Here is a 288,358-nt window from a genome sequence, read left to right as displayed (position 1 = left end):
CGAGTGGACTTGTGGGCTATAGGCGGGGACTTCAATGACGTCATGGAGATCGCTCATGATAGAACACACAGAGGTAACAGACCTGTGGATTTCCCGACCGAGCAGTGCACCTTTGCTGAAACGATGGGGGTATCTGACACATGGAGGGCAATACACACATCAGAGACAGGCTACTCATTCTGCTCCAATGCACATAGGTCCCTCTCTAGACTCAACTATATCTTCACCCCTCAGAATATGACCCAACGACTATTATCCGCAGAATTTCTGGCAAGGTGGATATCGGACCACTCCCCCCTACTGATTAAATTAAAGGGTGCACAACACAAGCGTGAACCTACCTGGCGCTTGAACGCCTATTACTTGAGGACACCGGAAATACTGGAGGGACTTTCTAATAAGACGTCAGAGTACTTCGACCTGAATGAGAAAGCAGTTGACTGCCCAATAGTAAGATGGGAGGCATATAAAACAGTCCTACAAGGGGAAGCAATATCCTTGGTGGCTGCACACCGCAAGCGGCACAATTAGGCAATCACTGAAGCATGGGCCCAGTGTTAGGGAGAATTCTCATTCTATGGCTAATTTCCCGTACCCATAGAGTCCCCCAGCAGCTTTGCTGGATTTGAAGGGTTTCTTTCTTTTTTTCCTGCTAAGAGTGAAACTCTTTTTCCCACTCTTAGGCCTTTTTGCTATGTGTTTTCTAGGCTATTTTTGTGTTTAATGTCTATGGGATTTTCTCAACCCCATAGGAACCATCTTTATTCACATGTGTTACACAGCACCCTCAGTGCAGTGACACAGGGGTGTCGTAGTGACCCCCAAACATAGACTCCATACCCTGGGACTGACTACTGTCTCCCAGGGCATGTAAAGTCCCAATTGACTTTACTAGTCACTTTTTAGGAACTAAACCAGTACAAACCCTCTTACTATGGAGGTACTGGAAAGGATTAATAGTTTTTCCCTTATGTTCATTTTCGAGAAGGTACCGTACAGTCCCTCTCTCAAAAGTTTCTGGCTGGTGGCAGTGGTTACTACCATAAATATTCAACCGTGAATATTTTCCTATGGGATTTTCCCATTGTTCGAGGCTACCACTTTTTCTGACAGCCTCTAATATACCGCCGGTGCATTTTAATATTAACTTGACTCTGGTAGGTTTTATTTGCCAGAACATTAATATAACTTCTTTCTCGTGTCTTTCTCTAAACCCCTTAACCAGGTCGGGGATCCTTTGATCGTCCTTTTGGCGGGCTTCTGCCGAGAAGCCCTCCTTTCGGCGCCAATGAGTCTGGGGTGGGTCCATTGTGTGGGAGGGGGAGTAGAAGCTCTGGACAGGGTTGCCGCAGCAACCCATGTCGCACTCTATCCTAATAGGCTGAAGGGTCTCCCGCCAAGATGACCACTCCACTGTGTGAGTGACAGCTAGGCTGTATGAATGGGGATCTTTTTGCATAAAAGCAGGGTCCTGAGGACTGGAAGAGCAAGACGTCGCCACTGGAACTAAGAAGCCGAAGAGGAGAGAAGCCAAAGACATCTGCAATGACTGAACCACCGGTGAAGCCCTGCTGCAGCGTCTCACCACTTTTCTCCACACGACGAGAGAAGATCTTCATCTGCAAGAGCCTTCTTCTCTTGAGCTGGTGGGCCAACCAGTTTGCCAATTGCCTTCCCGGACCTGCCTTGGCCGAATCTCCCGTACCCTGTACTCGGAGGCCGGATAGCCAGGCACGAGTCCCACCGGACCGCGATTTAAAGGAGCGTACCTTTTATTCGTCGGGCAGCACGCGGCTGGTTTCATCCCTGGGTAGTGCAGTAACTCGAACCTTCCTCCACGACGAGAGCCTCTCTTCCTCTGCTGGATCACCCGAACTGCAGGAACTACCAGGAACAAACGCCACTTCTTTATTTTAAAGGTACATTGCTCCGCCAGGCCACCCTTTCTTTGCGGTAGCACTAAAGGTGTTTTAAATCCTTTACCTACCTGTTGGGTTGGCCGCCCCTCTCTCTTAACATTGTCTTCCAACTTCTGCATCCACCGTTTCAAAATCGTTAACCAAAGACTTGACTGCAGCTACAAGAACATTTTGCTCCTGGGCCCTTGCCCTGTACCACTGACTCTGGCACAGGCCTACTGACTCTGGCTACATTTGTTAGAACTGCCTTCTTTAGATTGATTCTCAACTAGAACTGTGTTGGTGCACCTACTTCTTATAACTACCCTTTTCTTCCCCTTTCTAAACCTTGTGAAATGCCATTTTGCTCAGTTTTCATGTAAGTATTGCCTATACTGACGCACTGTCTTGCTTAATCTGGTTCACAAACTTATGGGAAGTGTTGCTAGGGTGTGTAAGAAGCTATTTCTATATAACTTGTGCTTTCCCTCCCTTGTGAGAAATTGATAGAGTACCCCTTGTGTGTAGTTTTCACTGTGCCGTTTTGCTCAGTTTTCACTCTGGTTCACTTGATCTACAATTTAACTAGGGAGTGTGTATATTTTTTCTTTGATTTATTTAACTTGCTTGATGACTGTGATAACTGTGTTTTACTAGAAGTGTATGAAATAAATATATATCTACTTTTTAATACAAAGCTTTGGTCAGTGTTTCCTTGTGCCATAGTACTGTAGGCCTATTGTGTAAACCCTGAATACTGCTCATCTCCCTCTTGAGATAAGTCTGACTGCTCAACCACAGCTACCATCTAAATCTTTGTGGTACAGACTGATACCAAAGGGGATTTATTGCTCTCACCTGTAGTCTTAATCTTCTGTAGTGCTCCCTAAGGGAACTGCACAGGATTCTGCCTAACACCCAGGTGATCAGGCGGGAAGAACAACTACTAGAAGAAGGGTCGCATGAGGCGCATGACGCCCTAGTAACGGCCCAAGTAATTTTGAAAGACAGGGCCCTAGACAACGCTCGAACAGCCCACTGGCTGGTCCAGAGCCAGATATATGAGCAGTGGGACAAAGCAAGCAGAACCCTAGCCTGGTTAGAAAGACGCGAACAGAGTAAAGGGCAGGTACGGGCCATTCAAGTTGAAAATGGGGAAATGCTAACGGGCGACTCCGAAATCACTGAGGCCTTTGCTAGTGACTATGAGCAACTATACTCTCCTCTAGCATGGGAACCCATACCAAACGCCCCATACTTTTTGGACTCGATCACGATCCCCCAACTCTCTAGGCTACAGACAGAACAGTTAGACACCGACATCACCGAAGAGGAGATGGGGGAAGCCCTGTCACAATTACAGACGAGGAAGACTCCTGGCGCTAATGGTTTTCCGCTAGAGATATGGAAAAGACTGCGCGAGACAACAATGAGACATATGCACCTCATGTTCCTCTGCAGCAGGGAACTGGGGAGCCTCCCCCTGGACCTTCGGAAATAAAATGTATTGTGGGGATCCCCAAAGCGGGGAAACCTCCAGAATGTTGTGCCTCGTATAGGCCCATATCATTAATAAATGGGGAGACAAAAATATTAGCCAGAGTCCTGGCCAACAGAATGCTCGGAGTAATCGAATCTCTAATCCACCCAGATCAGTGCGGATTTATGCCGGGTAAATCTACATGAGTGAACCTCTGCAGGGTCCAGGTTGACCTTGACCGAGCAGCTGAGATCCCAGACCAGTTGGCCCTCCTTGGGTCGACTTTGAAAAGGCCTTTGATTCGGTGGGGTGGGACGCCCTATGGGAAATCATGAGATTTATGAGATTTGGGCAGGGCTTTATGTCATGGGTCAAGCTCCTCTATACTCTCCCTGAAGCATCTGTACGAGTCAACAGGAAATCATCTAGGACATTCCCATTGGGCCGGGGGACTAGACAGGGCTGCCCCTTCTCACCTCTGTTATTTCTTCTTGCGATCGAACCTCTCGCGATTAGACTGAGAGCAGATACACAATGGACTGGGTTTGCCTGGCCAAAGGGAGGTGAGGAATGCGTCTCGTTGTTCGTGGATGATCTCCTTATATATCTTAGCAAACCAATAATCTCCTTCCCTATTGTGTCCAGAACCCTGGAGGAATACCAACACTTTGGGGGACTCTGCGAAAACAAGAAAACACACAAAAAATGGTCTACTTCCCTGTTCAAGGGGGGGACGAAGTGATTCCAGAACTCTGTCCATACTCTATCTCGATACTGGGCTTCACCTATCTGGGTATACGGGTCAGTGCAACGCCGGATGACTTTCTCAAATTAAACCTGCAACCGGTAGTGCAAAAGCTCGAGAATGACGTCTCACACTGGCAATCTCTCCCACTGTTACTACTCGGGAGGGCAGCACTGTTTAAGATGTTGACACTTCCAAGACTCCTGTATGTCCTCCAAAATGCTAGATATCCACCTGCTTCTCGGTCTTAGGAGTTTTAGCCATGACAGACATACGAGGCTACCATGAACCAGGACCACCTGCACTGGAGTGCTTGGACCACCAAATCACCGCAGGTATGCTTTCAAGACAGCGTCTACCAAAGCCACTGCCAGATTGGAACAGCAGAGTCCTGCAGAAGTGCAAGCCAGATCACCACACGCCGACGCAGGCAGTCAAACCCAGGCACCAGCACCCCCAGCACCAAACCAAAATCACGCTCAGTAGTGTCAAGGATCAATGAGCGTTGGTGCCTACCTGTCTTGGTGGACTTATCTGGAAGAGCCATGGCGAGAACCAGGACATAGAGATGGAAGGGCAATATAGGAATGCTACCCAATGCCTGCCTTCCAATAGATAACTCAAGGAAGCAAAGCAGGGACAGTTCTTCCTGTACCACTGACTGGTACCCTGGATTAATGTGGTACAGAGACAGTGCAAGGTACTGTACCCGGACACCACCGACTGCTGTTCACAGAAGGCAAAAGGCAGGAAGGATCAAGAACAAGCGAGGGAGAAAGGTAAATAAGAGATAATAAGCCCAGGACAGAAGCAGGAAAGGCAAAGATCAAGGAGCAAGGCAGAATGACCCAAAACAAGGTGAACGGAGGAAAGGAGAAAGAGCAGAGCTCAGGAGAGAAGCAACAAGATATTTGGGACGCAGAAAGCAGAATGATTTCCTGGCTTTTTTCCTTATGGGATGGAAATAAGGCTGTTGACAGCTGGTTGCCTAGCAACCTGTCAATGAGGTGTGGGAGTAGCATAGAGCGTCGGAGGAAGATACTGCCTCAATTCCCCCAAAAAATTCCCCGGAAATAAAATGTATTGTGGGGATCCTCAAAGCGGGGAAACCTCCAGAATGTTGTGCCTCGTATAGGCCCATATCATTAATAAATGGGGAGACAAAAATATTAGCTAGAGTCCTGGCCAACAGAATGCTCGGAGTAATCGAATCTCTAATCCACCCAGATCAGTGCGGATTTATGCCGGGTAAATCTACACGAGTGAACCTCTGCAGGGTCCAGGTTGACCTTGACCGAGCAGCTGAGATCCCAGACCAGTTGGCCCTCCTTGGGTCGACTTTGAAAAGGCCTTTGATTCGGTGGGGTGGGACGCCCTATGGGAAATCATGAGATTTATGAGATTTGGGCAGGACTTTATGTCATGGGTCAAGCTCCTCTATACTCTCCCTGAAGCATCTGTACGAGTCAACAGGAAATCATCTAGGACATTCCCATTGGGCCGGGGGACTAGACAGGGCTGCCCCTTCTCACCTCTGTTATTTCTTCTTGCGATCTAACCTCTAGCGATTAGACTGAGAGCAGATACACAATGGACTGGGTTTGCCTGGCCAAAGGGAGGTGAGGAACGCGTCTCGTTGTTCGTGGATGATCTCCTTATATATCTTAGCAAACCAATAATCTCCTGCCCTATTGTGTCCAGAACCCTGGAGGAATACCAACACTTTGGGGGACTCCGCGAAAACACGAAAACACACAAAAAACGGTCTACTTCCCTGTTCAAGAGGGGGACGAAGTGATTCCAGAACTCTGTCCATACTCTATCTCGATACTGGGCTTCACCTATCTGGGTATACGGGTCAGTGCAATGCCAGATGACTTTCTCAAATTAAACCTGCAACCGGTAGTGCAAAAGCTCGAGAATGACGTCTCACACTGGCAATCTCTCCCACTGTCACTACTCGGGAGGGCAGCACTGTTTAAGATGTTGACACTTCCAAGACTCCTGTACGTCCTCCAAAATGCTAGATATCCACCTGCTTCTCGGTCTTAGGAGTTTTAGCCATGACAGACATACGAGGCTACCATGAACCAGGACCACCTGCACTGGAGTGCTTGGACCACCAAATCACCGCAGGTATGCTTTCAAGACAGCGTCTACCAAAGCCACTGCCAGATTGGAACAGCAGAGTCCTTCAGAAGTGCAAGCCAGACCACCACACGCCGACGCAGGCAGTCAAACCCAGGCACCAGCACCCCCAGCACCAAACCAAAATCACGCTCAGTAGTGTCAAGGATCAATGAGCGTTGGTGCATACCTGTCTTGGTGGACTTATCTGGAAGAGCCACGGCGAGAACCAGGACATAGAGATGGAAGGGCAATATAGGAATGCTACCCAATGCCTGCCTTCCAATAGATAACTCAAGGAAGCAAAGCAGGGACAGTTCTTCCTGTACCACCGACTGGTACCCTGGATTAATGTGGTACAGAGACAGTGCAAGGTACTGTACCCGGACACCACCGACTGCTGTTCACAGAAGGCAAAAGGCAGGAAGGATCAAGAACAAGCGAGGGAGCAAGGTAAATAAGAGATAATAAGCCCAGGACAGAAGCAGGAAAGGCAAAGATCAAGGAGCAAGGCAGAATTACCCAAAACAAGGTGAACGGAGGAAAGGAGAAAGAGCAGAGCTCAGGAGAGAAGCAACAAGATATTTGGGACGCAGAAAGCAGAATGATTTCCTGGCTTTTTTCCTTATGGGATGGAAATAAGGCTGTTGACAGCTGGTTGCCTAGCAACCTGTCGACGAGGTGTGGGAGTAGCATAGAGCGTCGGAGGAAGACACTGCCTCAATTCCCCAAAGCAGTGATGTTTCAAGCCAGGGAACAATCGACACGTTAGAAAGTGCGTCTGCACCACGGACAGTGAATCCCCCAGTAGGCAGGTAAGCAATAGCGGGTACGGCGGAAAAGGGGGAGTGGCTGTGCGGTACCCCAGGACAGGTGCCACCGGGGGTAAGGCCACCAGGTCCTCGAAACTAGACCGAGGGCTAGGGGACCTGGCCAGCACGTAACACTCGGCCCCCTCCCCGGGACTGCAGGGCACTGGGCTTCCACAGAAAGCGACAATAAAACTGGCGAAGAAGACGGGGCACATGAATCGCTGGTTCCCAGGTGCGGTCCGCTGGAGTATATCTTTTCCAAAGAATAAGGTACTGCAGGCGGCTGCAAATCAAAGCATGCATCACAGATGGCTTCCACTTCATACTCAGGCTCCCCGTCAACCAGGATATGACAGGGGCGAGAACTGGGGCTATGAAAGGTATTCGGTTTGTAAGGTTTCAGCAGGGAAACGTGCAAAACTGGATGGACGGGCCAGGTGGTGGGTAGAAAAAGACGAAAGGCCACCAAGGATATGTTCTTCATGATAGTGAAAGCTCCCATGAAATGAGGAGAACATTTCCGAGGGCAATTGTGCTTCCTTGACGATCTCAAGGAAGGATTGAGTGGCTAACAGAAAGTGTTTAGAAGGATGGAGTAAAGGCATGGTTGTTGTAGGAAAAGAGATACCAGCCGTAAAACGAGACAGGGCGTCTGCTTTGATGTTCTGCGTTCCAGGTATGTAAGTGATCTTAAAGTCAAATTGAGAGAAGAACAGTGCCCACTGAGCTTGACGGTGGTTGGTGCAAGTCAAACTACGAAGGAATTAAAGATTTCTATGATCCGTACGGACCTCCACAGAAAACCTGCCCGCCAGTATATGGTTTCTCCATTGAAGGAAACTGTCTCTGATGGCCAACAGTTCTTTTATGATAACAGCGTCATTCCGTTCACTGGGGTTAAGTTGCCTGGAGAAATAAGCAACAGGATGTTCAAGACCGGTTGCAGGATTATAATGTAGAAGCACTGAACCAATAGCAAATGCGTCAGCTTCCACAATGACTGGTTGTTCTTCTTTGGGGTGTTGTAGAATGGGTGCCTTCAAGAATTCATTCTTGATATCAACAAAAGCCTTTTCAGCCTGATTCGTCCACAGAAAGGACTGGCCTTATGTAGAAGCTGGGTTATTAAATGGGTGCACCGGACAAAGTCGGGGATAAAACGATGATAAAAGTTTCAAAAACCCCAAAAAGCACTGGACCGCTTTCACATCGTTTGGACTGGACCGTTCTTGTATAGTCCTGATTTTCCTAAGGTCCATATGAATGCCTTCTGGGCTGATAACATAGCCTAGGAACTCAATTCTTTCTTTGTGGAATTTGCATTTTGTCATCTTGGCTTATAGATGGTTCTCAAGGGTACGCTTGCGGACTTCGGAAACATGGGCTACGTATTCCCAGAGGGAGGCTGAGAAGATCAAGATGTCGCCCAAGTAAATCAATGGGTTGGTTCCCAACAGGTCCAAAAATATAGAATCAATGAATCGTTGTAAGACTGCTGGGGCATTATATAACCCTAAAGGCATATCCTTATGTTCGTAATGGCCCTGAGGTGACTTAAACGCGGTCTTCCACTCGTCTCCTGCCTTGATACGCACAAGATGGTAGGCCCCACGTAAATCGATCTTGGTAAAAACTCGGGCATCATGCAATGATTCCAGGATTTCATGAATAAGAGGCAGGGGATATCTGTCCTTGATGGTTATTTCATTAAGCATACAGTAGTTCACACAAGGCCCCAATGAGCCCTCTTACTTGGGGACGAAAAACAACAGAGACCCTGCTGATGACCTCGAAGGTTTAATGCATCCTTTATTGAGACATTCTTAGATGTATCTTCATAATTCTTCACGTTCCTGTGTGGTAAGAGACTATACTCGCCCATGAGGAATGGGTTGGTCCGGTCATAACCTGATTTCACAATCGAAGGGCCTTGGAGGTGGGAGTGGTATGTGTTTGGGTACTGAAAATACTTTATTGAAGGGGGCGTATACTGGGGGATGAGTATGACAACAACATGATTGTTGGGCCGACTCTTGTCCCAGCAAAAACAAAAGGAAGCATGGAGAACTTGGTAGTACACCTTTCGGAACCAAAAATCAAGGTTTGCATAGCCCAACTGATGAACGGTTTGTGATGATTCGACCATGGAAGTCCCAACATGAGGGAGTAAGAAGGGGGCTGGATGACATCAAGTGCAAGATTCTCTTGGCGTTGGTTAATCACAAAGGTAAGGTATTCTGTTTCCTGTGTTATGGGACCCGAGGCCAACAGGGTAGCGTCAATACCTTCCACTAGGGCACGCTGCTTCTTTTGCCGGATGGGAACGTCATTCCTTTCACAGAACTGGATGTCTTTGTAGTTTCCATAGGCTCCCGAATCCACCAGCGCCAATGCCTGTAAGGGCTGGTCTTTCTTGTTCCAGGATATGGTAACTTGTAAGACAAACAGAGCTTGAGTTGGCATTGCTTGAACAGATTTGGTAGGAAGGGAAGATGAAGAAACTGGGCTCAATGTTTCCTTCCTTGACAATGAGCCCACTAGTTTCCCCCAATCTTTGCTGGTGGGATGGTACAATTGCTCAAAAAATGTGTGCCATCGCTGCAGATTCATTCTAAACTTTCCAGCCATCACCTCTTTGTTTTTGCTTTGTCACCCCGAGTGGGACGGGTATGCCCAGACGTGCGTCCCGTGCCTGCTGGGCCTAGAGACCCAAGCTACTCCTCACTGATGAGCCCCAACAAGGGCGAAACATGTTTGGGGATGCTTGTGGTCTCGTGCAGAAGGGATGTGACCTAGCAGTTTGGGCTGGACTGCCCCTTTTGGGGTGGGGCCAAGCCTGATTTGCATATGGTCTTTCCCCTTCTGTAATGGCTTCGCAGGCGAAGAACGGTGGTCTGGAGGGTTGCCCAGAGCAATGCCAGTGGTTAAGATTCATTCTAAACTTTCCAGCCATCACCTCTTTGTTTTTGCTTTGTCACCCCGAGTGGGACGGGTATGCCCAGACGTGGGTCCCGTGCCTGCTGGGCCTAGAGACCCAAGCTTCTCCTCACTGATGAGCCCCAACAAGGGCGAAACATGTTTGGGGATGCTTGTGGTCTCGTGCAGAAGGGATGTGACCTAGAATTTTGGGCTGGACTGCCCCTTTTGGGGTGGGGCCAAGCCTGATTTGCATATGGTCTTTCCCCTTCTGTAATGGCTTGGCAGGCGAAGAACGGTGATCTGGAGGGTTGCCCAGAGCAATGCCAGTGGTTAAGATTAATTCTAAACTTTCCAGCCATCACCTCTTTGTTTTTGCTTTGTCACCCCGAGTGGGACGGTTATGCCCAGACGTGGGTCCCGTGCCTGCTGGGCCTAGAGACCCAAGCTACGCCTCACTGATGAGCCCCAACAAGGGCGAAACATGTTTGGGGATGCTTGTGGTCTCGTGCAGAAGGGATGTGACCTAGCAGTTTGGGCTGGACTGCCCCTTTTGGGGTGGGGCCAAGCCTGATTTGCATATGGTCTTTCCCCTTCTGTAATGGCTTGGCAGGCGAAGAACGGTGGTCTGGAGGGTTGCCCAGAGCAATGCCAGTGGTTAAGATTCATTCTAAACTTTCCAGCCATCACCTCTTTGTTTTTGCTTTATCCTGCAGTAATGACACAATCTATTGGTCCAACGTCTTTTCTTTTCTGCTTCAGATTACGGGCCTCAAACAGCACCTAGTTGCATGGGTTCTGCGTTGGTCTTCCCCATAGGGGCTGGAACTCATGAAGTTTGAGCAGCAGGTTGGGAAAACCGGATAGGGTCTTGACGTCGTCTCTCGGAAAGGCCTTTCCTTGAGGCGATGATCAATCCTGACCACTAAGTCCATCAATGCTTGTATAGTGTCTGGTTCTGGAACATGGACTAATTTGTCCTTAAATTCTTCTTTTAATCCGCGTCTGAACGAAGCCTTTTCTGTTTCTTCTAGCTGCCTGGATATGCTGGCTAATTGGTGAAACCGACTGGTGTATAACACAATATCTTATCTTGATGTTCAGTATTCGATTCTGGGCAATAGCCACAGTGTTAGGGGACTGGAAAAAATCTAGGAAGGCCTTCTCGAAATCAGCAAATTGTCCAGAATGGGGCTCTGGACAGAGATGTAGGGTGTTGCCCAGGTCAAAACATTTCCCACCAGGTCGTTCAGGATATACCCGATCTTGGCTCTATCATTAGAAACATTAATGGGGCGAGACAAGAACTGTACTCTACAATGGTTACAAAACTTGGTTAGAGTACGAGGATCACCGTCGTATTTCACTGGTCCAGAGTGAGCCATGGCACTTTAAGTCAAGTGGGGTATGGTGTTCTGGACAATAGTTTAAGGGAGGCTACTTCTTGGCGCAGCACTCTAACTTATTATTTAAAAAAAAAATGTATTCATTAGGTTTTAAACAACATAAACTAAAAAAGAAAGACAATATCACTGCATTTCATGCGATTGCGCTTATAACGTCCCTCCCATCCCTCCCTCCCCACAAGACCGCTGTTTGTCCATCAGTTCCGCCCATACCAGGCGGCCATCATGGGCTGCCCGCATCATCAGAGGCAGCTTCTTTCACTCTGGGGCATAGTAACGGCACAGTGAGCGCCACCCATTGGTGTAAGTCTTCACTGGTGTCCAGTTTCTGTTCACGCAGTGCATTCTCCCACACCCCAGTTTCCGCCATCACCCATTTGTGAAGGTCCTCCCACCACAGTAGAACACTTGGACCTCTAGCACTTTTCCAACTTAAAGCAATGCGTCTCTTCGCCAAGATATACATCAAGTCTTTGAGTTTATTTAGGGGTTTGTTCTTTATGCTTTTTTATATCTGCCCAGGATGCATGCCACAGGTGTTTGCACTTCCAGTTCAATGTCTGCTTCGGCCACCTTTGCAGAAATCTGTGTCCAAAAGGATTGTATCACGTGGCATCCCCAAAACATGTGCATCATTCCCGCACGGGGTTCGTTGCATTTAGGACATTCGTTAACTCTCACCCCTTTGAATTTGGAGATCACCTCTGGCGTAAGGTACGCTCTGTTGAGAATGTAGAATTGTATGAGCTGCAGTCGGGCGTTCCTAGAGACATTTTTGTGGTAGTGGGAAATGTATTCCCATTCCTTTTCCTCGAATTCCAAGGCCAATTCGTGTTCGCATTTTGCTCTGCTTTTGAGACCTAGATTGGTTGTGCTGTTCAGTAATGTGTCATAAAGCCTTGAGGTTTAATGTCCTCCTTCAGCTGCAGTCAGCATATTTTCGATGGTCTCGTGCCCGGTTTCTATGTTCTCTACTTCCGGCCACTGGTCCATGAACTATGCACTACAGCTCCATGGAGAAGGAACTGTCCCGTTGGCAGCCCCGAGGTTGCCTTCAGCTCGTCGAACGTTAGGATCCCTTGGTCATCCACCAAGTCCCCTAGGGTGGCTACTCCACAGGGCTCCCACCTTTGCCTTCCTTCTTTCTGCCCCCAGGGCCTCCCCGCCATGATAGCTGCTATAGGGATCTGCGGGGAGTATGGGTCTTCCAACTTCGCTACCTTGCAGGCCCGTTTCCAGATCAGTAACCCCAGTTTCACCAGGTAAGGGCTATTCTGGATCACATTTGCTGGGACCCAGAATAGGTCTCTGAGTAGCGTCTGGGAGACAACCGGTTGCAGGAGTCAGGTATCAAATGTGGTCTCATCTGCCATCCATTGTATTACGTGTTTTAGTTGGCCTGCTAAGTAGTATAGTTCAAAATTGGGGATTTTCAGACCTCCCCTATAGTAGGGACTTTGTAGCACTTCCAGCACGCCTCCCTGCCAGAGGAATCGCCTGCAGAGCTTGTTTAGGTCTGGGAAAAAATGTGGGGGGATTTTGAATGGGACATTGGTAAAATAATGCAGAAGTCGGGGCAGCGCCACCATTTTTAGAAGTCCAGCCCTTCCCGCCACAGAAAGCGGCCATTTTACCCAAAAGGCCATTGATTTTTCTAGGTTGTCTTTGGCTCTTACTGTGTTTAGAGTGTGCTCAATTTGGGGTCCCGGTGGATAGTGATCCCCAAGTATTTGAAAGATGTGGTCATCCACTGGAAGGCCATTGAAGGGAGTCTATCGCCATCGTCCCTACTCAGGGCGGCCAGGGGTAGAGGCAAGATCTTTCGTTGTTAATTTGGATCCCTGTGTATCTATGGAACCCTTCCAGTGTCTCTAGGATATACGGTAGAATGTGCTCTGGGTTGTTTAGATACAGAAGTGTGTCGTCGGCATACATTGAGACCAGATGTGGCCCCCCATCTATCACTATACCCCCATCACCATACTCCTGACGCAGATATGCCGCTACTGGTTCAATAGCTATGATGTACAGCATGGGGGAGAGTGGGCAGCCATGCCGTGTGCCCCTGTGGAGGTGCCATTTGTCGGAGAATGTATGGTTCGTGAGCACTCTGGCCACAGGGTCTGTGTATATAAGTTTAGTCGACTTTAAGAAGACCGAGCCTATGCCCATTTTTGCTATGGTGGCATATAGCCATTCCCGCCTGACCGAGTCGAAAGCCTTAGTGGCATCTAATGACGCCACTGCGCATTTCTCGGGTCTGCTATTGGTGTTATAAATAACATGGTGTAATCTACATAGGTTCTCAGTGATGGATCGCCCAGGCACATAGCCCATCTGGTCCTGATGGATCAGAAGAGGGACTACTCTGTGCAATCTTTTTGTCAATAAGGCCGTTAGGATCTTGTTATCTGAGTTCAACATGGACAGGGGCCTGTATGAGCCACACTCTTCTCCATCCTTGCCTGGTTTCAATAGGAGGATGATTACGGCCTCTCTCATGGTGTCTGGGAGGGTGCCCACTTCGTATGCATCATTGAACACTCAGGCAAGAAGAGGTGCCAGAACGTCCGTGTATGCTTTATAAAACTCCCCAGGGAGCCCATCAGTTCCTGGGGCTTTCCCAGACGGTAAGGATCTAATGGTGGCCATCACCTCCTCTGGGGTAATTGGTTCGTCCAGGGCTTCAGCCAGTTGTGCGTCCAATTTGGGTAGTTTATGATGTCTAAGACATCATCAATTTCAGTGGCTGTAGGAGACGGGGTGCGGGCATAAATTTCCTGGTAAAACCCGGCAAACACTGAGTTTATTCCTAACTGTGTGTGTACTGCAGTGTCGTCCGGCCCACGGACCTGGCAAATGGGAGTCCTAGGGATTTCCCATTTGTAGAGCCAAGCTAACAGTTTCCCTGGTTTGTCTCCTAGGGCATGGGTTATCTCGACATGTTTAGTATAGCTAAGCTTCCCCAGCTTATCCCAGTACGTTAAGCAAGCTTGTCTAAGCTCGACCTTCTTTTGTATGTGTTCTGAGTCTAAAGTGGCCCTTGCGTCCAATTGAGCCAGCTCCTTTTCAGTGTGAGCGAGTGAGGTTACAATGGATCTCTGGGTTTCCCCTATGGCTGCCAGCATTTCACCCCTCATGACAACTTTGTACGCCTCCCATACCGTGCCTATATGCTGCACGCTATTTTCATTTACCTGCCAGAAATCGAGTGTGCTGTTCCTGATCTGTTTGCGGAAGGCTGCGTCCAGCAATGCTTCACTTCTTAGCCTCCACATAGGCACAGGGGGTCTGGGTGCGAACATCGCCCAGGTGGTTACTAGCGGGGAGTGGTCGGATAATACTCTGGCTAGGTATTGTGTGTCCTCGAACAGCGCTAGCCACTCCTCGCTCACTAATATGTAGTCCAACCTGGTATAAACAGCGTGCGGGGGGGGGGAGTAGAAGGAGTACTCTCGTTTTTCAGGGTGTTGTTTGCACCAAAGGTCTATAAGCCCTAGTTATTGCATCAGGGTGTTTAATATTTTTGCAGGCGGGGATGGGTGGGTGTGTTTATTGTCCGATCTGTCTATGCAGGGATCCAGGGTGCAATTATGATCCCCCCCAGATAAGGGTGCTATCTCTGTAAGGGCTGAGCCGTCTGCATAGTGAGTGGAAGAAGGTCGTGGTGTCGTGGTTGGGAGCGTAAGTGTTGATAAAGCAGATCTCCCTACCTTCTATGGTACCGTGAACCAGGGCCATTCTGCCTTCGTCGTCTGTTTTTGTGTTTATTAGTTTAAAGGGGATGGTGAGAGCAATACAGATCAGGACCCCTCTGGCGTAAGTGGAATAAGTGGAGCCTATCAGAGTCCCTCTCCAGGTCTTGGCTAGCAGCTACCAGCTTTCCAGCTTACGTGCGTCCAGATGTGTCTCTTGTAGCAAAGCGATTCCGACCTTACTCCTTTTTACTAGGGCGTGGATGTGGCGTTGTTTGACAAAGCTGTTCATTCCCCTGACGTTCCAGGACATAATTCTGATCTTGTCAGCCATGAGTTTTGAGTGTCCAAATAAACGCAAGGATGGCGCCTCCGTGGGCTTCTCTTCTGGCATTGGCTGTTCTCAATGTTCTAAGTGGTCTTGTCTGTACCTGGAAAAATTCCCCAACTTTAACCCCAACTGCCATGTTCCCTCCCTCCTTCAACTTTATAGTCCCCTGTAACCAAAACTGTCCAGTGGGGTTTCCCCCGCTATGACTACCCCGTTTCCGCTCCATTCGACCAAATAGTGATCTCATGGCGCCCTACGGGTGGGTTAAATAAACCCAGAAAAGAAAAAAGGAACTTCTGGGGGCAGAAGAGTTCTGCTGCAGGTGTTCACTTGTTAGGAGCAGTCCTACTTCGGCACGGTTCCTGAGGATGATCAATCATGCTGCGCACGAGTGAGAGTTCTGCCTGTTTGTGTGTTCTGCGCTAGATGTAGGCCTTTCAAGTGGTCGCTGTAGGTGAGGCTCAGTGTGGCTTGCGCCCTGTTTTGTCGAGATCTGGAATCTGTTCCCCATCCATCCAATCTCTGGCCTCCGTCGGTGTGTCAAACAAAAGCGCTTTGTCATTATGTAGCAACTTCAGACATGCAGGATATAGGAGCATGTAGCGCAGGCCTGCTTTCTTCAATCTTGCTTTCGTGTAGATAAATTGTGCTCGCTTCATTTGGACCTGGAAAGTGTAATCAGGATAGATGGCAATCTTTGCAGAATCTCTTTGGCTCTGGCCTCCTGATCTTGAGAAGGCCAAAATTGTCTCCCTGTCTTTGTAGTTGAGCACTTTTGCTATTACTGGCCTGGGTGGAGCCCTGGGGGGAGGCTTCTTGGTGAGGGATCGGTGGGCTCTCTCGATGGTGAAGCCTTGTGAGAGTTTCTCCGCTCCAATTTCTTGTATTAGGAGGTTCTCAACATAGTTTGTGGGGTCAGTTCTCTCGATACCCTCTGGCAGGCCTAGAATTCTAATGTTGTTACGGCGTGCTCGCCCTTCGGCCTCTTCAGCCCTTTCTTCTAGGTGTTTTACTCTCTGCGCCAGTTCATCAACATCCTTTAGAAGTTGTGTTTTGGTCTCTGTGTTTTCCCGAACCTGGGTTTCGAGCACTTCGGTCCTGCCAGCATTGTTGCGAACGTCCCGTCAGAGTAGACCCAAGTCTATGGCCACTGCGTCTATTTTGCTCTCCATCGTCATTTGGAGTGTCTGTATAGCCTCTAGAATCTGTGAGTTGCCTGGTTCTGCCGCCTTTACAGGAGGCTCCGGGAGCACCGCTGCGGCGTCCCTGGGGCAGGTGTCAGGCTTCATGGATCCTCCAGCTGCATAAGTCTCTATAGTGGTCTGCTTCTGTTTAGCCCTCACCCCCTTTGAGGACATCCCACCACGTGTCAAGGAATACTTCCGTTCTCAGTGGGGGCAAAACGTGGTCCCCAGGCGGTGCTCGGCCCAGAAATAGCATAATAGGTTGTGATTGTTGCGAGCGCCGGGGGAGGGGCCCCCTGAGTCTTGGGCACTTGGAGTGGCTTTATACGTTCTTGCTGGGGTAAAATAGAGCGGTTTCGTGGGCCCGCAGAGACCTTTCAAGCTGCCAGGCTCCCTCTTATTCAAAAAGTTTGATTTCCCCTTAGCGTATGTTGGGCAGCAGGGTTCTCATTGCGCAGGCCCCCGCCCTGCCAAGGCTTTGTCCTTCTACACGTGTTAGGGTCCACAGTTAGCATTAAAATATTGAGGGAGCCCCCAGTCCTCTCCAGTGTAGGGCCCTGTTTTGCCCGGGTCCCTTGCCTGCCCTGGAGTGCAAGGCGGGCTGCACCCTCCTTTATGCGGGTACGGATTGCAATTACGCTTGTGCAGTCACACAGCGCTCCGGGTGGCCGCCTCCCAGTTGGTTCCACGCTGCTATTGCACCATCATGGGCCTTACTCCGTCTGGCGCCGGGGTGTCCTTCGCCTCTGTGAGGGCTAGGGCAGCGGGGGGGAGGCAGCCCAGCCTCCAGCACTCAAGGGTGTGCAGCTCGGCCTGGTTCACCCCCTGCGCCAGCTCCTCACCTTGTGCGGGCTCTATAGTCTGTGGCTTCGGTTGCAGCTCCGGGACCCGCTCTCCGTTCCACGCAGCCGGTCACGCGGTTTCCGGGTGTTAGGCAGAATCCTGTGCAGGGACCACTACACACAATTAAGACTACAAGTGGTAATACAAGTTCACCTTTGGTACAAGCCTGTACTACTATGTTAAAGTGGGAGCAGTAACGGAGCAGCCAGGCTTATCTCAAGAGTATATGAGCAGTAGCAGAGATTACACAAAGGGACCACAATTACTGTGACTCAAGCAAACACTGACTCAAGGTTTCAGGTAAAAAATATAAGTACATTTATTTTTAAACCATTTGTTATAAACACAACACTTCTATTAATTCAAAACCACACATAAAATACACTACAACCAACCAATTCACTTGGTACAGTATAACTCAAGGTAAGTACCCTATGTTTTAACGGACCAGTGTTGTGAAACAAAAGACGTTACCGGGAATACATATGCGATCACTTTTTGACAGTAATGACAGTTCGGTCTTACTAAAGATACGCGTATTCGCGGCAAGAAATGTTACCGGGGCAAAAACACACTTAGCACCTGAGTTAACCAGAGAGAGTTGGGGGTAAAAATCATAGGCAATACTTTTGTCAGGGCAGACAGAATCAGAGAACACTCAGTGACAGGAATTCAAGAGTTATTAGGCCGGAGCCAGTGTCAAGTGGAACCGGGTTCCTGTTGTCGAGGATCACACAGTCAGACAGTTCAAGATTCAACGTTGCCAGGAGTACTTGGATATTGTCAACAGAGGAAGCAAAAGTTATAAGAAGGAGGGAAGATAAGGGCAAGCCTTGGAGGAGGAAAGGGATTCACCCTAGCTCCTCGAAACAGAACACAGTGCCTTATTCAAGGAAGAGGCTGGTGCCACGGCAGTTGTTCCTGGGAGTTTCCTGCAGACCCACGGTTCCTGGACCTTCGGCAGAAGGAGGACATCTGGAGGGGTCTGCACCACACAGGGATGAAGCCGGCAGCCGCGACGGTGAATAAAAGGTGCGCTCCTTAAAAACAGGAGAGGCTCTTCAGATGGCTATCCGGACCACTACAGCAGTGAGCAGCGATTTCGACCACAAAGAGGATCCTCTGGCTGTGGAAGATGAGCTGGTTATCCCCACCAGGCTCAAGGGAAGAAGACTCCGGACTGGATCTTCTCTGGTCATCGAAGGGTAGATAGCTCAGGACTGCAGCAGGGCTTCACCGGGACGGGATAGTTGCAGCAGCCGTCGTCTTCTCCGCTTCTCTTCGGTTCCTTGTAGTTCCAGTGGCGACTCTGACTTCCAGCCCAAGAGTTCTGCCTTTTATGCGAAAATCCCCCATTCACACAGCCTGGCTGTCAATCACGCAGCAGGGGGGTTGTCCAGCCCGGACAACCACCTCAGCCAATCATGGCAACTTGGGGTTCCTAGGATACCCTGTGCAGGGGGTGACTACACCCCTCCCTCACATTCAGCCCACCTAGACACCCAGGCGCCTAGAGGAGGGCTTCTTGGCAGAAGCCCACCAAAAGACAGTGAACAAAGAAGGCAAACCTGGTTTGCCGCACAAAGTAAAACACAAGAAGGACTTTAACAAAAAGAAATGGCGAATAAACCCGACCGCAGCCAAAAGAAAGAGTATTTGGTCAAGCGGGTTTATGTTCGAGGCTAATATAATAGCCTAAAACAATACCACGTTTATATAGTATAATCGCGTTAGAAAAGGTAGGGTAGGTACCACTGCCACCAACCAAGTCTAAATGTTAAAAGAGCGAAACAGTGCTCTAGGAGGTACAGATAAAAAGGGCTAAGGATTAACCCTTTCCAGTACTCCATGTAAGATGGGGTGTACTGGATCTGTGGTTATTTGACTAAGTAAAATAAATGGCAACTTTACCCTTTTCTGGGGGACTGTAGTCAGCCTCAGAAATGGAGTCGGTGGGAAGTCTAAAAGACAATCCTGTGTCACTGCACTGAAGGTGCTGTGTAACACACAAAAGAAGGGGGCTACTGAAGTGGTGTACTCCAGAGTCCACGATCACAAAAACAGATGAAATACACATGGCAAAACACAGGTAAGAGTTGGAAAAAGAGGTACACTCTTACCAAGTGAAAAAAATAAACTCCAGAAATCCAGCAAAGCTGCTGGGGGTCTCACTAGGTAAGGGAAATTAGCCATTGAATGAGAATTCTTCCTAACACCGGGTATCTCCTCCTTCGCTCTATGTTGCTGCCTCCTCCGGGGTGGACCACACGCCCGGGCACAGAGCCGCCGCTCCGAATTAGTCCACGTCTCCGGGGCACAGCACCTCCACCCTCCGACACGTTTGCCTGGTAGCTCCGGGGGGGGCAGTCCTCATACGGGGACCCAGGGGTGCCGGCCCGTTGAAATCAGCCGGCGTTGCGGGCCGCTTCTGTCTCTTCCACCCGTTCCCTGCGGTCTCCTTCCCTCAATCTGCACTCGGGCCCCGCCCGCAGCGCTCCCGTCGCGCCTCCGATCCTTGGGATCTGTTAGGCGCTGGTACGATGGTACAGGCAGGCGGGCGCAGCGCTGCTGCGGCCGCCTAAGCAGTGGGCACCATTTTCCTCCCAGTACGCAGGCACTCCACAACACTGTGCACTCGTTCGGGACGGGGTCCGTGGGTCTCCCAACTCGAGCTGAAATCGCATGACAGCTTCACTGACAGATGCAGCTGCCCGTAGGTGTCTAGGCGGTCACGAAAACATATATTACAGCATATCAATGGTCACATCTAGCAGAGCCAACCGAGAGTGTGTCTGTCCTACATGGCGCTTGGCCACGCCCCCCCACGCAGGGCTCTAACTTCATCACGAAGTTCCTGAGCAGCCTCCATGTCATCTGAATCAGGGGACATGCGTCTCAATCTGTCAAGGATCAATGAGCGCTGGCGCATACCTGTCTTGGTGGACTTCTTATCTGGACGGGCCACTGCGAGAACCAGGACGTAAAGATAGAAGGGTGATACAGGAATATTACCCAAAGGCTGCCTTCCAATAGATAGCTCAAGGAAGCAAAGCTGGGGCAGTTCTCCCTGTACCACGGACTAGTTCCCCGGATTAACGTGGCAAGGCACTATACCAGGATACCACTGACTGCTGGTCACAGAAGGCAAAAGCCAGTAAGGATCAAGAACAAGCGAGGGAGCCAGGCAAGGAAGAGATAATAAGCCCAGGACAGAGACAGGAAAGTCAAAGATCAAGGAGCAAGGTAGAATCACCCAGAAGGTGAAGGGAGAAAAGGAGAAAGAGCAGAGCTCTGGAGCCGGCGATGTTTCAAGCCAGGGAACAATTGATGTGTTAGAAACCGCGTCTGCACCACGGACAGTGAAGTCCCCAGTAGGCATGTAAGCAGGAGTGCGTATGGCGGCAAGGGTGCATGGTCGTGGGGTGCTGCGGCGCAGGCACCATGGGGGTAAAGCCACCAGGTCCTCAAAACCAGACCAAGGGATCGGGACCTGGCGACTGCGTAACAGGTAGGCGCGGAGCAGACCAGCACAGCCACTAGATGAAGAATGCTGGTATCAGTGCCACCCCCTCAGTCAGAACCACAGTAGTTAGGGGCTATGTGCCAGTGCATCGAAAGGGGGACAGTGACTGCAGACAGACCATGGACTGCAGGAGGATAAGAGAGCTGCACACAATTGGGGTATAGCATGAGGTTTCCTGAAATGGCCACTCAAGAGGCGGAAGCCGCAAGCTTTAGAACCATGCCAGACTCACACACCCAGCCAAGCATAGGGACGAACAGGAAACTATTAACAACTCACAATAGGGTGCAGGAGGAGTAGTGAATCGAGGTATAGCATTGCATCGGTGGGTGGCTTTCCCAAAGCACTCTGAGTCCTTCCCTTCTGGAGCCTTTATGTTCTCTTATGTACATTGATCCATTTCGCTGCCTACGGTGTCTCCTGTAGGCTGTCATGAGAACTGGTAAGCCGTGTGAGCCTGCCATCCAGAGGCCGGCACAGAGGATCCCCCGGTAAGCCAGCCGGCTTCACTGGAGTGCTGCCCAGGAAAACATATCCAGAGTGCCAAGTCCTGCAACACCAGCGCTGGCAAGTGAGTATCTGAGGGAATCGCGGCCTACCCCCGACTCACCACTCTACTGCCAGTCTCTGTTGAAACTGAGGATCACTGCCACATCAGACAGGGTGCACACCGGTTTGGGAGTACCAGTCAATAGCGGCGCCGCTCACCCCTCCAGTGGCCCCTGAGCACAGAGGGAGCGTCCACGAACGGCCTCTTCCCTTCCTCCGGGGACGGTGCCACACCCTCCACACCTCCACACAGGCACCTCTCTGAAGCTGCAATATCGCCATGGGGCGGAAAACTCTTCGCCGCAGGGCACAAAAGTGGCAGCTCCGACAGAGATCTCACATCGGAGCCGCAGAGCCAGTACTCCGCCCCCTTCACTCTCAGGCCCAACCCGAGGATGCCATCTTCCCACAAAGGCAGCAGCACGCCACTGGAGTCAATCCTTGGGACCCCAGGGCCCCCAAGCCTTCAACTTTCACCCACTCGCGGGCACAGGTCTCGACTTTCTCGCCATTACCGAGTCATGGTTGCACGATGCGGCAGGACCCATGCTCTCACTACAGTCCCTGGCGCTACACAATTCTAAGACAGGACAGAGATAAGACGCAAGGGGGCGGCATTGCCATTATCTCCAAATCCAGCCGCTCTATGAGACTCGCTCCTTCTCAAGCTACCCAATCCTGTGAACTCCTCACAGCTAAAATGCCATTAGTCAACTACCAGACTCTTACTATTCATCTAATTTATAGACCCCCTGGACCCATTGGGTCTTTTGAGGAGGACATTTATACTATCCTCTCTAACAATCTCAAAACCTCCTCTCAATTACTACTACTAGGCGATTTCAACCTGGGCTTCAATGACCCACTGGATAAATATGCCACGTCCACCGCCAATATCCTGTCCGAACACACCTACCCATAACAAAGGGAGAACCATTGGCTGGGTAGCTGATTACAACTGCACTGATAACATTACCTCAATCTCCCGCAACTCTGGAGGGACCACTCCCTCCTGTCCTTTGCGCTTACAACTTCCAGACCACTTTCTCCAGTCGCCCCCAAAGCCCCACCTTGCCTAACAAGGAACTAAAAGAATATTATGGTGGATAAACCTATTCCCACCATTCTCCGCACCCTCAACTCACTTGCGGACAACTTAGATCCAGCAACGCTTGTTAACGAGTACAACAAAATCATGCTAACATCACTTGATACTATTGCCCCACTCAAACTTAGACCTAGTAAGCCCAAAGCCCACCTGAACAAGTGGTACACCCACAGCTAAAAGACTTATGACAAAAAAAAGGAGTTGTGAAACTTCCTGGAGATTACTCCCTTCGGAAGCCAATAGAATCAAATTGACTGAAATCTCAACCCAATACAAAAAGGAAATCTGCCTGGCCAAACGCAACTCCTACAACAAACGCATCTCTCATTCTAACTGTAGTATGAAGGAATTGTTCAGAATCCTTAAGGAATTAGAGTCTGCTAACCCCACTGCTGACATTTGTACTAAAGACAAAACCTGGTGTTCAGATATCCAACAGGCACTTTCCAATAAAATAACTACCCTCCAAAATAAAATAGCCAAAAATAAAGCATCCCTAATCTCTCTACTACCGTCCAACAATACAACTCCGGACCTCCCCCCCCCAACTAAACGATATTGGACACCTCTCCTGCCCATTTCAATTTCACCAAAACCTCTACTCTTGAGGTAGAAAAAGTCATTCTTTCTCTCAAGCCTTCTAATTGCCAGGGTGACCCCTGCCCAGCCCAGCTCAAAGGATGCAGCGAGAGAACTTGCCCCTTTCATCTCCAAACATATAAAAACCTCATTTGTTTCCGGTACCATTCCCTCCAACCTCAAACAATCTTGGGTGCTCCCACTGCTAAAAAAACAAACCCTTGACCCACTTATACCTACCAACTACCAACCCATTATGACAGTACCCTTTCTGTTAAAAATACCGAACAAGGTCACCTACTCCTCGGAGTTCGTCAATCAAGCTCCCCCCCCCCAAACGCAGAACAGGGACTGCCCTCATCGACTTGAAGACCCAAGTCGATGAGCTAAGGGACAAAGGGAAAACAGCCCTCGTTCTCCTCCTTGACCTCTCGGCTAAATTTGACCTTGTGGACCACAAGGTCTTATGCAGCCACCTAGACTCAGCTGCCCATTTCTCCAAAGAGGCCATTGTCTGGATCGAGTCCTTTTTAAGTGACAGAACCATGAGGGTCTTCTCCCCCTTAGCAGCGGCAGACCCCATCCCTATTACGTGCGGGGTGCCCCAGGGCTCTTGTGTCTCCCCTACATTGTACAACATATTCACCAAGCCCCTTTTCGATGATCTGGACCACCTTGGTATCACCTATGCAGATGATACTCAGATTCTCCTCCCACTTTCTGGGGATTATGTTAAGGATTTAGCCTTTTTGAACAGAGTGCACCTCATCATCCAGGCATGGATGGCGACCCACGGTCTATGCCTGAATGATGATAAAACGGAGCTCATCATCCTGGGTACCCCCTCCAACATCAATAAACTGGGTCCGGATTACTCATCCTTCGTAATCGATGGTAACCTTATTAAAGTCGCCAAGGAAGTAAAGACCCTTGGTTTCTATCTTGACTCCACTCTCTCCTTCACCAAGCAAGTGAATTCCATGGCCTCGGCCACTGCCTACACCTGTAAGCTTATCAGAACCAGCAAACCCTTTCTTCCCGATGACAGCTGCATTACCCTGGCCAGAGCCCTCATCCTCTCTAGGCTAGATTATTGCAATGCCCTTTACATTGGAGATAATACATCAATCATCCAGAGGATCCAAATCCTCCAAAACAATGCCCTCAGAGCAGCCCTCGGTGTGACTAGAAGAACCCATATATCTGAGATTAGGCGTCAAAACAACTGACTATCAACTTTCAATAAACTCCAGCTAAAAACTGCGTCCCTGACCTACAAAGCCCTGAACAAAGCGGCCCCTAGTTATCTAACGGACCGTTTCCATAGAAGAAATTACAACAGTCCCATGAGACTAGCTAACACTAATTACCTCACCATCCCCAGATTTAAGCTCTCGAAGGTAGGTGGTTGCAGTTTCCCTGTTAAATCGGCCCAACTTTGGAACTCCTTGCCGCCTACAATTAGAGAAGACCAACCCTACCTGAACTTCAGACTTAACTACATCAACTGGCTTAAGTCCACCGATCATTAGGACCTCTCGGCCCCTTACCAGCTATCCTGTCCAGATAGTCTACCCACGGCTAACCCACAACCAGCCGGTTCTGCTCACTCTTCATGGTATTTACCCACTTATACTTGTTTACTGTACATATACTTGAGCGTCATTATATTTATTGAGTTTTACTAATTTTCTGTGCCTGTAATTTTTCTGATCAGCTACTTCTTGTTACCTAAGCTTTGCATATTCCTGTAACTTCCTGCGCCCTGATACCTCCGGGTCTGGCGTGCACTACAAATTAATAAACAAACAAACAAACAGGTCTCTTCATTAACCCCACACCACCTTCACATGATTTCGAGTGCTAGAAGGGAGCCGCAATATGTTTCTTTGCCCTCTCAGCACCAGAGACACTCAGGCAGCCATCTTCATGATGGCGTGCCTAGCCACACCCCCCCCACAAAAGATATATCCTCTTTTTATTGACTCACACACGTACACCCACCAGTTAGGTACTGGGTCGAGGAGGAGACAAGCAAGAGCAATGCAGTACTCCCACGCCGACAGTAAGCGGTCTAGTCCTTTTTGGATCAATCAAGCTGACAGGAGGTTTAAAAGCAGCACAAGCAGGGGAAATGTTGTCAACTGTGGAAGCAGATCTATGGATTGCTGGAGGAGCGTAGACATCTCCTGGAAGGTTGCATGGCAGAGGGATTGCATGAAAACTCCGGTTAGATGCAGAGCGTATGCAGCGGGAAGCAAGGCTGAAGGAAGCTGGAGGCCTGTGGCGTACTACGGAAAGGGAGCTGGCGGGACCAGGCAAAGCTTTGGGGTGAGCCCCGAGCTGCGATAGATGCATTGGTGGCAGAAACAAAGCCACAGAGGCTGCTGTGGAGACAGAGTGAGGCACTGCACGAGAGAGGGAGCTTGTGGCGTCGGGAAGCTTTGCTGTATCACCATAAGCACTGACCGGTGAGTCAACCTAGGCAGGGGGACACACCGGGACGGCAGGTGGGCATGTCTGGTCTGGGAGAACTTTAATGAATGCCGATCCAAATGAAAGCAAGTACTTTTTAATACCGATCTGAATGAAAGGAAGTACTGTTGAATACCGATCTGAGTGAAAGCAGCTTTGTGGAATCTAACGCTATAAATGAACTGTGTAAAGTGAGAGAACAAGCCTTGGCAAGAGCAATAGCAACATATGAAATTGCAACAAGTTAATAGTGGCTAAACAAGCGATGGTAAAGCATCAAGAGGATGTAAAATGAGAGTGTGCATACAAGGAAGAAGAGGCAAGTAAGGTGTGTTGGTTGCGTGACCTGTAATGGGTGGACTGTGTGGTCCGATAACTGCACCTAGACGGAGGACACCTACCTATGAAAAAGCCATTTAAAATACCTGAAAAGAAACTCATGATTGAATATCAAGACTTCAACATTCATCTTAACACTCTTGATTCGGCCGCTTAACTCTTCTGCAACCACTGTGACACTCTCTCCCTCACCATTCTTCCCTCTGGTCCAACCCACTCAGCCGGGCATGCCTTGGATACGCACATCTAAGCTGATACCTCCTACTCTAACCCTCTCACTACTCTTCTCTCCTGGTCTGACCATGCTCCCCTCTCTTCCCATGTGGAGATCCTAGGCTCCCCGACTAAGCCTCTACCCGCACTGCTGGTCTCCTTCTCCGTCATTGCCGCCTCTTTCATCCCCCCATTCTTGCTATTGACTCTGACACTGACTCAGCCCTTGCTAACCTCCACCTCTCCATCTCCAACACTCTTGCCCCTGCCATGAGGATCTGCATGAAGCCTGCTTCCAAGTGCAATAGTTGGTACGATTCCGACCTAGCCACACTGAAATGCAAGTGCAAAGTTGTGTGACGGAAGTGGCTGGCTTCTAGCACATCCTCTGACAAACTGACCTGTCGCTTGCTCCAAAGGCAATACAGACTCTCCATCCGCTCCAAGCAATTGGCCCATATCCAAGCCCACATCTCTGAGGCCACCAACAACACGGCTGAACTTCCAAAATATGCAAGGAACTTGCCAATCCTACTGCAGTCATCACTTCCTTTGCCTCACAGACCCTCTGCACGGCCTCCCATTTTACAACCAAAATTCAGGGCATCGTGTCCTCTCTCTCCTCTACCCCGCTCCCTCCTCTGCCTGCACCCAGGCATCCCTTGCCCCCCCCTTCCCCTCTACTCTCCTCCTTCTTACCCATAGCACCGGATGACGTCATCAAGACAGTTTGCGCTATGAAAGTCTCCTTCAAACCACTCTTTTGCCACTGGCTCCATCCCATTACCTCTCAAGCACTCCCTTGTACACCCTCTCTTAAAAAAGCCCTCTGCTAACTACCGTCGGTCTCCACTGCCCCCACTTTTGGGCAAATTCATGGAGAAGTTGGTCATCTCCCAACTGATCCACCACACTGAATATGTTGGCTGTCTCCACAACCACCATTCTGGCTTCAGAGCAGCCAGAGGCATGGGAACTGCTGTCCTGAACACCCATGAGGACTTGCTCTCAAACCCTGACTCCAACTCTCCTTCCATTCTCATCCTCCTTGATCTGTCCTCTGCCTTTGACACAGTCAATCACTCCACCCTCATTAATTGACTCTGTGATATCCTCGGCATCACGTATTGGGCACTGGACTCGTTGACCTCTTTCCTTTCAAATCGGCCTTCCTAAGTGCAACTGGGCCCTTTTCTCTCCTATACCTCACTCTCTACTTGTGGCGTCCCTCGGGGCTCTATCCTCTCGCCGTGGCTTTTCAACATGTACCTTGCCCCTGTTGCCCACTTGATCTACACCTTCTCTCCTCGCTTCCAGTGTTATGCTGACGACACACAGTTCTCCTTTAAGCATCCCTCCTCTTCCTCCTCCTCTTCCTCTATCATTCCTGACTGTCTGACTGCTATTCAGGCATGGTGTGCGTCTAACGATCTCTGCCTTAATGCTAGTAAGACTGAGATCCTTCTCATTAATAAACCCGGCCCCCTACTTCCCTACTCCTCACTGGCCGCCCTCCCTGGGTCCTCTCCCCTCACCCTCGTGTGAGGCAAAAAACACAGGTATCATCTTCAACTCCTCTCTCTCTCCTTTGCACCTCATATCTCTGACCTTGCCAAGAAGGCCCACTTTCAGCTTCACCTCCCCACCTTCCCCCAGAAACTCAATGTCCTGAGACCTCTGGTTCTCTGGATGCTGGATTACTGCAACAGCCACTTACTTAATCTTCCTCTTTCCTCCCTCCGCCCTATTCAACTAATCCAGAATAGGACTGCAAGACGGATCCTTGGCCTCAAGCCCAGGGACTGCATCTCTCCAGCCCTAAAATCTCTCCACTGGCTCCCAGTGGTTGCAAGGATTAAATTCAAGACCCTCTGCATCATCCACAATGCCTTCTGGGGCCTGGGACCTCGCTACATCCAACTCTCTCTACTTAAATACATCCTTGCTAGAGTCTTTCCGTCATTTAGCTCTAACTTTCTGCAGGTCGGATGTTTATTCAAGCCGAGAGTGGGGGTAGATCTCTTTCCTCAGCAGGAGCCGCCCTCTTGAATGGCCTCCCTGCCGCTCTCTGACTTGAGCCGGATCTCCTTAAATTCTGGAAGACCTCCCTTTTCTCCTCCTCCTTCCCTCTCTGCCTCCCTTGCTAATCTCCACCTGCCGCGTTGACTGTGTCCCTTATGAGCCTTACCGTGGCCAGGCTCTCTCTTGACCACTCTTCCCCTGCACCGTCTTTACCAGCACATGCCTACGGGCACCCTCCCCTGACTAGTCTACTGATTCTGGTCCACCCCTCTCCCCGCACTTGTTGACCTCCACGCCTTCTTTCCCAGGCACTTGCCCTCCGGGGCTGCCCTTAGCACTTGCCCAGTCCCTGGGCCCCCTTCCTAATGCACTTCACCCTCTTCCCCCTCTAACTCCTGCTTTACCCCTGTTATTCCCCTCCCCCTGCGCTTCTAGTTACAGCACTTGTACAATCCGAATGTCACAAGGCCTAGTAGGACCGTTATTGTTATTTTCTCCTCTGCCCGCCCCCTTTTTGTCTTATGGTGCTTGGAAAGACTTTTTGCTGAAGAGGCAACATACAAATGTTGAATAAATAAAATAAATATAAATTAACTTTTGTGTGAAGTGAAATTAAGGAACTGTAATTTGTGAAATTGGTGCAAGGTAACCAAACCAGAAGTGTTGGCACGTATCACAAAGAATTGTGTTTTGAAGTGGTTGAAAGACTTGAAAGCTTGGAGAAGGGAACCCCTTTGCATTGTGAACTATCTCCAACCTTGGTGAAAGCAACCCCTTTACTTTGTGTTCTATCTCAAACCTTGGGGAAGGGAACCCCTGCTGGAAGAAGCTCTGATCAGTTATTTGAATGCTTATCATGTTGATGCTGAAATCCCTACACATTGTATGATATGATATGATATGATAGTTTATTTATATAGCGCCTATACACAATGTGTTTCAAAGCGCTTCAAGGCAAGGAAGGGAACAAGGGAAAATACAACGACATTCTTACAGGCCATGAACAGTAAGGATGTGAAATTAACTATCGTACTCTGCCTGACGACATTTCAGATAGTGCAAGTGGTAAGACATAGATAAGGAAGGGAGGGGGAGAGTGGGAAGGAAATGGAAACAGACAGGCGAGTACCGTACTAGACCTGATGACAATTCTGGTAGAGTCGGAGGAAAACAAAAGGTGAGGGAGAGGGGTGCAGAAAGGGAGGGGAGGAACAAAACAAGTGCCTATCGTACAAGGCCTGACAACGTTTCAGATAGTGCTGGAAGGAGGGGGGGCAACAGTAAGGGGATAGAGGAGCGACAGACGAGGTTGCTATCATAGTAGGTCCAGGGACAATTCTGATAGAGTAAGTGCATAGAAGAAAGTAAGGGTAGGAGAGGAGGAGATAGGAAAAGGGAGAGGGGAGGGGAGGAGAGAACAGAGAGTAAGCAGTCAAAAAGAGTGGAGAAGCAAGAGAGGAGACACAGTAGACATGTGTATGCGAATAGATGTGAGGGCAAGCATAGGTTTTTGGACACACAGACATTTACTTTAGACTTCCTGACGTAAACTATCCTTAGTTTTCATTTAGGTAGGGAAATCCCACCTTAGCATAGGGCAAGCAAGGCCTTTTTCCACCCCTTTTTTTCTGTTTAATAAAAGTTTTAACCGAAACTTCAGTTCAGTTGTCTGTGTCTACTTCATGATGCTTTCACACTAGCATATGGTGTTAGCCTAGTCTAGACGTGAAAGGGTGGTAGCAATGATAACAGAGGCTCATTGTGGAAAGTTCAGATAAGGAGGATGCGTTTGTGCAGGTAACAGCATTTTACCACTGAGTTGATGTGATGTGATATGATTACGTCCCTGTGCATAATGCATCTGAGATTTCTTACTGTGTCGCAGGTAGGGAAGGTGGGCCTAGGGAGAGTCGCCAGGGGGTGGGAAGGGAACAGGGCAGTCTTCCCACGAAGCATGATCTCGGTCTACATTGAGTAGGAGGTGGTTGGCCATCATCCAGCGCTCGATCTCTGAGAGCCAGGTTGCAAGATCGTAGGGCTAGATGGGATTTTGAAGATTATTTGGGTGTCCTCTGTGTAACTGTCACACGATAGACCATGGGATCGAATGAGTGCAGGTAGTGGGCTCAGGTAGTGTTACGCTCACCTGGTCCCTGCGGGGTTGGGGGGTTGGGGCACGGTTGCAGCCCTCCCAGGAAGTAGATCCCCTCTGCCTAACTTCTTCCTCTGCAAATAGGCTGTGGGCTGCGGTGAATTGTAGCACTGCTCCTGCATAGATATGAGAGGACGTGAGTTTGCCAGCCTGTGACTGACTCCCTTCTCAAACCCTTCTTCCCATAGCATGGTTTCCGTGAGCATGCATCGACCCATTAAGGCTCACCTGCTGATTCTTAATGGCGAGCTCTCCATCCTGCTACTTCTGGCAGGGCCGCTTTTATGAAGAGGACCGAGTTCCTTCACTGGCCCTTCGAACTTGATTTTCCAGTCCAGCTGCGACTATTCCACACCACTCTGGTAAGTGTCTTTCAGTTTTCTTTTTGTCTCCCCTTTCTTGTTTGTCATGAAGTATTTATATTGTTCTTTCCACAACCTGTTCTCCGCTCGTTACTAGTGTCTATCTCTGCTTTCTCACAAATAGGTGTGATTGTGGCCCAGCAGAGCTACAGAGCACGAGGCAGAGCTGGATGAGATGGGAAGGCTCCCGTGGTGGTCCGGCAGCAGGTAAATGGTGTTTAAGGATGAGCGTGAAGAAATGTGCACACACAACCTTAAACTGAATGTTCGTTATGTCTAACCTTGTCTTTCGTCCTTTTACAGGGTCTGCCTTCGGAGATGAAGAATGCGTTGTGCTGCGGTGTCAAGAGCAGGATTCCTGCGTTCCGGAGAATGAAGATGATGGAAGAATGGACGTCAGGTTCGGCGAGTGAAGAATGCAGGTGAATGCTGGTTCCAGGATGCAAGCGCATAGACAGCAGACTGGATTTCCAAGGTAAGTCTGCTTTATCCCAGGCGGCGGTGAACGTTACGCTGCATGCGAAAGCAGATTAACGTGAAGCGCTGGCCTTTGGATGGGAGCGGCTTATATAGCCGAGTTCGTGAGGCCACGCCCATCAGGCCTGGCTTGCCTGCCACACCTTGCCCTTCCCTGAGTTAGCACGTGCACAGTAACTCAGGGAGGCCACACCCAAACAATGTGCATGTGGAGCTGCTTCAGCAAAAGGAAGCTCCAGAGTAAAAGCATTTTTACACAAAATAAAGTGTTCCTGTTTACTGACTTTCATGAGCCTGGCGCCAAAGGCGCCAGGACTGTGTCCACCCTGGCCCCCTGTGATTGTGACCCTTTGTCCTCTTCCCCTGATGGCACGATGTCAGTGTCCTTAGGCCCATTGGACCGGTGACCATGACAGGTATAGTTTAAAGAGGAGTGCAGAGAAAAAAGCGCCCTGCCGTACTCTGTGGGTGACTGGGCGGGAAGTCGAGGGGAACATTGGCATGTGTACTATTTGCGATCTGTTGAAGAGGAAGGAAATATCCAATGCAGAGCAGTATCCCTGATGCCGAGGGTGTGTAGTCGCCTGGTGAGGATGAAGTGGTTGATGTGTCCAACAATGCTGAGTAGGATTAGGGCGGCACAACCTTCTGTGTCTGAGTATCTTTTAAGATTGTCCTAGATTGAGACTATGCAGGATTAAGTTCCTACAAAGGTCTGATACCAGATTGGACGGATTCCAGGATCTTTGAGATGGGTCTGTAGTTGGTCGGGATAAGAGGGGCGAGGGAGGTCATTTTGCACAGAGGCTTGATGTAGTTGGTCTTAAATTCTGCTGGGAAAGTACCGGAAGTGAGTGATGAGTTGATGATGAATCGTGCTAGGTTGCCGGCACAAGTGGCTGTCAAGATCTTCTTTAGCAGAGGTCCCCATGGGATCCTGTGGCCTGACTGAGTGATAGTAGCTTAAGGAGTTCTGTGGTGAAAAGATAGAGAAGAGTGGGAGGATGGAAGGCACTTCCCATTGTTGATGCCGAGGTGGGAGGAAGGGAGAGTTATGAGATTTTTGAGAGGGTGAAATTGTGTCTCTCTTGGGCTATGCTGTAGAAGTGGCCAGACAGAGTCACAGAGGGATGGGGTCTGGCCGGGACTGTTGGTGATCTTGAAGAGTTCCCTCGATGCGTGCAGGGCTTTGGAGTTTCTGCTCCAATAGTAGGATTTCTTGGCTTTGAGTATTTATGAGCTGCGAGGCATAAGCCATTCTGTTTATGATGATGGGTCTGCACACTATCTACACTCCAGGATATCGTTCAAGGTTTTCAGTATTTTTAGGGCTCGTTTGAACCATCTGGGTGAATTGCCTTGTCCGTTAGAGAAAGAGCTCATAGGGGAAGCCAGTGATCAGAGTTAGAGATGGTGATCTGACCCGAATAGAGGGGGTGGAGGTCAGGGAGGCTAGTAGGGTCTCTGCCAAGTAAGGAGTCACTATGATTTCCTTTCAGATGCAGGATTGGGTTAGTGACCCCAGAGCTGCCAGTGGGGTGGGTGGGTCCAAACAGGAGAGGGTGAAGAAGATGTCAGAGTGGTTAGACCAGACAAGAAGGCGTTGTGAGGAGGTCTGGTGAACCGAAGAATGCATCTAGGATGTGACCAGGAGAGTTGGTTGGGCCTGAGACTAGCTGTGTAAGATGCACGGTTTCCAAGTTTTCCAGTCAGGTCATTGGGTTATGTGTCATGTCGAACCAGATTTTGAAATCCCCTAATACTGTGAGGTGGTGTGGGAGGCCATGATGGTTGCTATGGAATCGCTTAGCAATTCTGCAAAGCTTCTATTCTTCCCGGGGGTCAATAGATGAGCTAGGAACTGTGAGTATAAGAGGGATGAGAGCAGGAATTTTACCAGAAGGGTTTCGCTGTCTGTGTTGTGGAGCTGTTTGTCAGAGTGTGAGGAGGGTAGTGAGGCTTTGTGAAGGATGGCAATGCAACCTGGCCTGCTGGCCCTGTTTTGCACAATACGTTTGTAACCCAGTGGGAATGCTTGATGTGCTGTCAACCGAACGTCTTGGGAGAACCAGGTTTCGGTGATGAAGATGATGCTGGGGGGTTCTGACGAGATAAGGTTGTATATATTGTGATGTTTCTTTGCAACGGATCTGGCATTGATGGGAATGCAATTCAGATGACTGTTAAGTTGTTTGTTTGAAGTTGGGGGGTAGGATTCAGGGTGGGTGCTGGTAGAGGAGGAGTGGTGACCACCGAGGAATGGGGTGTCTTGCTGCAGAGGCATGAGAGGGTGATGGCTGATGCAGTGATGGGGGTTGTGACGAGCAGGACTGGAAAATGCTGTCGGATGGTTGGCTTGTGGTGTGGCAGGGGGGATGGTTAGAATCATTGGATTGTCCAAGATGTGTGTGTGTGCGGGGTGGGTTTCTATAGGGGGGTGCAGTTTGTTTCTGGTGCAGGGTGAGGGGACCAGTGCCTGGATGTTAGTTTGCCAGGTGCTGGGGCCAGGTGGGTTCGTGGAGGTGGATTGTGTAGTGTTGGAGTGGGAGACGGGGATGGAAGGTCTCTGAGATGGAGTTGGATTTTCCATCGAGAAGGGGGAGTGTGGTGACAGTCTCCTAGAGGTGAGTGGGAGTAGTGTTTGGCATGTGGGCTCTGGGGCTATTTAATAGGTTAAGAAGCAATTTATTTTGCTGTGTTAGGGGGTGTAGGGGAGGAGGGGAGGGCGTAGGTGTGAGAGTCCATTTTTTATCTGGCTGGCAGGTGGTGGGAGTTTTGCTTGCTCGGAATGGCGTAGGAGGCAATGTTTCTCTTCTTTAGGTATTTTAAGGGAGCTTGGGGCTTATGGGTAAGGGTGGAAGGGTCAGTCAAGCGGGAGGTGGATGCAAGGATTCCACATAGTGGAAGTGGAGTAGTCGAAAGTGAGATAGGCCAGGTAGGAGGGAGTGAGTTGGAAATACAACCGATGTGAGGGAGGGTGGATGGCTGAGGGGGTGCAAGGGGAGGGATGTCTTGGTGGGACGGGGGTGCAGGTCATAGCTTGTAATGAGTGTTATGTTGGTATGGGTTGGTAACATGTAAGGATGGTGCCTGACTGGCTGAATAGGGGCCTTTCTGGTGTACCAATTGCTACCTCAAATTTTGGAGCTGCTTGCCATAGTGAGAGGTTGTGAGTTTGGAGGTGTTAACTTAGTAGGAGGGTAGGAGTAACTTATTCAGAGTCTTATGGGCAGGAGAAAAGAGGTCAAGGCAGCTTTAACTGGTTCTGGACGAGTGACTACAGGAACCTGGACACTGCAGTACCTCCAAGAGGCGAAATGAGAGTTTAGCAAAATAACACAGAGGAGAGATCAACAGTGGCACACTTATTTCAGTAAGATTCTTGGAGGCAAAATGGAAGTATGACAGAGTGTCGCAGTGGTGAGATTCCAAGTAGCGAACCTAGATTTGGGATATTCAGGAGGCAAAATGCAGGTGTGACAAAATATGACTGTGGGGGGATTCACTGTGGCAGACTCATATTTGTAACACAATGGGAAGCAAAGTACAAGTATGGCAAGATACATCAGTGGCAGGATTCACTGTGGCAGACCTGTATTTGGAGCACTTCAGGAAGCAAAAATGCAAGTGTCTAAATATATAGCCGCGGGCGGGAATCATAGTAGCAAAACAATTTCAAATTTGGAACACTCTGGAAGTGAAATGCTCAGTGTGGCAAAATTCAACAGTGGCGATATACAAAGTAACAAACCCAAATTTGGAAGACTCTGGGAAGCAAAATGCAAATGTGGCAAAATACAACAATGGTGAAATTCAAAGTAGCGAAACCCACATTTGGAACACTCTTGGAAGCAAAATGTGAGTGTGGCGAAATACAACAGTGCTGAGACCAAGGTAGGAAAGCTGCATTAGGAGCTCTCTGAGCAGTAAAATGCAAGTGTGGAAAAATACAACAGTGGCGAAATTCACTGTCGTGGACCTATATTTGTAACACTGTGGGAAGCAAAATGCCACTGTAGGAAATACAACATTGATGAGATTCACAGTGGCAGACCTACATTTGTAACATTCTGAGAAGCAAAATGCCAGTGTGGCAAAATGCAACCTTGACGAGATTCAGAGTAGCAAAACTATAATTGGAGCACTCTGGGATGCAAAATGCAAGTGTGGCTAAATATAACCGTGGCTAGAATCAAAGCAGCACACCTAAACTGCGAACGCTTGGGAGGCAGAATGCAGGTGTGACAGAATGTAACAGTGGTGAAACCTGGTAGCAAACCTACATTAGGAACACTCTGGTAAGTGAAATGCAAGTGTGGCAAAATACAATATTGGTGAGATTCACAGTGACAAACCTACATTAGGAATACTCTGGGAGGTGACATTCAAGTGTGGCAAAACACTGCAGTGTTGAGACCCATGTAGCCAATATACAATTAGGAACACTCTGGGAAGTGAAATGCAAGTGTACAACAGTGGAGAGATTCAACTTAACAAACCCCAAATTTGGAACACGTGGTAAGCAAAATGCGAGTGTGGCAGAATACAACAATGGTGAAAACCAGGTAGCAAACCTACAATTAGGAACACTGTGGGAAGTGAAATGCAAGTGTGGCAAAATAACATTGCTGAGATTCAAAGTAAAAAGCCTACATTAGGAACATTTTGGGAAGCAAAATGCAACTGTTGCAAAACACAACAGAGGTGAGATTCAATGTAACAAACCCAAATTGGGAATATTCTCGGAAGCAAAAATACAAGTGTGGCAGCATATAACAGTGGTGGGATTCAAATGAGTGATGGCAGCCTCTCAGGTCTGGCAAACCAAATCCCCCCTTTCGGAACAGATTTTATTGCTGAATTCCACACACAATCCAGAAGGCCCTTCTTAAACTTTTGATAGAAGGTATGTGGGCAAGATAGGCAGAGTCTGTGCAGAATGTAAATATCTTTGGTAGAATTATCCTTTATATTGCATTGATTGTTGTCCAAAGACTAAGAGCCAGGAGATTCTGCCTAGCCAGGTCTACTTGTTTGCACCCCATCAATTTCCCAAAGTTTGCGACTAGGGTTTCCCCCAGATTAATCCTAATCTCGATGCACAGTTATTTAAGGTATTTTTACAGCAAAGTCTATACACCAATTTGGAGAGGGGTAGTTTCCCCAATTTTCTCCAGTTAATTTTCTAACTCAAGAACAATCTATAGCTATCAATCAAGGAAATTACGCATGGTACTGATAAAACCAAATAAATGATGACCACTGCCATATCATCTGCAAACAAAAGACATTTTGCTAATGTGGTAGTCATGCAGAGACATTTGATGCTCCCCTTCACTCTGATCGCTATTGACAGTGGCCCTAAAGTAAAGTAAAAGAGTATTGGGGAAAGGAGACAACCCTGACTTGTGCCTTTCCAAAGCCTTTTTATGTTGGACTGTACATAGTTGGTGGTAACCTTACTGATGTCCTTTTGAAAAAGGCTTCCAAGGTTGACCAAAACGCTTCCCCATGTTCATAAAACTCAGGGTGTCTGGGAGATACTGCAATAACGCATTGACTAAGGCTTTTTCTATCTCGATACTGAGTAGGAGATATTGGGCCTCATTCTATGTCGGCCGGTCCTGTAAAAAAGTGCTGGCATTTGTGAACACCAGCACTTTACCGGACCGGGCGACTACGGGTTTGCCGGTGGGGCATCTGGGTTACCTCCAGCTGGAGGTAAGCCAGGTGCCCTACCGGCAAAAAAGAAACCTCATTACCGTCACCGGCAATGCCAGTAATGACGTCAAATCTTCTCATGGAGTCCTTTTGGACTCCATGAATGGGGATTTACACCGTCACTCCGGCACCCGTAATCTGGCAGCAATTCTGTACGTTGCCGCAATAATTCCTTGCTGCATTGGATGTCTATACTGGGAGATACAGTCCCACAGCTGCTGTTGCTAATGCTATTTCCTTGATACTATACAAATCCTATGACCACTCTAAAATGGCGGTCAGTGACGTGCAGGTACACGACTAACTTCCTTTGTTGTTTTTCATGCTGCTGGCATTCGTGTTGATTGTGTGCCATTATTGGCCACTTGCGCTTCTATAGAGCCAATCGCCAGAGCCTGCAGGTGGAAGCCGGGCCGACACCTAAATGCCAGTAACTTAAGGGGTGTCTGTGCCTGTCCGTGCTGAAAGCACGCAAGAGAAGTTGCAGATATTTCGTGAGATGGAACTCTAGCCTCAGTAAGATCACCTTACCCCACAGTCCCTTGCGGAAGCCACTGAGTTATCCAGCCCCCTCACCTGGATCCTAACACACGTGGAATCCCCGAGCACCTGCAGGCTCTTCCACTGGAAGTAAAAGTGTGCTCAAAATGAGCCTAACTTAACTGATCTGCGAAATACCTACTAGTATTCGACCACAGGGTCTACCCCTTATTATCTCGCTTGTATCGTTAACATGTATTACCTCGTGCTCTGCCCACTAACAGTAAACCCTATGTCAATGTGTCCTATGCCTTTAATTGGACTACCAGAGATAATATCGTTGCTCAGACTATCTGTTGTGCAATCATTGCTGTACCACGTCACCTACTGTGCCACCAGATACTGTGTCAACAGTGCCAGTAACATGGGCTATTGGGTGAGTACTGCCCGTAACACTAACCACTGTGATAGTGATGGTATGCTCCACAACATTAGCCATGTACCTGTATTACTGCTTGGTTACTATTGTGCATCGGTACCTTAGTGCCACCAATTACTGTGATATCATTACTAGCAACTCTTGCCATAGTGTAGTACTACCTGCTACGTTAGCCATTGAGATAGCATGTTCCTTTACATTTGCCTTTGTATCTGTACTTCTACTTGATTACCGCCTTTCTTGCCATGGTACCTGTAGCGCCCTAAATACTGCATCAATATTGCATGTAACGCTAGCCACGCTGCTAGTATTACCTGTAACATTAGCCATTGGGGCAGCATTGCTGCTGGTCACTACTGCGCCACTTTCTTAAACACTTGCCACTATTCAATGTATACATCACGCTAGCTATCGCCAAGCTACTAATACTCCTGAACTTAAGTTGACCACAGATGGGTAGGCCCCACCAGGAGATGGAGATCCCTAGCCCCAAGCCCAATGCTAGTACCTGTCGATACCATTATACGTCTACTACTCACCATGATACCCTAACTATTTCAACCTCACGACTTTAAGCATACCCCATACTGCATACACAATTCCTCCCTGCGTTACAGTATGCCAATACCACAGCCAACATAAAACAAAGTATCATAGCTACTATCCATCGACCACTAACACCTGACCAAATGATTACGCAATATGCGATTCAGCCTATAACTAATCATCCTTGTCCGGTCAACATTATGAACACTAGACTAGGATCTCGACAGATGAAAAACCAGCAGCAGCTGACCTATCATATAAAAAGAACTAGTATAAAGAACTCTCCTACTATGGCTAAAATTGACTACCACAACATGTATAAATTTTGCAGTAACGCCACACAGGACAGTAGCTTTAAGGAATCTCCCTCTAACACAAAAGATTCCTGCAGTGCCATTGCCATTGTTGATAGCTCCATAACTAACCCTTTGAATGACACTAACCGCATTGTACTTAATGCCCAGCTCTCACCACCTACACAATACACTACTCACAATGAGACTCACCACTATCTCAATCTAACTCACACACTTACTCCCACAAGTATTCATCTACCTATAGACAAACCCAACCTTAATGCCCCATTAATCAAAGGTGCACTCATTAATGCAAGATTGCTCATTGCCCATGCGTTACATATTGCAGACCTTATCTCGACCAACAATCTGGACTTTTTAGCGATTTCTGAAACCTGGCTCCATGCAGCAGCAGGTCCTGCTCTCCCTTTGGCCATTCCTGAAAATTACACCATTTTACGAACAGACAGAGAAGCCTCCAGGTGTGGAGGAGTAGCTATCATAGCAAAAAATCAGCTCGGCATAAGAGAACTCCCCAACCAGCTATTCCCTACAGGGGAACTCCTTTCCATCAAACTACCTCTCACTGCCTCCCGTACCATGACTATCCATTTCATCTATAGACCTCCAGGTCCAACATCTTCATTTGAGGAAGATATTACACAACCCCTCACTTGGAATTCAAAACCAGGATCCCAAATGATGCTGCTTGGAGACCTAAATCTAGGTCTTAACGATGCCAAAGATGACAACGCCTCAGCCTTAGCTAATACTATGACATAATTGGGCTTTTCGCACTGCATCACTAACCCTACTCACAATAAAGGCAGAACCTTAGATTGGCTGGCAGACTTAAATTGTGACACTAACATTCTATCTAATACACCTTGCGACTGGTCCAACCACCACGTCATCTCCTTATCCATCCAGGATAACCTTCTCCTAGACTCTTGCTCAATCCAAGCACCATCAGCCCTCACTAGAAATAAACTCAACATTACAGCCGAGAGACTACTGCCACTATTGCACCCTAGTAACAATCACCCTAACCACGCTAGCTTGGACCCATCATCGATGGTAGAGTTGTATAATGAAACCCTACTACAGGCTATAGACAAAGTAGCACCTTTAAGTATGAGCAAAGCTAAACTACGTGCCCACCTAAACACTTGGTACACCTCTAATCTTAAAACTTTGCGGAGTACCAAAAAAGCAGCAGAAAGGAATTAGAAAAACAAAACTGTCTCAAACAAAGAGAAGTTCACGACCGCCTCTAACAACTATAAAGTAGCCATCCTCCAAACTAAAAGTGACACATTTAACGAAAGAATTACGAACACCAACTCTGGTACTAAAGAGTTGTTTGCTATCCTTCGAGAACTAGAATCTCCCGTGCCACCGCAAGAATCTTGTCTCAAAGACTCAACTTGATGCACAAACATCCAAAAAGCCCTGCTGGACAAAATCTCACTACTGCAAATGAAAATTTAAATTAAAAAACTTAGCTTGCGACCTGACACTCAATTTTCAGAGCTAAGGGATTCCCTCCCGAAACTTCATTCGCAATTTGACTTTGCCTCTGTCTCTGTAACTTATGTTAAAAAAATAATTCTAGTCTCACACCGTCCAGATGTCAAGGTGACATTTGCCCAGCTATAGTCATTAAAGATGCGGTGGAGGAGCTTGCTCCTTTCTTCACATTCCTAATAAATGCCTCCTTTGAAACAAGTACTGTCCCGGCTAACCTTAAAGATGCCTGGGTCCTTTCATTACTCAAACGAACAACCTTACTAATTATCGGCCCATAACAACTGTACCTTTCTTACTCAAAACTTTGGACAGGGCTGCCTACTTGCAAATACAAAACCATGTAGAATCTAATAATCTCCTGGGCCTTCTCCAGTCAGGCTTTAGACCTGGACACAGTACCGAATCAGCTCTTATAGATTTAAAAATCCAAATGGACGAGATTAAAGACAAAAGTAACCTAGCGCTCCTCCTCCTACTAGATCTATCAGCGTCCTTCAACCTGGTCAACCACAAAATACTCTGCAAACATCTGACCTCCGCGGCCCACTTCTCCACTAAAGGCTCTCTATGGATACAGTCCTTCCTCTCCAACAGAACGATGAGGGTATTCGCACCTACAGCAGCTGCTGAGCCTGCCCCAGTCTCCTGTGGAGTACTGCAGGGTTCCTGTGTCTCTCCTACACTGTATAACATTTTTACTAAGCCACTTTTTCACCACTTAGACGACTTGGGTGTCCCTTACACTAATTATGCTGATGACACGCAAATCCTCATTCCAATCACATGTTTGTACGACACTGACGCCAAACCGCTTAATGAAATATACCAAACTATACAGGCATGGATGGCTATGCATGGCCTATGTCTTAACGACGATAAAACGGAGTTACTCCTTATCGGATCGGAAAACCAACTAAACAAACTATACAACCATTTTAAATCATTCAACATTGACAACATCACTATTAAAGTCTCCAAAGAAGTGAAAACACTAGGCATTTACCTTGACTCAGCCCTTACGCTAACAAGACAAGTTAATGCGACGGCCTCTGCAGCAGCTTACACATCAAAACTTATCAATGCCTGCAGGCCCTTCCTTTCATGAGACATTACCTTGGCCAGAGCCCTCATATTATCTAGACTAGAATATTGTAATGCCCTGTATTTTGGCACTAACAGCCGCAACTTGAAAAAACTCCAGGTGCTGCAAAATAATGCCTTATGATTGGCCCTCAACATCCCTAGAGCCAACCACACCACCCCAGCTGGACAGAATGCCCACTGCCTCCCAGTATAGGATAGACTTTCCTTCAAAACCCTATCACTAACACACAAGTGCCTCTCGAATTCAGCCCCAAAATATCTACCGAACAAATAAATCTAACCCACAGACCCACTCGGGCCACACATGCACACATCCTAACGATACCCAGATTTAAATTACAAAAAGAAGGGGGTAAAAGCTTCTCGGTGCTAGCTGCTAAACTTTGGAACTCCATGCCTTTAGCATTAAGAGCTGAACCATCCTTTTGGACCGCTAGAAAAACTCTGAAAACCTGGCTCTTTGCACATGAGCGGTAATTCTCTATCGCTTCCTGTTCCCAACTGTACTGTAATGAAATGTCCTTACCATAATGTACCCAATTGTATCTGCACTGCACTGAAATGTCTTTCCAAACTGCAACTACACTGTAATTTTCAAGGAATGTGCCCAGATACCTCTGGGTAAGGTGTGCTCTACAACAGAATAAATAAACAAATGCATCCCACCGGGTGCCAGAAAGGGTAACTACATTTGCCGGTATTCTGGCAGCTCTACCGCCAGAATACCGGCAGCGTCAGAATGAGGCCCATTTTTCTTGACACAGACAAGTATGATGTCTAACATTCAGAATATTGCTTTCATTGCCTGTGCCATTGTCACATTTTATTTAGATGGAAACCAATTGGTTTCTAATTTGTATGGACAACCCACTTCATCTAATTCCTTGCTCCATGCCCTTAGTTACCATCCTGAATCCTTGAAGCATAGTATTCCTTTTGGTGAACTATTGCAGGCGAAAAGAAATTGGTCCAGAGAAGAAGATTGTGAGGTACAGGCTAAAAGTATTGGAGACCAATTCTTAATAAGAGGTCATTTTCGAAATATGGTCACTAGAATCTATCAGAAAGCTAGATCAAGAAAGATATATTGAATGTACAATCTGAGGTAGATGAGACCATCACCATTAGATTCATTACCAGATATAACATGCAATCTACAACTATGAGAAAGATTCCGTCCAAACACTGGCCTATTTTGCTAAGTGATGGGGATTTGAGTAAGGGACTAGCCAGCACACCTCAAATAACATTCTCTAAAGCACTGCATCTGAAGAATACAATTGAAATCAACATGCACAGAGTGTTGGAACAGGCCCATGATAATTGGCTATGTAATGTTAAAAACCTAATGGTTTCTATAAGTGCAACAGATGTAAAATATGCTCTTATGCCAGAGTTTTTGACCAAGTGCAATACAATAAACAAAGTGCATGGAAGATCCAACATGATATTACTTGCATCACTAAATTTGTGGTATACCTAATGGAATTTCCCTGTAATTTAAAGTACATTTATGCAACTATAGGACACTTGAAACCTAGAATATTTGTAACACTATAGGGCAATCAAGAATGGAGATGCCAGTTACCCTTTGGCCTTGCATTTTAAAGAATTTCACAATGGTGATGTTACATTAATGTATTTTATTTCCATTTAGAATGCTTGAGAACACAAACAAAAAGGTAATAGAGAACTCAAATTGCACCAATTGGAATCAAAGTTGATTATACAATTCGGCACAATGAAACCTGGAGGGCAAAATGGTGATGAGGAATTGTATGTTTTCTTGAATTAACTTTCTTTATTTCTTATCATGCGCTATTTATAAGATGTAACTTGATTTTAGTACATATTTTAGATAAGCTTTGTGTTTTTCCTTTCTAATGTTCATGAATTATTGATATGTTTTTGTATTAATTGTCTTTTATAGTGAGAATCTAGAGATAGATCATGCCCACTTGGGCTGTACAACTTGTATTATTCCTCATGATCGATCACTCAGTGATACTTGAGCGTCTGTCATTGCTTCGCTCCATTGCTCATGAATTTGTCACAAATTTTGATAATATTAAATTTGTGATTGTTTAGTTATAATTTTTTAGGCACTTGCACTTTAGCTCTTTACTCTTAAATGCTAATAGCTGTTCACAAAAACTTCCTTCCATTACTGTATATAAGCTAATGATTATGTTTGATCTATTCTGGTTGTTATTTGAAGTGTACAGTACCTGGAAGGACGAGGGACTAGCCAGGAGCCCCTCCTTTGCACCATAGATATTCTCTACAATGACTCCGTTCCAAGATGGTGCTGCCATTGGAACTAGTTTGGTTGAAGCAAACAATCACATGACATGTGATGAACACTAGAGGAAGTGAGGGTTCTGTTTCCTTTTTATTCACTGAGCTTGTAGAAAACAAAAAATGTATAACTGCCTGATGAAGTCCTGTTGAGGACGGAACGCGTGGTGACATATTAAAATGTTTTATGAGGATTTCTTCCTTGTCAATAGGTGTAATGTATGTCAAAATGATGGACTATTGACTATTAAATAAAATGCATTTTTTTGCACTTCAAGAACTTTAACGGAAAGTGTGCCGGGTATATTTTCTGGAGCCTGTCGCAGCGTTGGGAAGTTATGGTGCTTTTGTCTTGGATCCGCTAGGTGATATGTACATGGAGTAGCTTAAACTCCGACCCAGAAGCATCCGCTGCATTTAAATGAGGCAGACGCTTTTGCTTGAAAGCAGACTTGATGTGAATATATATTACACGGCCACCGTGGCCTTGTAGTTATGGTTAAGTTGCTAATCCCATAGGAAGAGCACTTTTAGGGCGGCTTATAACTTCGCTCTCCCTGGACGAATCCTCACCAAACTTTGCAAGAAAAGTATATGGCCCACTCTGGTGAGGTTTGGTCCAGGGGGGGCAAAGTTATAGGGGTGGTCCCAAAATTTCTTTTTTTCCCATAGACTGAATGGGGAAAAATCTTTGCTCACGCCTACAGCCCAAACCGCTGGACGGATTTTCACCAAATTTGCAGCAGGAGCAGCAGCTTGGTCCCGAAAGCGTGCTTTTGTACATTTGGTGAAAATCCATCCAGTAGTTCTTTAAAAAATGACCAAAAAGTAGGTCACAAAAAATTAGTGATATCTATGTCCAGTCCGCGGACACACTTCCTTATTCGCTCAGCGGACAGTGTCCTGATTGGCTAATCGGCTTGCGTCATGTCCGCAGACATGCAACGTGTTCGCTGATTGGATGGTGAGGAGCGTGAAGTGTGGCGGATTTTTGGAAATGCCCACCATCTTGGATTCGCAGACAGAGGCCTAAATCTTATTTAGTCTATGTACTTTACTGAGAAATATAAAGTAGATGGAATCTATACATTTTTTTTAGTTCTATTTTTTAACTTTGAAAGGTGGTTCCTAAATGAATATGTCGTTTGTTGTTTTTGGATGTATTTTTTTCTGTAGGAGAGCTGAGAACGAAAGGTGGGGAGGGAAATGAGGGAAGAGCAACCAAACACTAATATGGAGGGGTACGTGGACAAAGGAAAATGTTGCGCGTGTGTTATTTCTAAGTTAGGTGGCACTGTTTCTCATGCTCCTTGATTCCAGCAGTGGTGGTGGCTCTTGGGGAGGAGGGATGGCATTAGATGATGCCATTTTAAGATAAATAGCAGTTTTGCTAAAAGTATGTACTGTGTACTAGATTGGTAATGGATAATGAGTAGGAATAGGTGTTGGAGCTGTGCAAGGGAAATGCTGAAGTTGGAAGTTCCTAAATCAGTAGAAAATGCAGTTCCGAACTGTCCGCCAAACAGAGTTCTTATCGTGAAGTGCGGACAGGTTCTCAGACACGTCATCATGCCGCGTGCCAGCGTATGGTCATGTGGCACTGTCCAGAAGGTCCGCTATGAAGTCAGATGTTCATAGACGTCTACAGATGCAAAACTAGTTCACTTGGAACCATAACGTCCGTTTAACGAAGTTTTTTCTTTGAATTTCATAGATTTTTATTAGTCCAACTTAACCATAACGTCCCTTTAACAAAGTTTTTTCAGTGAATATATATATATATATATATATATATAGTAAAGTTAATTTGATACAAGTCATACATTCCACAGCTCCACCTAGTAGCCATCGCTGGAAGTTCACCTCCAGTTCTGAGCCACAACAGCAAGGCATTGTGGAATGTGTGACTTGGCTCAAATGGACTCTCCTACTTTCACATTTCAGGTGAAAGGTTTTTTTACAAACCTTTTTAAACCCACCATAACTTTCTTGGTGTTGTGTATATATATTCAGTGAAAAACATTGTTAAAGGCACGTTATGGTTCAGTTGCCCTAAGAAAAACCTAGCACATTCAGTGCAAAAGGTTTGTTAAAAGAACGTTATACTTACTTTGCACTAACAACAACCTATCCATATTATGAGTACACGTAAAACCGAAAAAGCCTAGAAATTCACCTGTTAGGGTAAGCTAAGCAACCATAACTCACTCCACCACTATGTGCTGCTAAGACTAACACCCATGACATCAAGGAAATCAGTAAAACACTTGGTGTCTATTTGGACTCCACTCTATCCCTTAAAAAACAAGTGAACATCACAGCATCCACGACCTACACCAACAAACTTATAAATGCCTGTAAACCCTACCTATCAACCAATAGCCTCTTAACACTTGCCAGAGCACTGATCCTCTCAAAGCTGGTGTTCGGAAAGATTTCCATTTCATGTGTAATTTTCCCTCCAGTTGTGTACTCCCCAACTTTTTGCTGATGATAAACACCATAGTCTGTCTTTACCAGAGGAGCCCAGCCTTCTGCTGCACTCCTCTGGGCTTTTCGCTCACTTTTTATGGAGAAACTGACATGCCCTCAAGACAGTCAGTACTGGGAGACTTTGTTTCCCTTATTCCTTTCCAATGTTGCAACTTTTCTGCAACATGTAACAAGTGTTCAATGTACCTTCCAGTACAGTGCACTTGGGTCTATTAGTCATTTCCAAAGGCCCTACATACTCTTGAAGGGTTTTGTAGGAGAAGTGCAGATGTTCCTTGGACAGGGCTGGTGGCAGCTTATCATTATGTATATTTTTAACCCTTTCCTGCCAGGTAAACTGCGATTACTGCGTTTGGCACGAACAGGTGGCCTGGCTCCAAAATGGCCATGCCACGAGGTTCTTTGTCCTTTCCTTTGGCCATCTTGCCCCTTCACCTTCCTCAGGTTGAGTTGACCTGGGTCAGTCCTTATTTGGGCATGCATTTTCCCACAGGCTTCTACATGCCTTGTGTGTGTGCCTCCAGGATGTGGGCTGGAACGTCTGGTTCCAATACATATCCTGGGTGTCAGAGAGTCTGGAGTGCTGTGAATACCTCGGACCACCGTGGTCCATGGTGCGTGGTTGATCCACGTATGGGATGCCTGTATGTGAGCAGATCTCCCATTGGGTCCTCTTTGTTTTGACGCGAAGGAGATTCTGGATAAGAGAAGGCCCCAAACACCCATACCATGTTGATCTCTGGAGTTCTCACTGAACGAAGGATAGGAAAGTATCCTGAAACTAAGAAGTTGAGTTGAGGAACCGCTGGTGACCCGCTGTAAGGTTTGGCACCCTGAGCCTGCTGTCGTCCCGTGGCACCCCTTTGCATCTAGTCATCTGCGAAGACGCTTCGACCCATAAGAATAGTGGGACCAACCATTCTTCGCACCTTCATCAAACCCTGCAAGTAAACTCTCTCGGAAGTGTCCCTGGGCCAACCAGTGGGCTGACCAGCTTACGCAGACTCTTTGCCCTGATACTGCCGCCGTTTTGAGGAGGCCTTCGAAACTTGGTACATTGCTAGCTCTGTGTTCACGGCACTCTCACACCGAATTACGTACACTTGGCGTTCCCAGGTCTGGAGTAAAGTGAATGTGCCTGAACCAGAGTACACACGGTTACCATGTCGCCCAGCCGTGGTGACGAACTTTGCAGGTGCGCTGCATTTGTGCCCCTCTTGCTCCTGAAACCTGCTGCAGTGAAACTGGCCTGATCCATGCACCAGGAGTGATGAAATCGTCACTGCCCCATTTGGGAATCATCGCTGTATCTTCGTCGCTGAAAGCCGCAGAGCCCCCAAATTGCCGCACTTGAACCTGCAACCGAAGTGGACTCGACTGCCGAAGTTTGGTCCAGAGTGCACCAGGGGTCAGTGAGTAATCGCAACCCTAACCGGTGGCCCCTAGCACCTCCATCCATTTTTATGCATGAGTGGTTCCTGAGGGCCCCTCTCCTTTCCACTGCTAGTGCGAACCAGCAAACTATTCACAACTCTTGGAATCGACACTGCCCTCAAGTGGAGGCCCTCCTCGAATCGTGGGAACCTAATCTTTATCACCTCACCCACCTTCCTGAGCTGCTACAGACCCTTGAAGAGACCCCATTTTGCCAAATTGAACTACCGCGTGCGACAGCAGTGCAAGTACATTTGTGCAATATGCTCCACTCTTCTTAGGGATTGGACTGCCCCTTAGGAGTGTGTTGGATGCAGAAGGGAACTAAAGACTATTTGCACTGCCTGTTTCCTTTCTCCTTTTAGGTTGAGGACCCATTTCGTGCATTAACCCTATAGACCCCATTGGTCTTGTATATATGTATTTAGATAGGATTGTGTTGGCTTACTAGTATCACTGTGATTTGATTTGTGTGTTGAAACTCAAAGGCCTTGAAATAAATGTATTTGTATTTTTAATATATATATACACCTGACTGGGAGTGATTTGTAAGTGTCCTTTGCTGTGTGTGCTCATTGAGGTCTTTCACTCACCCTCACCCCTCCTGAGACCTAGTCTTGACTGCCGCCAAGCTACCTTGATTGGTCTGGCTTGTCCAGAAGGTTACCCTGTTCCAAGAAACTAGGCTGGCCTTCTGAACCTCTGCCCACCAGGTCAGAGTTCAGAAATCCATCTTAATAAATTGGTGTACAGCGGTGGTTTAGGATTGAAGGTGTCCAGTGTTGCACACTAGTGAAGGCATTTCAAGTTATTCCTACTCAGGACACATAGTGACTTTGTAGTGATAACTGTAAAGGCCATAGACATATCTGATATAATGGAAACAAGTACCTTTAGAATCTTAAATGCTTCTAGATCAGAAATATTGAGAAAGATGTGCACTGAGAGGGGTTTACCTGCTCAAGGTACAAAATTGGAAATGATCCAGAGAGTCATGGAATGGCAAGAGTTGCAAGTCGCTGCCATAGCTTCTGATGAAGGTGCAGAAGGAGGTGAGGCTGCTCCCACTGGCAGAACTGACAGTTCTTTCGCTGCCCTCATTCATGGTGCCCATGAAGATATGGATGATGTAATGTCTAATGTTTCCTATGTAAGCTCTGATGCTGAGGCCATGTCGGAATTCAAGAAGCAAGAGCTGCTGTTTAGGCAGAAGGAGCTTGAATTTCACATGGCTAAACTGAAGGTAGAGCAGTCAGAAAAAACAGAAGGACAGGGATCACCAGTTGGAACTGACCAAGCTTCAAGTTTCAAATGGATCCAAGGGATATGGACATGGGTCTGGGTCCTCCTCTCATCCAAGATTTCCTAAAAGATCTGCTCAGTGTGTATGATGAGAAGAAAGACATTATGGACTGGCTGAATGCATTTGAGTATGCATGTGAAGTTCAAGAGATTGTATATGCTGATAAGATTGCATGGTTTCTCAGCAGACTACCGCATTGTGGCTGCAGCACTATTATGGAAATGTCAAAAGCTGAAAGAGTAGATTTTGCAATGTTAAAGCAAACTCTCATCTTAAAGTTTGGGAAAACTCCTGCCCAATACATGAAGAGGTTTAGAGAGTACACCAAGAAAGAAGGAAGTACTTGGGTGTCATATGTGACTGATGTGACTGATTCTTTAAAAAAACGTGACTGGCTGGGTTGAAGGCTATAAGGTCTCCACATTTGAGGGTATGATTTGTCTTGTCATGCTTGAACATATTTTTGCATCTTGTTCCCCTGAGCTTAAGCAGCATTTGTCAGATTCAAAGGAGTTAGATCCTAAGAAGCTGGCCATTGCAGCAGATTTGTGGGTGTCACACAGAGTGTCACATAAGGACAAGACTCATCCTGGTAAGCAGGAGGAAGGGAAAAAGTCCAAAGGTAAGAAGGGTGGGGGATCTGATAAAACATCCTCCCAAAAGAGCCACAAAAAGAAAAATAAGGGTAAGTCACAAGAGAACACACAGGGTAGTGGGGGTTAACCTCCAAAACAGAACTCTGGTTACAGTAATCCTCCTTATGTCAACAGACTCAGTGTATCTTGTGTGGCTTGTGGAGCAAGTGACCATGTGAAGGGGGACCCCAGATGTAAGGTCAAAAGATTGGGGGTCCACTCTACTAATCTGGCCTTCTCCTCCTATGAGGAAGAAGAGATTACAGGGGCATCCTTCTCCTCAGATTCCTTCCCCAGTGGGATAGATTCTGAGGTAGTTTTAGTTTCCCTGGGTTCTTGGGAGCCTAAAGTCTCAGAGGCTTATGCTAGTATTCCGAATAATACCAAGCACTACTTTAAGGACAGTGTGCTGATCAATGTAGTAGATACTCCTGCTCTTAGGGATAGTGGGTGCAGCAGAACTGTAGTGGATTATACCTTGGTAGACCCAGAGGCAGTTGCCAGAGCTCCTCTGATGCCCACTAAGTTGGCCGATGGCCCACCTCTCAAGTTCCCAGTTATACCTGTAAATCTTAGTATCAATGGTACAGTAGTCAGGATTCCAATGAGCATTCAGAGAGATGTCCCAGGAAAGGTCTTGCTGGGAAATGGTCTCAGAGCTTTAGGGCTTGTGGGAGATGCACCAGAAGGACCCTGCACAAGGTCACAAACAAGGGCAGCACTGGCCAAGACCACTGCCATGCCCAAGCCAAAGGGGAAACCCAAGGCTAAAGGACAAAAGAGGGAAAGAAAACATTCCCCCTAACTCACCTACCACTGAGGTGGAGGTAGTTGGTCAAACACCTGGACCCGACAAGGTAGAGGTGTTACCTGAAGTATTTGATCCAAATGAAATCCTGAACTAAAAGACTTATTAGTAGAAGGTGCTCCTGACAGGGATGAATTCAGTAAGGGCCAACGAGAGTGCCCATCTCTGGAAGGCCTAAGGAGACAGGCCTGTTCACACCGAATTTCGTACACTTGGCATTCCCAGGTCTTGAGTAAAGTGAGTGCGCCCGAACAGGAGTACACGCAGATACTGTGTTGCCCAGCCGTGGTTACGAACTTTGCAGGCATGCTGCATTTGTGCCCCTTTTGCCCCTGAAGCCTGCTGCAGTGAAACTGGCCTGATCCATCCACCAGGAGCGGAGAAATCGCCACTGTCCCATTTGGGAATCATCGCTGTATCTTCGTCGCTGAAAGCCGCAGAGCCGTCAAATTGCCACACTTGAACCTGCAACCGAAGTGGACTCGACTGCCGAAGTTAGGTCCGGAGTGCGTCGGGGGTAAGTGAGTAATCGCAACCCTAACCAGTGGCCCCTAGCACCTCCATCCATTTTTACGCACGAGTGGCCCCTGGGGGGCCCTCTCCTTTCCACTGCTAGTGTGAACTAGCAAACTATTCCCAACTCTTGGAATCGACTCTGACCTCAAGTGGAGGCCCTCATCGAGTAGTGGGAACCTATTCTTCATCACCTCACCCACCTTCCTGAGCTACTACAGACCCTTGAAGAGACCCTGTTTTGCCCATTTGAACTACCACGTGCGCCAGCAGTGCAAGTACATTTGAGCAATAGGCTCCACTCTTCTTAGGGATTGGACTGCCTCTTAGTTAGGAGTGTGTTGGATGCAGAAGGGAACTAAAGACTATTTGCACTGCCTGTTTCCTTCCAACTTTTAGGTTGTGGACCCATTTCGTGCATTCACCCTTTAGACCCCATTGGTCTTGTATATATGTATTTAGATAGGATTGTGTTGGCCTACTAGTATTACTGTGGTTTGATTTGTGTGTTGAAACTCAAAGGCCTTGAAATACATGTATTTGTATTTTTAATATATATACACCTGACTGGGAGTGATTTGGAAGTGTCCTTTGCTATGTGTGCTCATTGAGCTCTTTCAGTCACCCTCACCCCTCCTGAGACCTAGTCTTGACCGCGCCAAGCTATCTTGATTGGTCTGGCTTGTCCAGAAGATTACCCTAGTCCAAGAAACTAGGCTGGTCTTCTGAACCTCTGCCCACCAGGTCAGAGTTCAAAAATCCATCTTAACAGTTGGACTATTGTAACAGCTTATTCCTCGGTTCCTCCTCACAGAACTTAAACAAACACCAAGTTCTGCAAAACAACGCTTTAAGATCAGCTCTAAACATTCCACCCTCCAGCCACATCTCCTCCTTCAGGAGGGACGCACTCTGGTTACCTGTACGTGACAGAATCACATTACCTTCACTAGTCATCACAGACAAATATCTCTCAAACACAGCCCCAAAATACCTCACAAACACATTCTCTAGAACCCAGTCCAACAGACCTACCAGATCCAACTATCTCAACCGACTCACCATCCCTAACTACAAACTAAAAACGGCTGTAGGATCCAGCTTCCCAGTGCTCGCTGCCAAATGTTGAAATGCACTTCCACCAACCATTAGATCTGAAACCTCATTTAGGGCCTTCAGAGCCAAGACGAAATCTTGGCTTTTTTCCCCAAACCACCATCTAGCACACTAGACTAATTCCCACATCTTAAAATACATTTAATGTATATACTGCACACACAAACGGAACATCATTTTATGATTACACACCCCAGCTACTGCTGACCTATATGTACTCGGGTTGACTGTAATCTCGCTTGCCATAAAGTCAGGACATGCCCGACTGAATCTATCTGTAAATACATTATGTATTGTGTTGTGATCCTTCAACTATGTAACTGTAAATCTGTTATCAACTATATCCTATTATGTACCTATTGTGTAAACCACTGTGTAAACTACTACGTAACCTTTGTTTTCAAGTACAAGCGCCCAGTTAGCCTTGGGTTAGGTGCGCTATATAAGTAATAAACTAAAACTAAACTAAACATAGTGGTACCAATCAGCAAAGACTAGGAACATTAACAAAGAGCACCATGTATGTCTATTGCAAGGAAAAATGGGGTAGGACTGCAAAACAAACAGAGCAAAGGCATAGAGTATACACCATAATGGAATGCACCAATAAGCGAAATATACTCTGTGTCCAACCATATTACTGCACTACTGCTTTACATAGGAACAAAGAAGGAAATGGCAGAGTAAGGACTGCAAAGTATTAAGAGCAGAACGTCAGTACAACGCAGTAAGTACAGTGAAGTTTCCCCTATAATTGCACAGCTTGTGCAGTGTACAATAGTGGAAAATCATGATGTTTATTTTGTACGCAGCAATGCGAAGCACCCTGAAATGGCTGGAAGAGAATTTCCCTCTTTAAGAAATGAGTAACTATAGTAACGCCATTGGTATGCAGCACAGTCTAAAAAGTAAGACAGTTAATATGTATTGCTTCATGTACCCCTAACAGATATTTTTATCTTTAACTGGAAATGAAAGGAATGCACCACAAGCGGCACCTCTTCCACAACAGCATATGGCCACAGGAAATGAAGGAAACTCTGTAAATAAAAAACCTAGACAGCCTGGACGCCAAAATGGAACAATTGCTAAACAATTTATATGCCTTAAAAGATGTTGTACAAGGACATATTATGGGAAAAATAAAATACCACTGCCCCACCTTCACATGTTCCCTGTGAGCAGAGACGGTACGATGAGACCTCAATCCTTGGCTCCCCGCATGACGAACTTGTACAAATCCCCAATTCCCCTGTGTATGTATCCATTTCTGCTATCCCTTTCCTTTCCTAAAAGTGTCTATGTATCTTAGAAATTAAAGGTGTAGATGTAAAGTATTGCTGAGTGTGTGAATGGCTTTTCCTTTTATTTTAAAATTGCAATATGAGTCTGTGGCGCACAGTACTGTCCGGGATGATTGCAGTTAAGCAAAATTGAGGTTTCCTATTGACAATGCACCTGCCCGGTGTATGCGCGATCACAATGCAGATATCTGTAGGACGCCAGTACTGGCCGCATGTCTGCATCTTCTAATGCACCTTTAATTAGTTGTGGGAGCGCACGTCTGTCCGTTCCACAGCTATGCGCATGCTTATGTCATACTCTGTGTCCTGGTAACACCGCCCCTGTCCAGCATGGTGGGAAAAAGTTGTAACATACTTTCAGTAGCTTGAGGCGTCCACCCATGTCCTACGGACAGCTGTGCAGACAAACGTTGCTCTTTCTGTAGCGTACAAACACCCAGCTTGTTCGAAAATGGTCGCCGGACATATGTCGCACTTTTAATGAGTCCGGGGAGGCCAACCCTTTTCGTAGGACACCTATGCACATGCGCACAAAGTATTCTGCTCAATACGCGTCCTGCGAACAGCCGTCTCATTTCAGAACATTAGCACCGTCACTATGTGACCGCATCCATGCTGCGTGTGGGACCTTATTTGCCGGACACGATCCGGGCCTTCAGACATCGGAAAAGTACTCTGTTCTGCAATGTAAGGAGTGTTACTGTGAAAGTACACACTTACAAACATCCCACACTGTGCCATTGTACATGTACCTATTTGTTTGAATGATTTAGGCCCGCTTTCAGGTTCCAAGGGCTCCACAGAAGCCCTACAAAAGGCCACACCCCAGAGCTGCTCCGCATTCTGTTTTTGGCTTTGCAGAGCAGAGTAGCGGGCCACATTGCTTTGTGCTGGAATTGCTTTCTGATCAATTCTGCTTTGCTATATTACCTTTGCAACTAATGGCAACCATAGCCGCTGCCTCTAAGCCAGCAGCACCCACACCCTCACCCTCAGTACCACCACCTCCTTCCGAGGGGCCTGGACAAAGGAACAGGCGTGGTGATGTAGATAGGGATCAAGAGGAGAATGAGGATGAAGTAGAGCAAATCCCCAATATCTGCAGCCAGCGTGACTGCTGGGTTTGGAGACTGTTTACCAGCAGAGGAGACGTGCCGAAATGTCGTGCTAACCAGGGGAGATGCACTCACTCAGGCGCAGAAAACCTGGCTAATATAACTACAGCACCACCTCCATGCGACGACACCTCAAATCGAAACACAAGGCAGCAGTGCTGAGGGTTATGCCCTTCGAACAAGGCAGTAGGTTACTTTCCTCTACAGCATTTTCTGCATCTGCTTCTGCCAACACCAAGGACACGCCTGTGGGACAGCGGATTCCTAAAGCATCCTTACAGGCCATATGCACCGCAGAAGACCCTTACCTGTCTAAGGTCATTGTATTGTGCAGTACTCTGCAGGGGGGAGCAACTTCAAAGTGCTTTCGAGGGTTTGGTCCGGGAGCATGAGAATGACCGCCTCCTACCTAAGTGAGGTCCACCCAACATCTTCCTCTCTCTGCACTTGCCCTATCTTATCCCTGTGGTTGGTGCCCCCTCTGTAACCTCCCTTCCCTTCCCTTCCTTCTGTGTCGAGTGTTACAAGACCAAGAAAGATAAAAAAGAATGTAAAAAGGAAGAAATTCAAAAAAGGCTCCTTTCAGAGCCACCTTTCAGAGCTCAAAAATGGAATTGCCAATTAAAGGATGTAGGCCGCTGCACAGCCTACAAGCTCAGCAGATTGTGCAGTAAATAATTGGAGGCGTGTCTCCGTCAAAAACATTGCAGTCGTTTTCGGTAGAAAGAGCTGACAGTAAAAAGAGGCTTTTTGTGGTGTTTGTTTGTGTTTTGAAGGGTTGAAGTGCGCATCACCTACTAGAAAAATGCTTGCTGTACTTGCAAAAAGGGCAGCAATGCATTTTGCATAGTTTGCAGAAAAAACTGATTGCCAGGAGCAGTAAGATGAACGCCATTTGTGGGTAAAATCTTTATGCTACTAAACGTAATATTTTCATTGTGGAAATCTCTGAAAAAGGCACAAACAGCCTTCTTGACATTGTGCCTCGCTTTCTCCATTTGCGAATCAAATGAAGAAGAACGCAGCCACATCTGTGTCTGCACAATGCGACAAAAAATTATGCAGGAGTTCAGAAACATATGCATGACCTGGCCAAGTGCCTCCTTAATTGCAAAATGCAGACAAATTCCGGTAGCATGTCCTAAACTGTTCCCTCCACAATGAAGAATAATAATGTCTGGATTATCGAGCGCCACCAAAGTGGCACAAAGAGGAACCAAAATCAGCCACTTCATTGCATGTACTCCATACCAGTGCACATCCACATGATAGAATCCAAAATGCGCAGCCACTCCACAGTGTTTTGCATTCACTTTCAACTAATGTATGTAGGAGTCCCCCAAAATCCATACAATCTGCCTCCTGAAACACATAGCCATAACCATAGGCTTCTGCATTCCTCTCTACAAATAGACCTTCTGCCACAGTCTCTGCGTACACACCAAACCCAGAAACCTTATTGAGCAATCCCTTAGCCTCCACAGTCCCATTTCCATGCCTGCCATCCTCAAAAGCCCCAGATGTGGCACGTGTAATCCTGGAACTACTCCGGTGTCCGCAGACGTATCGTGCTGTGTGCGAGAGTAGGGGAACACATTTCAACCAGGGTATGGGATTTCGTCTTCAGTGGTGGCTCTGAAAAAAGCTTTTTTTTCTTTTTGTCAGTGCTTGTAAACAAACACCTTTTATTGTGGTTTTTATAGGGGTTTTTGTTTTCTTCTCCTTCCAACATTCTTACAGTAACCTCTCCAACGCATCCTGTAAAACAAAATACCATTTCCAATGGTGGACAAAGAAATGCCAATTGCATAGAAAAAGTACACATTTCGAGAATTAAGTATGTCAGTGTCACAGAAGAACATCCCAGCAGCGCACAAAAAAAATCACACATGCTTCTGTTTATGAAACACCTTCCGACCTCTGGCTGGGGACAAAGTACATTGGGATAGTCCCATACTTTTCTTGGTGGTATGCATGAGAAAACCACTGCTTTCATCAATTTCTTTAGTTGGCGGAATAAACATGCACAAGGCATGCAACCCAAATGCAGAGCTCCATAATGCACCACGACAACATGAACAGTAGTGACAGTGGCCACATCTCTGCAAAGTGCAAGCACAGCGCCGAAACTGCACACATGGACACTGCACCACAAAACCTCCACTCCTTCCAAATTGAAATTTCCACCAAAGCCTCTTTCCTGGGCATACCTGTGCAGATCTTGCACAAAGGCATCACCCATGATCAACACTGTGCATCTCTCCATCTCTGCCAGCCTCAGTACACAGAGTAATGAAAACAAGTATTACCGCCCCTTCCTGGAAGCACACCCTCAGCACTTGATTGGGTAATCCCCACAGTCCCATTTCCATGCCCAGCATGCTGAGGAGAGCAGGTTGTGGCACGTGCGATCACCCAACTACTGCGAGGGCCACAAAAGCAGGGGCAGTCCTTCTTCCCTTTCCACAATTTTTTTTCCAGCACTCCCTCATTGGGTACTGTTAAATAGTCAAACACACATCCACCAATCACATCCAAGACCTCTGTATCTAACACTATCAATTCTGTACAACACTCCATATGTACCGTTAAACATTCAGAGTGCAAGTCTCATGTGATTCGAAAGCACCTCAGTAGAAAGATTTTTGCGTCCAGATTCATCCACATCGGCACCCATCACCACAATGTACACGTATGAATATTTTTTATACAGTATTTTTGCAACTCTATTATTAGTGCCTCTGAGCAGGAAATCTGCCACTGAACCTCCATAAGGTACTCAAAAAGCATACTGTAATTTCTCCCATCACCTACCAACAAATGCCACTTGCAATGGTATGTGCTTTGAAAGTTTTCATTAACCCATATCAGCCAATGTAATATCCAAACAGTTACTCGCTTCTTTCGTTCCATCAATTGTACAAATTCTTTTCTGCACTAACGCATCTCCTATAAAATTCATAAAAGTGTTGCTGAAAAGGAGCACTGAATGTAACCTACCAACCTAAACCAAGTACATACTTTGCATGCACCTGCCACTTACCATGGACACTTCACAGAATATAACATTACTTAGAAAGGCAATAAAATGTATGTGTGCATTGACAAGAGTACCAATCGTAAATGTGGATACATAAATCCAACAAGTGAAATGATTGCTGTACTCATGTAGGAAGCATATATGTACAGAAAAGTTAATGGAATTTCACACACAAACACATTTTACTTTCCAAGCTGTACACCATTCCCAACCTTTTTCTCACCCTTCTACAACTAGGACTAATACATTTGCAAAGTAAATACTCTTACACCAATGGACACACTTGCTAAACGGCACGTCATATGGCACACTTACAAATGAACCACGTACCCCCTTACCAACAATGCTGATGCTCCCAAATCCCCATTCATCTACAAAGCCATCCAATTACACACACACACAGACAGCCTGATTCATGGAATTATTTGCGTGAAAAGGGCAGATTTGCATGCCTTTCTGGCCGAAAATCCCTGTGTGAAGTATAGGGATTTTCGGGCAGAAAGTCGTGCAAATCTGCGTTTTTCACGCAAATAATTCCATGAATCAACCTGTAAGTCTTCCTGCCAACACATCCCCCTACCCTTTTATGTAATGTATTCACCAAATCCAATCAGTATGCCATTAACAAACATATTTTCTTACTGTCTTCTTTGACAGTTGCAGTAACCACCTCTGTCCTGAAAGCCAGTGGTGTGCCAACTTGAAAATGCAAGCCAGAGGAAGCCTACTCTTGACAGCCAACAAAGTAAGAGCAATGTTATCATGGAGGTGCACCTCTTACTAAGACAGTGCAGTGTTCTTGTATATTAAGGTACACAATTTCATCAACCCATTGGTATTTGCTTCATGCTTACTCATTGTTAGGGAGAATTCTCTTATAAAGCTAATTTCCCAAACCTAGTGAGTCCTCCAGCAGCTTTGCTGGATTTTTGGGGTTTGTTTTTTTCTCCTGCTAAGAGTGAGACTCTTTTTCCTACCACTCTTAGACATGATTTGAGGTGCTTTCTGACTTTGTATGTGTTCATGGGCTATGGGGAAACCTCGTTTTACTCCATAGGGCATCATCTGTTTTTTATGTGTGTTACACAGCACCCTCAGTGCAGTAACACAGGGGTGTCACAGTGACCCCCAAACATAGACACCATACCCTGGGACTGACTACTGTCTCCCAGGGCATGTAAAGTCACCATTGGCTTTACTAGTCCAAAATTGTGAACAGAACCAGTACAAACCATCATATTGTGGAAGTACTGGTAAGGGGTAATTCGATTGCCCCTGGGTCTGTTTTCGAGGGGGCACTGTCCCGTCCCCCCTCGTCGAGTTTCTGGCTGGTGGCAGTGGTTACCACGTGAAATATTCCTTCGGAATATTCTCTATGGGATTTTCCCATTGATTTTAAACGCACCACTTTTTGGTGCAATGTTAAAGATACCGCTGGTTTATTTATTTAATATTAAATCACTGGTTGGGTCTTTTTGCCAGAACTCAATTCTAAAATGGCGTTTGTGTCCGTCTCTGTAACTCTGACCAAGGTCGAGCCCTTTGTACCACTATTTTGGAGGGCTTCTCCACAGAATCCCTCCAAATGATGCCACTCTGCCTGGGTTCCACAGGAAGGGTGAAGGGGGAATTGGCACCCTGGACTGCTTTGCCTCAGAAACCGAAGTCACACTCTACTCTAATTGGCCCAGTGGTGAGCCGCCCGGCTCACTACTTAGCAATGTGATTGACAGCTAGCCTGACGAATGGAGGTTTTTCTGCATAAAAGCAGGGCCTTTGGGAATGGAACTTCAGATGTCGCGACAGGACCTAAGAATACGAAGAGGGAAGAAGCAGAGCCACCTGCAACCGACGACACCACCGGTGAAGCTCTGCTGCAACGAACTCACCACTTTTCCAACGACAAGAGAAGATCTTCTGCTGGAGAGTCTTCTCCCTTTGAGCTGGTAGGACCAACCAGTTCACCCTTTTTCGCTTCCAAAGACGTCACTTGGTCGAATTGCCTGTGCCAAGCACCCCGGAGGCCGGATAGCCAAGCTCACCACTTTGGACCGCGAATAAAAGGACTGCACCTTGTAATCGGGAAACTCTGCGGCTGGTTTCATCCCTGTGCAGTGCAACAACTCCACGTCCCCTCCTCGACGAGATCTTCTCTTCCCCTGGTCGGAACCACGAACTTCAACCACTGCCAGGAACAACTGCCCCCGCTGGAGCTTCTTTTCTCTTTAAGGTACTGTGTCCTGCCTGGCGTCCCTTTCTACAGATTGCTAAAGGTGACCCTTAAATCCTTGGCTTCTAAACTGGGTTGGCTCCAGGCCTTCTAACTATATCTTTTGAATCACCCCAACCTCTTTTGAATACTCTGCAAGACTTTCACTGCACTTTAAACCGTGTGATCCTGGGCACATTTCGCTTTGCCCCTTTTAAAGTGGGCCTGCCCTATAAACTTTGGGTCTACAGTATAACCTGCCTTTCTCCCCTTGCTCTGACCTCTTAAAAGTGTTGGGAACTGTTTTATTTTATGCTCTGTCTTTTCTCTCCCTTTTTAACCTAAACTATTGGAGTGCCATCTAGGTTAAGCGCTCACTTCTGTCTTAACAAATAGTTGTGTTTTAACCCTGACTTGTCTGATAGTTATCAAGGGAGGTGTGTATACTTACCCGACTGTGTTTTAACTTACTTTTCATTGAGAGTGCTAGTGTATTGCCTAAAGTGTGTTTTAAATAAATAACTATATACTTTTCATACAAAGCTCTGGTTAGTGTTTGTTTGCTCTACTGTGTTTTGGCCCTATTGTGTATACTCTGCATACTGCCCTACTCTTCTTGAGAGAAGTCTGGCTGCTCAGCCACAGCTACCAGGTAAATCTGGGTGGTGCAGACAGCTACCAATTGGGTTTACTGCTTACTCCTGTAGTCCTAATCTTTTTGCAGTGTTCCCCAAGGGAACTGCACAGGATTCTGCATAACACTCATTGCACCTCAGCAGTTGCTCACTTTGTGATATCATGTCGCCGACATTATATTAACTCCCAAATAGCAATATATCGTTCCCACCGTACGCTAACACACCATTACACAATCACACAACTCTATCTGTATTCCTACCCTCATATTCATCAATTCATGCAAAGAGGCACACATATTCATCACAAAATGTACAGATCTACACTTTCCTTTTTTCTCCTACAGCTGCTACACAATGCCTAGCAAAAAGGAACTCTGTAGAAAACCACACAGAAATAGACCAGCTCTACCTAAAAGTATAGAAAGTAGCCATCCGCCCCTAGGAGATTTCGTACAGAAAGTTTAAAGAGAACAGCTAATACAGTCACTAAGGAAAACGAAAGCACCTACCAGTAAAATGTAGAAAGGAAAACAAAGGTAGTGAAAGGTACTGAAAAGAGTGCAAGAGTAAGAGTGATAGAGTATGTACAAATGCTAATGGCACCACAAGGAAGCATTCCGAAAAAGTTATTTTACAAAAGATGTTCCACCACAGAGTCCATCAGAAACTTATAAATAGAGGGGAGAAATCACACTCAACCCTTAAACCTTACTGCAGAAAAGTAATCCTGGAAACTGTTGTAGACAGTGCAATGCTCTTGAAACGAAAATTCTTTCTATTAAGTTTAATGAGAATGTAAAGGACGCCCCAGACATAACCTGCACCCCTGCCCCTCATTTCGAGCTACCAAGAGGGTACTCACCAAGGTATGTGATGTATGAGGAGCAAACGAACCGACAGAGAGCCGCACTGGGACTCTGCCCTGTGTACATAAGAAGATCCGTACCGGTTGAAACAACCATAACTCGACAACCCTGGGCAGCACGGTACCCTATCAGACAGCCATACCAGCCGCTGATACGAAATGCGGAATACCTACACACGGTCCGGAAGAGACCCCAAAAGCCGTAATGGAAGGCCAGTGGAAATGACAGAAGGGCCTGAACAGACTCATGAATGAGCAAAAGTGGCTATTGAAGACAAGCACGCCAGTGCAAGTAGCTACGAAAATAAATGTAATGTACGCAGAGAAGAGACAATGTTAAAACGTAAGGAAATGGTGCTACGAGACAAGATGGAAGCAACCGTCCTGTTAAACGTTTGTATATAGGCTTGAAACGCAAGATGCTAAGAAATCGATAGTGCTAGCAATTCTCAGTAGAAGATAGAGCAGCAAGCGCCAATCATATATCTACCTCAATAAGGCACATTATACAAGTATGACTCCATTTTGTAAAAGCAGAAAGGTACCCAGGCGGCCAGAGGCCTGACAGGCCAAGTTTCGAAACCCAGCCAAAGGCACGAGAAGGAGCGGAATCAAAACTCAGTAAAGAGCGACTCATGCTTAGGAAATCGAGGTCAACCAGAGAAAGGGAGGAGAGCATGAGCTCACAAGACTCCAACTACAGAGCATACCAGCCCGTCCGTCAAGGTCAATATAAGAGAGGCCCATGCAGGTGGCTAGGCTGACACAGAATACAATGCACAAAGGGCTAGAAACTGAAGCAGATTCACGGTGAAACAACACGTGACCAGCCAGGCACGAAGAGGTACCACCGCCTGATGTCATCCAGAACCCGAGGATGCCATAACTTTTCCTGATAAGAGGCTACAGTTCCGAGGCCATAACCAGCCAACTAATTGACACATAGCCCTAAAACACTGATTGATGGAAAGGAGGAAGGGTGAATCTTGGGGCACTAGGCACCTGGGTGTCTATTCTGCATGCTGCTAATTAAAGTGGAGATTTATGTTTAGGGGTGTAACTTACCCAATCACAATGGACCATGTAATCTAGGGTCCTATAGACACTGTAACCAATGAGATGTCGTACTTGTAGTGACGTCAATCACGTGTGATGTAGAGGGATGGGCATAGACGTCCACCCGATAAGAGTTATCCAATCCACATGCTTTATTTCTATATACAGATATAGCACCTATACTTAAGTTACCGTTCCTAACCAATTATATTGCATGATGATTTTTTTATAGAAATTAGACGTCAGTGATGACGATTTTTGCCTATAACAATTGCTGTTCTACCAAAGTTCGTGGAAGTCGGAGCGAGACCGGTGATCGCACTACAGCTGATTCCCATTTGTTTCCCTGTTTGATGTATGTATCATTAAATGGACTTCCCTTTGCCAAACTACTGAGTCCTCGTTATTGAGTCGTGTCGGAGTAAGTGAATCCTGCACCCCCTGTCCTCACATGGTGCAGCTATCTTGTCTTACAAGTTCTAGAGGGTGACTGCTAACCTATGGGCCCGTCGGTGATTTCCTCCCCTCTTGGACACTTGGTAGCAGAGGATGGTTACGGCCATCGATTATAGATTATCGATTGATATAGTGTAAGACACCCTTAGACCGAAGGCACGAAGTAACTCTGGGCCTTCGGTAAGATCACGAGTCCTTTCGCCATTCCGGCTGAGTAGACTGAGAAGCTTCCCGTGGACAATGATAGAGTAAAAAAAAATTCAAAAAATCTGCATTGGGTCTGAAGGAACCCGCCTTTCGAAGCACAACCCTTCTTATTCCCAGGGGCAGCGGATCGGGCGAAAACCTTAAAAGCAGGAAGAGGAAGGGGCGGTGATCCCGAAGTTCCAGAGAGGAAGCGATGCGATTGGTGAGTAAAGCAATAAAACTCGTTACTTTGGCAAATGTCGTGTAGGCACCAGTAAGGGAAAGGTAACGGAGGGGGGTGGAGAAACAATAAAATAGTAGAGAAGACTGTATATATATAGGGGGTAATGACTCGAGCATAAGAAATAAAAACGTAAAGAATATCAGGTGGGCACCTGAAGTAAAAACGTAAAGAATATCAGGGGGGCACCTGAAGTAAAAACGTAAGGAATACTAGGGGGGCACCTGAGCAAAAACGTAAAGATTCGCCTTGTCCTGCGCTTTAAAGAGTGGTCAGAAGGAACGTGAACCCAGAGCCCACAGAGGGGGGGACATTTAGGCTACGATGACTTTTAAAGACATAATTAAGGGGGTTCATTCAAATCCCATGGTGGGGTAGTGATTAGAAGGCAGGTATATGTATGACCAGCTGGCGTCCGTCTAGTCTGTCTAGTCTGTCGTATATGTCCTGTGTATGTCAAATGTGAAATTACTGTACTGTTGATTGATTGCAATGTATTTTGCTTTACGCGATTTCGTAGCTAAGAGGGAATCGCCTTTGAATTGATGAGTTTTGAGTAAATTGTTGATACAAAATTTGGCGGGAAAAGGTTGGATTGGAGCTTGCGTATGTGGTGCTCGCTCATACTAGTGGAAAGCTTAAAGAACTGTGTGAATATTGTTGGTGACAAAATTAAGAATGGATGAAGTTACCCCACTTGCGCATTTATGTAAGCAGCTGCCCAAGCATGCAGTAAAATTTAAAAAATACAGCCAGGAGTGGGTTAAGGGTACCTCCAATAAGATGTTTATGCCTTGGCCCCAGAACGGGTCACTGTCTAAGGCTGTTTTACAGCACATGACAACATTTCTACACGCCACATATACCGGCAAGAAGCTTGAGAAACGCCTTGCTGTTCCCGAACTTTGGAAAATGTTCGAGCAAGTGAAGGAAGAAGAACCACCCGCAGGCTGGATATTCAATTTATGTACGGAGGGGGGTGAAACGCCTACTGCGCTACCAGCCCCGCCGGAACCAGTCATTGAGGGAAGCAAGTCAGAGGGCCTTTACCGGTTGAGAGCTCAAAGCAGCCACAGGGTACAGCAACCCCGCATATGAGTCACCTACATGCAGTAGTGACGAGACGAAAGAGAAGGAACAGGACATTGATTTGGCCTCCACAGTCCAGAGGGACAAGGAGAGGCGCGGAGATGGAAGAAAGGATCAGGCACAGACTAGTGCACCTCTCGATAGAGAGAGAGATGGGAAAAAACAGAAAGGAAGTGATGAGTTAGCATTCGCAAAAGGCGAATGGATGAAAGGACAGATATTATTGAAATTAGATGGAAAAGGAAGTGATGACGTAAGACCGAGTGAACGGTCTGATGAGGCGCAAAGAAAGGAAAAGGAGAAAGAACAGGACTTGAGAGACGAAAGGGTAAGAAAGAAGGATAGGTTGAGGCGAGAACAACTATATCGCGAAGAGCAGGGAATACCGCTCAGTTGCACACAATACGCTGCCTATGAAAAGTACAGGCAGAACATGCTAAATTTGGAGGAAGAAAGGAGAGTGCACGAAAAGAAAGTGCAGAAGTGAGAAGATGAGGAGATTAGAAGGGCAAAGGAACGTAGAAACGAACGAATGAGAGAAGTAGATATGGCTAGAGAAGAAGCAAAAAGAAATAAATGAGGAAGCAGAACGCAAACGTAGACAGAGGGCACAAGATCTTGAGTATTTGGAGCGGGAAGTCATTAAACCCAATCCTGTTGTAGACTAGGAAGACATAGAAGAGTTCTTTCCTGCAAGCGATGCGGTACCAGGTACAAGCAGGACAAATATTGACGATGACTTCGACACCAGAAGCATCGGGGAAACGATTGATAAAATCTATGACGAGATGGGGCTGGAACTAATTTCCCAAGGGGGAAGGGAGGATGAGCGCTTAGAGAGCACTCAGCTATATGACACCGAGGATGTCACCCGAAGTAGCGGGAGCAGGGGACTGTCCCTAGATAGGCTAGAAATTGGGCAGAACGAAGATGATGCAAGAAGTTGTGTAAACTGGGAGTATTCAGAGTCTGACTCCGGTCGGGAAACGGAGGAAGTGGCACATGACGAAGGGAGACGATGCGAAAAACGGCTCCCAAGGGACCGACAGGTACGATGGTCAGATGCAAGTGGGTCCAAAAGTAGAACACCAAAGTCCGCTGGACAGTCCAGCCGACATAAAGAAGCATCCCACGGTCAGAGGGGGACGTCAGCACCTGCCTATGCGGACAGGTTGAGGGCATTGCCAGGTAGACGGCAAGGCGGGGACGCCACCCCGGCGAAAGACCGGAGAGGTACGGGGAAGGAGAAGGAGGATTGCGCCTTACAATTCCCACTGCTAGAAAAGGGGGGAGCATGACCACAATATATCCCATGGCCGCATATGGACCGAGAAAACCTGAAAAATAAGCTTCCAATGCTGACATCGGGAGCTGGGATACACGAGTTAGAGAAAATGACGGGGGGTGTCACCCTAGCCATAGGGGACATTAAGGGGCTCCTAATTGCTATACTTGGTGAAAGAGCAGGCGACGTGTGGAAAAGGGCGGGATACCCTAGAGTAACCATAACTGACACCTCCCATGACAGAGCGCCGTTTAATAACTGTAGAGCAGCAGTGTGGAAAGCGCTGCGTACGCTATATCCAGACACGTCTGATATGGGAGCTATAATGACTCGAAAAATGAAAGAGTCAGAGGATCCTTTGCTTTATATCCAGAATTTTCAAGGCGCATGGGTGCTCGAAACGCATGAATCTTGGACGAAATCCATCCCTGTGTTCTACCAAATATTGTGCCAAGGGTTACCAGAACCGGTGCAAAAACAGCTCAAGAAATTGGTAGGAATAGAAGCTAAACCATGGGCCGAAATCCAGTTGACAATTGCACATTACTGTAGATTGTTGCAAGAAAAGAATCGAAAGAAGGAGACAACGCGTAAGGGAGAGGAGGCGAAGCTGGTGCAAAGGAAGGTCTCTAAGTATGCTCTTGAGGGAGCCATGCTCACCAGCCCAGCCGAGCTAGGTGCACAAAACATGACTAACTCATCACAGAATAATCAGGGTAACACAGGATTTTACCCAAGAGGAAGGGGTTTTGGAGGAAGAGGATGGCAGAGCAATCAGGGAGGGTTTTGGAATAACAAAGGAGGGTTTCAGAATGTTCAAGGTGGTGTCCAGAACGCACAGATGGGCAGTCCAGCTACATTAAATGGACAAATGGCCCGACCACCTCCAGTTTGTTGGCTGTGTGGAGTGACAGGACATGTGGCGCGCATGTGCAGAAGCCAAAGCATATGGCAAAACAGCCAAGGGATGGGGGCAGGCATGGTGAATCAACCTGCTATCCCGCAACAGGGCAATGCACAAAATAATACCGTGCAGCAGCAGGCGGCAGGCTTGCAGCCAGGTGCACAGCAAGTGGTTCAACCACCGAACATGGGGAATTTGCCACAGGGACAACCCCAGCAGGCACCGCCGCAAATGGCTCAGGGCACTAATTCCGGTGGGGGAATTAACCTTGGAAATGGGGGAAACCCACTAGTATACAGTGGACCGAACCTATATATGAAATAGGACGGCTCACAGGGGACTCTGATGTGTTCTATCCTATCAGTGACACCAGACCCTAAAAGGGAACCTACGGTAAATATCACCATAGGGGGGAAATAATATTCATTCTTAGTTGACACGGGTGCAACACGCTCGTGCATACGAGAAGGCAAGCTCTCCTTGTCTGGCAAGGCTATAGATACCCAGAGTTTTATTGGAGCTCATAGTAGAGTTACCTTTACTGATGCACTCCCAGTCTCTGTAGGAGAGCGCAAAATGAATGTACCTCTATAATATTCACATCAGTCCCCAGTAAATATCATGGGTCGGGACTTGATGACAAAGTTGAATATGACCATCTCGTTTACTGAGGATGGTATAGTGTGCTCCTCCCCAGGAATGCATTATTCAAACGTGTGCGAAATGATCAGAGCATACTCTGGACGTGCAGCCATGAGAGCTATACCGCTGGAGCCAGAAGTTATCGCATATGGCGTACAAGTGCTTATGGCGGGATTGCCAGGCCTCGCAGACAAAATTATGAGAACCCCTGATGAGTTTCTATTCAGACCAAGAATACCCATGCACGAAGAGGAGGGACAAGTATTTCCCTTAACGATACAATCTGCCGCAGTACGGGGAAAAGTGGTATTGGTTGAAGGATATGACGATGAAGGCAGACAATGGGGTGCGATTATTGCCATTGAAGAAGGTTATCGAGTGACTGACGTCACGGATGACGATCTGTTCGAAGAACACCCTGACCTAGAAGAGACAAGAGTGGAAGTGAGTCCCATATTTTGGGTCAAAATGATCAGAAGGGAGGTACCACAGAGGATGATGTTGGCACTACGTCCAGAATACTTTGATAATGACATGGCCCAAGTGCCTGCCATAGTATGGACTACAGGGCCCTATGATGTAGGTCTCCTGAAAGGGGCGGGTGAAGTGAAAATCAAATTGAAACCAGGAGCAATTTTACCACGAGCACGACAATATCCTATGTCCAGAGAGGCAGATGAAGGAATTGCGAAGACAATCTCTGCCATGATGGAGCAGGGCATCCTAGTGACATCAGAATCACCTTGCAACACAGTGATTTACCCTGTCAAAAAATCAAAGGCATGGTCTTGGCGTTTAATCCAAGATTTCCAAGCATTAAACGATATTGTTGAAGCCGAGTACCCTCAAGTCCCGAACACCTCCACAATTCAGTGCAACACACCTGCCGTGGCAAAATATTTCACAGTGATCGATTTGAAAAATGCGTTCTTCTCAATCCTGTTGCACCGTGACTCGCAAGACTTGACATCCTTTACTTTCAGACAAATGCGCCTGAAAAGTACGAGGTTGCTACAGGGATATTGTGCGTCCCCGTCTATTTTCAATAGAGTCCTGCAAATGGACCTAGGCAATATTGCGGTGGACAGTGTTGTTTTGCAATATGTAGATGACATTCTGATCTGCAGCACCACTGAAGAGCAATGCAGGCGCGATTCTGTCCAACTATTGACTATACTGGCTGAGAAGGGATACAAGGTTGACAAGGAAAAGTTGCAGTACTACCAACAGGAGGTGTTGTACATAGGGCAACTAATCTCACATGAGGGAAAGAAGGTAACCCCAGAAAGGGCTGAAGCCATCATGAACACGGCCAAGCCGCGCACGATAAAACAAATGCAAAACTTCTTAGGCCTGTGCAATTATGTCCGAGCATGGGTCTTTGACTGCAGCTCGTATACCAAGCCCTTGCTACAGGCCCTTAAAAGGGCCCAGGCAACAAGAGAAGAAATTGAATGGAATGAAGCAATGGAGAAGGGGTTTACAGAACTCAAGGGGGCAATTTGTAAGGCCCCAGTTCTCGAGATTCCTAATTATGCAGAGGAATTCTATCTGTTCTCTCACACTGATGGTAATTTTATGAAGGCAGTGCTCGCACAACGGACCTCGCTGGGGTGCAAGCTCCTAGCATATTACAGCAGGAGTCTGGACCCGGTCATGAATGGCCACTTCCCATGCGAACAAAATTTAGCTGCTGCCGCGTTCGCCATTGAGAAGGCGTCATCAATTGTGATGGGGTGCTCCATGACATTGTATGTTGAGCACTCAATATTCGTCATACTAGAGAAGCCAAAGGGCACATTGACGTCACAGAGAGCATCTGCCTATGAGGTGATTATCTCCAACCCATCGATCAAAATAGTGCGATGTAAAACTATGAACCCTGCTACGTTCATAGCTGAGCCAGTCACTGAGGGAGAACCTGTGCACGACTGTGCAAACTATGAGGAATTCTATGATGAGATCCCCAGGGTAAAGGAAAATGCCCTGGCAAGTGGAGAGATCGTCTTTATTGATGGGTCTTCGAGAATTGACCAAGAAGACGGACAAAGGTATACAGGCATGGCCATGGTTAAACACATAGCGAATGGAGAGTTTCAAGTACTCGTTAGTGCACGAATACCATCTCACTATTCAGCAAGCTGCAGAACTATTGGCATTGATACTCGCCATTGAGAATCATGCAGACCAGGAAGTAACGGTGCACAGTCACTCCGCCTATGTGACGTCTACAGTTCACGCAGGACTAGCGCGCTGGAAAAGGAGGGGCTACCTCCGAGCAGACGGCACGCCAGTGCAACACGCAGCCTTATTGGACAGGCTGATAAAAGCACTACAGCTCCCAGTGGGCATAGCGGTCATGAAATGCACCGCTCATACCAAGGGGACAGATTTCGTGTCACGTGGAAACCATGAAGCGGACACGGAAGCCAAACGCATGGCATCCAAGAATGAAACAATCATGGACCTGCAGGTGGCACGTACCCAAGAAAGAATGATGGTAGCACGAGCCACTCCAGAGGCCTAACGCAATATGGGGCAGACTCAGCTAATGGAGCTCCAAGGGGAGGCGCCTCAGGAGGAGAAGAATTTGTGGAAGCGTCGAGGCTGTTCTTTAAACCCCTCTGACGGACTGTGGAGGCAAGACAGCACTGGTAAACCAGTAATGCCTGTCACCCTTCTAAAGGTAGCGTTAGAACAGCTTCACTACCCCATACACATGTCAAAGGAAAATCTTGCTGCAACGCTCGCAGAAGACTGGTTCACACCAAATTTAGCGGAGCATGTTGCATTTTTATGGTAAACTGCATTATCTGCCAGCAATTCACCTCTGGGCACACATTAAAAGTAGTGAGAGGAATCATCCCCAGACCAAATGGACCTTTCCAGCACCTGCATATCGATTATGTCGATATGACCCAGGTGTGTAATGGGTACAGGTATTTAATTGTGGTGGTGTGTCCCTTTTCAAGATTGGCAGAAGCAGGTCCCTGTACACACCTCGATGCAACCTGTGCCGCAAAGTTCCTGGTGAGGGAAGTGGTCCCTAGATGGGGGGTGTGCGAGGTAATGAGATCAGATAATGGGGCCCATTTTGTAAATTCAGTTTTCGAACAGATCAGCTTGTTGCTTGATATAAAGCACAAGTTCTCGTTGGCATATCATCCTGAGGGGAATGGGATATGTGAACGAATCAACGGTTTACTTAAGGAAAGGATAACCAAGTTGAAGCTCACATTAAGGAAGGGATGGTTGCACTGCCTACCACTGGCATTGTATGCTCTTCGGAACCAGCCAGGCTCCGACCATCATCTCACGCCGCACGAAATAGTTACTGGTAGAAGGATGAGGACCCCTCTTATCCCCCGAGACAGAGCTAGATGTGATGCCCAGCCAACTAGGGAGGTACTAGGAGAAGAGACGAAAGCCTATGTGGACTGTTTGACATCCAGCACCTTTGTCATTTCAGGCCAGCTACAGCGACGGCGGAAAGGGGACAGCACAGCACAAACCACAACAGATAGTGCTGATGCAGGCGCAGCTCACAGCCTTTGTGCGCCCCTCGTCTTCCCTGGAGACAGCGTCCTCGTAAGAAACTTTACCAGAAAAAGATGGGACGAGCCAAGGTTTAATGGCCCTTTTATTGTAGAAGACTGCACACCGTCCGCTGTCAAGCTCAAGGGCAGGAGAGCCTGGATCTTCCTAAATGACATTAAGCCTTTTGTAGAGAGAGCCCTCCTGCTGCACCTAACTCAGAAGAATCTCCAGACAAAGGAGAAGAACCTCAGCACATGCAGACAAGATCCATGACGAGGAAGAAGGACGCATGAGCAGCAAAATAAAGGCAAAAGAACGCTGGGTGAATTGTGGCTTTTAAAACAAGACATTTCCTCAAAACCAGGGAAAGAGGTAAAGGACAAAAAACAGACACTCTGTGCATCCTAGTTGCAGGGTAAAGAGAAGCACATCCAAAGCCACAACAACAGTGGTAAAATGAACGTTTTAAATCACGTCACGCCCAAGTAGTACAGGGAATCAAGACTCTGATAGACTGCCAATAAAGTATTCTCTGAGAGCGTAACACAGTATCCTGAAGCAACCAGTATCAAGACTTTCTATACGTACCTAATGGTACCCCCCAGCAGAAGCCTCAAGTGGGATGTGCTCACATACTTTCAATTGGTGGTGCTATCATATCTGTCACTCATAGGAAGAGAAACAAGTGTCACAGAATTCATTCAAGATCCAGATAACAAGAAGGTAATCTGGCAACTGCTGACTGTCATCACAGAAGCTTTCACTGAGCTCCCTGAATACAGTGAAAAGGGCACAAATGCTCCCACCTCAAATGATCATCGATGAACTGACCTATACCATATTTTTCCGAATCATAGAAGATCGCCCAGGACTTGTTGGGACAACCACAGATACACTTACCTTTATCAGAGATCCAAGAAACAATGAATTTCTCAACCAAGTATGGTACAAATTAAATTACTTGGTTGCAACCCAAGCAGCAGGAAAGTGTAAAACTTGTTCGCGTCAAAAGAAGGGCTTGTGATAGGGTCCCAGCAAAACAAGGCAGATGTCTCTGTCTCCTGCGGATACGCAGCTTGCACACAATGTTATGCTCAGACTAGTCACGGACTATCCAGAAATGGTAGGAAGGCCTGCTGATGTTGACGTTGTCACCTTCCTAAGAGATCAAGTCAATTTCCTACACATGAGGACCCTTCTCCATGGTATCATGCTCCAAGTGGAGCTGTCCAATTTCCAGCGAGAATTCCTAAGGAGTTTCCAGTGAGACTGTTCACCGAGAGACAGATCGAGGAAAGTGCATGACTGTTCACGCTGCAAGAAAGGCCTGTGATCTAGAGGCTAGAGAATCAGAGCAAATGTCATTAACACCAGAAGACAGCCAATACGCATATCGTGTTTTCTTTCACCTCATTGAAAACTTTCCAGAACTAGTGGGCAGAACCAACAACATTGATATGCCCACTTTTCTCAGTGATCCAGCAAAAAACGTGCAACTAAACAGGCTCCTGAGGGCTATTGCAGTGCAACTAAGAAGCAACTATGGACATCCACTGCTGAGGAGAGCCTTAGGAGGAGGAAATCCAAAATAGAATTTTGTCATCATCATTTCACTGTGGAGCAGATAGAGAAAAGAGACACTGTTCTTCAACTTGTCGCCGAGAGACCGAACGAAAGGATCAGCCAAGAACTTCGCCATCTTATTTTTCCTTTTCTGCATTCCTTCCCATTTTTTCTATTATTTCATACATTGACTTCTGCTTTTATTTTTGTTCCTGTTGGTACAACATCTTATTTTTGCGATTTTTGCCACGCGTTCACTTTTATTTTATTTTTATTTTTTCAATCATCCTATTTTTTGTGTAATTTGTAACAGTCTCTTCAGTTTCTTCTTTCGTATTGAACTGTCACCAGCATGTCCTCAGGACCAAGGCAAGTTCGAGGCATCCACTGGTACCTCACCTACTTTAGATACGCATGAATAAATGTGATGTATCAGAACTGCTAGCCTAACCCTTTTCCGTAGTCTGGCACAGGAATTGTACTGAGGACCCAGAGACTACTGTCGTCACTCACTTGAGGGGGCCATTTGGAGAAGCACTCGTCCCTCTAATAGTAACAAACTCCCGAAATACAAGACCAGAGCTAAAGAAGGAATAAATAACTGACTATGAACTCATTTGAAGTGGGGGCCCAGAACAGTAACTTGGTTTTACCCCCAACAGAAAGGCGCCCCCGCTTTCCTGGGAGAAAATGCTGCCAGATGTCTTACAAATCTATCATGTGTATATGTTTGGTGATCATCATTGTCTTTCTGTCATTAACAATCAGAACTGCTTTCTTTATTGGTGCACGAAGTGTCCCACTATCGGCACGCCCACAGGATAATGAACGTCAGAATCCCACAAAAGCACCCAGACCCTACATAGTGATTCCAGTTCCAAGAAAAGCTTATGATTTAAAATTGAATTTAATTAGCAGTGATACGTATACACTTGAGGTAATGAATGGGGGAAAAAGCTGGAGACAGGGTCAGCACGGAATGAATGAAAACGTTGCACTGACCACTTCACACCCACACACAGGATGCACACAGATAAGGGCAAGTGTCAATGGCTACAAGGCCTGAAAACGAAGGCAGCAGAGAAGGAGAGACTGCCTGCCGAACATTCAATTCCAGAGAATAGTGGAGATAACCAAGAAAAGCCAAGTGAATTACCAAAGACGGAGGAATAGCAAAATCCCTCAAAAGAACAGAAGTGTCCACGAAAGAACTCACAGAGAAGACACACATGCTAATAGATTATTTGTTCCCATTCATAGTCCAAGCAAAGAAACTACACGAGGAGCTGAAAAACAGAACTATAGAAACTATAACAGCAAGCACACCTGCTCCAACGCAAGGAACAAGCCGCAGGCCTACAACACAGCCACAAGTTGGGAGGTTGGTGAACCAATGGTGGTTACGGCAAGTTTATGGCAGACTGCAAAAGGGAAGGAAAGGAAGCACAAATCCTCCTCCTACCACAGCGATGCAGTCGAGGCAGCCTGCTCCATCGAGATACCCGAAGTGGAAAAGCAGCACAGATGCATTAAGAGACGTAGTCATAGCAAACTACAGAAGAACGCTGAGAATCAAGAGAAGCCCTCATGAAGATAACAATGAATTTAATGACTACCTGGACAGCACAGCCCATCTCGGAAACAACATATGGTACCAGCACATGAAGGAAGTACGGCGAAGGCGAATGCTTCGTCTGTGCTCTACTACCATACAGCATGGGAAAATCCAAGATCTTCGTGGCTGTAGAAATTAATGTCTGTACAGCACACTGTATGTCCCACGTAGCAATGTGTAACACCAGAGGACAATTTATGGGAAGAGACGCCTCGTTGATATGGGCCAACGAAAAGGATTACCCGGATGAAGATGGCTACGTCCAGGACATTAAAAAAGAAACCGAGCGCACACCAGAAATCATGTGATCAGGTACGAGAACCCTGGCGTCAAAGGATCAGGGATAAGATGGGAAGTTAACCCGAGACTGAACGTTCGAGGGAAGACTGCAGAAGAGGCTCAAATCTGGAAGAACAGAGGCCAAATGCAGATATGGGGGTCAGTGGTCCCCCCAGATGGATGGGAAGACGGAGTAGTAATCTGCCGAGCGTGGATGGTCCTTGGAGCCTGCAAGGAAGCAATAGAGAATTCACAGAGGTTATGCAAACCTCTGTGGCCAAAGCTAGTAAAGTTACTAACATTGGTCGAAGATAGAGGGGGACCCCTGCAGATAGTGCCACTGGAGAGCCCGAAACTATGCTTCAGAAACAATGGAACAAGGAAGATGGGAGAGAATCAAAACTGTGGATGAATCTTTGAAGCTCCGGGAATGAACCAAGGAACCGCAGTTATTATGGACCAATACTGGGCGTGTGGATCCAAGGCATACATAAGGCTGCCGAAAAACTGGGGAGGCAAATGCACACTAGTGAACGTCCACGTTCCCGCACTAGTGATCCCTAAGAATGACCTAAAGTTGGACAGTTTCCCGAAAGCAGATGCTCATCTAAGAAGAAGAAGATCTGTGGAACTGGTATCCAGGATGAAGAGGGAAAATTACTTTTCTCCCAAATCAGAAGCGGCATTCCATGCCATCCAGTACGAACATAGGCTGTTCAGCCTCACCTCAACAGTATTCACAACACTACTCCTGCCCCACATCCAAGTTGGAGTGAATGCTAAATGGTTGCAGATAACCAGATGGGAGTTATTGCAGAACACCAATACCACTATAAAAGGATTGAACGCGATCAAAGAAGAGTTGAGAGCAATCAGACTGATGACCCTCCAAAACAGATATGTGCTTGACATGATCACTGCGATGGATGGAGGCGTTTGTGCAAAAATCGGAGAATCATGTTGCACATTTGTACCATCACACGATGAAGAAAATGGAACCCTAACAGAGGCCATAAGCATGTTGACAACTCTAAAAAATCAGATGACCGATGAAACGGATGAGGTGGACGATGACAGCTGGTTTGGGAACCTATTCTCATGGGTCCCGCAATGGATGGCTGATATATTCAAGTTCCTGGGAGCCCTACTAGCCATGGTACTGCTAGGATTCTGCGTTATAAAGATAATCATCAAACAATGCCAGAAAACTGCAAAGAAAGCAATTGGGATGAAAATAATGGTTGATGTCGAGCCAGGCTGGAAACCAAGAGACCTGACAGATGAAGAACTCATGGACTTTGTGAAGGCCAGCAAATCTTCACCAGAAGGAACAAAGTTCACATATCCTAGAAAGCGAAGAAGGTATGAAGGAAAGTGGATCTACTGCAGTCCAAACGGACAGTGCCAGTTTATGACCTGGAACAAAGATGAACATGTAAAAACAGCAGGAATGTTGAAAGGCGTGATAAAAATATGGACTCCAAAGACGCACATGTTCACGCCTTCATGTACTAATCCAGAAGATGATGAACAAAACACTGAAGAATCAAAAGAAATAGAGGAGAAGAACGAAGCAGAAGTGGTCGATAAACCGACCAGAGGGGGGAGTGTAACAGAGGCCCCAGACATGACCTGCACCCCTGTCCCTCATTTCGAGCTACCAAGAGGGTACTCACCAAGGTATGTGATGTATGAGGAGCATAGAACCGAAAGAGAGCCGCACTGGGACTCAGCCCTGTGTACATAAGAAGATCCGTACCGGTTGAAGCAACCATAACTCGACAACCCTGGGCAGCACAGTACCCTATCAGACAGCCATACCAGCCGCTGATACGAAATGAGGAATACCTACACACGGTCCACGAAGAGACCCCAAAAGCCGTAATGGAAGGTTCGTGGAAATGACACAAGGGCCTGAACAGACTCATGAATGAGCAAAAGTGGCTATTGAAGACAAGCACGCTAGTGCAAGTAGCTACGAAAATAAATGTAATGACCGCAGAGAAGAGACAATGTTAAAACGTAAGGAAATGGTGCTACGAGACAAGATGGAAGCAACCGTCCTGTTAAACGTGTGTAAATAGGCTTGAAACGCAAGATGCTAAGAAATCGATAGTGCTTGCAATGCTCAGTAGAAGATAGCGCGGCAAGTGCCAATCATATATCTACCTCAATAAGGCACATTATACAAGTACGACTCCATTTTGTAAAAGCAGAAAGGTACCCAGGCGACCAGAGGCCTGACAGGCCAAGTTTCAAAACCCAGCCAAAGGCAGGAGAAGGAGCGGAATCGAAACTCAGCAAAGAGCGACTCATGCTTAGGAAATCGAGGTCAACCAGAGAAGGGGAGGAGAGCATGAGCTCACAAGACTCCAACTACAGAGCATACCAGCCCGTCCGTGAAGGTCAAGATAAGAGAGGCCCATGCAGGTGGCTAGGCTGACACCGAATTAAATGCACAAAGGGCCAGAAACTGAAGCAGATTCACGGTGAACCAACACGTGACCAGCCAGGCGCAAAGAGGTACCACCGCCTGATGTCATCCAGAACCCGAGGATGCCATAACCTTTCCTGATAAGAGGCTACAGTTCCGAGGCCATACCCAGCCAACTAATTGACACATAGCCCTAAAACACTGATTGATGGAAAGGAGGAAGGGTGAATCTTGGGGCACTAGACACCTGGGTGTCTATTCTGCATGCTGCTAATTAAAGTGGAGATTTATGTTTAGGGGTGTAACTTACCCAATCACAATGGACCATGTAATCAAGGGTCCTATAGACACTGTAACCAATGAGACGTCGTACTTGTAGTGACGTCAATCACGTGTGATGTAGAGGGATGGGCGTAGACGCCCACCCGATAAGAGTTATCCAATCCACATGCTTTATTTCTATATACAGATATAGCACCTATACTTAAGTTACCTTTCCTAACCAATTATATTGCATGATGATTTTTTATAGAAATTACACATCAGTGATGACGATTTTTGCCTATAAGACTTGCTGTTCTACCAAAGTTCGTGGAAGTCGGAGCGAGACCGGTGATCGCACTACAGCTGATTCCCATTTGTTTCCCTGTTTGATGTATTTATCATTAAATGGACTTCCCTTTGCCAAACTACTGAGTCCTCGTTATTGAGTCGTGTCGGAGTAAGTGAATCCTGCAACCCCTGTCCTCACATGGTGCAGCTATCTTGTCTTACAAGTTCTAGAGGGTGAGTGCTGACCTATGGGCCCGTCAGTGATTTCCTCCCCTCTTGGACACTTGGTAGCAGATGATGGTTACGGCCATCGATTATAGATTATCGATTGATATAGTGTAAGACACCCTTGGACCGAAGACAAGAATGAAACCACTAACAAAATGTATCTGTAAACTACCACCACTACTTCGAAACAAACACAATATCAGCATAGATACCTTTGGTAACATCAGTACAGGTGAGTGGAGGCACACCACCAGCACAGAGGCATACTTCAATGAGGAATTATTGTTGTTATTGTTATTGTTATTGTTATTTTGCACTTATATAGCGCCTTATATACCATTGGTATGGTCTGAAGGCGCTGGTAGGTTGAACGCCCTTGGGAACCGAAGTCCAGATCAGTAGAGAGAGTAGGGAGAGTCAAAAGGTGCGTGTGTGCACCGGATATGTGTGCAGCTCGTGCGGTACATGTGTAATAGCTGATTCTTATTGGTAGGTGTGGTGGTTGAGAGATCAGGAGAATGTGTTCGTTCTGGCAGGATTTATCCGGAACGGATGTGGCTGCGTTAGGCCTGAGGAAGACGCCTGGCTGGGGTTGTGAGACCAGCAGTGATTACATAGAATGATGTGGAGTAAGCGGTGGATGTTCGTATGAGAACAGTTATACCGAATGGTGTCATAGTATCTCTGTGTTCTAGTTGAGTGGTGATGTAAAGGAGAGAGTAAGCGTGGGGTGTGGTAAGAATGGTTATATGCTCTTTCAATGTGCAAACTTCTAAAATCAACTTTCCCAGAGAGGCTACCGGGCGAACTTCTAAGTACAATTTTCCATACAGAGGCTATTGGGAACATGTGTAAATTCAGTTTATCAGCGAGGCTACTTGGTACACTTCTAAGTGTAACTCTCGCGGAGGCTATTGGGTACACTTCTAAATGCAAATTTTCACATATACAAACAAGAGCAAAGAAACCAAATCCCCGTACATAGATAGCACTGTACAAGGGTATGAAAAGGTAGACAATAATGAACGGAGAAGCACTGCTTTCAGAAATATCCCCAGCAAACTTAGATTCCAAAGTCCATGGCGCATTTACAGATGGCCTTGCACATGAATTTGGAATGGTCGCCACAACTTTATAAAGTCGTTGCAGCAGTTCCTCAAGCACCATGTGAAAGGCAATGACAAAGGAAAAAGTAAAATACCACAAACTATGAACTCGTGTGCAGTGCGCAAATGCACAGGAGTATGAGGACATTTGTTAGCCTCCATTTCTGGACGTGCTTGCAAAAGCACCTTCCACATGTCAAAATGTTAGCAACACACCATTGTAGTGTAAGAAATCTTGTTTACAACGTGTAGCAAGCAAAAGGTTCTCAGACACAAATCCACCTGGTCCATTCAAATTTTGCCATACAAGTGGTGTAAATTACTATGCAAATGTAGCAAGCGATGGTGTATTGCAAATGGCAGCAGTGTTTGAAAACATTTATTGAAACAGCTCAGACCAGTTGTGTTTAGAAATAATAGGCCTGCACAGAAATGCTGCACACAATCCTGGAAACAGTTACAGTGTCTCAGGAATAAGCAGGAATTGGACTACTGTGCTTGAATGTTAAATGCACGTTAAACAGACAAGGAGATCCACAGTAAGTTGTAATGTACTTACTACGAGTATTGGAAAGCAAAAACATACCCATAAATGAAATCTTTCAGATTTCCTACATGTGGAAATATACATGGACTCTCTGCAATCATGTCATTCAGGAAGAAGTCCCTAATTAACGCTTTCTCTATGTATCTATACCTAACTGTGATTCCTTTCCATTTCAGCAAGTGGTACAAAATGCAAACCATAGCGTAATGTGTAGGCCTTGCAATTCCGATAATCGTTCGACATTACATATACAATCCCATAGGCAATACGTAATATGAATGCTTTCAACATACAATGAAGATGGAAAAAAAAGTAACTTACTACCTTCAAACGCGGACAGGTATCACTTGGCAACAAAACCTTCACACCAGTAGCCGTAATCTACCACACAGGTGACACAACCAAGTCAGGTGACTATACTGCATACATTATAAAGCACAAACAATCTTTGAAGAAGTTGTAAAGGAATTTGTTTCCTTTCATGAAGGAGAGGACCAAAAATCTCCTTGCCCAAAGGCACTAAAGTGCGTAAGATTACCCTACCACCCACGTATGCGCAGCCATTGCACACACAGTCTGCCAACATACACCGTTGATTCGTAAGACACTGCACATATAAATAGTAGATAGGGGCCGTAAATGTACAATTATATATTGTGTCAGCTGTACATTCATTGCACCATGTATAAGGTACCAGCATGTCTCTATGTACGTAAAAATAAGTTCTACGTAACTGGAGTACATATCATCGGAAATGCACGATGAAATGGTAACACGGTGCTGCCTGATTTTGTTTTTGTAGCCGCATGGTGGCCGGAAATGGAAACCTACCATACCTCTCTATTAACAGGGGAAAAGCTCATTGTAACATAGGCTTGAGTGGCACACATGAATTGCTCCAAATTTAGAGGTTCCATGCAATTTAAAAAGAAAATAAAAGATAACTTTGTGTCGTCGCAGCGCACATTTTCCGTAAAGGTAGTCGGCAAGTGTTTAGTACGCTGTACAGTGCGATTTCCTGGAGACACGGTGTAACCATGGAATTTGCAGAAATGATGTAAGTACAACTGTACATAACATGTGTGTAGAGATTAAAATGTAGTAGGATGCAGCTATGTGTGCATAACTATTAACGTACCATGCCATACATTTTGTCCATTTGCAATGTAGTGGGTTTTTTAAGAGTAGTCATGCACGCTGCATTACAGTACCATTTCTGCAGCATTCAGCCTAAATGAGTAGTATGATTGGTGTTCTTTTTGTTCACATGGTTCTCCAGGCCATTCAAACCTATGTGTTGAGTACAAAAGTGAAAATGTACGCAACTCCTGCACTGAAACAGTACACCGAATGTTCAAGCGTGTGCTAAAAGATTTGCGGTATGATCCTTACAATGACCTTTCAAACACTTAACAGTTTTACGCGCCTTTATTGTATTAAAAATAATAACGGTAAGAGGTGCATATAGCATTTGGCTGGCACACAGACGTCGACAGCTAATATTTTACTGTTGAATGGTTTGGAAAAACACCTCCTGTATTGTCCTGCAGTCAGAGCGGTCCTGTAGGAGAATGTTTTTGTTTTGTATGTTTGTTTGGGCACACACAAAGATAGTGTCGTGGGTCTGACGACACTCGCTGCCAGTGACATCTGTTGTGAAAAGCAAACACATGAAAGAAGGGTCTGTTGGCAACATTTGAAAGACCAAGGGCCTGTGTGTAGCCGTGGAAGGAGAGTGGCACCCACAAAACAGACAGCAAGCCTGTGTGTGAACATCCGATGGTACTCATTAACACATAGTACCTCACCCTAAGGTGCATGAACCGGCCATCTACTGCCCTGTGTGACATCCTTCCCTCAGAGCCCTTGTCCTTTACGCTGCCAGTGAAAATGGCTACTGAAATGTATTCTTATTCTTCTGCGTTTGCAGATACCTGATACCTTACTGGCCGCGTGACTCCTTCCACATGGCACCAAACGAATTGTGGAACAATCATTACAAGAGTACCAAAAGCAGTGTGTAGACGCTCATCGTTATCTGGAGAATCGATGCTGGATGGGGGAGAAAAGAATAACAGCATACGCATGTAGCTGAAGAGATTTGTATAACCAATTATGTAGTGCAATGCTAGGTCATTGTGAATTGCTCCTTTTGTTGTAATGGGATATGTTTGTTTCCAAAGCATTTCTATAAAGAACACATCTCATAAATGCGTATGTGAAGTACACCTTCAACTGTATGTGGGTGGCTGTGTACATTGTCAATATTTTAAATGTGTGATGCAGAGGAATTCCTTTCATGACGCAATATCTTACTGCACTTCCTAAAGAAAGGGTCTTATCAGGGGCAAACAATAGCAAACGCAAATTGTGGCATGTCGCTCCATAATGTGCAGCAAGTGCAATAACCTACACGATATGGTAGTGTATGCATGTCAGCTCACTTCTGGTGCTCTACCAAGTCTAAAATGTCCTCCACAGCCATTCTCTAAAGGTGACCACCCTCTGAGAGATGCAGAGTTAAAACTGTGTATGATGCAGCAACGTATGGTGGTAACAACTTATCCTAAGGATCAAAGGGAAAAAAGAAATGACCCCATAAACATATTTGTGGCTTCCATATAGCAGTATCACAGTGTTGGCATGCATGGCTGCATTACGTTGCGGTGGGTGTGGCCAAGGCCTACCCTCTTGAGTGCATGGCCTACCGTCTGCGGCCTTTGGCCATGCACCCAAGAGCCTAGGCCTTGGCCACACCCACCGCAACATAACACAGCCATGCATGCGAACATGTGGCCAGGTACCAGAACCCACAAACATAATACTACAGCCACCGGCACTCCTACCCAACCCCTGCACCATAATACAGCCATGCATGCAAACATGTAGGCAGTTAGCAGAATCCACAAACATAACACAGCCTCCGGCACCTCTACCCACTTCCATTCACATAGTATTTTACTACTGCTAACCAAACCACAAAATCCTCAGAATATTGCCCCTGCTCCCAGCAGTCTATTAACTACACAGAACCAATACATCATAGTACAGTACTCAGTAATCTGCCCAATGGCCATAACCTAACCACATAAAACATCCACTAGAACCCTATGCATGTCTATACACACAGTATTCCAACACTTCACAGAGTGGACACATTGAGGACTGTTGACTCCATCATGTCCAGCCATGCACCCAAAACTGTACAATGTGCTAACAATCACCACACCCATGCAACCAACAATGTGTACAATGCTGACAAACCACACACACACACACAAGGCAACAATTTGAAACCTACTTGCAACCAGTGAACATACTTTTTGGTGCAAGGCCTCCAGCCATGTATCCAAGGCACTTGGGGCTTATCACACACAACACAGCATAGTACACCCTATGTGAAAATGCTCATGTCATGTGCAATCCACTCCACATCTGCAATTGAGCCTGCCAGCAATCACCACAGAAAGAGGTCACCTCAGGACCTATCGTGCCGTAACGAAGGCTGCCTGCAGTCGCCACATAAGCTTGTTGCCTGAGGAGGTACCCACGAATTGGCACCGATACGCACGGATGTACTGCCCTACCCTTTCCAACCCCTCTTCCCACCACCAGATGCCGGAATGCATGTTTTCCAGCCCCTTGCGGCGCTGCACTATCCGGCGTTACCCAATATGAAGACGCACATCACACTTCCCTCCAGCCAAACACCGGGCGCATCCAATCTCCGCCGACATCATGCCACACTCTAGGACAATCAGACTTTTGACCGCGGAGCGAACTGGGAAATGGGACTGTGGAGCGGAGCCAGATATCAGTAATTTCTTTATACATACATTTTACCTGCTTTTTAAAAAAGTACAGGACGGATTTTCACCAAGTTTACAAAAGAACGCTTTCAAGACCAAGCTGCCGCTCCTGCTGCAAATTTGATGAAAATCTGTCCAACGGTTTGGGCTGTATGTGTGCGCAAGTTTTTTATCCATTCAGTCTATGGAGAAAAAAAATGTGTTGGGACCCCCTCTATAACTTTGGTCCCCCCTGGCCGAAACCTCACCCAACTTCCCCAAACAATTCAGAGCGGGCCATATACTTTTTTTTGCAAAGTTTGATGCAAATTCGTCCAGGAAGTTATAAGCCTCCGAAAAGGTGGTCTTCCTATGGGTTGAGCAACTTAACCATAACTACACAGTCGCTACCGCGGGCCGTGTAATATATATATATATATATATATATATATATATATATATATATATATATATATATATATATATATAACACCACACTCTAGGTACGCAGCAACGCTCCAACATATAGCGAGCTGACACAAACTTAAAAAAGAGCTGGCACTCATTCTGATAAAGCGCTAGTGCTGTAAACATTTCATTGAAAAGACACACCAGCAGAATACAACTGGAAAATGTATTCATATGACTGAACAAAGAAAGCCAGTGATTCAGGTATCAAAATGCCACGTGTTCCATCCTCACAAGTGACTTTGTCAGGCTAATTCTAATTACACAACTACTTGGCTCCCAAGTTAAAACCAAAACCCAGCCCCCATGCACCATGTCACATGATACCAAAGTGAAGTGACTAGGTTAACAGGACATCCAATCCAATGCTCAAAACAAACCGCCATCTTGGACTACTGAAGAGGGAAACATGAATGAGGCCCTCGTTGCACCTATCCCACCTTCGTCTCGACGGCAGAGAAATGAAAGGTGTACATCATTACCGGCCCCCTTCCCCCATCGTCGATGTACCACAGATGTGAGAAACGCTATTTACTCAGACAGCCATTTAGACCCCATCTTGATGATGTCACTGAAGAGATACGTTCACAGTCAATGGAGCAGTTAGACTGACTGTGACCACACAGAAGCTGATGACATCACGACAGAGACTATGACATAGATGAATTAGACATGAAGCACATATGCATTTCTGCACAAAGCTACAAAGACAGCTAGATTAAATTGCTTGCAGACACGAAGAACATGCTTATGTATAGGACGGACACACTTTTGTTATGCAGTACCCACAAGTTGCACAAGAATACATATAAACCGCTTGCTGATGCTGAATCCAATTAACATGAGCAGCCTTGTAAATCAAGATGGAAGCCAAAGCCGCATTGAAATTAATGGAAGGTGCTGAAGGGACATGAGAATACAGAGAGAGACCTGACATGCTGATTTTGCAGAGACGCGCAGACCAGGCTGTTGTGCAGCCACTGTGCATATTGTTGCCAAGGACAATCGTAGGAGAGAAAGTTTCATAAATGCATATTAGGTAGGGCACGTGTGTGTGTAAAAGCTGAAAATCCTCATAAATTCCAGCAGTGAAAATCAACTTTATGGTCCCTGCACATGTCAACAGAACCTGGGCGACAAAGCCTATTTCTTCGAGCCAGACGGAGGCATGATGATACAAAAGTAATACCAGGTTCAAAGCCTAATGTCTTTCTTCAGACCTAGAGGATTGGAGATGGTAACTTGTTTGGTACAAGCCGCACTTTTGGGGCTGTTCTCACCACCTTGAATAGTTGCACTTGGCCTGGTAACTTTCCAAAGCTCCCAGGCTGAAAAGACCCTCTCTGACCAACCTCTATTCACCTTCCACACTGGCTCACACATTGTTGCATAGCCCAATCACAACTCATTAACCTGACATGCCTGTAGTTGCAACATTTAGGAGGTGGTCGCAGGAGGAGCCACCAGATATGTTTTTACCAATAAGTGTACTAATCCCACATACCTTCTATATGTAGCCTACCTCATTAACCAATCCCATTCCACCTTGGGTTTTTGGCAATGTCTCATTATTTTGTGACGTCAGACCACCTTAAAACGTGATGACAAGCCTGTAACCAACAAGAAAGCATTGGAGAATGCTGCATTGTCCATAACCTGATCCCTGTTTCAAAAGCTTTCAATAAATAGTAGACATGTGTCAATTTTTGTGTGCAGGGGATTTCCTCAGCCCAGTTCCTCTTGCTTGTAATTAGGGAAATTAACAATTCCTCACCTTACTTCAGGTGGTAGCACAGGTGTGTGCTAAGGTCCCTGGCAAAATACAATTTTTTCCTGCCGCGTGCACGAAGGGATGCGTCGTTATCGGCGAGGACCAGACCATTGACCACACGAGGAAACTGAGATGGTCGTCAGGAGCCCCCTTGGTGAAATTCCTGCCTGCTCCCCGTGGAACGCAGAGCAGACCGGAAGGCAGAGTGGCAGATTCTGGGAGTGACGGTGTCCGAGAGCTTCAGCGGATTCGCGTAGCTTAAGTATGAGTACAACAATTTGACAAATATTGGGGCGGGGGGAAGTGTTGTGTTGTGGTTTGGTTTTTTGTGTTGTTTATGAGAGATTCCCCGTTTCCAAGGTGTAGCTAGGTTACGGATGACTAGATGATTCCCTGCTGCTAGGCATTAGTTTAGGTTGTGGAAGGTGGTACCTTACTGAATTTTATTAAAAAAAGAAAAACAAAAACATTTTTTTTGAGGATATCCTATGCTGCAGTGTAGCAGAAGGACCACATGCTCCTGAGAGGGCATTTAAGACGGATTCCCCTATGAAGCAGGAAGACGGACATATTTGTGTTTCTGTGGTGTATTGTATTGTGGTGTTTTTGTATATCGAGGGGTTTAAGAGTGCACTCAAATTGTTTCACCATTAGGTGTGTAATGGTTGGTGATGTCACACAAAAAAGGTTGTTAATAGGACATGGCGCGTTGACTCAAGGGTAATGGCCCGCAGTGGGGCACAGAGTTGTTGGTGAAGGAAAAGGTGATGTTTTGTAGCGAGGCAAGGTGACGGTGAAGCGTTAGAAAACGAGAAGGTTGTTATACCATTTGGTTGAGGCTCGAAGTGCACCAGGAAAGTTAGGATTTGGACTTGAGGGCGGAGAGAAGAGCAAGGGCGGTGTGCAGAATACATCCTAGTTGGTGATGGTGAGGCAGAGAGGCTGGAGAAATAGACTAAAAGTTGTTTTGTTGTGGAGAAGTTGGTTCATTGTTCATAACGATTGTAAAATTGAAATTGGCATTGTTTGAAGTGTGTAGAAATTCCTGATTCGAGGTCAGGTAAGCATCGGCCATCAGAGAGTGACGTGCCATCATGGGGAACACACCCCTTAAACATTTGTGCAAGTCTCTTCCATGATATCAGGACAAAATCCTCAAGTATAGGGCCGAAAGAACTTGCGATACTGAGGGCAAAATGGCAAAGCCATGGCCTCGGGAAGGCTCTCTTTTGAAACCTGTGCTGCAACAAATGACCACATATTTACATGCTGCATTTAAGGGAAAGAAGCTAAGCAGTAGGTTAGCAATACTGGAATTATGGAAGATGTTTGAAGACAAGGAAGAGGACCCACCCAAGATGTAATGGATGCTTAACCAGCATGGTGCAGGGGGTAAAGCGCCCACGGCTCCTCCTCCACCTCCTCAAAACAAAGACCCTCCAACAGGGGCCCAGGGATTTTACCCCTTGAAGAAGTTAAAAGCAGCAGCAGAGTACACTAACCCTGTTTATGAACCACCTCTGTATAATAGCAAATACACACTAAGTGACGATAAGCTGGCGAATAAGAAAAAAGAGACTACTATCGATGAACGCAACTAGCGCAGCAACCTGCAAGAAAAGTTGACAGCGGGCAACAAAGTTACTCAGGAATGTAAAGGGGGCAATGAGGTGACAGTTCTACCGAATGAGCGGGTATGAGGACAGATATTGTTTAAATTAGATGGAAGAGGCATAACAGAGCCAGAGACCCAGAGGAGGAGGCGATAAAACAAAGAGAAAAAGAAAAGGAGGAAGAGGATAGAGAATGGGCAGATATAATGAAGGAAGTGCACAGAAAAGAAAGGGAGGAAAGGAAGGAACAATTGAGTAAGGAGGCAGAAAAAGTTGAAGAGAAGGAAAGAGAGGAACAGAGGCGTAGACAGAGTAGGGCCTGAGTGGGCAAGGCCCACCCAAAATCTGTAAATGAACTCTCAGCAGTGCTTTGTGAGCATTTACAGATATTAATATCACTGCGTTGGGCCCAACTACATGATCTTCAGGCCCCACGTGTTAGCCAATCCTGACTACGCCTTTGGAGATGAAAGGGAAAAAGGAGAAGCCAGAAAGAAATAGAGGAGAAGGCGATGAGAAATGCTTATGAGGAGAAGGAGAGGCAGTTGCAAATATGATATGATATGATAGGTTATTTATAACGCGCTTAATACCCAGAGGTTTCTAAGCACGGACCCAGGGATCGAACCTGTGTTGCTCCGTGTCATCTTGTTTCCAAGTCGAGCATGCTGCCGCTGAGCTATCCTCCTGGGACAAATAAGAAATTGAGAGGATTGTTAAGGAACGTCGGCGCAGGGAGGAAGAAGAGAGTGACAAAAGACAGGAGGTGGAGAGAGATGTAGAGAAAGACACCGTAAAGAGGTAGAGGATATAATGATGGGACCCAGATGTTTAGATGACAATGAAGACGCAGGAATACTGAGAAGAATCAGGATACTGTATAGGAGCTGGAGGGACAGTGCATCTGCGCTTAAGGCAAGCAAGAGCATAGCGTGGTCCCCACTGAGAAGGGGAGGTTACTCATTGGACAGTACAGTGGGGAGACAAAAGGAGAAAAATATCTTGAGGCAACCATTTCAATTGTTCTATAAGGATGGTTTGCTTTTGTTCTTTCATGATTCATGTATATTCTGTGAATGTTATGTTTTATGTTTGTTCTTGTTTCAATATTGTTATCAAATTTATGTTAAAAAAAATGTGTGAGATTGCGGCGCAGTGGGTACTTGGGAGCACATTTGGTGGGAGTGCCCAAAAATTGAGAATTATTGGGCGGGGATTTGGGACGCACTTAAACAAGTCTTGGTGCTTAATTATGGGGGGGACAAAGGTCTGGCGATACTGGGCTTGGGGGGGACCCTAGCATTAATTAAGACTAAGGCGGACCGCAAGCTCTACGCAATAATGATGATGGCTGCCGCTATGATCCTAGCTCGCAGATCTCAGTTACATGTGTTGTTTTGTTTAGTTTATGAAAATGCCAATAAAAAGCAAGTTGAAAAAAAAATAATTGTAAATTCTAAGAATTTAAACAAAACAACACTTTTTCTTTGCATGAAAATAAGCTTGCACTCTACAGACTGTTTTCTTTGGGTTTATGTGACCCTTGAAGCACATGTTCTCTCCCTTCAAAAATAACTGAATTTAATGGCAAGAGTGATGTTTGTCATAAACGTGGTTACCTCTTTGTTTGGATAATGATTATAATTTTGCCCCATCTCACGTTTGCACACAGGGGCACCCCTATTGTTTGTATAATATATTTCAGCAACCTAGGTTGCTTAGGCTGTGCGAAATGTAGTCCTATTTATTAGGCCCAGGTCCAAACAACTGTTTGTTGGACCACCCTTTGCTCGACTGACATCCCTGTCCACACTATCTAATCTTGGCAACATTACCTAAAATGGCCGAAGGCCAAACCTTTAGTTACACCCTAGAAGAAACAGCGGATATAATTAAGGGTCCATCAATCTTCGACCCCACAGGGGCCAATCCCAGTCCTGCGACCATCTCAGGAAGTGAAGACTTACTAAAATTAAAATAGAAACAGTTCCGTACGGAGCTACATGGACATTTCCTGCAGGACGACCTAAGATCTAACATCATTCCCGCAGGACTAATCATGCGCAACAAACCGTGTTTATTTCGGTGTGACAAAGAATATACACCAACATTTAGCTACGTAGCAATAAAATGTAGCCGCTATTTAATGGTCCTCACAATTTCCACGGCACAACGAATTAGCAAGGAAATCCAAAGGGAATTGGAAAAAGAAGAACAAAGTTTTCTGAACAACACAGCACTCACGGATGCCCATGAGCAGCTACTGGCCACAAACAAACTCCTTTCAGAGTTCAAAACCGCAAACATTTTTTAAAAAACAAGAAACTGAGCAAAGATACTAAGGACTTTAGTCTGGATTTGATTTTTCCCTATACCACTGATCAAGCAAGAGAAACAGCGAGAACACAACAACCTTTACAAAATCAAGGGAGATATAAGAATTGGGTAACCTTCTCATATTCCAGCAGCAGTGGCTCAGACGATCGAACCGCTCACATACATTTGGAAACTATCAACAACCACCACCTCTGCCTTTTTTAGGCGGTGGCGGCATGATGGGGGCACCCGTTTGGGGACCCCCATGGTTCAATCAATACCCACCAATGATGCGCCAACCACGAGACCGCAAGCGCCGAACCAGGTAAATGATCCGCCTGTACCGATTTTCAATCTGGCCAATTTTGAGCTCACCAAAATACAAATATCTGCCCTCGCAAAAGGTTTATCATATGTTCCTACACACCAAACAGAATGGTTTAATACTGAAATGGAGGTTCGTAAATTCTTCTGTACTGTACGACTCAAGGCTTTTTTTGATGATCAAAACTTTGAGGACACTGATCCCGATTCGGGCCTACATGTGCCTTCCAAATTCTGCCCTCAGGACAATCAAGTGCCTTCCGAAATCATCACATTCGAAAAATGTGTCCTCAAAGATCTACAGAAACACAAAAAAGAAAAATCCAACTATCACCATAATTTGTCCAAAGAAGAAAATAGAGCAGTCATGGAATTATCCAAAACCGTTCACTGGTTATTAAACCGGCTGACAAAGGTGGAGGTATTGTTTTGATGACATCTACTCAATACCTCCTAATGGTCAACAACCTCCTGGCAGACCCCAAAAGTTATAAGAAAATAATATAAGATCCGTCCAAAATCATTTCTGATGAAATCATTGAGATTGCTGGTTTTGCTAGAGATAGAGACTGGATCACAAAAAAAGAATTAGATTTTTTGACTAACAACCAAGGGAGGGTGCCGACCATCTACGCCCTCCCCAAGATTCACAAAAATAGTGAAAAACCACCTAGACAACCCATTGTGTCCGGTTGTGGCTCTACTCTAGAACCAGTGTGCAAGTTTATAGATTCCTTCCTAAAACCAATAAGTGTCTCAACTTCGACGTATTTGCGTGACACCGCACATACCATTCAAGTCTTTGAAGGGATCCCCTTTGATCAAATCTCATACCTATTAGTGACCATGGACATAAAATCGCTATATACTAGCATACCACAAAGTGGAGCGATTGAGTGCAAGACGAGACAACTAATCAAGTATAATTTGCAAAACAGAGTCCCCGAGCCCTTCATCATTGAATGACTATCTCTAGCCCTAAGCAAAAAACTATTTTGACTTCAAAGGTCAATTTTACTTCCAAACAAAAGGAACAGCAATGGGCGCTACCTTTGCGCCTAGCCGAGCGATCCTTTACATGTCAGAATTCGAGGACACCAATGGCCTTTCAAATACCAACCCATTTAGAACTCACATACATCAATGTAAGAGATCCATTGATGAGATCCTGTTCATATGGGAGGGTTCAAAGGAAATGATGGCAAATTTCTTGATTTGGCTCAACAATGTCAATGAAAATATCCAATTTACCATGGAATCAAGAGAAACCAAGGTTAACTTCTTGGATCTAAAGATTAAAAAAAAAGATGGTTTGATAAAGAGCAACCTCTTCAGAAAACCCAGTGATAGAAATACCCTTCTCCACTTCTCTAGTGATCATCCGCAACATCTCAGAGAGAACATTCCATATGGGCAGTACTTAAGAATCAGACGTAACTGCACTGACCTTGAAGATTTATACCATCATGCAGAGGACTTGGACAGTAGGCTCATTATGAGTGGTTATCCCCATCGTATAATCTCTAAATCCAAGAAACGTGCCAGGTTTTACAACAGAGATGCTGCCACGACCCTCGCCCAAAACCCCCTCTGGGAAACCCATTGGCCAGGTGGAGTCAGGATTCGGGCCTCTAGAGCCTGGCATCCTCTTCAAAAGCCCTTATGGGGCCAGTCCTGGCGCCTATGGCGCCAGACTCATACACCATGAAAAACAATATGCTAGGGAACTACTTTATTGTATTGTCAGCCAACATGGAGGCATCCACATAGCTTGGTGCCTAAGAACCAAGCTATGCGGTCTAGTGTTTTGACTGTGGTAGCCTACGGACTACTTTACCTGGACTATTTTGTTGGGGCTATTTAAACCATACCCGAGTAAGACAACACGCTTCGCGTTACTTTGCAGCTTGCAACATGATGCTCACCGTGTCCAGCTATTCTCTCGAACCTCGGAGAAGCAGGACCTGCAAGGAGACAAAAGGAACATCATTAGAAGCAGCATATTACCTGCAGTCTTCATCTTTAAACACTCGCAGCTACTGAGAACAGCTTCCTCGAATCTGCACGCCTCCCGGACAGAACGACCTGAAGATAGAGGCAACATTAAAGAAAGCAGTAGAGACGTTTACAAATTACAAATTGCTCAAAAGGCTTACTTGGCTGGTCGCCTCTCGGCTGGCACCACTCCGGACATTCTACTCATGCTGAAGAACACTGCAACCTACAAGGAAGGAAAACACAGGTTAGCAAAGGCAAGACTTCGCAGCGCTGCGCATAGCGCTTACTTACCGCATCATAGCGCTCTTAATGCGCCATCATTGTCATGATCTCTGCTTCCAAAAGGTCAGGACTTACCCAACTCCCTTGGAAGCAGACCCATAACCCAGGTTCCGAGTGCCAACCAGTCCCAATTGGGACCTTTTGGACCCTGTCCTGGCGCCAGTGGCACCAGGCTCATAAATATGCCCAGTCCCAGCGCTGGAAGCGCCGGGCTCATAATGCTTGGGTGGACTTACCTGCAGCAGACCATGCTGCTTACTTACCTGCCAGTTGAGCCTCTAATCCTCTTCTGTTTGGGACTACTTTTCCTGTTGGGTGGGGCAGGAGCCACTCCCTAGGTTCAGAACACTGGAACTCTTCTGGAAAGCAGGAACTCTTTTCTTACCTAGGCGTGGCTGTGGAAGGAGACACCTAAGCACCACAGGAGGCTATTTAAACCACACCCGATGGATGAATCTTGCTTTGTGTTATTCTGCATCCTCTGCAGCAGAACGCTCATCGTGTCTTCTGCATCTGATCCTGGGCCTAAGGGAAAAAGGCTTACCATCCTGAATCCAGTCTTCAGCAACACCTATAAAGACAAGAAAGAACAGGTTAGCATTACGGTCTTCAGTGACAGCGCTTCTCTTACCTGGTCCATCGGCTGTCACCAACGCCTCGCGCTGCATTCCGGCATCTGAAAGACAAAGGCTTACCTACTCTTCGCGTGCTCCGGAGGTCTGCGCACTGCATTCCGGCATCTGAAAGACAAAAGCTTACCAACTCTTCGCACGCTCCGGAGGCCTTCGGCGCTGCATCCCGCATCTGAAGACAAAAGAAGGTGCGTTTAAAGACATTGGGTAACTTTATTACTCACGTGCCATTACTCCTTCCCACGCCGAACCCAGTGGGTATTCCGGCACCCTTCAGCAGCTCCGAACTTGTACCTGCAAGATAAAAGGACAGTTAGTGCGCATCGTGAAGCAGGCAACAAGCGCTTACTTACATGCTTCCAGGCGCTTCTATTCCTCACACGGGTTCCATCCTCAACTCACTTCAGCCCGTCATCCGCCATCGCCGGAACCCTGCAAAACAAGAGACATCATTACAAAAGACTTTTAAAGACATTTGAAATACTCGGAATTTACCGTTCGTGCAGTAAACGACGGACAGCAGTCCTCTGAGGTCAAGAGGCCTGCACCCTTATCCAGTGAAGAAACTGGTTACGGCACCCTGCCCCGAGGCAGATGGAGAGCTCGGCGTTCACTTACCTAAGGTGAGAGCGTTAACCTTTGGGGTTCTACAGGAGAAGAGAAGGGGAAGAAGAGAGAGACACCCAATAACCCCAGTTCATTAATCCCATATTTTCTATCTGCAGACATCTTACTCTTCGAGTCAGACATACAGTGCACAGAGGTCCAGCCCAAAGAGCCAATCGTGTGTTACACATCACCTTTGAAGATACGGTATTCGCCCAGTCAAGACCGTCGCCTCTGCGGGAATCAGGTGAGCGTTACAGAACACAAAGCCTACCGCAAAACTCCCGCCCAGGCGCTATGGAAACCTCGGATGCCGATCAGCTAGCCCTGTTACTTGGGGAACTAAGAGCAGAAGTGCATGCAGCCCGTCAGGAAACGAATGCTCTAAGAAGGGAACTGATCATTTCCAAGGAGCGAACAGACGATCTCGCTAGACAATTGCTACAGTCACAAGCCGGACAGACCCCATTACCCGCATCAGGGGCAAATCTTCCTTCAACATCCTCTATGAATCCAGTGCAAATCAACCTACCTGGGAATGTACCTCTGGCTCCACCCGAACGATTTTCTGGTGACCCAAAGAGGTTTGCAGTATTTATTAATCAGTGCCGGTTGCATTTCTTATGCCGGCCAGCAGCCTTTCCAACTGATCAAGCTAAAGTAGCTTTCGTGCTTTCGTACCTTAGTGGCAATGCGGCAGACTGGTCGATCCCTCTAGTTAATCAAGATGATCCGGTTCGCCATGATTTTCAAGCTTTTCAGCTCAGTATGGAAAAACTGTTCGCAAGACATTCACAGGGGCAGGCCTTGGACAATGAGCTTCTTTCGTTGCGACAGGGTAATCAAGACCTTTTGGCTTATATTGCGTCTTTCAACAGACTGATAGTGGAAACTCAATGGCCTGAGGACAAAAGGATTACGCTGTTTTATAGAGGTCTACGTGGAGAGCTCAAAGATGTGTTAGCCCAAGTAGTGAATCCCCCGCAAGACTGTTCGGACTATATAGGTTTAGTCGTTCAAATAGATCACAGACTGCAGAACAGGAAGGCCGATCGTTCCAAGTTTGATGCTCGAGTATTTTCCAAACCACCAACTCCTTCCAAAGGAGTAGACTCCGGGGAACCCATGCAAATAGGGGGCCTGAAAGGACCACTCACACAAAAGGAGCGGGAAAGGAGAAAACAGTTGCAATTATGCCTCTATTGCGGAAACTCAGGGCACTTTCTTCGAGACTGTCCGGTGAAATCAGCCAAGAAGGCAGTAGGAGCTGCAGTTACCAAGGTCACAAACTCTGAGCAGGGAAACAACCTCGCCCGACAAGAATAGAGGTCCTCTTGCCGAGCGTTAAAACCAGTTCCGTGACCTCGCATTTCGTGATACCTATGGTCCTCATTAGCCCTGATCATCCGGATCGATTACATGCGATTGAAGCTTACGTCGACAGCGGTGCCATCGGCAATTATGTGGATCATGAAATGGTTTTGAGGATGAATCTAACTCTTTGTCCCAAGGCTGTAAAGGACGTCATTACTACGGTGGATGGTACGGAGATAGCCTCCGGACCAGTAACGCATACCACTCAAGAAGTGACGCTAGTAAGTCAAGATGGACACCATGAGAAGATCGTGTTCGATGTGATCAAGGCCCCTCAGTTCCAGATTATTCTAGGAATACCTTGGTTAGAGAAACATAATCCTCAGATCGATTGGCGAGCAAGAACGGTTCAGTTTCCAGAATGTGCCTCTACTTGTCACCCTCCACCTGGTGTTGCACTGGCAGCAATTTCTTCGGAGACTCCCAAGTTACCTCACGAATACCTAGAATTCCAAGATGTTTTCCGGAAGGATCAGGCTAACTCTCTACCTCCTCATAGGTCTTATGACTGCCAGATAGACCTGATACCTGGATCTATTCCTCCTTGTAGTAGAATTTATGCCCTCACCGAGCCTGAGAACCTTCACCTCCGACAATACCTGGATCAATACCTAGCGAATGGGTTTATTCGTCCTTCCAAGTCCCCTGCTTCTTCAGCTTTGTTCTTCGTTCCAAAAAAAGAAGGGGACCTTAGAACTTGTATAGATTATCGTGCCCTGAACCAGATCACCGTTAAGAATAGATACCCGTTACCTTTGATCCCTGAACTCCTGGACCAAGTCAGAAAAGCATGCATATATACAAAGCTGGATCTTAGAGGAGCCTACCACTTGGTACGAGTAAAAGAGGGCGATGAATGGAAGACGGCCTTCTGCACCAAGTATGGGCTATTTGAATATCAGGTCATGCCCTTCGGACTTTGCAATGCCCCGGCCGCCTTTCAATATTTTATGAACGATGTCCTCAGAGAGCTCATAGATGTGTGTGTTGTTGTTTACATTGACGACATCCTCGTTTATTCTTCATCGGAATCTGAACATCGGAAACACGTGAAAATGGTCCTCGAGAGATTGCGTCAACACAAACTTTTCGCCAAGTTGTAAAAATGTGTTTTTAACGTGACTGAAGTTGAGTTCTTGGGATTCATATTATCACCTAGCGGAGTGCGTATGGATTCAAAGAAGGTCGATGCAATTCTCAAATGGCCATCACCATCCTCCGTAAAAGGTGTTCAAAGCATGTTAGGCTTTGCTAACTTTTACCGCAGGTTTATCCCCGAATTCTCTCGAATAGTCCAGCCCATCACCGCCTTGTTAAAGAAAAACAAACGTTTTGAATGGTCTACCGAGGCGGAGCAAGCTTTCCAGAATTTGAAGACTAAATTTATCTCTGCACCAATTTTAAAACATCCTCGCCCCGAACTCCCCTACATCGTGGAAACTGATGCTTCGAGCCTTGCCATGGGGGCAGTTCTATCACAAAAGGACCCAGTAACCAATCAGTTGCATCCCGTGGCATTTTGGTCCCGCAAATTCTCGCCTCCTTAAATCAATTACACTATTACTGATAAGGAACTTCTGGCTATCAAGTCTGCCTTTAAGGCTTGGCGGCATTATCTTCTGGGGGCCCGACACACCGTTACTGTGATTACGGATCACCGAAACCTGCAATATTTTAAAACCGCAAAAGCCCAATCCTCTAGACAACTCCGTTGGGCACTATTCTTTGCCGAGTTTGACTTCATAATTACCTATCGACCTGGTACAAAAAACGGTAAAGCTGATGCCCTTTCTCGGATGGGAGTGGAAGAACACTTGATCAACCCTAAACCTGTACCTATCATTCCCGATCAAAGAATTCTGGGTGTAATCGCCACACAATCCATAGAGGAAGTTAAGGATAAAGCCAGGCAACTTGTAACTCCAGCAGACATACAGAATTGGCATCTGCAGGGAAAGGACTTTGCAGTGAAGGACAACTTATTGTATTTCCAAGAACGATTATACCTGCCCAGCACAGATTTACAGAAAAGGGTAATCTCTTGTTATCACGATTCCTTAATGGAAGGACATCCCGGTATGGCCAAAACCTCAGAAAAGATCAAGCGCTACTTCTGGTGGCCGTCTTGGAAAAAAGATATCAGAGACTTTATAATGTCCTGTGGAGTATGCGCCCAAAACAAGAGTCAAAAGGAAAAACCAGCCGGCCTCTTACGCCCTATTGACATCCCACCTCGCCCTTGGCATACGCTTTCTATGGACTTTATCACCGATCTACCTCCATGCTCCGGATACAATACGATCCTAGTAATCGTGGACTTATTCTCCAAGATGGCGCATTTCATTCCACTCAAAGACTTGCCAACAGCAACAACTCTGGCCCGAGAATTTCTCGAAAACATCGTCCGACTGTACGGTTTTCCTTCAGTTCTAATTTCGGATCGAGGTAGTCAATTCATTTCTCATTTTTGGCGAAGTTGCTGTCGGTCGGCTCAAATTGATGTGAGACTATCGACCAGTCACCACCCTCAAACCGACGGACAAACCGAGAGGACCAATCAAACTCTGGAACAGTATTTACGCTGCATGCTGCAACAAACTGAAAAAACTTGGAAAAATATCCTTTGGATAGCCGAATATGTCTACAATAACTCTGTCCACTCGGGAACTGGGAAAACCCCGTTTTTTCTTCTATACGGCAGTCACCCTCGAACCTCGGAGTTGGATCCACTACAAGATCTTGGAACACCAGCAGTAGACTACCTGCATTCTACAATCACCCAAGCCTTTAAGGAAGCCGTTTCTCACCTTCAAAGGGCTAAGGAACAATACAAGAAAGGAGCAGATCAACATCGGAAGGAAGCCCCCCAATATCAAGTAGGAGATCAAGTCTGGTTATCCACCAAATATCTACCTCTAAAAGGACCACGCACATTCAACCCAAGATACCTTGGTCCCTATTCCATCACTACCATAGTAAACCCAGTAGCGGTCAAGTTGGACTTGCCCCCTCACATGAAGATACATCCGGTCTTCCACGTCTCTCTATTAAAACCCGTGCAACCTCAAACCTAACTAACTAAATCTCCAAAACCTATCCTAGTTGATGGAGAACTCGAGTTTGAAGTCAAAAGCATCCTGGACTCCAAGATCTCCAAATCTAAACTATTTTACCTAATTGACTGGAAAGGCTACGGCCCCCAAGAAAGATCCTGGGAACCTGCAGAATATGTCCACGCTCCTCGTCTAATCAAAAGATTCCATCGAACATTTCCTGACAAGCCCAAACCCCCGGAGAAGCCCGGTTTGGGAGGGGCCTTGAGGGGGGGTGCTGTCATGATCTCTGCTTCCAAAAGGTCAGGACTTACCCAACTCCCTTGGAAGCAGACCCATAACCCAGGTTCCGAGTGCCAACCAGTCCCAATTGGGACCTTTTGGACCCTGTCCTGGCGCCAGTGGCACCAGGCTCATAAATATGCCCAGTCCCAGCGCTGGAAGCGCCGGGCTCATAATGCTTGGGTGGACTTACCTGCAGCAGATCATGCTGCTTACTTACCTGCCAGTTGAGCCTCTAATCCTCTTCTGTTTGGGACTACTTTTCCTGTTGGGTGGGGCAGGAGCCACTCCCTAGGTTCAGAACACTGGAACTCTTCTGGAAAGCAGGAACTCTTTTCTTACCTAGGCGTGGCTGTGGAAGGAGACTACTAAGCACCACAGGAGGGTATTTAAACCACACCCGATGGATGAATATTGCTTTGTGTTATTCTGCATCCTCTGCAGCAGAACGCTCATCGTGTCTTCTGCATCTGATCCTGGGCCTAAGGGAAAAAGGCTTACCATCCTGAATCCAGTCTTCAGCAACACCTATAAAGACAAGAAAGAACAGGTTAGCATTACGGTCTTCAGTGACAGCGCTTCTCTTACCTGGTCCATCGGCTGTCACCAACGCCTCGCGCTGCATTCCGGCATCTGAAAGACAAAGGCTTACCTACTCTTCGCGTGCTCCGGAGGTCTTCGCACTGCATTCCGGCATCTGAAAGACAAAAGCTTACCAACTCTTCGCACGCTCCGGAGGCCTTCGGCGCTGCATCCCGCATCTGAAGACAAAAGAAGGTGCGTTTAAAGACATTGGGTAACTTTATTACTCACGTGCCATTACTCCTTCCCACGCCGAACCCAGTGGGTATTCCGGCACCATTCAGCAGCTCCGAACTTGTACCTGCAAGATAAAAGGACAGTTAGTGCGCATCGTGAAGCAGGCAACAAGCGCTTACTTACGTGCTTCCAGGCGCTTCTATTCCTCACACGGGTTCCATCCTCAACTCACTTCAGCCCGTCATCCGCCATCGCCGGAACCCTGCAAAACAAGAGACATCATTACAAAAGACTTTTAAAGACATTTGAAATACTCGGAACTTACCGTTCGTGCAGTAAACGACGGACAGCAGTCCTCTGAGGTCAAGAGGCCTGCACCCTTATCCAGTGAAGAAACTGGTTACGGCACCCTGCCCGAGGCAGATGGAGAGCTCGGCGTTCACTTACCTAAGGTGAGAGCACTAACCTTTGGGGTTCTACAGGAGAAGAGAAGGGGAAGAAGAGAGAGACACCCAATAACCCCAGTTCATTAATCCCATATTTTCTATCTGCAGACATCTTACTCTTCGAGTCAGACATACAGTGCACAGAGGTCCAGCCCAAAGAGCCAATCGTGTGTTACACATCACCTTTGAAGATACGGTATTCGCCCAGTCAAGACCGGCGCCTCTGCGGGAATCAGGTGAGCGTTACAATCATTTACCAGCAGGGCTCAACCAAGCCAGTTCGCCGTGCTGAAGCTCTGCATACCTAAGGGAGAAAAAAGAGACATTTTAAACAAATAAAGGCATGCAGGATAGCAACAAAACTAAAGAACAGCAATAAGACCTACCTGAACAATATCAAACGGGCCGGCGTCAGTGAAGTAACTGGACCGCACTCGCCCATGAAAGACAACGCGCCCCTGCAAAGAAGGCAGGACGGAGAGCACGCCTAATTCTACCACAAGGCAGAACCTTCCCCGCAGACCACATCAGGGCAAAGCTGAGAAGCATACCAGCGAGTAACCCGGCTGGGTGGCGACCCTGTGGATACCAGGTGAGCGTAAAAGAACGCGAAGCTTACCATAACAAATCCACCTGGGTGCCATGGAGACATCAGAAATGGACCAATTGGCCCAATTACTAGAAGAGCTCCGTGCTGAGGTTCATTCTGCCCGACAAGAGACTAATGCCCTCCGGAGAGACCTAATAGTGACCAAAGAACGCACTGAAGAGATTAGCAGGCAATACTTGCAATCACAGGCAGGACAGACGCCTCTACCTGGAAGCAATCCAACGATGCAAACCCCCGCGATACTACCCACTCCGGTACAGATCACATTACCTGGAACAGTGCCCCTGGCACCACCAGAAAGGTTCTCAGGCGACCCACGGAAGTATGTGGCGTTCATCAATCAGTGCCGCCTTCATTTTCTTTGTAGGCCTGGAGCATTTCCAAACGACCAAGCTCAGGTAGCTTTTGTCTTATCATACCTGAATGGTAGTGCAGCAGATTGGTCGGTGCCGTTGGTAACCCATGACGATCCTCTATTACATGACTTTGGGGGGTTCCAGAGAGAAATGGAAAAACTTTTTGCTCACCATACCCAGGAACAAGCAGTAGACAATGAACTCTTGTCGCTCTGACAGGGGAATCAGGACTTGTTAACGTACATTGCTACATTCAACAGACTGGTTGCCAAAGCTAGGTGGCCAGAAAAAAAAGAACCACGTTATTCCATCAAGGCTTACGAGGCGAATTAAAGGACGTCTTAGGCCAGGTGGTTGATCCACCCAGAGACTGTGCAGAATTCATAAATCTGGTCGTGCAGCTAGACCACCGGTTGCAAGACCGAAAGTCAGACCGGTCTAAGACGGACCCTCGGACTGTGTATGTTCGACCAAGGGAAAACACACCCTGTGTACCTGAAAATGCTGTAGAACCCATGTAGATTGGAGGGATACGGCCTCCATTAACAAAACAAGAGCGGGACAAAAGAAGACAACAACAGCTTTGTTAGTATTGTGGGAAACCAGGACATTTCCTGAAGGACTGTCCAGTAAAACCCCCAAAAGAACAGTCGGGGCCACAGAGAAGGATGAAGCCAAGGAATCGGAAAACTACCAAGCTCGACAAACGTAGAGGTCAGTTTGTCGAGTGGGAAGAAAGAGTTGCTGACCTCGCACTTTGCAATACCAGTGATCTTAATTAACCACCAACAGTCGTCAACAATGCATGCCGTTGAAGCATACATCGATAGCTGAGCAGTTGGAAATTATATTGATCAAGAACTGGCAACAGAGATGGGGCTTCCTTTGTGTTCTAAGCCAACTATGGACAAGGTAACCACCATGGATGGGACAGAAATCGCTTCCGGACCAGTAACCCAGTGCACAGCCAGGGTAACCTTGCTGTGCCAGGACGGACATCAGGAGTCTATTTCATTCGATCTCATCAAGGCACCTCAGTTGAGGCTAATACTAGGGATGCCATGGTTGGGTGCTCACAACCCTTTGATAGACTGGCGGGCACGAAAATTAAGCTTCCCCGGTGACTGCTCCCCTGCCTGCTATTACCAAGAGGAGAAACCCGACGTCTGTATCCCCATGACTCCCGGAGCGACAGTACCAACCCTGGGAGCAACTAATACCTTGCCAAGTGAATACCATGATTTCCAGGATGTTCTCCGAAAGGACCAAGCCAATACATTGCCGCTGCACAGGCCGTATGACTGTCAGATCGACCTTGTTTCTGGTGCACAAATCCCTTGCGGCAGGATCTACAATCTCACAGAACCAGAAAACCTTCATTTGAAATCCTATTTAGACCAGTACCTTGCAAACGGATTTATCTGTCCTTCGAAGTCCCCCGCAGCCAGTCCTTTGTTCTTCATACCGAAAAAGGAAGGAGACTTGAGAACCTGTATTGACTACCGCGCATTGAACCAGATCACCGTGAAGAACCACTACCCCTTGCCACTTATCCCTGAGATGCTAGACCAAGTTAAAGATGCCCAGATTTATAATTGGAACTTCGAGGAGCGTACCACCTGGTCCGAGTCAGAAAAGGAGATGAATGGAAAACCGCCTTCCATACTAAGTACGGCTTGTTTGAATATCAAGTCATGCCCTTCGGGTTATGCAACGCTCCTGCGGCCTTCCAATATTTAATGAATGACGTCTTAAGGGAGTTAAGTGATGTGTGTGCCTTAGTGTACAAAGACAACATCTTAGTATACTCAGCCTCGGAACAAGATCATGTCAGGTACGTCCGTTCAGTCCTCACCCAGCTCCGTCAACATCGCTTGTTTGCAAAGCTTGAAAAATGCTTTTTTCACGTCACCGAAGTAGAACTTCTTGGTTTTATCCTTACTCCAGGAGGCATCACAACGGACGTGCACAAGGTAGATGCCATTCTGAAATGGCCTTCCCCTGAGTCCTAAAAGGGTTACAAAGCATGCTGGGCTTTGCGAAGTTCTACCGCCGGTTCATCCCAGACTTCTCTCAGGTTGTGCACCCAATCACAGTACTATTACGAAAAAAAAATAAAAAGTTTGCTTGGACCGAAGAAGCATAAGAAGCCTTTCAGGAACTTAAACAAAGGTTTACCTCCGCTCCAATCCTGCGACATTCTCGTCCAGACCTCCCTTATGTCGTTGAAACTGATGCGTCCAGTCTCGCAATGGGGGCTGTCCTTTCACAGAGAGAGCCGGAAACCGGCCAGCTACATCCTGTGGCCTTCTGGTCGAAAAAGTTCTCACCTCCAGAGATTAAATATGCCATCACGGACAAGGAACTCCTGGCTATCAAATCCGCCTTTAAAGCCTGGAGGCACTACCTTCTGGGGGCCAGACACACCATTACAGTCATCACAGACAACCGAAACCTGCAATATCTCAAAACAGCTAAGGCCCAGTCCTCGCGCCAATTAAGTTGGATCTTGTTCTTCGCCGAATATGATTATGTAATCACATTTCGACCAGGAGTCAGAAACGGAAAGACGGATGCCTTATCTCGGATGGGTATAGATGGAATATTATATACAACTCCAGACCGAGTACCTATTATACCTGAAGACAAACTCTTGGGTATCACGACAGCCTTAACACAAGCAGAACTACGAAAAGAAATCCAACGGACAATGAATCCTGATCCCTACCTCGCATGGCAAACTTGAGGAGAACAATATACCATCAAGGACCATCTACCCTTTTTTAGGGATCGCCTATATGTACCCAAGAAGGAATTGCAACAGCATATTATTTCAAACTATCACGATTCACTGATCGAAGGGCATCCTGGGATCGCCAAAACCCTAGCTAAGGTGAAAGAGAACTTTTGGTGGCCTACCTGGCGTAAGGACATCATTCAGTATATTCAGCCCTGCGGTATCTGCGCACAAAATAAATCACAGAAACAAAAACCATCTGGTCTCCTACAACCATTGGACATTCCTCCAGTTCCATGGCACACTCTTTCCCTTGACTTCATCACTGATCTACCTCCAAACCAAGGGTTCAACACCATCCTTGTAGTTGTGGACTTATTCTCGAAGATGGCCCATTTTATCCCTCTCAACGGCCTCCCAGATGCAGCCACTTTAGCAAAAGTGTTCCTGGAGGGCATGGTTAAGCTACATGGCTTCCCTTCGGTTCTGGTCTCTGATCGAGGCAGCCAGTTTGTTTCAAACTTCTGGAAAAAAATGTTGTGCAATGGCGCAGATCGATGTTCGGCTATCTACCAGTCACCATCCCCAAACGGACGGGCAAACCGAGAGAGCCAATCAGACACTCGAGCAATATTTACGGTGCATACTGCACCACGAACAAAGGAATTGCAAAGACCTACTATGGATAGCCGAATATGCATATAACAATTCTTTGCATTCAAGCACGGGACAATCGCCCTTCTGTACCCTTTATGGCAGACATCCATGTACCTCTGAACTAGACCTTCCAGCCAGCTTGGAAATGCCAGCGGTAAAGACTCTACGCACAACCATTACTCAGGCTTTCAAAAGGGCAAAGGAACACCTTATTCATCCCAAAGAAAAACAAAAGAGATTCGCCAACCAATACCGGAAAAAGGCCCCTGATTATCAAGTAGGAGACAAAGTTTGGTTAGCCGCTAAATTCGTACCCATCAAAGGAACCCAGACCTTTCATCCCAGATTCTTAGGACCCTATACCATGAAGGCAATTATCAACCCAGCAGCCGTGAAACTGGATTTACCACCTAATCTACACATCCATCCGGTATTCCATGTGTCCCTCCTGAAACCAATGCAACCCGGCACACGGATTGGGACACCACCTAAGCCCATACTTGTTGACGGAGAACCAGAATTCGAAGTCAAAGTTATCTTGGACTCTAAATACTCTGGGACCAAGCTATATTATCTCGTCGATTGGAAAGAATTTGGACCACAAGATAGATCCTGGGAGCCCAGTGAGAATATCCACGCACCACGTCTAATCAGGAAATTCCATTGGAACTTCCCAACCAAACCTGGGCCAGACAGAAGGAACACCATGGGAAGGGCCTTAGGGGGGAGTGCTGTCACTACCCTCGCCCAAAACCCCCTCTGGCAAACCCATTGGCCAGGTGGAGTCAGGACTCGGGCCTCTAGAGCCTGGCATCCTCTTCAAAAGCCCTCATGGGGCCAGTCCTGGTACCTACGGCGCCAGACTCATATACCATGAAAAACAATTTGCTTGGGAACTACTTTATTGTATTGTCAGCCAACATGGAGGCATCCACATAGCTTGGTTCCTAAGAACCAAGCTATGCAGTCTAGTGTTTTGGGTGTAGTAGCCTAGGGACTACTTTAGCTGGACTATTTTGTTGGGGCTATTTAAACCACACCCGAGCAAGACAACATGCTTCGCGTTACTTTGCAGCTTGCAACGTGACGCTCACCGTGTCCAGCTATTCCCTCGAACCTCGGAGAAGCAGAACCTGCAAGGAGACAAAAGGAACATCATTAGCAGCAGCATCTTATCTGCAGTCTTCATCTTTAAACACTCGCAGCTACTGAGAACAGCTTCCTCGAATCTGCACGCCTCCCGGACAGAACGACCTGAAAGAGGAAGATAGAGGCAACATTAAAGAAAGCAGTAGAGACATTTACAAATTACGAACTGCTCAAAAGGCTTACCTGGCTGGTCGCCTCTCGGCTGGCACCACTCCGGACATTCCACTCGCGCCGAAGAACACCACGACCTACAAGGAAGGAAAACACAGGTTAGCAAAGGCAAGACTTTGCAGCGCTGCGCATAGCGCTTACTTGCCGCATCATAGCGCTCTTAATGCGCCATCATTTACCAGCGGGGCTCAACCAAGCCAGTCCGCTGCACTGAAGCTCTGCATACCCAAGGGAGAAAAAAGAGACAATTTAAACAAAGGAAAGCATGCATGATAGCAACAAAACTAAAGAACAGCAATAAGGCCTACCTGAACAATATCAAACGGGCCGGTGTCAGTGAAGTAACTGGACCGCACTCGCCCATGAAAGACAACGCTCCCCTGCAAAGAAGGCAGGATGGAAAGCACACCTAATTCTACCACAAGGCAGAACCTTCCCCGCAGACAACATCAGGGTTAAGCTCAGAAGCATACCAGCGAGTAACCCGGCTGGGTGGCGTCCCTGTGGATACCAGGTGAGCGTAACAGATGCCTTGCTAACACCTGAACCCAGAAACCTGAACCCACGCACCAGAACTACCTGTGTCATCACATATGTGCCCATTCTCTTAAAATACGCAAACTTATATCCAAATATTGGCCTCTGACTCGGTTATGCCTACAAGATGAGCCACTACCTAGGTTTGCTTATAGACGTGCCAAGAACTTGAAAGACCATCTGGTCCACTCAAGATGTGTGAAACCAGCTCCCAGACTAGGCCTCTGGAACTTAAGGAGCATGGTCGGACATTTCCCTTGCTTGAATTGTATGGCCTGTAGGTTCACGAAAAAGATCAAAGACTTTGATGTAAATGGGAGACCATGGATGCTCCGAAATGTAACCAACTGTAAGAGTAAACAAGTGGTATATGTTATAGAATGCCCGTGCGGCCTTAGGTATGTGGGACAGACGATGCAAGCAGTCCACACAAGGATCTGCGAACATAGATCCAGAATTAGGTGCAACATTTAGAATGCACCCCTCATCAACCACTATGTGGAATTTCAACACTCAACAGACGACCTGATTTGGTGCATTTTGGACACTGTCCAAAACTCCTCTAATACCCTTATGAGCCTCCTATCCAAAGAAGCCAGATGGATACATAGGCTTGATTCTTTTCAGAATGGTCTGAATGAAGAGTTTACACCACCTATCTAACTTGCCCATACCCACCTAAAAGTACCATTTTTGACACATGCAGGGGCCATCCTTGATGGTCCGCATATTGTCCTTTTAGGTATAGGGCCAAGTTTGGCTTATGGTACACCTTTTATACGGTAGCCGCTCTGGCACATACCTCAGTATGCAACAAACCGGGTGCAGTACGAGCTACTCTAAAATCCATATTTTAATTCCCTGAGAACAATCACTAATTTAATTCAGCACATCCAGTTTTCCCTTGCCCTCCTGCCTCTCTTTCCCCCTATTTCCCCCCTTTTTTTCCACAATGTTATTTCTGTTCATATTCGTGGCTCACTTTACAATTAGTCATGATCCATCAGTCACAATCCACCCAGCCGTATCGCAACTCAGCGTTTTTATTTCCATGGTAATACATTACTCCAAAAAATCTTTGTAACCCGTATCAGCCCTGTCACGACGCACCGTCCAGGAACGTAGCTTAGCGTTCTTTTTTCCATGGTAATCTCTTTTCCAGCCTGCGCACACCCTCGGTGTACGCACCAATAACGAAGCCAGCTCTTCTTTCTTGCAAGACACACCCAAGGCATGCAGTCCAGCGTTCCCGTCTCCATGGTAACTCTCCTTCTCTGTACAGCGTACAGCGTGCAGCTGCACGCTACCAACGTGTAACGCTCACCTGGTATCCACAGGGACGCCACCCACTCTGGCTGGACTACTTCCGACCTGGACCCACTCCCTCAGGTTCTTGTTCTGCTGAGGACCTCGTCTTGGTTGTTGATATGGTGCGCTCTCCATCCTGCTGTTCTGTGCAGGGGTGCGTTTTGAATGGGCGCGCCGCAACCGAGTTGCTTCACTGGTGCGGGCCCTGTGAGTCCAGTCCTGCTGCGTCTCAGTTTCTCAGGTAAGTCTGCTGTTTTGACAGCTTGTCCTTAATTACAATTGCCCCTGTTAATGTCTTTCCTTCTCTTTTAGGTGCAGAAGGAGTTCTGAGGAAGCCGTGCTGGCTGGGGCTGTTCTCGAGATGATAAGTGGAAGCACGGAGCGTGGCGCTATGTGCTTTTCTTGCCGTGTGCTGACCTGTGTTGTTCCTCTCTTGCAGGCCGCCGTGATGTTCCAGATGATAGCTGCTGAGAGGATGCGGAGCAGTGAGTAGATGTTGTTCGAATTGCCTCTGAATAATTATGCGTGTTAATCAGTCATCCCCTTTTCTCTTGCAGGCAGACGGAAGACTGAAATGTGAAGAATAAACACTTACTAGTGCTGCTTTTCTATTTTTCCCCCAGGTTGCGGCTTCCAAGGAAGAGAGCGTGCGTTCGCTGAGAAGCTGGATGTTCTGGACACTGGAGCGGATGACAGGAGCTGGCTCACAAACAGGTAAGAGTATTAATGATGTTCTTCTTCTTCTTCTTGTTGCAGGTGTTGCCACGGAATGCTGAAGAAGATCCGACAGGTCGTGGTGAACGTCACGCTGTGAGAGCAGAGCAACGCAAAGCGTGTTCTCCAGCTTGGGCGTGGCTTAAATAGCCTGCAGGTATTCCAGGTGCTTTCAGGCCAGACCACACCCTAAATTCTAGACCGCATGGTTCAGTTCTGGAACTGAACCATGTGGGGCATCCATGTTGTGACACTGCCATTGAGATCTCCAGCTCCCCTTTCTGCCATATGTGGGGCATCCATGTTGTGACACTGCCATTGAGAGCTCCAGCTCCCCTTTCTGCCATATGAGCCTGGCGCCAAAGGCGCCAGGACTGACTCCAAGAGAGTCTTGGGGGACATGACTGGGCACTTGGGGGCATGATGAGACACTGTGGTGCGGCCCAGGGGGCCTTACTGCCAGGGCGAGGGGTAGTGGTCATGAGACAACATTGCTCTAAGATGCCGAACCGAGCACAACATTGTTATAGTACTGACACAGCAGTCTTTGACATTCCAGATGGCAAGCAGCTGCCTTCTTAAATCCATGTATGTGCTCAGTGGGAGCGCACAACCATTTGACTACTTTTAGCCACTGAATTGGTAGTGGGCCACAAGGCTCACCTTTTGCAGCATAAGATGTATTGTCCCGTTTCTTTTCATTTAGAAATTGAATTGGTAGTGGGCCACGAGGCTCGACTTTTGTAGCAAAAGATGTCTTTTCACATTTCTTTTCATTTAGAAACACTTGAGGGAAACATTCGCCCTGACGGCCCTGTTCTCTCCCTAAACAGCATGTATGCCGTAAGGATCTGACACCATGCGACTTTTCGAAAATGCACACCGGTCAACCCTAACCATGCCGAGCGCCCGTCCAGTCCCTACCTGCAGGTATCCATTACATGCTTGAGTAGGTAAGTGCTTACCTTGATACCTCTCTTTGTGCACATGTAATAGACAAATATCTCTTTGAGGAGGTAACCCATAGCCCTCTTATACCTTTATCAAAAGCCCCGGCCCGGCTAAACGTCAGCTCCAACCCCCTTGTGCGATTTTGAAGCACTTCACCTGCAGAGTTCTCTGGATACATACCTTTGAACCACCACCCTTCTTTGGCAACCCTGCAACCAACTTTGCCACGTTCATACCATTACAGGTATTATGCATCATGTCTGTTTTACAATGGTGCAACATATTGGCTCTTTTAATCTGTGCCAGCAACTATTCTATTTACAACATAGGTCTCTTTCTTCCTCTTTTTCCTCCCCTCTGCTTCCTGTTGAATTCACTCCCCAGTGAGTCAGAGCATTTGCCACGACATATTGGTGGTCAATAACAACCGATGTCAGTTCCAGTATTGTGGAAATCCTAAGATTTCTGGAAAAGCACCACAGAATCCTCTTGTCCCTGATGTCCATACAGGGTGAGTAGTCTGCGGGCCCCAATTTGTCAAGGAACAGCATTGCTAACTGCTTTTTGATTATTCTTACACGTAGGCAGATAATAAAAGTCATGCATATTAATCAACCATGCCTGATACCCTTCACCAACCTACCAGGGTAATTTTTAATACACCCTGTTAGCTTTCTCTGCAGCAGCAATTCGTCTCCTGCAGTGCTATCCAATTAATTTGGCAAATACCATTTCAATTGTTCTATAAGGATGGTTTGCTTTTGTTCTTTCATGATTCATGTATATATTGTGAATGTTATGTCTTATGTTTGTTCTTGTTTCAATATTGTTATCAAATTTATAATAAAAAAATTTGTGAGATTGCGGTGCAGTGGGCACTTGGGAGCACATATGGTGGGAGTGCCCAAAAATTGAGAATTATTGGGTGGGGATTTGGGACGCACTTAAACAAGTCTTGGGGGGAACAAAGATCTGGCGATACTGGGCTTGGGGGGGGACCCTAGCATCAATTAAGATTAAGGCGTACCGCAAGCTCTACGCAATAATGATGATGGCTGCCACTATGGTCCTAGCTCGCAGATATCCGTTACATGTGGTGTTTTGTTTAGTTTACGAAAATGCCAATAAAAAACAAGTTGAAAAAAATAATAATTGTAAATTCTAAGAATTTAAACAAAACAACACTTTTTCTTTGTATGAAATTAAGCTTGCACTCTACAGACTGTTTTCTTTGGTTTTATGTGACCCTTGAAGCACATTTTCTCTCCCTTCAAAAATAATTGAATTTAATGGCAAGAGTGATGTTTGTCATAAACGTGGGTACCTCTTTGTTTGGATAATGAGTATAATTTTGCCCCATCTCACGTTTGCACACAGGGGCACCCCTATTGTTTGTATAATATATTTCAGCAACCTAGGTTTCTTAGGCTGTGCGAAATTTAGTCCTATTTATTAGGCCCAGGTCCAAACAACTGTTTGTTGGACCACCCTTTGCTCGACTGACATCCCTGTCCACACTATCCAATCTTGGCAATATTACCTAAAATGGCCGAAGGCCAAACCTTTAGTTACACCCTAGAAGAAACAGCTGATATAATCCAGGGTCCATCAATCTTCGACCCCACAGGGGCCAATCCCAGTCCTGCGACCATCTCAGGAAGTGAGGACTTACTAAAATTAAAATAGAAACAGTTCTGTACAGAGCTACATTGACATTTCCTGCGGGAATACCTCAGATCTAACAGCATTCCCGCAGGACTAATCATGCGCAACGAACCGTGTTTATATACACCAACATTTAGCTATGTAGCAATAAAATGTAATCGCTATTTAATGGACCTCACGATTTCCACGGCACAACGAATTAGCAAGGAAATCCAAAGGGAATTGGAAAAAGAGGAACAAAGTTTTCTGAACAACACAGCACTCACGGATGCCCGTGAGCAGCTACTGGCCACAAACAAACTCCTTTCAGAGTTCAAAACCGCAACCATTTAAAAAAAACAAGAAACTGAGCAAAGATACTAAGGCTTTAGTCTGGATTTGATTTTTCCCTGTACCACTGATCAAGCAAGAGAAACAGCGAGAACACAACAACCCTCACAAAATCAAGGGGGATATAAGAAGAAATGGGTAACCTTCTCAAAGTGATGTTTGTCATAAACGTGGGTACCTCTTTGTTTGGACTTAACTTTGAGGAACAGGGGGATGAAGACAGTGATGATAGCTTAGGGACAATGAGATCAGATGAACTAGCGAAGAGCGATGACAAAGAAGGGGGGAGGCTGCAACACTTATCTGAGGGGTTCAATCTAGAACGGGAGACACTGTGGGATGAAGGGGAAGATATAGAAAGGGGAAAGCTAGAACCTGAGGGGTGCCATAAGCGCTCCAAAGGCAGATCGCATAACGCGGACAAAGTCCCTCAATACCCGCAGAGGCACCGCGCATGCGCGCTCGACGCATGCAGAGCTAATCTCATCGGCTCCCGGCGGCCGCTACATTTATCCTTCAAAATACTCTCCTTTTACTGAATATTTTCTCGCCAGCGACGCGTGAGTGGTGGCGGATACTGCTGGGAAGCAGCCGCCGCATCCCTGAAAAGAATCGGTGCGGTGGATGTGAGAATCTGCCTGGACCCTGCAGGCGAGCGAGCCACGGCCATTAAAGTGCAGACCCCCTCCCCCTGCCGAGGCACAGCGAACGCAGGGGATCCTGTGCGAAGAGGCGCACTGGGGACACACTGCCGGACTATCTCCAGGACTCGGCGACGCCCTGCCGACACCGCCGGAGAACCAACGGCGACCCCCTTCACCTCCCCGGCCCTGGGGAATTTTCGGAGTGCGGGACATGAAGTGGCCACAACCAGCACCATACATAACGGCTCCCCTCTTGGCCCTGACGGCGCCGCAGATGGTGCGGAGCCCTGCAGCCGCAGAAAGCAGCGGGTGAAACCTGCATCCCCCTGTTCGAACTTGGCCTCCATACCCGCCCGCGGCTCGGGCCCACATTATCTGCCTTTCCCCTGGAAATCCCCTCCCCCCCATCAATGAGACTGCAACACTCGGGGTCGAGCGGCAGCGCGGCAAGGAGAGCCACGAGCTGCGCTCCCCCGCTGAGGGATGATACGCTGCAACCGTATAACAAGGTACGCGGGTTTGTGGGGTGGGAGATTTGCCTTACTTCCCCCTCACGGCCCCTTATGCAAATAGCCAGCTGCACAGACCACAGACCCCGCGAGGGCCACAGCTGTGCCAAAGATAGGCACGGACCAGCACTATATCAGCGCACAGAAGAGTGTCACGGCACCCACCATGAGGCGTATACGCAGCAGAATTGAACTGGGAGTGTGGGGACAGGGGGCACCTCTCCTCACCACCAACTGAGCTGCCCCTTGTCCACGGTGGACCCCCGGACTCTGCGCGAACTGAGGGACTGCCCTGTCTCCCCCGCGGGACCCACCTGTGCACCCTAAACCACCGGCAGAACCACAGAAACCACGAGGGGCCGCTCTATGTGGCGAAGATAGACTTTGGCCAGCCCCACACCAGCGTATGAACAAGGACACGGTCCTCCCCACGAGGCCTCTATGCAATTCGGCTAGGATCCCAGGAACCACGGGGGCCACTCTATGTGTCGGGGATAGGCACGTGCCAGTGCCGTACCACTCTACGGACAAGGACACGATCCTCCGTACGGGGCCAGGCTACGAGGGGTGGGGCGGAGGGCACTCCTCCCCACAACCAACGGAGACACTCCTGGACTAAGTGGGACCCCCCGGGATACCCCTCCACTGACCCTCCCCCAACTAAGTGGCAACCGCAGTCGGTGGAGGCACACCAGAACAACCCCTACGAGGCACTACTACCAGTGAGGCGACCTTCCTTCCCCCACGGGCTGACCCGCTCGCGTTGGCTCCCCGCAATTGGAACTTAGATTGACACTTGCAGCGGTTGCATTGTTGCCACCCTAAATGTGACCTTTGCATGGATTCGCAGTGAGCACCCTGCGCAGCCTATACACGACTGCCTGATCTATACAGGACCTCTCCCGATCCTGCATTCAACCCCGGTGAGCGGACAAGAAGCACCCGGATCCCTGCCACGCAGGGCCGCTCGATCAAGACATGGGAAAGGTGAAATCCAAGCGGCAAACGCTACAAAGTAAAATGGACCTCTATACCGTGGGAGCCCCTCCCCATCGTGAGCTTCAGCCCCCAGAAGAGGCAGCCACAACGGAGAGCCCTGCGACCCCCCTATCTCTATGTCAGACCTCATGAAAGCAATTGGGGACTCGAGGACATCCTTGGAACTCAAAATGGGCGGCCTATCCTCTGAGGTGTCCCTTATACGCCAAGACCTCCGCAACCTGTCGACCAGGGTGGGAGAAGCAGAACAGAGAGTGTCTGACACGGAAGACACGGTCCACCGACTGGAACAGCAACTCACCGCTATCACCCAAAAAGTGGCCCAACTGGAAAACCGCGCTGAGGATAGTAAGAGGAGGGCACGGTGCAATAATCTCAGGATCCTCGGTATACCAGAGAAAGAGGAAGGCCCCAGCGCAGAACTCTTCTTAGAAGATTGGCTCACCCATGTCTTTGCCCCTAAGAAGCTATCCAAATTCTTTTCAGTGGAAAGGGCACACAGAGTCCCCACCGACTGACCTACACCGGGTGCCCCGCCCAGAACAATGATTGCACGTCTACTGAACTACCGCGACCGGGATGCGATTCTACAAATGGCAAGGGCCTCGGGCCCGATTACATACAACGGCTACAGGGTCGGTTTCTATCCCGATTACACTAAAGAAGTCCAAAAAGCCCGCCAGTCATTTGACTCCGTCAAGAAGAAGCTCCAATCGCTGTCTATCAAATATGCCCTCTTCTTCCCGGCATTGCTAAAAGTCCAGTATGAGGGCACTACTCACCTGTTTTACAATCCAGAAGACACATGGGACTGGCTTGAAACTCAAGTCCTCACGGACTCCAGAGTGAGGCGTACGCCATCGGGCCCGCCCACACATAGGCCTCGGCCTGGGAGACCCTCGCCCCCTTGCTCTCCGACCACCGCAGACGACGATGCGACGGGGACCCCTGCGGAAAAAGGATCAAGGCCACGCAACAAGGGGACTAAACTGCTGCTCAATAGAATGGGAGTGCACACTTAGCGGCTGCCGACCCTTATGCGGCGCGCGCGCTATCACAGCCCGGGTTATCCCGAAGAAGTTTATCAAGTTATAAGTTTAATGTTTGGGCGACAGGTGCTCCCAGTTGGGGGGGGAAGTACAGGATGGGGGGAGTTTAAGGACTGTAAAGAAACAGAATCAAGTGACGAGAAGGCACGATACAGAAAAACACTGACAAGGAAATCAAGCCCTGTCTATGGGCAAGACCGTTGACACAATTATCATACAGGCAGCAGGTACACCAATACGAGACGACCCCCGGATGTCTCTCCCAAAAATACATCACTACACACCTCCTGAAAGTGCGCGACCACCACTGATCCTCCCAGAAGCCCTGATAAGAGACCCACGCAGATAGAACGAACTCCAACAAAGATCCAACTACTCTCACACCTACCATGCCGGATTCACGACAGGAGCTAGGGGCACGATGATACTCGTCCACAAGCGAGTCCCCCTGCAGGTTAGGAAGGTCAAAACCGACCCCCGGGGCTGCTACGTAATGATACTTGCCGACATATGGGGCGAGAAATGGGGCCTCGCTGCAATCTATGCCCCCCCCCCACGCTTACGAAAGAACTGCTCTCTGAACTACGGAACCTACTACTGGAAGACGAGGCCGAAGTATGGGTGATTGGTGGGGACTTTAATGAAGTGATGGACACTGCAGTCGATAGATCTCACAGGAGATCTGGAACCCGCCCCGCCTCCACACCACTCGCCATGTTTGCCGAAGCCATGGGAATGACGGACACATGGCGCTCTCTCCATAAAGATGAGGCTGGTTTTTCCTTTTATTCTGGCGTTCACAAGTCGTTCTCCAGGATTGACTATGCCTTCATCCCCGCAGCATAAATCACAGGCTCCTAGACACTGAATTCCTCGCAAGGGGTATTTCAGACCACTCTCCGCTCCTTCTGACCATGAAGAACTCCTGCTGATGTCCGGATCGTAACTGGCGCCTGAATACATATCACCTACGCCTCCCTGAAATTGCGGAGGAACTGGAAAAGAAGACGATGGAATATTTAGAAAACAACGAAGGCTCAGTGGACTGCCCGATCTCGCTCTGGGAGGCGTACAAGACTGTCCTCCGGGGGAAGCTATTTCGGAGGTTTCAGCCTACCAACAACGACAAGTCCAAAGGATCAAATAGGCAGAAGCAAGTGTCCTGGAGTGCGAACGGCAAGCCCTAGAACACTGCACCCAAGAGACAAAAGAGGCTCTGCTTACAGCACAAGACACCCTTAGCAACCTGGCTCAAGACAATGCATGAACAGCCCATCAGCTAGTCCGGAGCCAAATTTATGAACGGGGTGACAAGGCGAATAAGACCCTGGCCTGGTTGGAGAGACGCGAACAGAGCAGGGGACACGTACGGGCCATTAAGTCTCCAGACGGAACACTCCTCACAGATGACTCTGACATTGTTGAGGCATTTGCCGCCTACTATAAGAAGCTCTATACCCCACCTGCCGAGAGCCCGCCTTCCGAACTCTCATGCTACCTCGACCAGATAGAGATCCCGAAACTCTCACAGCGCCAAACAGATCTCCTGAACGCTGAAATCACTGTAACCGAGGTGCAAGAGGTGCTTGCACAGCTCCAACCCGGGAAAACCTCGGGCCCCAATGGGTTCCCTACAGAAACATGGAAATGCCTCGGTGGTACACTACCCACCCACATGCACCGTATGTTCCTACGCAGCAAAGAGCTGAGGGCACTCCCCCTGGACCTCAGGAAGGCATGCATAATAGTCATACATACGCCCGGGAAACCCCCGGAGGAATGTGCCTCCTATCGCCCCATATCCCTGATCAACGGGGAAGCTAAGGTCCTCGCCAGAACACTCGCCAACAGACTACTGCAGGTGATAGAGACCCTCGTCCACCCAGACCAATGTGGATTTATGCCCAATAAGTCCACCGCATGAACCTACGTAGAGTTCAACTGGCGCTGAGTAGAGCCAAGGAAATACCCGCCCCACTTGCCCTCCTGGCGGTGGACTTTGAAAAAGCATTTGACTCTGTGGCGTGGGAGGCTCTGTGGGCAATCATGGCTCGGATGAACCTGGGGCAAACGTTTATATCATGGGTTAAACTTCTCTATGCACTTCCGGAGGCCATGGTAAGGGTGAACGGCAGGTCTTCTGAATCATTTCCCTTTGGTCGAGGTACGAGACAGGGGTGCCCGCTCTCCCCGCTTCTTTTCCTCCTGGCCATCGAACCACTCGCAATTGAGTTTAGGGCTAACACTTACTGGACAGGATTCGCCTGGCCGGGGGGGGGAGGACTGACTATCGCTCTACGAGGATCACCTCCTCATATACCTCAGTGACCCGTGCACTTCCTGCCCAATTGTCTCCCTCATTCTTAGGGAATACCAAAACTTTGCGGGCCTAAAGATAAATGAAGCCAAAACCATTTACTTCCCGATACAGGGCGGCGAGTTTGCGATCCCTGAGACCTGCCCATATCATGTCTCTATTAGTGAATTTAAATACCTGGGTATACTGCTCGATCCGACACTTGGTGGGTTCCTTCAACTTAACCTACAACCAGCAATTGACTGGTTCAATAGAGATACCTCCCACTGGCAATCACTCCCCCTATCACTTATGGGCAGAGCTGCGCTATTCAAGATGATGACCCTCCCCAGACTGCTGTACGTACTCCAAAATGCCCCACTTGACATTCCCCGAGACACATTTGCACTTATTGACAGACACCTTTGCACGCTGCTGTGGGGCGGGAAGTAACCCAGAATCGCCCTTGATATGCTGCAGCGATCTGTTTGGGAGGGAGGCATTGGTTTACCCTGCATACGCACCTATTACCTTGCAGCACAGATCGGAGTAGTAAACGACTGGATACACGCAGACCCCACACTCCCCCACATCTGCATTGAAATAGAGATCATGACCCTGCTAACCCCACTGCAGATCCTGTATGCCACCCACAACCAACCCCCGATGTTACCCAGAATGATACACCATATTTGCCAGGCCTGGTGGGAGGCGCACAAACTAATTGGCTGGAAAGGAAAGCCAACACTATCTCAACCCCTATGGCACAACGCGCTCCTCCCGGAAATAGTAAAGATGGGCTCCTTCGATCACTGGTGCGCAAAAGGGATACACACATTGGCCCACGTGATACAAGGGGGTCACATCCTCGACTTTGAGGCAATGCAAGAGCAATTCGACCTCGCACCCATGCACCGGTTTCGACATGCGCAGCTGGCCCACGCCATCCACACCCAATTCCCTGATATGACAACTATACCCCCCTGTACTCCCATTGAGACCAATATCCTCCCACAATACATTCCCTCTAAGGTCACTTCCACGCTCTATCAAGCCCTTAACTCCTTCAGGGCTACTCAGCTCGACGGGCTCAAGTTGAAATGGGAAAGGGATATAGGCCAACTGGAACCAGAAGACTGGATTGATGCATTAATGTCCCCTAGAAAAATTGGTATAGAATATAAACTCAGGCTAATACAATTGAGAATCCTTCACCGCTCATACCGTTCACGCACTGCCATGGCCAGATGGGGGGGACTGGAAGACGAGACATGCCTTAGATGCAAAACAGAACCTGCCACCTTCTACCATATGATTTGGACTGCCGGGTGTTACAGATCTTCTGGGAGGGATGTATTAACATGATCTCTGCTACCCTGGCGACACCAAACCCTAGGGATCCCAAAAATATACTATTAGGCATCGGGGGTGAAATGGACCTCTCCAAATCCCCCAAAAAAATTTGGGCGATAGCATTTGGACAGGCAAAAGACTGATCGCGGCTAACTGGGGCTCTGCCGACTCTGAACGGCTGGAGTAATGAGCTGGACAGATGCGGGGCCTCGGAACACCAGATATATAACGCACGGGCCTGCCCCCGCAAATTCGAAAAAGTATGGGGTAAATGGCTTGATGCTCACTGAAATTCGTTAATGTAAGTAGATATGTACCGCTGTTAGCATTGGTTACCTGCCTCATCCCACAAATGTCTGACGGCTCTCGGCCCTGCAGGGCTCCTCTTGTCTTTGAAATTGCCATAGTGCCTTGGTCAAATGTATGCCTATGATTCATGTTTGTTTTGTTGTTGTGTTGTTTAAAACTTAATAAACAGAGTTATAAAAAAAAAAAATACCCACAGAGGCAGAGAGTGTTAGGACGAAAAAGAACTAGCATGACGGGACCATTTACAGTTATGAAAGACATGGGGAAGTACAACAAAGTTGTGGGGATAACACAGTTTCCGCTGTTAGAGAAGGGTGGTGGGATGACATTAGCAGTGGGTGACATGAAGAGCTGAATCTCCACCATTCTTGGGGAGGTAGCTGACTGTGTTTGAAAATGGGTGGGAAATCCTGGAGTGACAGCACAGAACACAGCGCACGATGGAGCGCTGTTTAATAACTACAGAGGGTGCAGTATCCAGACACATCGGACATAAGCGCAATTTTGGCACGCAAAATGCGTGAGGATGAAGACCCATTTCAATATATACAGGAGATAAAAGAACGTTGGCGCCTCGAGACGCGAGAACTGTGGGATAAAACTGCAGGCTTATTTTACCACACATTAAGCCTGGGTTTGCCAGAGCAAGCGCAGAGGCAATTGCAAAAATAAGTGGGGATGGGGGCGAATCCATGGTCAGAAATTCAGTTGACCAAAGTACATTATTGTTGGCTAATGCTAGAATATGCGAGAAAGAAACGCAGGGAAAGAAAACCAAAAGAGGCAAATTTGGTCTAGTAAAAACTGTCAAAATATTCAGTCGAAGGGGCGATGTTGACAAGCGGAGAGGGAGTGGTTGCCCAGAACACACACTATCAACAACAACTGGCAGGTGGAAGCTTCACAGGAAGGGGAGGCACCAACCACTGGCCCCTGGGTCGAGGAGGAGTGCCTAGGGGGAGAGGAGCAGGGTACCCAACGCAGCAGGATGGAGACGGGTTTAACAGAGGACAGCCCATACCCTTGGGAGTTCCACCGCAATGTTGGTTTTGTAGGAAGATTGGGAGTATATAGAAGCAGAGGGGAAATGCAACAGAATGGGGGGGACATACCCGCCAACATATAACACAGAGCAACACAGAGCAACCGACTACTATGCCCAAGATCACACGCAGATGCAGACATATGTGCCGCATATGGCGCAAGCACAACATGCACCGGTCCAATCACAACAGCCCATGAGGCATGCACCACAAGCACAGGTGTACACACAGTCACAGCAAACAGCTTTCCAAGCGCTGGTGCAGCAGAACGTTGTAGCCACGAGACCAATGGAAACCATGGTGCAGACTCCCACACAGAGGCTGGAGGATGCAACCATAGTGGGAGGGAATCCTTTTACAAGGAGAGGGATGACTTTAAACCAACAATTGGACAGCCCACAAACTGACTTGATGTGTTAAATCCTATCTGTCACACCCAACCCGAATGAGGACCCGAATGAGGAACCACATGCAGGGATAACCATAGGTGACAAGACTTTCTCCTTTCTCGTGGATATGGGGGTGATTGGATCCTGTATTAGGGAGGGGAGATACCCCATATCAGGCATTGCCATGAATGTTCAGGATTTCTAGGGGGCTACAGATTTGGTTCCGTACGCTGACAAACTGCCAATTTCCACCGGAGAACATGACCTTACCATGTCATTGTTATACTCCCGCCAGACACCAGTTAACATAATGGGAAGGGATATGAGTAAACTTAACATGACTATTTCATTCACTGACCAAGGGATAGTGTGTTCTACCCCAGGCATCCAGTTTATGAATGCACAGGAATGTATTCATGCTTTGTTCAGACCAGAAATGTTCTTAGACGAGGAGGAAGGACCAGTATTCTCACTAGAATTGGAGACAGTTATAGTAAGGGACGAGAGAGTAGTTATACACAGGACTGATGATACGGGAAGGGCTTGGAGAGCAGTAATAGCAGTAGGTGAATGATACAGACTGACTGACCTGACAGACGAAGAATTGTTTCGGGGTGACTATTCAGATATTGAGACAGTGTTCTTCATGAGCATTACATACTGGGTGAGAATCCATCACAGGGAGGTTCCACTACAATTAAAAAGGTGCCACTGCCATTTCTTGAGGAAGCCCTAGCACAAGTACTGAGCATACTATGGACCAACAGTACCATTTGACGTTGGCTTGCTGAAAGAGGTAGGAGCTGTCAAAATCAAGCTCCAGCCAGGGCAATCTTGCCAAGTACAGAACAATACCCTTTACCCAGGGAGACAGATGAAGGCATTTTCGAGACAATCTATGCACTAGTGCAACAGGGAATTCTAGTACCATCACAGTCTGAATGCAACACAGGTGTATCCGGTGAAGAAGGCGGCAGGGGGATCATGGTGTTTTATTCAGGATTTGCGCCCTTTGAACAGTATTGTCAAAGCAGAGTTTCCTTTAGTTTGCAATCCAGTGACTATGTTATGTAGTATTTCATCATTTGCTACTCACTTCACTGTGATAGATATGAAGAACGCTTTCTATATAGAAACAAAAAGTGGAAACATACGAGACTTACAACAAGGGTACTGTGAATAACCTTCTATATTTAATAGGATCCTGCAAATGGACTGGGGGAACGTATATTTGGACAGCATGGTCATTCAATACGTGGACATCTTAATATGCAGCAGGACAGAAGAGCAGTGTCAAAAGGACTTGGTACAGCCATTGACAGTCCTGGCAGACAAAGGTTAGTATTGCCAGGAGGAGGTCCTATATATTGGACAACTAATATCCCAGGAGGGTAGCAAGGTGACTCCTGAGAGAGCAAAGGCGATTTTTAGAACGCTGCCGCCAAAGACAGTGAGGAAGATGCAGCAATTCTTAGGTCATTGCAATTATGGCAGGGCCTGGGTATTCGACTACAGTGCATACACTACACCTCTTTTTAAACAGGCCAAAGAGGCTCTGAGGGGCTACCGCAGGCTAACATGGACAGGGGAGATGACAAACACATTTGTTGAACTAAAAGGGGCAATATGCTCAGCTCCAGTCTTAGGAATTCCCGACTGCAGTGCAGAATTGTATTTCTTTTCACACACGAACGGAGTAGTAATGTCTGCAGTGCTCACACAGAAGACTACCTTAGGGCACAAACCGATAGCTTACTACAGTGGACATTTAGATCCAGTGATGAGAGGCCGCTATCCTTGTAAACAAGCATTGGCTGCTACTGACTTTGCAGTGGAGAAATCAGCGAGTGTCACAATGGTCTGTAGTACCACTCTGTACATGGAGAATGCCCTTTTTGCCATTCTTGAGAAGCCCAAAAGTACACTGACCACACAGCCAGCATCCGGATATGAGCTGATTATGTTGAATACGGCGATAAAAGTAGTAAGGTTTAGAGTTGTAAACCCAGTGACATTCATATTAGAGCCTATAGCGGAGAGAGACTACATACATGACTGTACCACATACACAGAATATTATGACGACATCCCCAGAGCATGGGGAAATGCCGTTGAGGCAGGGGTGGTACTCTTTATTGATGGGTCCTCAACAATTGACCAGGTGACAGGAGAAAGACATACTGGGAAAGCAGTACTAAAGTTAAATCAAAGTGGGACATTTGACGTGGTGAAGAGTGCAGGATAACCCTCTTATAATTTAGTGCAAGCACCAGAGGTAGTAGAACTCATAATAGCGCTAGAGACACATGAGGACGAGGAGATCACAGTGTGCTCCGACTCCACTACGTGAGGTCAACAGTACATGCAGGACTGTCACATTGGAAAAGGAGGGGCTTCCGATGTGCTGACGGCACGCCAGTACAGCACATGCACCGATAGGATAGGCTCATAGAGGCACTACAGCTCCCATCAGCCATTGCGGTAGTAAAATGCCAAGCCCACATGAAGGGGGAGGACGTGGTTACCCGTGGCAACAAAGTCGCAAAAGCAAAGCAAGCAGCTTATTGTTTAGAAATGCATGAATTTGACACTCCACCGTCTGAGAGGGCTCAGCATGATATTGCGAGAAGGGTATAGTCCACTGCCCATCACCCAAATAATAGAACTACAGGGACAGGCACCAATGGAGGAAAAGGAGCTATGGATAATGAGGGGGTGCACGATATCTCCCACAGGTGCAATGTGGTGACATGAGAGGCAGCCAATGGGAGGAAGAGGGTAAGGGAAAAGTTGTGGATAGGAAAGGGGGTATTTAGGATAATCAGATAGAGGGCGGCGGTTTGTGTAATGGATGGATAGTGGGGTTGTAAGGGAAAGGCGCATACCACATTGACCATAAGAAAAACAGTATTAACCATCTTGTTCCTGGGGTCTTTTCCTCCTGACCTAACCCCTACACAGCAGCGTACAATCCTTCTTGATTAGGAATATGCTCTCATAGTACTCGCACCTTCAAACATTCATACCCTAGTTGTAAGCGACTAACATAAGCACATGATATCCAGGAGACTCCTGGTCAAGCAGAAGCACAAGCAGAAAATACAAATAACATCAACATGACTTTTTAGCCCTTGAACACAGGCTGAACAATGCTCTTAAATGTCTTTCTTAAAAGGAGTTATTTCCACAGTTCAATTGCCACAAAAGAAACAGCATGCAGCCTGCATGCTTCCACATGTGCCTCTATGAACAAGCAGCAACAAACATAGCATGCCCTTGAGACAAATGTTCCCACCCAACGTGTCCTTAGTAGCTTTCAACGCATTCAGCACAGCCTTCACTAATTAGCGCTCATGTGTGGTATAAACATTCCTCATCAACGGTGTTCATGCGTTTCCCCCTCCGACTCCTTCCTCTCCCCGTTCACTGTGCTTGAGAAACCCCAATGAGGCACTTAACGGTGGCATGTCGGGGTCAGATGGCACCTCCCCAGGCAATGAAGAATCTGCGTTGAAGCGGGTGAACCCGCAGTCTCACACATGCTTGCCTCTCATGCTGTGAGGGAGAGAGAGCTGCAATGTCCTCCGCCAACCAGCCTGCACAGTCTCTCACCCCATCCAATCTCCTTAGTCCTTAGCACTCCTTCCTGCTCTCCTCCGGCCCGTGCCTGCAGATGCCAAAATCACCAACACGCATCACTGGCTGAGGAGGAGTGTTATAGGCAGCAGCATTGTGCGCACGTTTGCACATCCAACGCCAGTGAGGATCCCAGCTTGTACACTGTGTTTCCTAACACGGCTGATATCAAATTTCCTCACATTACCCACTCCCCCAGACCCCTTTCCAGGGCCCCACTTGTTCGGATGGACATGATGAAAATTCCTTACCAATTGTGGGGCGTGAAAAGTATCCTAAGGCTCCCAAGAGTCATTTTCGGGACCACAACCTACCCAGGAAATCAAATACCAGAGTTTCTTGTCACACCACTTGGAGTAAAATATTTGGCAAACCTCACATTCTAACTGACCATCCCGCATCAACCAAGGAGACTTCTGTGTGACAACACCAGGAGCTTCGGGTTTAACCAAAGAGACATGAAAAACAGGATGTATCCTCATATGAAAGGGAAGTTGTAAGCAAACTGCGGGCTCAGAAATACATTTTACAATAATATGTTGAGTGGACAACCAAACCCAATCCCCCACTGCATATTTATGGCTCTCCCATCTCCTCTGGTCTATGCCACCTTTGCTCTGTCTAGATTTTGGTGTGCCCTCTCTCTTATGTTCAGAAGCTCCTGAGTACACTCCATAACCGCAGGAATTCTATCATACACTGGAAACCCTTCTGGCAGCATCTTGCAATCTTGCTCATACAAGCAGAAATGTAGAGACATTCCTAACGAATCATGCTTAGTATTTTTGTAACAGAATTCTGCCAGCCACAAGGACCGGACCCAAGATGCCTTGCCATTGCCATCAACCACCTCAAGTATTGCTCCATCGTTTGATTAACTCTCTTGGTCTACCCATCCATCTGAGGATGGTAACTGGTGAACAAAGCAAATGAGATTCCGAGCATCTTGCAAAACGCACGACAAAACCAGGATGTAAACTGCAATCCCTGAACAGATACTATGGCCCTTGGTAACCCATGCAACCTTACCACATGTTATAAGAACAATTCTGCCAATGTCCCAGCACTTGGAATCCCTTCACAAGGAATAAAATGTGCTGGTTTAGTCAAATAGTCCACCACCACCAAAATGGTGTCAAAATTCCCATCTTGGGCAGTTCAGTAACAAAATCCATAGACAGACATGCCCAGGGTTCCTCTGGAGTGGGTACAGGTTGCAAAAACCCTGCCTTCTTCAAATGATCTGCCTTGGATCGCACACCGGTCTCACATCGTGATCCATAATCATGAACATTAGTAGTTAAGCCCTCCCATCAAAAATAACGCTGCACTATGTCTTGAGTCTTCCATACTGCTTCATGGCCTGCCAATGGGGACTTGGGGCACCAAAACAAAGCCTTCCTTCTCAAAGTCTCGGTGGGGAGAGACAACGTCCCCCACCCTGATAAGGCAACACCTCCTGAATGCTCCTCGCTCTGTTTCCCTGCACCCATCCCTGCCATTCCTTCTTAGAGAAACCCTTGTGCACTTCATAGAGCATACCCTTAGTTACCGCTCCCACAATATTCTCCACAGGTACGATGTTTCGTTCCACCTGACACAGCCCGCCCATATTCTCCTGTCTGGACAGCGCATCTGCCTTTCCATTATTCTTTCCCAGCCAATACGTGAACACAAAGTCAAATTCTTCAAAGAATTGTGACCACCATAACTGCCGGGGACTCAAAGTCTTTGCCGATCTCAAATATTGCAAATTCTTGTGATCTGTAATAACAACCACAGGGTGTTGCGCCCCCATCAAATAGTGTCGCCATTCTGGGAATGCAGCTCTGATGGCTAGGCGCTCCTTATCCGTAATAGCAGTTCTGTTCACAACTTGTCAATTTGCTTGGAAAATACGCCACAGGATGCATAATTCCCTCCTCATCTGCCTGTGACACGATTGCCCCAGTGGCCATGTTGGAGGCATCCGTTTCCACTTGAAACGGTTTCGCAGAATCAGGATGACACAAAACGGGTGCTTCCGTGAATGCTACCTTTAACCTTCCAAATGCTTCTTCTGCTTCCCTATGCTAGTTGAATCTGCTTGCCTCCCTTAAGAGTCGTGTATTGGGTGTAACAGTGGCTGAAATGTTAATAAATCTGCGATAAAAGTTAGCAAACCCCAGGAACGATTGAATGTCCTTCACACAGTGAGCAGATGGCAATGTAGTCACTGCCTGAATCTTCCTGTCATCCATAACAACACCAGAGGGAGGTAACAGCTTGCAAACTAATGGTACTCCTGCAACCTTGCCAACACCGCCTTTACATGTTGCACATGCGGTTCGACAGACACTGAATAAATCAAAATGTCATCAATATAGACAATCGCAAATAAATCCAAATACTCATGCAACACCTCCTGCATGAAATGTCGGAATGCTGTGGGAGCATTACATAGGCCAAAAGGCATACACAAATATTCGAACAGACTAAATTAAGTACGAAAGGTGGTCTTCCATTCGTCGCCCTCCTTTACTCTGATCAGATGATAAGCACACCTCAGGTCCAATATTGTATAGATCTTAGCCATCTTCACCTGGTCGAACAAAACAGAAATTAATGGCAGTGGAAATCTATTCTTGATGGTGACCTTCTTCAGTGCCCTCTAATCAATACAGGTTCTCAAGGCTCCCTCCTTTTTGGGCAAGAAGAACAAAGGGGAAGAAATAGGTGACTTGGAATGGGGAATAAACCCACAAGGCAACATTTCGTCTATGTACTCTCATATATGTTGATTTTCCTTTTCCGAGAGTGCGTAATTCCGGCTACAAGGAAGTCTAGCATTAGCTTCCATATCAATCAAACAGTCTATGAGGGTATAACTGTGATGTGCTTCCCTTATCAAACACCCCTGCAAATTCCCGATACCCCTCAGGCAGAATGGTAGCCACCGCCCCAATATTGGACTGGGGACATACCCCTTACACCAAAAAATGTGTGGGACCCCCAATGTTAGTTAAGTGGGATCCGCATTGCTCAGTTTCAAATGTCAATGTCCTCTTTTCCCAGTCATTCTTTGGGTTATATGTCACTAGCCACGGCATCCCCAAAATAATACCAAATTGGGAAGCTGCAAACAAATCAAATACAACAGTCTCCTCATGTCACGCCCCAAACCTCATCAACATTCCTTGGGTCTGTGTGGTTATGGGACTAGATGTCAAACATGACCCCTTTGCTGCCTGTACTGGTTCACTTTCCTCCTTCAACACGGTAGGTATTCCCAGCTTGGCTGCTAATGAGATAGCGAGGAAATATCCTGTAGACCCAGAATCCACCATTGCCAAAACCGTCTCCATCGTATTGGCAAAAATCAAGGTTACCAACAGATGTGAGTCTGGTTACTTAAGCTGTATTGTATTAGCCACTGATGACGACGGGAACTCTTCTTTCCTAAGGCTCAGTGTGGCCGTTCCCCAATCTACTGAGCCCCCTCTTTCCCCACCTCAGGCTTTTTCCTTTCAAAATTTCATACCTGGGTATTAGGACAGTTCCTGATATAATGCCCCGCCTTTCCACAATATAGACACAGATTGTTAGCTTTCCTCTTTTCTTTCTCCTACGAAGACAGTGGTCCCCGTACACCCCCAATCTGCATGGGCTGCCTCTTTATCTCCCCAACCTCCTTGCTCCTGTGCAGCTGTACAAATGGTGCCCCCTCTGTCCTCCTTCTTTCTCCCCTATGTTCACTCAATCTATGATCTAAGCTCAGGTCAATTAAAGCACTACATGAGTCTGGTTGAGGTTCCACATGAGCAATTGCATCTTTTAATTCATCTCTCAGACCCTGATAGAACAAAACCATCTGTTTTGGTAAGGGGCAAGCAGTCTCCATCCACTAGCAGATTAAACTCCGTCACATATGTCACCAAATCTTTAGTACCCGGCCTAAGGGTCAGCAGTTCCTCATCTTGTGCCAAGGACACATTGCGGCGATCAAACAAACATGCAAATTCAACAGAAAATCCTTCCCAATAATAAAGTATCGGGTCGTTCTTCTGCACCAACGGAATGGCCCTAGCCGCTGCATCCCCCGTCAAAGATGAAATGACAAACACTGTGCGTGCTTTGGCGGACTCAAATGCGGTCGACTTGCACAAGAAATGTAACTTACACTGCATCAAAAAGGTGGAAAACTTCCTGGGATCACCCAGAAACCTCTCCGGCGACATCAGAGGAACACCTACATGTTGCTACACCACCACAGTATTTGAATGCCCAGGGGATCCAGAAGTAGAGGCTGCTGCTGCAACCACCCTGGGGTGGAATTCTGTGAGTGATTAAACCACTAACCTGCATCTTTAATGTGATTGTCTGCTGCCGAGACTGCACCAACTCCACCTGAGTATCCTGTAGTGCCTTGCGCACTTCTGTTAAAGTCGGAGGGGACTCCATATGGCGTAGGTGGTGTTATCTTCTCTATTTCAGGGTTGGTGATTATGTCACACACCTGGAGTGTCTCACAAGACCTTCCTGCCCACGGAAGCCAAATGCAGTTGACCCCTCCGACCTTGGTTTGCACGGGCTCCTGATTCTTGCTAACAGGTAACCTCGGATCAGCCAATGCGGGGAAGAGGGTAAGGGAGAAGTTGTGGTTAGGGGAGGAGCTGTTTAGGATAACCGGGTAGAGGGTGAGGGTTCCTGTAATGGATGGGTAGTGAGGTTGTAAGGGAAAGGCACATACAACATTGACCATCAGAACAACAGTATTAAACCCTCTTGTTCCTGGGGTTCTTTTCCTCCTGACCTAACACCTACACAGAAGAACACAATCCTTCTTGATTAGGAATATGTTCTCATAGTACTCGCACCTTCAAACATTCATACCTTAGTTGTGAGCAACTAACATAAGCACATGGCTTCCAGAAGACTTCTGGACAAGCAGAAGCACAAACAGAAAACAAAAAGAACATCAACTTTTTTAGCCCTTAAACACAGGCTGAACACATGACCCCCTTGAGATCTTAAATTTCTTTCTCAAAGTAGTTAGTTCCACAGTTCAATTGCCACAAAGGACACAGCATGCGGCCTGCATGCTTCCACATGTGCCTCTTTGAGCAAGCATCGACAAACAAACATAGCATGCCCTTGAGACAAGACGTGTCCTTAGTAGCGTTCAGCGCTTTCCACACAGCCTTCACTAATTAGCACTCATGTGTGGTACAAACATCCCTCATCAATGGCACACATGCGCAACTGCCTCCGACTCCTTCCTCTCCCCCCTGTTCACTGTGCTTGAGCAACCCCAATGAGGTACTTAACTGAGGCCTGGGGGGGCCTGATGGCACCTCCCCAGGCAATGAAGAATCCACGTTGAAGCGGGCGAACCCACAGTCTCACACACGCTTGCCTCTCATGCTGCGAGGGAGAGGGAGCTGCAATGTCCTCCGCCAACCGGTCTGCACAGTCTCTCCCCCTTCCGATCTCCTTAGTCCCCAGCACTCCTTCCTGCTCTCCTCCGGCCCGTGCCTGCAGATGCCAAAATCACCAACACCCAGCACGGGACAAGGAGGAGTTTTATAGGCAGCAGCATTGTGCGCACGCACGCACTTCCAATGCCTGGGAGGATCATGGGAGTGAAGTCCTTTGAGCCTCCCAGCCTGTACACTGTGTTCCCTAAAACGCCTGACACCGCATTTCTTCACAGCATTGGAGGTGAGTGCAGAGGTTGTGTATCGCCATGATAATGTTGGCTGCATATTGTTGCTTGAATTATGTTTTTCCTTGCTTGAGTGTGCGAATTATGTATTTCCTTGCTTGAGTGTATGAATGAAATGTGTACGCAGTAATGGTGAGTGCGTATGCTGTGCGTGGTCATGATAATGTTGGCTGCATATTGTTGCTTCAATTAGGTAATCCCTTGCTTGAGTGTATGTCTGTTATGTGTACACAGTGGGTGTGTGTGATTATATTGGGTTTTTCGGTTTTACCTGTAACCATAACGTCCCTGTAACAACGTTTTTCTATCGAATTCCATAGGTTTTTATTAGTGTATATATGTATTATGCCTTTGCGCTAGCGCAAGGCACAGTTAAGATTAAGTCAAAGTTCCTAAGGCGTTTCAGAAAATGACTTTTGTCCACTTTGTATGCCTGCATGAAAAAATCTGAAAATATTCCAGAGTAATATTTTGTAAGCATTCACTAGTGTATGCAAAATTTGTAATTTCTACATTAGGTTTCATAGTTTGAAAAATGTTTACTTTGATCAACTTTTAAAATGGGGTTTTCACATAAGAAAAAGCATTTTCTTTCTGCCCAAATATCTCAACTTTCCGTTTTCCTAATTTTTGCAGGCGTCTAGACTTTAGCTAGAATTGTAGCACTTATTTTTTTAATTTTTTTATCGATTAGGCCAATTTTGAGATATTAATGATTACATAAAAAATGTACCTATATATTACATCCAATTACAATTTCACAGACACTTAGCAACCCATGCCACCCATATGAACAGCAGCTATAACCACACCCATCATATGCACTCACCCTCATTGCAAATACATTGCAAACCTACACTCAAGCAAGGAAATACATAATTCAATCAACAATTTGCACGAAGATAATCAGTTATGTTATGAACAGTTTCTCATAATACTGCTGCTTTTTAGCTTACTGTAAGTCCCTTGCATATGGTCATGTTTGTATGAATTATGCTGTCTTTATGGTTTCTGTGCAGTAGTGCAAATATGTAGTTATAAAGGCAGTGGTAGCTACTTCTTACATGTTTCACAGTACCCGACACTCTAAAACGAAAGCATTTTTATTGTCACTATGTAACATGGAAAGATTTTGAAGGTTACAATTCCATGAGCCATGGTGCAGGCAATGGCTATGTTTGCACATGAGTTCCTTCATGTACACTGAAAAAGTGTGTAATACTATGGTGTGTATAGCAATGCATTCCCCCATGACATACTTCTCTCATTATAGTTCTTCCAATATTCTTTTATAGTTTTCGGCCACCATTACAATAACAATCCCTTTAGGAGGCTTCCTATGAAAAGGAAATGCACATGTGATGTCATGAGTGATGTCATGAATGAGATTTGTGATGCCATCTTTGATGTCATCGGTGTTAGTCCTTGCAGTGCACACTGGTGGCATGAGTTATGGTTGCTTAGCTTACCATAACTGTCAAATTCTGTCGGTTTTTCGGTTTTACCAGTAACCATAATGTTCCTGTAACAACATTTTTCCATCGAATTTCATAGGTTTTTGCTAGGGCAACTTAACCATAACGTCCCTTTAACAATGTTTTTGTTAGTAAATTTCATAGGTTTTTAGTAGGGTACTGTAAGCAGAACGTTGCTTTAGCATACCATTTTCTGTAAAGAGGATAGGTATTTGGTACGGCAACATAACCATAACATCTCGTTAACACTGGTTTGTTACTGATTCCTTGCCTGCACTCATAATAAACGTGTGTAAAGGGGAAATTGTCTGGTGTATGTATCCATTTGCGCTACACGTTACTTTTCAGAATGGACTTGGTGTATCATACCAATTACAGATGTGCATAGTAAATGCTGTTTAGTGTGTCAGGAGGCTCTCCTTTTCTGGTAACAGTGCATGATAAATCTGTACCGCACACTACTGTCCGAGATAACTACAGATGAGCAATATGCACGTTTCCTAGGGACACTGTACCTAGTTGTCGTATGTGCAATCCCACTGCAGCTATCCGTAGGACTGCATTAGTGGCTGCATGTCCGCATCTTCCAATGGACTTGTAAGTAGTTTGGGAATGGAACGTGTTTCCGTTCGCCACCTAGACTCATGCACAGGTCATCCACTGTATGCTGGTAACACCGCCCCTGTCGCTAGCCCGATGGATTCATGCAGTAGGCTACCGCATTTAAAGTACTGCTGCCGACTTCCTGGGTGACTCTGCAAACCTACCAATGTGTGGCTAAAGTACTCCTAACTGTATAACAGCCACTGGTGAACAAGGAACAGCAACCTGCAATGTCACGTGGGCGTGGTAAATGTCCCATTACTTTGATTTATCTGATGCTTCCCTTTTCATGACCCGTTAAACAGATACATTGTGTGTGCACTCAGTAGTGGAAGTATCAAGAGGTCGCCTGCCGGTCGTGCAGTTGAAGAAAACATGTAACTGCAGGTGACACAGTTTGTACTAAGTCTGCAAAATGGCAAAGCTGGTGCACCTTTCTCACGCAAATAGTAGTGCATGTAAAGGCAAATAAAAAAACAGCAGAATACGCAGATCGCAAACAACCTTAGTGGTGGTTAGAAAAGCGTGTTAGCTGCATGGGTCACACACAATTAATGGCTTCCTGCTGCACATAATGAAGCTGTGTTTCCCATTGTTGTAAACATTCTTGTATTCCACAATGTATGCATGTCCGTGAATACTACCCCTAACACTAATGGCATAGCATAAAGTGTTTGTCACAACCCTCGCCCAAAACCCCCTCTGGCAAACCCATTGGCCAGAAGGAGTCAGGACTCGGGCCTCTAGAGCCTGGCATCCTCTTCAAAAGCCCTCATGGTGCCAGTCCTGGCGCCTATGGTGCCAGGCTCATACACAATGAAAAACAATGAGCTTGGGAAATACTTTATTGTATTGTCAGCCAACTTGGAGGCATCCACATAGCTTGGTTGCTAAGAACCAAGCTAAGTGTCTAGTGTTTTGGGTGTGGTAGCCTAGGGACTACTTTACCTAGACTATTTTGTTGGGACTATTTAAACCACACCCGAGCAAGACAACATGCTTCGCGTTACTTTGCAGCTTGCAACGTGACGTTCACCGTGTCCAGCTATTCCCTCGAACCTCGGAGAAGCAGAACCTGCAAGGAGACAAAAGGAACATCATTAGCAGCAGCATCTTACCTGCAGTCTTCATCTTTAAGCACTCGCAGCTATTGAGAACAGCTTCCTCGAATCTGCACGCCTCCCGGACAGAATGACCTGAAAGAGGAAGATAGAGGCAACATTAAAGAAAGCAGTAGAGACATTTACAAATTACGAACTGCTCAAAAGGCTTACCTGGCTGGTCGCCTCTCGGCTGGCACCACTCCGGACTTTCCACTCGCGCTGAAGAACACAGCGACCTACAAGGAAGGAAAACACAGGTTAGCAAAGGCAAGACTTCGCGGCGCTGCGCATAGCGCTTACTTACTGCATCATAGCGCTCTTAATGCGCCATCATTTACCAGCGGGGCTCAACCAAGCCAGTTCGCCGCGCTGAAGCTCCTCATACCTAAGGGAGAAAAAAGAGACATTTTAAACAAAGAAAGGCATACAGGATAGCAACAAAACTAAAGAACAGCAATAAGACCTACCTGAACAATATCAAACGGGCCAGCGTCAGTGAAGTAACTGGACCGCACTCGCCCATGAAATATAAAGCGCCCTTGTAAAGAAGGCAGGACGGAGAGCATGCCTAATTATACCACAAGGCAGAACCTTCCCTGCAGACCACATCAGGGCAAAGCTGAGAAGCATACCAGCGAGTAACCAGGCTGGGTGGCCTCCCTGTGGATACCAGGTGAGCGTAACAGTGTTTATACTGCATGTGACGACAACTGAAATGAAAGCAAAGGGGATCAGTGGGCAGGTTACCGCCCTTCCAACAATTACGTATCATACTTTCATATACAGCATTGCCCACATCTGCTACGGGCAACAAGAGGGGCACTCCTGTAGGGCAGCAGAGCTCTAAAAGAACCTTAGCAAACCATGTGCTGCACTACAGACCCTTAACCAGCAAAGGGCATTATATTGTGCATGTACTGGAACACGCTACTGTACAGAGGGGAGGTACTGCGAAGTGCGTGGGAACGGTCCTTACCGGAGCATTACAATGACTGGCGCCTATGTACGTGAGGGCCACCCAATAATTCTGTCTCCTGGCAAGTCCCCTATAGTATCAAGGTAGGTGCTGCCCCCTCTGTACCTGACCTTTGCTGTCTTTCCTTATGTGGCGTGTGTGAGAACAGCATGATAAATGATAATGAACTGGGACAGAAACAAAAGGTAAATAAAGAAAGCACCTTTCACAGATCAACAGCGGAATTGCCAATGCACACGTGCATGGCTACACGTGTGACAGTGTGGTAAACACTGTAGTGGAATCGGTTAGAAAGGGGGTCGCTGTACAAATAGGTTTGTTTACGTGTTACAGAGCGTTTTCTAGAGAGTCACAGCGCAACACGAACTACAAAAAAATATGAATTCTTTCAAGAAGGGCACGAAACCAATGTAGATGGGGTGTACAAAAATCGTGATTGCTGGCATGCTAAGATGAATGTTATAGCTAAGGAAATGTATTCCTGCTGTGAAACATCATATTCCCAAGGGCAAAGTATGTCATTGGCACATGTCAAAGAAAGGCAGAAGTACACTTCTTTGCAATGTACCGCACTGTCTGCTTTCACAGACCAAATAGAAAATAACGCTCCTACATCGGTGACTATATATTGCGGTAAAAAAGTATGCAAAAGATAACAAATGCATGAACTGGGCAAGTGCCTCCTTCATCGCAAACAGCACTGAAACTCGTGTAATACGCTGTGCAATTTTCCCTGCACAATCAACAACAATAATATCGACATGATTGCTTGCCATAGTAGTGTCACACTAAGAAACCAAAATCAGGCACTGCATTGTAGCTACTCCATAGCACTACACATTCACATCATAGATTGCAAAATGAGTAGCCACTGCACAGTGTTTTCCATTCACTTTCAGTCAATGTATGTCGGAATCGCCTAAAACCTGCACGCTGTGCCTCGTGAAACACACAGCCATAGCCGCACCCTCTGCATTTATATCCACAAATACACTGTGTAGGCTGTAGCACAGTCTGTCCATACACACCACACCCACAAACTGTGTTACCCAATCCTGTAGTCTTTGCAGGCACATTGCAATGAGCATCATCTGCAAAAGGGGCGTATATAACATGTGCCGCCCTGCAACTATCGCAATATTCACGGACATTACGTGCTGAGTGCGCGCCACAGTGGGAGAATAACTTTTAAGCAGGGGAGCAGATGTTGTTAGGTGTGGTGGCTCTAAAAAGAACCTTTGGGGTCTTTGTTGGTGTTTTTTTTTTTTTAAAGGTGCTTCCCTAGAAACACTTTTTTTGCTGTTTACATACGTAAATGTATGTTTTCAACGTTAGCTCACATTCTTACAATAGGCTCTTGAATGCAGTGTGTAGATTGCGAAACAACACTTCATTGCCACTGTTCAAGGAGGGGGAAGAGCACTTAGAGCTGGCGGTAGCCGCGCCTTACTCAAAAGTATTCTGGCTGATTTCTTTTTGCACTTGCAGCCGGTTGGTAGAAACCATAGGGCCTGTACTCTAGGTGCACAAGGTGCATTTCTGTTTAATTTGGTTGGTGTTTCTACTCATTTGGCGCTAGTACATTGCATCATATGTGTTTTACTCCGTTAACTCTGTTGAGTATAATAAGAAGGATCCACACATAGTTCTTCAGTGTTCCAACACACCAACGCGGAACAGAGAACAGCGAGCACGAGCTAATCAGCTTTCATACCGAAGATACGCCTAACAAGAGAGAACTTGGTATTTACCACCATGGAAAACCTATGAGGCCTCCAGCCCACACACAAGCGCTGCAACATATATAACCAATCCAGCCTTGATAAAGACCTGTCGTAGGGACGAAAAACATGTTGGCACCATCTCCTAAACCTTGAAAAAAAACATAAATAAATTCCCAATGAAATACTGAAGAACTTTCTGTGGATCCTATTTATTATACTCAACAGAATGAATGGAGTAAAACACATATGATGAAATGTACTAGCCTCAAATGAGTAGAAACACCAACCAAATCAAACAGAACTTCATTGCCACTGTACGACAAAGACATGCTATTTGTCGTGAAAAGGTGTATGTAGCGCGAACCAATGTTCTCATTCTCACAACAGAACATCCCAGCAGCACTTCAAAAGTCACACATGCTTTTCTTGATGAGACTCCTTCCGACCTCTGGCTGGCGACAGGAATCATTGGAATACTTCCACACTATTCTCAGGGATGTACCTGAGAAATGCACCTTGGCAGTAGGAAAAAAGCGCTGCACTGCTTTCATCATAATCTTCAGTTGACGGAACACACATGGACAAGGCATGTAACCCATAAATAAGGCTCCAAAGTGCACGATCACTACATTTACAGTTGACGAAGAGGCCATGCGTCGACATTCTAGAAGCAGTCCGCCGAAACAGCACGATTCGACATTACCCCACAGCGTCCACTCCCTCTAAACCAAAATTGCCAGACATGTCTTCTTGGAGGGCATACACGCACAGATCTTCCAAAAAGCCATCACCCACCACGAAAAGTGTACGTCTTGCCATGTTTGCCAGCCGCAGTACACAAAGTAATGGGGAAAGTGAATGCCTCCCTTTCCTGTGGCGCACACCCAAAGCACCTGATTAGACAAATGCCATAGTCCCGTTTCTATTGGCCAGCATGCTCACAAGCGCAGAATATGACATGTGCCTTTCTCCAAGTACCGCCAGGGACGTGCCCCAGTAAAACAGGAGGAGTCCTTCTTATTGGCACGCTTTCCTGTGACGCACACCCTGAGCAGCAACGGATACGACAATCGCTACAGTCCCATTTCCATAGGCCAGCATGGTAGGGTGCGTTGAATGAGGCATGTGCGGGTCCCCAAGTACGTCAAGGGCCGGTCCCCAGTGCAGCAGGAGTCCCTCTTCCTGTGGCCGCACATCCTAACCAACTCATTGGACAATCCCCACAGTTCCAGTTTCGTGGCCGCCACCCGCAAAACCCCTGCATGTGGCTTTCCTGCTGCATGCGGGCGAGGGGGAATAACTTGCAACCAGGGCAGGGGGAGTTCGTAGTAAGGGGCGACTCTTAAAATAGTCTGTTGTTCTTTTTTGGTGTAGATCCTTTTGCAAAAACACCTTTTTTGTCGGTTTTTAGTAGCTTTTCTGTTTTCTTCTACGCACATTAGTTCAGTAAACTCGTCACCGCATCCTGTAGACGAGCAAACAAAACTGCATTGCCAATGGATGACAACAAAATGCCATTTTCTTGGAAAAACTCTGCATTTCCACAAGTAATAAGGTCATTGTTGCAGAACAACATTCCACGAGCGGACAAAAAAGTGTACATGCTTCTGTTGATGAGACACCTTCCTTCGTCTGGCTCGGAACAACATCTATGAGCAGTAGGCCATACTCTTTGTGGTATTATACATGAGAAAAGCACCTTGGCGGTGGGTAAAAGCGTCCTCACAACATCCAGAAACCTCCTCAGTCTATGGAACAAATTTAAGCAAGGCAGGCAACCCATATTCATGCCGCCCAAATGAATTACGATAACATCTACGACTGGAAATGTGGCAAGGTCTTTGCAAAGTGCATGCATATCAAAGAAATTGCACTCATACACAGCGTTCCACAATGCGTCCACTCCTTCCAAACCATCCAACTTTCTTTGCAGGCATAGTTGTGCAGATCTATTACAAAGGAATCACCTACAGTCAACACAATGGGCCTCATTCCGAGTATGGCGTTAAGGGATAGCGGCCACCGGTAACGAGACCGGTGGCGGTGATCCCTTACCGCCATACTTCGAGTTCCCTTTGCGCCCTCGCCCTTAACGCCTGCTTTGAGCAGGTGTTAAAGTCCAGGGCGCAAAGGGGCCTCCAAGCCAATAACGGTGACCGTAATGAACGGTCACCGTTATTTGCATCTTCCCCATTCCCATTGAGCCCTATGGGGGCTCATTTGGGAATGGGGAAGAGCCTTGGTTAATGGGGAATTACCGCCCCGCCAACCTTGGAATGGGGCGGTAATTCCGCCATCCACCAAGGCGCTGCCGGTCCGGGTACGGCGTCAACCAAGGCGTTAATAGCGCCATTGGTTAGCGCCGTACTCGGAATGAGGCCCAATACGTTTCGCCATGTCAGCCACCCTCAGTACACACAGTATAATGTGCAACTGTTTCACCTCCCCTTCCTGTTAACCACACCCACACTACCTGATTGGCTAATCCCCATACTGCCATTGCATTTGGGCAATGTGGTGTAAAGGACAGATTTTGGCGTATGCGCTTCCCAAAGTAGCTAGTGGGCCGCACCCCTGTAAAAGTGGAGCAGTCCTTCTTCCCTTTGCACTATCTTCTCTGCGGCTCTACTTCATTGGGTTACTAGTAAATAGGCAAAAACGCATCCACCAATCACATTAAAGCCGCCATCATCGAACACTGTCACTCCTGTACAACAGTCGAAATGTACCGTTACACATTTATAGTACAAATGTCGTGCCATTCCAAAGCACATCCACCACAAAGTTCAATGAAAGTATGCATGATTTCTCCATCTGCATACATCCACATAGCCACCCATGATTTGGCACGTGCAATCCTGAAAGTACCGCGTAATCCACTACCTTTTCGTGATAGTAAAGGGGGGTGTGGGGGGAATGGGTGGTAAACAATATGAAACTGGGTAGAGGATTCAGTTTTCCAGCGAATATGTATAAAGTGTTTATTTATTTTTTTGTTACCTGCGTGCAAATTTTATTTTTTGTATTTTTTCTTTATATGAGTTTTTGTTTGGCATTTTACAACATTTTTACAACATTCTGGTCAATGCTTCTTGCACAGTGTAAATGAAAACGGCATTGCCAATGGCGCTCAAATAAATGCCATTTCTACAGAACCACTGCATATTTTGCGACCTCATGATCTCGTAGTGGGTGGAGAACATGCCAGCTGTCTGCATAAACTGACGCGTAATTCTGTTTATAACACACCTTCCGACCTCTGGCTGGGGACAAATTACACCATCATGGACCCACACTGCTCTTGGTGTTATGCATGAGAAAACCACCTTGGCAGTAGGAACAATATGCATCCCTGCAGTCAGCAACCTCTTCAGGAGACGGATTAATCGTCCACACGACATGTTACCCAAATATACACTTTCATAGTGCACCACGACACAGTCCATGTTCGTGAGGGATGCCACATATCTCCAAAGGTGAACCATCCCGCCGAAACTGCTGTCACCCTGACAGGCCCAGAAAGCGTTCACTCCTTCCAACCCGAAATTACCAGCAACGCCTCTTTGCACGCACCACCTGCGCAGATGGTGCACAAAGGTATCATGTCGACCACCCTCACAACACAGTATTGTGATGAAATGGTACTGCCCCTTCCTATGAACCACGCCCTAAACTCCTAATTGCCTATTTCACACAATTCCATTTCCACTTCCACCCTGCTCATAATGGGAGGATGTGCATGTGCGCTTTCCCATCTACAGTGAGGGCCACGGGCCAGTAAAGCTCTGACAATACTTCTTCCCTTTCCACAGTCACATTTTGCAGCACTCCCCAATTGGGTGCTGTCACATTTCAAAACATGCATGCACCAATCACATACAAAACCTCTGCATTGCACACTGTAATACTATACACCACTCCTTATTTACTGTTAAACACTCTCAGTACATGTTCCGTTTGATTGCAAAGCCCCTCCACCAGAAACTTCTGCTAAAGAATGCACTATTGCAGCATCCACAAACATCCTAACACGCACCTTGCACACCTTTGGCTATGCACACAACATTGCTACCCATTCCACACCCACCACAACACTATACATCCAAGCAAGCGACCATGTGGGCACCTAACATCATGCACAAATGTTACATACGTAGCAGCAGTTCTACCCAACTCCCCCAAACCATAAAACAACCATTCATGAAAACGTGTCACACTTAGCAGCTGCCACAAACATAGCCCAGCCTGCACCACCCCTACGCACTACCATTCACACGCTACTGTGCCACTGACAACCTGCACCTTCGCAACATTGGGCCTACTTCAATAAATCTGCACACAGCAGAGTAACCAACCACATATAAGCTGCCCTTCAACCATACCCACCTCCATAGTCACATTACGTGCGCACTGCACCGTGTGGCCACAATACACCTTCTCACTGCACCATCTCCTGCCGCACATCAAATACTGTAGCATGTTCCAACTATCACCACAACCATAGAAGGCACAATACACACTTTGCAACTCACTTGTGCTGCTGTAGCACGTCAACAATGTGCTCCACACGCATTCTCCAAAGATCACCACCCTGTGCCTCATACACAGCTAAACCTGCATTGCACCAGTGGGTCTGCTCCTTGCACACATTCCGACCACCGTAATTCAACAATTCATGTCAGCATATCACCAACTACCACTATGCACATATGCACCACTGGCTCCAGCACTCCTAACCAACCTCGACACCGCAATGGACATGCACATCATTATATACAACTGTTACCATAATGTATAAACATTACACTGTCTCCGGCACCCCTATGCCCTTTCAGTCACATACTATTGTCTTTCCCGCTTCCACTCAGAAAGGATTGTTTCATTGCCAACGTAACCACAACATGTTTACAACATTGCCCATACTGCAAGCATTGTGCACACAACACACTATGCAAGCACATATAAGCTGCCCTTCAACCATACTCTGTAACATACTGACCGTATACAAGCATTGCACCCAGTGCCCACACAGCGTGACTTTGCACTGCAGCATCTCCAACCACAGGGCACTGCCATGAAGCTATGCAGTAACAAATTGCAACAGTTACCATAATGTACAAACAAGACACTCTCTCCTGCATCCCTTTGCACTTTCCATCACTTAGTATGGGTGTACCCACTACCATTCACAAAGTATTGTGCCACTGCCAACCTACCCACAATCTGTTTACAACAGTGGCCTATAATGGTTTAAATGTGCTCCACACCCATTCCTTACATGTCACCACCCTCTAACTGATGCACATTGAAAAATGCATTACTGCCATGCATGTCCTCAAGGCCTAGGCTCTTGGATGCATGGCCTACGGCCTACGGCCATGCATCCAATAGTCAAGGCCTTAAACACACTTGTTTAAGGCCACCATGCATGTCTCCATAACAGCAACTGCGACAATCCACATAGACACCACTGCCACCAACACTCCTACCCAACCTGCAGCAACAAATGGCAACTGTTAACATAATGACCATGTGGGCAGCTACCATTTTGCACAAACGTGCCACAAGTAGGTAGCAACACTTTGCCCCAACTCCCCCACACCATAAAACAGCCAATCACGAACACAGGTCGCACTTACCAGAATGCACAAACATACAACATCCTCCACCACCTCTACGCACAGCCATTCACAAAGTATTGTGCCACTAACCACAACATTTTCGTAACATTCGGCCTACTTCAACCATACTGCACACAGCATAGGCCTTGACCACACCTACAGCAACGTAATGCCATTATGCATGTCACCATTTCACCAACTACGACCATCCACATACACACCACTGCCACCATTAGTCCTACCCAACCTGTGCACCACCATGTAGCAATGCAGCAACAAATTGCAACAGTTAACACAATGTAGAAAGAAAACACTCTCTCCTGCACCCCTATACAATTTCATTAACACACTATTGGCGTACCTGCTCCCATTCACAAAGTACTGTGTCACTGCCAACCTACCCACATTCAGTTTGCAGCACTAACGCTACTGCAACCAATCTGCACACACTGCGCTATGCAAGCACCACCCTGTACCGGAGTTAAACATGCCTTCCTGTGGTGTGTATGTTGCAGCCCTACGCTCCTCACTGCATGCCCTACAGCCTACGGGCTTTGCCCATGCACGCAATAGTGTAATCCTTCCGCAGACCCACCGCACCTTCAATCACCCAGGCATGCCTCCATGTGCCCAATTACCGCATTCCATCCGCAGCGCACCGCCCCTGCACGCCCCTGCACTCCCACCCAACCTAGGTCGTGCAAATCACTCCCCATCTGCAAATGACCTGCCACCACTCACCACGAAAAGAGTTCGCTGCAAACAGGTCGTGGCAGAAGCTATGGGACAGTTACGACAGCTGCCTCAAATCACCACAGAAAATACTTGCCTACATATGTCACATGAACCACTTCTCACTCCCCCAGCCATTCCCTCCCTTATTGCCGCCAACACAATGCATACGGTACATTTTCCAGACCCTTCCGCCGCTGCATTGTCCTCCGATACACCATGGCGGCTTTCCCAAAATATGCTGACACACAGCACGCTTCCCTCCAGCCAACCACCGTCCGCATCCAAACTTCTCCGACACCAAGCCGTACTGCAATCCAATGACACTTCTGTCCACGGAGGGAACAGGGAAATGGGTCCGCGAAGCTGACCCCGATATCCCTAATTTTTTGGGATGTATATTTCAGTATTTTACAAAGAAATGACTTGTCAGATGTCCACCAAACACACAAAAGCACGCCTTCTGGCCCAGGCCCCCGCTCCTGCCACAAATTTGGTGAAAATCCGTCCAGCCGTTTGGGCTGCAGCCGTGCGCAAAGTGGGGGAAAAAAAAGATTTGCGTCCCCCCTCTATAACTTTCCCCCCATGCACGAAACCTGGCCCAACTTGGCGAAGAAATTCAGAGCCGGCCATATACCTTTTTTGCAAAGTTTGGTAAGGATTCATCTAGGGGTAGCAAAGTTATAAGCCACCGAAAAAGTGCTCTTCCGATGAGTTTAGCAACTTAACCATAACTACACGGGGAGTGACGGCGAGTGGCAGTCTTGGCAGCCCTCCTTGATTTCTTGATTCCTGGTCTGTTTTCCCTGCTCATTGTTTTTGGGAGAAGGAGCATTTTCCTACCTCCATTTAGACTGCAACAGTCCGCGGAGGGGACGCGAGTGGCAGTCTTGCAGTTTGGTCAGTCATGGCTGCCACGGCTGCTAGGACCTCCACTTCCCCGTTCTCGACTCAGGAGGAAGAGGGTCGCCAGCTTCATAGTGCACGTTCCCGCATGGTCCCAGGCAGATCGTTATCTGTGGATTTCTCGGCTGGTCACAGAGAGTCTAATGCTGTGGCCAAAATCTGGAAAGCGAGACGCACTTAAAGCCCCAAAAAGAGACGCAGTAACCCTGCCGCCGGACAACTCAAGCTCAATCGTCTTTCTTACCTTGGACGTAGACCTATCATGAGGTCATACTTCTTCCGGGCATAGGGGTACCTCGACCAAGGTCTCCTTATCAGAGTATTAACTCAGACGTTGGGATCATTGCATCAGTTTATATGGTTCTTTCACCACTTGTCATTCAACTAATGTGAACTTATTGATGAGTTGTGTTCTACAGATTTTTGTTCATTTTCAATGCTCAAGAACCTTCATGTTTCAGTATCATATTATGGGCATAATTGTTTGATTGACATTTTGCTTTAAATAAGTTAAATAACCACTAAATAATAAAAAGTAGAGATGATGGCGCCGAGAATGCAGAGACGGCAACATAAGTGTGCTTTTACAGTGCCTAAGGACCAGTTATATGTGCAGTGTGTTACGAGGCAACGGTGGATGATGGCAGACTGTGTGTTTGCTGCCTCAGAATACGTGGGTGGGTGGCCCATTGTACGCAGTTTGGTGTTGTGCAGCATGAGCCTGTTTGGGGCTGTCGTTCAACAAAGAAAAGGAGTTAGTGTGTACGATCGTCAAACAGTGTAAGGGGGTTATAGTGTTCAAATAGTGTTTCCTTTACACAATAAGAAAGGGAAACATAAGTTTGAAAACGTAAGCAGTAACGCAGTAGTTGCAATATGGCTGCCGAGCTATGACCCATGCGCTGCACTGAAATATGTGTTGGATACCTTTTTTTGAAATGGTATAACAACAAAGAAAATGACCTAATGGCCTACACGGTGCCAGTGGAAAGCAAGGAGGCAAATGTTGCAGCAGTTACGACAGTTACGTAAAATGTATGGATGCATTCATCAAATTGTATGGTTGTGATTGTGCAGATTGTCGGGTAGGTTACTGTAGTGTTGTGCATTAAGTGTGTCCACTTATTATAGGCTTACGTGACCAGTGTACGTAGGAAACAGGTTATGTATTGTGTGGAAGAAATGGCAGCCAATGTCAACTGCAGTGGCTAGGGGGTAGGTGGGTGTGTTATGTGTGGGGTTAGTGGTACGTGGATAGATGTTTGTATGCATAGTTGTGCAGTGCAGCGGCAATTGTGGGCAGGGTGTAGAATGTTGAGTGCATGGATGGAGGCCCTACACTGTACAGGGTGTAGTGTAGAGCCTAGGCGCAAGCTGTGTAGTGTAATATAGAAGTGCATTGCAAATGGTGGCATTGCTATATGTATAGCAGAAATAAGTGCACACATTGCACTGTACAGAAGAATAATAGCAATAGTTGCAGACGTACTGTTTGGATTGAGGAGGACCTGCACTGTGTTTGGTGTATCGAGTGTGATATGTTGTGGTCCTGGTTGCTGTATTATCTGTGGCAAAAGATACCAGAACATGTATGAGCAGGTATTTCGTTAGTTTGCAGTCCACTACATAGCATACATTTTTTACTTTGTGGACCCTCATAACTACTACTTCCTAAGTACTATGCTTTGAACCAGTGTACTGTGCAATGAACGAAGTTCCTGTGTTCCTGTGCATAATCATTGGGTCTGTGCAAAAAAAAAATCCATGCTGGATAACAAAAAAACATTCCAAATGTATTTGCTACTATGGTGCACAATGAATGATAGTCACGTTTGGAGTGGTTACAGCACTTTCTAAAGTGTAATCTTGAAGTAGGAGGAAATGTAAGGGTTTACAATTTGTGGCCTATACATGTTGGCAGGATAGGCGGCGTTGTATAGCAGGTGGTATTTTGTAAATGTTTACCTGCTTCCTTTTTGTACCACTGTTTCTTTATGTGTTTGGTTGCTGTTGGTGGTTTGCAAGTATTGTGGCATTGTACTGTGCTAGTGCAGAATTCTGATGGTAGTTACGTACCTGTTGGCGTACTGTGACTGCTCATACCTTGGAAGTGTTTTTAAATATGTTTGTAGCACAGTAGTTGTTGAAGGTTGAGTTGAGTTGTTTGAATGCTACAAATAACATTGTCGTATTCTGGTTGCAGTTAGATACCAGGTGGCGTATTCTAACTGTTTACAGTGTCCCATTCGTAAAGGGTACGTTTAGAAGGTTGTGCATTCCTGTTGCTACTTGGACATATGTTTACATTCTGAAGTGGTAGTGTACCATTATAGAGTTACGTGATGATAGGTCCATATGTCTTGGAGTTGTATGACTATTCTTGGAGAGCTGGTGACTGATTTGCGTACATGGTGGTTTCAGAGGTTACTGAGGATAGTTTGGAACCCTCATACTTAGCACTTTCCTTTCCACGTATCCAGTGTAAAATACTGCTACTGTGATGTGTGTACACGTATTGTTCGAATGAGTATATTCATTGGGTCCATTGGGGACAGAAATGTCCAACACATACTTTAGTGCATTTTGTCAATGCTTGCAGTATGCTAAGTTGCTTTAGGTCGACAGTGTGGAAGGAAAAACATTTTTGTCCACTTACGAAGGTACTGGTTGGTGCTGGGGAGTAAGGTATAGTAGGTTTGTACATCAATGAGTACATTTTGGCTTCAAGAATATTAAGTAGGCATTTGCAACATTTGCTGGTAATCTCTGCTTTGGACTGATGGTAGTATCATTGCATTCCCACCATGACCCATTGCTTTCTAATGTGTGCAGTATAGTGGCCTCCATTGGTTGATTCACCTTTGTGGTAGATTATGGATACTGTTGTGAAGGTTTTCTTGCCACTTGATACCTGTCCGTGTGTGGATGCAGTAAGTTTGCAGTTGTTTTTGGTTCCATCAGCATTATATTTTAGGAGCATTAATATTACTTATTGACTATGTGAGTGTATATGTAGCATCGAACGAATATCAGAATTGCACCATGTACACGACATGCTATGGTTTGCATTTTGCACCAGTTGTTGAAATGGGATGGAGTCACAGTTAGGTATTGATACATACACAAAGCATTTGTTAGGAACTTGTTCCTGAGTGACATGGTTGCACACAGTACATGTATGTTTCCACATGTAGGAAATGTGAAAGATTTCATTTATGAGTATGTTTTTCCGTTCCAATATATGTGGTAAGTACATTAGAAATTCATGTGGATCTTCTTGTCGGTTTAAAGTGAATTTCACCATTACGACACTGTAGTCCAATTCTTGCCTTATTCCTGAGACACTGTAAATGGTGTCAGGATTACTTACTGCATTTCTGTGAAGGACGAGCATTTGCAAACACAATTAACACCTGTTGTATTGGAAAATTTGAATGGGCCAGGTACTTCTCTGTCTGAGCACTTTGATAGAAGAGTATGTGGTTTCTTTGCAGAGGCATTTTATATTTGTGGGTGGAGTTGGGTGTGGTTTGTCTTTTTGACTCCTTTTGTATGTGCTTTTGGTAGTTGATGTAGTATGTGTTGCTTTCAATTTCCTTGATGGTACTGTTGCTAAATCATTTACAACTTCTGATTGAATGAGCCTTCTTTTCAAACATTTAGTTTTCTGAGGAATAGGGTACATTTTCAGATGGGGTGTGTACAGTGCATGTAGTCTATTGTACTCTATGATGCAAAGAATGTCTGCACTGACTGCAGTTGCATCAAAATTCACTAGATACAGCCCTCCAGAGTACATAGCCGTGACAGTGCTACGTAACTCATGTCTTCTTAAAAGACTGTGCTGCCAATATCAATCAATGCTTGATCTAAGGTTGGACCTTGTGATTTATTAATAGTTACTGCATAAGCTAGCGACAGAGAAAACTGTTCTCTGCCTACAGACATGTCTTTGAAAAGAAGGAATCGCAATGTTGTGCGTCCTTTATTTTTGACTTCTGAAAGTTTGTCAAACTTGATGTTTACAAACTGAATGCTGTTGTCCCGTGGGTATGACTGGAAGCCAACAACTGTACCAAGTGCTCCATTAACTAAACCTTGCTCTACATCAATGTTACGCTGTAACATAACTCTACAGTTGACACATAATGTTAACATTTTCTCCAAACCAGCTGTTTTTGAGATAGAGTTCTCTAAGGTCTGTAGTCATTCTATGCCTTGTTGACACAGAGATATTGGGCCTCATTATGACCCAGGCGGTAAGTTACCGACTGGGTCGTACCTTTACCACCATGGCGTAAACTACGTTTACGCCATGGTGGTTGGCGGACTTACCACCCCATTCCGAGGTGAGTGGGGTGGTAAGTCCCCATTAACCCATTTACCCTTCCCCATTCCCATTTTTGCCCCATAGGGCATAATGGGAGTGGGGAAGGCGTTAATTACGCCACCGTAAATTACGGTGGCGTAATTAACAACAAGGTCCCTTAGCGCCATGGATTTTAACACCTGCTAAAAGCAGGTGTTAAAACATCCATGGCGCTAAGGGACCTCGGAATCAGGCGGTAAGGGTCAGCGCTGTTTACGCCGCCGTAAACCCCTTACCGCCTGGGTCCTAATGAGGCCCATTGTCATACCGTGTACGTCCAGTTTGTCTGTGGCATGAATTTGCAATAGTGGTTGTTTTTGTAGCATTGTTGCATTAAATTGTGCACATCTTGCTAGAGTTGGCATTAAGGACATACAGCTGATATTTTCCTGAGTTAATTGTTACATGACATCAGTAGCACATGCTCTACGCCAGTACAGCTCATGATTGCTTCTAGTATTGAGGGTAGACTGTGCCTCCTTTGATAGTAGACCAATCCGTATGTTTTTTAAAATGTTGGCGTAGGTGAGGTCTGCAGACTGATGCATGTTTTGAGTTAGTTCTCTGTATTGGAAATGTTGCCAGAGATTTACATTCCCGATGCTTCCAAGACTTTTACGGCATTCTTTGTGTCCTAAGGTTTTGAAGATAGGTTCACCTTTGAATGGTGTTAATTGAACGAGATCTCCGAAAATAATCATATGTTTTCCTCCAAAGAGTTCTTCGTAATCTGTTTTGAGGACCTCTTGCAATCTGAGGTGAATCAAAGCCAACATTAGGTTGGAGACCATGCTCACCTCATCTATTAGGAGCATTTTCATTTGTTTCAGAACTCTGTGCATAGCTCCATAGCAGATTCTGCTGAAAGTTTATAGTACTCTAATTTGTTTTGGTGTTCTACTGGAAGGAGTAGCAATCGGTGTAGAGTGACTCCACCTATGTTGTAGGCAGCCAAACCTATTTACTGATAATTTTTATAAAAAATGTTTTACCTGACCCAGCTTCTCCACTTATATAGAGCAGTACAGGTTTGTAGTTGTCACAAGTGCAAGTTTTACTTTCGTGCTGTATACCATGTTCAATGGTTTCACTTACTTCAACAAAAATGGTACACTGTTCATTGTTTAGGTGGGATTTCAGTACTGCCAACTCTTCTGCACAGCGCTCATACTGAAGCATAGTGGTGGTTACTTCCGTCATGGTTAATTCTACCTCATTTGCTATGAGTGGCTGTCAAAGTGGTTCTTGGCTGCCTGTTTGAGAAGGTTCACTGCTCTCAGAAGTGTATACATTTAGTTGTGCTTGAAGTTCTTCTTCTTGTTGGCGTTCATTGTCCAATATGGTTTGTACTGTGTAAAGTTTTCATCTGTAATTGTACTTTAACTGGCATTGAAAGCATCGGCATAGGAGGTGTAGGTGGCTAATAAATCTTCTTCTTTTCTCCATGGTTTGAAAAGTTGCAATAGAGCCATGTAGTACAGTTATTTGTGTTGATGAGTTTTTAATGACAACTTCATATGATTAATTAGGCTGCATTTGGGAAGTTTCACCAGGCTGCCTTCACAACTTTCCACTTAGTATCTACCTTTTTGCTCATTTGGTTTAATGTTGTTTTTGTATGCAAAGTTGTGGGCTATCTGGTACAGACACAAGGCTTCTAAAGTAATACTCCTGTTCGGGTAGTATGTGTCCAATAAATTGTTCTTCAAAATGTCCTGGCTGTTGGGATCGCTTTTGGCTATTGTTTGTATGCCTTCATATGATTTAAGTACTCCTTTTCTGGATGCAGCAGGGCCAAGGCTTAGCCACACTATGTTTTCAGATTTCCCATATAAGGCGGTGCCGGTTAAACGGTCAGCGGCTTCGTAGCTGCCACATTCTCTATGGGACAGCATTTTAATGCCAAAGCTGTACAATTTCTGTGCCAGTGTTTTGCCAGAGGATATGTCATCCCAGAGGGCTTTGAGCTCTGTTTTTTCTGCTTTGTTTAAGTAGGCAGCGACATATCGTGCAACAACAGTGGAATCGTCTGCAATGTACTGTTCATCAACATTGGCATTCCATAGGAGGGCAATAATTGCAATGTAATCATTGATGTACCTTGATGCTTCGCTCCTTTTTATGCAGTATGTGTTCTTAGGAGATTTTACTTTCACACTGTGTCGAACTGAAGACATGAAGCTGTTTACGTGGCCTGTTGTTGAAACTGGTCTAGGGAAACCAAAGTGGCATTTGGTGTGATATGTACTTGCCACACTTGTGTCTTTGGAATTGCAAAAGTTGTGCTCTTAGGTCACTATGTGTACTTTCCGAAGGGATTTTGCAAGTGACATATTTGTGAATGAACTGCAAAACAGTTTCATCACTCTCCTCACCAAATTTAGGAGCATTTTTAATCCACAAAAGCATGTGGATGTGTGGTGCTCCTCTGGCTTGATATTCTTTTCTCCAAAAGAAGTGTTCCACTTCTCAGAGGGGAGGGAGTGCTTTATTGCAAATGAAGTGCAGCATGGCAAGGAAGCGATGATGACAGTAGCGTGAAACATTTACTGGATCGAGAGAGCAAAGCTCTCCTGGGGTTTTCATATTTACATCTGTTTTTTTTTTTTGCTATGCGTAGCAAAGTGTGCAAGTCTTCCCATGCATACTCTTCACAACTTAAAGTGATAAACCATGTGTGTGGCCCAAGGTTGCATAGCATACAGCGTACAACTGCGTGCTGTCGGAACCAGTACTCTTTCGTACCACACATGTTAGCCAAGAGATTTGTAATACTTGACTTTAAAACTTCGTCCTTCTCTTGTACCTTTTGAAGTAGCTGTGTAGCAGACATATTTTAAAAATGGGATCCTGTTTTTAATGTATGGACAACTCCATAACATAGCGTTGCCAGTTCACTTTCTAAGAGCAGGTGGAATATGTACTCCACGTTCTGTCTAAATCTAGGGTCTTCGAAATACATTCGTAAACAGTGGTATTCTGATGCTGTTATTTGTGTGCCTCTTTCATCATATCTTCCACCTTTTCCAGTCGGGAAGAGTAGAGGAAAGGCTCATACTTCCACACTTTTTTCCCATATACTGATTGGTGCTCCTTTGGCTTTCCACATTTGATATGTTTCTAGTGCATCGTCTATGGTGTCTTTGGAGTGCAGTGGGTGAATTCTATAGTGTTCTAAAATATTGGAGGCTGCACTAGGATCTAGACATTCAAATTGGCCAGTTGTTGAGGAGTCCTGAATTATTTCGGTTGTTTCTTTCAGGTTTTCTTGAACATTTATTTCTTTGTAATATTCATTGTTTTCTTTAAGGTATTGCAATGCTTCCCTGACTTTGGTTAAGTCAACTAGTTTCTGCCAATTTTCTTTGTCTTTTGTAGGTATACCATTTACCAGGATAATCAAAGATTCTTGTATTGGCCTTTGCACTCGTAGAGTATTGACATTTTCTTTCAGATCTCATGGTAAATAAACTACTTTACCACGAATGACTCTCAGTAATTCAGTGGGAGACAATTTAGCAGTTTTCGGTTGAAGCCATATTATTGCTTGAAATGGGTGCACTGTTTGGATTATAATGGTCTCATACAAATTAAGCTGCTGAAGTGCGTTTGGCAGTGGAAATAGTTTCAAAATATTACTAATTGCCCGTGAAGGCCTTTGGTTATTGTCAAGTTTTGCAGTGCAGTATGTGCAAAGTATGGAGGTGTTCGTAATTTCGTATTTGTTTTCAGCTATAGGGTACACAGCTAATTGAAACCTTTGGGATTCCTCATTGCCTTCTATTTTCTGCATTATAGCTACAGTTTTGGTGCTCTTTGTATAGAAAGTTCTACGACAACACACACATACTTATTTTGGCATTTCAGCAGATGTGCTTTTGAACTTTTGTATTTTTTTTCTGTATGTGTGATAGAAAAAGTTGATAGCTGCACTGTTGTCAATACTGTTTTCTGAAAATGCGGGAGTTTGTAAGTGCTTTTCAGTTCCAAAATATTTCCTTTGGATGTGCTCTATTTCTTCGAGCACTTGTTTGGCTGTACCGTGTAGGAGAATATAATTTAAATGTTGGAGTGCTAAAGCTGGTCTTTTTGTATAGTACAGTTTGTAAACTAGATTTTTGACCATTGAATGGTGGGTTGCTAACATTTTGATACGGTGGAAGGGGCTTTTGCAAGAAGGTCCAGAAATACAGGCTAAGGAATGTCCTCGTATTCCAGTGTAGTTGCGCACTAGACTGGAGTCAAAAGTTTGTTGTATTTTTATTTTGTCGTTGCCTTTGACATACTGATTGAGGAATTGCTGCAAAGGTTTGATTAAGCATTGGCGAACGTTACACATTGATGTGCAAGGCCATTTGTAGGTGAGGCGTTTTGCTTTGGTGGAATGAAGAGTGCCATCTAAGTTTGATGGGGATATTTCTGAAAGCAGTGTTTCCTCTTCCATTAAGGCATTGTGTGGGCCTCATTACGACCCTGGCGGTAAGGGGTTAACGCCAGCGTTAGCTGCGCCGACCCCTTACCGCCAACTACGAGGTCCCTTAGCGCCATGGCGCTTTTAACACCTGCTTTTAGCAGGTGTTAAAATCCATGGCGCTAAGGGACCATGGAGTTAATTACGCCACCGTAATTTACGGTGGCGTAATTAACGCCTTCCCCACTCCCATTATGCCCTATGGGGCAAAAATGGGAATGGGGAAGGGTAAATGGGGATTGGGGACTTACCGCCCCGCCGACCTCGGAATGGGGCGGTAAGTCCGCCAACCACCATGGCGTAAACGTAGTTTACGCCATGGTGGTAAAGTCACGGCCCAGGCGGTAACTTACCGCCTGGGTCGTAATGAGGCCCTGTATCATTTCATACCCTTGTTCACTCCGATGTAAGGCAATTTGGTATGTTTGTTCTTATTTGTATGATTCTTTATTGAAGTATGGCTCTGTGTTGGTGGTGTGACTCCACTCACCTGTACAGATGTGGCCAAAGGTATCTATGCTGACATTGCGTTTGTTTCGAAGTAGTGCTTGCAATTTACCAATTAATCTTGTTAGTGGTTTCATACTGTTCAAAATTACTATAAACAATTTCTGTTTCACGCTCATTGCACTGTCTTCTTGAGCTTCTAAGATGACTTTTCTGCGGTAGGTTTTGAGGGTTGAGCGTGATTTCTGCCCTCTATTTATAAGGTTTTGAAGCACTCTGTGGTGGAACATTTTTTGTAGAATTACTTTTTTAGAATACTTGCTTGTGGTTAAATTACCATTTGTACATGCTCTCTTAGCAGTATTGTGCGTTGCACTACACTTAGTGGTTTTCTTTTCATTCTCACATTTTGACAGATCAACTACACTGTCTTTACTGGTAGATGCATCTGTTTTCCTTAATGACTGAATTACCTCTTCTCCTTCAACTTTCTATTCACGTTCAGCTTGCAGTGCATGGCTACTTTCTGTGTTTTTAGGTTGTGTGGCTCTCTTTCTGTGTTGCTTTTTACAGAGTTGCAGTTTGGTAGGCATTGTGTAGTAGCTGTTGCCGAAGAAAGCGAAGTGTGGGTGTGGAAACATTGAAATGTATATGTGTGCAATATGCATGAGTGGGTCGATAGGAGGGTAGGCATTTAACTGGAAGTGTGTCACTGTGGAGTGGTGTCTAACTTCCGGTTGGGGACAGTATCTTACTATGTGGGGATTAGTCTAATGGTGGTGACATAACAAACACTGAGCACCTGTAGAGGTGTCATTAGTAACAATGAAGTACATACTGGTGGATGGCTGAACATCAATATTGTACTTTTCTAGTAAGACATACAACATTATGATGGTATTGTATTTACTTTGTTGCTTGCTGAGGGTAGGTTTATTGCAGGCTGTATTTTGAAGTGCACACTCCAGTGGTTTTCCGGAGAGAGGTGGGTACTGCACCTGTATAAGAAGATGGTAACAAAATTTGTTGGCTAATGGCATATTGCTTACATTTGTGCAATACATTTTTCAAAACTATAGGGGGATGTCTTGGCAGGAAGAGGAAGAGTGTGTGTATAAATGGAAGGGTTACAATATGAATGGGCACTTGGGAGCACAGGCATGTATTGTGTGACTTGTTATGAAACACGTGTGTATTAGTGTAGGCCTATTTACTTTCAAAATGCAGTACCTCGCATTGTGGAAGGATGACAAAAAGGTGCGGAAAGATGAGTGCAAAGCAGAATTATTTTGTGTGTGCATTTGCATGTACTTCTCTGCATATGTATGCTTGCTACAAGAGTGCAGGCATTGCTTTTGGTCTTTAATTTCCTTATGCAAATGTATGAATGTTACTGTTGTGTATGCACACATGCATTTTTTTATTGCTTAACTACTGTTATCTATGACGTGTGGCAGGAAACTGTTGTTATGCTTTCAATGTATGCACTTGGCTTAGTTTGGTGAGAAAGGCTGCATTATAATTTTGTGAGCGATTTTTACAAATTTGATAGGAGGTGTGTTAATCGGCAAAAGCATTGTAAAATTGATGGAACAAAAGAACAGAGTAACCGTTTCTATATACCAATGCTGTTATGGACAAATGGCAACTTTGCCATCACCTACCACTGTAGGAGCCATTTAATGCTAGGTAATGGGAGAAATAACAGTACTTATTTTGAGTACGTTATGGAGATTCACTGCTAGGTACCCTGTTGCTACGAACATATTATACAGTTGCCACTGCAATGTACAAAAAATAGTAATGCCTAGTAGGCATGCTGATGTATGTGGGTGCAGAACTCGTAGATTGTTTTACAGTACTTTCCCTTGCAGGTGCTTTCGATTTACAGGACATTTGACCTCTGCGTGTTTAGTGGTTGGTATGGGCTGTTCATTAGATGTGCTAGCGCTACATGCACAATTCTTGGATGTAATTGGTGGATGTGTAAGTAATCGTTTAACAGTAGCCAATTAGGGATTGCTGGTAAAAGAGTACTGGAAAGGGAAGAAGGACTGGGCCTGCTTTCCTGGGGCGCGGCCGTCGCAATAGTTGGGTAACGCGCACATGCTGCATGCGGTCCTTATTAATGTGCTTGTCATGGAAATGGGACTACAAATTATCGATTCCATTGTATGTATGCTTTTCTGTTCCATGCTAGGATGTTCTTCTGTACCCATGAGAACCGTAGTGCTTCTAGTGTGACGTTTGTCAGTGGCGTTGATTTTTTTTCCCCTGTTGAAATTAGTCATCTGTTGCACTATGTACAATGTACGCTGCAAACACTTGTTTAGTAATGTAAGGAGGAAAAGCAGAGGGCAATCCGTAACAAGGAGCACACAAAAAGGTGTTTCCTTACACGTCGCTTTAGCAAAATTAGAACAAAACACTTTTCACAACTTCCACCAAGACGCCCATTTGCTATGACCCTTAAAATGTGTTTGTGCATCCCCCCACACAGGGCAATATGTTCGCGAAAGCCACGCCATTTGGAGGTACGCACGTGCTACATCCGTTTTTTTTTCAGGGTGGCTGCAATGGAAATGGGACTGTGCAGGAGTTGGGATTAGGCAATATGATTTCCTGGGTGTATTGTGTAGCAACAGATTGTGCCAGAACGGTATGGTTGTGCCGTTCAGTAAGCAGACTATATGGCTTTGGGCGACTCCTGGATACATTGGGTACAATTTAAGTAGAAAGCTGTGCACTGGCATCAGACCTTGGGTTCCATAATGTCGACGTGCACTGGCACGGAATCCATGGGATGAAGTGGCTCCATGTGGGTCCTCTTTGTGCCAGTTTGGTGACGCTCGCTCATCCAGACATTCTTATTGTTCATTGTAAAGGAAATAGTTTAGGGCATGTTAGCGGTATTTCACTGTAGTTTGCAATGAAAGAGACATTTCGGCAACTCATGGAAATGTTTCCAAGTTCACACATCATTTTTTCTTGCATTGCCCAGAGACAGATGTGGCTGCGTTCTTCCTCGTGTGGGGCACAACTGGAGAAAGCGCGGCGCAATGTGAACAAGGCTGTTTGTGCCTTTTTGCACGACATTGGCATGCTCTCCTTCCACAATGAAAACATTACTTTTCGTAGTACCAACATTTTTTGTTCCGATGGAGTTCATCTGACTGATGCCGGCAATGAGCTGTTTCTGCGTAATATCCAAAATGCAGTGCAGCGCTTCCTGCAAGTCTAGCAAGCATTTCCCCTGTGGTTGTTCACCACTTCCAACGATGCAAACACAAACAGCACAAAAAAGCTCTTTTCACAGCCACCACTTAATTTTCCAAATGCGTACAATGCTTTTACCGCCACTCATTGTTGTCATCTCTGTATGCAGTGCTCATAGGCTGCGCCACCACCTGCATGCTTTCTTTCAACTTCTCTTTTTCAATGGTGCAAGGTGGCTCTGATAAGAGCCTTTTTGTCCCCCCCATTTCTGATTCTGTAGCATTTTTCCTGTTGTTATAAGACACGCCACAAAAGCCAGCAATGAAAGGGAGATTTGGCAAAGGGTACCAATCACAGGGATAAATAATCGTACATGGAGAGTAGAGGATTTGGGGTGCACCTCACTTGGGTAGGGGGCACTCTTTGTGATGCTCCCGGACCAATGCCTCAAAAGCACTTTGAAAATGTTCCCTCCTACACAGTACCACATCACAGTATATGCACAATACAGTGACCTTTGAAAGGTACGGGTCTGTTGCAGTGCATATGTCCTCCAAGGCTTCCTGCGGGATGCAGTGGCCCACTGGAGTATCCCCAGTGGTGGCAGGAGCAGATGCGGAGGATGCTGTAGAGGAAAATAACCTACTGCTTGCTTGGAAGGGGACAACCCTCCGAACAGCTGCCTGGTGGTTCACTTTCAGGTGCAGCCGAATGGAGGTGGTGCCATAGCTGTACAAGCCAGGTTTTCCGTGACTGAGTACTAGGCATTGCCCCTGGTTTGCATTAGGTTTTGGCACCTCTCCAAAGGTCCACGACTCATTCTGGCTGCGGTAGTAGCAGTAGCTCTGGTGGCCATTACTTGGAGAGGTATTTTGCAGGCACACAATTGGTGAGAAAGCAATTTCTGCACAAACCAATGTGCACCGCTGCTCTTCTCTGGAAAGCCAAACAGAGATTTCAGCGCACTTGTGGGGTGTGCCCTTTTTAGGAGTGTTGTGGAGCACATGCCACCACAAAGAGCGCCTAAGTGTTTCCCTACAATACCTACATGCGAAGGAAGAGTGTAGAATCTCTGTAAGGGTGCACTCTCATTGTAACACTCAATACATTGCAGAAAATTGTCCTCTTTCGATGTACACGGATCTGGCTCGTGTCTGCCAAAGAAGGGACCACATGCAGCGTTGTTCCATTACCATGGTGACGTCGCCATTGTTCTCCATTTGGACTCCTGTCTGCTGGACTTATATTGGCCGTAATATTTTGTGGCCACATGCATAGCTCTCCTGCAGATACTCTTGCCATCCCCAGACTACTTAAATGTACGGCACACATGCATTGAACACTTCTACATAAACTTGGTGTGAGCACCATACAGTAGGTAGAATGTTTACGTGCAAAGGTACTCGCAGGACGTGGGTGCGTGCTTCCACCTACTACAACTACATCACACGTTTCTTCGCATATCATGACCAAGGACGGTGTTACCAGGTGTCACAGGATGAGATACGCATGTGCACAGTTGTGCGACTGAGAAACGTACGGTCCTGCAACTATTTACAGGCCGTTCTGTGAATGCAAATATGCGGGCAGTACTGGCGTCCTACGGATGATTTCATTGTGATTGCGCATAGGGCAGCCAGGTGCGGCAGTCATACGACTCCTCCATTTTCCTCACTTGCAATCATCCCCAATAGTGCTGCGCCCTTCACACTTACAATGGCCTTCTTAAAACAAAGGAAAAGGCATGTATACAATCAGTACACATTAACATATCAATGTTTATTAGCAGACATGCATAACCACTATTCAGAAAGGGAAGGGGGACCAGAAACAGATACATATACTGGGGATTTTGCCATTTCAACAAGCTGCTGGTGAGGGGAAGATGGGATTGAGGTCTCATTGAAGCGTCTCTCATGACATGCAATTTGCGGGGATGTGGGGCTGGGAAATGGGGAAGGCGGGCATGTGCAAGTCGGGCAGTGATATCTTATTTTCCCCATTGATATCTTATTTTCCCCATAATATGTTCTTCTACAACATTTTTCAAGGCAACAATTTGGAGGAGCAATTCTTCAATTAGGGCATCCAGGCGGTGTACTTTTATATGTCTAGCGCTTACTTCAGTTTCGGTGGCCGTATGTTGCTGTGCAAAAGGGGCCGCGTCTGGTGTACTCCTATGTATTCCTGTATGTTCTGTTAAAGGACAACAAATGTGGTTAATTTACATGAACCACTACATTGTAATTGTTTTACTCTTGCCACTGCGTCCCCTACCTATGGGGTTTCTATGCTCACTCATTTCGTCATGCACGAAATTCTCCTCCAGACATTCTAGGGTGCTTGCCCTTGCAGTAACACTTTCCCTTTTCACAGTGCGGCAGGTAGCAATGGGGCTATCGTCCTCACTCATTTCTTCATGCGAAAAATTCTCCTCCAGCCATTCTAGTGTGGTGGCCATTGCTGCGCACAAAGAGAAAACATCATGCTTTCCTACTATTGTACACTACCGGGTCCTGTGCAATTACAACATAAACTTTTGTGTACTCACCACGTTGCAATGACATTCTGCTCTCGTTAGTGGACGTCTCAACATCTGCCTCTTCGTCCTTTGTTCAATTGTGAACCAAGTGTGTGGTAAAATTGTAGAAGGCAAACGTCACTTCTGTTGTTGGTGCTTTCCATTATGCTACATACCCTATGCCTTTGCTCTCTTTGTTGCGAAAGTACAGACTTTGTACAGCTACTGCATTTGTCCTTCCCATTCACGTACTTACTGCTGTTTCTATGTTTTTTGTATTTACTGCATGTTACCACTTTTTATGACAACCCCTCCCTTTCTTAGCACATTGGACTCCACCCGATGACTGAAAACAGACGCAGTGTTCCCAACCACTGTGGCTATTAGTATAGAGCCACCGGCTTCAGTATGCTATACAGTACATCTATACAAACTAAGCGTATCTTGTTGAAAAGTAATGGAATTTAGTACAAGAAACATTATTAAAGGGACGCTATGCTACTAAAACCTTATCACCTTTCTTGAACAAACTATGATAAAACAACGTTATGGTTAAAGCGCCCTACTAAAAACCTATGAAATTCACTAACAAAAAAACATTGTTTATTGAAAAAACTAGCCTAAAGCAACGTTATGGTTAAAGTGCCATACTAAAAACCTATGAAATGCACTAACAAAAAACCTTGTTAAAGGGGCGTTATGGTTAAGTTGCACTACTAAAAAACCTATGAAATTCAATGAAAAAACATTGTTAAAGGGACGTTAGGGTTACAAGTAAAACTGAAAAACCTCAGAAATTTCGCCAGTTATGGCAAGCTAAGCAACCATAGCTAGCGCCACCACCGTGCAATGCTAAGACTAAAACCCAGGACCTGAAAGATGACATCACAAATGTCATTGATGACATCACTGATGATATCACATATTAAATACATTTTAATAAACAGTCCCTTCAAGGGGTTGAGTTTATAATGTTGGAAACAAGATGTTAGGGGTTATTCGGAGAACTATCATGAACTACTTAATGTATTAAAGAATGTATTCATGTAAACAAATCATTATTTTCAAGTGTTGTTAGTAGAGGAACCTAATCATACATACATATAGGCAATGGTTGCAGCATGCACCATAGAAGTAAAATATTTTTTATCTTGTAATTTCTGAAAGTAAAATAATAGATGCTAACTTATGAGAGTTTTGAGCAATGTTAAACATGGAATAATTAGGTAACAATAGAAAACTTACCATGGACTTGCGTTAGTAGAAAAAATACATATAAAAACGCACAATGCATACAAATCAGAGGCACATACAGGGAAACTAAAGTAAGAAAGAAAGAAACAACAGCACCAAAAAATGACAATGTTAGAGTTAATCATCATGTACACAAATTGATTGTGTGTTTGAGGCGTGCTTATTTCCCGTGTATGTGCACTATGAGCTCAGATGAAACTCTAAGGAAAGTACTTTTACAACATATAAAAAGGTTAATGCGTTTATATATATATAGTTTTACGAATTTGGCTAGATTGGTTTTTCCAGCACCAGCCACATTATGAGGTAGAGCACCATTTTTTAGCTAAACTGTTTTTTTGGAAATTCTCATTGTCAATAAAAACAAAAAACTAGCTTAATCATGTCAGTAAACAAAAAAAGTGGTCCAGATATGTGATGTCATCAGTGATATTATCAATTACTTTTGTTATGTCATTTTTCATGTCCTGTGTGTTAGTTTTAGCAGTGCACAGTGGTGGCGCGAGTTTTGGTTGCTTAGCTTAGAATTTCTGTTTTCGGTTTTATTTGTAGCCCTAACGTCCTTTAACAAAGTTTTTTCATCAGATGCACTCCATCTCTCTGAAAAATGTTTACAATATCAAATTTTATGTTATCATTGTGAAAATATGTCATGCCAACATCTCGCAAAAAAGCAGGCACAGCTTTATTCACATTGCGGCTTGCTTATTCCATTTGCGGACAAAATAAATTTGAACGCATCCCCATTTGTTTCTGAGCAATCCAAGAAAAAATTAATTTTGGAATTTGGAAACATTTCCATCAACTTTCCAAATCTGTCCTTCATTACAAACTGCAATGAAATTCCAGTAACGTACCCCAAACAGTTCCCTCCACAATTAAGAACAATGATGTCCAGATGTTTTAAGTGAATCATATTCTCACAAAACAGGAGCACATCCGCCCACTTCATCCTCGCACTCCATACTGTGACATTTCAAAATCATGGAATCCAAGATTTTCACCCAATCCACAGTGATCAACATAGATCTTCAGCCAATGGATCCAACAATCCCCCATAATCCATGCACTCGGCCTCCTCAAAGACATAGCCATAGCCATTTTCAGTGGTCTCAAAACTCCTGCAAAAAAAACTCCTGCTACCCTCTCTTCCTTTACACCACACCCAGTAAACGTGATTGGTTAATCTCCACAGTCCCCTTTCCATGCCAGGCATCCTTAAAAGACATGGATGTTCATGTGCCATCTGCGGACTCCTGCGGTGTGCATGGACATAGCGACCACTCAAAGGGGTGGGGGAGGAATTTAAACTCAATTTCTGCTATTTATTCTTTAGTGGTGGCTCTGAAAAGAACCTTTGTTTTTTTGTTTTGTTTTTTGGGTTTGTTAACAAGTACCTTTTTTCCTTTTTTTGATTTTATGTACAGTACTACTATACACTGTGCAATTTTCTTACAGGAACTTTTTCAAAGCATTCCCAGCACTGTAAAGAAAAATCACATTTCCAACATCTGTAAAATTAACTCCATCTTCACAAAATACATTCACACCATCAGACCTTATATTGTAATTTTCAAAAGATGACATTCCTGGAGCATATAAAAAAGCAGATACAGCTTTTTTGAAAATCTGCCTTGATTCTTCCTTTTCTGGATGGAAAATGTTTGGACATCTCCATGTTTGTATCCGATTCATTTCCTAAAAGATAATCTTTGCAGCAGGAAACAGTTTCATTAGGCTTTTCAAGAAATCCTGCAGGGCAACCTGCAAATACATTGGAGTCACATACCCAAAACTATCCCCTCCACATGGCACAATTACAATATCCGGACATTTAAAGTGAGCCATACTCTGAAAGAATGAGAACAAGCTTGTCCAGTTTAAGCTACAAACTGCATGCCACAAAACGTCTACTTCTGCCAATCCAGTACTTCCAAAGATGCATGGTTTTCAGCATTAAAGTGAGCCATACTCTGAAAGAATGAGAACAAGCTTGCCCAATTTAAGCTACAAACTGCATGCCACAAAACGTCTACTTTTGCCAATCCAGTACGTCCAAAGATGCCATGATTTTCAGCATAATCCTTCAATCACTAAAATGAAGAACCTCGCAAATTCCACATACTCTGCTTCTTAAAAGACAGACACATCCATCTTCAACTGCACAAAACAAACAAAACACCTGCTACCCTGTCTACATGGAAACCACAACCAGCACACCTCATTGGCTAATCCCCATAGTCCCCTTTCCATGCCAGGTTTCCTCAAAAGACCTGGATGTGGCACGTGCCATCTGCGGACTACTCAGTGTCCACAGATCCCATAACACTGGGGAAGACCTTCTTCCCTTTCCACTTTCGTGTTCCCAACACTCCCTCATTGGCTGCTTTCAAAGAGTCACAAATCCATCCACCAATCACATTCAAAAACTCTACACCTAACCCTGTCATCTCAGTTCAACACTTCAGATGTACACTTGAGCTCTGAGAATACATAAATCCTGTTAATCAAAGGTATTTGCATCAAAAACTACCCTGAAACTGCCAGATTCAACGACATCTCCATTTATATGGGCCTCATTACGAGGTTGGCGGTAACCCGCCGGCCTGACCGGTGGGTTGCTGCCAACACCGTAACACCGAATCTGGCGCCTGACTTCCGGGTGCCACAAAGTCCCCATTCCCATAGAGTGCCACTGGACACTATGGGAGTGGGGAGATGGAAGCACCGGCACTGTTGCTAAGAGTGCCAGTGCTTCCGTGATGATTCAGCCTACCGGACTGATGCGCCTGGCAGGGTCACACCTGTCGGGCGCAGCGGCCCAGCAGGCAGACTCGTAGTGTGGCAGTCTGGAAATAAGGGTGGCAGTAAGCTTACCGACACCCTTGTTTCCAGACCGCCACACTTGTAATGTGGCCCATAGTACAGGTATGCTTATATTTAAACAAATATTTTCTTCAACTCCTTCAAATATATATATATTTATACCTATATAAATAAATATATATATATATTCAATGAAAACACTTTGTTAAAAGGACGTTATGGTAAAGTTGCACTAATAAAAACCTATGAAATTCAGTAAAAAAACGTTGTTAAAAGGACGTTATGGTTACAAGTAAAATCGAACAAACCCCTGAAATTCGCCAGTTATGGTAAGCTAAGCAACCATAAATCGCGCCACCACCGTGTACTGCTAAGACTAACACCCAGGACATCAAAGATGACATCACAAATATCATTGATGACATCACTGATGACATCACATGTGCATTTACTTTTCATACAAGGGGTTGTGAATGTAATGTTGGCAAAAAAGTATCAGGGATTATCGGGAGATGTGTAATAAATTACATACTTCATCACGCAATGTAGCGTTCTAAAGAACATTCCATTGCAGTGTTCTTTCTAGTGCAGGAACCTACTCGTACAGAAATGTAGGTATTGGCTGCAGCATACACCACAGAGGTGCTATATTTTTAATTTTCCAAAGTTATATAATAAAACGGTGAATGCTTCTGTATCACACTTTTCCGTACTATGAAACATGTACTAAGTAGCTAATAATGCATCACTTACTACTTATTTCTACTAATACACACAAAACAATAAGGAAGGACAATCCTTTTCCAAGACACCCAACATGGAAAGAGAAGGCGGGGCTCCATACACAGCCCCTCTTCCCTTGCTATGGCAGCCCGCAAAACCCTATGAACATATTACCACAAGCACTTTTTTTCCCTTTCAAACCTATCCTACCTTCGAATATCTTTACCCCATAGCCGTCCCAGGTAGACATAGCCACTTTAACTACATTTTTCGTCCCTAGCGGTCATGGCCAGTAGCCAGATTGTCCGTGCAATAACCTTATGCCATGACCCAGACAATCTGGCTGCTGCCCACGGCCACAGGCTATACCTCAGTCACCAAAGGTATATGACTATTCTTTGTACCTACATTATTACACTTGTCAAAAAATAAAACACGGCACATTTGCAAAACCATGCTTTAATGTCCTTGCCAATGCTCCTCACGAGTTTGCTCGAAATCCGCCCATGTTTAATTTTTTAAAAAGTGTCAAAATGTATATACATACAATAGTCAAATAACTTAGCCCACACTCGACAAAATCCATTCATTCTTTACACAAACATTGAAGGTTTGGTCAATAATCTTTCTCAAAACATTTGTCCACGGATTGCTTTGAGTTTGCGTTAGAAAAGGAAGGCAGTAGCCTTGGGCTATTATTTCTAGAGCCCAAATATCTGAAGTAATGGCTCGCCATTCTTGCAGATGCTGTGACAGCCTGCCTCCTACAGGTGTTTTGTGATGCAAGTCCTCAAAGTGGTTTTGTGGCGGTTGTTGCAGCCGCTGATGGCAAAGATGCTGCATCTGGAGTTGGCTTTGCACGTTTTCCTCGTCCAACGCGAGTGGCCTTTTTCGGGCACCTTTGACTGGCCATTCCTCTCGCCTTTCCATATGAGGAGTAGTAACAATAGGATTGTCCCATCCACGATTGTCCTTGCGCACGAAAAGGCTGAGGTTGCCTAATAGCAGCTCCTAAAGATTTGGCAGCTGCTTTGAGGTCTGCAACCTCTCAAGGCTCTCGTCAGCCTTGCTGCCAAAAAGGTGAGACTCGTCAAAAGGCATGTTCAGAAGGCGGTTCTGTACGTCCGGTGCAAAACCCGACTTCCGTAACCACGCAAATCTGTGCATTACCATGCTAGTGCCCATGGACCTGCTTACGCTATCCGCAGTGTCCAATCCAGATTGAAGGGATTCCTGCATGGCTTCCTTTCGATCTCTAATGATGGCTAGGAACCCTTCCCTTTCTTCCCCTTCTGGTATGTGCTCCGCCGCCATTGCGATGCACTCCCACAGAGTGTACGAAAATTTTGCCAAGGCACATGTGGAGTTGCCAGATTTTAAGGCCATACTCCCAGCTGAAAATACCTTCGGTGCCCAGCCATCCACAGGCTTATTGTCCCTGTCTGGAGGGATAGAAGGGTACGCAAGTTTGTTAGAAGCTGTGGCTGCCTGTATGACCAGACTCTTGGGAGTTGGATGTTTGGACAGATAGCCGGGGTCGCAACTGGCTGGGCGGTATTTTGAGGTAAGGGATTTATTTACCGGAGGAATAGAATCCAGAGTTTCCCAATTCTTGGCCACCTTATTTTGCAGGGCTACATGAAAGGGTAGTACTGGGTCTTCGGTGGGACCATGGTCCAATATATCTGTTAAATCATCCTGGATGAATTGGGCTGATGGTCTAGCCCATCCTAAGTAATCTACTACCTTCGTCATTAATTGACGGCATGATGGACTGGCATGCTCTCCTGGTTCTGGTCTGCCAAAGTCATTTTCAGGAGATGTGTCAATGCCACTTGCATTGTGTAATGATTCCACCAAGTCCCTCATTTTGCTTTCTTCGGAAATCAAGCATTCTGGGACATTTGGGGTGCCATATTCTAGCCCAAAAGGTACATTCTCCTCATCAGATCTCTCCTGTCCCTCAAAAATCGAGGTCAGGGACTTGAGCCTTTGGCGCCGAGGGCTTCGGCGTCGATAAGGGCGTTGACGACATAGTGGTCATCGATGGGGTTTGCTTCGAGGGCGTCGAGGCGCTCTTCGAAGGTTTTCCCTTTGAGGTGTGATGGATCTCAGACGGCGTTGGTGACCTCGAACAGTCGACTCGACTCAAGCGTTTTTCGCTCGGCGTCCTGGAAGGTTCCCTATCCTTCCTTTTTCGATCACCCGGGCTCGAGGGCGCGCGAGTGTCGGAGCGATGACGCTCCCGGCCAGCTTCCGAAGAAGGCGCGGACCGATGCTTCTCAAACACCTCCATCATTTTTACCTTGAATGCTTCCCACTCTTCGGTAGACGAATGTTTCGTGGGGCATTTCATCCTTTTCGGAGACTCATCTGACGACGAGGTGGAGGGAGACCTGTGGCGTCGTTCCTTCTATTTTTTTGTCAAAGACGACGAGCGATGGGAATCGCTTCGGGAGCTGGATCGATGCCTTTCGCGTCAAGGAGATTTCTCCTCACGGGACCTCGACTCGACGCTAGAGGCTTTATGATCGGTTTTGCGACCTACCTGTAGTTTTCCTCTCCTTTCTCGCAAGGCCTTCCCCGTCATCGCCTGACACTTTGTACAGGCCTCCATGTCGTGGCCTTCTCCGAGGCACCACAAACACTCACAGTGAGGGTCCGTGATCGACATTTTTGAACCGCACGACTTGCACTTTTTGAAACCCGATTTCGGGGTCGTGGTCGGCGTCGATGATGAGGACATATTTTGTTATATTTATTATCTTCACAGAACTCGAGGCGTGCTAAATCTCCGAAGCAACGTATACTGCGGAAAAACGGAACTGAGGCCAACGGGCGCCGCGCGTGCTACTTATATACCCGATGACGTCACCCTCGACGGAGGCCTTCGAGGGACCATCGACTCGACGACATCGACGCAAGGCGCCCTCTGCCGAAAAAATTTCCGAAGAGCAGCAAAGCTCGATGTAATACATCTAAGATGAGGAATACGTTGGAGGACACAATCCACTCGAAAATTGTTTATAGTAATTTTAAACAGAATGAAACCACTAACTAAATTGATCAATACATTAAAGAAAGTACTTCTAAACATGCACAATGTCAATATAGATACCTTTTCAAATTTCTGTGAAGGTGAATGGATGTACACAAGCAGCACAGAACCATATTTCAATGGAGAGGCTTATAAACAAGAACAACAAAAAACTATTGCCATAGACAGTAATGGCCGAGGGTATGAAATGGTAGGAGACACCATTATGGCAAAATAAACCCTTCTAGAAAAAACATACCCAACAAACTTTCAACTAAATACTCCTTACACCCCAAAAAAACATCCAGTGTACAAATGGACATGCAGCCCAATTTGTAACATACGACAGCAATCCTGAAATCTTTACAAACCATGGACTCCTGTCCTGCATTTTCGGAACTAGTGGCAAAAGTACCTTCAACCACATCAAAATGTAAGCAACACACCATTCTGCTATACGGAATCTTGTGCATAGACTATACTATGTAAAAAGTCCTGTTCTATTTTATTTATTTATTTGGCATTTATATAGCACGCATAACCCAAAGGCATCTAGGCGCTATTTGCTTAAGAAGTTGGCTACAGTGGTTACTTGCAGCAGTGGAGGTTACAGTCATTACATAATTAGGTCATAAAGGTAATTGAATACACATTACATCAGTAGCTTATGTTAGTTACAGACCGCTTGTAGCGGAAAAAGGTTACAGACATTGCATGAGTCGATCGCATACATAATAGGTTGCATAGATTACATAGATTACCAACAGATTTGCATAGATATCAACGATTAGTTACTTGTGATACAACCAACCTTAAGTTAGTTGTGATCTTGGGTGAAGAGCCACGTTTTGAGGCTTTTGCGGAAGGACCATAGTGATGGGTCTGTTCTCAAGGCCTGAGGCATGGAATTCCAATGTTTGGCTGCAATCACCGGGAAGCTGGAGCCGCAAGCCTTTTATCGTCTGAACCTGGGGATGCAACATGGCCAGCATAGGCTGAGAGGGTGAGTCTGATGGATTTGGTTTTAGATATTTGACTAGAAAGGTATGCTGGGGCAGTATTAGAGAGGCATTTGTGCGTTAGTGAGAGGATTTTGATTTTGATACGATCTCGGGCCGGAAGCCAATGGATGTTGTGTCTGGCTGAGGAGACATGTTCCTTTTTGGGGATTTTAAGGGCAGCTCTGATAGCATTGTTTTGAACTATTAGGAACTTGTTTATGGTTTGGGTGTTGGAGCCAACAAAGAGGGAGTTACAATAATCTATCCTTGATAGTATGAGTGTTGTGGCAAGGGTGATGCAATTGTCTGTGGATATGAAGGGTCTGTTCGCTCTGAAAAATTTTGAAGTATACGCTGCTGAAGAGGCTATGCCGTTATACTATTAAGGTTTTTGCCTCCTTTGCTACTGTGATGATGTTGCCGTCAATGTTGAAGGATTTATAGGGTTGTGGTAGATTATTTAGCTTAGATTGGCTGCCGATGATGAGTAGTTCAGTTTTATCATTGTTAAGACAGAGCACATGTTGCGCCATTCAGGCTTGAATGGTGAGGTAGATTTTATTCAGTAGGTTGGAGTCAGTGTCATAAGTTCTGGTGATTGGTTAGAGTATTTTGGTGTCATCCGCGTAGTTCGTATACGTGACACCCAGTTTGTCTAGGAGGTCAAATAGTGGCTTGGTGAATACGTTATACAGGGTTGGCCAGACATATGAGCATTGGGGCACTCCGCAGGAGACTGGGGCTGGTGTGGCTGCTGATGAAGTGGAGAAAACTCTCATTGTGCGGTTAGAGAGGAATGATTCGAACCACTCTATAGCCTTGGTCGAGAAGTGAGCAGATAGGGCGAGGTGTTGACATAATATATTCTGGTTAACTAAGTCGAATGATGCCGATAGGTCGAGTAGAAGGAGAATCACTAAGTCCCCTTTGTCTTTTATTTGTTCCATTTGGATTTTGAGATCTAGAAGTACTGTTTCAGTTCCGTGGCTTGGGCCGAAACATGACTGGCCTTAGGAGATTGTTGGATTCTATAAATGGTTGTATCTGTAAGTAGGCTACTCTGTCGAGTATTTTCAGGAGGAAGGGAACCGTGGTGATAGGCTGGTAGTTGGTGGGAACATTTGGATATTGATATTTTATGTATATCGCGCTCGTACACAAGTGTTTCAGAGCGCAACAAGGCAAGGGGAAGAGGGGAGACAAAACAACGCTCTTACTAGGCCTAGTGACATTGAGAACACACAAGTGCATGGGAAAGGAAAAGGGGACAAGTGCATGGAAGGGGGGAGAAGTGGAAAGTGCGGCGCAGAGGAGACACAGAATAAATAATAATAAATAAATAAATAAAATAAATTAATAAATAGTAAAGGCAATAAACTGTGGTAGTGCAGCCAGCAAGTGGCAAGTGCTGGGTTTAAGGCAGCAGACCCGTTAGGTCTGATAAGTGCAGAGGGAAGAGAAACTGGGTGGGGGACTGTATGGGTACAGATACAGATCCCAGTGCAAGGGGTAGCTCAGAGGCAGTCTTGGAGGGTTGCAGGTGAGCAGGTACCTGGGCCCGGAGGACGGAGGGTGACCAGGTGCCGGTGCCGAGAGAGAAACAAATCAGCAGGTGAGTGGGGGGTGAAGACAGAGGCACAGAGGAAGGTCTTAGGGTGCTTCCGGAACCGGAGATGGTTCTCTGCAAATTTCAGAGTGGCAGGGAGGCTGTTCCAAAGGGATGCCCCAGCCGAAGACAGAGATCTACCCCCAGCTCGTTTCTTTGAAAAATTACTGCCCCTGAGGGAGTTAGAGGTAGAGGAGCGAAGGGCTCGAGAAGGGAGGTACAGAGGGATAGTTGAAGGTATTTTGGACCCAGGCCCCAGAAAGCCTTGTGGACAATGCAGAGGGTTTTGAATGTAATCCTTGCACCTACTGGGAGCCAATGAAGGAATTTCAGAGCTGGATACGATCCCAGGGCTTGAGGCCAAGGACAAGTCTCGCAGTCCTGTTCTGGATTAATTGTAAAGGGCGGAGCGTAGAGGCAGGTAGATTTAGAAAGAGGCTGTTACAATAGTCCAACCTAGAGAGAACCAGAGCTTGGGAGACTTCTGGGGGAAGGAGAGGCGAGGCAGAGTACCTCTGAGGAGGTGCAATAGGAAGTTTGACTTTTTAAAGACCTCAGAGATGTGGGCGGAGAAGGAAAGTGTGTAATCAAAGATGACCCTGAGGTTCTTTGCCTAGCAGCTAGGGGTAGGAGGAAGGCCCAGGGAGGCCAGCCAGAGAGTGAGGGGAAAGGAAGGTGAAGGTGTACTGATGAGGAGGATCTCAGTCTTGTTGGCATTTAGACAAAGATCATTGGCAGCACACCAATTTTGAATGGCAGTTAGACAATCAGAGATGAGAGAAGGAGAGGAAGTGGCTGAGGGCAGCCTGACAATGAGTTGAGTGTCATCAGCGTAGCACTGGAAATTTGAGCAGAAAATGGCAATGCAGTGGGCGAGAGTTGCCAGGTATTGGTTGAAAAGCCAGGGCGAGAGGTTAGACCCCTGGGGAACACCACAGGTACAGAGGGAGATAGAAGATAGGAAGAACCCAAGTTGTACCTGGGAGGGTCGATCAGAGAGAAAAGTGGTCAGCCAGGCCAGAGCCCGTTCAGTGATACCCAGGTTATCACGGAGGCGGTTGAGCAGGGTGGTATGGTTGACTGTGTCGAAGGCAGAAGAGAGATTGAGTAGGATGAGAACAGAGGGAATGTTAGAGTCAAGGTTGGAGAGCAGATCTTCACTGATGTTCAGGAGAGCAGTTTCCATGATTCTGGCAGATCTGAAACCAGATTGGTGGTCATGGAGAGAGCCAACAGAATCAGAATGAAGGTTAAGCTGAGAGATGGCCAGCTTTTCCAGGAGTTTACCCAGAAAGGGATTAATGGAGATTGGGCAAAAGTTAGCTGGACAAGAAGGATTAGCTGTGGGGTTCTTGAGGGGAGGATGCACAAGGGAGTGCTTCAGAGGGGAGGGAAAGGATCCTGATGCAAAGGAGAGGTTGCATAAATCGGCAAGTGCCGGAGCGAGGGTATAAATGTGGTCCTTGATTGTTTTTAAGGAACAGGGATGAACCTGTTTTGAGGAGGCTTTCATAGATCAGACTTGACTAGCGACCTCATCAGGGGGGAAAAGAGGGGAGGATGAGAAAGAGGGTGGGGGGTGGCTGAAGGAGGGTCAGCAAGCGCAGACGGAGAGGGGAGAGGAGGGGAAGGGAAGGAGAGGGTGAACAGGATGTCCTTGGTTTTTGAGATAAAGTGAGAGGCAAGGGCATTGCAAAGAGCCTGGGAGGCAAGAGGAGGTGTAGAGACTGCAGCAGGGTTGGCCAGTTCTTTGCCGATTTTAAAGAGTTTGGCTGAGTTGTTAGATGCCGCAGAGACACGGGCTTGAATGTGGACTCTGCTCTTGGTCAACAGAGAGAGTCCGTATTGCCTTTGGAGCAGGCGACAGGCCAGTTTTTCAGAGGATGAACAAGAAGCCCTCCATTTCCTCTCAGCCGCCCTACACTTACTTTTAATTTTAGCTAGGTCGGAGTCACACCAGGAATTGCACTTGGCTTTGGACTTCAACTGGATCCTCATGACAGGGGCAAGAGCATCAAAAGTAACAGAAATAGAAGAGTAGAGCAGGGACAGGGCTGTGTCAGGGTGTGAGTCAATCAGAGGTGGAGGGGGAGAGAAGGTGGCAGCAAAAGCCTCAACTGACACACGCTTCATGGGCCGGATGTCCGTGAAGGTAGGTGCCAATGTTGGGGTAGGCTTGGCTTGGGGGGAAGAGAGGGACAGATGAGAGGAGAGGAGACAGTGGCCATTCCAGGAGAGAGGAGTTGTCTGAGGGATAGAAAGGGGGAGGCCAGAGGAGATCAAGACATCGAGTGTGTGTCCTGCAGAGTGAGTCGGGCTGGAAGGGAGGATAGAAAGGGAGAGGGAATTGCAAAGGTCGCAAAAGAGCATAGAAGAGGAGCAGGGAGAATGGAGATGGATGTTGACGTCACCAAGGAAGAGGAGTTGAGTGGTTGAGGCCAGGAGGAAGGAAGAGAGGTCTGCCCACTCAGAGAGAAAAGAGGTGATTTGACAAGGGGTCCGGTAGTGAGTAGCAACAGTAAGAGATTGGCTGAGAGAGAGAGCCTTCAGACAAGGCATTCGAAAGAGGAGTAAATCTGAGTGGGAATGATAGTAGTAGGAATCCACCGAGGAATGATGAGGGCTACATCCCCTCCGGGCTGGGTGGTTCTGGCCACGGAGAGGATCTTGTAACCATCAGGGAGGAGAATGTCAAAGCCCGTGACAGAGCTGGCCGTGAACCATGTCTCGGTAAGACCGAGGACATCAAGGTCCAGTTCTTCCAAGAGGTGGCAGATGTCAGAGGAATGCTTGACAGCAGAGCGAGAGTTGAGAGTGGCAAGATGAAGAAGGTTGACAGCCTTAAAGAAGACCTTCCGGGGAGGGGTACAAATCAGAGGTACGCCTTGCGGAGGTGTGGAGGGAGCCCTAAGTGGGACGGAGGAGGAGCGAAGAGAGGGTAAGGAGGCCAAGGGAGGAGAGGAGGGGACAGCCAGAGATGAAAATAAGTTGATGAGGCGAGGGAACCGCCTATCGAAGAGGAGGAGATTGGCTTTAGGGCCTTGTTGGACCCAATGTTGTCCATTTGGGTCCAATGTTGTTTTTTTGAGCAATGGGAGTATCCAGGCTTCTTTCAGGTTATCTGGCCCTTTGCTAGAGGGTAAGGAATTATTGATCAAGGTTGCGATGAAGGGCGCAAGCTCACTGACGCAGTCTTTAATGAGGGTGGCAGTGAAGATGTCACCTTGGCATCTTGAGGGCTTCAATCCCTTAATGATTTTTATAGTTTCGGCAGTGGACACAGGGGTGAATTCAAATTTATGGGCGATGTATATTAACACAGTGTGTTAGGTGGTAGTGTGTCTCGGGTGAGTTTAGCTTTTTTAGCCTTGATTTTGTTTTGGAGGAGGGTGATTTAGGCAGAAAGGGCATTTTGGATGTTTGTGCACCAGGGCTGATCCTTGATGCTTCAACCTCCCGAAGTATGGAGAAGAGTTCCCTAGTGCCCGACTGGGCCTTTTCAATTCTTCTCTGGTTGTATGAGTTGCCCTTTGCTTGGATAGTGGCTTCCTAGTATTCCTTAGCTAAGGTATTGAAGTGTATCTTGTTTGCATTGAAAGGTGTTTTTTTCCACGCACACTCAGCTGTTCTTTTCACAGAGCGCAAAGTTTTTAGGCTCGCAGTGAACCAAGAGTTAGCATGAGCTATAGGTTTTATTTTGCTGTTGCCTAAGAGAGCAACCTTGTTGATGGCTGCTAGGACGGTTTGGTTGTAGATGATTACCATGGAGGTTGGGTGAGAGGTAGTGTGCGGAAGGCTAGTTATCGGTAGTAGCAAAGGGAGCATGTTATCAGGATGGAGGTTCTGATGACTTCTTGATGGTGTTGCTGAGGTAAGTTGTGGCGGTATATAAGGCTTGGTTATTATGGCGATGGAGAATAGAATGACATTGTGGTCAGACCATGGGCAAGGGTTATTGGCTAGTATATTGGTGACGCAGTTGATGTCGGCTAACCAGTCCAGTATACGTCCTTTGTCATGCGTCGGGTGGGAGATGCAATGAATGAAGCCTCGAGTTTCAATCGTATTGGCAAGAAGGCATGCTTGGGTGTCTACTGGTTCATTAAGGCCTACATTGAAATCTCCCAGAATTGCTATTTTGGACATGGATTTGGTATTAGTTGCAAAGAGGGATGCAATAGCTTCTTCAAATGAGGACAGCAGGCCTGGTGGTCTGTAGATAAGGGGGAGGGTGCAAGTGGTGGAGAAGTAGATTTTAAGTGAGACCACTTCTCCCGAAGGGAAGGAGTGGTTGGTGGATTCTCTCAGACTGATGTTATTTTTGGCAATAAGCACCACTCCACCTCCTTTGGAGATTGTTCTATCTTTCCTGAAGATGGTATACCCTTCAGGGATAGCCATAGAAAGGGCCGGGCCAACTGCTGGGTGCATCCAGGTTTCAGTGATAGAGAGGATGTCTAGGTCATTAGTCTTAATGAGGTCTGCGATGTCCAGAGCGTGTGCTAGGAGGGATCTGGCATTGATGAGGGCTCCCTTAATGTGTGTTGTGCTGTCTATGTAGGCAGAGTCTGCTGTGTTAGTTTTCAAGGAGTTCGGTTTTTTGGCTTCTCTATGTTGTGTGAAGGTGGGCCCGAAAGGGTTATGACATTCCAAGGTGAGCTAATGCACGTAAGTGCATGTTGATGATAGGTGGTGCGCTTTTTGGTGGTCGAATGTGTGCGAGAAGCTAGGCGTTTATTTCTGAGATCGGTAGGGCATAGGGTTGAGTGGGAAGGGATGTGAGGGGGTGGAGATTTATTCCAAAGCTCTCGGTGGTCAGGGGTATTCACGTATGGGGTACGAGAATATATGAAGTGCATCTTGGGCAGGAAGCAGGTGGGTGGGATGTTGTGTGAGTTAGGGAGTGTATGTACCATTTGCAATCAGTTTGGGCTAGGGGAGGGGTTTGTACGTCCACCTAGGATCTGAGACGCGCAATATTGCAATCTGGGATTCATGGGGTATCCGTGCTGGTCACTGTAGTTAGTCTGTTATCACAAACAGAGTCCCCCCTAGATTTGAGTTCAGGCCTAGGCCTGCACTATGCTAAAATAGCACACATATATAAATCATACATAGTTAAAAGGTTTAAGTCATAGGCGCATAGGCGTATAATGCAATGAAAAACAAGAACTGCAAAATGTAAATAACATTCTTCTACATGAAACAGCCAAAGAATTGCTTCAAGAAATAGAGCATATCCAAAGTCAATACTTTGGAACTGAAGTTAACTTAGAAAATTCAGTAACTTCAGAAAACATTACTGAAAACCTCATAAACACCAACATCCTAAGAACCACATGCAAAAAAGAAATAGCTTAGTTTGCACATACTGCAACACAAAGCTTGACAGTAACCAAATGCCACCACGTGCTATCACAAACTTGTATGAGAGCATTATAATCCAAACAGTAAACCCATTTCAAGCTATAATACACCTTCAGCCGAAATCAGCCGAATTACCTCCATCAGAGTTACTAAAGTACATCCGTGGCAAAGTAGTATATTTGCCATTAGATCTGAAAGAAAATGTTGAAACTCCAGGAGTCCGATGACCAATTGATCAATCTTTGATTGTACTAGTTAATACCAACACAAGACAAACCAATTTGGCAACAAATAGTCGACTTAAACAAAGTTAGACAAGCCCAGCAATATCTAAAAGAAAACAATGAATACTAAAAAGATATAAACATAGAGGAAAACCTTAAGAGAAACCACCCAAATAATTCTAGATTCACCAGCAACTGGCCAATGTGAACGTGTAGATCCTGTTAATGCAGCCAACATTTTAGACCAGTACACAATTCACCCACTACACTCCAAAGACACCATTGAAGATGCATTAGAAACATATCAAATGTGTCAAGCCAAAGGATCCCCCTACAGGAAAATGAGGAAGATATGATGAAAGGTCCACACAAATTAGTCCATCAGAGTATCGTTCTTCACAAATGTATTCTGAAGACCCCAGATTCAGACAACATGTAGAATACATTTTTCACCTCCTGTTCGAAAAATGAATTAGCAATTCTATGTTATGGAGTTACACACACATTAAAAACAGGCTCTAATTTTTTAAACATGTCTGCTACCCAACTGCTTCAAAAGATAAAAGACAAAGATGATTTTTTCCAGTCAAGTATCACAAGTCTCTTGGCAAATATGAGTGGTACAAAACAATACTGGTTACGACGTCACACTGATGTACGTCGTATGCTAAGGAACCTAGGCCCACCCACATGGTTTGTTACTTTAAGTTGTGCAGAGTACGCATTGGATGACTTGCACAACTTCTTACACAATGCAAACCAAAATAAAGAGGGAATAGATATAAAACCACCAGGAGAACTGTGTTCTCTTGACCCTGTCAATGTATCAAGGTACTTTCACCATCGCTTCATTACAATGCTGCACTTTTTCTGTAATAAAAATACCCCTCAGCTCTGAAAAGAGCAACACTTCTGTTGGAGAGAAGAATATCAATCCAGAGGAGCACATTCACATGCTTTCGTGGATAAAAGATGCTCCTAAATTTGGCCATGACAGCGACGCCACTGTTTTACAGTTTATTGAAAAATACATTACTTATGACATCCTTTCAGAAACCACTGATAGTGTGTCAAATATACTGCTGATGTAGATATAAAAACAAAGGCAAATACTATACGAAATGTCACTTTGGCTTCCCTAGACCAGTTTTAAAAAAAGATCAATTAAATAGCTTCATGTCTTCTGTTAGACACAGCGTAAAAGGCTAAAAACACATAAAACAGTAAAAGGGACGAAGCATCCAAGTACATCAATGATTACAATGCAATCAATGCCCTCTTGTGGAATGCAAACATAGACATACAATACATTGCAGACAAGTCTACTGCTGTTGCAAGATATGTCACAGCCTATCTCACCAAAGCTGAGAAAACAGAGCTAAAAGACCTCTGGGGTGACATATCATCTGACAGAACATTGTCGCAAATGTTTTAGAGCTTCGGTATAAAAATGCTCTCCCATAGAGAATGCAGGCGCTATGAAGATGCAAAACAATGTAATTGCCACATACTACCCAAACAGAAGTACTGCTTTGGAAAACATGTGATTGTACGACATAGCCCAAAACGACTCCTCCAAAAACTATGTCACTCCAGATGAGACAACTGGCAAATATTCAGTCTTGTGAAGGATGCCTAGTAAAACTTAGCAAACCCAGGCTAACTAATCATATAAAGTTATCATTTAAATATCCACAACATAGAGAACGGTATTACATGGCCCTACTACAACTTTTTAAAACTTGGAGAAAAGAAGAAGAATTATTAGATGACTATGACTCATTTGAAACTGCATTCAAAGCAAATGAAAGCAGTATAACAAATGTCAATTTCAAACAATACATTTCAAACAATACAAAGAAATGTTGAACAATGAACGCCAACAAGTGGAAGAAATTGAAGCTCAACTATATAAAGACACTCCTGAGGGCAGCCAACCTTCCCTTATAGGAAGCCAAGGACCACTCGGAGAACCACTCATTCTAAATGAAGCAGAAAAAGCCATGACTGAGGTAGAAAATACCATGGCCCTCATTATGAGTATGCCGGTCCGGTAACAACGGTGCTGGTAAGATACCGGACTGGCATACTCTGAGTTCTGCACCCGCTCGCAGACCTTGACAGATGCACCGGCACTGTGTGTAACAGTGCCGGTGCATCCGTCCTCCCCATTCCCATTGAGTCCTATGGGACATGAATGGGAATGGGAGTAATTTTTCCCAGCGTCTGGCTATGGGGAATTACCCAGAACGCTGGGGCTGTAATGCCCTGGTAATTCCCCATTGCCAGGCGCCGGAAAATTAACAACCCTGGCGACAGCCGTGCCATTTTTACCAGCACGGCTACTGCCAGGGTTATAATGAGGCCCCATGTGTCAATATAAACAATCTGAAGAAAACTAGTCAGTGCTCAAATATCAGCTAAATGATGAACAACTCACCATTTATCTAGAAGTCACTAGAGCATTTTACAACAGAGCATGGTGGAGTGTCCCGTGTGTTCTGGCCGATACAATGTGTCCTGTAGTCTGCTTTCACTTGCCATTACCTTGGAAGCAGAGGGGGGTGGCCTGCCTACAAATGCACATTTTACAGCAGAGCAGGACGGAATGAGGATGAGTGTTTCAGTGTTCCCCTAGGAACGTGGACTTGAACTGGGGATGGATTCTGGGTGTGTACTGTTAAGGCTAACAGAGTCGCCCCCCACCTGGTGGCTGAAAAGTATATTATTCCATCAAAAGGCCTGCGGCAGGGTTTATAATCCACGCACTATAACTGGTTATTTGAACTGATATCGGCAGAGGAAGTGCTCTACAATCCAGCAAGTAACAATCTAAGCCTGTCCTTTGGGGTCCTTTGGTAACTTGAGGGGCACTCACGAGGGGCTTTGTGGAGTCCTGTGGAGCAAACCTGAACAAGAGAATGTACACATTTGAATCTGCTACACATTCTTGGGGGGAAAGGGAGGGAGTCGGACTCAGGCAGTCCCTTGAGCCAGTTGGGCGTACCTTGTCCCGTGTATACTCATGTATATTCCTGTTTAGACATTTTGCTGGCTTTGCACTAAATCAAGACCCACGTGTACTGGTATCGATTGGTTTTGACTCCGCATTTGTTTTTCCTTCGCTTCTCACAGTGACTATGAATTATGGCATGTGGACACTGTGGGGCAGAGCCATTTACTGATTTTTGTGATTTTACTGGTTTGTAACAGATTTTAAATAGCCATTGGTGTTTACATATTTATTTTTAAGTGTTGCAGAAGTGAGGACATTTTATAGTGTTCATAAGTTGTAACTGTGTATCTCGTATGTTCTAATTGCATCGATAATCAGATAGCATTTCTTTTGTTTTTAACAGGTTTAATTCACTATATAATGTTCATATAATGTCACCAGAAACACACGCGCAAGAGGGGAATCGAAAAGTGGTACTAAACCACAATAGCACAATGGGGAAAAGGAAAGCGAACTCTAGTTTGGGAGAAACAAATGTAAAAAAAGTTAAAAAAAATGTGGCCAATCAAAACCAGGGGTTACAGTCACAGTCTCAATCGGGACTGGATAATTATCTGAAAGATATATCTGGGAAACTGGAAAAACATATTTTGCATGTGGAAAGAGATCTAAGGGACGACGAGCAAAAGGCAGCCCCGACCAATGTAGCCTCTCTGGGTAAAAAAATAGTTGGCAGTAATGCTTAAACACAGGATGACATACCAGGTGCAGTGGGAACCATGGGTGTATGGGATAGTATTTCTGTAGCATGACTGCGAATGTACAAATTGTTGAAACAAAATCACATAGAAATGTTAGCACAGTCAGAACCGCAGGAAAGTATGAAGGTCCCCTTGAACCAGGAAAACATTGAAAGCTTGGCCAGAACTTTATTGGAGTCAGTAAAGGTCCTAGCTCAAAATGTGTAACAGCTCTGTGATAAGAATGTAATGATTTAAGTGTTCTCTCTGCTCTGGAGATTATCCTGATAGCTGTAGGAACACAAGTGGATCAATTCAAGGAGCGTGTCAGCAAAATAGTAAAGGACTCCATGTAGCCGAAATAGGACTTCTTAAAAAAGTTTAAAGCTACATTATTCACCTTTCTAAATGTGATGGATGTCATGGCCAGACAAACAAAGAATGAGGTATGTAATTTGAAAATGATACTGGGGACATAACGACTCAGGTGAATAAAAATGCCATGAGTAGTGGGGGAAACGGGGGGTTAAAGTATAACCTTGTTCAAAGTAAAGCCATTGAGAGGATACCCTCAAATAAACAGAAGATAGTAACCCCAATGTTATGCACAAGGGTAAATGAGACCCATGCTGGCAAGAGTGAACCAATAACCACATTAAATTCTGGGAGAAAGCTGCATAATTATTGGGAACATATTAACATAGCGGCAATGTCGCACGGGAAGCGGCCTGAAGCCATTAGGGATGGAAACGTGGTCCTAAATCTTCCACCAGTAGCGGCACCACTGGTGGGATAACAGTGGGGGTCAGCCCTTTATCTAATGAATCCTACGAAACCACATTTAGATTGATGAATGAAGCTGCCCAATGGATAAATACGTGCCTATGTGGGCCACAAGTCGATCCAGGATCTATAATAATGGCCAAAAGGGTCGGGTGGGTTGGGGGTACAAATAAATCGATTGATGGCGATTATATTACTGTTTCTTTTGATTCCCCACAGGCATCATTTGTATTAGGCTCTAACTTGATTTATGCTTCAAGAAATTCCTTGTACAGGATGGCCCCCTTGTTATATTTTTATCCTGATCCGTCCTTTGCTCTTGGGATCGGTTTAATAAACATCCAAATGGGAAGGCACTGGATAGAGCTCACAAGGGGCAATTTACAAAGAGTAGGGCCGCCAAAGAACAAGCGGGGCAAAATAATATTGTTGTATCCAATAGATTTGACCCTCTATTGAGAAAAGAAGAACTAGATTGACCACAAACAAATTCTGTTGCAATGGTTGAACCTGACACCCGAGCTGTGCTGTTAAACATTCAAGAGGGTGAGCCAGCAGTATCAAGTTTCCCCTCAGCAAAATCCGCCAGAGGCCGGCAGTCAGAGTGTGGGAGCAGAATTGAATGTGTAGAAACAATGTCAATACTGTCATGGGATATAGCGGGTTCCAGAGGGAAATTAACTGACAATGCCATAAAAGAGAAATTGAATGGCTCTGTCATTATTCTCTTACAAGAGACATGGGAAGAAGAGGAGTTGATTCTCAATGGTTATTTGGTTTATCATGTAAAGTGCAAAAAAGTGGTTAAGAGGGAGGTATTTTGGAGGGATGGCGATCCTGGTCAAGAGATCACTTGCTTGTGAGATTATTTAAGTAAGTGTGAAACAGAAAATGCTGATCCAAGTTCTGAAACTGATTCCACTGGAGGGCCTACCAGTGTATATTATTAATATTTATAATAGCCCCTTAGGGAAAAATGGTTTGGTACCTATCGAAGCCCTGAAAGAGGTGATTGATAGTTTACATCAACAAACAAGAGATAAAGATGTAATGATTGTGTGTGGTGGTGATCTTAATTTGAAAATGGGTAATGGCCCAATTGAACGTCTTTTTGACCAAGAAGAAGAGAGGGTACTAGCTATTCCCCTGCCACAGACGATGGACATGAAGATTTGTGGTGCTGGGCTCCGGTTTTGGCCTTGGTTAATTGAAGTAGGCTTTAGATCAACCACTGGTATATTTGAGGGATATATTCCCGGTGCGATTACCTTTAGCAGTACAAGAGGGAGTTCAACCATACACTACTTTCTGGTATCTATCAACATATGGAGCCTGGTAAAGAACTTTCGAGGAAGGGAAGAGTTATATAGTGACCATCATGCTCTTGACCTAGCCATAAAATGGCCAGGCGCCAACTTAAAAGGTAACTGTTACGCACACCTGGTATCCACGGGGACGCCACCCAGCTGGGTTTCTCGCTGGTATGCTTTTTAGCTTTGCCCTGATGTGGTCTGCGGGGAAGGTTCTGCCTTGTGGTAGAATTAGGCGTGCTCTCCGTCCTGCCTTCTTTGCAGGGGCGCGTTGTCTTTCATGGGCGAGTGCGGTCCAGTTACTTCACTGACGCTGGCACGTTTGATATTGTTCAGGTAGGTCTTATTGCTGTTCTTTAGTTTTGTTGCTATCCTGCATGCCTTTCTTTGTTTAAAATGTCTCTTTTTTCTCCCTTAGGTATGCGGAGCTCCAGCGCGGCGAACTGGCTTGGTTGAGCCCCGCTGGTAAATGATGGCGCATTAAGAACGCTATGATGCGGTAAGTAAGCGCTATGCGCAGCGCTGCAAAGTCTTGCCTTTGCTAACCTGTGTTTTCCTTCCTTGTAGGTCGCGGTGTTCTTCAGCGCGAGTGGAATGTCCGGAGTGGTGCCAGCCGAGAGGCGACCAGCCAGGTAAGCCTTTTGAGAAGTTCGTAATTTGTAAATGTCTCTGCTTTCTTTAATGTTGCCTCTATCTTCCTCTTTCAGGTCGTTCTGTCCGGGAGGCGTGCAGATTCGAGGAAGCTGTTCTCAGTAGCTGCGAGTGTTTAAAGATGAAGACTGCAGTTAAGATAATGCTGCTAATGATGTTCCTTTTGTCTCCTTACAGGTTCTGCTTCTCCGAGGTTCGAGGGAATAGTGGACACGGTGAGCGTTACATTGCAAGCTGCAAAGTAACACGAAGCATGTTCTGCAGTCAGGGTGTGGTTTATATGGCCCAGGTAAAGTAGTACCTGGGAAAGTAGTTCCAGGCCTGCCACACCCAAAACACTAGACCTCATAGCTTGGTTCTTAGGAACCAAGCTATGTGGATGACCCCATGTTGGCTAACAATACAATAAAGTAGTTCTCAAGCACATTGTTGTTCATGGTGTATGAGCCTGGTGCCATAGGCGCCAGGACTGGCCCCATGAGGGCTTTTGAAGAGGATGCCAGGCTCTAGAGGCCCGAGTCCTGACTCCACCTGGCCAATGGGTTTGCCAGAGGGGGTTTTGGCGGAGGGTCGTGACAGTAACCAATTCGACCACATTACAGATATTGTCTGTGAAGGTAACACCACCAAAAGACTGAGATGGAACAAGTCAACAAAAGTTGTGTTGGGGAGAAACATTGTGAAGAATAATATGGCTGTCTTTGAGGCTTTGTGGGACCCCGCTATTAACCCTGTTGTAACAGTTCAAATCTTTATGCACCTGATGGAAAATATCCAAGATGGATTTATGGGGAGACGTTTGTCTAATGCGAAAAAGGGAACCAAGGTGGGATGGTTTGACAAAGATTGCAGACTAGCTAAGGCAAATTTATGAAGCCTACTCAAAAGCGTACAGTCTCCCAAGAGGGAGATTGTTAGAGCTGCGGCCAACTATAAAAACAGATTAGAAAACGCAAGATTGAGTTGGACAATCAACCCTTTGTTATAGGCCCGCGATAGCGAGCAAAAACAATGATTCATACATTTTCGGGAAAGAAGATAATGGACGCCCCATCCATAGTGAGCAACTAGTAGGGTTGGAGTGTGGTATCCAAGACCACATTTGGCTAGACTACTTTAGCAAACTCTATCAAGCTCGAGGAGGGGAAACTAACGTGGTGCATAGTTCCCTGCTAAACTTGAGGCAAGCAGATAATGTACATGGTGAAGTCTGTTTATCGATGGAAGAGGTGATTAAAGCCATCCAAAAGGCAAAACGTAGGCGTGCCCCTGGCAGTGATGGGATACCGATTGAGTTTTACCAAGATAATAGTGAAATGTGTGGTCCAATTCTAACAATATTGTTTAATGCAATACTGAGCACAAAATTCATACCAAGGGAATGGCGAAGAGCAATCATTGTCCCCATTCATGAAATTAAGTTGTAGAAAAAGCCCATAATGATATCTGTCAATATCCCTATTGAACACTAGCTTTAAAATAGTTGGGAAGTATCTACTCTCCAAATTGGAAGAGTGGTCACAACCTATGAAATTCTATCCCCAATTCAATTGGGGGTCAGGCCTAAATTGGGGAACATGAAGCAGTGCCTAAATGTGTACATGATAATTGCCCATTCCCTGAGGATTAAACAAGAACCAATTTACCTAGCATTTATGGACCTGAGCACTGCTTTCGACAAGGTCAATCAGAGTAAATTATGGCATGTGCTCTGACCATATAATTGCCCAGCTACTATCTTGGATATCTTAGAGGTCCTGCACAGGGATAATGAGGCCTGTATTCGATCTGGTAGTGAGGGATACTGTACAACTTGGTCCTCGATTAAGTCAGGGGTTTCTCAATCAAGTCAGGGGTTAGACAGGGGTGTGTTTGGCACCCCTGCTCTTCTCCATGTATATTCTCAAGCTCTTGGAAAACCTGTTGGAATGTTATACTGATGTACCTAGGCTGGGAAATATACTGATCCCAGCTTTAATCTATGCCGACAATACAGTGCTCATTGCACGAACCCCAAAAGCATTACAGATCCTGGTTTACAAATGTTTTGCTCACATGAGAGATTTGGACCTGCATGTTAATATTACTAAATCAGCTGTAATGGTATGTTTAGGGAATAAAACATTGTGCAAACTGCCCAAAGATTGGTGTGATGGGTTGGTGTCCCCCAGAGTGAACCAATTTGACTACCTCAGGGTTTGTTTCAATGACAACTTTACTGGAAATGCACTGATACAGATACAGGTCCCAGTAATTAAACAATCAGTTGATGGCATCTATAGATTTATGAAGCAGCACAAGCAGCAACCGCTCTGTATCGTGGAAAAGAGCTACAATGCATGTATTATAGGGGCAATTGAATATGGTGCTGCGATCTGGGGTTATGGGGATAATGGCATGCTGCAAAAAGAGGAACATTGCTTTGTGAAATAGGCTTGGCCTTTCTTGAATATCTACTGGCCTTCAAGCCTTGAATGTTATGGTTGCATGTCTGGTCTAATCTGAAAGCAGGGCTTACACACAAAATGATAAAGGATTTATTGGGGAAAAAGGTGCCTATAAAATCAGATGGCTAGAAATTGTAAAGAAAATGTTGGCGAATGTAAATGCCAGCAGTATGATCACTAATCCCCTACTACTGGACAATGGTAAGTGTTGTTTCTTAAGGAAGAAACTTGTGGAGTGGGTAAATGATGCCAAACAGAAGATGCAGGAGTTGCAGAAACCAATGAACAGACAATTGATGAGAATATAGTCAAATGCAATTAAAGAATATCTTGTCTGGCCTAATTGCAAGTGCCAAAGGGCACCTATCACAAGGGTGTGCTTTGGGTGTAAAGAGTTGGGTGAGGTTTTAAGTCGGAGATCGGGCTGGGATTTTGATCATTTAAATGCCCTATGTGCCAAACTGAGCATGAAGATCTAGCACACTTCTTATTTTTTTGTCCAGCCTATTGTCAGTCAAGTAAAAAGTATTTGTTACCCCTGTTTTTAGGAAGAGTTTTCACACAGCTTAGGCCAGCACTTTACTGCTTGTTGAATGTGGCCTCACCAGCTATAGACTGGAATTCATCCCTATTTATAAGAAAAGCCTGGTGAATACGAGAAAGGAGACAAACAGAAGGGTATGCAATCATAGGAAGAAGTGATGATGCTAGATGAGTTGGTTCTATACATTCTAAGCTTGCTAAGGCTTTTATTGGTTTTAGACAATTTTTATGAATGTTAAACTGTATTTTAAAAAAATGTTATTCATTGCATTTGGTTAACAATTACAACTTTTTACCAGTCCTTACAGATACAAGTCAATTCATTACAGTAAAACAAAAAACAGTCCACGTAACCACAACATGTTTAGTGGTATAAGATCATAATAAAGAAAACAGATACAACACTAAAATCAAAAGGACAAAGGTTAGGGACAATATGAATTACAATTTGCTTCTTATCATTTCATGCAAGAAATACACACAAAAGAACAAACACACACACTGTCCCACTTTACAACCACTCCTCTAATATAACTTCATTAAAACTCCACATGTGTTCACTTCTGGTCCTAAATAGACCCCTCCAGGTGTACAAATATCTCCTGTAAAATGCTACCAATGCTAATATTAGACTTATGCTTTCTCCGTGGTTCAGTGCAGTCCACCATTCTTCTGTGCATCTCAAGCTCCTATTACTGATGAATTTTGCCAGGAACTTTGTTCTCATGGTTGTCAGTGATTTGCTAAACAATACCAGATGCTTTAGATTCTCAAACCCTGTTTTTCATAACCTACCTGACTGGTCTAGATTTGTTTCCTACTGCAAGTGTTGAGAATATGTTGAGAATCTCTTTGGTGGGGTAGAAGTTGAACCTAAATCTCATGTATTGCATAAAGTATTTGCTATCCAGGAATTTCAATAAATAGAGGCAGACAGTTGTACCTCCGAGGCTCAGGATTCAGTTGTCTAACAGTCTGTAAGACTGTGTTTGATCCTGAGGCTCGATCCAGTCCTTACACCACAATGTGTTCTTCACAGAGATGGGGCAAACTGTATTATATATGTGATTTTGTAAATTAATTGTTTCCCTATACTTCTAATGTTTGGAAAAAAGATTTTTTTAAACAATGTTATTTTAACAGTATGAAATGGTATGTGACATTGGGCCTCATTACACGGATGGCGGTAAGGGATTACCGGTACCAGTATGGGTACCGGTACCGGTAATCCCTTACCGCCTTACTACGAGGTCCCTTCGCGGGTCCCTACCTTAACGGCTGGTTTTACCAGCCGTTAAGGACGGGACCCGCAAAGGGACCTTGGAGGTAATTAAGGTACCGCAATTTGCGTTACCGTAATTACCGCCTTCCCCATTCCCATTGAGCCCTATTATGGCTCAAATGGAAATGGCCAATGGTGAATGGGGAATTACCGGCCCACCAACCTTGGAATGGGGTGGTAATTCTGCCATCCACCATGGCGGAATCGGTAAATTACCAGTGACAACCATGGCGCTAATAGCGTCATGGTTACCGCCTTCTGTGTAATGAGGCCCATTGTTTTTAATGTTTGAAATAGTTTGTGTCTAATGGTTCTGTATGATGTATCTTTTATGGATTTTCTACTTAATGTGAAATAAAGAATTACTACTACTACTACTACTAAAGAAACTGAACATGGTTTTAAACATGGAACTAAAACGTGTAGCTGTAAAAATCATAAACCTCTGCTCCTGTATCTAAGTTGTGAAGCTGGTTCTGGTAAAACAGTCTTAATTAAAATAATCAGCACATTTCTACAACCTTAACACTAAAACCCTCCACACGTTTAGCTGCCTATAACATAGGAGGTGTAACTTTACACAGACTACTCCTCTGTCCAGTAGAACACCAAAATAAATTAGAATACTACAAATTATCAGCAGAGGCTGCTACTGAAGTACGCATAATTGTGAAACAAAGGAAAGTGCTCCTAGTAGATGAGGTAAGCATATTTCCAACCTCATGTTGGCTTTAATTCACCTCAGAATGCAAGAAGTCCTAAAAACCGACTACGAAGAACTGTTTGGAGGAAAACATGTTATTGAGTTTGGAGACCTCCTGCAGTTAACACCAGTAAAAGGTCAACCTATTTTCAAAACATTAGGACACAAACAATGCTGCAATACACTCGGCAGCATTGGAAATGTAAATATCTGTCAACATTTTCAGTACAGAGAATGAACTCAAAACATGCGTCAATCTGCAAACCACACCTATGCAAACATTTTAAAAAGCATTAGAACTGGTCTGCTTACAAAAGATGCCAAATCCACCTTCAATACTGGACTAATCCATGAGCTAAAGGGGCGAAACACATCTGTTCCTGATGTCATGGACAAATTAACTCAACAAAATCTAAAATGCATTTCCTTAATGCCAACCCTTGCAAGCTGTAATCAATTCAATGAGACAAGGTTAAAAAAATAAATGCAACTTATACTGCATATCAGCTCCACAGACAAACTAGAAGTGCACAGCATTACATTCGCTATACTGGTCTGCTTACAAAAGATGCAAAATCCACCTTCAATACTGGACTAATCCATGAGCTAAAGGGGCGAAACACATCTGTTCCTGATCTCATGGACAAATTCACTCAACAAAATCTAAAACCCATTTCCTTAATGCCAACCCTTGCAAGCTGTAAACAATTCAATGAGACAAGGTTAAAAAAAGAAATGCAACTTATACTGCATATCAGCTCCACAGACAAACTAGAAGTGCACAGCATTACATTCGCTATGTGTCAACAAGCAACTGCACAACTAAATACCTTAGAACAATCTATCTCCAACGCAGCTCCATTGGAGAAAATATTAACTTTGTGCCAAAATAGCAGAGTAATTCTAAAATGTAACTTTGAGGTAGAACAAGGTTTAGGTAATGGAGCAATTGGTACAGTTGTTGGCTTCCAAACATAGCCACATGACAACAACATTCAGTTTGTCAACATCCACTTTGACAAACTTGCAGAAGTTAAAGAAATTGGCCACACAATAGCACGTTTCCTTCTTTTCAAAGACATGTACGTACACAGAGAGCAATGTTCTCTATCTCTTGCATATGCTGACACTATTCACAAATAGCAAGGTCTAACCCTAGATCATGCATTGATTGATATTTGCAGCACAGTCTTTAAGGAAGGTAAGAGTTATGTAGCACTTTAAAGTCTGCAGGCACTCAATGGTCTACTCCTAGTTAACTTTGATGCAAACAAACTCAAAGCTGAAATTCCTTGCATCCTAGAATACAAGAGGCTACGTGCACTGTACACCCCATCTAGATATGTACCCTGTACCTAAAAAAAGACTTTAAAAAGTAAAGTAATGCCAACAGAATCTACAGAAGATCTCCCAACAATACAGCTAAAGAATCAACAACCAACTCCTTCTACATCAAATAATACAACCACAAAACTGTCTACTACAAACTCAACTGCACAGCCATCAGAAAAGAAAGAGACAAATAGCTAATCTCCAAAAAATCTGCAGGCCCATCAAACAATGCAGACTCGCAAGTCTCTGGTCCATTTGAATTCTGCAACACAACTGGAGTAAATTGCTTGCAAATGTAACAATCAATCTACTCTTCCAACTGCCACCAAATTGTTCACAACATTTACTTAAATGGCTCAGACCAGTTGTGTTTGCAAATGCTTGTCCTTCATAGAAATGCCACAAATAATCCTGACAGCACTTACAGTGTCTCAGCTATAAGGCAAAAATTGGGTTATTGTGCAGCAATGGTAACAATTACCATAAACACACAAGAAGATCCTCAAGAACTCCTAATATACTTACTACAAGTACTGGAAACCAGAAACATCCATATAAATGAAATCCTCCAGATTTCATACACGTGGAAACATGCATGCACTCTCTGCAACCATGTTTCACAAGAGCACCTCCTCAATTAACGATTTGTGCATGTATCCATATCAAATTGTGAATCCATTCCATTTCACCAGCTTCTGCAGAATGCAAATCATGGATTATTATGCCATTTGTGCAATTCAGACAATCGTTCCAGTATGCAAATCAACTTACAGAGCCAATATGTCATACTAATGCTTCTTAGGTACAATGCAGATGGTACCACAAATAACAGTAAGCTTACTAGCTTCACACACTGCCAAGTATCTATGGGCAAGAAATCCTTCACAACAGTAGGTATAATATACCACACTGGTGCCACAACCACTTCACAGTGCTATAATGGTGGAGTACCACAGGGTTTGTGCATCTCTACGACATCTTTACCAAGCCTCTCTTTGACAAACTTGACAATTTGGGTGTCACCTACACCAACTATGCAGATGACACCCAAATCCTCATCCTCATCACAGGTGACTATGACACTGGCGCCAAACTCCTTAACAAAATGTATCTAACTATTCAAGCATGGATGGCTATACACAGCCTCTGTCTGAATGACAAGACCGAGTTACTTGATCGGATCCCAAACCAGACTTAACAAACTAGACAGCCAGTTCAAATCCTTCAACATAGACAGCTTTAACATAAAAGTCTCCAAGGAAGTTAAAACACTTGGAATCTATTTAAACTAATCACTTACATTGACTAGACAAGTCAATGCTACAGCCTCTGCCACGGCCTACACATGCAAACTTGTCAATGCTTGTAGACCATTCCTATATACTACAAGCTGCACCTCCTTATCAAGAGCACTCGTACTATCTAAACTAGATTACTGTAATGCCTTGTACCTAGGAACCAACAAACAAAACGTAAAAAAATTGCAAATTCTACTAAATAACGCACTAAGAACTGCCCTCAATATCTCAAGAACCTACCATATCTCAGCAATAAGACAGAACGCCCATTGGCTCCCAGTCAAAGACAGAATTGCCTTCAAAACCCTAGCACTCACTCATAAATGTCTTTCGAACGCAGCTCCCGAATACCTTGCATGCAAATTTACAAGAAATCAATCTGACCGACCCACTACGTCCTCACAAACCCATAAGTACCCAGATTCAAGCTACAAAAAGCTGGAGATAACAGCTTTCCTGTATTAGCTGCTAAATTATGAAATTCCCAGCCTGTAGTTCTAATAGCAGAACCTTCATTCTGGCGCTTCAGGAAAAATTGGAAAACTTGGCTCTTCACTCAGAAGATGCCATAAAACCTTGCTTCTTATTAACCTTCACTTGCCTATGATGTACAATGCCTATAACCCATAATATCTGCCCTGCACTGTTTATGTAACTGTCGGTCATGTAACTCTAACGTGTAACCTCATGTAATGCGCCCAGATATCCCAGTGTTAGGTGCACTATATAAATGAAAAAAAGAAAAAGAATGCATATGTCAAAAAAAGAAGTGGTTGGTTTCAATGTAACAACACATCCATTACTCCAACACATAGCTTACCAGCAAATCTTACAAATGCCTACTTAATATTCCTTCAACCCAAATTTACTCACTAAACTGTAGCACAACAAACAGTTAGGATACGCCAACAGGTATCTAACTACTTAAAAAATACCCTTCATTGCAATACACTTGAAATACGCCATCACAATTCTTGTTACTACAAATCTTCTTCTAAAGTCTAATATAGTTAGAATAGACCAACAGCTAACTAACTACTTTGAACATTCCCTTGATAACAACACACTTCAAACAAACATACTGTGACACTTACACTGACATAATTAATGTTTTTTTTAATCCTCTATGGATTTATTTTCCCAATGAATATTGAAGTCAATACAACAACAGTGTATCTACCACACACTAATGTTGCACAAAACATAGTATATAGAATGTACTGTTTATGAGGGTCAGAAAAGGTAAATGTATATGTAAAATTGTGTGCTATTAAACCTTTTCAACTATGCTGCTTAACAAATTATACCGTTCTTTTTTTCACAGGAAATAAACCCGAGATTCCAGGTTGACTACTTGATACTACTGAGTAACCGTACAAAGTGTAAACTAATCCAGATTCCATAAACACTATCCTCAATTCTACTACAATCATAAATACCACATACATTCTACTCCCCCTATAGTACCTATAGTTACTATACACATATTACTATACACAACCACCACAATATAAATAAACCATATAACAAGTAAATACAATACACCTGCAAATAACCAAACTCGCTCTGAACCACCAGCCATTGATTTTGTGTGTTTTCCAAGCTGCTTGTTCACTGCGCTGTCCGCAGACTACCGCAGTGTACGCGGTTTCCTCCTCTCGGGAGGATAGCTCAGGGGCTACATGCTCGCCTTGGAAGCAAGACGACACGGAGCAACACAGGCTCGATCCCCGGGTCCGCGCTTAGAAACTTCTGGGTATCAAGTGCGTTATAAATAATTTATCATATCATACACGGAGCAGGCGGCACCCGCACCCACTTTTTTCACCTAGAAAAACAGCCTCATATCATATCTATTCCACTTCCCCACTCTTGACAGACCCTGCTTCGGCCATTAAATAACCCAAAATGTGTTTTCCAGACTTTTCCCTCAGCGCGCTGTCCGTGGACTCCGTCCGCTGTCCGCGAATCCAACATGGCGTCCGTTTCCAAAAATATGAAGAACCTCATGCTTTTCACCATCCAATCAGTGGGCGTGTCTGATGTCCGCGGACATCATGATGGCCCCTGGACCAATCGGAAGCCTGTCCACAGACCTAATAGGGAAGTGAGTCCGCGGACCGAACCCAGATATCAATAATGATCTTTTACCTATTATTTGGACCTTTTCTAAAAGAACTAGTGGACGGATTTACACCAGCTTTTGGGAGCAATTCACCACTCCTACCGAACATTTGGTGAAAATCCATCCAGCGGTCTAGGCTGTAGGCGTAAGCAAAAATTGGTTTGCATTGCGTCTATGAGGAAAACCACACATATTGGGCCCCCCCTATAACTTTAACCTCCCTCTGATGAAACCTCACCATACTTTGCAGAATCAATCCGAGGGGGCCATATACTTATATTGCAAAGTTTGGTGAGGATTCATGCAGGGGGTAAAGTTATAAGCCACCGATAAAGTGCTCTTCCTATGGGTTGAGCAACTTAACCATTACCACCCGGCCGCTACTGCAGGCTGTGTAATGTAATATATATATATACATATATATATATATATATATATATATATATATATATATATATATATATATATATATGTTACACGGCCACGCTAGTGGCCATGTAGTTATGGTTAAGTTGCTGTTTCCATAGGAAGAGCATTTTTTCGGGGGCCTATAACTGCGCTCCCCCTGGACGAATGTTCACCAAACTTTGCAGAAATATGGGGCACTCTGAATTTTTTTGCAAACTTTGCTGATGTTTGGTGCAAAGTTATAGGGGGGGTCCCAAAACGTCTTTTTTTCCCATAGAGTGAATGGGGAAAAACCTTTGCGCACGCTTACAGGTCCAACCGTTGGACGGATTTTCACCAAATGTGCAGTAGGGGCAGGGGCTTGGTCTCGAAAGCGTGCTTTAGTAAATTTGGTGACAATCCGTCCAGTACTTTTCTTTAAAACGACCCAAAAATTTGTCTCAATAAATTAGTGATATCTATGTCCGCTCCGCGGTCACATTTCCCCGTTCGCTACGCGGACAAGATACCGATTGGCCAGGGAGGTGGCGTCATCACCGCAGACACGCAACATCTTCGACGATTGGCTACAGCGAGCCGTGATGTGCGTCCGAATGTGTGGATGCGCCCAACATCTTGGATCCGAAGACAGCGCAGTCCCTACCAGAGGTGAAATGCTGTTTTGCAAACTGTTTTGCTCTCTTACAGTGCGTGGGGAGGATCACAGAGTAAGAGATGGGTTAAATACTGTACTTGTTTGGCCGGCAGGTGTTAATGATGTATTCGCCATGCGAAATGGTGTTTGGAAAATTATTTTGAACTCCCACAGTGCTTGGGGAGGGTTAAAGAGTAAGAGACGGATGAAATACTGTACTTGTTTGGGCGGCATCTGTCAATGATGTATTCTCCATTGGCACCTTCTTCAGGATGTTTGTACGTGCAGAGAATGAGGGATCTAAGAAGGGTAGTATTTGAGTCCGTGCTGTGTATAGGCACCTTGAAAATGTTCGAAGGACACGCGTGTTGTTAGTGACCATTGCTTTTGAGTACATGTCGTTATTATATTACATTTTCCTATGGGTGTGTTATTGATTACTACGCCACCATGGTCGTGACATGCTGCAGTGGTTGTGGCCAGACCCTAGAGTCTTGGATGCATGGCCGTAGGCCGAAGTCCATACTTCCAAGACTGTAGGCCCTGGCCACAACCACCGCAGCATGTCACGACCATGGATACATGTGTAGTATTGATTTTCAATGACATGGTTGAGGGGAGTGTGTACAGTGTTGGTTGCTTGGGCGAAGGCCATGCACGCAAGAACAAAGTTTTAAGCGCTGGAGGTATAAGGCAGTGCACATCCACACATGATAATAATATCTATGGACATACATCTAGGAGTGCAGTCTCTGGCCAGAACAAGTGACGCATACCACATCTATCAATACACCCGTACTACTGTACATCACTGAGGTGGTTGTGGGCAGGATGTACAGTTTTGATTCCATGGCTGCAGCCGGTAGCCCATACATCATACTCCTAAAACCCTAGGCCCTGACCAGAACCACCACATCATATTACTGCTATTCATACACTCGTACTATAGGTTAGCATGTCAGATGGTTCTGGGGAGGGTGTACAGTCTTGGGTTCATGGCCGAAGCCCATGCACCCAGAAACAACCGTGTTAGCAGTGGAGTTATAAGCCAATGTACACCTATACATTCAAAAATATGTGGACATATATCCAAATCTCTAGGTCCTGCCATCGCTCACTGCAGCACATTAGACAGGCACATTAGTGACTGTGTTGCTTTGGTGGAGTTGCTGTTTCCATAGAAAGAATACTTTTTGGCTGCCTTATAACTGTGCTACCCTTGGACGAATCGTCGCCAAACGATTCTAAAAAAATCTATCGGACACTCTGATTTTTTGGGGAAAGTTTGGTGATGTTTGGTGCAGGGGTGCGAAAGTTATAAGGGAGGGGTTCTCAAAATATCTCTTTTCCCCTTTGACTGAATGGGGAAAAAAGTCATGCCAGCGAACATGTGGCTCTTTCCCTGATGAAGTAAGTCAGCTTTCTTCGGTGCCCCCCTATCTTTTATTAATGTTTTCATGTGCGCGGATATCGCCAGAAACACCTCCAAAACAAGAGAACATTGGACTTCTCACACTCAAGCAATAGTATTTCAGAAGGTGACCTTTGAGGGGGGCGACTGAGATGTGGAAGCCCAAACTGAAAAAGTGGAGTTTTCTTGTCACCAAAATGATACGTTTAAATGGAAGTTCGTGCTCACTGCACCACGACCAGTGTGGGTTCAAATGTCTTTTGCAATAACATTTCCCTCACATTGGCCTCCTAAGTTTTGAAAACTAAGGCTATCATCTGCAGTGTTTGCTGGAAACAGCGCTTCAGGAGCTGTATGGGAGTAGCGGTTCTCATAATTGAATTTCAATATGTTGTTTCAAAGAAAGAATGTATTTGTCTTCTGAGTGAAGGCTACATGAGTTGCTTTTTTGGTTGAAATCGCATCCAAGTGAATGTAAAGGGGCATTTGTTTTTTGACCTTGAGCGAAAGGGAAACTTACTAGCTAGTCACGGAATGAAAGGGTTGAAAAAAATAGCAATTAATAAGGTTATGTTTTAAAAAGTTTGTAAGTGACATGCAATATCAATCAACAAAGATTCTTCGATGCGAACACATTCGTGTCTGATTTGCAAAAAAAGAATGGAGGCAGTAAATATTTTGTAAGTTTACTTTTGGCCACTCTACTGCGAACCATGCTTTATTTTTACATTACCGCACATCTATTTGTGCTAATATAATTGACATATTATTTTTGTGCTCTGTTACATTTTTCCTGTATTGTTGCAGAGTGCACAGGTTGCACATTTGTAGGGTATGACTGCACTCAACCTTTTTTAGCATTAATATTTCTTATTTGAAACATTCACTTGGTCCACATAGCTTTGTGTCTAACTTTGCACTTTTTTTGGTCTTCTTTGAAATGACAAGACGTAATTTATTTTTAATTGTCCACTCTTTTTCATTTCATAACTAAATTATCGTCTTCCTGTGTGCTTGGCATTTTTTTTTTTCTTACGGCGCATGCTAAATCTCTGCATTTGTAGCCTGGAACTATAGGTACATATGGACATTAGTAACATATTACTAAAATGTCACGTTTGAGCATGTACTTTTGTGTAGCACTTTGCACATTTTCTGTGAGTTGTTTTAAAAAATTGTGATAGAGGTTGCTTACTGACACGTATTTTCTGTAACCTTTCTCGCCTAGGTATATATTGCCGTACTGTGCGTGCCATGGCTTCCAAATCCCGAGTGAGGGCTTCTTCGGTCGGCAAATACAACTGCTGGTGAGCTCGTTGCCTGTCCATAACAATAATGTGGAATGACACTGTAAGCCCGCTTTGTCCGTTCGCTGAACTCGCTATTCGGAGCAACGTGACATCATTTATGGTGCTGTAGGCTCAAGGTCATGATGACTTCTGGGAAATCACAGTGGAAACAAAGCGACTGCTTCAACGAAGATCCCAAAATTTTTGTATGAGCAAAAAAAACGTGCTTCTCATCTTCAATATTTGCAATGCCGCCCTTACAAGCATTGTAATTCTTGCTTTGCAAATGGGATTATTCCGATGGTCTCTGCAAGTTTGTTGTTAAATAAACATACTTTGTAACCTCTAAAATATTCACGTTTTCTTTTACATTCCACTATATTATTTCCAAATGTAAGTTATTAGGTTGTACGTCGCTGTATGTTTATTTGCAGGTTCTGCGACACGCCACGTACTTGTGCCTTTTGCAGTTTGCAGCCTACAATGGAAAGGGAAGAGGGGCTATGTATACAATAACCGCCTTCCCTTTCTATGGCGGCCTTCTTGAAAGAGGATTTTGTTTTGCGATCCACACTGCCAAAGCCGCCCCGGATTACAAGAAGTAAATGTCCTTTTGAGCAGCACACGTTACTGCTTTAGTAATTTAGACTATTACTGGCAAAGATTATTGCGTCTATGTACTTTACTGAGAAATATGGAGTACTTGGAGTGTATGCAATTTTTTATTTTTATTTCTCATTATACTGTGAAAGGTCGTTATTAATGCATTATTATCTTTGTTTATGGGTGGCTTTATTTTTTGGCACGGCAGGCAATAATGCAATATGCGAACGGCATTGCGCAAAAAGGCATCAAACGGTAATATGAGTGGGTAAATGTACGGCAACACATTTTGTCCGTCTGTTATGTGCAAGGTAGCGACACAGTTTCTTATGCTTTTACTTTACACCAGTGCTGCTGTTTCTTAGGGAGGAAGGATGCCTTTAGCTGATGTCTTTTTCACATAAGTACAACTTTCACTACCAATATATAATGTGTAGTGCATTGGCAATCGCTGCATACCAATACGTGTTGATGTTGTGTACGGCAAATGTTGAAGGTGGACGTCCCTACATGAATATAAAATCTATTTCCACATTGGCCACGAGGCATAGATCGTACAGGTAAGTGTGTACTGATTCCGGGACATGTCACAGTGGTGTACACCAGTATACTTTCATGTGGCATTCTTCGCAAGGTGTATACTGTTTAGCAAACGACCCTTCCTAAAGGGACGTTATGGTTACGTTGCCCTACTGAAAATCTGTGACATGCAGTACAACATTTTTTTCTTAGCTACACCTTTTACTTAAATTGTCCTACTAAAAACCCGTACAATTCACTAAAAAAAAACTTTGTTCAGGGGACGTTATGGTTAAGTTGCGCTACTACAAACTTGTGAAATTCCCTAAAAAAACTTTACAAATGTGACATAATACAAACGTGCCATTATGGGTGACAGTAAAACCAATTCGCCAGTTATGGTAAGCTAAGCAACCATAACTCGTGCCACCACAGTGCACTGCTAAGACTAACACCCAGGACATCAAAGATGATATGACAAATATCATTGATGACATCACTGATGACATCACATGTGCATTTACTTTACATACAAGGGGTTGTGAATGTAATGTTCGCAAAAAAGTATCAGGGATTATCGGTAGATGTGTAATAAACTACATACTTCATTACGCAATGTACTGTTATAAACAACATTCCATTGCAGTGTTCTTTCTAGTACAGGAACCTACTCATACAGAAATGTAGGTATTGGCTGCAGCATTCACCACAGAGGTGCTATGTTTGTCATTTTCCAAAGTTATATAAAAAAACGGTGAATGCTTCTGTATCAGATTTTTCTGTACTGTGAAACATGTACTAAGTAGCTAATAAAGCATCACTTACTACATATTTCTATTAATACACACACATAGACTACAATGCATACAAATATGGGGCTTATATATTAGAGTAAAGTAAGCAAACAAGAGGCAGTATCATTGGCAACTGTGTATAATCTACATGATTATATTTACGCACAAAAATCATTGCTGTGTTTCAGGCCTGCTTCTTCCCCTATATATGTACATCATAAGATGCAATTAAATTCTAAGGAAAGTAGTGGCAGAACATGTGAGAATAGCAACATGTATAAATGTAATACCTTTTGAAAGTTAACTTTCTGACTGTCAGTAGATAAAACCACCTGGCCTAGATATGGCAGTGAAGAAAAAAGAAGGGGCTAGACATGTGATGTCATCAGTGATGTAATCAAAGATATTTGTGATGTCATCTTTGATGTCCTGGGTGTTAGACATCAGTGATGTCATCAATGACATTTCTGATGTGATCTTTGATGTTCTGGGTGTTAGTCTTAGCAATGCACGTAGGTGGCGCGAGTTATGGTTGTTTAGCGTCCCATATTTAGGGATTGTCAAGTGTTTTTCGGTTTCACTGTGAACTATAACGTCCCAGTAACAACATTTTTTCACTGAATATACATATATATATATGGCAGTGAAGAGAAACAAAGGGGTGAAACATGTAATATCGTCAGTGATGTCATCAATGACATTTGTGATGGTATCTTTCATGTTCCGGGTGGTAGTGGTAGCAGTGCACAGTGCTAATGGCAGGAGTGGGTGCTTAGCCTACCATAACTGGCGAATTTCAGGGGTTTTTAGGTTGTAATGTGAACCGTAATGGCAGGCTGGAAAAGTTTTTTTAGTGAAGTGCACAGGTTTTGGTACGGCAATTTAACCATAACGTCCCCTTAACAAAGTTTTTTTTAGTAGTGAATTTTACAGGTTTTTAGTAGGGCAACGTAACCATAACATCCCTTTAACAAAGTTTTTTTCACTGAATTCCACAGGTTTTTAGTAGTGTAATTGAATCATAACATTACTTTAACAAAATGTTTCTAATGCATTTATCAGGGTTCTAGTAGTAACACATAAGCATAATGTAAAGGAACATTTGAATGAACTGCCCACCTTCCGAAGAATTCCACATTATCATATGCTAGCGCAGAGCATGGGGGCATGTTCGAAAACTCATACACACTTCACAATAACATGTGTGTCTGGTTGATAGTGCGGAAGTACATTGTATATTCTTGTAGGAACTTGTAACTGCAAAATTTCCGGCGCAGAACTCCACAGGGCAAGTTTTCAGCACAATAGAAGCAAGAGTGCATACCGACGTCTCTGGATCATTAACCCCCATTCCTCCCCAAAAAATGGGGGATGAATGCCATTAGCAATCGAGATTTTACAGCAGTAACCCGTGGTACCAAAAAAGAGGATTTTTTGTCTTCAACCGGAACACCTCCGGCGTTCCCGGCTGAAGAAAACAAATCCTTTTCCAAGATGGCCACAATAGAAAGGAAAGACGAGTGTTGGATAGAAACCCTTTTTCGCTTTCCATTACAGCCTGCAGAAAGCAAAAATGAAACCGTGTGACCGTAATGGCAGGACCACATTTTTCTTCCTTGTGAAATGTGTCGTTATGTACAAGACCCTTAGCAGAAAGCCAGTTCCTGGTGGACATGGCGACTTCAATGCAATGTTTTGTCCCTTCCAGTAATGGCCAGTACCCACATCCCCGACATTGTGGCCACTAATACATAGAGCCTACCCCTCAAAGCTGTACCATTGATTTGTTATGTACATGACGACACTTGTCAAATATCAAAACACTACCACATGCACAACACAAAGCTTTTGGGTCGTTGGCAATGACCTTTACATACATGTGTTGTACATGCAGTATTTTTTTTTTGTAAAAATGTGCGTAGAAAACGCAAAGGAGTAGTCTTCTTACGTCTACACAAAATCTCAACAAACTCTGATGTCAAGCGCAATCACGTCAGAAATACTGCAAGCAACACCATTACCACTCACCTTTCGACACATAATTTCATAAGTGGCACAGGTCGAAAGGTGTGAAGATATGTGTATTGGGAGGGTGTAACCATGTATTATTTTACAAACATTTCTGTACAGCAAACACTTTCAGTGCACCTTACCTCAATTGTCCTCTTTTAGAAAGATACTAATCATTCTGAACTAATGTTGGTTAATGGGGCATATAGGTGACAGAAATTGGCCTGACGGCACTAAAGCATATGAGATGGGCCTGACCCTCCCGTAGCCAAAGCAAGTGGTATGCAATACCTTTCTCCATAACGTTCCTTGGCAGCGTAAACAAATTCGAACATAAGGACTTACATGCCGTGATGCATCACCTACAAAAGAACACATTACGACCTGCAACGTAGCATGCCACATTTTGAAATAGGAGAGTAAATTTGTAAAAAAACACTAACATTTAAGAATTAGTAATGTAGTTTTAGTTCACAATAAGCTGTGTGAAAACATCACCCTATGGAATTAGTAAAGTAGTTTTATTTCACAATAAACTGTGCAAAATGATTGCCCTATTCACATTTCCATAGAAATAGTACATTCGTCTCTTTGGTCGACAATGAAAATGTTAATGGTGATGGCCACGTTGTTGTTTTCCCACACAGAAAGTATGCGTTGTCGGCACAGTAGTCGTTTTCCTTGCACATTGATTTGCAAGACGACGTCAAACGCTGTGATCTACACCACCAGAAAGGATGGAATGTTACTCCTTATGGCGACAGCAGCGTAAGGACATAGAGGTCCGACACGGTCATCCCACTGAATTATGACGCACAGACAACCGGTGACGAACAGTTGCATTTGACGGTTAAAAAAGCCGTCACTCGGCAGCTGCAATTCGTGACAATCACAATAGGGAAGGAAGTAGCTGAGGGGGAAAGGGGAAATAAAACATGTATCAATACGCAACTTTTGGACAAACCAAAGTTGTAATACATAACATTTTCAGTAAAAATTAATTTAATAGGAGGAAATGTAGTGGGACCCTGCAGATGGCGACAATATGCAATCTCCATAATGGGAAAAAAAAATTCAACGGCACAGAAAGGTGGTACGTCATTATTAATAATAATTTTTGGTTTGGAAGTAGCTGAGCGGGAAAGGGGAAATAAAACATGTATCAATATGCAACCTCTGCACAAACCAAAGTTGTAACACATACCATTTTTACTAAATATTAATTTAATTTGGGGAAATTTAGTGGCACCCTACAAACGGCGACAATGTGCAATCTCCATAATGGGAAAAAAAATGTCAACGGCACAGAAACCTCGTAATTCATTAGCAATAAAAAAAAAAAAATTCTATTCGAAATTAAAAATGTAATGCCAGTTCGGTATACAGGCGTCAAAAATAAACTTACATGATGTGGACCGCCTCCATTGTGTTCGGTACAGTCAAACATTAGGGTATTTGGAAGAGTGCCTCTTCGGGAACTGATATTTCATGTTCCTTACAAACGTTTTTGAAGCATAACCTTATCAAACAATATGTTTTTCAAACTGTTACTCCCTGCATTCTTTCTGCTTTTTCCCTGTAGCTCAAGGTCAAAAAACAATTGACCCTCATGGGTGCCGACAATTATGTGGCCGTACTGAGCTCGGATTGAAAAGAGAAAATCAAGTGACCTTCACTCAAAATGCAAATACATTGTAATTTTGCAACAACATATCAGCAGCTATTCATGAGAACCGCTACTGTTGTACACGTGCAGAAGTGCTGTGTGTACGAAACAATGCACGTGGCTGGCTCAGATTCCAAACTGTAGGACGTCAGTCTGACCGCAGTAATGTTGTTTATGTATTATAACATGGACACAGTAAGTTCATGTCGTACAATGAGTAGCAAGTCCCACTGTACCGTATGACAGTGGTAGCAAGAATACACCAATGTTTGACTTTCTACTGCCACATCTCATTAATGCTCACCTTTCGAAACAGTGTTCCATAAGTGTAACAAGTGCATTGGTGCCTTCTTCGTTTATGTATGTTAGCGGCGATGTCCGCGTACATCAGAAAAGGAAGTAAACATGGCGGGCGTATCGAAAGATCATGACGCACTTCACGCTCTGGCACAACCAATCGGTGTATGTGCAACATGGTTGCGCGCAGCACGCCACGGAATAGCCAATTGAAATCTTCTCCACGGAGCGAACAGGGAAGTGTGATCGCGGAGTGGACATAGATATCACTAATTTTTAGAGACATACTTTTTAATCGTTTTTAAGGAAACTACTGGACGGATTGTCACAAAATTTATAAAGCACTCTTTCGCGACCAAGCCCCTGCCGCAAATTTGGTGCAAATCGGTCCAGCGGTTTGGCCTGTAGCCGTGCGCAAAGTTTTCCCCCATTCAATCTATGGGAAAAAAAGACATTTTGGGACCCCCCCTATAACTTTGCCCCCCTGGACCCAACATCACCAAACTTTGCAAAAAAAATTCAGAGTGCCCATATACTTTTTTTGCAAAGTTTGGTGAGGATTCGTCCAGGGGGAGAGGAGTTATAGGCCACCCAAAAAGTGCTCTTTCTATGGAAACAGCAACTTAACCATAACTACACAGCCACTACCGTGGCTGTGATATATATATATATATATATATATATATATATATATATATATATATATATATATATATATATATATATATATATATATATATATATATATATATATATATATATATTGTTGTTGCATATAACACCAATCAATCATCAATCTGCCAAATCCAAAATTATTTAGCAGTAGCAATCTCGGCCTAACATTGCCTCGTACTAGTTAAAACATCATTTTAATAGGAACAATTACAATATACAATGAAATAGACGTACACTTACAAGATAAGTAAATCACAAAACAGATAAAAGATATAAGCAAAAACCACTTTGGGTTGGCATGCAGCATCGAAAAAAGAGGACCCAATAAACAACAATTTGTACTTTCACTTAAATATTTAAAATGCCCAGTGTGGGTTGATGCACAACCCTTCAGGTAAACCATTACAAATCATTGAACAGGGTACACTGAATGAGTGTAACCTTGTGGCATTGGTTGATATGTGCAGAAGTGCCAGGTGCTCTGTTTTAGCAGACTTTGAAAGAAACTAAAATAATAGTGGATGGAAGTTTTAGGAACTAAAACGGGTCAATGTAGAATATTATATGGTAAACATATTTTCCCAGTTTAGGGTAGCCTTCTGATTGGTTGTGCCACCATTTTACTAAAATGGCTCCAAAGTACTTCAAATTAACAACTAACCAAAAGCAGCAACCAGAAAGATAAGCCCTATTGCGGCCGGTCCCATTCTTTTTGGCTTTTCTGTACAGGTGGTCACTGGAGAGGCAGCTCCTCATAGGGACGTAATTCCAGGGAGACACTGCCACAACTAAAGAGAACTTCCACCTAGTGCTGCTTTGAGGAGAGCAGATATGAGACGAGTATGGTTTTCAATTTCAATTCAATTTCAATTCGAAAAGCTTATTTCAGAAAAATAATTTCTACAAAAACATACACACATAAAACGCAATACTTTTACAGTTCAAATACATTAATAATCATCAATCTTTGATGAAAAGTTGTATGATCATAAAAAAGTCCCTTCCGAAGAAGCCACTGGGTGGTCTTAACTTCTCCAGAAATGTAGATAGTAAATCTCTCTAGTATTTAAAACAGCTACACAGCTAAATCGAAAAGTTAAAATGTTAATAAAACCTTTCTTTTGTATAAAACATGCTTCAAGTACATTTATAATGTCCATCGTACCATGGGGGAATCCACCCATAGAAGGTAGATAAGAGCTGGACGATACTGGCCAAAGTCAATTTGCCGCAGTAACCGTAATACGTTTGCAGACCTTATGTCTATATATGCGGGACAGAAAAAACTGAAAATGGGCCATGCCCTCCATAGGCGCATTACACACTAGGCATGATTGATCAATACTATTACCATCTGTCCATTGAGCCGTATTTGTTCTGAGGGCAAGGCAATTGAATCATGCCCTGGGTAATAGGATTCGTTGGGTAGGATTGTCTGGTAGTGTTTTAACACATAGAGTCTGGCCCTGGCTAGGGGGCTCAAAAGACATGGAAAGTGACCACGACTGAAGGCCATAGCCGGTGGGCTGCAAGTGTTTAAAAATATATAGTGGGAATGGCTGTGGGTAGGATTTCCTGCCCATACAAGGTACTTTTGCAAGTTTGGCTTGGTGATAATGGCGTGTCTGCGACTGGATGGTTTAAAAAACTCCAACGAACGCTTTGTTGTATGTGACATGTAGATTTTTTTTTTTTAAGATCGTAGCGACCAAGGAAGTTGAAGTGGCAGGTGTGTTAAAATACATGTAAGCGTCAATCTCATTAAGTCTTACTTTTACTTTAGACAAGGTATGGTGACATAAGGGTCCTTAGCAACTAAAGATTTAATGAGATCACGCTTAAGTATGGCTTTCTCATTCCTCCATAGGCGTAGCCAGTAAAATAGTGGTTTTAATACAATTGCATCATTACTATGTGTGCAGCCCAATTCCATATGGACCCCATGATTCGAAGCTGAACGGGGGAGCGCCAGGACTTTTTTTCAGAAATTATTTTGAATTACCTGGTTCGAATTGGTGTCTGTATAGCCCCACAGAGGCATTCCATAATTTGCCACTGAGGCCGCTCTACTGTAGAATGCCTTTAGCATGAGATCTATTGGCTTAGACTTTGGTATTCCCATATTTTGAGAAACTCACCCCAACGCTTATTTGAACCTCAAGGATTGTTTTTTTTTTATGTGTGGGGTTGGTGAGAAATTGGACAAAAAACAAACTCACAAATAATCAAATTCCTTGACCATTGGAATAATATTATCATTACCAAACATCAGTGGAAATGTGAGTGTTTGTCTACTTTTACTGCATACCATAACAGCTGATTTGAAAGCGCTCACTTTCAGGCCAATCCATTTATGAAGGAAGTGTAATCTGTGATTAGTTTCTGAAGTGCTTGCGGGGTGCATGCAATCAAAACCGTGTTGTCTGGGAACATCAGGAGTCAAATCTACCAAAACATCATAGAGGCCATTTATATATAAACAAAATAGTAGAGGGCTAGGACGCTTCCCTGGTGCATCCCAGCCTCAACTGGGAAGAAATCAGTACAGTTGTTGTCCTTCCCACTTTTCACACAAGTTTGTGTGTTTTGATGAAGAATAATTACAAGCTTGCAAATACACTCCGGGCACCTCATGGACCTGAGCACCTGCCAAAGTTTGGATCGACTGACCTTATCAAAGGCTGTGCTCAAGTGCATGAATGCAAGATAAATTGGGTCCTTTTTGCTGTATAAAGAGTTGGCTATTACCAGATATAAATTATCGGTCTGTTCTCAAGTACCCACCCCTGGTCAAAATCCCAGCTGTACTGGAAATAGTATACTATTCTGTTCAACCTAGTCCTCAATTTTAGCAAGAAGGGCCCGCCCAAATATTTTGGAGAGTGAGTCTAAAAGTGAAATCAGCCTATATGAGCCGGGGATATCCTTGGGGCCTTTGTTAAAAATTGGTTGCATAATTGCAGAGTGCCATGAGATGGGAATTGATTCCTTGTTTATGATAGCATTATAGCAAATTGTTAGGCTAAGAGCCCATAAGTCCCCCTCAGCACAAAATAAATCTGCAGGTATACTATCTGGCCAGGGTAACGCTTACGTTTTTGGCATTTGATTGCCACTGTAACTTCCTCAATGGAATATTTGATACTAGTGGCCAGACTCTCATCCTGGCCAGTGCTATCCACTTGGATTGTTCTTATTATTAAATCATTCTTGCCTGCATGGAGAGGAGCTCTCTATAGATAAAGTGTTCCCTTGTAAAACATAAAATTAACATTGCTCCTAACCTTACCAAAGATGAAATAATAGCTATCTCTACTCTCAGATAGGACTGGTCCATCATCATAAAACCCACTGACAATTGTTATGATGGATGCCACCAAATATGAGGAAGACATTTCTAGACAAGTGAGTGATAATACCTTTTATAGACCCTACAGAGTTGGGATACATTGTTTTTGCGCCGACTTAAGTTATTTTGGCTCCTTTGCTTGTTGAAATTCAAATTTTAAGAACAAATGAAATGGTTCAGTCTTTTTGTTATGAATCAAACATACATTTTATTTCAGTCTCTCTACACGTGTTTCACTATTCAATTATGTTATGGAGAGGATCATCAGGAGAGATCTTTCGCAATTGTATTAATTTACTGTGCCCTTGTTAGAAGGGTTAATCCTTAAATTTAGGAGAAATGTTCATTTGTTGTTTTAAATAACAATTGTTTTTTTCAAAATGATTTGTTTCTTCCAGTTTCGAAGTGTTCACTATCTTTAGGTTAAGTGTTATAGGAAGAAATATGGCTCTAGGTCCGCCTTGGTAGACATTTTCTGTTTTAAGGCTCTGGGTCTGCCTCTCATGTCCCCAATGCTTCCTTTAGGAACAGGGCACAGTAAATGAATACAGTTGCTAAAGATCTCTCCTGTTGATCCATTCCATAACAAAATTGAATGGTGAAACACGTGTAGAAAGACTGAAATAAAATGTATGTTTGATCCATAACAAAAAGACTGAACTATTTCATTTGTTCTTAAAATTTGAATTTCAACAAGCAAACGAGCCAAAAGAACTTAAGTTGGCGCAAAACAATTAAGGGTACAAGCACAGGGTTGTTTGCTCCTGACATTCCCAATCTATACATGTCCCCCTATGAATGTAGTTTTGTCGATAATCCCTGTAATCTATATACATATAACATTGTTTTATGGAAACTTTATATCGGCAATGTTATTGTGATTTGGGAGGGCACTTTGCTTTCTTTTGATGAAAGGTTGAACACTTGTACACCTCACATTCACCCTTCTGTGCAACAGGACAAAAAAAGTATCTAATTTCTTGATTTAATCATTTGGAATAACAACAACCAACTGAAGACGAAAACTTATACGAAACCGACTGACAGAAACACACTATTGCACTGGGATAGTTTCCACCCTCTTACCCTCCGACAACCTTTGCCCTATGTCAATTTTTGAGACATAGGAGTAATTGTACTGACAATGTTGACTATTCAATTGAGGCTGACAAACTGCAAGTGAAGTTGTTAGAAAGAAGATTACCAGGGATGCACGTAAAATGGCCAATAATGCACACAGAGACATGCTCTTACAGAATAGAGAAAAGACAACACAGACCGACATAATCACATGTGTCATGACCTTTTGCCCCCATAGAAATGTGTTAAGAGCAGTTAAGAAAAACTGGCCATTATACAAGACACACAAATTAGTAAAAATATTGTTTTTGCCTTCAAAAGAGATTGTAATCTACGACAGAAATTGGTTAAGACCTATTTGGAACCTCGAGATGCAACACTAACTGAATTATGGAGATTACTCCCGGGCATTACCTCTGCAGTAATTGTACATCTTGTGATTCAACCACAATGACTACATTCTTTGCATCAAACGGGAATTGAGATTCTATTCAAATTGTAATTCTAGAAAGGTTATTTATGCTTTATATTGTCCTTGCAACAAAATGTGCTCGCCCACGGCCCAAGAGCCAACAATGACAATGAGGCGGTACACCCACTGCCACCTTTGACATCTTGCGCTGGTGTGGTAGCCTGCACCTATTTCCCTTTCTCCCTGACCTCCAGTCCTATCTTAATAAGGCCCAACCACTATTCTGTTCCCTATCCTTCTCTCCCACTACGCTTGACCCTCTCCTACCAATTGCTTCAACCTCCTAAAAAAATCGAACCTTTTCTATCCTTCTCACTATCCTCAAGAGCCTTGTACCCGCAATTCACCCATGCCTTCTCCATTACCAGCCTTGCGAAGAAGGGGTGTGACTAGCAGTTTGGGTTGGGCTGATCCTTTTGCGGTGGGACCAAGCATGATTTGCATATGGTCTTTCCCCTTCTCTAATGGCTTGGCAGGCTGAAAAATGACAGCCTGGATGGTTGCCCAGAGATGTGCCCGTGGTTATGATTTGTTCAAAACCTTCCAGCATTAACTTCTGGTTTTGCTTTAGTCACCCCCTAGTGTGATGGGTATACCCAGATGTGGATCCTGAGCCTGCTGGACTTAGAGACCCACTCTACTCCTCACTGATGATGCCCAGCAAGGCTTAAACATGTCTGGGGATGCTTATGGTCTCATGCAGAAGGCATGTGACCTAGTAGTTTGGGCTGGACTGCTCCTTTTGGGGTCGGACCAAGCCTGATTTGCATATGGTCTTTTGCCTTCTCTAATGGCTTGGCAGGCAGAAAAACAGTAGTCTGGAGGGTTGCCCAGAGCTGTGCCCGTGGTGATAATTTGTTCAAAACCTTCCAGCCATCAACTTTTGGTTCTGCTTTAGTCACCCCGAGTGTGACGGGTATGCCCGGGCGTGGGTCCGAGCCTGCTGGGCTTAGAGACCCAAGATACTTTTCACTGATGATGTCCAGCAAGGCAGAAACATGTCTGTGGATGCTTGTGGTCGCGTGCAGAAGCGATGTGACCTAGCAGTTTGGGCTAGACTGCCCCTTTTGGGTGGGACCAAGCCTGATTTGCACATGGTCTTTCTCCTTCTGTAGTGGCTTGGCAGGCTGAAAAAGGATGGCCTGGAGCGTTGCCTAGAGCTTTGACCGTGGTTATGATTTGTTTAAAATCTTCCAGGCATCAACGTTTGGTTTTGCACAGTATCGAACACTTCATTGTCTCATTTTCTCTCCCTGTTTCTCTCCCAAAAAACCCCAACTATAAGTAGGTGCAATGCCTTGAGGATGCCGTCATCCTTCATTGCCTTTTCCCTTCCCAATGTATCTTCTATTAACAAAAACATATTTGACTTCTCCTGTGCCTTCCAAACTCTGAATGGCCTCTAATACCCTGCCCCTACTTTCTCAACCTCCTGCCCATACACCCAACCCTGGATTACTCCTAATATCCAAAACATCAAAACCTCCATTCGATGAGACGTCTACCAATAGGGCAACCCTTGCATCCTCCGATCCCTTGAAATCTACAAGTGCTCAGTCTGAGCTAGGCCTTCTACTCTCGAGACAGCCATATCTTATTATAACACAAATATTATCTCATCATTTCACTCACATCGTACTAAATTTCCACTGGCCTGTAATCTCTGCTTGACCCCATTTATAGTCTTGATAAAACCAGCCACCGCTAGGACCTCTGATAGAGAATTTATATTTATACATCTCATCCAATAATGATCACAATTAGATAACTTCATTACATTATTTCAATCACATAATTTTAAAAGACATTTTGTTCTAGACTTTGTAAGTGCTTTGCATTCCAGTAATAAATGTCTCGATGTTTCCATTGGTCCCTTATTACAGAACCTACAGCAGGTCTCCTGCTGAGTGATAATGTGTCTCCTTAATGAAATCTCTTTCGTTAACAAGTTCCAGTGTAACCTCAGTAGGATCATTCTATAATGGTGATTTGGAAATTGAGATAGAATGAACAATGGCGTTCCACACCGTTTATGTTCATATTCCAAATCATTTAAAGAGGGATAGGAATGGAATAGTCAATAGTAATCAATGGTACTGTATGAAAAGGCATGCTATCCAAGTAAGACAGACACAAGTGATCACAGTTCAAGGGTGTTTATTAAACTGTATAATGGGTGCGATAAAAGCCTAATCTAAACCTAAATCTAAGATGGGAGCAAGCTAAGACCATCAAATAATAATAATACAATCCTGGTGGAGTCTACTCAAATAAAAAAAGGCCTATACTAAAACGAAAACTATTGCCAATCCTTACCACTATGCTTCAAAATAGTGTGAGATAATATTCACAAGAAAAGAAAGAAGTGTTCACAAAATGATAAGGCAGGATGTTATGGCCGGGGTCTCCCTTCCCCACGTTTTTTTTTAATGGGACAAGGCGGGACTCGAGCACAGCACACCCATGGGCTTCTCTGGCACGAGCTTACAGTTCCTTTTCTCTATATCAGGGCCTTATGTGTCACAGTTCTCTTCTCATGCAAATTCTCTTGCTTCGAATGGTCTGACATGCCAAAAATCACACACAAAAACAGTTCCTCAAAACAAACAGTTCCTTCTGGTAACTTTCACGTCGGGTGATAGCTCTTCACCGTAGAATCCCCCTTACGCCGGGCTCTGATTCTTCTCTTAGACGTTAGCCTGCCTCAGACTGACCATTCACTGTGGTCATCCCTCAGTCGGGTTCCTACTTGTCATCACAAAGTAGTTCACTTGGCTTCTTTACAATATGTGATTCACTTCCTTTAGCTTTTCTCTTGGCGTTTCTCAGCCAGGTTCACTACCACCTTTCACTCACAATCACCTCATTTGTAATATTCAAAAGTCTTAATGTCTTTTTAAACAACTCTCTAGTTTTGGTTGGGTCCCCCTCATCCAGGCTCAGACCTTCCAAAGCACTTGCCGATTTTAAATAGAGGGCCTCATTAGGACCCAGGCGGTAAGGGGTTTACGCCGGCATAAACCTTGCCGCCCCTTACCGCCTGAGTACGAGTTCCCTTAGCGCCATGGTGATTTTAACGCCTGCTTTTAGCAGGCGTTAAAATCCATGGCGCTAAGGGACCTTGTTGTTAATTACGCCACCGTAATTTACGGTGGCGTAATTAACGCCTTCCCCACTCCCATTATACCCTATGGGGCAAAAATGGGAATGGGGAAGGGTAAATGGGGATTGGGGACTTACCGCCCCGCCAAGGTCGGAATGGGGCGGTAAGTCCGCCAACCCCCATGGCGGAGTTGGCAGCTTAGCGCCATGGAGCATGGTGCTAATAGCGCCATGGTCCTCCGCCAAGGTCCTAATGAGGGCCAGAGTCTTCCGAAGGGTGATCACGTCTCGCCGGGTCACTCCATTAGCCTCAGCCAGATGCAAATGCCTGATTCATAATTCCCTCAGTTGGGTTTACAATTTCACAATCGATAAAACTTCTGCAATGTCCAAACTCCTGCAACGTGTCAAGGACTTTCGATTGTACAAGGGGTTTTGCATGACCCTTGTATGACCACATTGTCACCTCATGCCAGCCTTCCCTATGGCCTCTTAGTACTTGCAGTTTTAATACTTTATTCTCTTTGTTCAAGAGCGGTAGTACCAGCTACAGACCTTCGACTGAGTGTCCACGTGGCGCCGGACCACTCTATCTCTGGTACCAAGTTTGTTCACAAAAGACCTTTGTGTTTTAATCTTTTTAATGTTTCCACTGCAACCTTGAGTTTAACACAATCCGGTCCACTATCAAGTTCTTCCGACTCACCGGCTGTGCTGAACTCATTGGCACTTATTTTGCCGCTGGAGTCAAGGACGGTACCACAATGACAACTGTGTTTTGCCGCCCTGGCTATCAGTGCGGGAGGGTTCCATGTACCGCTGATATTTGTCACACCAATCACCAGCTGTGATTCCTAGTCTTATGTTTCTTTTGTCGGAGGCTTTGCAGATCAGGGTTGAAAAGGACTAGGGCATCTCCCTCCTTGACGTCCTCTCAGGTCTCACCGCCTTTCTCCTTTATTTGAACTGCCGTCCTGGAATAGCTGCTTCCTCGTACGTTCGGCCTTACCCGGAGTGTGCTCTCATGCTCTGCCTTTTATCACCATGTATAAGGGAAAGGGTAGTCAGGTATGTGTAGTGCTCGGCAATTGTCTGACTCTGCCTGACCCTTGTGTTGGGACATGTCAAGTAAATGGCTCTTGGCTTAGTCGGTTGTCGCTCACGGTGTGAGAAAGTGTTTGTTGGGAAAGTGGGAAAGGGAGGGTAGAGTTGTTAAATATCCTACTATGCAGGATAGGAAAAAGGTGTCATAAGGAAGGGGGTACCGCGTCTCACCTTTTGGTGCCCCACTTCCACTCCCCAGAGACCCCTCACTCAGGTGATCCTCCTGCACTGGTCCATCCCCAGGAACTGGATCCAATAGCGATGGCCATGTCCTGACCACCTGGATGACACATCCCCGGGGACTAGCAAGTGAGACACCTTCAGGTTTTTCACATTACTCACCCAGTCTTGGTCATATAGGGCTTTCCAGCCTTTAGCCAAAAGAGTATCCCTGTCCATTTCCACACTCCTTAAAATATGGCAGAACCTCACTCCCAATAATGGGAGAAAGTCCCTGGTATACCGCTGAAGCTCCTTGAATTGCAATTGTGCACCCAAGTCCTCATATAAGGAGTTTGGGCTTGGGGTAATACATTTTGAAAACAATGAAAGCAGCTGCCGTTGCACCCGTGCTCCCAGTGAAATACTCCCCAATTCGTTACTAATTGCTGCCAGAGGTATGGTATTAGGAACTTTCGAACTGTTGCCCCACAATTCTGCCTCAATAATGTCTGGTACCTTAAAAATACACTTGTCCACCAATTCCAAACCATATATCTGTTTGGGGCCTATCTTGCCTTTGCAAAAATTTAACACCGGTCTGATTGAGAATAGAGTCTATCTAATGCTCTTCAAGCCTGGCTGTGCACTTATCAGAAAACCCAAATAAATGAGGGAGTCAATCGTACCTATAGGCTTATTTCCAAGTGACCAGACTTTAGATTTATACTCCTCCCCCCCGTGATATTGCTAAGATCATGGTCTTTCCAGGATTAATAACAAGACCATTATCTTTAGCAAATTGGGAACATTTTGAGAGCAAGCATTGGAGATATGACTCAGGAATTATCAAATAAGAGGAAATCATCTACGTATGCCAACGATTCCACTTTCATTGTCCCAATCTTGGGAGCAATCAAACCCGCTCCAGCCAGATACTTTGCTGCATCAGACATATATAGGTTAAAAAGGCACAGCACCAGAGTACATCCTTGCCTTAAGCCGATAAAAGTCATCCTAATAAATTTCGATAGGGCACCGTCCTTATTTAGCCTTACGCAAATACCCAAGTTCTCGTAGACACCAATCAAAAGTTTCAACGGCCCACCATGCAGCCCCCGGTTTGCTAATTTACGCCAGAGTCTATTTCTTGAGACTTTATCAAAGGCCATTGAAAGGTCGATAGAGGCCAAATAAGTACACCCCTTAAGATTTCCCAAAGCCGAGTCCTGTAATGCACTAACCACTAAGCCATTCAGGTTCGTAGAGTGTCCCTTACGGAAACCCATCTGAAAAGGGCTTGGTCTCAGAGTCGACTTAGCCCACTCTTCCAAATGGCCCAATAGAGCAGAAGCAAAGATTGTACAGTCTGCGTCTATTAAGGACATGGGTCGATTGTTTTTTGGGTCTAATCTGGATCCTTTCTTAAAAATGGGCACAATATAAGCAGTACTCCTTGAGAGAGGAAAAGTCCTGAGTCCAAAATACTCCCAAATAACAACAGAAGCACCTTAGACCAGCTAACTGAGTTCGATTTCAGTGTGTTATTTGTAAGCCCATTGGGCCCTGGAGCTCTGGAATGTTTGCAATTATTTTTCAAAATACCAATATCTTCGTACTTTACCTTCGGAGTCCATGGAGAGGTAAGCATATAGTTACCAAATACTGGATACTCATACATCTCCGTTAAGGAACTGCCATAAATATCTGTGAAGAAGTCAACCCATTGCCCACTACTTTTCCTCTAAAATTTATAAAATCTGTTATACTCTTGCTCACTGACTCTTCTCCCCTCTCCATCTCTTGCTCACCCCAATACTCTTAACTCCTTCCTATCTCATCACCTTCCCACCTCCCTTTCTCAATGCCTACACAGCCTGTGAGCCGGTAAAATGGCTCAGCGGGTTAAGCACTTGTTGCTGTGATCTGTGTTTGATCTGCAGGTCACAAGTTCAAATCCTGATAAGTCAGATCAGCCTTTCATCCTTTCGATCTCAATAAAGTGAGTACCATTTTTGATTGAGTCATAATTTATGTATGTGCTATGTAAAGCCCTTTGGATTAAGAGGACTATATCAAAATATTACATTGTTATCCTGCTTACTGCTAACCCATCATCTGCTCTAAATGACTCTTTTGCTCTTCCTTTCATTAAGGACTTAGCTCTCATCACTTGCTTCCTCCTCTCCTCTCTCTTCAACCTCTCCCTTTCCTCTGGTATTGTTTTTAAAACAGTTTTTATTGATTTACAACATATAACTTATAACATTCCCTTCCCCCTCTCCATTGCCCCCCCCGGGATCTTCCGTGGTTTCTCCTTGTTGACCGAGGTTTTCCTTCACCCTGTCAGTTAAACATGTCCGAAATCCTTATTTTATGTGGGCACCATTGCTCCATATAGTCGCTCTGAAGGTATTCGAGGGTAGTTCCCCAGTCGTCTCTGAATTTCTGGAGGGTTCCTTGTATGTTATATGTTATTCGTTCCATGGTTATATTTGCCCATACTCTCCTTAACCAGTCGTGGGCTACGGGCGGGTTCTTTTGTTTCCATTTTAGGGCAATTTCTAGCCACGCGCCTATCAGTAGGCCCATAAAGTTTTGTTTCTGTGTTCTGGTTAGTTGTTTGTCTTTGGGATCCCATAGCCCGCATAGCCATACTTCCTCCTCTATTGTTTGCAGTGACGGGAACATTAGCTTCATGTGTGATTGGACCTCTCCCTAGTACTTCTGTAGTTTCGGGCACTCCCACCAGACGTGTCGCCAGTCCCCTTCCCCACCACACTCCCTCCAGCATTTATTCTGTGAGTTCCGAAAGATTTGGTGGAGTCTCTCAGGTGTGTAGTGCCATTGTACCATGATTTGCATCCACATTTCTTTTGTCTGTGTTGCCTTTGTTAATTTTGGCATCATCGCCCATATGTATTCCCATTGTCTTCCGGAGATCGTTTTCTGTATGGTCTTTTCCCATCTTTTGATATGTGTCCATTTTATTTATTCTTTTTCTTTTTTCGTTCCAGTGTGCGTCATTATGTATTATTTGAACTGAGTTAGTTCCCTTGGTGCAGCTTCACTGATTCTGGGTGTGCTTAGCCAATGGGACAGTTGGTCGTATTTGTATCTGTCATTGGTGTTCAGATTCAGCAGCATCATGCTTTCCTCGAACAACCTTATCTTTTGATCCTGGTACATATCCCCGACCATTTTGCATCCAGCCTCTTCCCATTTCTGAAATGCGTTTCTTTCCATTCCCGGTGGAAATTCAGGGTTTCTGAATAAGGGCATGAAGGGGGATGGATCTTTAGTTAGTGTTCCTTTCTGTGTCGCTTGATCCCAGATCTCTAGCGTTGCTCTCACTACTTCACTGATTTGTGTATTCGGATGTCTATATTTCTTCCCTAGCCAGAGCAGGTGTCTGATGGGCGTTGTAGCCACTGCTCTATCTTGTGCCGCCCATATTTTCTGGGAGTTGTCCGGTATCCATTTCTTCAATACCCATAGCTGAGCTGCTTTGTATTATTTCTTGAAATGTGGAAGCACGCAGCCTCCTTCGTTCCTTGGGGCCGTGAGCACTTCTGATGACACCCTCTGGGATTTCCCTTGCCACACGTAGGCCATTGTGACCTTTGTTAAAGTTTTTTAAAATGTTGGTGGGATCCTCGTCGGTATTGCTTGGAAGAGGTATAATAATTTTGGAAGGATGGTCGTTTTGATCGCTGTTATCCTTCCCCACCATCATATCGTCGGGGGGTTCCATCTGGACAGATCTCTTTTTATATGTTGTAATAGTTTTGGGTAATTTTGTGCGTATAGATTTTGCACATTCCCTGTCAGGGTAATTCCCAAGTATTGAACCCCTGTTTTTGCTATCTTCAGTTGCAGATTTGTTGCTGCCTTATGTATCTGCATTGTGTCTCCCGCCAGTATTAGGACTTCAGATTTTTGCTTGTTCATTTTTAATCCTGACACTGAGCCAAATGTTTCAATCTCTTGCATGAGGATTGGGAGGGATGTCTCTGGTTCCCCTAGTGTTACCAGCATGTCATCTGCATAGGCTGCGATTTTGTGAGTTTGACCTGCCAGTTCTATGCCCTTTATTCCTTGTTTGTCCCTTATTCGCGCGAGTAATGGTTCCAAGAATATTGCGTATAATAAGGGCGACAGCTGACACCCCTGTTTCGGTCCCCTCCTAATTGCGATTTTGTTAGTTAGGGTTCCGTTCACGGCCACCCTAATATTCAGGGTTTTATAATTAGCCTTTACCATCTTTATAGAGTTGTCCCCTACTCCCATTTTCCCCAGAGTTCGGAAGAGGAGCGACCATTCTACTCGGTCAAACGCTTTTTCTGCGTCAAGGGCCAACACTATCGCAGGGGTCTCTGTTATACCTGTTTTCTCTACCAGATGGATGACCCTCCTAGTTGTCGTGTGTTTGTCTCTCTAGGACAAATCTGGATTGATCTTGATGGATCAGCTTGGGGAGTACTTGTTTTAGCCTTGACGCCAGTATTTTTGTGTACAATTTCGCACCTTGATTTATGAGGGCTATCAGTCTGTATGAACTGGAGAGTTGTGGGTCTTTCCCTTGTTTGTGGATTATCACCATCTTTGCATCATTCACCGATTGGGTGATGTTCCCACTCTCCCTAAAGGAGTTAAACACTGTTGTTAAAACCGGAGCCAATGTCTCCCTGTATGTCTTATGGAATTGTGCAGTGAAGCCGTCTGGGCCAGGGGCGTTGTTCCTAGGGAGTTCTTTGATTGCTATTTGGACTTCCTCCTGCGTTATGTCTTCTTCCATTATTTGTTTTTCAGGTTCCGATAAGACCGGGAGGTTTACCCCTTCTAAATAATCTTTCTGTAGAGCCTCATCAGGTTGGTCCGAGGAGTACAGACACCGGTAGAATTGCTCAAATATGCTTCCAATCTCTGCCGTTTGTGTTTTCCTATGTCCATTTTCATCCAACAGTGCCTTCACTGTCCGGTCCTGCATCTTTCCTTTTAGTTGTCTAGCCAGTAGTGTGTCCGCTTTATTCGCCTTTACATAATATCATTGTTTTGTCCTTAACAGAAGTCGTTCAGCCTTTTTAGTGCGCAGGGAATCCAGTTGGCCTTGGGCATTTCCCAGTGCTCTTTGCAGCTTAATCGTGGGTTTCTGCATTATTTCGGCCTGGATTTTGGTGATATTAGCCGCCAGTTCTTGTTCCCATTGTATATTTTGTTTCTCCTTTTGGGTTTTAAGTGCTATTAGGTTCCCTCTCGTCACCGCTTTCAGGGCCTCCCATTGTGTTGCTGTGGATATCTCGGGTGAGTTGTTAAGCGCTAAATATTCTTCGATGTGTTCCTGAAGGGTGTTTCCTAGCACTGGATCCCTAATTATTTCCTCTGGGAGTCGCCAGTTCCATAACCCCGGGGCCTTTGGGATCAGTGCGAGCTCTGCCCACAAGGGGGCGTCATCGGATAACGATATGATGCCTGTTTCTACCTTACGGATTTTCCTCTGAATACCTGTCGAGGCCCAAAGGTAGTTTATCCTGGACATAGTACCATATATATGTGAGAAGAATGTGAACCCTTGTTGGTTGGTGTTTGTGTGCCTCCAGATGGCTTCCAGCGCAAGGTTGGCCATTTTTTGTTTTAGCGCTATCGATGGAGTGCCCTGCCCCTGTTGTCGGGGTCCTGACCTACCTCGGTTGGCAATATTCAGGTCCCCTCCCAATATAATTTCCCCCTCTGCAAATCTTTCTATTTTATCCAGGGTATCTTTGAGGAAGCTTTCCTGCCCCACATTTGGAGCGTATACGACCGCCAGCGTAATGGGGTTCCCCTCTATTCTGGCTGTGGCAAGTAGGTATCTCCCCTGTTTATCCATCTCTGTGCGTGTTATGTGCATGTTGAGGGAGTCTCGAGCTGCAATCATAACCCCTGCTTCTTTCTCAGTGTTGTTGGCTTGTATAATCTTGTTGTACCCTTTCAGCCTGAGCCCATTCTTGTCCTGCCCTCTGATGTGTGTTTCCTGGAGCATGATTATGTCATATTTCCCTTCTCTTAGAAAATGCTCCACTTTTTTCCTTTTTACTGGGGAATTTAATCCTCGGATATTATATGTCAGTATTTTTATCCCCATGATGTCTTAAGGATTTGAGTGCCTAAGAGCCTTCCTCGTTGTGCTACCCATTGTTCATGGATGTTCCCGCTTCCCTTTCCTTTCCCCAACATTGTGTCCCCCAACTTTTCCGATTACCTACCCCCCCCCTCTAATCCCCAAACTGCCCCGAGGTGGGATCTGGTTCCTATGACCGCCTCGGCGTTGCGCCGTCTGCGCCATGCCCACAATAACTCAGGGATAACTTGTAGGGTATCCTAAAGCCCTTTGGGTTCCTCTGGTATTTTTGTAGCCTCATCCAAACAAAGACTGGCTTATATTACCATTGCATCCCCCCCCACCCCCACATTACAACCAACTATCATCCAGTCTTCCTTTCTACCTCACTACTCAAAGGGATTGAATGGGTGGTATATAACCAGATTATTACTACCTTGAGACTAATTAATTATGCCCCCCTACCACCAATCAGACTTCTGCAGAAAACCCTCCCATGGAGCCTGAACTCCTGCATGTCTCCAACTACCTTACTAATGCTCACCACTGAAAACTCTCATCCATTCTCATCCTCCTCAATCTTTCTGTTGTCTGATGCACATTCCTCCATTCTCTCTAGTCTCCCTGACCCTGACCCTCCCAAATCAGCTCTTATATGGACTGCCTTGTATCTATCTGACAGATCTTTCACCATTTTCTGAATCTCCATTCCCTCTCAGATGACCTTGCTTCTTGTTGGATTTTCCCAAGGCATAATCCTTGGGCAACTCCATTTCACTCTCTATACCGCCACACTTGGATCAAATATCCCTTCCTTTGGGTTCTCGTACCATTAGTTTGCGGATCATACCCAAATCCTCCTTTTTCTTCTTTCATCCTGGACATCTCCATCTGTATTTTCAATTGCCTCACTGCTATTCAGCATTGAATGGCTCTTCAATATCTCATGCTTAACTCTTCAAAAACTGAAGTAATTTATATTTGTGTTTCTAAAGATCTTCTGCTCCCCCTCCATGCTCCCCCTCCCTTACCTACTTCCTTCCCACTGGCCTACTCATTTTATGTTGCACTCTATTCCACACATAACCTGAACCGTGTAGCTTCATCTCTCACCCCTTGTTTTGTAAGGCACCCACTACGATGGGATTGCCCCGCTTTCTGTTGTCCTCTTCTGCACAATGTTTCTGCTTGAAGCGTCATTACCTGTTGCTTATAAATACAAATACAAATAGGCGGCGGTCAATGGTTAATGTGAATAGATCAGTGAGGCTATTGAAGACAGTTCAGGCTCCATCGCCCCATGGCCACATAATTCCTGGATTCCTCAGTTCACAGTTATTTAATTTCAAATCCATTCAAAGACGTTCAACCTGTAGGTTGAAATCCTGGTAGTGTAGTAAGAGCGGGCCACAAGAACCTCTACTTGGGATCTGGTGGTCACCATGGTTCTAATAACATAAGTTCATCCTTAACTCCGGCATCACATGGGGGAGAAAGTCACAGCATAAGAGCAGGATAGCACTAACCCTTTCACCCATACCTGGACAAATCGTAGGTTTAGAGAAATAGAAGATTTATGCAGGAAGTGATGGTAGTTGGATTTTGTTTTTGTCACCAGGCCTAGACTCAGATGCCCATTGTAGGTTGAGAATGTAACTTGTACACAAACTACAAGGAACGTTTTTGCTAAAAAAAAAGAAAATCTTATATACTGGGATCTGTCAACTGTGACTTGAATAATAAAACAACAATTACCAGCATCATTTAAAAGCTTAAGACCCAGCTTTCAACACTAAAACCAGCAATATAACTACACCAAGGAAATAGATTGCGTCTACCACCATAAAAGACTCTAGTATAGAAACCTTTCAGAAATCAGTATTCTAATGTTTTGACGGAAGCCCAGTGCACATTTTGGTTATTTAAGATCTTTGCAAATAGCCATTTGCTCAATTAAAGTTGATTTGTTTGTGATCTCTGGGAACATCATTTCTGACCGGCTCCTACACTGTTCCACTAGTGAGGTATTCCTCACGGACAACCAGCTGCCTCTAGTATCACACGTCAACATGGTATCAAGCACAACTTTCATCTGACAAAATTGCTTTGTGTTGGAATTCATGCCCTCCATTAGCTATGCTTTCATCAAGACTGAGTTATGGTGGAAGCTTTGTTAAGAGGTGATGACAGCTTTTATCTGATTCTCCAGGTAGATGCATCTATAAATGAGCAACATAGTTGGCTCCATGAGCCAATACTCATCATACTTTGTCACCATTACTATTACTTGTAATCATCATACTTTGTCACCATTACTATTACTTGTAAATCTAAAACATGTAGTACAGCCATGTTTGCTGTGAAGGCTGCAATACAGAATGATGTAACAGGCTCACTCTGCACTACTGAAAACACACTTGTGCCTTTCATAGATCAGAATATTGCCCCCCTTTCCAATGACACAATTTTCTGTCAATAATTCTAATATACATTGCGTAAATAATGCTAAGAATCCACTTCAGTGGTCGACAGTCCCTAACAAACCATAGTTAGGCCACTTTACTAACGTGTGATTATGTGAACTCAACTGAATGCCTGAATTTAAAATAACTTTCACTACAGGCATACACTCAAAACGAGTCTGTTTATAAAAATTGCTGATCTTGAAGTCAGAAATGTAATCTGAATGTGAGTTTATGACAATGCAGCGATTGACCAGTTGACAGAGAAACATTGCACAGAAAGCATCAAATGGGGTCCAAAAAGAGAGGGTTCACTCAGCATTGTTAATATAAATTACTGGATGCATTCATGTTTGTGCAAGCTGAAAGCACCATCAAAACATTGATGGAAACACTGGAGTAAGACCCAACCCAAAACGAAGCGTCCTCGAATTATTGTAACTCAATCAAAGTAGAGGTACTTCCCTGTAAGCTTAGAGAACTTTAAGGTGAAAGACACTTCCAAAGGTAATATATGGAGGCACTACCCCTTCCGAAGGAGCTGTTACATTGCATAAGTATAATCATCTCCATCTTGACCATGATAAGAACTCATAACTGACAATGAAAGTTAAGTATGTGGCTAAGATTGCCCTCTCCCTTTATTACAATATCATATCAAGAAGAGATATTCTGCACTCTTAGGACCAGGCTCCATAATACATTTGTATAGAAGCTTCCCAACTACTTTAAAATCTTCCAAAGTATCTTGCTTGAGTGAAAGAGCAGTGGACGGGAATTGAACAGCATATCTCAAATATATAGTATCACCTGCAAACGAATTATCTTTAATAATTGTAAAGCATGCACGTACTAATCAGTGTATTGATCTTCCAACTATTTGGATCGGATCGTGCATAGTAGACACTCTGAACCTCCAGTAGGACAGCATGGCTAATAGAGCAAAGTCTAGCGATGGATGTGAAAAGTAGTATAGTTCTATAGAATTTGAGTTTTTTATTTATAAACTTGTGTTAGTACGACAGCTTGTTAATCTTGCATTTAATAAAGACATAAGACTCATTCATCTTTGTATAACTGGATGAATCGGAATAAGAACCTGCGCTTCACTGCATTGTCTTTCTTCTAAGACAAACGCGTTGCTCCTGAGTTATCCTGTCAGCTCAAATATATTACTAGTTCCAGGGATGTGTGGGTGAAGGCAGAAGGTCGAGAGAGTTGGTTACACAAAGAATATATCCCGTTCGAAATATATTTCTTTAAAGAATGAATGATGTTTTTGAAACAAGAGATGCATAAGGTTTTCTGTTTGACACCCAAACGTAAGATAAACAACTCATGCCAACAACCTCTGAAAAGGCTCCCATGATACAACCACTAAAAGCAAGTATGTGAAACCCCTGTATGTGCTTCTAACAACTGCTGGCTCTGCTGTCATGTAGGCAGACCATGTTGCATTAGGAATTAGGCAGCTATTTGAAGATAATATGTCCATTCATTTCAGAGTATATGAAGTATTTCAAGAAGGCTGCTCTAGTGTTTTAACCGGACTTAAACACGAAATGTGTAGGTTCCAATTGAACACAAACAAGTCATTTGTCTGAATGTGTGCTGGGAAGGAATTTAGGGATTTTCTCAAACTAGGTTTTATAATATAAACACTGAATGCACTGTGGAATCAATTGCCTAACAAACAGGCATATCTTTAGATGCTTTGCATTCAGTATTCAGTCTTAAAGCCAAAGAAGAAAGCAGATATGATTTAAATATTGGAAAACTCTATTATTTAGTGATCCAAACCACTGTATGCTGTATGCCTTGTTTTGTGACAGTAGTAAGCTGCTGAGATAGTTAAAAACAAATCCGGCTGTACACAGCTCACCATTTTACATGTTTATCAACTGAGTCTCTATAACAAGGATGGAGCCGAATTGCAGTATATGTATATATTGTTATTTATCGAAGTCGCTTATCTATGTAAATGGAGGAAGTGGAGTTGATGACACTGAAAAATACCCTTGTGCTTGATGCTCTAAGGCCGTTTCACTTATTAACTTACCAAGTATATCTCAAAGAATGTAGCGAAACAGTTAAAAACAAGAACAAAAGTGTAAGATCGTTTGTTTTAGCACATTGACAAATGTTTACAGAGAAATCTACCCTTTGAGGACATGTACGCATATAATTTCTGTCTATGGTTAGACAGAATCAGGAAGAGAGTAGGTAAAAAGGCAACACACTCCAAAAGAGGAATACATACCATATAAGGAGGTATTTTTAAATACTACAAAGGAGGTAGATAAACAGTACAAAACTATTTAGGATGGACACATCGAAATATTCCATACATTACCACAGCCTCAGCAGCGAAATCGTGATGAGAGAAGATCCATAAGAGTTCGTTTTAGGGGTATATAGAACAGGATGGACTCAAATACAGGAAAGCACCAAGACCTACTGCTTGCCCACACAGTGAAAGGGTTTTCAGGAAATCGAGGAGGAGAAGGCAGGATCTAGAGCTTGGCTTGTAAACACTTTAATTATTGCAGGAACCAAATAATACAGAGAAGGCGAATATCACAGCAGTGGTCCTCAATCATCAAGATATCGAGAAAATACATATATGAAATAAGACAGGATAGATTAAGAGTGGAAGTATTATGAACACCTATTCTGACAAAGATCAATATTTTTATTAAAATTTGGTTAGAAACTGGAAGCAAAGCATAGTTGAAAGTGTTAGGTTAATGATACTACACTGATAAGCAGCTAAGCAGTAGGATTTCCATCTGCATATGGCTTAATCTTTTGGGGAAAAGTATATGTGTAAGGCTCACTGTCTACTCTGTGCTGCTGTTAACAGAATGACCCCTGTTTGGTCGGCATTATCATCTCCCACAGAAAATATGTACATCATTGCCTTTTTGCTATGTAATTTCATGACCGAGATAAAGCTGAACACAGACCTGATTCCTGCCAATTCTGCTGCCCCAATGAATCTTCACTTTCGATATCAGAAAGCTGACTTCCATGGTACCGAGGCCGCCGCTTCACTGTAGGCGCAAACTGAAAACCCAGTCCCTGATAATTTTCTGTTCCTTAAAGAAATTAGAGGAATATACTCTTAAAACACATTTGAGCTGTGGATACTTTCTGCTGATGTGAAAGCAAAAGCACCATACCAGTAGTTAATTTGTACAGTGAGTTATATTATAGATTTGAAGAAAGTATATTGCACATTACATTAACCCCGGGAAATTTAAATGACTACTATCCATCTAGAGTACACATCAAATGATGTCTTAGTGGTAAAGCCCTCTTCACATTCGGAGAGAATATGCAATAACCATAACTTCAAATGCATGGTATGTTTAAATATGTTGTTTTTACAATTTAATAAAAGGTATTTAAATAACGTATAATTTCAACCAATCATGGCGCACACACTCCAAAATAAATTAATGAAGGTGCTCGAATAATCACTGTTATTACTACTTAACACACATGATGCTAGCTTCACTGCCCTTTTAAGCATGAAAAGCTGCATTCGGTGGAGGACCGACAAAACATGTGAATAGTGAAGTGGAAATTCATACATAGTTTATTTGCAAAGAGGACATGCTTTCGATAAACCTCTATAGAGACTTGGGGGTTATTCACAACATAACAAAGATTCCCTTATTGGGATTTGCCTAAATCAACAGTGTCAGGATGAGTCATTTAATAAAGTATCACAGTTCTTATTCTCATGGGAAGATTGGTCTGGACAAGGTTCTCAAAACACAACACTGTTGCAATACAGGAACTAGGGGTTTATACATGACAACATAGGGATTGCATCTTTGGAACTGGTCTGAATTATCAATGTCCAGCTGGGGTAAAAAATAAAGTGTTGGGAGTTTTCTACTCAGGTTATCTTCATGTGGGGATATTGTTCTACTCCAAGTTTCCTAAACACAACAAAGTGTCAGGTGTATAGAACCTGCTGCTTCTTGGCTCAAATTCTAAATTGCATGGTTATCGTGCCCCGATGCTACTTGGCTCATACTCAAAGACACGGGAGCTATAACTCGGCAACTACTTCTTTGCTTTAGGTTACAGTCACAGGTATATATTGCCCAGCCACTTCTTTGCCACAGAGATATGGTGCCCAACTCACTGTTTTTAAACCACAAAGGAGGATATTGCCTGGCCCACCTGTACCTGACCTGGGGTTATAATGCTGCAGTCCAACTGAATATAGTGCATTTAACAGTACTGAGGGATATGGTGCTTCTCTCCCTTAAGAAGTATAAGGGTGGCATTATAGGGTTGTTGAGAACAGGAAAACAAGTGGTATTTGCAAATATTGCCGGCTTTACTCCCAATCCCCCCACCCCTCATTACAGGATTGGAAGTAAATCCCTCCGGTGGCATTCCAATGGAATATCGTCAGCAGTTAATACCTCCAGACGACAAGTCAGATTTCCACTCTGATAGTCCACCTTTATTAATCTTTAAACTCAGAGGTTTTGGTAACAATTGTAAAATGGGCCCAAACGTTTTTTTTACTATTCTAAGGGGATGTGCAAGTGGTTCCTTTCAATGGATGATTTTTCATGGGAACATTGTACAGGGGTGAAAAAAGTGGACATCTCTATTACCCACCCTCTCACCGCCTTTCCGTGTAATGCAGAGAAGGGTCAGAATTGACCATTTAGCACATTTGAAAAAATGTGCAGAAGTGGTCGGAACCACTAGTGTACATTATCAATTTCCAACATCAATATTATGGTGGAAATAGAAGAATACCATTGGCAGTATTCCAGAAATACCACTACCGTTACCACTGGGGCAGTGATATTTCTCTAAGTGAATTGGATTTTTGGAAATACCTCTGATAGTGGTGATATTTACAGCCAGCAGTATTTCATGAAAACATTCCACTCAGGTCTAAAGAGGCCCATAGTGTCTGCCCCCAGTCTCAGAGAGCTCTTTCCCCTCTCTATCTTATAATGGATATTGTACTCTTCTCACCATAGGTGTCCCATTGCCTTTTCCACTATTAAAAGGGAATACAAATCTCTTCACCCATTCGAGCCTTGTAGCCCGTATCATGAAGCTCAAAGTGGTCCAGCTCCTAGGAACTTCCCTGAGCCTGTTAAGATGGATTTCTAGAATCTGACCTGGTGAACAGAGTTTAGCTGTCGGCCTAAGTTATAGTGAACTGGGGAACTCCGCGAGGTTAGTTAAAATCCCAATCAAGGTAGCAATGGAGAGCAACTAGGCTATTCTTAGGAGAGTGTGAGTGAGTTCAGGGGTCCACAATGTGTCCACACCGTGAATGCAAGGATACAAAGAGACTTGTACTCAATGTTATCCTACGGGGGCGGCAGGGGAGACAAATTCTTTGTGTTTGCTTACTCCCTGACTCGGATTTTCCCAGAGGACTTGATGGGTCGACTAGGGGTTGCTGGAGGTTGGATTTCCCATTGTTGGTTCCATTGAAAAGTGCCCAGTAGCTGCGGGTGCAAGGATTCTTCTGGTCAGGTTCAGGAGCCGAGTGCAACCCTTGGCAATGGAGAAATGCAGAAAGAACCAATGAAAACCTCTTCAGGACACTTCACCGGACAAGCAGTGTCCTCGGTACCATGGAAGTCAACTTGCTGATATTGAAAGTGAAGATTTATAGGGGCAGAAGAATCGGAAAGAATCCTGGTTTGTGTTCTGCTTTATCCTGGGTAGGGCAAGTTTCAGTGATGGCCAACACTCACAAAAAAGAAGAGCAGACGCCCTTTCAGTCCCAGTTGTAGAAGTCCTTCGAGAGCAGGATCCCTTGAATCTGGGAGGCTGGAATACGGCAGGATGGCGACGTACAGCACAAGCTGGTGACCACCTAAGTTCCAGCTGCAAATGCGGAACAGCAACATTTCTAGCGAGGAAGCCTACTGGAGCGCTGGTCAGTCTACGGGGTGGTCCAGGGACACTTCCAAAGGCCCAGGACTGCTGGATTCTTAAGAACACATTGAGACTGGTTGGTCACACCAAACCAGGGGTTGAAGCACCGCACAGAGCCTTTACAGATCAGGTAGTCCAACAGAACTTCACCGACCATACGCAGGAAGGGGCCTGGGCTTCTTCAGGAGTCTTCTTCGGATTTTCAGTCAGCTGTTCTTCTACGAGGGATTCTTGGCTCCAATGCTGATCTGAAGAAATGTCTGCAGGATTCCTTTTCTTATCCAAAATCCAGCCTAGAAGCAGGTCCAAGGGCATCATGGTAAGGCTATGCAGCATTCAAACAGCCAGTAGTTGTCCAATCAAGGTCAACTATTGGTTTCACTCATTCCCTATACCTATACTCTCTGGCTCCAGGGATGTGGAATGGGACCAGACAGTCCCACCCACTTCCTGAGCCATGCACACCCAAAGGCATCAGGAGGCTGTGAAAGCTGCAGTTTTCCAGGGCAAGTGCATGACTTTATATGGGATTTCCAGACCTGGCAAGGCAGGAAGAAGGCCAGACAACAATATGGCCAAAGAACAAGCAAAGATCTTGTGGCACAGTCGTTTTAGGGCACTAGCCACATTTAGTAGCCATAAGCGGTAAACGCGAATGTGCTCAATACAAATAACGCAAACATGGTAAACATAAATCTGCTGCCACAAGCTTGTCTATAGGCACATATAGAAGTAAGCAAAACTTCCAAGTGTAAAAAGCTAGACTGATACAAAAGTATCCCCATTGCACTGCATTGTAGGATGCTGTGTGCAATGTTAAAAAGTTAAAAAAAGTAAAAGACAAAAGGGAAACAGTTTCCCAGTACTGATAGTCTGAATAACTGATCAGTTTACCTATAACAAAATGAGCAAAAGGCCAGAGGAGAGAAGCTGAAGGTTACACTTCCCTGCACAAAGTCAGGATAGGTTCATTTATTTGGTTATTTATTTATTTTGCCTTTGTAAGGTGCTTATACAGCAAGTAAATTGTGTTTCAAAGCGCTCGCAGGGCAACAGGGAGGGAACATGGGAATGAAAAAACAGGTGCTGGAGATGTCAGTTGGATGTGTGCAGTCTGGTGGGTAGACATCCAGACTGGGCTCTGGCTGCGTTAGGCCTGAAGGATGCATATGTGAGCAACTATGCCGGAATGTGCTTGGCTAGCTGCGTTTTATTAGGGTGATGAGGTGTTGAGGAGGTCGTATTAGTATGTGGACAGCTAGGCCGAATTAATCAGGGGTATAGCTGTGTTCTAGTTGAGTGATAGTGTATAGTAGAGAGTAAGAGTAGTGATGTGATGGTTATCTTTAGAGCACCCATGGCCAGGCACGTCAATATAGCGACAAACAGACACTTAGAGACAGGGGGCGATACAGGTATATAGGGGGATAAGGATATATAGCATCTATAGGGGGATACAGTAATATAGCAACAGCATGGGGAACAGGGGGACAGGGTGCACAGTGAGACAACGTGTGGGGCGAATTCCATCAAATTCTGCTCATTCTATCTGCCCCATTCATTCCGTCCACTCTGTCCATTCCTTCTACTTCGTCCACTCTTTCTATTCCATCCACTTTATCCATACCATCTATTCCACCTATTCCATCCAATCTATACATTCCATCCATTCCACCTATTCCATCCACTCTACCCATTACATCTATTCCATCCACTCTATCCATTCATCAATTCCATCTACTCTATCTATTCCATCTATTCCATCCACTCTATCCATTCCATCTATTCCGTCCATTCCATCCATTCCATCTATTCCATCCAGCCTATCCAATTCATCCATTCTATCCAATTCATCCATTCTATCTATTCCAGATCATCTATTCCATCCACTCCATCAACTCCATCCATTCCACCTGTTCCATCTATTCCATCTATTCCACTCACTCTATCAATTCCATCCACTCTATCCATTCTGTCCACTCTATCCGTCTTTTCCTTATCTTATTAGGTTCCACAGCTGGAATCCGTATGGTGGTGATTGCTGTGTCTATCAGGTACGTTTCAAGAGTTTACACACAGATTTCACTTAGTGAGCATAGCGGGTCACACAGCAAGTTCAAGTGAGGGTCCGATTCAACCTGTACGGTGCTCAGGAGAAAAGACTTAGCAGAGAGCTGGCGGGAATGTGTGGCATTCAAAGGAAGAGCTGGTATGTTCCTAACTTTGTTCTTTATGTCTCTTCTTATTGCAGTAGTTACAGATAACGAAGACATGCAGGCAGCAAGACCGCTCGTGAGAGAGCCGTGGGGTGGGAGCAGAAGATGTCGAAACCCCAAACAAACTGAGTAAGGAGGTTCACGTTCTTGCTGGGATGCTGCAAAGTTCATGCCTGAAGCAAAGCCAAGCATGGGTGTGCCTATGGCTGTGCCTTATATAGCTCTGATTCTGTCATGGTCCCCATGAAACTGCAGTGTGAGATGTGAGTTGTAGTTTCTACCCTGTATATGCTTCCTGCCTCCTCATACTCATCTCAGTCTCCAAGTTTTAACTAACTGTACCCATGTCGCCTGCTGTGAGTGGATGTTTCTGCTGAAGTGTTTCGGTGAGTGTGTGTAAGAGTTTTATGAACTAAGAGACCCAAAGGAGTGGCCCTGCAGTACTCTTCCCAAAGTCCTTCCTCTCTGGCCCTCACACCCTCTTTGTGTCTAAGATAGCTTTGATCTCATATTTTGGTTCCTGTGCCACTAATATAGTTTCAGGTGGTGCCTAGCCTGGTCTCATGTTAGGATGTGCCTTTTTTTACCAACATAACCTGGAACACTGGGTGTACTTGCACTGTGGCTTGTAGAGCTACTTTTAAAAAAATTATAACAAATGTTATTGTTTTTCAAATGCGCGTAATAGTCAACCATATAAACAACCACAACAGACCTTTTTCTTAGCGCAATTTTCACCCAACAGCGCCCCACCCTCCACCCCCAACTTCGACCCCCAACCCCTCACACCGCAATCTCCTGAGCCCCCCACATCCACCCTTCCTCATCTCCAGAAGGCATCACAGGCTTAACACTCAATTGGACTCCATCCATTTGGCCCAAATTGTCTCGCATTTTTGTGGGCATCCTCTGTCTCTATTCACCTTCTTTCCATTTCTGCAAAATAGTTCATTCCCTCTGTCCACTTACGGATACTGGGTGGGGTTGTATTGCTACAGTCCCCAGCCAAGATTTTCTTCCCCACCACTGTGGCCATCTTTATCAGACACTTTTCTTTGCCCGTAAACCCTGTATCCCTCCACACATGCAAAAGCATTACCCTAGGGCCCTCTGGAACAGGTTAGCTAACCGCTCTGGATAGTCTGCCCCTTAGCCTCCCCCAAAAGACTTGTACCTTAGGTCCCTCCCATAACATATAACACAGGGAGCCTACTCTCATACCACACTTCAGACCAGTGGCCTGTCCATAGGATGAAGGCGGACCCTGCAGTACTGCGCCCTATTTGTACTATGTAAAATGCAGTTGCATAGTTCTACTTGCTTCTCTTGGTGACATCACTGCATCAGCCCAGTCCTTCTCCTCCATGGCCCCCAGATCCACCTCCCATCTTTCCCTTAACTTCAACAGGGGTTTGGACGTATGGTTGTTGATCATCTGATACAACTGCGTTATCGCCTTCCCCTAATCTCTTCTTCCAGAAGATTAGCTTCTTTCTCCAGGACATAACATCCCTCCCACCTCTCCCATGACATAGCATGCTGCAGCCTGGCATAGGTGAGCCTATCCCTGTCTTGTAAGTCGAACCCCTTCTGTAACCTTGGAAATGAAGCAAGACTATCCTCCTCTAGGATATCCCTCATCTTCCCGATCCCTTTATCCTGCCATCTCTTTTGCGCCCCCCCCCACCCGAATGTATACACCACTGGCAGGGCTAAATTCTCCCACATGGGAGCCTCCCTGGTCACTACCCCCACCCCCATCTGATGGCCCTCAGAGCTGCCGTATGCGTCGCTAATGTACAGACCCCTGGCTGTCTGAACCCCACTGGTAGAGCCCCACTGTTTAGCAACTGCAATGGAGGCCATGCCCCCATCTTTCTCAATTCCCGCTAAACATGAAGCCTGCCCTCCCCCCCAAACAACCACTAATTTATTGCCATAATCTGGGAGGCCCAATAATAATGCTGTACGTTCGGGATCCCCAGCCTGCCGTCCTATGTCAACCTAGATAACTTCTTTAATGTTATCCACAGGGATTTATTTCCCCAGATTATTTCCCTCGGCAATGACTCTATCTTGCAAAACACCCCGGTCGGAACCTTCACTGGCATATTTTGGAGGATATACAGGGGACACGGTAGTGGCAACATTTTGAATACATTCGCCCTTGCTACCATTGAAATCGGGGGAGCAGCCCAATGCTTGCCATCCCCATTAAGTCTCTCTAGGACCGGTTCCAGGTTATTATGTGGGAACCTGGGGTTCTATGCACCCACTTGGATACCCAGGTACTTTATAGACTCCCTTGCGTTCACAAGCGGGCATCTCTCAGGTATAGCGTTCGCCTCTTCCTGCACCAGCATGAGCACTGATTTGTCCCAGTTAATCCCAAGACCGCTCACGTCCCCAAACTCCCAGAACATCTCTAACACCCTCGGCCCTGTGCATGCCGGATCCCTCAGATAGAGGAGGAAAGCATCCGCATAAAGTGATATGCAGTTTTCCCCTCCCTGTCTCGTAAAAGGCTCCATCGCCAGCAGAAACAGGAGTGGTGAGAGGGGGCACCCTTGTTTCATTTCCCCCTCAAAGGGGAAGGCCTCCGATTCACACATGCTCACCCTAACCCGAGCCGCCAGGTTGGTGTACATCAACTTTACCCAGCCCACGAATCTAGGTCCGAAGACAAACCCCTAAAATACCTCCCAGAGATGACTGCATCCTACTTAGATGAATGCCTTTTCCGTGTCTATTACCAGAATTGCCTGCGGGCCCTCTACGAAGGGGTCCGCACTCAGTGCATTGTGCAACTTTCGAAGGTTCATTCTAGTGGCTCTCCCTAGGAGAAACCTGCATTGTTCTGGGTGGAATAGGGCCCCAATAACAGGCAACAGTTTATTGGCCAGGACCTTTGCCAGTATCTTGGCCTCACCGTAGTTAGGGAGATTGGGTGGCATGCGCTGCAATGGTCTGGCGGTTTGTAGAACTACAATCGTGGCCCTTCGTAAATCCTCTAGTAGTCTAGCCCTTTCCTAGCACTCCATGAACATAGCTCTTATTTCCTCTGCCGGTCCCGGTCCCTCTAGTTTTCAAAACTCCACGGGGAATCCATTGGGACGAAGGGATTTCCCATACTGAAGCTACTGTATCACGGTCAGGATTTCTTTCCCTGACAGGTCCAGCTCCAATATTTCCCTTTGTTCTCGACTCACCCTAGTCAGACCCGTCCCCCTTATGTAGTGTCCTATTCCAGCCCCTCCCTGCCCACCTGCACCCAATATAGATCTGTGTAGTATTCGGCAAACTCTTCTGCTATATCTGCACTCCGGGATGCTACTTCCCCGTCCGCCCTTCTTATCTCCCCCAACCACCTCGTCCCTTCCTCCCTCTCGTCCAACCAAGCCAACATTCTACCGCACTTATCCCCTGCATCAAAGATCCTCACTTGCTTGCCCCAATAGGCCGCCCTCGCCTCATCCCGAGTTAGTGTCTTGTACTGCTGTTGCACCCTGCTTTAGGCCCACCTTGTGACTTCTGTGTTTCGCCTTGTGTGATTCGCCTCGGATACTATCACTTCCCCTTCCAGCTTGTCCATGCGCTCCCTTTGGGTCTTAAGGTGGTGTCTAACCACCTGCGTCGTCCTGCGTCGTCCTACCCCAGAGCACCGCTTTATACGCCTCCCAGAGCATGGGGCGAATCTCTACTGTCCTGCAGTTGATCTGTAAATATGCATCGAATTCCTCCCTTGGGGACCCCGCTATCTGTGCATTCCTTCAAGTAATAAGCGTTCATCCTCCACCCCTCTCTCTGCTGGACCTCTTCACCCTGAATGGCGACCACCAGGGGGGCATGATCTGATATGTCCCTCTGCTAAAACTTGGCCATGGTCGCCCTATCCGCCAATTTGCTTGGAATAAGTATATAATAGATCCTCGATAAGGATGAGTGTTCATTAGAGAAAAAAGAGAAACACCTCGAGAGTGCATGTCCCTCCATATATCCGTCTGCCCCATAGCTACCATGAAGGAATTGAGCTTCGTCAGGGGGTGCGTCCCCCTGCCCCTGTGTGGTGTCCTATCCAGTACAGGCTGTGACATATCATTAAAATCTCCTCCCACTACAGTAATGTCCCCCCCGTGTTTGGTTAGCCGTGCCTGCACTCTAATAAGAGTGTCTGCTTGTAGAGTTGGAGGGGCCTAAACATTGATGATGCATGTAGTTTCCCCCATAGAGTTCGCCTCAGGAGAATCAGTCTCCTCCCCTGATCTCTCTCCACATATTGCACCTCCAATGGCAACGACTTCCTAATTAACATTGCCACCCCCTTGGGCCCCCTCATGAACCCTTCATGCTCCACCACAGAGTATCTGGCCCTCCCTAGGAAGGCGCATTCTGTCCCCAACATGTGGGTCTCCTGCAGCAGCACTATGTCCGCCTGATGGGCTGACAAAAAAGTGTTCCCATCTGCTGCCGTGGCTGTCTCTGCCAGCCCACTCCTTCACTGTCCGCCCAGTCCCATGCCTCTTGTGGCGTGTCGAAGAACTTCGACCCCTTGGGACCCACCACTCTGAGGGTTGCCAGGAAGAGCATGGCATATTTGATTTCGGCTTCCTAAAGCCTTCTCTTGACTTCCTCCAACAAATGCCTGGCCTTCTGCACCGCCCTCGTAAAATCCGGAAAGGTTGTCACTCTGCAGCCATTCACCATTATGGGGCCCTTCTTCCTGGACATTTGTATTGTTCAATCCAGGTCTCTATAGTTCAATAGTTTGGCTATAACGTGTCTGGGGTGGGCCTCTGGGATGTCCCCCCTGCTCTGGACCCAGTGGGCCCTCTCTGTTAAGAAGAAATGTGACAGTCCAGTTGGCCGCATCCATTCCACCAGCCATTCCTCGAGATATGGCTCCATAGAGGGGCCCTCCACCTTCTCAGGGAGGCCCAAGATTATGATATTATTTTGCCAGTCCCTCCCTTCTGCATCCTCTACCCGTTCTTCCAGGACCTTCGCTCTGCTTTTCAACTTTTGGATATTCTTCTGCATCAGTGGCAATGCATCCTCCATGTCTGATAGGCAAAGGGCGGCTTCCACTGTAGCGGCCCCTGCAGTGTCTACAGGTGGCCGCAGGGGACACCAGTGGCAGTCAGTTTCCCAGGATTGTCCCACCTGCTTTCTTGCCTACCCCCCCTTACACCGCCTGACTCCTATACTTGGGCTGTTTTCCATGTGTTATGTTAATACGCACTGTCCCAGTACTTAAAATTTGCATTGTGAAAACTAGGCCTTTTTCCCCATTCAGGATTCTCAAACGTAGGTGTGTTATGTTAATACGCACTGTACCAGTACTTATAAACTTTGCATTGTGAAATCTAGGCCTTTTTCTCCCATTCAGGATTCTCAAACTTAGGTGTGTTTTCCATGTGTTGTGTTAATACGCACTGTACCAGTACTTAAAATTTGCATTGTGAAGGCTTCTTTCCCCCATTCAGGATTCTCAAACTTAGGTATGTCCTCTCACCTGTCTTAATAATGTGCATCTTGTGTGCTCCTTAACCCTGAGTGTCGTCTTCTTGTCCTATTGGTCAATTTGCTTGCATCTCGCTGCCTTGTCTGCCTACCCTAGTGTCCTTTGCTAGTGTCTCCCCCTCGCCCTTCCTCTCCCACCTACTCTATGGTGCTCTTTTTCTCTCCTATCTTTTCTAACTGCTTCTTTATTGAGCATCCTGCTCTCCTCACTAAATCTGGTAGGAACAAGTTTAAAAAGGGTATCCTTGTCTCCAACCCAGGCCTCCCTATCGCTGACACCTACACCAGCGCCTCCGCCAAGGAAACTCTCACCGACATCCTCTTTGTCGTGCGTTTTCCAGACCTATGGACCCTTCATATGGTCTCGGTGCTCTCCCCTTCCCCCTCTTCTCCCGGTGGCACCTGTTGGGTACGCCCTCCTGGCCTCCTTCCTTTCCTCTAAGGTCATTATTAATGTTTACTCTAATGGGACTGTTTTGGTCCAAGGCCCTCAGGCCAACCTACACCTTTTTGATAGACACTTCCTGAGCCTCATCAATTTCCTTTCTTCTCCTGCTGTCCCCTCCATGGCCTCCTCACCTCCCCCCGCTGCCTCATCCTCGGCTACCTTGCCTTCCCCTTCCCTCTTTGCCCCCTTTCGGGCTCCTTCTACACCTCCGCAGGGCGTACCTCTGATCTGTACACCCCCCCCGGAAATCCTTCAAGGATGGCAACCTTCTCCATATTGCCACTCTAAACTCTCCCTCTGCTGTCAAGCACTCCTCTGATATCTGCTGCCTTCTGGAAGAACTTGATCTTGATGTCCTCGGTCTCACTGAGACATGGTTCACGACCAGCTCTGTCACTAGCTTTGATACGCTCCTACCTGATGGCTCAAGATCCTCTCTGCACCCAGGTCCAACCGCTCTAGTGGGGGTGTTGCCCTGATCTTCCCCGAGTGGATTCCTGCCTCTGTCACTCCTACGCAGGCCTTCGCCTCTTTTGAATGCCTCGTCTGCAGGCTCTCTCTCTCCCCTAGCAATTCCCTTACTGTGGCTGCTATCTATCGGCCACCGGGTCATATCTCCTCCTTCCTCTCCGAGTGGGCGGACCTCTCCTCCTCACTCCTGGCTTCAACCACTCAACTCCTCCTTCTTGGAGACTTCAACATCCACCTGGATGTCTCCTGTCCTTCCTCTGTGCTCTTTCACGCACTCTGCGACTCTCTCTCACTCACTATTCTCCCCTCTGGCCCGACTCACTCTGCTGGGCACACTCTTGATGTTCTGATCTCCTTAGACCTTCCCCTCTCTGTTCCTCTCTCCACTCCTCTTTCGTGGAGTAATCACTGTCTCATCTCTTCTCACCTCACCCTCCCTACCCCTCAAGCCAAGCCACTTCCATCACTGCCACCCACTTTCTCGCTCATCCGACCCATGAAGCGCGTGTCAGCTGAGGCCTTCGCCACCACCTTCTCACCCCCATCCCCCTTTTGCTGACTCTCACCCTGACACAACCCTCCAATCTGCTATATCCGATACTCTTGATATCCTTGCCACTGTCATGAGAATCCACCTGAAGCCCAAAGCCAAGTGCAACTCCTGGTACGACTCTGACCATGTCACCCTAAAACGCAAGTGCAGGGTGGCCAAGAGGAAATTGTGTGCTCCATGTACATATTCTGACAAACTGCCCTGTGGTCTGCTCCAAAGGCAATATCAGCTCTCTGTCCTAACCAAGAAGAGAGCTCATATTCAAGCCCGCGTCTCTGCGGCATCTAACAACTCGGCTGAACTCTTTAAAATCTGCAAGGAACTGGCCAATCCTGCCGCATTCTCTACCTCTCTTGTCCCTTCCCAGGACCTCTGCACGACACTAGCTTCTCACTTCATCTCTAAAACTAAGGACATCCTGTCCTCACTCTCTGCCTATCCCCTCCCTCACCCTACTCCCTGATCTTCCTCTGTCCCTCTGCAGCCACTTCTCCTCCCTCCTTCTCTGCCTTTCCCCTGTTCTCCGCTGACAAAGTTTCTAGACAAGTTCGATCTATGAAAGTCTCATCGAAACAGGTTCACCTCTGTTCCTCCAAAACTATCAAGGACCACATCGACTCCCTGGCTGATTTCTGCCATCACTCCTTTGCCACTGGAGTCTTCCCATCCCCCCTGAAGCACTCCTTTGTGCGCACTCTTCTTAAGAAACCCTCTGCCGACCCCTCCTGTCCGGCTAACTATCGCCCAATCTCCATCACTCCCTTCCTGGGCAAGCTCCTGGAGAAACTGGCCATCTCTCAGCTTAATCTCCACACTGAATCTGTTGGTTGCCTTCATGACCATCAGTCTGGCTTCAGACCTGCCAGAAGCATGGTAACTGCTCTCCTGAACATCTGTGAAGACCTGCTCTCCAACCTTGACTCTAACACCCCATGCGTCCTCATCTTGCTTGATCTCTATTCTGCCTTTGACACTGTCAACCATGCCATCCTGCTCAACCGTCTCAGTGATAACCTGGGTATCACTGGTCAGGCTCTGGTGTGGCTGACTTCTTTCCTCTCTGACCAACCCTCCCAGGTCCAACTTGGGTCCTTCCTCTCCACCTGTGGTGTCCCCCAGGGATCTAACATCTCTCCCTGGCTGTTCAACCAATACTTGGCACTCCTTGCCCACCGCATCGCCGCTCTCTGCCCCAATTTTCAGTGCTATGTGGATGACACTCAGCTAATTTTCAGGCTACCGTCGGCCTCCTCCTCTCCTTCCCTTATCTCTGACTGTCTGCTATCCAGGAGTGGTGTGCCACCAATGACCTCTGCCTTAATGCCAGTAAGACTGATATTCTACTCATTGGCACACCCACTCCCTCCTTCGCTGCAGCTCTCTGGCCAGCCTCTCTTGGCCCTCTTCCTGCTCCCACCTTCAGGGCTAAAAACCTCGGGGTCATCTTCGACTCCACACTCTCCTTCTCTCCTCACATCTCTGATGTCTCTAAGAAGTCACACTACCAGCTGCACCTCCTCAGAGGTATTCTTCCTTTCCTCTCCTTCCCCCAGAAGCTCACTGTCTCCAGAGCACTGGTTCTCTCTAGGCTGCACTATTGTAACAGCCTGCTTCTACTCTCCGCCCTCTGCAACATGTCAAGAACAGGACTGCGAGACTTGTCCATGGCCTCAAGCCCAGGTATCGTATCGCTCCAGGACTGAAATCTCTGCACTGGCTCCCAGTGGCTGCAAGGATTAAGTTCAAAACCCTCTGCATTGTCCACAAGGCCTTCTGGGGCTGCAATACCTTCAACTCTATCTTCCTAAATATCTTCCTTCTCGAGCTCTTCGCTCATCCGCCTCCAACTCCCTCACGGTCAGTCGCTTCTCCAAGCAACGAGTTGGTGGTAGATCTCTCTCTTCGGCTAGGGCCTCCCTCTGGAACAGCCTTCCTGCCTCCCTGAAACTTGAGGAGAACCATCTCCGGTTCCGGAAGAACCTCAAAACCTTCCTCTTTGCTTCTGCTTTCTCTCCCCTCTCCCCTGCTGAATTCCTGGCCACCCTTCTGATCTCGGGCCCAGGCCCGCCAGTTGCACACCTGCACTGCCTCCTGGCAACCCCTGCACCTCGGGACTGTTTTCTGTATCCCTACAGTCCCCCTACCAGCACTTATGTCTGCACTTACCTTGCACTTGCCACCAGCTGGCCATTTTTTATTTATCTTATTTATTCTATTATCCCATGTACTGCACTTTCCCCTCCCCCTACGCACTTTTCCCTGTTTCCCCCTTTCCATGCACTTGCGCTATCTGAATGACACCTGGCCTAGTAAGATCGTTGTCTGTCTTCCCTTTGTTCCCTCTCCCTTGCCTCGTCGCGCCTTGAAACACTTGTGTATAGGCGCGTTATAAATGCCATATCATATCATATCATATCCTCTGTTTTGCTTTTCCAACTCTTGTTGACATCCACTGCAAATCGTGTTGCAAGAAGCTAACCTCTGCACTCACTGTGTCCACCTTGCCCTACAGGGAGTATTTGGACTCCTGTATGGTCTGTAGCAATGTTCCCTCTAATTATTTTTCTCTATGTGTGGAACTGGTTTGCTGTTGTGTGCACATTATTTTCCATGGGCGCAACTGACTAATGAGGTAAGCCACTTTGTGAGCATGCTTATTTAGTGAACTGGAATTTCCTCTTCCCAGCCACAGCAATTCTTGACAAATCTTACAACACTTTTTCAAAACACATAGGCTAAAATGGAATATGTCACATGTGATTAAACAGAAAACTCATCAACCAGTCCAAGATTTCAACATCTGCCACAGTACCTTACAAACGTTTTATGCCACTGCAAAATCACTGGTGTATTACAAAACACAAATATCTCTTGTCATAAACTGATGTGGCTGTCAAGAAATTCAAACATAATACATTTGCTATGTCACTAAACATACTGATAGGAGTTCAAGTGCCACTTTAATGAATTCAAGGGCCAGGAGAACATGCTTCTAATAATTTGTCTAAGGATAATAATTGCATCAGAATAACTGATGAACTATTCCTGTGCCTATGCTTACTATCCACATTACGTTGTCCTTTAAGGAAATACTCGGTAAGGATGCAGGATAGCAGATAAACATTAGCTCCAGCTTCAGCCAAGGATTGCCCAAGCACTCACGACCATTTACTAAGTTTAAAATTACTTTATTAATCACAAGTAGTGCAAAAAAATATTAAAAAGCATACAACAGCAGTAACTGGTCAGATCAGGTGTGAAGCAGCACTCACCCCACCGGGTGGAAAAACGTCACGTGTTCCGCTCGACTTGCGAGCTTCCTCAGGCTTGTAGTTGTTCCCAACTAATGTATTCTCGTGTTTATATTACCTCGCAAGCCGTGTGATGGGCCCCTCCCACCTGCCGCCTGTGCGTCATGCGATAACCAGTCTAAATTTACTGCAGACGAACTCTATGGTTCGGTATGGTGGTGTATCCGCCATATTGGAATGTCTATGGAATGTCTTCTGTAACTCTGAATCCCTTTTCTGTAATTCTTTATCAGTTAACTAAGATGCAGGGGGATGCTAGAGACGATACACACAGAACACATGGTTATATTGAAAAGCCCTCAGCAGCTGAGCATAGAAAGAAAAAGAAGGTGCTGTTGTCTAGACAGTTACTAGAATGTTCTATCCGTTAGCAAACAAACAACACATTTCCTTCAGTGTACTGCCGAAACGCCAGACTTGGTTTTTGAAATGTGCTGCTTTGTTCATCACCCGCAAGGAGTGATGACTTGAGCTCTTCCACCCTTAGCCTTCCCCAGCCCCTGCAAAAGCCTCGAATACTAGTTGATAGAGCACTGCAAAAAGTGAGGGATTGTAGCAGTAAACACTAACTGGGAAATTTGCAGACCCTCAATACTTTGCAAGCAAGGCATATTTAATGCCTCAGCATATTATGTGCATTTTAAGAATGTCATGACTCTGCATGTACACAATTATTTTGCAGTGCATACAAGATTGTTTGCAACATACCTCAACCTTCTATCATTGTGTAGGATTACACAGTGCTCAGTGAAACTGTTTTTGCATAGCAGCAAGCTACCATATAATGTGTGAACGTCTATGCCCAAAGGAACTCTGAACACTTGGAAACTAGGCAGATTGTGTGAAAAGCATTCTCCTGTCAGAATATCGAGTGCCCTGATACCTTGGACAAGTAATCCCAGGCATAGTCCATACCCAGTATCCATTGTAGGCAAAGTAAATTAATTTGTAATGTTGCTCTCCACTTATCGGATAATGTTAGTAATGCTAAAGTAGGAGATACTGAGCATGACATCTGTCTTCTCAAAATTCTTACAGGGCAAATTAATATTTGAGTTTTATAATGCATTACCTTCCAAGGGGGCCGCTTCAAAGCACTTGTGTGACATATGTACAAAGAAGAGGAAGTATGGGATACGGTTACACATCCAGGTAGCCTTCTTACTGACAGTCAGTATCTGATATTTTAGCTGGTAGTTCGATTGTATTATGTGGGTGACTCTTTTGGTAAGGCACAATGAGCAACAGAAATTCTGGCACGTGAACTTTATTCATATTATTCATATTACAACAAACATAAAACAAGTGGGTGTAGGTACACGTCTGCTAACCTTTCGCAGAGCCAAGAGGAAGAGTCAAGGTTGTCCACTACTATCTTAATGCGTTCTGGGCCAGAAGTTAGTCATAAGGTAAAAGTGTGGTAGAATCAAGCTCAGGAGTCCTGGGTGGGGAGGAAACATTATTTGGTTAATGTTTGCGGGCATATCTTGATTAGATTCTTCTGTTCATGGAGCCAGTTCTTCATATTAGTTTTTAACCTCTTATTTGTGTATTTTGCTGTTAGGGATTTTAGGTGTTTACGGTCACCCTTGCTTAGTAGTTAATGCAAATTATCAGAATATCAAGACTAGTAGCTTATTTTAAGAGAAAGCACATTTCAATTAATTGCTGTGTCTCGTGCCTTATTAAATATTTTTGAATAGGTGAGAATTGTCTGTGTGCGCTGCTAAAAATCTTCTGAGCGGCACACAGAAGGAAGCTGGGCAAGCGCACATGTGGAAAGCTTAGAGGGAACACTGGTCTGTAGTAGTTCCACCAACATGGGTGCCTCCTTTGCTGTGGCTGTGCCAATTTCTTTCCCAACTGCATCACTAGAGGGATCTTTGGATGGCACTCTGAACAAGTCCATCCTCGCCTGGACTGGCGTGTTCTTTCCCTTCTCCTTCGCCATCCTCTTCATGTGTTTACCCCCGTCATTTGCCCCTCTTCCCTGTGGGGTGGTGAGGGGGCCCTTTGTCTTTCCTCCTTTCTGGGCCACGCCTCCCGTGGGAGTTCTGCCCCCTTATCTTCTTTCCTTGCCTTTCCTCCTTTTCCCCTCTTCCACCTTCCTCTTTCGTCTTTTGGGGGTCTCTGTCTTGGAGGCAAGAGCTGCTCCTACCTCCTTTTCTAAGGGCTCCCACAGAAGGGGGGCCACTCCTCAGTGCTCTGCTCAGTCTGGGGCCCACCATCAATTTTGCTGGCTATCATATGCCAGGGCAGTTCTCCCAGTCCTCTGCCTGGAGGGGATATTTTCTCCCTCCTCACCTGCCTTCCTGCTTTTAGCACTGGCAGCTATGCAGGGGCTCACCGCTGTCTATAAGTAGCGTTCTGTTGTGGTGCCACCACCTGGCTGATCCCAACCTTCGTCCTCCCACCCCAGTCAAGGGGGACCGATTCCTAGATGTACATAGGTGGGATCCGCGTGTGGGTGTGTGCTCCCACCCCTCCAACTACCTGCAACCTCGAATTGAATCACAATGGACCCACACAGGGAGCGCTTCACTTGCCTTAACTCCTGCACAGGTCCCACTTCTCTGCCATTTACCTGCCGAGCACCCGTGGTGCAATCAGTCTTCCTCGCCCAGCAAAGTCAGAATCTTCCTCTATACGCTCCTTGTCTCAACAGGGGACACCGTACCCGGCCTTCACCATCTTGGGACTGCTGGTGGCTCCCACGGAAGAGCCGCTTCCTCCTCCTTGTGGCCGTTGCATCGTGTTAGAGCGGCTTCTCCATTCCCTCTGTCTTTGGGACAACAGGACAATCCGGGATGACCCCGGTTTATGATGTTTGGAGGCTTCAATCCGCCACGCCACTCTGTGCCGGAGCGCAGCTAGACAGAAACAATTGTAGCCTACCATCTTGCGCAACAGCGCCTCTGCTTGTAGAGCTACTTTAACGGCTGCCTTCTCGATTGCTTCTATCACTGGATACGGCCCAATAAAGCTAAGTAGAAATTTGCAGGGACCCTTTCAGTGTTTGGTGGACACCCATATGAAGTCACCTGTATGGTACTATGGGGCCTGTCTTTGGTTTCTGTCTGCATGCTTTTTCGTAGAGCTGTTTGGCAGCCATGAGATTTTGTTTAGCTGGTTCTAGCATATGTTAGGCAGAATTATATGCAGTACCCTTTGGGAACACCACACACAATTAAGACTACAAGTGACAGTACAAATTCACCTTTGCTACAAGCCTGTACTACACAATAAAGTGGTAGCGATGGCTGAGCAGCCAGACTTATCTCAAGAGTAAGTGAGCAGTATCAATAGTTACACAAAGGACAACAATTACTATGATTCAAACAAACACTGACTCAAGGTTTCTGAGTAAAAGAATATACATTTATTTAAACATCAGTTGTAAAACATTTCACTATTATTAAGCCGTAGAAAATCACGTTACTAATACACTACACCACACCCAATAGATTCTGGACAAGTTAGGCTCAAAATGAAGTGTGAGCAAAATGGCACTCCAGTAATTCAAAAGGGAGTGAAAGATAAAGTTAGGCAGAAATTTTGTACCACCAACAAGTAAGTAAGCAGGGCAATCTAGAAAAAGGAACTACAGTGAGGAAATCAAATTAAAAAGGGGCCTGGGCAATGGGTCACAGTATTTTGCTCAAGATCACACAGTTCAGGGTAGTTCACGGTTATGTCTTTGCCAAGAGTTCAGGACGAAATTGGTCAGACGAAAAGTTAGTTTAAAGAATGGAGAAGGACAAGCCCTCGGATAGGCGAAAGATTTCACACACTTTCACCGCGGCTGAACAAAACAAACAACCGAGTTAGCACAGTACCTTTAAAAAAGAAGAATGCTGTAGCTGAGGCAGACGTTCCTGGCAGATCCTGCAGGCTCACGGTTCCTGAAGCGACTGTCAGACTGAGAAGAAAGAGGAAGATTGGAGGGTCCTGCACTGCCCACGGAAGAAACCAGCAGCAGAGCAAAGCGACGAATAACAGGTGCGCTCCTTAAAACGCAAATAGGGTCCGGTCCTTCTGGCTATCCGGTTCACTGTAGCTCTGTACAGCAAATTCTACCAGGAGATGGAGGCCTTGCTTGGTGTTTGGGTGAACTGGTTGGTCCCACCAGCTCAGGGGAAGAAGATTCCTTGCAGATCTCCTCTGTCGTTGAAGTCTGAAGATTCGGACCTGCAGCAGGGCTTCACCGGGCGGTTCAGTCGTTGTAGGGTTCTCTCGTTCCAGTGGCGACTCTGCCTTTCCAGACCCAGAGACCTGCTTTTTATGCAGTTCTCCCCCATTCACACAGCCTGGCTGTCAATCACACAGCAGAGTGGCTGTCCCGCTGGGACAGTCACCACAGCCAATCATCTCAGAGTGCGACATGGGTCTCCAAGGAGACCCTGTGCTGGGAGTCCTAAACCGCTCCCTCACATCCTGTCACCCTCAGACATACAGGCACATAAGGAGGGCTTCTGTGTAGAAGCCTGCGAAAAGACAGTGAACAAAGGAACCAAACCTGGTTTGGCGCGCAGAGTAAAACACGAGAAATACTTTTACAAAAAGAAATGGCTAATAAACCCAGCCGGAACCGTATAAAAACATATATGGTCAAACAGGTTTAAGTTTGAGGCTACCAAGATAGCCTAAAACAATACCAAGGCTATTTAAGATAACCACAGTAGGATAAATGGGGTAGTTACCACTGCCACCAGCCAAGTCTTATTGAAAAGGGAACGAAACAATGTTCCAAAAGAAACAGACAAAAAGTATTAACTCTTTCCAGAACTCTATGTAAGATAGTTTGTACTGGGTCTATGGTTTTACAAGAGACTAATAAAGCAATGGAAACTTTACATGTTCTGGGGGACAGTAGTCTGTTCCAGAAAATGGAGTCTGAGTTGAGAAGTCTAGAAGACAACCCTGTGTCACTGCACTGAAGGTGCTGTGTAACACACAGTAAAAAGATGATGCCTATGCAGTAAGTGAGGCTCCACAGTCTATGAACACAAGAAAATATTAATCACATACAGCAAACACATGTAAGAGTGGGAAAAAAGGCTGACACTCTTACCATGTGAAAAAAATAAATCCTAGAAATCCAGCAAAGCTGCTGAGGGACTCAGTAGGTAAGGGAAATTAGCCATTCTGGAGAATTCCCCCTAACAGTGTGTGCTTTATTTTAGCGTGATGTTCTTGTACCATGGGTACTGTGGCAGTTACATTCTGTGTATATATTAAGGCTGCAGGTAGCCTCTCATAAAGGAGATCAAATGGGGCAAATCCTGTGGAAACATGAAGTGTTGTTGTAAGCAAACTCAGCGTCCCAAACCACCTTGGCACATTCACACTCGGTCTGCACTCTCCTACATTGCAGATACTGCTCAAGGGCTTGATTCACCCTCTCAGTCTGGCCGTCAGTCCATGGATGGTAACTGGATGATAATTTGGAGTCAATATAAGCTGCCGAGCAAAAGGCTTTCCAACAATTAGAGGTGAATTGGCTCGCCCTGTTCGAGATAATAGTGGAGGATACCCCGTACAACCAGATAACTTGCTCTGCGAGTATGCCTGCCAGTTCTGTTGCTGTGGATAACCCAAATGATCTACTACGATTATGGTGTTTCATCCCTTACTCGTGGGCAACTCTATGATGAAATCGATCGGCCAGGTGTGCTAGGGGGCTGGTGGTACTGCCAATGGTTGTAGTATCCCTGGTGGTTTCTGCCATGTAACTTTACTCAATGAGAATATTCTGCAGGCATTTACATACTCTGTAACGTCAGCTCGAAGTGTGGACCACCAGTATGAGTCTTGTAGCTTTTGAATGGTTTTCATTATCCCTAGTTGTCCTGCTAACAGTGAATCATGCTTATTCTGTAGTATTTGAGTCCTCAGGGCTTTTGTTGGGAAGTACAGGGCTGTTCCGTGATAAGGAGGACTGTGTACCATTCAGCGATCTCCTCCCAAGATTTTCCGTTCTTGCTTAACATCAGGAGAAATTGATTCTCGAACTTGCTTCAAAAAGGAGGCTGGGACATCGAAAGAACTGAATATGCCCACTAAATAAACTGTGGAATAATTGGAAGGGTCTCTGGTGGTTTCCTGTCTTCCTCCTCCTCTTCAGGACTCAGATTGGTTCTTGACAGGGCATCTGCTTTACCATTTTAAACTACTGGGCGGTATGCTTGTTGCTCTTAATCAACTTCGAGAGTAATGCCATTCACAAAGTCATACACCCTGAATAATATGGGCGAGAATTTGGACCTGCTGCTGAGGTTTGCCCCAGGGATATTGTCGCATTCCAACCCACATGTTGTTTTAGGAAGGGTGCAATCCTGTCTACATCCTTCACAGCCTACATCTCCTGTCTCCTGCAGGAGCGTTAGTCGCCTGGCGGAGGTTTTGGCCTTAAGTGAAAAAAGGAGACAAAGGCTTCATAAAGCCCCACTCTCCTCTATGAATACAGCCAATGAGAGTGTAGCCATAAAGGCACCCCCCCCCCATATCCATAAATATATGCAGCCACTGAATGTGGCACCATCCTCCTATGATGCTCATGCAGGGGTACATCAGGATTTATCAGAGGGTAAGGGATCTGTTAATTTAGAGCACCACATGTCTACGTGTGCTTTGACAACTCCAGCGCGGTTGGCAAAATCAGGGGAATGAACAGGAGAGGTCTCCTCTGAAGGTTCCGGCAAAGGGTCTGGTGATCTTAACATTCCAGCAAACTGGTTGCTCCTCAAGGAACATATTATGCAGGATCTTAATGCATGCCTAAATGCTGAGGTTTTCCGTGATTGGGTCTCTTACCCTCCAAAACCTTTTTGCGACACCCATTAAGCCTGGATAAATCTTGTCAATTTGAGCCCAGTGGTGAGTTAAAGTCTTGCCAAACCTTGTATACCCAGAATTGGACTCATCCTGGCGACAACCCCGTCCTGAAGAATCTCCTTATAAGGGAATGAATCCTCTGGTTGCTGTAGCTAAGCCTGTTTCTGGTTCATCTGGTGAACCTTCCACAGATGGTACTTTTTCATCCACTAAACCGGTTACTTTACCTGAACTCCCATCCTTGACGATATTCGCCCTAATAAGTAATCTATGACAAGAATTGCTGACCATATCTTAAGGAATTCTGCCATTGATCTTCGAAACATCATTATCACCGATGTGGACAAGCCTAGGGAATACGAATCTAGGGAGGTGCTCAAAAATAAAATGTTAGCCTGGCTCAATCAAAGAGTGGGTCATAACTGTATTAGAACTCAAGACCTGAGAGTCCTTCGAAGAATACAGATTGATAACTGGTGCTCCCTTGACAACACAGACTGTATTATTATTGGATGCGGATCAAGTAGTTTACCCTCATTTGTGAACACAAGCATAAAGCTGCGGAATATGTCTTCCTTTACCAAGCTAAAAATTATTGTGAATTGATTTTTATGATTATGCATAATTTTTGTTAATTTTCCTCAACCCTGATGCTCTTTATATGCCTGATTATTATATGTAGTTTTATGTTATGTTGTGTTTTTTGTTACCGCACTGAGGCCTATGGGTTGGTTGCACTTTATATGAAATAAACTAAACTATGTGATTTGAAAATCGGAATCAGTGAAGAAAAGGGCACACCTGAGTTGCCGTCCTGATAGCGCTCTAGCTGATTTTAGGAACTGCACATTTCTGTGGTCGGTGTAGACTGTAAACATGGGTTGAGCGCCAGGATGTAATGACGCCATTCTTTAAAGGCTGCCTTAATGGCAAGTAGTTCCTTGTCCATCACTGCATAGGTTTCTCAGGTGGGGTAAACCTTCATGATCAGAAAGCGACTGGATGAAGATGGTCGTCTGGTCCCATTTGCGACAGAACTGCACCCATTGCAACATGAGATGCTCTGTCGCTACTATGAACGGTAGCTCTGGTTTGGGATGTCCCAGTACAGGTGTGTAGGTAAACAGGTCTTTCAGTCTCCGGAATGCTGCTTCAGCTTCATTGGACCAAATCAATCTCATATTTTTCTTGGAGATTTGTTATTCGGTGCACCACTTTTGAAAGTCTGGTATGAAACGTCAGTAGAAGTTGGTGAATCAGAGGAAACTCTGAACCCCCTTCACAGACGTAGGTGAGGGCCATTAGAGGACTGCTTCCACCTTTCGATTATCGATAGAGATTCCTTTTGGTGTTGATATGTACCCTAAAAAGTCTCCCTTCTGGATGTGGAATGCACATTTCTCTAATTTTGCAAAGCGGCAGAGTTTATGTAACTGTTCCAAGACTGCTCTCACATGGTTTATGTGTTTGTGCTCAGATCGTGAGTAGATTAAAATTTCGTCGATGTAAACCACAGCGCAGACATCAATACATTCGCGGAGGACATCGTTTATGAAGTACTGAAATGCAGCAGGGGCGTTGCACAGCTCAAAGTACATCACATGGTATTCAAAGAGCCCACATTTGGTCCGGAAGGCTGTCTTCATTTGTTCCCTTTCTTGAGTCATGCCAAATGGTATGTAGCCATCAGGTCGAGTTTGGTATAGACACACGCATCCTTCACCTGATCAAGTAGTACAGGAATCAAAGGCAGAGGGTAGCGATTCTTTATGGTTACCTTGTTGAGGGCGCGGTAGTCTATACGCGTTCTGAGTTTCCCTTCCTTCTTGGGAACGAAGAACAACACTGATGCTGCTGTTGACTTCGAGGGCCTGGTACTTCTTCAAGTGGTTGTTTTCTGCTTCAGTCAAGGCATAGATGCGACTGCACAGGATATTTGAATCCGGCACAAGATGCATCTGGCAATCATAGGGCCTATGCTTGGTCTTTCTGAAAAACGTATGCAAAGTCGTGGTGTGCTTGAGGGAGCTCACCTATTAAACCTAAACGTGGTTCTGCAGTAACAGAGTCCGAGATGGTGCTTTCCAAAGCTTGCGTGTCTATGTCTCGCCCGGCGAGGAAGCAATGCTCTCTACAGTGCATAGACTCAAAATCTAACACCCGCTGGGCTCAATCAACCACGGACTGTGTGTCACCTACCACAGGATTCCCAAGGTAAGTTGAATTTGCGGGGCCACTATGAGGTCAACATGTATCTGCTCCCTATGTCTGCTGCCATATAAGAGCAATAATGTTTGCATATGTGTGGTAACCAGACCAGATGTCAACACAGAACCATCCACTGTGCGCACATTTTCTGGGTGACGCTTGTGTGTGATTGCCAGACCTATGGTTTTAGCAAAGGTTATGCCCAAATAATTACTGGTGGCACCGCAATCGATATAACCATTGCATGCTACCATAACTGTAAAGGTGACTACAAGGGTAACGGGATGGCTAAGTGTGAGATCTTGGTGGAATTCAGCCTGGGACAGTCAGCCTTGTGTCTTCCTGGGCCTGTTAGTTTTCTGCCGGTTCAGAAGAGTCTGAGATTTCTGATTGGACTCTTCCCATTGCTCCACGTGTCTTTTGCCCACCTTTGGGTTTGGCTGGAGATTCACAAATAAAGAGGCATGTCTTTCCACAATAGAGACATAACAGTTACAGATGACGTCTATCCCTTTCTTCCTTCGTAGGCGGGCCTCTGAGTCCCCCAATCTGCATTGGTTCTGGTACGTCCGCTTGAGAAGTTCTGTCGATGCCTTCCTTTGTTCTGACATGCGTAGGTTGAGGTTTGTTTCACGCTTTATCGGCCCTCCTTTCCATCAGCTGGTTTTCAAGTCGAACCATGAGGTCTATATACTCTGAGCAGTTGTTTGGTGATAGAAAAGGGAGGTCTGTTTCTCTACCGGCCAATGTGTTTCGGCTACCTGGTGATTGAGATATATGCCAATAGGTCTTGAGAGCCCTAACATAATGCCTTGCGTGAGTTCACCTGGCAAATAGTTTCTCCAACTCGGTTTGAAATGCTCTAAAATCTTGGAACCTTGGGTTCTTGGCCTCTACTATGGGAATTCACCAATCCGATGCATGCCCCCACGGTATGAGTGGATAAATCCAACATTTGTGCTGTCATTGATGATTGCTGCTGGTAAGCACATAAAATGCAACCAACACTGGTTAGTGAACACCAGAAATGTCTGTGGATCCCCTGCGAACCGCTTGGGAGGTTCCGACGGGACCGAAGATGGAGTATGTACTTGAATGGGATATTCCCTACCCCTGCTCCCTGTATATTTTATACTGGTATGGCCTTCAACCATGGTGTGGCTTGTGCTTGCAGAGTGTTTACACGCTGCGCTGGTGCCACTGTTTGGCGCGCCCAGCATGCAACTCTGCACTGAGGTCTTATATAACATTGTCCAGGTCTTCTAACAAAACGGTGTGGTCCATGGTGCTCAGTCCAGGTAAAGTCGTGGACTTGCTGTTCTCTCACATACTTACCTTTAGGAACCTGCAGGAGCATTGTGGATACACTACCTCCTCAGCCCGTTCAGGCAGGATTGGAATAATGTACAATCATGGGGGCTCTGGTGAAGGGAATGGGGCTTTATGTGCGATGTATCCCTTTGTCTGCTTCTCCTTCCCAGGTGATGAAATAAGCCATCCCGAAATGCTGTGGAAAAGAAATTAACTTAGTATGTCTCAAAACGTGTGGATTCACCTCCCCCCCTATGATCCCTTGAGATTCCCAAATACCTGAGGATGGGTTTTGAGGCCCCTGAAGGGTAAACTATCAGCTCCTCCAGCCAGTTAGAGGGGCACTGGCTGAACCAAACATAGACTTTCTACTTTAGGCTGCCGTAGGGGTGGCCTGTGCCAGTTGCTTCACTGGTGCTGTCCTTGTTCTGGGTGCAATGTTTCTTTAAAATGTCTAATTTGTCAGAGCTCTGAAATGCTCTGCATTAAAATAACTTGTTATTTTCCTTGTCTTTTCAGGTTCCAGAGCTGGAATACACATGGTGGAGGTTGCTGTGTTTATCAGGTAAGTTTCGAGAGTTTACATGCTGATTTGGGCTTAATGAGCGTAGCGGGTCATGCAGCAAGTTCAGGTGAGGGTCCGATTATACCTGCACGATGTTCGGGAGAAAAGAGTCTTAGCAGGGAGCTGGCACGAGTGCGTGACATTCAAAGGAAGAGACGGTAAGTTCCTAACCTTGTTCTTTATGTCTCTTCTTATTCCAGGTGTTGCAGATAATTAAGGGATCCAGGGAGTGCTTGTGAGATAGCCGCAGGGCAGGAGCAGAACAGATGGAAATCCCAAACACAGTGAGTGAAGAGGTTGATGTTCTTTCTGGGAGGCTGCAAGTTTAATGACTGAAGCAACACCATGCCGGTGTCCCTGAGCGCTTGTTCTTCTTCTTGCTGATAGATTTTTATCCATCAGCTGTGATCTTTGGATACCGAGGCTTGAGCCTCATTACTCCATCTTCTCGGGTAGAGTATGTAGTCGTGGGTTTGTATTCTTCTTTGTCTAAGTGGTCTTGTCACAGTAGAGCTGGTTTCACAGGGTCTTTGCAGTGATGGGCCGCGGGTAACGGTCAAAGGGGTTTGCAGTGGTGGCAGTGAGTCTTCTGATCAGAGGGTTCGGGTTCTGATCCAGTCCTTGGCAGAAGTTCTTACTCAGCTTCGCTAGATGTTCGTCCAACATGCCGGTGTGCCTTTGGGTGTGGCTTATATAGCCCTGATCCTGTCACAGCCCCCATACAACTGCAGGGTGAGATGGGAGTTGTAGTTTGTACCTTGCATATGCTTCTCTCATTATCCAAGTGTTAACTAACTGTACCCATGTCGCCTGTTGTGAGTGGATGTTTCTGCTGAAGTGTTTCTGTGAGTGTGTGTGAGAGTTTTGTTAACTAAACAGACCCAAACGAGCGGCCCTGACACTCTGCGAAATGGGGGTCCGCAACTCTCTAAAGTTATAAAAGGTTGGCATCCATCTTTGTGTCAGGTGGAAGACCCATCCACTTACCAGTTCTGTATTTACAAGATTTTCTAGTCTTGGCTCCCCGGATCTTATCTACTTTCGTCGACACTTTGCTGTGCGTAACATTTCTGATATAATCTCTGTATGTTCGTGCAAAGCTCTCAGTTTGTGACCGGGTCTGTGGCAGCATTCTGCTACATTTTCCTTCCCACCATTGGTTGGATGTGTCTACTGCAGTTTTCTTACGTTCTGTGAGCACCTATTCTGGCAGATGCAGTTACATTTGATTTTGCCTCTCGTCACATCGTTTTTACAATTTAATGGAGTTCTCTTGGCTGATGGAACTCTTAGATCTTCAATGTATGGAGACATCAATGCTAGCGGAACCCCTATGTGTCCAGTGACACCACCATTGCTCACCCCCATAGCATTTACATGTAGGAGCTAGGTATTGGGTTGGCAAAAACAAGTACAACTCTCTCTTATGTTTGAAGCTACATCACATAAATCAAGGTGTGGACCTAGAGATGAAGGGTATCTCTGAGGCTTCCATTGGTAGGCTGGATTTTTTGGGCTGCAAAAATTCCACCTGACTTTGAGGTGAATTTAGAAGGGATGTTAATCTGTGCCCTGAGGATCCCTGGTGTACACTTGCCCTGATCTTTATTACAAGCTCATTAAAGAAGCTTTAAAATAGTCTTTATTTTGAAGTACACAGCTGCATTGGGGAGGTGGAGGTCACCCGCTTATCAAAATTTGAAAACCATGTGGAACTCGTTGGAAAGGGCAATGACAAGGATTGCCAATGGGATGGGTAATCGGGCAATGGGTCGAAGGGATCGAATGATTTTAGGAAGGAAGGATAAAGTGCATAAAGCTTGTTGTTCCCGTTTGCTAAAGTGATGGCGATCAAAAAGGCCAGCTTCCAGGAGAGGAATTTAAGGTCCACATTCGCCATAGGTTCGAACGGCTTATGAGAAACACATTGAGGTCCCATTTTGACTGAGGAGGTTTGACAGGATGAAAAAGATGCAGCAGGCCCTCAAAATGTCATTCTATCGCTGGATTTGTGACGGTGAATGAAGAAGAATAGGTGTTCAGGTATGCGCCAACAGCTGACATGTAAATACAGCACAATTACATATGAATGCTTGTGGATGCAAGGTACGAGATAAAGGAAAGGACACTATCCACGGATGCCTGACAAAGGTCGATTTTTTAATTTAGACACCAGTGACAGAAGCAGAGCCATTTGTTTGTGTTCTGTGCATGAGCATGCTTGCCAACCCTACAGATTTAGGCGGTATGCTACGGCTTTTTAAGCACTCCTACCGCTTACTGACTACCGCTTACTGATTTGGGTGTTTGATCCTACCGATTTAGTGTGTCTGTCAAGTTGCTTTTTTTCTCCCCATGTGCTGAAGCCTCAGAGCAGAATCTGGCACAGAGCCAGAAGCTGCAGAGCTCAGACAGAGTTGCAGAATACGAATGAGTTAAACATGTGCGATTTCGGCTGGTGGGCACGTCATTTATTTGATTGACAACTTTGTGACTGTAATTCTGAGGCATGTGTGGCACTTGCAGAAAGGCAGTGGGTCTAACATCTACGCTCAGTAGTACTGGATAGGTTAATTTGCCTTCTGTTCTTCAAACATTTTGGAGAATGGAGATGCAGATACTGAGCCAAATGGTTTCGCATGTTTTCTCAGTACAGAATGTGCTGGCTGTGATTCGACTGAAAGCGAGGTGAGTCTTTGTGAGGTGAGAAGTTACAAAGCGGCTGTGTTGTTCAAGTGTCCAGTAATTCTGATGAGCGTGTTGTTGACACAAATTGATTTATAGACTTCTAATCTCTCTCACATTAGTGTCTCATTCGACATATAAGTGCAAGTAAAAGACAAGAGTTAAGTTGTTCAGTGATAATGGAACGGACCAGCAATAGGCCTGCTCTAATCATAGCCAAGCAACTCATGCATGAAAGGGGAAGGCTCGAGAAGCGAGCGCGGTGCACTGAAAGAAGGGCCCTTACCAGCGGTCCTTCTGTCCTAGTTAAGGCCTAAAAAAAATGGAGGCAAAGCAGTTGGGTACCAAAAGCTCATGCATTGCTTCTCTTTAACTAGAGAAGCTGCACTATTGTTTCAAAGATGGTCGCGCTGGCACTATCGCCTTCCATTCCACTCTGTATTTGCAAAATATATTTACATACAGTAGTCAAGTATTTTTTAGTCAAAGCAGGGAAGAAAATTGGGAAGTGCTGAGCAGCATTTTTAGGGAACTGATACATGTTTCTAAACCTGGTCGGACCACCCCCGGACCGCCAATGGCAAAGCAATGCACCAGTTTGATGAGTTTGTGCATTCTGCAGTGCAGCTAATATGCTGTAAAACAGACCGTTTGCCCCACATTTCCAAATGTGTACGTGATACTACTAACAATTAACGAATGGCAATTCACTATTATGTGTGAGTTCCAAGCAGCACTTGACGTTTTGCTCCTAAACCCTAAAGTGGCAGGTGTTGCATGGTAACCCCTCCTGGGAGCATGGTAGCTCCCAGGATGTTGTAATGGGTCACGTGGCAGTAGCCACGTGACCAACATAATAAAAGAAGTGAGCTGCTTCCGGCTCGTCAGTCACTCCCATTGAGGCTCCAGCGTCGTTCTTGGTGCACCATGCTGGTGCTGCGCTGCAGGCGCTGGGCCCAAGGACGGGGCCCAGCTTGAGGACGGTGCCCCTGGCGGGCAACGCCGTCCAGACGGTGCCCCTGGTGGGCAACGCCGTCCTTGTGTGCCCCCCCAGCCATTTGAGGCGGGCTGGGTGGCGACCCCGGCCTCGGTGCCCCCAGAGCCGGGGCCGCGGTGAGCCAGGTGCCCCCGGCCACGTGTGGAGCACCGGTGGTCCGGGGGCATGAGGGCCGCACCAGTGGGTCCTGTCGGGTGCCCACCGACATGAGTATGGGGCTGCCCGGTGACCCGGAGCAGCCCCAAAAATGGCGACGAGGATACGGGCCCCACGTGCCCCGACGATGAGATAGTGAGGCGGGCCCAACTCCAACTGGGCCCGCGAAAGAACACAAGGAAAGCAGCGTTATCCGTGTGAGATGCTGCTCTCTCCCCCACTGGTGCAGCTGTACGCGCAGTGCCTGCCGCGAGGAGATGGGTGACTATCCCCTGGGAAGGGAGCTGCCGGGCGGTGTTGGCTGCAGATGAGCCCTGGCCCCCAACACGAGGTGGGCCCAGCGCCACTTTTCCCCCGTAACCCCTCCCTAGGGACTGAAGTGTGCTCCGGAGCAGGGAAGCAAAAAAATGGAAAGTGCTCGAACTGGAGCTGAGGAAAAGAACTGTGCCGCCCTGCACCGAAATGAGGAGGCGCTGCCCCTCCCCCACCCGCATGCCGCAGGTATGAAGAGCGGCATACATCGCCGTATGGTAAACAATGATGCGGGCCCAACTCCAACTGGGCCTGCAAACGAAACAACACTGGTGCTACCTCCCCGTCCCTGCTGTGTGGAGGAAGATGCGTCTTTGTGCCGCGACAAAGGAAAGGCGGGCTGGTGCCCATGAAGGAGGAGACACCAAGCGGCTGCCCCCCCACTGTCTGCAGGAAGCAAGTGGCATCTGCCGTGTGGGGAGGGTTTGGTCGCTGCCCTAGGATGCCCCCACCCGTGGGGAGAAGTGGTCTGCGGCGTCAGCCGCACTGGGAAGACGAGGGGGCCGCGTGAGCAGCCCCCCCATCTGACGGGGGACTGCCCGCGGCCTTGGCCGCAGGAAACAAAGGGAAGGCGGCGCTGCGGCGTGGGCGCGTCCCCGCCCGTGGAGAAGCACTGCGCTGGTGTTAGGGAGAATTCTCTGTAAAGGCTAATTTCCCAAACCTAGTGAGTCCCCCAGCAGCTTTGCTGGATTTTTGGGGTTTATTTTTTTTCTCCTGCTAAGAGTGAGACTCTTTTACTCCCACTCTTAGACATGATTTGAGGTGTTCCTTTGTCTTTCCAGGTGTTTTATGGGCTATGGGGTCTTTTACTCCATAGGGTCTCATGTGTTTTTGATGTGGGTTACACAGCACCCTCCGTGCCGTAACCCAGGGGTGTCGTAGCGACCCCCAAACATAGACTCCATACCCTGGGATTGACTACTGTCTCCCAGGGCATGTAAAGTCACCATTGGCTTTTACTAGTCCCAAATTATGAACAGAAACCAGTACAAACCATCATATTGTGGACGTACTGGTCGGGGCAATTCGATTGCCCCGGGGTCTGTTGTTCGAGGGGGCACGTCTCCGTCCCCCCTGATCGAGTTTTGACTGGTGGCAGTGGATCCTACTTTTTATATTCGACCGCAGATTTTCCCACTGTTCGAGGCTACCAACTTTAATTATTTAATTCCTATAGCCTCGAACATACCGCCGGTTTATTTAATATTAATTCACCGGTTGGTATTTCTTGCCAGAACTCGATTCTAAAATGGCGTTTGTGTTCTCTTCTGTGACTCCAACCCAAGTCGAGCCCTTTGTTCCACTTTTTGGCGGGCTTCTCCACAGAAGCCTCCAAAAGTGGTGCCACTCTGTCTGGGTACCACAGGGGGTGTGGGAGGGGGTTTAGGAACCCTAGACTGAGTTACCTTGGCAACTCAAGTCGCACTCTTGTGTGATTGGCCCAAGTGGTGAGCCGGCCGGCTCACCACTTAGCATGTTTGATTGACAGCTAGGCTGAATGAATGGGGGTTTGCTGCATAAAAGCAGGGCTTTGGGGACTGGAACTTCAGAAGTCGCCACAGGACCTAAGAATCCGAGGTGGGAGAAGCTGAGCCGAGCTGCAACGACGACACCACCGGTGGAGCCCTGCTGAACCGTCTCACCACTTTTCCCGACGACAGAGGAGATCTCCAGTCCGGAGAGTCTTCTTCCTTTGACTGGTGGGGATAACCAGTTTTGCCTTCTTTTCACCTTCCTGGAGCATCTCGTGGCCGCCTTCCCCGTGCCAAGCACCCAGGCAACCGGAATACCACGGCTTACCACTACCGTGAAGAGAAGGGTACCTTTTAACCGAAGAACTCCGCGGCTGGTTTCTTCCCTGGCAGTGCAACGACCTTCATCTTTCCTCCACTGCGAGACCTCCTCTTCCTCTGGACGAAACACCGACTTGCACCCGCTGCCAGGAACAACTGCCCCCGCTGGAGCTTCCTTCACACTTAAGGTACTGTGTCCTGCCTGGCTTCCCTTGCGACAGATCGTTCGGGGTGACAGTAAAGCCTCGACTTTCTAACCTGGGCTGACCTGGGACAACCTAGCTAACTTTTCCTGACTCTAATTTCAGTCTTTGTGTGCGAACTACAAGACTCTTTGGGCATAACCCCACTGTGTGAACCTGGACCCCTTCTGCTTGCTCTCTCCAAGAGTGGACCTTGCAATTGACTTCCTTGCTCTCCAGTAGAACTCTGCCTTTCCTGCCTTACTGTGGTTCTTTTAAAAGTATTGAAATTTGTGTGCTTCCATAACTCTGCCTTTTTCCATCCCTTTTTAATAACTTATGAGAGTGCCATCTTATGTTAAGCACTCACCTCTGTCTGAAAATAAGTGATGTTTCTCATTAAGACTTGTCTAATAAGTAATTAGGGTTGTATATATATAATAGTGAGTGTGTACTGAATTTACTTACCTCTTTGTTGCTAGTGTAATTTACAAGTGCGCCTTTAAATAAATAATGATATACTTTTACACCAAAGCTCTGGGCAGTGTTTGCTTGTACTACTGTATCTCTGTACCTATTGTGTATACTCTATATACTGCCTAACTCTTCTTGAGGGAGGTCTGACTGCTCAGCCACAGCTACCAAGTGAATCTGTGTGGTACAGACTGCTACCAAGTGGGTTTACTGCCAAACACCTGTAGTCTTAAATCTTTTGCAGTGGTCCCTAAGGGAACTGCACAGGTTTCTGCCTAACAGCTGGCCCCATACCAGACCTGGGCACCTCGGGTGATTAAGGCGGGAGTGTTCCGTCTCAGAGCAGAGATGGAAGGTTGTGTGGCGGCCGTACCACAGAAGGAAAACTGCCCCGGCCCGTGCCGCACTGAGCGGGCGCTGCCCCTCCCCCCCCATGGAGAAGGAGATGTTTGGCGTTGCGACCCGCGAGGGGGAGGAGGGGTGCACTGTTTTCCCCCCCGCTGCAAAGGACAAAGTAAGGGGCACAATGGTCACCTCGCCTCCAGTGTTTTCCTGTCATATGCCCCATGAGGGATGGGAAGTGCAATAAGGGGCCCGCCGCCAGGATGCCATCACAGGTGCCCCAGATCATGGACCTGGCCAGTATGGCCCCTGGTGTCCCCATGTGCAGTGGGGTCGGCCCCGGAACAGTGCAACCATCGGGCTCCCACCGGCTTCTGGTCTCGAGTTCATCCACCTACATACTAGGCCGATGTGGCCCCTGGTGCCCCCAGGTGCGGCTTTGCCGGCCCGCGTGACTCTGGTGATGGTCCGAGGGGACCTCGGTGCGGACTCAAGCTGGCCTCCTGCAGCTCCATGATGGCAGAATATGTACATTGTCACCGACCCCCCCCGAAGACTCGGGGCCTGCAGAGACTGGGTTGCGTAACATGGCCCTATGGGTGGGCAGAGCATCCTATGGTGCCAGTAGCTCGCATCAGTGCGGTGGAATAGTGAAACCACTCACCCAGGTTAATAAAGGGTGAATTAGTAAAGTGGGTCTAGGAGTAGTGGTGTGTAGTGTTTGTAAGTTTGTTTTGTTGTTATTAAAAAATGGAGTGGTGTTGCATGCTAACCCCTCCTGGGAGCATGATAGCTCCCAGGATGTTGTAATGGGTCCCGTGGCAGTAGCCACGTGACCAACATAATAAAAGAAGAAAGCCGCTTCCGGCTCGTCAGTCACTCCCATCGAGGCTCCAGCGTCGTTCTTGGTGCACCATGCTGGTGCTGCGCTGCAGAATCTGGGCCCAAGAACGGGGCCCAGTTTGAGGACGGTTCCCCTGCCGGGCAACGCCGTCCGGACGGTGCCCCTGCCGGGCAACGCCGTCCTTGTGTGCCCCCCCAGCCATGTGAGGCGGGCTGGGGTGGCGACCCTGGCCTGGGTGCCCCCAGAGCCGGGGCCGCGGTGAGCCGGGTGCCCCCGGCCACGTGTGGAGCTCCGGTGGTCCGGAGCGGGTGGGGTGACCCCCACCCATGAGTCTGCGGGATGAGGGCCGCACAAGTGGGTCCTGTCGGGTGCCCCACGACATGAGTATGGGGCTGCCCGGTGACCCGGAGCAGCCCCCAACAGCAAGTTTGATCATTTGGCGTGAAAATGCAGATTGAAACACAAAGCAACGCTGGGCACTTTCCCAGCAGGAACAGTTTGGCTGAAGTAGCAGAACAACGCGATCTGGGGCTGGTAAGGTGGACACATGGGGGGAGGGAGATTGGGCGAGGGGCGAGAGAGAAGTAAGCAGGGGGTCGTTAGGAAGGCATAATTTATCAGCGATGGAGAAGGGGCAAGAGAAGCTTTGAGAGAGCGGGGAGAGAAGACATCGGGAAGTCAGGCAAAGCATGGGAAAAATGAAAATAGGGAAGGAGGCACGGAGGGGAGAGGAGAGGAGACAAGCAGGTGGATGAGAAAGATGAAAAGAAGGCAGGAGGCACCAAGAGGACAGGAGAAACAGCCAGCGAAATAAGAAAGATGAAAGGAGGGCAGGAGGCACCAAGAGGAAAACAGGCAGATGGATGAGATATATGAAAGGAGGGCAGGAGGCACTGAGGGGACAGGAGAAAAACAGCCAAAAAGCCAAGAGGCGATTCAGAGATTCCACAAGCAACTTCCCCATGTTGCCATTTAGCAGTCTTATATCAAGACCATGGGCCTCATTATGAGACCAGCAGTAGCCGTGGCGGTAAAACCAGCATGGCTACCACCGAAATATTTTTTTTTCTGCTGACCGGGAATGGGCAATTACTGGGGCATTATGGCCCCGGCGGACACGGTAATTGCCTATTCCGAGGGGGTGGAAAAAAATGCTCCCCATTCCAATTCGAGCCCCATAGGGCTCAATGAGAATTGGGAGACTGGATGCACCAGCACCATTCAGGAATGGTGCCGGTCCGCCCGCCAGGTCAGACCGGGCGGGCGGGAAGGCACACGCGAGCAGAACTCGTAGTTTGCCGGTTTGGTAACAACGGGGCCGGCAGTTTACCGGCACCGTTGTTACTGGACCGGCAAACTTGTAATGAGGCCCAATATATTAATCTCTTTATTTATTATTCTAGGGCATGCCTTACAAGCTGTATTTGTGGGAGCTCATTTCCCTTGGGGTGAGGCAGGTTTAATGAGTTACTTTTCAAAATATTTAATGTGTTTACGGCAGGGATGGCATCAGGGCCTTTCAACCTTTCACTTGAATGAGGCCATGAGCCTCAGGGAGGCCCCCAGCAACTGCCTTGTGTTGCTAGTCAGCAGTTTTATAACACAGCAATATATTTCTCTCTATATTACTTTTGTTCTGCAGCTTGCCTTACAAGCTGCATATGCGGAGGCGCGTGTGCCGGTTACTTCCCTTGGAGTATACAGAAGTATTATCACCTCTTTGTCTTTTCACACACGTTCCTCCCCAGCAGGCACTGTTTGAAATAGAAGGATGTATAGCTTTTCCGTGGGTATTTCGTGTTTCAGCTCCCTGCTGGCTGGCATCTCATGATAATCAGCGGGTATGTTTGAGGAGGAAAATATGTGTTAATGAGGAAGAAGCTGGTCACAGTGCTCACAGATTACTTATTTGATGAGGATCTGGTATAGTCAACACCAGGCATTCCTTTCCTGTGATCTCTTCAAGGCCATATGTCACTTGAGGTCATTTCCAATGATGTCATAAGGTCAAAGTTCATGTGACATCATTTCCTGTGATGTCATTATTATGCTAATTACTATTTTTGAAACTTTAAAACTCCTACAGATTTTTGGTCACAGAATGTTGGCATGTAGGCATGCGTAGAATGTTTGCGTGCTGTCTGTATGATATGCATAGTATCATCAGATAGATTAAACTGCGCTAGCGACTGGATCTCAGGAACCAGGCCGACAAGTTGAGACGTTGTGGGGAGGGATGCCAGACTTGTTGATTGCTCTGGTGAAGAAGATTGGGAAGCTATAGTATCTGGGAACCTCAGGTGAGCAGCCAGCTCGAAGGAACCACACAGGAGTCAGGTAAGTACAAAAAGGAAATGCACGTTAATGCTTAGAAATCAGGCAGGAAGGTTACATGGGAGTAAAGGGTTAGGCATCCTTCTGATACAGGTTCCCATCTCCAAGTACCACCATCAGTAATCTCCAGAATATCCCACACTCAACATTCCACATTCCCTCTGGCATTCCTAAAATAGCTGACCCACACAGACAGCAAGGAAGGCCCTCTTAAATTCAGGAATCCAGAGTCTTAAGTTCAGGAATCCAGAAACTGGCTGGCCACCAAGGTGCTATAAACAGCACTGTGCTGTCTATCGCCTCCCGCAATTTCAGTAGAGTTGCAATGAATCAAAGGGAAGGGTGGGAAAAGCTAAAGCCGACACTCCGTCCCAGGAATTCTCTACAGCATCTCCCAGGGAGCCTGAGCCCAGACCTTCTCTGGAAGCATACAGCAGAAGTTTGTTGTTGATGAAGGTCGCAAATATGTCTATTCTCGGGGTCTCCCACTTGTTGAAGAGATGAGAGAGAACCTGATTCCTCAATTCCCATCATGGTTTTCCAAAGACCGGCGGCTGAGGGAGTCGGCTGCTGTGTTATTTTGGCCAGGGATGTGCACGCTTGAAGCCATACCCCTTTCTTTATGGCCCATTCTCACATCTGTAGGGATAGCCAAATTAGGGGAAGGGAGTTGGTCCCCCCTTGCCTGTTTACATAAATGCTAACAATTTGAGGTAATTGATATGATATTCCCTGTCCGAAGGGGAGCATAGGTCGAACACCTCCACTAACCGCCGCTCCCCATGCTACTATAGAGGAATCCATCGTCAATGTCAAATGCAGCAACAGTTCTGAAAAAGTGGCCTCTTGTAAGCGGTTGGTGTAGTCTGACCACCACTTGTGGTCGGGCATTTCTGGAGTCACTAGATTTAATTGAGAGTCTGGATACGTTGCCTGAGACCGGCATGTCTCAGGACTAACTGCGTGTGCCTCATTTGTAACCTTACTAGAGGAACAGCTAAAACGCAGGAAGCCATCAAGCCCAGAAGCCTCTGGAACCACCATGCCTTCATTGTATCCAGGCATAATGTCGCTGAGCAAATGGGCGCCAGGTGGCGATATGTCTCTAAAAATGCACCCTCCAGAAAATCAAACACTTTCCCCACATTTTCTAAGATTGGGGGTAATGATATATAATCATACCCCTCCGAGAATATTTGGGGAAAGAATTTTAGGGGTCAGGAAAAAAATGTCACCTACCTGGTGACTTTTTCCCAGCGACATTATCACATGGAATCGCCGTCATGTGGGTGGATTTCAGAAAAAGGGTACATCTTCAAGTTAAATCCTTTATTCTGTCCTACATTGAACAGACCTTGGCCATCATTGTATTCTATCTGAAACCTAAGAAAATCTGATCTTGAGTGACGATCATGGAAGATTTCCTCGAGTTCACTAATAACCCCAAGTTGCACAGGCAATAGTAAGATTTGCATTTGGGAGGCTGCTTTCTGAGGCTAGCGACATCTGAGGAGCAAGTCTTCCAAATATGGATAGACATGGACTCCCCAAAGCCTGAGATAAGCTGCTATTACAGCCATCATTGTGGTATAGACTCTTGGCACCGAGCTCAGTCCAAAGGGAAGTACTTGGTACTGGAAATGTTCACTTCCCACAGGAATCCAAAGGTAATTGTGGTGCTGGGGCCATATTGGGATATGAAGGTATGCATCCTAAAGATCCACTACAAGGAGTCAATCATTTTTTACCAGAGACAACCAGATCTGTGCAGGCATGATCAACTTGAGATCGAATTCTGAGAGGTCTAGCCTGGTTGGATTTCGGCACTGTATATATGCAGGAGTGGAAGCACTGGCATAACAGGGGCCCCCGCAGCCCCCGCGGTGTGGGGGGGCCCGCGGTGTGGGGCGCCCCACCAGCACATGGCTGGGAGGGGGCCCCAGTTAAAAAAAAAAAAAAAAAAAATTCTAAAAAAAAAAAAAGTTTCTTTTGAAATTCACTCTGCATTCATAAAGAACATTTCTGTAACAGAAATAATTTCTTTATGAAGGCAGAGTGACTACAAAAAGAAACTTTCTTTTTGAAGTCTGAGGGCCCCCGTACCCCATGACATGGAAGACACTAGGCTGGAGGCCTCCATGTCATGGGGTGGGGGGGGGGTGGGGAACCCTATGCCTTCAAAAAGAAATTGTTTGTTTTTGAAGCCACTCAGCCATCATAAAGAAATTATTTTGATTATGGTTCGGTCCTTAACTGAAATAATTTCTTAATGAAGTTATAGTGACTTAAAAAAGAAACAATGGGGCTCATTCTGACCATGCCGGTCCGGAAACAACGGTGCTGGTAAGCTTAAAGGCACTGTTGTTTCCGGACCGGCATATTACAGGTCTGCCTGGTGGGGCTGCCGTGCCCGACAGGTCTGACCTTGCCAGGCACAGCAGCCACGGTAGGCAGACCTGTCACGGAAGCACCGGCACCGTTAACAATGGTGCAGGTGCTTCTGTGTCCCCATTCCCGTGGAGTCTGGGGTTTAACGAAATAACCGGCACCTGATTTCCCAGCCGCCGGACTTGAAATAGCACGGTGGCACCGGGAAGTCAGGCCATAGTAATTTTTTATGGGTCTGGCGGCAACCCGCCGGTAGCACCGGCACGGTTACCGCTGGACCCGTAATGAGCCCCAATTTCTTTTTTAAGTAATAGGGCCCCCCCTCAACTCCATGAGGTGTGCGTGTATGAGTCTATGGTGAAAGGGTGCACACTCAAATGTATAGCCGGCTGCCTGTGTGTGTATGGTGAAAGGGTGCACACTTAAATGTATGGGTGGCTGTGGGGGTGTGCCTGCATGGTGAAAGGGTGCACACATAAATGTATAGGTGGCTACCTGTGTGAGTGTATGGTGAAAGGGTGCACACTTAAATGTGTGGATGATTGGGTGTGTATAAGGTGAATGGTGTGTGTGCTTGTGTACAGGGGCACAAGAAAACCTTCATTTCGGGGGGCTAACCCTTCAAATGTTGGGAGAGGCGCTAACTTCACATGCGGTGGGGAGGGGGAAACTTATTTGTGTGGGCGCATCCAAATTATTTACGCATTTTAATTAGACTATTCTAGTGCAGATTCAATGTTACAAGCAGTTAACTCTCTCCTATAAGTCTCCTGTTCCCTCTCTACCCTTCCAATCACTCCCCTGGCATGCAAGTACTAAACCCACATCACGATTTCAATCGCCTAAACAATGTGGCATTTGAATGCAGGTACTAACAGTGAAATGCTTTACGTTGGTAATTGCTGGGTTCTTGTTAACAGCAAAAACCAGGTGCCGTTTAAAATCTGTGTCCTGTTCGGTGGGGAACTGCTCTAAAGGTTAGCCAAGTTGAGTCAATATAGCCCAAAATGTCAGGGGGGGTAGTGCTGAAGCCCAGTCAACTCAATGGTGTTGCGCTACTACTTTAATGTTTAATGCCTTGCTTACTTCTAGCCCTATTCTTCCTCGTCCCAGTACTTATATACGAGGCAGTACGTGTGTTTGAGGCACTCTGCCTCATACAAAAGTACTGGGAAGAGGTAGAGGTACATGGAGGTAATGCCTGATTTAGCTACCTGTAATCTTCATCACTCCTAGTCCCACTGTTCCTCATCCCAGTACTTACCTATGAGGCAAGGAGCCTCATACGTAAGCTCTGGGACAAGGAAGAGGGACGCTGAGGTAATTCTGGGACAAGGAGCTGATTGTGGAGTTTGGGGTGGTGGGTGGGAGGGAGAGTGGATGTGTGGGGGGGCAGGATTGTGTGATAAATCATAATGGTTGTCCATGTCCAGGCTAAGCAGGCATGATATGTGGTATTAGTGGCTAGAGAGGCATTTTGATTTAGCCAGTCTAGTCATTCCTCAGTTTGGTATGCCTTTCTTTTAACTGGACATTTCTGATAAAGTAGTCCTGCTAACTTTAATTACCTGGCTATATTGGCATTTGGGTGCTGCCAGTCTAGCCATTTCTTACTGCGGCATTGTATATTTTTTTGGGCATCTGTGATAAAATGATATGATGTGATTCAAGTCATTTATAATGCGCCTGTACACAAGTGTACACAAGGGAGGGATGATAGAGGGAGGACAAGACAAACGATCTCACTAGGCCTTGTGTCATTGTGAGAACGAGAAGTGCAAGGGAAAAGGGAGCAGGGAAGTGCAAGTGAGAGGGGAGGGGAAACAGGGCAGCAATGCTCTCAGTAAGTGCAGCCAGGGCAGAGCAGCTATTGGTTGTGCAAGGAGAACAATGGACTGCAGGGTTACAGTTACAGCCCCTAAGTGCATGGTAGGCCCGGAGGCAGTGCAAGGGTGACCAATCAAGAAAGAGCCTGGACTCAGAGAGACTCTGAGGGTAGCCAAGCAGCCAGTCAGTACAGCAGACAGGTAGGTCAGGTAGGTCAGCAGGGGGGGAGAGAGAGCGAAAGCAGCAGAGAAGAGGAAAGCTTTTAGCTGCTTCCGAAACTTCAGGTTGTCCGCCTCAAGTTTGAGAGGGGCAGGGAGGCCATTCCAGTTGGAGGCACCAGCAGAGGAGAGAGGTCTACCCCCACTCTCTGCCTGGAGAAATGTCTAAGCCTTAGAGAGTTGAAGGTAGCTGAGTGAAGGGTTAGAGAAAGAAGGTATTTTGGAAGAGAGCATTGGATTTAGTGTTGGCACTGGCCCCAGAAAGCCTTGTGGGCAATGCAAAGGTTCTTGAACTTGATCCTTGCAGCCAGTGGAGAGATTTCAGGGCTGGAGAAATACAATCCCAGAGCTTGAGGCCAAGGCTAAGTCTTGCAGTCCTGTTCTGGATTATTTGCAGATGACAGAGACTAGAGGAAGACAGATTGAGAAAGTGGCTGTTGCAGTAGTCCAGTTTAGAGACAGTGAGCTTCTGGTGGAGAGTGAGAAAGGGAAGAGTCCCTTTGAGGAGGAGCAGCTGGTAGTGGGACTTCTTGGTGATGTCCGAGATGTTAGGAGAGAAAGAGAGTGTGGCGTTGAAGATGACACCAAGGTTTTTTGCCTCGCAGGAAGGCAAAGGAAGAGGGCCCAAGGTGGTCTGCTATAGTGAGAGAGGAAACACAGTGGCAAGGGTCCCAATGAGAAGGATCTCTGTCTTACTGGCATTAAGGCAGAGATTGTTGGAGGCGCACCAATCCTGAATCGTGGATAGACAGTCAGGAATGAGCAAGAGAGGAGAGGAGGATGAGGGGAGCCTGAAGGAAAGCTGAGTCATCCGCACAACACTGAAAGTTAGAGGATAAGGTAGAGGTAAAGGTCGTCCAAACAGGTGCTCCGCTGCTCCTCCAGAACCATCAAAGCCCATATTGACACCCTCGCTCCAGCCTTGGCCGATTTCTGTAATCACTCTTTCGCCACTGCAATGTTCCCCTGGGCCTCATTACGACCCTGGCGGAGAACCATGGTGCAATTTGCACCATGGTCCATGGCGCAAAGCTGCCAACTCCGCCATGGGGGTTGGCGGACTTACCGCCCCATTCCGACCTTGGCGGGGCGGTAAGTCCCCAATCCCCATTTACCCTTCCCCATTCCCATTTTTGCCCCATAGGGTATAATGGGAGTGGGGAAGGCGTTAATTACGCCACCGTAAATTACAGTGGCGTAATTAACGACAAGTCCCGTAGCGCCATGGATTTTACCGCCTGCAAAAAGCAGGCGTGAAAATCACCATGGCGCTACGGGAACTCGTAGTCGGGCGGAAAGGTACGCCAAGGTTTACGCCGGCGTAAACCCCTTTCCGCCAGGGTCGTAATGAGGGCCCCTCTCCCTTTGAGCACTCCCTTGTGCACCCACTCCTCAAGAAGCAGTCTGCTGGTCCTACCTGCTGGAGAACTATCGCTCAATCTCCACCTTTCCTGAGCAAACTCTTGGAAAAGCTTGCCATCTCCCAGCTTACTCTCCACACTGAATCTGTTAGTTGTCTCCATGACCATCAGTCTGGCTTCAGAGCTGCCAGAGGCATGGAAACTGCTCTCCTTAACACCTGTGCTGCTCTCTAACCTTGATTCCAGCATTCCTTCTATTCTCATCCTTCATCTTTCCTCTGCTTTCGACAGGGTCAACATCGCCATCCTGATCAATCGACTCTGTGAGAACCTGGGCATCACAGATCCGACCCTAGAGTGACTGACCTACTTCCACTTGGACCGCCACTCCGCTCCCAGGTCGATCGTGGTCCCATTCTCTCCGCCACCTCTCTCTACCTGTGGCATTCCCCAGGGCTCTATCCTCTCACGCTGGTTTTTCAACCTCTACTTGGCCACTTTGGCCTCCCTGATCTCTACCTTATCCTCTAACTTTCAGTGTTGTGCGGATGACACTTTCATAGATCGGACTTGTCTAGAAACCTCGTCAGGTGTTGTCAGAGAGAAAGAGGAAAAAGGAGGAGGAGAGAGGAAGAGGACATAGAGGACAGGATGTCCTGAGATTTAGCAGAGAAATGAGAGGCCAGAGCTGTACAGAGGGCATGGGAGGGAACAGAAGAGGTATAGACCACAACAGGATTGACCAGTTCCTTGCAGATTTTAAAGAGTTTGGCCGTGTTGTTCGAGGCCATGGAGAAAACAGTCTGGGTATGTCTAAATGTGGCCTGGCATTCTGTACTATAATGTTATTACGTGTTTACACTGGTCTACATTGTGCAGCCAGTTGGAAGCATTAATGTTCCTGTGCACTGTTGGTGACTTGCATGTATTGGATTGTGTTACCCTACAAAACAATTGCAAACACTCTGGCTTTATAGCCAATTTATCTCAGAAAGTGTGCTGTATATTGCATTAAAACACATATTTATATCTTTTTCCTAGTGCAGTGTGCGGCATACCCCTTCAGCAGCACGTTCATGCGTATTGTGCAAGCGTGACAGTCTAGGCCGGCCCAGAGTGTGGCGCAACCCGTGATTTGTTGCCGAGTTGGGGGGCCCCCTCAGCATGGCTCGCAGGGGGGCCCCCACATTTTGTGTTACGCCACTGAGTGGAAGTCCACTCTCTCTTTCGCCGGAACTATTGCTTTCATGTTCAATAGGAGAGAAGGAGATCCTGAACGGGCGGGAGAGTGAGACTGAAACCTGAATGGGTCAGCGACAGGACCCAAGGATTCTTTGTGATGGGCCGCCAAGCATACATAGGTATAGAAATGCATCCTCCTACTGGAGCCGCGTGGGACCATCACCAACCATAATTTGCAGTTCAAAGACAATGGGCCTCATTATGGGTCTGGCAGTAACCCTGCCAGTAAAACTGGCGGGTTGCCGCCAGACCCGAAAAGAATTACTGGCACCTGATTTCCCAGTAACACTGGGGTATTACAACCCCGTGCCTGGGAAGTCAGGCGCCGGTAATTCTGTTAGTCCCCATTCCCATTGAGTCCCATAGGACTCAATGGGAATGGGGACCACAGAAGCACCGGCACCTTTAATAATGGTGCTGGTGCTTCCGTGAAACTCTACAGGCGGGTGGCATTCTGCCCGCCAGGTCCGACCCTTACAGGCGGGACGGCACCCACCCGCAGAGTCGTACTGTGCTGGTCCGGTAACAACAGTGGTGGTAGGCTTATCAGCACCATTGTTACCGGACTGGCACAGTCGTAATGAGACCCAATGTATTGGCCTCTGAAGTGGAGGCTGATGAGTGGGAGAAAAATCCAGACCACTCGTTCTCAGCTGTTTGCAGCAAGGGCCATTAGGGGAGCTGTCTGGTAGCCGCGACTTTCAGTCCTGAAGCCTGCAAAAACCTGCAAAGGATCTGAAATAAAAGTCTGACTTCTGTGGGTAAGAAGACTTTGCCACTGGTGCTTTTGTGACAATGGAGAGTGATTTTGCCTGCAATGTACTTGCCTTGGTCTTGGCAAGATCATCATCGCTAGAGCTGTGGAAAAGCTCTTTTCCCTCAAACAGAAGGTCCAGAACCTTCTCTTGGTCGTCCTCCGTAAACTTGGTTGCATGGAGCCAAGCTTGATGGGTGACCTCAACGCTGATCATAACACCTTACACGAAGTATCAATATGAATGGCTGCAGCTTATAACAAATCTTGAGCGGGAACCCTGGCATCCATTAGACCAGTCTTGAATTGGTCAAGTTTATCCTGGGGAATGATCTGTTAGAACTCCGAAAGCTCCTTCTATAGCTTTAGGTTGGCTGACACCAGGACTGCTTCTCTATTTGCCAGATGCAGGTGGAGGGCTGCGTTTAAAACCACTTTCTTCCCAACACCATCTAAATTCCCCCATACTATGGAACTCCCTGCCTCCTGATTTAAGGGATATGGCTTCTTTAGATCATTTTAAATGGACCGTTAAAACATATGTTTTTTCATGATCATTGTCTAGCTTGGTCCCTCTTTGATTGGCTTTTGTTTCTATTATTTCCTGTGCCCTTATGCCTACAGGCAGGTTATTGGCGCATTACGAAAAAATAAAATAAATAAATACATTCTTGTCTTCCTTTGATAAGACTTGAGATGCTGAAGAGGAAGAGGAAGATGCCGCCACCACCGTAGAAGGAAGAGGGCATGTGGTTAGATAAATGTCCTCTGATGACTGAAGCCTGTAGAGGGTGTCTATCTTTTTGTTTATGTGTTGGCCTGAGTGCGGTTATTCCCACACTTTTCTTGCCTCGGCCGAAAGGCCAGAACTATCCGGTGCTTTTAAAGTAAGAGCGCCAGACAAAATCCTGTGAGGTATGAGGCTCCGGTGTTGGGATGTCCAGATAAGACATTAGATCAATCACCCGGTCATGAAATGCCCTCATTGATGATGGCAGTTCAACCTCATCCTCAGGCGTATCCGCCACACCCTTATCGCAGAACTTTCAGCAGGAGGTGCCGAGTATGTGGCACAGGCTTGGGCATCAGGAGGTAGCTCTGCCGGTGGACGAGACGGAGGTGGAGGCGGTACTTACACTTGTCTTGAAGCTCCCTGAGGCTGGGGTAAAATGTCCATAAAGATGTCTTTGAAGTAGGTCTTCATCGAGTCTGAATGCATCACATTTTGGAAACAGTTGAAGGAGGCATCCTCTGAAGATTGCTTTGTCTGTGGAGTTGGTATCGGTCTATCGAATAGATTCTGTCTCCATGATTTGGTTGCCACTGGCTGCCAAGAGGGTCCCACAAACATGTATCCACGCAGTTTAACGATGCCGAGGTAGAGGAAGAGTAGTAATGGCATTCTCGTGTTCAGAGTCCAATGCAATCCTGGACTGTAAGGGTCTCTTTTGAAAGATGTAGACTGCAAAGACCTGGGCCTGGCATCAGAACATGTCATTGCTGAAAACGCAGACAAAATGGCTGGCATCGTCAACACTTAAGGAGCTGCCCTTTTGAGGCTTTCTGTGGTAATGTGAGTCACAGATTTGTCTGAAGCCTTGGCTGTAAATTTAGGAGCTTTCGATAATTCCTTGTCCCTTTTTGAGGGATTCTTGGCTGAGCCGTTAGATGTGGACTTTGAACAAACCGCTGACTGTTTTGTTCCCTCAGCATGGCCGTACCATGTTTAGCCCCTTTGAGGGGAACTTTTGATGAGAATCCAGCTTTATTAGCCCCGGAACAGGAATATCCTCGGCCTTGCTGGTAGAAGACTAAGCCCCTTTCTAATGAACCTCAGGGGTGACCCCAGTACTTAAAGCCCCCAAGGGGCACCTCAGGGTGAGCCCTGGGGACTCTAGAGTCAGGACGACTCCTCCCAGAACCAGAAAGCCTGGAAGGGCATCACCCAGCCGGGATGCTCTGAAAGAAGGGTACTCACCGGGCAGTTTCTTTTTTCTTCAATGTATTCCCTTAGGTGGACCTGAGGAACACTGTGGAAGACTTCCTTCAACCTGACTAGTCTTGTTTCGAGTGCCCGGACCGAGAGGGAATCGCATTAGAAGCACAAATTCCAACAAAGTTCCGGGCCTTGACAATCGAGGCAAAGATTGTGATGGTCCACTGCCAAAAATTGATATCCACAACAGACAAACAACGCAAAGACCATACACTCCAGCATAGGCAGAGGTAAGAAAACAACAGCGGAATCAAGGCAGGAAGACAAATTGAAGGACAACAAGCAGGGTGAAAAAGAAGTCCAGCGGATGCTAAGCGCGTTTGAATCCAACCATGCAGCTAAATGAACTGAAGGGTTATGTGCTGGGCGGGGCTTAGGAAGGCAGGACTAGAGCCGTACACCTGGTGACCCTGTGTAAAAATTAAAAAAGGACAATATTTTGGGGATGCTACCAAAAAGTGTTCCTGTCCTGTCCGAAAGACAGAATATCCCACAAGTATGGAGGAAAGGGGACGGGATGTAGGAGTACAACATTCTTCCTATAACATCAAGGAGTAGAAATAAGTCAGGGTGGAGGAGGAGAATAGCAAGGAAGCAGGACCAAATGTAAAGAAAAGAGGCAACAGTTGCAGTGTCCCTCTGCGATTGGGCAGCAGAATGGCTCCATTTGGGAGGAATTAGGAAGGGATCCCCTAGTGATTGTGGGTTTTAGGGACAGTAAGAGATTATCATACAGAGCCGGGGGACCCTGGGAAAGGTCAGATTGCCAGGAAAGGTAAGGTTTTCCAGGGGAGAATAGCAGTTAGTAAACACGGAATTGCAAGAGCTAGAGAGAAAATGCCTGACTGTGGAAGTTGCGGTAGACAGGCCAGGTTACGAAAGTTATATTTTCCTGGCGGAAGAGAAAAACAAGGGACTGGGGCCTGTCATCAACTTGCCTGTAGGCCCTAAATGAATGGGATACCTTGCATGGGGGACTAGCTGACACAATTAGATTTGAAAGCGAAGTGGCTGCAAAGTGCAAGCAGTCTGCAGAATGCTGAGAACGCTGTGACCACTGTCTGACTCTTTCCCTGCTTCCCAAGCAGCACATTGAGAGAGAATAGCTCTGCCTACTCCCACTGGTCAGCATATACCAGCGTCCCACGCGAAGCGGGTATGAAGTGGCTGCAAAGTGCAAGTAGTCTGCACAACACTGCGAATGCTGTGACAGCTGTCTGGATCTTTCCCTGCTTCCTGAGTGGTGCATTAAGAGAGAACAGCTCTGCCCACTGGTCAACATATAGCAGCGTGCCCTGCAAAGCGGCTGCCAAGTGCAAGCAGACTGCCATACACAGCTTGGCAGCGGGGGTGGAGACAGAGGCAGAACTTGTTCACTGAGCAACAGGCACTAATCCTTATTTTGGACTTATTTGGCTCCCAAACTGAGAGTGGTTAGTTTTTCTAAGATTCATACTTTCATTGCTCTCGCTTTATGTATAATTTAAGAAGTGCCAGTATGCGAGACTATCCGCACGCCATTAAGGTAGATTACATTGAGGAAGACATGTCCTCTTTTCATATACAAACAAAACTCCTAAAAGAAGGGCCGCAATTCACTCAGCCTGATAGTTTGGGCTCCATACAACACATGGAATGGCCCTGGCAAAGTCCCTCTGCACGATTCTACTCTCTCCTCTAAGACGATTAAGATAAAAATCACAGACTGTTTCCAAAGGGGGCGTGGTGCATGTCTGGGGGACTTGAGATTGTCCTCTTCACCCATGCCTTACATTAGTAGCATGGGTGCCCAAGGCTCAAAGGAGGGCACGAGTGCATCTGAATTGTCAATTGAAGTAGGCATGGTTCCCTAATGTTCGGGTGAGCGATCTTTTATCAAGTGCTTTATCTGCAACGCCTGACGTTTTTTGCTACATACGATTTGCAACAGTCAGAAGCCCTTTTGGATTCTTTGCAATCATCATGTTCAACCGAGCACTCATACCACCCCACCAATAGGGCAGACGAAAATCACACTACGCTCACAGCCCTTAATTTCATATTAAACTCCCCTGTAAAGGTATTTTAGTCTATCAGAGTTGAAGTGCAAGTTCAATCTGGGACGCTCCTGGATATTAAGAAGGATCTTGCGAACTGTGCCCAGACTACTCTGGAAATAAAGGAGACCTGTGGGCTTGTCAATAACAATACATTGGATGCAATTAAAAAAGAACTAGAGCCGCACACAATAATATTTATGGATTTGAAAAATTCACCCAAGTCATATACCTGCAATGTTTTTGACGAGCCGCCCCCTCAAGATACAAACAACCCCCCATCAACATCGGTAATGTTTGTTGAGGCTCAGAAGGTTCACAATATTGTTGACACTCAACCCTTGACATCAACTTTGGAGGAGTGGGCTAGGTTAGGAAAATTACCCTGTGAAAATGAATGCATCGAGAAACAACCTGAGCTCCACTCCGAATTATTTGTCTTAACCAAAAGCAAACGTCGAAAGAGAAAGGAGAAACAGAGCTCGGGAAACCAAAGGAAAAAGCCGAAAAATACAAAAAGGAAAAAGTTTAACAAAAGTTCATCTTTAAAATTACTTTCGGCTCGTTCAGTACCTGACCACTCAGAAGAAGAATTCTCAGAGGGGGGGTCAACATCTTTGCATAGAGAAAGAGGATAGGCAAAGACCCATAGCCCTTATTTTCAAAAGGGCTGCTAATGCCAAAAGGAAAAGAGCCGCCTTGATAACTGAGACTGTGGGAGAAGTATCTGAGCAATTAAATTCACTGCACGCAATGCATGTCAAGAGAGCATGTTGGTTATAGTTGAGCCACAGAGAGCCTCACATTTTCAAAGGGAGTCCATTAAGAATGTTCCCCCCCTTTGGAAATGTGCAGCCTGCAGCATTTACTCCACTCAAGTTTTGTATTTCAATAGCGTAACTGGCGCATAGCTCGGTCTCCCTGCCAAAAGCTCTTAATATCGCTTTAGTACAGTGTGAGGATCCTATATTGTCTCCTGACTGCAGGAGTGACAACATTGCCCGCTGACGCTTAGATCCTTGTAACCCGGTCGGCCCTCTCTGGTCTGAGGCCTCAAAGAGCAGGATATAAATTCTTTCTTTGGCCATATCTGTTTTGTTATGGAGTCGGTCTTCACTGGTGAGGGCAACATTATTATGAACCGGAGGACCATCTTATCCCTACTGGATGGCATTCCTGCACTAAGGATTATTTCTACAAAAGACATTACCCAAGTAGTATTAATACAAGAAGATAGATTAGATATTGCAGTTCTGGACATAGCATCCCCCCTTGTGCAAAAACATCTACTATCCTTAGTTGACAAACGTAGGCCAAGAGGCTTTGATCTGCGCCCTTTTGGGGACTCTAGCATCCATTCCAATCTAGCCAGAAATTAAAACATTGTTCAGTCTATGCTTGTTTCTCATTCTGGTAGGTTGAATTCACCACGGAAAGCAATTGTTTTTAACAAAATGTCATGAAACTTGCATCATTTTACCCACCTCATGTATGTCTCCAATGCCATTAAAAAGCTTGGGGTGCAGATTTAGTTCTGTTACATGAAATCTTGCTATCTGGTGCAACGTTAGATTGGTTTTATGTTTGCCAACAAAAGGCACTGGGTGGCAGAATGGGGAGGCCATGGGGTTTGGGGGTACTCCTAGATGCTGATAGCTCTGTTTGGGCAAGAGATATACAAATGCTTACATGCATTGCGGAGTGATGCCAAGGGGGTCTCAAGCAACATATTGGTTGTGAATGTCTATTGGAATTATTTGGAGTTAAGTCATGTAGATCCTATGGGAATATTGGAAATAATTTTGGCGGATTGGCATGAAACTCATGACACTCATAAGGAAAGAATCATTGTCATTGCAGGTGATTTTAATTTAAAATTGTTTGGGTAAGCATGGCACCAAAAACATGGTTCCTGACTATGGTATAAAAAACAGTAATTTAGGACTTGCTTTGGCCATTTTCTTCAGGCAATGGGATCTGGCACCTCTCAGTGGATCAGGAGAGTTGTTTCAGTGTTGCAAACAATTGAAGGTATGCTAGGGTTTCTTTAGCGATCATTCTGTCCTACTGGGAAATGTATGTCTACTGGGACCATCATCTTCTCCAATACAGCGCCCACTGTTGACATCGATAAGGGTAAGAACTGGTTGTGCTGGACTGATAGGGCAATACAATGCTTCGTAGAGATATTTAAAAGTAAATGGGGACAAGTATTGTCATCCAAGTCATGTTAACAGCAACAGTTGACATGCTTTTTTGGTTACCATATAGAGTTCTATGAAGCCACATGTCTTTCCAAATTTCTCCAAAACAGGAATATCATGCCGTACATTTCCGAAAATCCAGGCTCTCAAAAAAGAAATGAGGGGGAACATTCGGCACCTTAAGAAAGGCAGTTAAAAGGGTATTAAAATGATAAAATTCGAAAATTAAAAATGTAAGAACAAGTTAAAAGGGATGTGCTCCCTCATTCACCAAGTAGAGGGAGAGGCCATAGTAAAGAACATTAAACAGAAATCTGATACCAACGTTTGACAGTTGACAAATTCTGAATTCAGAAACTTGGTCAAGAAAACCGAATCCCGTAAAATAGCTGGGTATCCCATTTTGTAATGCTCTATGCCTCTGACCTTGGGCTAGATGATCCTCCTAAGGCCCAGGACCAAGACCATTGGCATTTAGAATTTGATTGTTTGGACATCGAACTAATAATTAAAAAGTGCAGTCAGTCTCGAGCCTCTGGACCTAATGGCTTATGCAATTTAATACTTGAAATGGATTTGTCTTTTTGAGCTCCCACGCTGTACAGTTTGTTTAAAACCGTTATATGTAGAAAATCAATACCCTTGTCTTGGTCCACTGTAACCATTATTCCAATTTACAAGAAACATAACAAAAATGTCCTAGGTAACTATTGACCCATGACACTGCTAGACATGGATTCTAAAATATTTGCATCACTGGTCCTAGCAGAGTTAAGAACTTGGGTGGATACTTCTGGTATACTCAAAACAAATCAGATTGGATTTCGGCAGGGCTTGGGCACAGCCACAGCTGGTTTGGTAATAGACCATCTGCAGCAGCTGGCTTGACAGAAACAAGTGGCCAGGATATACATTGTGAGTACAGACCGCACGTTAGACTTTGATCAGGTAAACAGGAATTTGCTTGGGAATAAGTTGAACACCTGGGTAATCCTTAACCATCTGCTCAACATTCTGGTCCATCTTCACAGCAATAACACATTAAGGGTAATGCTTAACCAATTGAGCAATACAACAAGATAGTCCCTTAATAAACGGTCTGCGGCTAGGCTGCATCCTTGCCCCATTCTATTTAATCTTTATTTAGCTGACTTAGGCCAGGCTCTTCACAGTTTTGCATTCATACCACCAGTCGTTTTTGGATATAGACTTCAATGGATTACTTATGCCGATGACATCCTACTCCTTGATTGCACAAAGGTAGGAATATCACAACTTCTTAGAGCGTTTGACCAGTATTCAAAGGACAATGCCTTAATCACAAACACTGTGAAGTCTAAAATGCTTGTCTTAAAAGCTGGCAATAAAGGCATGAAATCCGCCTAGGGATTGCATGGCCAACCTGTGGATGAGGTTACAAACGTGAGATTCTTAGGTTTTCAAGTTTCTGCTACTCTAGGGAAACATATGCTGGTTGAATATTTACTTGAAAAAGCAAAATATCTGTTGTCCCAAATGAAGTATTTACACAATCGATTTGGTACATTTTCTCTAAAACCTGTAATTAAGTTTTATGATTCAAAAATTATCCCAAGCATTTATTACGGCTTAGAGATACATCACCAGCTAGCCAGCTATAGGACTATAATCTGGTTCCATTGAGAGTTTACTTTGGAGAGGCATCTTGGGGTTTCCACAATCCGTCCCAATGTATGTAATATGGTACGAATTAGGCATTGTTTCCAGGAATAGAAAGGTGTTATGGAAAAGAGAACAGCTTTGAATTCTTCCATTCACCTCCTTTTTCGATCAATGGGGTTTTTGATGTGAAGACATCTAGGGTGGTTGATTCATTTGTCCAAATTTGCCAAACACAATTAGGAAAAATGTCTGATTCATTGAAAGCAATGATTGAGACCCTTCCCTTGTGTAAAAAAAAGGCTTTGGGAATATGATTGGGTTAACACTTGAGACACAAGAGATCTAGGGACCTGGGCACAAGCCAATGCAAAAGGGGCAAACCCACGTATTTTCTCACAAAGTATCCCTCTTGGAGATTTGCCAGATCCATCACACGCGTTCGATTAAATGTATTGCCTACTATGAAAAAATAATTTATGTGGAAAGAGAGAGGGTTAGATTGCCCAGAATGTCACCATTATCAGAGTAGCATTGAAAGTCTAAACCACCTGTTTTTTGATTGTCATGCACTTTAGCAATTTCGAATGCCCTATTTTGAGCACTTTATCCAGGATTTACGTTTATCCCCATGGGAGTTTCTTTGGGAAAGACTATTTTTGTACCACTGTCCAATTTCGATTTTATTAGCACTATCGAGTGTTGATCATAATTGTACTATTAAATGTTTAATTCTCTGAATTAATGTTATTATTTTATGTCATAGTAAGTATGAAGGCAGACTATACAGTATTAATGTACATTGTTTATCCTATTGTATGTTTTACTGTTTTTACTGTTTAACTTTATTTGTGCAATTGTGTGATTCTATTATGTGAATTTGTGTTAAGCTTTAAATGTTAAACCATGTGACACAATAAATAAATAAATTAGATTTGAAAGTCTCATATCGGACGGTATCAGTGTGCTTGGAGGACCAGACTTACCTGCAGTTCATGTGGCAAGTGAGAAAGTGAAAGTTTGTCTGTCAGACCTTTGGGTTGACGCCAGTGCTGTGGTACTTCAGAAAAGGTGCTGGTTCCAGCTACTTCCTGGTTGCTGGTATACTTAGATGACATCTTGTTGATAGCCCAGTCTTGGTAGGAGGCATCAGGGAACACCAATTTGTCTATGAAGTTGTTAGGCAGATTGATATTTGTGGTAAAAAGAGGGAGAGTAGAAACTGGTTCGGATTCAAGAGACACAGTTCTTAGATTTCATGGCAGACACTTAGAAGGTGTAACTGCACCTGCCAAAGAACGAACTTTAGAAAAAGCAGAAAGAACTGAAGAAGGGGCAAAAACAGGGAAGGATATACCTAAGAATGCTAGTAAGGTTCAATGGTTTGTTGATGTGTACGAATCGGGCAATTTTCCCCAGCCTATTACACTAAGCATTCCACGGGTTAAACAGTGAATATTTGAGACAAGATTTACGATATTCATTTCACAATGATCTCTCAAACGAGGTGTGTGAGGAAACCGGATGGTGGTTGGATCATGTGTAAGCTTGCAATGGGCGCATCATTTTTGGTTCTGAATCAATTGTGCCGATTAAATTGGACCCAAGTCTGGATGGCTCGGAAATCGTGGGAAGATGGAGAGAAAATGCACTGGTCAAAAGAAATGCTTGCATATGAATTGCCTGAAACTGTTGCATGGATTTTTCTCGGTCAAGAAGCATGAAAACAACCCAGCGTATGGGTTTGTCGAACATGGACAACTTGTCAGCCGTGAGATAAATAAATGACTTAGGTGGCACCGGGTCAAGGATTATAAGGTTTTTCGGGCAAAATTGAAAATGGAGTTTGGCATTTCTGTTTAGCGAGAGAGAGATGGGTTAGTCCTGACAAAATATGAGGCAGGATTGAAAAACATGGTGGCAGATTGGAATGTTCAGTATTTGTGTGACATGTGCAATTGGATGTTGAAAAGGCAATGTTTGAGGACAGTTTCAACACCCAGATACTGTTATTTTTTACAGTTGGAGGGTGGATTAACAGCACTATCAACAGACACCTGTTAGGGAGAATTCTCCAGAATGGCTAATTTCCCTTACATGCTGAGTCCCTCAGCAGCTTTTCTGGATTTCTAGGATTTATTTTTTCACCTGGTAAGAGTGTGAGCCTTTTTTTCCCACTCTTACATGTGTTTTGCTGTGTGTGTTTAACATTTTCTTGTGTTCATAGACTGTGGAGCCTCACCTACTCCATAGGCATCATCTTTTTACTGTGTGTTACACAGCACATTCAGTGCAGTGACAGAGGGTTGTCTTTTAGACTTCCCAACTCAGACTCCATTTTCTGGGACTAACACAGATCCCAAAAGGTTCGCTGTGTTTATGAACCAATGCCACTTGCACTTTTTATGCAGACCTGGAGCCTTCCCAAACGATCAAGCCAAGGTAGCCTTTGTATTGTCAAATCTCAGCGGCAGTGCAGCTGATTGGTCGATTCCACTAGTTACTCAGGATGACCGAATTCTTCGGGATTTTCAGGGCTTTCAAACTAGCATGGAAAGACTATTTGCCCGGCACTCCCAAGGACAGGCCCTGGAAAACAAACTTTTGTCCCTACGACAGGGTAACCGGGACCTTCTATCCTACATTGCGACCTTTAATAGGTTAATAGTGGAAACTGGATGGCCTGAGGTAAAACGAATCACGTTATTTCATCGAGGGCTTCGAGGAGAAATCAAGGATGTCTTGGCTCAAGTCGTGAACCCACCTCAAGACTGCACTGAATATATAGACTTAGTGGTCCAGTTAGATCACAGACTTCAGAACAGAAAGGCTTATCGAGCCAAGTTTGAGAATCGGGTATTGGTCAAAACCCACGCTAACCCCAAAGGAGCAGATGCTTCAGAACCCATGCAAATCGGAGGGGTTAAAGGACCCTTAACCCAGAAGGAAAGAGAAAGGAGACGGCAAATGCAATTGTGTCTATATTGTGGAACTTCTGGACATTTTCTACGGGATTGCCCTGTAAAACCACCCAAGAAGGTGGTAGGAGCTGCTGATAAAAGCCATATGAAGTCAGACTCGGGAAACAACCACGCCCGACAAGCGTAGAGGTCCGCTTGCCGAGCTTGAAGAAGGATATTCAGACCTTACATTTCATCATACCAATGGTCCTCGTAGATCCAGGGCAGCCATCGCGTATGTGCGCTGTAAGGGCATACATTGATAGCGGGGCCATTGGAAACTATGTGGACTATGAATTGGCTTCCAGGATGAATCTACCTCTCTGCCGAAAAACCACCTCAGATGTCATCACCACAGTCGATGGAACTGAAATTGCCTCTGGGCCTGTAACTCATTACACTACAGAGATGACATTATTGGGTCAGGATGGGCATCGAGAGACTATTGTGTTTGATCTAATCAAAGCCCCACAGTTCCAAATAATACTGGGAATACCTTGGTTGGAAACACATAATCCTTGTATTGATTGGCGAGAGAAGAGAATAACCTTCTTCCACAAACCATTTACCCAAAGAAAAATCAGAACGCAGGCCTGGCCACAGTAACCACAGCAGTCATGCAACTACCTCCAGAATACCAAGAATTCCAGGATGTCTTCCAAAAGGAACAGGCAAACACCTTACCTCCTCACAGATTGTATGATAGTCAAATCGATCTCATACCAGGTGCACAACCCCCTTGTAGCAGGATCTATGACCTTACGGAACCTGAGAACCTTCACCTACGACAATACTTAGACCAGTACCTTGACAATGGCTTTATTCGCCCACCCAAGTCCCCTGCATCTTCAGCTTTGTTCTTCGTACCCAAAAAGGAAGGTGACCTCAGAACGTGCATAGACTACCGCGCATTGAACCAGATAACTGTTAAGAACCGATACCCGTTGCCTCTGATCCCTGGACTACTAGACCAAGTGAAGGACGCTTGTATATACACTAAATTAGATCTCTGTGGGGCATACCATCTGGTACGTGTAAAAGAGAGCAACAAATGGAAGACTGCTTTCCGCACTAAGTATGGGTTATTCGAATACCAGGTGATGCCTTTCGGGTTGTGCAATGCACCAGCAGCCTTCCAATACTTCATGAACGATGTCCTTCATGAACTCATTGACGTTTGTGTTGTCATGTATATCGATGATATTCTAGTATACTCCTCTTCAGAATCTGACCATGTGAAGCACAACCGAGCAGTCCTTGAGAAATTGCGCCAGCACAATCTATATGCAAAACTAGAAAAATGCGTTTTTCATGCCACAGAAGTTGAATTCCTTGGGTTTATCCTGACCCCAAAGGGAGTCCGACTGGACTCACGAAAGGTGGACGCAATCCTTAAGTGGCCATCACCAAGTTCAGTTAAAGGAGTACAAAGCATGCTCGGCTTTGCCAATTTCTACCTCAGATTCATCCCAGATTTTTCACATGTCGTACATCACATCACAACCCTCTTGCGAAAAAATAAACGCTTTATGTGGACTGAAGAAGCTGAAAATGCCTTCCAAGAGCTGAAAGCGAAATTCACGTCTGCAACTGTGTTAAAGCACCCGCGCCATGAACTTCCATACATAGTGGAAACTGATGCATCCAGTCTAGCCATGGGAGCTGTCCTGTCTCAAAAGGACCCTGAAACTGGCAAGCTTCACCCAGTAGCATTTTGGTCCAGAAAGTTCTCGGCACCCGAGTTAAACTATGCGGTTACCGACAAGGAGTTATTAGCCATTAAATCTGCCTTCAAGGCTTAGCGACACTATCTTCCCGGTGCCAGGCATACCATTACTGTGATCACCGATCACCGGAACTTACAGTATTTAAAAACAGCCAAGGCCCAATCGTCACGTCAACTCCGATGGGCATTGTTCTTTGCTGAGTTCGATTTCGTGATAACCTATCAACCTGGTTGTAAGAATGGTAAAGCAGACGCCTTATCTCGAATAGGGATGGGAGAGACAGAAGTGAACCCAGAACCAGTACCTATAATTTCTGAACAAAGGATTCTTGGCATGACTACTCTACAGACACTAGAGGACATTCAGGTAAAGATCCAGCAACTCTTTGTTCCTACTGCCCTGCAGGACTGGGTAAAGAAAGGCCCGGACTACTCTGTCACCAATGATCTGCCTTATTACCAAGGGCGGCTATTTCTGCCACACAAGGAACTACAAGAGCTAGTGATTTCCCGTTATCATGGTACCCTAATGGAGGGGCACCCAGGTATTGCAAAAACTGAAGCTAAAATTAAAAGACAAATCTGGTGGCCCACCTGGCAAAAGGATATTAAATCATTTGTGATGTCTTGTGGCATTTGCGCCCAAAACAAAAGTCAAAAGAAAAAACCAGCTGGACTCTTACAACCTTTAGACATTCCGCCTACACCATGGCACACCTTATCGTTAGACTTTATTACGGATCTACCTCCTTGTAATGGGTTTAACACCATTCTAGTTATTGTGGATCTTTTTTCCAAGATGGCCCACTTTATTCCTTTAAAAGGACTACCTTCAGCCTCAATCCTGGCCAAAGAATTCCTCGAAAACATTGTTCGAATACATGGATTTCCGTCTGTGTTGGTCTTTGACCGGGGCAGTCAATTCATTTCACATTTCTGGAAGAAATGTCAATTGGCGCAAATCGACATGAGATTATCGACCAGTCACCACCCCCAGACCGATGGTCAAACAGAGAGGACGAACCAGACTCTTGAACAATACCTACATTGTATGTTACATCAGACTGAGAGTAATGGGAAGGACATTCTTTGGATCGCCGAATATGCATGCAATAATTCAGTACATTCTGGAACTGGACAAAGCACCTTTTATACCCTATATGGGCACCACCCTCGAACCTCAGACCTTGACTCCCCCCCAACACTTAGAAATGCCTGCAGTGGACCATCTACACGCTACAATTACACAAGCCTTTAAGGAGGCAACTGCACATTTAAAACAGGTGAAGGAGAAATATAAGAAAGATGCTGATCGGCATAGAAGTGATACTCCACAGTACCAGATAGGGGACCAAGTATGGTTGGCCACAAAACACATACCTCTCAAGGGAACGCGGAACTTTAACCATAGATATTTGGGACCTTACTCTATTAAGGCCATTATCAACCCGGTGGCCGTCAAGTTGGACTTACCTGCTAATATGCGAATTCAGCCCGTCTTTCATGTGTCACTTTTGAAGCCAGTGCAACCAGGGACAAGACAAACCAAGCCACCAGACCCCATCCTTATAGACAGGGAACCCGAATTTGAAGTTAAGAACATCCTGGACTCCAAGAGGGTGAAGTCAAAACTATTTTATTTAATCTACTGGAAGGGTTACGGACAACAGGAAAGGCCTTGGGAACCTAGTGACCACGTGCATGCGCCTCGATTGGTGAAAAGATTCCACCGAAATTTCCCAGACAAACCAAAACCACAGGGAAGAACGACTTTAGGAGGGGCCTTGGGGGGGAGTGTTGTCATGATGCCTACCCCCGGGGAACCAGACCAGGTCCAGCAACCCCGGAAGCAGGCATCAAGTTATTTTGAGCAAGCCCAAAAACCCCTGCTAGGGGCTGTTTGGGTGCGGTCCTGGCACCTATGGCGTCAGGCTCATATGGAGAGTCAGTCCTGGCGCCATAGGCGCCAGGCTCATAGAGTAGAACTTATCTGATGCAGACCATGCTGCAAGCTTACATGATGCAGACCATGCTGCAGAGCTCCAAGCCAAATGAGGCTTGGAAGGGACTATTTTACCTAGGGACTATTTTTTACTCGGGTGGGGCTGGGGAGGAATATTTACCTGGGACTACTTTGGAGGCTATTTAAACCATGCCCGAAGAGCAGCACACGCTTCGCGTTATTCTGCATCCAGCAGCGGTACGCTCACCGTGTCTGCAAGCCTGCATCCAGTCTTCTGCCACGCCCGCCTCGAGTCTGCAGCTCCTAGAAAAATGGAGGAACAGAAGGAGAAGAAGTTAGAATAAGAGCAAAACCTTCGATCCTTACCTGAATTCCGGATCCACCGCGCCTTCGAGCTGAAAGAAAGAAGCATTTTACGCGTGCCGCCTCGCCTGCTGCAGCGCCGCGCTGAACTCTCTGGCCTTCGCAGCATCCTCACGATCCACCGCTTCCTTCTGCACGTTCCCGCCGCACTCTGGCACCTAAGGGGAACACAAGAACAGCAAAGTTGAGCCAAGGGAATAAACAGAGGCAATAGTAACTACCCCCATAGACTTACCTGATTACCGTCGGGGGTACTATTCCTCTTCACGGGTCGGCGCAGTCTCCATTGCATCCTCGCCGTACCCCGGCCCCTAAGGAGACCAAAAGGACAACAAGGTAAGACGAAGGGACAAACAAGGGGAACTCTTCTCACCACAATAGACTTACCTCATTTTACCGCCGGAGGCATTATTCCCCGAACTTCATATTTTCTCTCCACACCTGAATAAGGGAGCAAGCTACAGGTTACATTCTGGCCTTATTTTATTGAACTGTGTGGGATAAGCCAAATCCTTACCTGAACTTCATCAGCTACCACGAGGAACTCTTCGCTGGGGTCAAGCTGCAAACTGCAAGGAATCGGACAAGAGTGGAGTCAATATTGTTCGGGAACTCACCAATTCCTTCGAGCCAGTGAAGCAACTGGTTATCAATGCGCCCCTGCGCTCAATGCAGGATGGAGAGCTCATCTTTTCAAACTATCAGGTGAGACTATAAGAGAGGACATCAAAGGTGATCTGTGGGAAGAACAGCGGGGGGGGGGATTTACGCTCAACCCCACGGGTTGTTAATTCCCTTTCTCCATTTACAGAAGACTATTCCTACGGGCCAAGCAAACAAAGCTAGGTGGGCCAGTCTAGTCCGTCATCTCGGCCCTACGCATCACATTGGTGGAGACCGCAGGTGTCCAGTTCAGACCGACGCCTCTGTGGGAGACAGGTGAGCGTAACAGAGACTACTGTCTCCCAGAACATATAAAGTTGCCATTAACTTTAGTAGCCTCTGTAAAACCACAGACCCAGTACACCCTATCTTACATAGAGTACTGGAAAGGGTTACTAGTTATCCCTTTTCGTCTGTTTCTCTTGGAGCATTGTTTCGCTCCCTTTTTATTAAGACTTGGCTGGTGGCAGTGGGAACTACCCTATTTTTCCTATTGCGGTTATCTTAAATAACCCTGGTATTGTTTTAGGCTATCTTGGTAGCCTCGAACTTAAACCCGCTAGACCATATGCGTTTTATTTCAGTTCCGGCTGGGTTTATTCACCATTTCTTTTTTGTAAAAGTCTTTCTCGTGATTTACTCTGCGCTCCAAACCAGGTTTGGTTCCTTTGTTCACCGACCTTTCGCGGGTTTCTGCACAGAAGCCCTCCTTAGGCACCTGTATGTCTGGGGGAGACAAGATGTGGGGGAAGGGTTTAGGACTCCCTGCACAAGGTCTCCATGGAGACCCATGTCACACTCTGATCTGATTGGCTGTGGCGATTGTCCCGGCGGGACAGCCACCCTGCTGTGTGTTTGACAGCCAGGCTGTGTGAATGAAGGAAACATCATAAAAAGCAGGTCTCTGGGAGTGGAAAGGCAGAGTCGCCACTGGAACGAGAGAACCGAAGAGGAGCTGACAGAAGAGGACCCCTACAACGAGTGAACCTCCCGGTGAAGCCCTGCTGCAGGTCGAAATCTTCATACTCCAACGACAAGGAAGATCTGCAAAGAATCTTCTCCCCTTGAGCTGGTGGGAACAACCAGTTCACCAAACTGCTCGCCAGGCCTCCCTTCTCTGGTCGGATTTGCTGTACAGAGCTACAGTGAATCGGATAGCCAGGAGGAGCGGACCCTGCTTGCGTTTTAAGGAGCGCACCTTTAATTCGTTGCTTTGCTCTGCTGCTGGTTTCTTCCCTAGGCAGTGCAGGACCCTCCAGTCTTCCTACTTCATGTCAGTCTGACAGTCGCTTCAGGAACCGTGAGCCTGCAGGATCTGCCAGGAATGTCCGCCTCAGCTACAGCCTCTTCTCCATTTAAGGTACTGTTCCAAATACGGTTGTTCGTTTCTTCCAGCCGCAGTAAAAGTGTGTGAAATCTTTCTCCAATCCGAGGGCTTGTCCTTCTCCATTCTTTAAGCTAACTTTTCTACTGACCAACTTCATTCTGAACTCTTGGCAAAGACTTAACCATGAACTACCCTGAACTGTTTAATCTTGAGCAAAACAATTTGACCCATTGACTTTGGGCCATGCCCCTTTTTAATCTGATTTCCTCACTGTAGTTCCTTTTTCTAGATTGCCCTGCTTACTTACTTGTTGGTGCTACTAAATTTCTGCCCAACTTTGTCTTTCCCTCCCTTCTAAATAGCTGGAGTGCCATTTTGCTCACACTTCATTTTGAGCCTAACTTGTCCAGAATCTATTGGGTTGGTGTAGTGTATTAAGAGTGTGATTTTTCAACTGCTTTACTTTAGTGAGATGTTTTATAACTGATGTGTAAATAAATGTATATTCTTTTACTCCAAAACCTTGAGTCAGTGTTTGTTTGAATCATAGTAATTGCTGTCCTTTGTGTAACTATTGATACTGCTCACTTGCTCTTGAGATAAGTCTGGCTGCTCAGCCATCGCTACCACTTTACTGTGTAGTACGGGCTTGTACCAAAGGTGAATTTGTACTGTTACTTGTAGTCCTAATTGTGTGTGTTGTTCCCAAAGGGTACTACATATAATTCTGCCTAACAACACCTTCCTACAAGTGTGGAGTGTGAAAAAGATGCATGCCTTTCCACCCAATGTGGCGATAGCTTGGAGTCCAGTGAAGCTGAGGAGTGCAGTCGCAGCAATGGTGATGGTGACACCATTCTGGAAATCACTGTTCCTTTTGCTAAGGTTTCTGGAATTGTTGTAAGTGCCTGGGGGCAAGACACACTTCTTGGTAGCAGATAGTTACCTAGAGCTGTTGGCATGTTAGACTTCAGTGAGACTCCAGACAGAACAAGGATTTTCAGAGCCAGCTAAGTAACTTATTGATAAATCAGTGGTTCCAGGGACAGAATCAACATAGAATGAAACATGGTGTTAATAGTGTCATTGGTGCAGTGAATTGGCAGTCAAACTCATTTAGTGGTGAAACATTATCTGAGGGACCAGTTTGAAAAGACACTGGCTCATAGTACTGTTAATGTGAATTGGAGCACAATTTTGGCATGAAGCAACTTAATTGACAAAACGCCTGTAAGACACCATGCTTTGGTCTGCAGATTGATGTGGAGTGTTTGCATGGAAAGGATGCTTGAGTATAGCATTGAGGATGCTGCCTGGGGGGGGGTCAGTGAATAAGGAGTTGGGACTGAAGAGCCTGACTTGGAAATTGAGTACGGTACTATGACCGATCTCCTTGAGGAGGGTTTCCGCAGGGACGTCATTTCAGCAAAATGCCAGGGGTAGCGGAAGTGACATCCCACGACCATTGACCCCCTGATGACATCACAGGAAGTGATGTCATTAGACCACACCCAGAAGTGATATCGCAGGAAGCGATGGAACACGACCTTTCACCATTGACAAAACAGGAAGTGGCATCACATAGCATTGTACACTACGAAAAATATGGTTACGATATCACTATACTGTGATGTACATTTCATATAAGAATGGATCGCCATATGTATCGTTAATATCAGTGTTTATAGACCCATATTACCAAATTACTGTGAATGCAAGCAGACTTCCATGTCCAAATGATAATGATCTGTTATTATATAGTACTTACGCTTAAGCGCTTTATATAGAAAAAATATACACCCAATATCACCCAACCTGTGTTGGTACTCATTTATCGACCTCAGAAGGATGAAAAGCTAAGGCTGAGTTGAGGCGTTTAAGAACAGACTAAATCAGTGACTCACCCCTGAAGTAAACCTTTAATGAGTCTAGCAATTATTGTATAGAATTCCAGAAAGACACATTATTTGGTATTCCTACTCTTTCTTATTTAGGGTCATTGCTGAAAGTGTTCGACTTGTGGCACTCATGTTCTTATTTTTCATCTTTTTTTTAAGGGGCCTGAACAAGAAAGCCAGCCACTCCAGAAGATAAGAACCTCATGGTGCTGGCCACAGCCCCGGAGCTTGCATACATTTTTTTTTTTTAAACTCTTTTTCTATTTTTTCTAGAGGTCGCAATTGCGACCTCTGGCGACCCCTAAATGACGTCCCTGGGTTTCTGACATTAGAAATGTATAGGTGACAAGCAGTGTTATCAAACGTAAGGGTTGTTCTTCTATATCCAATGTTGCCAGAAACAGTCTTTTACCCGATTCTTGAATGGGGCTGAAGGTTTTGTGTGCTGAGATGCCTGGGAGTGTATTGATATTGATATTTTTTTTCTATCGCGCTCGTACACAAGTGTTTCAGAGCGCGACAAGGCAAGGGAGGGGAGCAAGAGAGAACAAAACAACAATCTTATTAGGCCCAGTGACATTAAAAACGCGCAAGTGCATGGGAGAGGGGGAGGGGAAAAGTGCATGGAAGGGGGGAGAAGTGGAAAGTGCTGAGCAAAGGAATGGCCCTGGCAAGGTCCCTCTGCACGATTCTACTCTCTCCTCTAAGACGATTAAGATAAAAATCACAGACTGTTTCCAAAGGGGGCGTGGTGCATGTCTGGGGGACTTGAGATTGTCCTCTTCACCCATGCCTTACATTAGTAGCAAGGGTGCCCAAGGCTCAAAGGAGGGCACAAGTGCATCTGAATTGTCAATTGAAGTAGGCATGGTTCCCTAATGTTCGGGTGAGCGATCTTGTATCAAGTGCTTTATCTGTAAAGCCTGACGTTTTTTGCTACATACGATTTGCAACAGTCAGAAGCCCTTTTGGATTCTTTGCAATCATCATGTTCAACCGAGCACACATACCACCCCACCATTAGGGCAGACAAAAATCACACTACGCTCACAGCCCTTAATTTCATATTAAACTCCTTTGTAAAGGTATTTTAGTCTATCAGAGTTGAAGTGCAAGTTCAATCTGGGACGCTCCTGGATATTAAGAAGGATCTTGCGAACTGTGCCCAGACTACTCTGGAAATAAAGGAGACCTGTGGGCTTGTCAAAAACAATAAATTGGATGCAATTAAAAAAGAACTAGAGCCGCACACAATAATATTTATGGATTTGAAAAATTCACCCAAGTCATATACTGTTCTGACTTGAGAGTCGTGTAGACCGATGAGACCTCCGTCCCCAAGTGACGCACAGGGGAACTAATAGAAACCCGCTGTGCGACCTTTGAGGCCACAGGTGAGAGATGTCTTCCCAGATCCACGGAACCTCTGGAACACCGATGCTGCTGTCAAAAGGGAACAAGGTTAAGTACCAGGCAATTACAATACAATCAGGTAAACGATAGGATCCAAAGAGTCTTACCTATCTGGTGTTGGGGAAACCCAGGTAACCTAGTAGAGAGGTTCGAGACTCAGATGATGCGGCGGTCCCTGGAAAAGTAGAACCGCAGGTGAGCGTGGATGGGGGGTTAGCCACCTGTAGGAGAGAGGGCTTGACTTGAATCCCAGAAGGGAAATGGCGTAGTAGTTCAGCAAGGTATCAAGGGATGATCCAAAGACAAGTCGAGGTGAAGTCCAAAATCCGGCAACAGGTACACAGTTCCAAGCAAAGGTACAAAGGGGTGTCCGAAGGAGTCCGAGGTAGAGTTCCGTGATCAAAGTAACAAAGGAGCAATTCGTAACGCCAAACAGGGTCTGAAGACAGCTGAGAAGCAATGAGCATTCTGTCTCTCAGACCTTTATACTGTGTGTCTCTGGGTCATGTGACGTCTCTGGGTCATGTGACGTCCACCAAGGTCACGTGAGGAACGCCACACTGGATCACGTGACCGACGTGAAGACGTAACGCCGCCCCTTCTGCTATATGTTCTCCAAGGCAATTGCCAATGCAGAAAGGGTTGCAATCGAGCCCGTACACCAAAGCTGGTACGGTGTTTTCGGTCCTTTGGGTTCACCGAATCACTTGAGCCTCGAACCGTGGGAGGAGATGTTGGGGGAATGTGTGCAGTGTTCTGACGTGGAGTGGACTGGTGTGCAGGGGATCGCCTAACATAGCCCCCCCCCAACGGCCCACGACCCCGTTGGCAGGACGGATGATCCTTATGGAAGCGGGCCACCAACCGAGGGGCGTTCAGATCTAAGGTGGAAACCCATGAACGCTCCTCCGGGCCGTAACCCTTCCAATCCACCAGATATTGGAGCCTACCCCTAAACCATCTGGACCCTAAAATGGCCGACACCTCAAAGACATCAGGAGAGGTCAGGGACACCGGCACAACAGGGGCTCGAAGACGGACAGAATCAGGACAAGGTTTGAGGAGGGAGACATGGAACACAGGATGGATACGCCAAGAACTAGGAAGCACTAGACGAAAAGCCACCGGATTCACAACCTGAGAGACCACATACGGGCCGACAAAACGAGGTAGCAATTTCCGGCAACCCACTAGGCGAAGATGACGTGAAGACAACCAGACCCTGGAACCCACCACCAGAGGGGGAGCAGCTCGACGTTTGCCATCCACACGGGCCTTCATAGAAGCCTTTGCTTCAGTGAGATGAACCACAGTACTAGCATGTACAGCAGACAAATCCCTAAGACATGTCGTGGCCGCAGGATTCGAAGAACTAGAAGCATCAGGGACCGGCAAGACCTTGGGATGTTGGCCGTAGAGGGCGTAAAAGGGAGAATAACCAGTAGCTGAATGAGCCGCATTATTGTACGCGAACTCAGCAAGCCGTAAAACGGCCAACCAGGAGGTCTGATGTTGCAATATAAGGCAGCGAAGGTACTGCTCCATAGATTGATTCGTCCTTTCGGTCTGCCCATCGGTCTCAGGATGATAGGCCGAAGAATACCTGGTATCAATGCCCAGTAATTTCGTCAACGACCTCCAGAACCGAGAGGTGAACTGTGATCCTCGATCGGATATAATGACCGAAGGAAGGCCGAATAACATGAACACATGTTCAAAAAACAAGTCCGCCAAGACCGGGGCCGAAGGAATGCCTTTACAAGGAACAAAACGAGCCATTTTTGTGAACGTGTCCACCACTACCCAGATGGAATCAAAGCCTTTCGACTTGGGGAGATCGGTAACGAAATCCATAGTCAACGTATGCCAGGACCTGGGAGGTACCGGAAGCGGAAGTAACAACCCAACCGGTCGACCCCTTCGATGTTTAGCCTGAGCACATACTGCGCACGAATTGACATAACATTCCACATCACGCGTCATAGAGGGCCACCAACACCAACGCTTGAGAAGATCTAAAGTGCGCTCTTGACCGGGATGGGCATTAAAGGGAGCATCATGAGACCACTCAAGGGCCAGATTACGAGTGTCAGGTGTGGGAAGGAACAGACGTTCATGTACGAAAGGTAATCCATCAGAATACACTGGGTCCCATTCCCGCAACTGATCGGAATGATTGCTAGTCCAGGATCGGACCGAGTCTAATAATGACAATGAGGGTGTACAAAGACAAATCACATGGCTCTTTCCGAGAACGGTGTCAGGGAAGGTTGGCAACTCGACCCCCCCCGGGGAACGTGACAAGGCATCTGCTTTTCCATGTGAAGTGCCAGGACGATGCATAATATGAAAATCGAAAGAGGAAAAGAAAAGATGCCATCGGACCTGTCTGCTATTAATGCACTTCAATGAAGCCAGGTCCTGTAAATTCCGATGATCTGAGTATACAGTGATGGGATGTTTAGCCCCCAGAAGATGATGGCGCCAAACACGAAAGGCATCCATGACAGCCAAGAGTTCCTTCTCCGTCACGGTGTAATGAGTCTCAGTACTGGAAAACTTACGGGAATGGTATGCCACTGGGTGTAACTTGCCTGTTGTAGGACATGTTTGAGACAGTACCGCACCGAGAGCAAAAGAAGAGGCATCCGCCTCAACTATGAACGAAAGATCAGGATTGGGGTGTTGGAGAACTGGTGCGGTAGTGAAGGCGGTTTTCAAAGCCTCAAAAGCCTCCTGATGTTCTCTCTGCCAACGATAGGGTACCTGAGGACTGGTCAGAGCCGTGAGCGGGGCAACAATTGTGGAAAAGGAAGAAATGAAACGTCTATAACAGTTGGCGAATCCCAAAAAGGCCTGCAGGGACTTGAGTGTTTGAGGTACTGGCCAATCTAATACTGCTTTGACCTTAGATTCGTTCATGGATAACGCCCCAGGGGTAATGTGGAAACCCAGAAACTCAACAGACGTTTTATGGAACTGACATTTCTCAGGTTTGGCGAATAAGGAATGTTCTCTCAGACGTGATAGTACTTCTCGGACATGCTTTACATGCTCATCAAGACTACGAGAAAAGATTAAGATGTCGTCCAAGTACACAACCATGTATACATCCAGAATATCCCTGAATATGTCATTCATGAATCGTTGGAATGTGGCCGGGGCATTACATAGGCCGAAGGGCATGACTAGATATTCATACAATCCGTAACGAGTACAGAAAGCAGTTTTCCACTCGTCTCCCTCGCGAACACGCACTAAATTGTATGCGCCGCGTAGGTCAAGCTTGGTGAAAATAGAAGCATGTGATAAGTGATCTAGAAGCGGTGGGATTAACGGGATTGGGTATCTATCCTTTTTTGTGATAGCGTTAAGACGTCGATAATCCACACAAGGACGTAAATCCCCCTCCTTCTTGGGCACAAAAAATATAGGGCTTGCCGCTGGTGAAGTAGAGGGGCGGATATGTCCTAAACGAAGGGCGTTCTGTACATACTCTTTCAACGCTTGTTCCTCCGAAGGGGACAAGGAATAGATCCTGCCCGAAGGAATAGTGGAATCAGGAAGTAATTCGATTGGGCAGTCATATGGTCTATGTGGAGGGAGTACCTCGGAAGAGCCACAATCGAAAACTGATTCGAATGCTTTGTACTCAGCTGGAATCCCAGACACCAAGCCCCCAACAGTATGAGAAAGCACAATCTCTGGATCGTCAACAGTCAGCGTGAGTTGAGCTAAGGCCCCCAAGGCCCGAGAAGGTGTGTCAGTGGTTTGATGGACCGGGAGACAATAGTTCTGACAGACCTCGGACTCGAAGAGCACAGTGCCTGACTGCCAATTGATCAGCGGATTGTGTTCACGTAACCATGGAATCCCTAATATGATACCGAATTGATGTGTGGTAATCAAATCAAAACTTAAGGTCTCTGTGTGAATTTCTTGTATGTTCAACAAGAGAGGTGCAGTTTGGTGTCTAACAGGACCAGAAACTAACGCAGAGCCGTCTACGGCTTGGACATGTTCAGGTCTTGTTTTTACCACTAGAGGTAGGTTGAGGGAATGGGCCAAATCAATGTCTATGTAATTACCAGTAGCACCTGAATCAATGATGATATTGACTGCATGAAGAAGGCCAGTAGAAGGACATAGAGTAGCCTTTACAGAGATGGGTTGAACACGAGCAAAGGCAAGAGGGGTACCCGGAGATGATGACGGAACACTCGACCTGTTCTCCGGATCTAAGGTCGAGCTGTCCGAAAAACCTGGCTCTTCTTGGGACGTCGAGGACACTCTTTCACAAAATGTCCAGTGGTGCCACAATAAAAGCATGCATTATCCACCCTCCTACGTTCCCTCTCAGATGTTGTAATAGGACTACGTAAACCTCCCACTTGCATAGGTTCTTCTGTACTGGGAGCAGGAGTACTAGCAAGAGTAGGATGGGAAGAGACCCCCAATTCGGCTCTACGCTCCGATCGCCGTGCATCTATCTGCAGGGCGAGATCAACCAATTCCTGATACTGAGTGGGCACAGAAGGGATCACTGCTAAAGCATCTTTCATGATGTTACTCAACCCCCTATAAAAGACCACCGCCCGCTTGTTTTCTGGCCATGATGTTTCAGCAACTAGTTGATTGAACCGGGTGATGTAGTCTATCAAAGTCCTTCTACCCTGAGTTAATTCTAACAACTCCAAATCCCTAGACTGTG

This window comes from Ambystoma mexicanum, chromosome 7p (genome assembly GCF_040938575.1).
Source record: "Ambystoma mexicanum isolate Mex_15411 chromosome 7p, UKY_AmexF1_1, whole genome shotgun sequence".
In the NCBI taxonomy this organism is placed as follows: Eukaryota; Metazoa; Chordata; class Amphibia; order Caudata; family Ambystomatidae; genus Ambystoma; species Ambystoma mexicanum.
Note: the sequence above shows the minus strand (reverse complement) of the source record.